The sequence below is a fragment of the Epinephelus lanceolatus genome, chromosome 14 (assembly GCF_041903045.1).
Source record: "Epinephelus lanceolatus isolate andai-2023 chromosome 14, ASM4190304v1, whole genome shotgun sequence".
Taxonomy (NCBI): Eukaryota; Metazoa; Chordata; class Actinopteri; order Perciformes; family Serranidae; genus Epinephelus; species Epinephelus lanceolatus.
Window position 1 is genome coordinate 6,068,435 of NC_135747.1, and position 243,793 is coordinate 6,312,227.

At 41.0% G+C, this 243,793-nt stretch overlaps 1 protein-coding gene across 1 annotated transcript; it reads left to right on the forward strand.

The window, feature by feature from the left end:
• Positions 1 to 113,368: 113,368 nt before the first annotated feature.
• gli2a (GLI family zinc finger 2a) lies at positions 113,369 to 224,251 on the forward strand. Its single transcript, XM_033617777.2, has 14 exons — positions 113,369 to 113,853; positions 139,549 to 139,688; positions 176,177 to 176,282; positions 187,525 to 187,730; positions 194,205 to 194,417; positions 203,564 to 203,765; positions 206,111 to 206,309; positions 209,102 to 209,212; positions 209,762 to 209,902; positions 214,104 to 214,253; positions 215,855 to 216,019; positions 216,429 to 216,710; positions 217,865 to 218,231; positions 219,553 to 224,251. Exons 2-14 carry the CDS (start codon positions 139,574 to 139,576, stop codon positions 221,859 to 221,861), a joined length of 4,566 nt encoding a protein of 1,521 aa, XP_033473668.2. The 5' UTR covers positions 113,369 to 113,853; positions 139,549 to 139,573; the 3' UTR covers positions 221,862 to 224,251.
• Positions 224,252 to 243,793: the final 19,542 nt, after the last annotated feature.

A 243,793-nucleotide genomic window follows, 5' to 3' on the forward strand; every position in this document is an offset into this window, starting at 1 on the left:
CAAAGAAATGCAACACCACATAGAGACACCAAACAACTACAAACAAACGCAAAACAACTACAGACACCAAACGGCTACAAAGAGATGCAAAATTACTGCATAGAGATACCCCCCCCCCCCCCACACACACACACACACACTTCATTTTCTATACTCACCCCGACTTATCACACATTTTCCTTTTTTTTCAATGGAAAATGTTGTCATGAATAATCCTGACAATTTTACATTGCAATTTTTTATGAATGCATCCAGTGAGAACTGACCTCCAACACCATGCTCCATCCACTTTGCTACACAAGTCTTTCATACCCGTATTCCCTCCATCCCTTGTTATTACGATCCAAATGGAGAGCTCTGAACTGCATGGACAATGTTTGCGTATGAAGAACTTCCCAGGTCGGGGGCAAAATAATAACCTACCCTCATTACCCACATCTAAAACACACTTTAGACCCTTGTATGTGTTGTCAACGAACATTCAATGGAAGGGATTAAACCCCTCTTTCATCCCCTTCTTATGGGTTTTGTGTTGATTCTACGGGTCGTCAGATCCAGCTGGGAGTCTTCATTTACCCACAACGCCTCCCTGTGTTGTGACACAGGCAAAGTACAGACTGAGGAATCAAACCATTGAGCTACTTTGAAGATCAGCGGCTATTATTCCTCAAGTACCCTCATTGTTCTACGCTTGAATTAGTGCACCTGAATCCACTAATCGATGGTTGTTAGTTCTATGTGCACATGAATGGCATGTGAGGGCTGTTAAGTGATATTTGAGTGTTTCACGAGGAATGGCTGCCTGTGGTTCAATGGACCAGGATGCCTGTCTGAGGTTGTTGTCTACCATGAGCTAATTTTTTAAGCTTTCCCATCTCGCTCTTATCTTCATCTTTTAACCTAGCAATGTCCAAAACTGTCCAGTGTAGATAAGACTTAAGAAAAAAACTAAACATTATGTTTGAAAAGTGAAGGTCATATTATATTTGAGGACTACTTACCTATTACTTACCTACCTACCTACTTACTTTGGATTAAATTTTGATAGTGGAATCTTGCAGGGGTTGTGACACTCAAAAAAATATTACCCACTGATTTACAGACTCCTCTTTACACATGTAAGTCAATGGGAAAAAGTCTTTTGGGCCAAGTAGCATCATGTGACAACCTGATCTCACAGAAATATGTGAAATGACCACAACCTCTTAACACCGAATTCCGTGGTGGCAGCACGTAATGGGTTGAAATTACGTGCCGGTACCACGGAAACAATGCCAGTGTAAAGTCAATTAGGATCCTTTGCCTGATTCAACGTCACATCAACCTCGTTTTCCTCAGTGATATCTTTAACATTCCTGTATACACACAAAAACATGAAAGTGTTCTTGATATTAAAACAGCAAATTTATTCCTCTGTCATAATTTCCCCTCAATAATAATAATAATAATGATAACATGATAGTTCGGCTGTACTAGACAAGGGTGTCCGGTTTTAACAAATAAACAATTTTGATGTTTTTGCAGTGAAGAACACCTGCATTTTTTCTTGAATTATTATCTCTAATCTAAAAAACATGTCCTATGTGGTAGTGAGCTTTTGCTGTTGCTGGAGGTTTAGCAGAGAAAATTTGAACGCTTGTATGAACAGGTTAGATAAATATTGCATCATACGAATTGTAGAGCAGTATGTCAGGATTTATCACTTAAATTCTTGAAATATATACATACATGTTTTGTTTGCTTAACAGCACACAGCACGTCTGCACAAGTAACAATCTTACATACGTTGCTCCATACATCCTGTTCAGCGATGTAAATCATCTACCTTCAAGCTAATATATGGCTGAAATCAAATCTGCATGGGAGGATGGAATGACACATTTCCCTAAGCTGCTGATGAATGTTGTGACAGCTGTCCCCTTGATGCAGCACACTGAGAAGTCTGCAGCCTGACAGTGGGCAGCGGCCAGTAAAGGCTTTACAGGGATCAGCAGGCAGGACCCTGTGGTCTCGTTGAGTAATGGAGAGTTACAAATCTGTTCCATGGGGATCTGACGAGGAACAGAGAGAGACAGACACAGACTGGGGGAAGCATGGAGGAATGACGTGTACGGCCTGAGACGCAGGAGATTTGGTTGCACACCTGCACCGGCCCTGGATTGTGGTTAAGTGAGGGGGCTGCGTTTGTGTGATCCCTCCTGAGGGGACGATGAATAAACCCCAGCTATGGAGTGACACACTCACACCATGGCTGGTCCCAGTGGGAGGTCTGAAGTGGTGGCATAAGTGATAAACTGTGTCATGCTATTATACAATGACATGGGGAGTTATGAGGTGTCAGTGGCACAGTGTGAGAAAGGTCAGACAAGTAACCCTGAGTTCCTGGTTATTTCTGATCACTCACTGTCACATTTACTGTAAATGACACTCTGATACAATAAAACATTATATTTCCATCTAAATATTGTTTTTGTTGAGCTTAGGCGGCAGTATGCACATGTTGAGTACTATCTATGTAATGTTGTATGGATGCCCTCCTGGGTAAATCATTCACAAATTGATTAAATAAATAGGCAAATAAATCATAGTTTTAATGGAATATTTCAAGGTTTTTGGAAGTGAACACTATTTGCTTTTAAGGCGCTGTATGTAAGAATGTGGCCAAAACGGTTACTGCTCTCAAATTCAAATTACTGCCGCAAGTCGTGTCCGCCCCCCCTCCCCTACAGATTCGAGGTTGCTTGACAGCGGCAAGCTGGAGACTGATTTGTTTGCCCACGGGCGGCTGCCGTGGCAGGGCTGCGTCGCCGCGTCCTTGATCTTCGGTTTTCCAGCGGACCGTTCGAGCAAGTCCAGCTTCTCTGCTGCTAACGCTGCTGCCGGGATACAGCTGAGGAAGAGGCAGCTGCTAATGCTATGTACTGGGACACTGCTAATGCTGCTGCCAGGATACAGCTGAGGAGGAACCGGCTGCTAATGCTATGTACCAGGACACTGCTACTGCTGCTTGCTGTGTTGCTGTAGCTCAGTCGTAACTGTAACTGATGCTGAGACTCTACTGACTGCGTGACTGGTAGACGGCGGTGGGTGGCACAACAGGCCTAAACACAAATTCAAAAAATGAACATGATTTGCGGACTGTAAAATTTTTTTTTAAATGCGAATATTCTGGCCGTACTGTTGTTGTCGGTGAGATCAGTATGTTATATGAACATTATTCCTTAGTCTCTGTGACATATTAGGATGATTTTACGACTATTTGCTTTAGATTTCTTACATATAGCTCCTTTAATTCTATATTGAAATAAGATCCAAAAAATATTTCAACTGTGTATTCATGTCTATGGAGCTGCAGTCAGAAAATGTTTAGCACGAGTGGCAACCCCTGTTGTTGAATAATGAGGCCAACGCAGTTCCAGTGCCAGTGCCAGTGCAGTTCCTAATATGGCAACTTGAGGCTGGCTCCAAGAGCGAGCCAATCCCCATAGACCCCCATCTCCCGTCTACATTTAAAGCAGAAATAAACATGATTACAGTCTGGTACAAAAAACAGTTCTGGTCTCTATAGCTAATTTCCCTGTTCAGGACAACTGTTCGGGGGTTGAATTTTTATGTAATTCAACCAATAATTGTTGATTAACTTATTAAAACTTTAAACTTAAAACAATGCAGTTGACTGCCACGATGACAATAGCTCCTTTTCCACCGCAGGAACTATTCTCATTTACCCGGGATTTTGAAAAACCTCCACACGTTTCCACCGAAATAACCCGGGTAAAAAATTTCCCTCAACCCCAATCTTTCCCTGAAAAAAGTACCTAGTAGGGGGGGTTAGGACTTTGCAGATTACCCGGAATTCTTGAGGAGCGGGGCTGTTTGCTGAAGAACGCCCCAACTCTCTACCAGCATGTAACCAGCTAAGCTAGTAGAGCCAAATACAGGGCACACGCTGAATCATCTATGTCATGAGCCTGATTTGCATAAATTTTCCGGACCTTGACGTGCGGTGGAAACGCAAACCACATGGATAAGGAACCAGGAATTCTTTTACCCAGGTAAACAAATTCCTGGTAATAAAAGTTCCTGGAAATGTTGGTGGAAAAGTGGCTAATGCTGGTAACTTAGCCATGGCGCAACCCATGATACACAGAATATGATAGCCATAGCTGTCACTATAAAGTACTCCAGGGATTATGTTTTTCTGTAGGCTGATTTGGAAGTTAGCATTGCCCTGTTTCCCTTGTTAAAAGCCTATGGGATATTTCCAGTGTTTGGATTATTGCTGAAAATAAGCTCTTTTTTTTTTTTTTACATATTTTATGTCATAGAACAAAACTTAAAGTCTCTTAAGTTGCTGTTTACCACAGACCTTATTTCAGACATCTAACCAAAAACCCATTCCAAAATTTCATGGCTTTCAAGACGAGGGAACCAGGAATGCAATCATGCTAACTCATTTCTGGATTTTAGGACTCATTCCTGGGGCACTCTATTTCTTTGTTTTTTCAGTTTAGAAAAGTTCATTGTAATGTTTTGATCACCTAAAAAAAGTCTTGTTCAGTGTTTGGTTGTACTAAAAGACCCTCTAAAGACTTGGATATTAAGTTTTTGTGGTAAATACATTTTAAGCATGTTTTTCATTGTAAATGCACTGTGCTAACTAATATAACACTGTAGTGCTATAGAAAGAACCAGACGAATCTCTTTCAAAACATCAGCTATATTATTCAACTTCACAGCACGAGAACAACACCAGTACAACAACACAGTTCCGTCACTTATATCCTTCCTCCCTCTTTTTTTCCGTCTCTCTCAACTCTCCCCCGGAACCAACTACCTCCTTTTTCTCTTTCTCATTTTCTCTCATCTCTAAAACATAAAACATCCAAAACAAATCTTATTGCTGAACAGTGGAAAAATCTGTCTTACACTAAGCTTGCAGCTAGCATTATGGTTATCTCCACCCTCTCATCCAAATATGGTCAGTTTTGGCTTGAAATCCAAGATGACGACAGCCAAAATGCCACAATCATTTCAAAATGGGAGGTCACAAATCAATGGATGACGTCATGATAGCTATGTCCATTTTGTAATAGCGTCTATAATTCAGCCTAGCTTTGTCAGAAAGACTGTAGATATGGGGGAACAGATAGCTTGGCTATGTCCAAAGTAAACACATAGGCTCACTAACAATCTCTAAAGCTTATTTATTTCTTCATGTTGTCTCTTTAATCTGTGATAACAATTTTACATAAAAAGTTTTTTTTTTTTTTTCCCTCCTGTCCTGTCTGTCTTCCCCACGTGGAGGCCTCCGACTGACGTAACCGCTCGCATACCCCCGAGTCTGTGAGACAACAAACAGGCTAGTAACAGGGGCGCTTGTGGATATAAACTAGTAACAGGGACGCTTGTGGATATAAACGGATGTAAACTAATAACAGGGACGCTTGTGGTTATAAACTTTTCTCTGTAACAATGGCAGACAAATGCGGACCACCGCTTCCACCTCCAGCTGCTCCAATAGGGAAATCAGTTGGCAAAAGAAAGAATATTGCTGAAAAAGCTAACAGAACTTGAAGCTGCAAGAGCCAAAACTCGGGTCAACATCGCCTCTGCTCTCGAGCGATGGCAAAGACTGATGCAGCTTCATCCTGAGATAAAAAGGGACGAGATGGTCGCAGAGTATTTTTAGTTTGCCTCTAAGTTTGAATCAACATGGCGGCAGCCTCTGCGTACACCGGCCGGCAAAGTAAACATGGTACAACAAGAAGTGAATTCTTCAGTGCAATACAGTCGTGAGTTTTTAACAGATAATAGAAACCGCTGCAGAGATCTAACGCTACAACCGAGAGAGCTCAGGATGTGTAGCAAGCTTGGCCTACTACATTGAGCTAGCCCTGAGATGACCGTGGTTTTGGAGCTGTCCTGACAGGGAGACACCGGCAGCACTGTGACAGGACATGGAAGGGGGGGAAGCGCGGAGACCAGCTGTTCCCAGCAACCTTCTGGTGGATGTCCGCTTGCTGGACATGAAAATGGATTACATCCGACTGTGGAGATCCACTCACCAAGGAGTGAAGGACTGCTACGTCCTTGTGTTCACTGAGACATGGATGAATGGTAACATATCAGACTCCGGTGTTGAGCTAACGGTGCTAACACTACATAGAGCAGACAGGGAGGCTGCATCATCTGGTAAGCTCCGTGGTGACGGTCTGGCAGTATACACAAACAAAAAAAAAAAGGGAAAAACGCCAGCACTCTCAAATTTCCTTTTGGTAAGTTTAATAAACCAGCTTGGATGGCAGTACCAGTACACAGACATTTCGACAGAAAGTCTTCCTCAGTGTGTGACACGCTCGCTTCCTGCAGCTTGGCCTCCCCGCTGAAATTCCACTGTTTGATGATTAATCGATTTATGATTGAAGATGTCTGTGTGTTCTGTGCCAGGTTGCAGTCACTCCAAGCTGCAGGAAGCGAGCGAAAGCTATGACGTCACATACGCGACCGCCTCCTGTGTAGTTTTTCTAATTACGTTTTTTTCAAAAGCTTATATCTCAACAGTTTTACCACAAAATATGACTTTCTTGACCTTAAAATTTATGTTTTAAATTCATTAACGACATATTTGGATTTCATGTCACAACTCAAATGGGACCAAAAGATAATATTTCTCTCCTCATTTACTGCCATTCATATTTTTTCCTATCTAAGGTCCCATGAGCTTCACCGGAAGGGGCGTGACTTCGGCACTCTATGGAGGAGAGGGGAGTAGGCCCTGCAGGCCCTGAGGTGGAGTTGCAGGAGGAGGAGGGTGGGACTTTGGAGGGAGGCGGAAGTTGTGGATGTTCAAATTTTTTCTAAGTACTGTGTGAAATGCAAGAACGGTAAGAGTTGCTTTTAGTCTCAAAACTTACTCTCATCAGGTCATTAAAGTGATAGTAAAGGTGTGTTTGCCTTGGGTTAATTGCGTGAATACAAAAACTGGATAGTTTAACTGTGAAAGGCAGCTATTGCTAATATTAGTGCTAACTTTGGTCGTAGTAAAGTCTGCTAGCTGGAAGAAAGTAACAAATACATATTTTCAGAACTGACCACATAGTAGTCCTATGGCCTGGCTCACTTTTCTCTGAGCTCTCTCATTTTTTTTTTTCCTCAAGTTGGAACATTTCAATCCGCATGGATGGATCCGCGTCTTTTCCCATTATCTGGTGTGACTTGTCTATTCAAGTCTTTGCATATGTGATCGCACCACACACAAAATTTGCCCTATGTTTGGTCTAGACACACCTGAAGAACACAATGACAAACACTTGTGGTACAAGTGGAGCAGTATTTGTTACAACAAAACTCAGTTGTGTTTGTCGTACCTTCATATTTTGTCAAAATCAGAGCAATGCTGTCTGAGCTTTGATAATGGACAATAACAGATCAACTGACAAACTCCAGTGCCCAACCCCCTCCTGATTTCTTTGTGTAGCAGACAAAAAAATTAGGGGCTTAAAGATGATTAGTCAAAGACTGCCATTTTAATCAATAAAATATGGATGTGACATGTTTCTCTGGTGTGTGTGAATTTATGAAGAAGCCAGTGTTTCCTTTAAACAAGAACATGACTGATTGTTTTCCAACTTTCTAGAATAATCCTCTTGAATATGACTGATTTAAACCCTAAATTAACAAATAATGACTGAGCTTGCTCCTAAATCAACTACAGAGACTATTTGGTCATTTAAAACAATGAAATAAGACATGTCTTTCAGTCAGAAGTAAAGCCTGAATCATTTTTCCAGTCTGGTGACGATTCATTGAAAATAAGCTCATGTTTAGGATCACTGACCCCCTCCAAGGAAACCTGAGACACAATCATCTCTTTGCTAAATACAGCTACCTTGATTATGTCTGACAAAATGACCATTGTGAGCTACCTGCCTGACTTAAAATAAACAGCCAAACATAAAAGAATAGATTGTTTATTCATTTCTTGTGGGATGATGTAGCACAGCAAGAACTGTATGGCAGGCTCCTTGAAAGGGTAATCTCATGAAATAACATTTAGGGATTAGCTTTAATTTGAGGTTGTGCCCAACTCACAGCAATGTCTGTCATCAGAGGCCTGTCTAGCACTGGCCTGAAAGCAGCTTCTCATGATCTACACTGTTATTATACGATGATAGCATGTCTGATTTTAGATACTCCTAAACTGACCATGATGCTTTGATACAAGATGATGAAAAAAATGTGCTGACAGACTTTTTCTTTCCAGAAGAATCTTTTTCATGTTGGTTTAGTTTGTCATTTTAGATTTTTTAATATACCATCTATTTTCACATCTCACCTGCACAAACTTATTGCTTTTATTCTGTCTGGATGTTTTCACATTTTAACTTTAAACTTCTGAGTGATCGAACATGAAAAATGCAATATTGCTTAATTTCAGATTAAGATTTGTGAAACTGAAAATAGTCTGCTTTGTTTAAGAACATGTTAATTTCAAAAACCTTATTATATTATTATAATCATAATGTAACCTGAATGAGTCTAATAATACTTATAATCAATTATTTCTTCATGAGCTTGTGATGACATCAGAGAACATAACTATACACATAAGTATTTCTGTGATCACACAGAAATATGTGGAATGACCACGACCTGTTATCACTGCATTACAAGGTGGTGGTGCGTAATGTGTTACAATTAATCACAACCACGGTGCCAATGAAAATTCAGTTTGGAGTCTATTTCTTGGTGAACACATGAATTCCCTGGCCGACACTATGCAATAGATAGCATTGACCACACAAACAAACACAGGAGTTTGACTCATGAGACTGCTGTTTGTGTCCTGTGTGAACCCAAAAGTCAGTGATGAGTTTTTTAAACTTTACGTACTTATTATTTTCCCCTAGACCTAACCTGTGATTGCTTCACGTTAACCATGCGTTCAAAGGCACATTATGTTAACGCATTAAATGGCACCACCACATCATGTGGTGTTAAGTATTTGTGGTCATTTCATGTGTTTCTGTGAGACCAGGTTGGACCTGCTGTCAGTAACCTGAATTTGATTTCCCCTCATGGGTCCTGATGTTACAGGATGACCAAAACTGTCTAGTCAATGAGCTACATGTCAGTCCATATGAACATGAACTGTGTCAACACAGACTTAACCAGAACTAAAGTGAGGTATACACTATACGATTTTAGGCTGTCCCAGACAAAGGGTGACCAACGTGAAAGAAATCTTTGGTCGTGGCTCTAAAAACGGTGGTCCTACATCACACAGTGAGACAGGCTCAAGGATGGCTGTTTTCACAGTCTTGCGATCAAAGACAGCCTGGGATAAAATTCTGACAGTGGCAGAAATTTGGGATGATCATCTCACTGTGTGACTGCTATTACGGCCTGCGTCTACTAACCAACCAATAGAAAAGCAGCATGTAATGACACACAGACACAGCAGTATATAGTGCCAAAAAACTTTAGGTAATTTTATAATTTGTGTTAATTATGTGTAATGTTGTGCTTCACAGTTGGAGAAGTAATAATGGAATGTCCTAGCACACTCAGTATGGGAAGCTATTGCATTGTACATCACAGCAATTCAGTAGGCACTGCCATCATTAAGTCTACATCCATCAAACTTGATGTCACACCCAAGTTTATTAAACTTATAAGATTGCTAAATATTAGTAGAGCATATTAGCAGGGATGACCTAATCAGGTCTCAAAGATCAGTATCGGAGCTGATTAGGGCCTTTTTTAAGTGACTGGGATCAGCTATAATGAGCTACAGTATATAGAGCCTGATTCAAGCCTTTGTTTTATATCAGCAGTCACACAGGTGTTCTTACTTGCAAACCTTTATGCACAGCAACACAATGAGTGCAGCCAGCAGCAACTCTCCGCTGTCTGTCTCTCCTTCATTTCCTCTGTATAAGAGCAGAGGCTGAGCCCTTCCTGCGGTGAACACCCACATGCCATAAACAACAGCAAAAGACAGTATGAGACTGGTTATTTATGTTATTTACTGACGTTATGAGCATTCGTTTCATTTCAGCTCAGTGTGAGAGTCTCTTGCATTTTGTTGTCATCTATGGTGTTCCACCACCCTACTCAGAGGAGGGACAGACAGCGATAGAGACCTTGTAACAACCACACTCACCACGTTACTGCAAGTGCAACAAAAGCCCTGCAAGCGAGAAGTTGATAAGAGTAATTTATTACTGTAGCTTAATCCATGCGAAAGAAGTACTGACAAGAAAATAAATATTTCATGGAGTACAGTTTCTTCAGGTTAACTCAGGCAAAGGCGCAATGAGGCAAGAAACACTGAAGAATTCTTCTTAAAAGGACAGAGAAATTCCTTTGGGACAGCAACAAGGCTAAAAAGATTTTTAAAAAGTATTTAAAAAATAATAATTAAGGAACAGTTTGGATGAAGGGAATTTTTAATGTACTGCAGAACTGTTCAATTGTTAAGCATAGGCTATATATTGGATTGATCTTAATAACTTTGAAGTACTTGAGAGTGTGCACTGTGCAGCTGTATTATCCAGGAGAACAGAACTATCGCATCAGGACTTGGAATTGGCAGATACTTGATATTTAATGACTAGGGGGGCAAAAAAACTTAATCGGGACCCCTACATATTAGTAGTTGTGGCATAACTAGCTGTGGCATCACATCTGACTTTGAACATTTGAAGATTTGTACTAGAACATGAATACCCAGAGATGCAGCTCTCTGTGTGGGACGGTGTCATGGTAAAAATCTGTCTTGGGAGTGGAACATATTTCTCTTCTGCCTTATTAGTTAGGGTTTTTTGTCAATTTCACAGCACATTCATCTCCACATGAAATGTGAGAACATCTGTGACACTCTGCATGCAACAGAGGAAAATCCCTAAAGGAAACAGGATACTTTGTCCAAAGATATCTAATGGAATAAAGAAACAGTAAGAGTAATTTACAACATCAGCACAAACACTTGAAATACTTTAAGTGTTGAATGTATAGATGAATGTATTCCATGCAGCTAAAAGGCAGTGTGTGAGGGGCTGTCTACTTGTTCTCATTGTCTGTGTGCCAACCCTTAAGCTGTTGTAAACAGCCATTACACAATTACAATCTGTAACCAAAACATTAGGGCCTGTGACTTAAACAGAGAAATCAGCTGGAACACACTCATGCAACACTATGCTTTCTCTTGTGATGATGTGATGTATGGACCAATGACTAAGGGCCTATAAACATTGGTCTGGATGAGCGTTTTCAAAGTAATGTTGCAATAGAAAAACAATAGCTTGTGTGTCATCCACATTCCATGAGAAGTGTCAAGCTTTGACATTTGACACCAATATTACACAAGGTAGTAAAGTTTGAAGTTCAAGGATAACAATAGACTCTGTTTTATTTAAAATGGTCATGAGAGACTAAAGGACATGACAGATAGATCACCTGCAGTATTATTGTTCAAAATGTTTTCTGTGTAAATCATTTTGTCATCAAGTTAACCACATACAAAATCCCACTGAAGTCTGTTTGCATTACCACATGACAAATGCCGAAGTTGGCATAAAGACAAAACTGAACAAGACTGTATTTCTCCTTTCACTTATTAAAATGATAACTCATCTAAACATCTTTACAGTCCAATTATGATCAAACAAGACAGGATGGTAAAATGTGAGCTACATGAAAGTTTGTCACATTCTTGAACCCAATTATGTCCTGTGGTGGTGCTAATTTTTATTTCATTTGGCTCTGCTTCTTTTGTGAAACTTGATCTCAATTCCAACATCATCATCAGATTGCATGTTAAGAAAGCTTCCTCTGCTTCAGCCTAAAATTTGCACAGCGAGTGCTGGACAAGGCAAGTGGAAACTGCGGAAATGAGAAGTTAAACAGGTCTATCCACAGATTTTCAATTATGTTTAGGTAGGTACTGTGAGGGCCATGGCAAAACCTTCAGCTTGCGCCTCTTGAGGTAGTCCATTGTGGATTTAGAGGTGTGTTTAGGATCATTGTACTGTTGTAGAAGCCATCTTCTCTTCATCTTCAGCTTTTTTACAGATGGTGGGATGTTTGGTTCCAGTATTTGCTAAATTTAACTGAATCTCTTCTTCCCTCTACCTGTGAAATGTTTCCTGTACCACTGGCTGCAACACAAGCCCAAAGCATGATCTATCCACCCCCGTGCTTAACAGTTGGAAAGGTGTTCTCTTCATGAAATTCTGCAACCTATTTCCTCCAAACATACCTTTGCTCATTGCATCTAAAAAGTTCCATTTTAACTTCATCAGTCCACAGGACTTGTTTCCAGAAAGCATCAGGCTTGTTTAGATGTTCCTTTGCAAACTTCTGATGCTGAATTTTGTTGTTAGGGCGCAGGAAAGATTTTCTTCTGATGACTCCTCCATGTAGGTCATATTTGTGCAGGTGTCGCTGGACAGTAGTACAATGCACCACCACTCCAGAGTCTGATAAATCTATGAGCAGCTTCCAGACCTCAACTTGACCTCCACAGTTCCTGTTAACTGTAATTTCTTAATTACATTACAAACTGAGGAAACAGCTACCGGAAAACACTTTGCTATCTTCTTATAGCCTTCTCCTGCTTTGTGGGCATCAATTATTTTAGTTTTCAGAGTGCAAGGTAACTATTTAGAGGAGCCCTTGGCTGCTGATTGTTGGGACAAGGTTTCAGAAGTCGGAGCCCGAACAAGCTGATCACGAGACCCTGATAAAAGTTGTCTTGGGGTGTCCAAACTTTTGCATTGGGCTCCTGTCATTTTTTTTTTTTTTAATTCTAAAATATGTACATAACAAATATAATACTCTAACCTTGCTTAAAATGTTGTAAAGCATGTTTCATCTTAAACTTTTGGAGATCAGTAGATCTTTTACTTACTTATCTATTCACAGTAAATGAAATTTTACCCGGGGGTGCCCAAACTTTTGGATGCCACTGTATATGGAAAACAGCTGACTTATCACTGACAGCAGTTAATAGAAATCCAAGGCCCAACTGCAGGCCGTCATTAGGGTTTTAATTGTTGATTATGGTATGTAAACAACTGTTGTATTTGCTGTGTTTAAGTGATTTACTAACTACCACAGCAGGTTCAATAAAGCCCTCTGTTGGACAACCCCTTATTGTCATTTTAGACTATTAAAAATGCACAGAAATGGCTGCTCTTTTGCCTTATGGGGGGAAAAAGTCTTTCTTAACAATTAAGGTTCTCTAGATGTGTTTTCATACAGTAAGCTTCTAAATAGACATCCCTGTCTGTGTTGATTAGTTTTTCACTCATAATCACACATTCAGTTCATTGTTTTACCCTTTTTTTAAAGCACCTCAACAAAACCTTAGAAAAACATGTAAAATGTTTATTTTCTGTGATATTGTAATATACTTTGAATTTGGTGTGTGCTGAAACTTTTATAGCCTAACTCAGTGACAGAAGCACTTACAGTGATTCTGAACTCAGTCTTACTTTTCAAATGAGACCATGCATGTACATGTACTAAAAATGGAACAAGAACAGCTTTCACTTTACTTTGGGTATGCCTTGATTAAATTAAATCTTTTTTATTAAACTCATATGACCAGTAAATGTCACTCCCTTAATTCAATAATAAGTGGTTGGCATCCTTAGAACCAGACTGAATTGCCATTCTGTGTTACTTACAGTGGCAACAGTCAATATTTCATACGAACAATGTATTGAATGACAATGTGAAATGGGTCACTCACAGTAATGAACCTGCAAAGAATTATGAATTTCAGCTCATTCATTGGCTGTGTGGCTGCAACTTTACTATTTTGGTCTAAAAAAAGTCTAAAAAGCGACAGTACACTACTTGCTCAGCAACAAACAGCAGATAGACACAGTTAGAGACTACAGCTGGTGAACAAGGTGGAGCATTTAATAGCTAAAGAGTCATATTTTCTCAGAAGTTGGTAAAGACCAAAACAGAGCTAAAGGAGAGTGAATGCTGGACTCAAAATCATCAGGTGGACAGAGACACAACTCTGAATGAATGATGATGTTTCTGGACGTGTAAATAAATGACTGTTTATGAACAAGTTTACTCTATCGACTATCAATGAGCAAGTGTCGTGTAGCTGCCTTCCAGTCTGTCTCACTGGAGTAGAATGTTTTGATTTGGGGGTGGGAGGGGGCAGACAGCATGTTGGTTGTTACGACTGAGACTATTATATTTACACAAATTAAGCTGTACATTTTATTTTCCAAATGTAACAAGATAGTTTCACATATCATTTGGATTATAATGCATACCGAACCGAAAACCATGAACCGAATGGTTCGAGAGAGTACTCCAGGAATGAGTCCTAAAATCCAGAAATGAATAAGCATTTTAGCACTCCTGGTTCCCTTGTCTCAAAGTCATAGGCTTTTTTGAGTGGGTTTTTGGTTAGATGCTTTAAATAAGATCTGTAGTTAATACAAGCTTAAGAGACATTCAGGTTGTGTTCTATGACATAAAATACGTCAGTAAATACCCCACTTGTGGATTTTGAAGCTTTTGTGTTTTTAAAAAGGTGGTTGCTCACCACGCCAAACACGACTTTACAGCCTTGCTGTGGGAGAGATTTTAAGTCATGTGACCCTATTGTTAGATTTTCACCTCTGGTAATTGCATTTAGGCTTCAAAAATCATGAGAGTGGGGTTCGTTTGTGAAGATTATCTTACTGAACAAAACATGTAAGTATCATAAACGTTTATTTGCCTCAGAGCTTATTTTCTGCAATAATCCAAAATCTAAGGGAAGAATCCAGGACGATGCAAATGTCCACGTCAGCCTTAAGGACTCTCTACAAATATGTGTTATGTTATACCCCAAGTGTTCTGTGTAGTAGCTGCAGCTGCTTTGTAAAATATCACTGTTCTCACAATTTTTTTTACATTTTCCTATGAAAAGCAATGCGCAATTGGTACATATCCCATGTACTTTGAAAGGCTGCGGTCACTTTACCAATGTACTGACAGCCGTAAACAAGGACGCAGTCCCAAGGGCTTCTAAGGAGGCAGGTTTGGGGTGGTGGATGGGTCATAAAAAAACAGACTTTCGCCTGGGACTTTCCCCTGGATTTCTGTATTCAGATCCATGTGAACTTTGAGTGAACTTTGTGTCATTTTAAGGTACATCCTGACCATGTTTCTTTTCCTAAACCTAACCTCCTTAACTTTTTGTGAATTATGTAACAGTATGATAAGGATGTAACGTCATTCATGGGGCGCAAATTCGTGGGATATCATATGAACTGTTCACCTTTAACAATAGTATTACACCATTATATACAAGAACTTGCTCTTAGCACCCCAAACTTTGATTCCTGGCATGTCCCTTGGCAGTTTTGGTGTTTTGTGATAACTCTGCACTAATACCTGCTCAACACCTGAAACATATCATGACATAGTGTCATTAAATACCTTCAGGCAACCGCTGGCTTGTGCTGAAGCTCGATGGCTGGCCAGAACCCTTCTGAAGCACATTTGCCAAAAGTTTGAATTTCCAAGAACTCAGCCCTCCCTAAGCGTTAATAATGCTAATCTTTCAGTAGTGTTATAAGCACAGTGGGGTATTTTTTCTGCTGTAAACACTGAGCAAAAGAAAAGCAGTGGTGAGGGACTGAGAGCGGACATTCAGCCTGAGGGATTCCCTCATTTGGCAGGAGCAGCGCTGCCTGGGAGATTGTCCACAGGGAGACATAAACCACACTGAGGAGAACAAAGGTCACGACTCAGAGACCAAGGTCTAAGCCCCCCCACACTATTCAGCCATGGTCATCGTCTTGCTCACTCTTTGGCACCCACTGATCCCAACAAGCTCCCAGTTACAAGGTTGACAAGTTAGAAAGCCACACTCTGTCCTGTTGTGCAGTTCCTGCCTTCCTGTGTAACTGAAAAAACTCCCAACGTAGGCTACACCCTTCACATGTCACTGCCTGGTCCCTAAGTGGTGTAACAATGCCAAATGTATGCCAAATGTTTCTCTTTAATGGTGGGTAATTTATAGACACTGGCAGGAGCAAATTTGGACTTGGCCAGAGGTGTTGATTACCCTTTTTATCTGGCCGTTTGTTTGGGAGCATGATCAAAGCCATCACCCGTTAGCGATCATGTGCTTTTCTTCCCCCCTCTGCCCCCTGCTAAAACTTTGGCACACAGCCATGCATCGGCCTACTTTTCTTTGTTTTATTACTTCAAAAGGTTGCGCCTCACCCCATTCATCACAGAACACTGCTCCCGTCAAAGCTGTAACAGAGTCAAATTGTTCAGGCATTTGGGCATCCAACAAAGCACGGTGAGCATCTCCAAATCTGATGTAATTCAAGGAGGGATAATTCAACACTCTCCGAGTCGTCTTTGATCTGTGATCTGCACCATATCTGCACCCACACTCACCCGTGGCTCACTTTATCACGCTTTGTTATGCTTTTGATATTTCATCTCGTTCAGCCCATTTGAACGTATCACCACAAATTAGCACTGTGAAATATCCCTCAATAATTCCTTTGATTTTCATTCTGTCTGTGAAGTAACTTTGATATTTGTTTACTGTTTATGCTCTTCTCTGTTTTGAAGAGCTCATGATATCACAGAGAGGACAAAGAATGGACAGTATCCAGAAGGGCTCAGGGCAGGGTGGGGAGTTGAATTCTAATGTGTTTGTTATGCAGACTAACAGCTGGGTGAAGACAAATCCCCAACCTTCAGATGACTCTGTTTTTGAGATATCATGAAGCAGTGTGTTCTTTCCTTGAGGGTGTCTTCTAAGCGATTCTGCGGTTGGTTGGATGGATCTGAGCTTATTTATCTTCCTGTTCTGCCTGTTTTTGTGCAAATGTTGGCTGTGAAGGGAAGGCACATGAGCAGGAAGAAGCCACACCGGCTCTCTCTGAGGCACCCTGCCCCTATCTTGAAGCCTAATCCGATGAGCTCACACTCAGCATGTTCCTCTCGTGAGTTCTGCATGACTTGCGCTGCCCCCAGAGATAAAGGACGGATGGGGTGCTGCTGTCCTCATGGAGAGGCGGGTGGCGTGGGTGGGGAGGGGTGTTACAAGGAGGTGGGAGGGAGCGTGTGGAGAGTTGGGGTATGGTTGTGGGGAAAGGGGCGGAGAGGGAACATACTAAGTCCTCTGTGTGCATGTGTGGGGGAGTCTCATCATCCACCACCTCTCCCGCCCTTGGACACTGACCTCTTTGTAGGATTCATATTAAAAACTCTGGTCTTGTGAAGATGACCCCTGAGACTAATCCTGTGACCTCCAGCGCATTAAAGTGACCGTTAGTGGACATGGCAAGGACAGTCTGTCATTTTGGACTCCCAGTGGAAGGATGGTGGTGTGTGCGTGTGGTCAGTGTTTGTATGTGGGGTGGTCAAGGTGGGGTGCAGGGTGAATTTGTCGTGGAAGTGGGGTATTGTATGTAGCATAGGGCCCACAGCAGTACAAATGTGGTAGAAGCCTGATGCTAGTGAAGGGGTTGGTTTTGGACAAATTTTAGGTTTGTTGGACATGGAAAAAAAGGAAGAATTCCTTGTCCACCATGCTACTTTTTTGCAGCTTTCACACAAGCATTTTTGACATATAAAAAGAAAGGAAATATTCTACTAACTTAAGAAAAACACAGTTGCACTTCACTGTTTCAACTAAGTTAAAACAGTTGAAACTAGTTTCCTGGTTTCATGAACTTCATACAGAGTCATCCATAAAGGTGATTTTCACGTACACCAGATCAAGAGCCATTGTTTCTGGAGTCACAAGTAAATCTCAAGACTTTGTCGTCAAGTTTCAAGTCAAGACAGGAAACTCCCAAGTCAAGTCCCAAGTCCTCAACCTTGAGTTTCGATTAACAAGTCATAATGTGCTCCTCACCAAATGTTTGTAATTCTAACAACAGAGTTAATAACCTCTTCAATTTGCAAAACTATGAATACGTTTTTATTTTTAATTTCATTTGTTAAAACAAGTCATCATCATGTTAAAACAAGTACGAATCATAAAAAAATAGTGCTGACATTGCCCTTTCATAGCATATAACACTAATAAACAACAACAACAGAATGAATGTATGTTTCCGTCCTGTCTTGTTGTATTTAACCTATCCCATATATGAAAAACGTCAAAAACTCTCTGTTTGTCCAAACTGGTTTGAAAGAAGGTATCAAGTATTTTCAAGTCAAGAGGTTCAAGTCCAAGTTAAGTCACAAATCATTGATGTTAAAGTCGAGTTGCAAAGTCGAGTCTAGTCATCAAATCTGTGACTTGAGTCCATACCTCTAGTAGAATCAGCCATGGAAAAAACAAAAAAATCTCAGTATCTGGTGAAGCATACATTCTATATAGGTTGCTTACGGGCCTTTTTAATAGTGCTCAGACCTGAGGGAATCCTTTATAGCTTCCGAAGTCTGTAACCAGCCGGCCATTTGGTCGGTAATGTTCAATGACAGCTCAAAGTACCGACTTGTTGTCTCTTCTGAAGCTCTTGGAGGCCACTTTATGTGGTGATAAAAAAAATGGGCCCAATAAAGCCTGCTCACCAGCGGCAGATCCTCCCAGTGCAGCAGTCCTTGTTAATCACAGCAAACAGTTGGAGATCCTTTCAAAGGGGATTATATCAGGGTCAGGAGCATTTGGACCTTAATTACCCTTGACATAATGTTTGACCATTCTGTTACCACCGGGGAGGGCAACACTTATTAAGGGGACATGGGCCTAGGGGTCACCAGGGTTACCCAGGTCAACAGTGCAAGCACAGCACAGCACCCCCCATCCTACCCCCATCCAACATTTCAAGTCCAGCCCGATCTCTAAGCCTACCTCGAACAACAGCGATGTGCCAGGAACCCAGAGGAGGAATCTGCTCAGTTGAGGAGCTGAGGGATTTTGATGGTGATGCTGGTTGTTGTCATGACATTGAAAGCCAACAACAGGGATGGACTTTGGACAGCAGGGCTGAGCTGTGACGTGCAGACACATGATTTGGGGGCAACTGCAGCCAAAGGGTTAGAGGTCACTGGTTCTAATCCTCAGACTAGAGGGATACATCTGCACTTGAGAGCAATGGATATTCGTTTCATTTGTTTAAACTCAAGGACCCAAGCTTTAAAGGTTCCATATGCGACATTCAGAGCATTAATTTAGCAGCAAACCACTGAAGATATTTAGAGTAATGATGTCCTGAGCAGTAGTCACGTTCCCTCTGTGTGTGTAATCCAAACTTCTCTATGGTTTGTTGTGGTCTGGCCATCCATGCATGTTAGTGCACATGTGTATATGTCAGTCTATGTTGGGCTGTCAGTTAACATCTGTTGCCCTACTCAGTGCAGTGTTACTCACATCGGTGGCCCTCATTGTCCCTTTTTTTTGTTTTTTGGCCGAATCCGTATGTTGAATCAGCGTTGGCAATTGCGGAGCCCATCGGTGAATGAAATCACTCTGATTGGCAATTCAGCTCAGCGTATGAGAAGACCGATGGAAGTGAGAAAAGTAAACAAAGAGCTAAAATCAAGAGGTGGTGAGACTGAAAAAAGCTTGTCACATAAGGTAAGATTATTTTTCTTTAGCCATTGAGCTCTTTAGCTGAAATGTTTCCTGATGCTTTGTGTTATTGTTCACTGGTGCATGGTAAATATGCTTTGTTCTTTCAACATTGGATTGTGTTGTTAATGTGCTAACTGGCTAACTAGCGTCAAGACGGTTTTCTAGTTTCCCTTTTTCAATGACGAATACAGACTACCGCCATCTGCTAGTGTGGAGAGTTATTTTCTCTCACACAGACACAGAACATACATGGTGGTTGGCCATCAGCTGTAGTCTTAAAGGATAACTTTGGTATTTTTCAACCTGGGCCCTATTTCCCCATGTGTATGTGTGCGTATGATTCATAGGTACAACTCGTTCTAAAATTGGTTCAGTATTGAGGGAGGCAGATGCAGCCGGGAAACAAGCTAAAACGGTAACGGGGGCAAATGCGTCCCACTACTTTTAATGATACTTCAGTGTACAGAAAAAGTGTTTCTTTATTTGAAATTGGAGAATCACCTTCGCAGGTCACACATTTGCTTTACATTTTATATAAAAAGCAGATTTAGTGATAATGTTAAGTGCATCTACTATTACTGCAATGTTGGAGAAATGTATCCAGGGACCTCTCAATTTCCACTTGACTGTTGCCTAACATCATTCTCCATGTAAACGTACATCAGTGCAACACCAGTCATTAGGAGCCATGAGAAATCAGTGTAATCGGAGTCAGTAGAAAATGTTTGCTGTTATCATGCGACGGTGAGAAAAAAGATATCAGTGGACTTTAAAATGCATGTGTTTCTCTGTAAATGAAATAATATAATCACTAAATCAGGACACAAAATTTAACTCATTTAGGTGGGTTCTTTCTATTTCTGCATGTGTGGGTCTGCAGGATTTAATTTCTCTCTGCTGCTCATGTCTACGAGTTCCCAAAATCCTTCATAGACTGTACACGCCAACAGCATGCCAACTGCTAATGTGTGATACATGTCCAAATATTTCAGGGCACTTATTTGTTTCAGCCAGTGGATGACTAATTGGAGGATGTCAAGCAATAAGACCGTTTCCATCAGTAATCAAAAAGAGATTTTTTTCATAATGTGCTCGTTGCACAGAGTGAGAGGTGGACAACATAGGACGCAATCAAAAGATGGGAATGAAGTCAATCAGTGGAAAGCATTAGCCCCCTCCACATCCAGAAAACATGTTTCCTATCTAATCACTGTTCTTTATGAAACTCAGTGTGGCAATCATCTTAAAGAGCCTCAGTTCTGATATTCTTATATCTCACCCAGCAAACCCTCAGAAGTCTGTAAAAAACTGCTATGTCTTGGTCTAATCCTCAGGCAGTGACGCAAAAGACCAGCTCTCGGTCTATTATCTCCAGACACACAGCCAAACACAAAAAATAGAATTAAGCGAATACAAAAGCAAACTTGTATTTCTCAGGGTGAGGCATGTACAGCATGTACACATGGGCGGAAGCAGCCCAAATGTGAAGAAGATAATATACAACAAGATGTATGCAGTCAAAACATCCAATCTCTGGGTGGCTACATACTGTATACATTCTGTCAAGGTTGTCTACAGAGGGGAGCACATTCTCATGTAAACACACAATGCTGTGCTGTGAATCATGGGGGTTTTTCAGTTGTTCTGTTGAAATTCATTGGGAAAAAACTTCTGTGGTCCTCTAAAATGAAAGAAGGTCTTTTTACTGCAGTGGTGCTACTTACTTGCTACATTCCAGTACAACTGTACTTTTGTAAATGGTTTAAAACATGTTTAAAAGTTATTTGCATGATCAATACAGGACTATTCCCAATCAAAGCCATCTATTCTGAACCTATCTGCCCAACAAGCCACCTGCATGCTGTCATAAATCATAATTCAACCCTACATGAATGGAGGATATAAAACTACGTGCTTAAGATGTCCTGCCATTTGCCTCCCAACATAGAGTGTCTTCAGTGATCTTATGGGGCCGAATAGCATTTGCACATGCTCAATAATTTACCCAGGGTAAACAGTCTTTTGTTCAGTGCCATGCTCGACTAGGCAAGCACAATATCTCCATCAAGACATGCACACAACACAAAATCCCCCTCCTGTCAATGTCACACACTCGTGTGTCAAACTAAAAGTGTGTGTCAAAGTGTATCTCTGAAGACAAAATAAAAATAACCCCCACCTAAGTTGACATGAGTGGGAGCACATAATTGGAGGAGTTACTCTAGCTGTAGGGGAGGATTGAGGAAGGATTATGGAAAGGTAGGGAGGGTTGGGAGGAGGAGAAGACAGGGAGGGGGTAATCTGTAATTAGTTTGTAATTGCATCTTAAATGGTTCAGATTGCCATTATGGTATGATCCATGACTGACAGAGGACATGAAGCAACTTAGTGAGATACAGTTCTCACATAAACATGGAAAAAAACATGACATGTCATTTATACATCCTCCATGCTAAACAAATTTACATTGTTTCTTGTTGCCTACAAAAATGACCTACTTAAGTGTTGCAGTGAACAATAGTTGTCATGATTAAAGGAAAACTGCAGATTATTGCAAGATGGATTTTATTTTTGTAACCCTGGCCATTGGTGCCATCAGTTATGGCAACACGGTACTAAAAGTAATTGCATATCTGACGTCTCATCCAACACATTCTCACTCTGACCTCTTCACCTATCAATGTTTCGTCATGGACTTTCCACATGGAGATATGATGTGCAAGGTACCCCGGGTGTGCTGGAACGCTGTGTCATTTTCAGCCTGTTACGTGCACTTTCTGTTTTCAAAATACACTGAACAGGAGATGTACAGTTTGCAAACAGTCTCTTTCAAAATAACTGCACTATGTCAGTACAACACCGCAAACTGATGTTTTTTCCTCATCAGCAAACGCACATGGTTGTGTTTTGCCTTCACATGCACATGGTTGGGTTTAGGCAACAAAAGCATGTTTCTGGCTTTACAATCACACGGTAAGTGAACACAACGGGTGAAAGTCGGTGGTCCCGCCCACCCTACCTGGACTTTAGCTGCCTTGACTTTCATTGTTGTCCCGCTGCTTTAACCCCTGACACTGCCGGGCGCCGTTAAACAATAATGGCAACTGGCAGCGTATCATGCTGGTGTAAAAGCACTGCCTTTTTTTGTCTGTGTCTATTGTCGGAAGACACGGACCAAGCACTGGTTTGCGCTGAGTTGAGATCAGGTTGATTCCACCCAGGAGAAGCTTCAGCTGAAGTGTAGGAGAATAGAACCTGCAACTCACTGCTAGACGCCACCAAATCCCCCTAAATCTTACACACTTCGCTTTTAATGCCAATGATTTTCAACATATGATGCCTGACGTTTTTAAGACTTCACTTTCGGGGGCGTCGGTAGTGTAGTGGATAGTGCCGGCGCCCCGTGTACAGAGGCGATGCTTTGCTGCAGCGGTCGCAGGTTCAATTCCGGCTTGCAACCCTTTGCTGCATGTCATCCCCCCTCTCTCTCTCTCCACATTTCACACTGTCCTGTCAATTAAAGGCAAAAAGCCCAAAAAATAATCTTTAAAAAAAAAAAAAAAAAAAAAAAAAGATTTCACTTTCAACAATATCTGAGGTTTGGGATCTTAAAGGATAACTTCGGTATTTTTCAACTTGGGCCCTATTTCCCCCCCATGTGTATGTGTGCGTATGATTCATGGGTACAACACATTTTAAAATTGGTTCAGTATTGAGGGAGGCGGATGCAGCCGGCAGCCGCAAGGTAGATATGGGGGCAAATGCATCCCGTATAAGTTTGCACATTAAAAGTGCTTTTTTTTGCCACTGACCGGTTCAGATCGCCAGTGCTATCTCTGTAAATAGTATACTAAGCGTTTCCCTTACCCTTCACTTCCTCTGGGCTGTGTGTGACGTCATCTCGCGAGAGCTTTGTTTTCTTCCAGCAACAAGTAGAGGAGCCATGCTGAGCGCCGCTCAGAGTGGCGCTGGTTGTCCCCGAGTACAGTTGAGAGTTTTACTGCATCAGTATCATGGCTGCATATTTACCCGATTTCGAGAATGAGGATGAGCCCTTTTATTACGATGGCTGCCCGTACTTATTTGAGCCCGAGTATACGGACAAGGAGCTCCTACAAATTGAAGAGCAGACGAGGATAGAGAGAGGGGGCCAACAAGCAGACGAGGGTGAAGCAGCGGCTGCACGAACGCGAATCTCTGAAGACTGGTGGTGCTCCTTGCTGTGACTCCATGCCCACAGAGGAAGAATGTTTGTGTTGCAACGAGTGGGATCTGTTGCCCAATATTCATGGTCTCAATGTGTCCTTGGATGATACAGAAACGACCAAACGCTGTGTAACTACGTTAGAGGATTTCCCCCCTCTGATCAACAGGGCAGTGCTGGATACCTTTTTTCATGTGCCCAAAATAAATTGGAGGAGGCGGCCAAAACCACAGGGACCAAATGGTCAACTATCCATCAAGTAAGTATAACTAATATGTCTTTATGCATGTAATACTGATACCTAGAATTGTCTCCGAGACGCACATTTACTGTTGCTTACTTTGCCCTCGTATATATCATACCCTGTTTTCTTCCGGCAACAAGCAAAGCTCTCGGGAGATGACGTCGCACACAGCCGGGAGGAAGTGAAGGGTAAGGGAAACGCTTAGTATGCTATTTACAGAGATAGCACTGGTGATCTGAACTGGTCAGTGGCGAAAAAAAGCACTTCTAATGCACAAACTTATACGGGATGCATTTGCCCCCATATCTACCTCGCGGCTGCCGGCTGCATCCGCCTCCCTCAATATTGAACCAATTTTAAAATGAGTTGTACCTATGAATCATACGCACACATACACATGGGGAAATAGGGCCCAGGTTGAAAAATACTGAAATTATCCTTTAAGGTAACTTTAAGCGTAAGAGTTGGTCATCCACGTTTTGGCAACATTTAGGGCTCAACACAACATGACTGATTTGCACTTATTAAAACAAAATAGATTTGAAGCCGAAAAATACACACGGTTTTAGACGTAAACCATGTGGTGAAGATCTGTCCAACATGGAAAAATTCTTAAGATGCTGGGTTGATCCTCCAGGCGTCAAAGTTTTGTGACTCTAAACGTCATGCTACTTTCATCTTTGCTCCAGACAGACAGTTGTCATAATTCATTAGGCTGCAAGAGGTTCCTGACAAATATAAACATAGCTCATACTTAAGCATTTGACAAATGATTGACGCTGTCGTTTTTCTTGGGAACAGTTTCCATGTTCTCACTCGAAGGTTGGCCTTAGTGTGGCCTCTCAGTCCATACACGAACAAGCTGCTACGTTTATAAAGTCTGTCCTTTTTCTACAAAGAGGTTTATCATAAATCAGCTCATGATAATCATTTGAAATGATTCTTGTGGTGCAGTCACGGCACAAAGTTTGTAACTCTACACTGTATTCACTACAAGTTAATTTATTGATATTGCCAAATTCGACCTTGAGTGACACAATGTATGTCTAGTCTGGCTCATTCCTGAGTACAAGTCAGTCTGGCGGGAGCAGCCTGCATCTCAGATTAATATGTTTAAATAAGTGCTGTAGCATACTGCAAACACTATGACATATAGCTGACTGCCGTCACTATGACATATAGCTGACTGTAGTTTAAGAAGCTAAAAGAGTGGAGTAAAGTTGGAATGCCCCCTCAGACATTTGTCAGGGAATCAAAATGAATAAAGGTTTGTATTAACCCAGCAATCAGAGAAGGGAAAACACTTGTAACTTTTATGACAGTGCCACAGGGGACATGGACAACATACAAGGCATTCATCGCAGTCTCAGGAGCAGTTGCAGAAAAACATTTTCCCCTAGTGAAAATGACAAAAGTGCTAAATGTGTACAGTGAGGTGCTGTTTTAGAAGCGGCTTTATGGCCTCCCTTGAGTTTTACATGAGACACGGTGGCTACGGTGCACAATTTAATAATGAACAGATACTGGGCTGCATTTAAACTGAAGCCTTTTTTCCACACACACCAAGACAAGAAGAGTGGAGCTTTGACTCTTGTTCTCATAAATCTATCACTGGATCTGTTAAGTGATCCTAAAACAGGCATCAGGGGTTTGTTTGTTTTTGGCGTGCTTCACAGTAATCAATGATGCTAGCAAGTGGCAATTTGAGAGCGAGGTAAATTAAGGATGTTATGGACTCTGGTCTGCATGGTTTTATTGCAGCAGTGAAAATAAGCATGCTAATGTTTCCAGTGCCACATTCCTGACAGGTTCACAATGGAACAAACCACATTAGAAATATTATTCTGTGTATTAATGAATTCCTAATGGGTTTTGGGAGAGCCAGAGAGGCAAAGACAATATCATGTTTTGTCATCAGGTTTTTCTTGTAAGTTCACTGGCCAAGAAAAATTAAGAGTGTGACAGAGAATGAACGTATTGTCCGCCGGCTCGGCACCAGCAGCAACTAAATATTTGTTGGTGAAAATCCCTCTGATGGTAAAATTTAACATCAGTGGGATGTTATGTCAAACATTGTATGTCAAACATTGAAAAGCTAATCCAAAGTAGATGTACTGGATACTATACAGACAGCACTTTGTAGGTAACAAAGGCCTGAGCATAATGCACATCATCACATTATCCTGCTATTGTACTGTACAGAACCAATATACAATACCTGACATACTTTCATCTTGTCTTTATTTATATGAGTGTCAGTTAAAAGAGCAATAATAGCTCTTTCACGTATGCACATGCAAGCATACACATGTCCAAACCCTTTTACTAAATATAGCATATTAAATGCATTAAAGGCCCATACTATACAGTGGCATGCAAAAGTTTGGGCACCCCTGGTCAATATTTCTTTAACTGTGAATAGTTAACTAAGTAGAAGACAAACTGATCTCCAAAAGACATAAAGTAAAGATGAAACATGCTTTTCAACATTTAAAGCACAGTTAGTGTATTTTTTTTGTTTTGTACAGTTTTAGAGTGGAAAAAGGAAAGGACAACCATGCAAAACTTTGGGCATCCCAAGACATGTAAGCTCTCAGGCCAGGTGATGCAAATTTCAAAGCTTTATAAATATTCTGACTCCTGAAACCGTGTCCCAACCCAACATTCAGCAGCCATGGGTTCCACTAAACAGCTGCCTAGCACTCTGAAAACTAAAATAACTGATACCCACAAAGCAGGAGAAGACTATAAGAAGACAGCAAAGTGTTTTCCAGTAGCTGTATTCTCAGTTCGTAATATAATTAAGAAATGTCAGTTAACAGGAATTGTGGAGGTCAAGTTGAGGTCTGGAAGACAAAGAAAACTTTCCAAGAGTGCTGCTCATAGGATTGCTAGAAAGACAAATCAAAACCCCCAGTTGACTGCAAAAGACCTGCAGGAAGATTTATCAGACTCTGGAGTGTACTGTTCTACTGTGCAGCGACACCTGCACAAATATGACCCTTATGGAAGAGTCATCAGAGGAAAACCTTTCCTGCGTCCTCACCACAAAATTCAGCGTCAGAAGTTTGCAAAGGAACATCTAAACAAGCCTGATGCTTTTGCAAACAGGCCCTGATGAAGTTAAAATAGAAGATGCAATGAACAAAGGTATGTTTGGTGGAAAAAAGATGCAGAATTTCATAAAAAAAATAACACTTGTCGAAACACAGGGGTGGATCAATCGTGCTTTGGGGTTGTGTCACAGCCAAGGGCACAGGGAACATACCACAGGTAGAGGAAAGAATGGATTCAGTTTTATTCTAGCAAATTCTGGAAGCAAACATCACAGCATCTGTAAAAAAAAAAAAAGCTTAAGATGAAGAGAGGATGGCTTCTACAACAGAACAATTATTCTAAACACACCTCAATATCCCAATAGACTACTTCAAGAGGCACAAACTGAAGGTTTTGTCATGGCCCTCAGTCCCCCAGCCTAAACATAAACACAAGAAAATCTGTGGATAGACCTCAAAAGAGCAGTGCATGCAAGATTGGCCAAGAACCTCACAGAGCTAGAAGCCTTTTGCAGGAAGAATGAGTGAAAATCCTCCAAAGAAGAACCCAAAGACTCTTAGCTGGTTACAAAAAGCATTAAGAAGCTATGATCTTGCCAAAGGGGGCGCTACTAAGTACTGACCATGCCAGGTGCCCAAACTTTTGCTTCAGGTCCTTTTCCTTTTTCGTTATTTTTAAATTGTAATTAAATTGAAATTGAAATTAAAAAGTAATCTTGCTTGAAATATTGAAGAAATGTTCCATCTTAAACTTCATGCCTTTTGGAAATCAGTTCATCTTCTACTTACATAAAGCAGCTCTTACCTTTCTTGCATTTCACACAGCACTTAGAAAAAAATTGAACATCCACAACTCCCGCCTCCCTCCAAAGTCCTATCCCCCTCCTCCTGCAACTCCACCTCCCTCCAAAGGCCTACTCCCCCCTCCTCCATTACGTCCTCATTATGTCTATGATAGACGTAGGCGTTAGCAAGGTAACGTTAGATACACGGAAGAGGAGCGCGAGCGTAACGTTACAACCAAGACAGTCAAACGCAACCCCGGAGTTCAACCGGAGTCAGTGATGACTGATGAGTTACAGTGCTAATGTTTGATAGTAGCGTTAATGTTACTAGTAAGTGGAAACGCACAAGGAAGATAACGTTAATGTTTCAGAGGCTACGCTACAGTATGCTAACGTTAGCCATTAGCAACTGGATGGACCCCAAGCAAAAAGAAACAAAACATTTAAAAAGAATTTGTGCAACATATAAGAAAGAATAGTAAGACGAAAAGGGTCGACATTTCACAGTCAAAACCTCCACATCCTGAGAGCAGAACTGGGAGATCCTCTTCACATCACAGCACCAGGAATTGTTTGTGTATACACCATGGAGCTTATCAGATGACGCAGCCTCCCTGTCTGCTCTATGTAGTGTTAGCCCCGTTAGCTCAACACTGGAGTCTGATAGGCCTATGTTACCATTCATCCATGTCTCAGTGAACACAAGGACGCAGCAGTCCCTCGCTCCTTGGTGAGTGGATCTCCACATGTAATCCATTTTCGTGTCCAGTGAGCAGACGTTCGCCAGAAGGACACTAGGAACAGCTGGTTTGATGGGGTTAGCTCTTAGCCTAGAGCTAACCCCTCCTGTGTGGGTGTGTGGGTCCTGTCACAGCGCTGCCGGCGTCTCGCCATCGGGACAGCTCCAGGCGAAACCATGGTCATCTCAGGGCTAGCTCGACGTAGCAGGGCAAGCTTGCTACACATCCTGAGTTCTCTCGGTTGTCGCATTAGATCTCTGCAGCGGTTTCTAATGTCTGTTAGAAACTCGCGACTGTATTGCACTGAAGAATTTACTTCTTGTTGCACCATTTCTTTCTTTTGCTGACTGATTTCCCTGTTGGAGCGGCTGGAGGTGGAAGCAGTGGTCCGCATTTGTCTGCCATGGATGTTACGCGAGCGGTTACGTCAGTCAAGGCCTCCACGTGGGGAAGATAGACAGGACAGGACAGGAGAAAACAGAAAAAAAGCAGTGAACCAACAATAATTTTTTTGTGCTCTCACAGTGAAAAAAAATACCTAGCAATGTTCCAAGGACATCACCCTTTATGCAGACAAATGTGTCACTGTGTGGGTTTCCAAATTTCACCCACAAACCACCTTGAATGTAGTGCAGTGTAGACTAGAACATTTTTTTTTTTTTTTTAAAAACAAATTTCTTTGGTCAGCAAAAAACAATAGACCATACCTATGTGCTGTTATCTACTGTTACTGACAGCATTTCCAGGGATCTCACAAACATCAATCACATTTACTGATTAACAAAAAATGTATAGACAATGTCATTTTTCCAAACTCCCGCTGATTCACCTTATCCTATTAGACATATGTGTGGAATTTTGTCATAATTAGTGCATGAATTCTTGAGTCATAGCCAAAAACATGTTTTGTGAGCTCACAGTGACCTTGATCTTTGACCACAACATTTCAATCAGTTCCTTCCTCAGTTCAAGTGGACATTTGTGCCAAATTTGTTGAGATCCCCTCAAGGGTTCTTGAGATAAAGTATTCACAAAAATGAGACAAATGAGGTCATAGTGACCTTGACCTTTGATCTGTGATCGTGATTATCAGTTCATCGCTGAGTAGTCGAAGTTTTTATCAAATTTAAAGAAATTCCCTCAAGGCATTTTTGAGATATTGCGTTCATGAGAATGGGACAGATAGATGAACGCAGAGGTATAAAAAAGATCTGACTGATTAAGATCTGTGGTAGACATGGTCCCAGAAGTTGATTTAGCTGAAGGTCTTTACGAACCAAGACTGGTACTGCTTTGGCCCAAAAACCACTGCTTTTGTTTATGCAGCCTGTTCTCATTCCTGCGTTGTCAAATACAGATGCTTTGTCAAGCCCCTTGGGCTGTGATACAGACACCAAAGGCACCCTTTGACATCTCTATGAACCAGGCTTTCAACTTAGTCTAATGTAAACTCATCCATGGTAATATTTGATGCTGAGAGCAACTGACGTAGTATAAAATGCGAGAAGGTGCTTGTATGTAGGGGAGGTGGATGGGTCAAGCAAACACAGACTTTCAGCCAGGAAACCACTGTTCATGTCCTGTGTGAAACCAAAAGTGAGTGCAGTTTTAATGTAACGCTCCATAATGTTGCATAGTTTTGTTGCCAAAACCTTACTGTGGCAAAGTTGACCACGTTATAACATGTTTTACCAAGGAGACAGCTGTGTGTCACATACAGACGTTAAAGGGTTTGTTACATAAGGACGCCAAAAGGTGCCTTTGGTGTCAGTATAACACGCTGAGGGGTGCAAAAAAGTGGACATAATTTGGCGGACAACTGGGGTCTTTCTCTGAAATGGAAACCTTGCTGCATCTATGCATGGCCCATCCTCCAGAAGACAATGTTGACAATGCATGTTTGTGCAAACCATAGAAGTGTTACGTTTGGACATTTCAAACATATCATATCAATGTTTCTAAAGTGATATAGTTCTGATTATATGTTTATGAGCTGAAACTGTCATCAAAACGTGAAGGGGATGGTGCAGACCACTGTTTGACACCAAACAATTAGCTTAATTGTGATTTAGCGAGACATTGGTGGCATTTTCAGTCCTGATTGAGACACCAAAACAGAGAATTTTAAGCCAAAACATCATCTTATTCTAACCCTGATCAAGTGTTTTTTGTGCCAAAACCTAACCACATGTTAACCACAGTGCTGTTGAAACATAAAGTTTCAGCGTATTTGCGACATAATAACGCACAAATATTACATACTCGTGGTTTGAATAAATATACAATTCAAAAATGTATTCTGGAAATTTGCCATGCAGTGCCACATTGAAATGAATGAGTGGACTGTTATTTCACACACTTGTACGGAAAGCTGTGTTTGCATCAACAAAAAGGAACAGCTGTCACAAGTTGAAACTGACCAACCAGTATAGTGTTGTCAATGTAGATTGACATACCAACCATATGATGCACAAGCGATTAAGTTAAAGTTAACATTGCTTAACGTTAAAGACCTTTTATAGTGTATACTTTTTACACACTTTATGTTAAGATCTCATAATTTCTTCCGATACAATAGCTGAATTCAGTCTGCACTCTTTTAAATACTGCACCATCCGGCAGTTTCCAACTTACAACCCCAGGAGAGACCACTCAGGTCCTGACATCCAACACAGTCCTCAACATGTCACATCAGGCACAGGTGAGCTATGAGACAAAAAGCCTGGAAGGAATTCAGAATCGAAAAATGAGCAGGAAAGAGGGAGAGATTGAGAGAAAGCCCTATTTTTCTCTCTATGGTTTTCATAAAGGCGAGCTCTCTGATTGCCAGCGTCAAAGTGACAGGGCCTTTTATGAGCACTTGGTGGGTCCCCGCCCTGGTTTGTGTAGCCAGGCAGTGATAGCGGTGCCCATTGTTGGGTTACGGGGAGAGGAGCAGCCCTGTGCTATTGAGAGGGGAGGGGCTCGGCCTTGCTTGCCCGCCCTGTGCAATGTGTTGGCTGAATAGGCAGCTAAGGTGTCCATGCCCCCCAGTGCCCTTCAGTGTGGGAAAGCTAGCGCAGAAAGCACCTGCAGCATCTTGACAGCGGCTGACACAGGATCGCGTGCTAGCTTTGGATGCAAAGGGCACCGTGAGGTGACACTCCACGCTGACGGGTACAGTAGGAGTGTCACACTCCCATGCTGTGGTAACATCTCCTGTCAGAGATCAAACGGATCAGGTTCACATGCACCGTAACGTACAGTACATGCCGCTTTGTGCATGCTCGCGCTGTACACACAGAGACATGGTATCAAGCACACTGACAGTGCAATACAATGCTCTGTACAGTACAATAAGAATACAATGCACACATGAACTTACACAATCATATCAGTGCACATGTAAACATGCTATACAACAAATTACAGCACATAATGCAACAGGCCTCTGATGCTTTGGGAAACTAACAGACACACACAAATCAGATAAGATGCTTCCTGTTTCAAAAGCTCCTGGGAACAATTTATAAACTACATTTATACTGCAAAAAGACAGAAAACAGCAGGTTTCAGCTTGTATTATCCTTCATTTTAGTGATATTTGTTAGTATTATTAATTTTGTTAACCTGCAACCATGATGAGCAACTGAATAAAATGCCTTCAACACTATTTAATATTGACTTTGGTGCATCAATCAGTCCCTCATTTATTGCCTGGCGTGTCCCATGCGATGTGTCTGTGTTGCAATGCTGCCATTCTTGGCATTACTCCCTGGAACGCACAAATAGGACCCCACAGAATGCGAACGAGACTGCAAAACAAGACAACATTCCTGAGGCAAGTTTTAACAAAAAATACTGTGTTGCTTTATATACTGTAAGTATGGGAGACATGCAAAATACTGTATCTGCTGAGGAAACAGAGGACAAGTATATCAGCTTGGGGTTTTTAGCCAACAAAGGTATAAGCATATAATGTACTTAATGTCTTTAAGAAATTGCTTCTGTTACAGATGCATTTTGACTTTTATAGAGTGTGTTGTTCTTTTCCAACAATGGTGGGCCAAAAAACTAAAATATTTCAGCTGACATTTACAAATGTGTCAGGTAAGATGAATGTTATCCGTCCGTCAACATACTGAAATGACTCCCGATTAGCACTGATTGGTCGCTGCTGTTTCCCGGGGCAACAAGTGAGCGGCAAAGCCACTCGACGCATGACAAGCAGCTTGAACTAACTTGTTTTCTGAGGGGGGAGCTCGACTGGGTTCACCACAGTGTGGCTGTTGTTCCAGCGCCTGAGGATTACAATTAACCAGCCACTCCTGTTGGGGCTTAATGACCGAACACTGCAAAAGCCAGCAGCAGGGACACTTCCTGAACAGCGCCGGGTTAGCCCTAATTGGTTCTGGCACAGCAATCCTTACTGCTTATCTCATAGCCAGCTGAGAAAAATCACCAGTGAAGTGTGAATCAAAACATGTTGATTGCAGGAAATTCAGATTCAGCAACACACCTGATGAAAAGGCTTATTTATTTTTTTATTTTTTTTATTTATTCATTTTTGTTATCATGCTCAGTCACAGTTCCTTGATATTGTGTTGTCCTCTTCTCCATAAGGGTATGTGTGTGAAATGCAAGATTATATTAGTCAAATCCAGTCTTCCTGATTTAATAAAATTCTGTCTTACATGAGGCCCCTGAAATAACTAAGTAAATTAATAACATTTGGGAGGGAACCATGGAATCTCCTTTTTATAATAGGACCCTGCCAATGCATGTCCAAGCTCAGAGTCAAATGGGGCAGGGGGGGTTTGGATGGGAGGTCCAGGGGATTTGGGTAAACCATCTGTTGACCAAAGCTTTTGGGAAAGAGCACTAATATGGATTTAGGATATTATTCTCTCTGCAGGTGGGATGGTCAAAACCCCTGTGGATTTCTCTGCGAGGAGGGGGCAAGCCTTAGGAATAGAAAAAAAAAAGATTTCAAAAGAGAGACAGGGCAACATAGACCATTATTGAGCTTTTCCGTAATCTCCACAACCCGTGCGTAACTCAGCAGAGTCAGGTATGGGGGTTCAACAATGGTGCAGAACAGAAAAGAAAAAATGCATCAGAGGATCAATACCATTTTTCACTGCAAATATCCAGAAATATTTGTGGTGGCATTTCCTTCCACCCACATTCCTTGCACAGTTAGAGCAGCAATAATAAGAGCTGTAGGACCTTGGTGGCTCTCCACATGAGCTCAGACACCATGCAGGGTGGACTTGGGTAAGCTCAGACACTGACACTGTGTTGGGTAGAGACTCGGGAAGTAAGAGCGCTCTTTGGTTCTCTAACCACCAGGGTTTATTCCAACAGCAGCCGTCTTTACTTGGCTTAACAGTGATTTGCCCCCTTTTGCTTACTTGTTTGTTTATCAGGATTGTAGAGCAAAGCTTTAAGCTGCCAGGTGCTTTCACTGTATCACTCGGGGAAGATGCACAGCTGCTTGCATCTGCATTGAAAACAGTGAGAGGACTATACTCTCTGTGGCTACAAATAGGCAGGCTGTTACAAGTTTTTAATAAAATTGTAATCTGCTTAAACTCCCAGACTAGAGTAAACTGACTTCCCTTTGACTGTCTAAACATCAGTTCAATCTGGTACCTACAGCATGCATGCCAAAACAAACCATTAAAGGTATTTGCCAAAACTGCTTGGCCCAGGACTTGGATTTTACAAACCCTAAGCTAAGCCTCTAGAGAATAATGCATTTCTTATGAGGCAGATTTTCAGTCTTTCAGGCCACATGATGCCCAGAAATTACCCAACAAAAGCAAGTGGACTTTGGATGTAGTCAGGTGAGGAGCAGTCACATTGACATCCTCAAGGCTGTGGCACAGAGCAAGCCCAGATGCTTTTCTTATGCTGCGGCAGATGGCGAGCAACAGTGAAGACCCATAAAACTGTAATGTGTTATCCAGACACTTAACATTAAAGGTCTATGGTGTTTAGGAATTTGAGGCATCTAGTGGTGAGGTTGCAGATTGCAACCAACTGAAACTTCTCCAATGTGCCAAGCGTGTAGGAGAACTGTGGTGGCTGACAGGAAAAACGTGAGCAGCCTTATCAAGAGCCAGCGTTTGGTTTGTCTGTTCTGGGCTACTGTGGAAATAATAATAATTAAAAAAAAACAGCTCATTCCTGGATAACAAAAACACAACGATTTGTTTCAGGTGATTATACACTAATGGAAACACAGTTATGGATATTATGTTCCATTTCTTCCAAAAATATTCTCCTAAATCCTACACACTGCCACTTTAACTTTAAACTGCAGATTTTTTTTTTACAAATTCAAGATGTGAAGAAAAATAAGAAGAGTACCAAGGTTCCATGGCCCAAGGACGATGACCCGAGAAAGAGGTGGTGATGATGGGAAGCTCTTTCCCAGCTCCCAGTTGGTAAATTACAGCTTCTCTCTAATCCTGCTCTGATCCCCCCTCCCATCACTCCATTTTCCAATCTGAGACACTGAGTGAATTGATTCCAGGAAATGTCTATTTTAAGGAACAGATTGTGGCATTGTTGTTGACATAGTGAGGGAACATGGAAGTGGGAACAGGGGCGGCCCACTGTGTAAGCTACTGTATACATCAGAGAGCAACACATGCTTACTTTCCTGTTCTGACATGCCATGTTTAAATACAGAATACATTTCACTTCCATCTGCACATAAACAGATGTCAAAACAAGCGTCTGCAGCCATGATAGTGGCTCTTTGAGGCTTTACTTAGGCATCACTGCTTTAAGCCAAATGCTAACATTTGCATACTAACAAGCTCATAATGCAGAGGTTAACATGCTGATGTTAAGCAGGTTTAATGTTTACCATGTTCACCATCTTAGTTTAGTGTGTTGATATGGTAACATTTCTTAATTAGCACTAAACAGGTACAGCTGAGGTTAATGGGAATATCATCAGCTGGACAAATTTAAGCTCTGATGATGAGGATTAAGCTGCATGAAATGTCAAGGGGTCACCAGTTATTACAATCCATCCTAAGGGGAATGTGAATGTGTGTACCAAATTTCATGACAATCCATCCAATAGTTTTTAAGACATTTTACCTTAACCCACCTAGTCTCGCCACCAGACCATCAGAGATCTCCGCCTTCTGATAGTCTGGGGACACTCCTTTCTAAAATGTGTTTAACACACCGGCGAAAACGGCCGGCAACAAAGCAACGCCTCTTGCATTTTTGAAAAGGACACGCCTTCACGTTTTATCAAATGTGTGCTCATCCGTGAAGAAAATATTTTTTCCAGCGGATGTCTTGGTTACAACATGATTGAGCTAACTGGAGTAGTTTCATGTCGTATCCGACAACGGGAGGCTTTTAACAGATGACGTCCTGTTACCTTTGCTGCTGCTGTTAGCTGTCCCTGTCAGCTGCAGCCACTGATGCTTTCTAGACATCGTGATTTCCCTAAACTGAATAAATACCACACATAGCAACACAAAACTGCTTTGCTAGCTCAATCATGTTGTAACTAAGATATCCGCTGGAAAAAATATTTTTTCACGGACCGTTTAATGAGTTATTACCTATTACAGACACTGCTAATGGCTAACAGGGCTAACAGCTAACGGTTAGCCCAGCTAAACGTGCACACAGAAATAGTAATGTTTGTTCAATCATTGTGTTTATAGACTTTACAAACATCGGATTAGTCCAAACGGTGATACAGTGATGTGAAAAATGTGATATATAGGCTATATATATATATATATATAGCTAAAAGCTCTGCTGGTTTTCTACCTGGAAGTATTTGTAAACAACAAGGCGATTCCCTCTATAGTCCGGCCGGACGGATGAGTCATGGCCTTGTAAAAGATTATGTTTGTTTCTTTTAGTTGGCGAGAATGTGTCGCCGCAAACGCGACAAACATCCACTGACCTTGACGGCGTTTTCTGCGAGCACGGCTGAGCCATTTTGTACCGCTACACGTGTTTCTAGTGGGACTGGGTTTACAAGCACAAGAGTTCAGCGAGCCACTGAAGGACCGCCCTGCAGATTTACTATTGGTTCTGCAATGTAGGGAGTTTTTTAAACTCTGAAATTGTATCCGCCCATCTAAACACAAAATCAGGGAGAAAGTCATCAGTTTTTAGTAAAGCAAAGCGTCTAAAGACTGACTTGTGAGTCTATAACCCACCCCAAGTCAACCTTATGATGGCACTAGAGGAAATATCAGGGGGTCAGTGTTTATTACAATTCATCATCTGGGAACTATGAATGTCTGGACTATATTTGGCACTAATCCATCCTGTAAAAGTTGATAAATTACTAGATAAGTGAAAAGTCTGACCTGCTGGCAGTGCTAGATGAAGAGTCAGGGGACCTCCAAAGTCAGTAGGATTTTTAGGTCTGTACAAACTGTTATGGCAATCCACTCAGTAGTAGTAGATATTTCAGTCTGGACCAACGTAGTGAACCGACCAACTGACAGACCATCATTGCCATCCCTTGAATCATACCACCAGTGTGGCTTAACATACAGAGGCCTAATGTGGGTTACATTCAGATTTGGAGAAAGAAAGCTCTTAGACAGATTAATTGTTCCATCATTAAGCCATTAAACATCCATCTTGGTCAAGTAATTTGCAGGGGGGCCTTGGCATTAATTCATGGTCAATAAAGACGACTTAAAGCCTGATTAGTGGACTTTGCCCCTATTAGATACAGGATCTGGCTGGGGTGATCCCATGCGTAAGGATATGTGAATCCGGCCACTTAAGGGGCTCTGTGGTTTTGGGTTGATTAGTTTCACGGATGTCCTTCCTGATGCTGTTGGGATATCCTGCTGTTTTCCAGTAAACTACACATTTCTGCTCCTATGCTGAAAGAAAAAAAAAAACGTTTCCCAGCAAGCAGTTTAATCAGAACTGTATATGATTTAGAGACTTAGATTTTAAAAGATTTTGCAGCTTAACACAGGATGACAAAACCTCTAGATATGAATTTTGTAATCGCTTCCTCTACCACATTTTGTATTGCACAGTAGGGTTATTTGGGTCTTAGCCATTAAAGAAGGAATATCACGTCAAAGTAGAATGTGAGCTTGATTAACCGAGAGAGGCGTGTTGATCAGGGACACATGGGACGCAAGTCCTACCAAGCATGCAGCCCTCAATGAAACAAGACGAGGAAATCCAATCTCTCAAACTGTAATTCAGAATAATAGGCTAGCTTCCTCCAGGAATGGTGCTTTTTGATTGTTTAATTGTTTGCAGGCATGCGGGTGAACTAACTGGAATCTGGTTAGATTTTTCTCCAGGGGATTAATGAGGAGCAAGTTGGGAGGAAACCCAAGGAGGGTTTTATAAAATGGACAGAAGAACAGCTTGTCATTGCAAAAGAAATATGATTGACATCTTGTTGAACTGAACATTATAGACACTGTATTGGTGACTAATTGACTGATATATTTTTTTCCACTCTTAATAATCAAGAGGCATAAAAACTTCAAATTAGTCTGTATGCATCAAATATGTAACCAATTAAATTGTTGAGGTTATTACAGTGACCGTGTCTTTGGTGAAATCTCTTTTGAACTGTACTTATGAGCCCTAATATCTCATATTCTTTAAATAACCCCAGTCATTAAAATCTTGAGATCAGAGGGTGCAGGACTTGATCTTTTAGTCTGGCTGTTATGGGCTCCAGACCAAGTAGCTCCAACCTCTGGGGCTAAAATATGACGCCAACGCTCAAAAATCTGTAGTTCCTCAAATGGCCACTTGAGGCTGGCTCTAAGAGCGAGTCAATCCCCAAAGACCCCCATGTTAAAATGCCCAGCTAAACAGCAGAAATAAACATTTTTACAGGCTGGTCTCCATAGCTAAATTCCCTATTCATTACAGTTGTATGGGGGGTGAATGTTTGTGTAAGTCACCCTTTTAAATGTTCTTAAGGTTACACTTTATGCATAATTCAGGACATGGCTGCTTTGAGTGACAGGTGGACTGTGCTGTCCATTGATAAGTTGCTACCATGGCGACAACATTGCTTAGCTAATGTTACTATAGCTTAACCCTAGATTCACAGAGTCTAGTTGTAGCCGTAACTTTTGCTATTTGAGTGTGTTTTCAGTTTATGAAAGTTAATTGTAAGATTTTGGTGTCCTAAAAAAGTCTTGTTCAGCAATTCATTGAACTAAAAGACCGTCTAAGGAGCTGGATGATCCGTTTTTCTGCTATGTATATTTTGTTCAATGGTTTTAAGCCTTTTCTTTGATAGCAAAAAAATAGCATTAGTATTAACACAGTTAACGATAGCTGTAAATGCACCGTGCTAAACAAGCTAGCAGCTAGTGTTCGGGCTCCACCCCATGGATTTATTAAGAGACCTGGATACAGCGTTGGAGGCGGGACCTTGTTTATTCCTTCAAAAGTTGAAATTGATTGGTGCTGATTCTACATCATTGGGCCATAGGGCAGGCGCACCAGAGACTTCTGTTGGCTGAGCTGGCTGCTCGAAGGGCTCTTCTAGGCTTTCCAACTGTTATCAGACCAAATGGATTAAACCCTAATATTAAAACAAGTCATTTCACTGGGGTTAGGTTGTTTAAAAATATATATTCACTGATTAACAGACAACTGTTTCCAAAAGTAAGGCTATGGGGAAAAGTAATTTTGGACCCGATGGCATCACTAATTGTGATTTCATTGTTTGGCCTCTACAAAATTGGCCTCAAAGCCCAGCACACTTCCTGGGGGCCTGCTCTGCCCTCGCATCCAAACATGGTCACTTCTGGCTCCAAAAATTCAAGATGGTGTCAGCTAAATGTCTATACTCAAGGCTTCAAAACAGGAGTCAACGCATGATGTCATAGTGGCTACGCCCAGTATTTTATACAGACATGTAAAGCCAGACCATGTCATTTTTAAAGAAGTAAGCAACACATTCTTCCTCTTACAAATTAAAAGTTGAGCAGAAAAGTATTAAAATGCACCCTCATTCTGTTGCATAAACTGGCTTTTGCTGCTACTGCCTAACCTGGTCTGGTATGACCAGTAGCTCATGGTGGCTAATATTAGCTAATGTTGGCAAATTTTAACTAGGCACAAAATGTTTTGTCTTTCCCCTGACTTTCATGCAACTAAGCTACATCTTTCTGTCTGAACCAAGCAGCAACCTGCGGGAAGCCAACACGAAAGTGCCAAAAAATGCAGTTCCTCTAAAGGCCACTCCCCATAGACCCCATGTTTAAATGCCCAACTTTACAGCAGAAATAAAAATGTTTACAGCCTGGTACAAAAAACAATTCTGGTCTCCATAGCTACTTTCCCCATTTATAATAACTGTACTGGGGTGATTTTTTTGGATAACTCACCTGTTTACATTTTATCAAGGCTTAAAGTAACGCATACTTAAGGACAGGCCACTTCATAGTGTCCTCCTCAGTCAAATCCACCCCTCACTCCTCCACAGCTCCAACCTCTCACCCAAATATGGTCACTTCTGGCTCCAAAAATAACAAGATGGTGATGGCCAAAAAGCTAAAGTCAAGGCTTCAAAACAGGAGTCCACAAATCAATGAGTGATGTCATGGTAGCTATGTCAATTATTTTTACATTCTATGGTCTGAACAGACCTTCAGTCCAATCACCTTGTGAGGATGTCTTTAAAGTTTGTTTGTTTGTTTTGTAGTGTAATGTTTACTGAAGTGTGTATACTGTACCTTTAAGTTGAACCTTAAAAGACACGTATTGAAGCGATGTACTCAGTGCACTGACAAATCACACACTGGTTTATTATTTTATGTATACTTATGACACACACACTCACTGACCATTTAAGCATTGTGGTGGAGAAGTACCTAGGCATCATTTCTAAAAATAGCATGAGGATGGGCTCAGAAACATTGGTGGAAAGTTAGGGGAATTACAGCTTGTCCTGAGAATGACCCTAGTAGGAGGAGGCAGTTTTAGATTGTCTAGGAAAAAACATTACGAGTACAAGTAAAGAGGTGGGGTTTAGGATGAAAGAAGAAAAAAGTGAAGGCTCAGCAGAAATATGACACTGTTATGGTGGTAGGATGAAAGGAAAAAAGTGGAAACTCAGCAGAAGTGTGATATCGTTACGATCAAAGCCAAGTGGGAAGGATTAAGAAAAGAGACGACTCAGCATAAAATCTTCACAATAAATACGAGTGCGCAAACAAAGAAATTTCAGTCTTACTTCGGAGTTTGACTCATTGAGTTGTGTTGTGTTGATGCCTGCGTGCACAATAAAACTCAGTTGCATCTGATTCTACGTGTCTCCAGTGATTTCTTTTTTTTACCTCTGAGTATTTGAGTTTTTGATATCTAATAGAAAACAACGAAGGTCCGATCGAGACGAAAGGAACGAGGTCGCGAGCTACCTGGCCCAGCTCCCGACCATTTGATTTATGCTTCTTCAGTTTGTCTATTAAGATCCCCATTAGCTTTTGCAGAGCAGGAGCTATTCTTCTTGGGGTCTACTAAGTTTCCACGTGACAATACAAAACATCCATGTCACAAACACAATACAAAATACATACACATTACAGCACATACACAATATAACAATATATACACATTACAAAACACACACGATACAACAATACATACACAATTCAATACATAGGCATTACAACACACACTTTCAGAACTTCTAATTGATGAAGTTTCTTTTCAGGTAGTAATCTTTTAGTTTTATTTTAAAATTTGTCATGTTCTTCTGTTGAGTGATATAATTTGGGAATGAGTTCCATTCTTTCATTGCTCTATACATTTGATCGTCTGCTGCTGTCTTTTATTGTTTTTGTCTTTTTATGTGATCATTCCTTGTGCTTGTGGATGGTAGTCTTTTTCCTCTTTATCACATCTCCTATGACTGTGTTCCGTATATGTGTGTTTGTTTTTATTTGCTGCTCTCCGACGTATAACGCTTCCGCCTCTTGGCCAGGTCACCACTGTAAAAGAGATTTGATCTCAGTTGGTTTTATCTGGTTAAATAAAGGTTAAATAAAATTAAAACATTACTGTCCTTTGCCGAACTGTATTAAATTTAGGTAAGGTAAAACAACCTCCAGCTACATGTCTTGTTGCATAATTATGCATTCCAGCACTAAAAGACAATTTTTCATGACAGATCATAGGCCACTTGGTTGTGATGACATTTCTCATAAAAACCATCAACAAGTATTTTAATCTGTTTTTTACATCCAACCACAAAAGGTTTTCATGCATTTGTTCGCATTTGTTCACATTTGTGCTCAATCCACAAGCTAGAGCAACATGTGCTGCTTTGTTCTGAACTATTTGCAGTTTTCTTATATTTCCTTGTGAAGCACTGGACCAAACAATCGAACAATAATCTAAATATGATAAAACCAAAGCTTGAATCACTTGCTTAAGTAGGTGACTCAAGAAAAACTTGGACTCAAGAAAAACTTGGAAAATTACAGTAGTAGCCACTGTTAAGCCAAAGTATTGTAAAGTCATTTTCAAACTCCGTAATTAACAATGTAGTAATTAGGATTCCATGGGAGTCTTTAGAGTCACGTGAATTTAAGTGTGAATTGAAACTGCCTGTGAGTAATGCACTTTAAACAGAAAAGATGGATCACTTCCTAGGTGCCAAATACATTTTTAATGCAAAAGTTTTTGTATTTAGAACAGAAATTGTAAAAGCTTTTTGGAAATGAGAAGAGGTTGAGCCACTACTGTGTTACATAAATCAAAAATAGTAGTGAGACTGGAATATATAAATGTCAGTTCTTGAAACTGATTTTTGATTGCTTGCCTTTAATTGGACTCTGTGAGTAAATGTGCAGCTGTGTTCAGCCACAGCCACTCGTTCACATCAAACACAGCGACGTCATACTGCCAACTCAGCTCAGAACAGCACCTGTGATGAGGCTAACCTCCTCCAAGCGATAAAAAAACACCTGGCCTGCCTCTCCTCTGAATAACATCACATTGTTAATGTTGTCATTTCACTGTATGTTAAACGTGAAGCAATGGGCCCAAATTCAGTGTGGCTTTTTATGGTTAAGAACAAAAAAAACACAAATGGATAGTATTTTATTGGTGTTCATATTCCCAAGTGTATAATACAAACATTAGTGGTTTTCATAGAGCACCAACCACAAACATTTGCATGGATACACTAAATTGTTTACTCGTTGTTTTAATTATTATTTTTGCATTGTCACAAGGACACACATCACATAGACTTGAGTGAGTCATGTGTTTGTCCATAAGGACATCACCTGGCATCTCACTGTTCTCTGACAGGACGTGTTCGTACACGTCAGCTATCCCCTGAGTTTTGGTTACGCCCATACAGCTCTATCTGGTAGTGTTTCCTTGCTTTGAGTTCTCTGGAAGTAAACAGCCAAATGTACAGTCTGAAAGAGAAAAAAACGTGGACACCAAAACACAGCTCTGGGAGCTTATGTAGTCATATGAGAAAACTGAGAGACCTCAGCCCAGAGGCCCCACATTCTGTTTGGAAAAAATATTCCAGAACAGTAAATGCTGCTGCTTGACTACAGACAACCACTCTTCCAAACAGAACCTGCTCCCACCTAGCAACACTGAAAGATAAGCATTTTACTATGCACAAGGTATTTTGTGAATGCATTATGTACATAGGCCTACTGCTGGACAAAAATAGTATGGCCTTAGGCAGCTAATATGGAGCATCTTGACATTTTGCTTCCAACTGTAGTCTGTAAATTCATACCTTGTTGTCATCACATGCTATTGCAACACTCACAATCAAATAACTCATCATATGCTGCACAAGTAGCCCCACTAAATATAAGTTAAACATCCCTTGCTGGCTGCAGCTACTGTATGTCAGTGCCACTGGTTACCTGAGAAACTGCGCTGTGACATTGGATATAGGCAGGAATGTGAATGGTGAAGATTCCTGTCAGCTACACAGTATCCAGGATCATTTTCATGTCAAAGGTTCTTTCACCATCAGTTTATGAGCCACCATTCAGGAAAATGTCAGACACTGACTGCCGCTCTCTTTGCTGCCGTAGCTCAGTATCCTACTGTCTATGCTCAACAGTTTAAAGGATAAGGCTTGTTATATTTGATACCTTTCCTACTGTCAACAAATCCTGTGAAAATATTGCGAACAACAGTGAATTGATCCTACTAGTCAAGTATTGTGTGTATCCAAAGCCTGAAATATCTTATTCCTCTGTGCCATAGAGCTCCATTGTTGTCTAAAAATTAAAATCACAGTGAGTCAGGCTGATGACATGTTTCCTCATGGCATGAACACACCGCAGTTTATTTTGACTCAATCCGACAAACTCCTGCTGCAGAAAACACTCAATAGAGCACCAAAATGTGGATTGATCCGCAGCTAAAAATAGTCCCTAACACACACACAACATCCTTCTGTTTGAATTATGTTTGTTGAAAATATAGTGCCTAGCTGTTTAGGGAAATTACTTTCTTAAAGATTAAACTGTAGATTATTTGTAAAGGTTTACATATTTAGTGAGAACTAATGGGCTTGGCAAGTATAATTTGAGAATGATATTTGTTGTTTGTGACATTCCATGTCCCAAGAGCCAACTTCCGTAACCGAGGATCGGACCGCCAAGGCCCCCGTCTTGGTCTGCTGCCCGATCCACACTGCACCGAACCCTTCTGGATCCCTCTGCGGGTGGTGGGCCTGCAGGGGGACGAGCCCATGTAGCTGGTTCGGGCTGCGCCCGGCCGGACCCCATGGGCGAAGGCCCGGCCACCAGGCGCTCGCCCACGGGCCCCAGCCCCAGGCCTGGCTCCAGGGCAGGGCCCCGGTAACCCTCCGGGCCGGGTACACCAACTCTTGTTATCTTCCATCATGAAGGGTCTTCTGAATCAAGCGGCTGGGATGAGAATCAGCACCTCCAAGTCTGAGGCCATGGTCCTCAGCCGGAAAAGGGTGGATTGCCCACTCCGGGTTGGGGGGGAGGTCCTGCCTCAGGTGGAGGAGTTTAAGTACCTCGGGATCTTGTTCACGAGTGAGGGTAGGATGGAGCGGGAGATTGACAGGCAGATTGGGGCGGCGTCAGCAGTGATGCGGACGCTTAACCGGTCCGTTGTGGTGAAAAGGGAGCTTAGCCAGAAAGCGAAGCTCTCGATTTACCGGTCGATCTACGTTCCAACCCTCACCTATGGTCATGAGCTCTGGGTAGTGACCGAAAGAACGAGATCACGAGTACAAGTGGCCGAAATGAGTTTCCTCCGCAGGGTGGCTGGGCTCAGCCTTAGAGATAGGGTGAGGAGCTCGGACATCCGGGAGGGACTCGGAGTAGAGCCGCTGCTCCTCCACATTGAGAGGAGCCAGTTGAGGTGGTTCGGGCATCTGGTAAGGATGCCTTCCAGACGCCTCCCCTGGGAGGTGTTTCGGGCATGTCCAACGGGAGGAGACCTCGGGGCTGCCCCAGGACACGCTGGAGGGATTACATCGCCCGGCTGGCCTGGGAACGCCTCGGGGTTCCCTCGGAAGAGCTGACGGAGGTGGCTGGGGAGAGGACTGTCTGGCCTTCTTTGCTGAGGCTGCTGCCCCCGCGACCCGGACCCGGATAAGCGGAGGATGACGAGACGAGACGAGACGATTTGTTGTTTGTCTGTTTGTTTGTTTTTTGCCCTTTCGGCCTTGCCTCATGCAGTGTGTTTCAATGACATTAGAGAAAATCTATTTATTGTGTTAGTCAACCATATCCGGACTTTTAAAATACATGTAGCTAAACATGTTAGCCCAACTGAAATTGTACTAAATTATATTTCTCAAAGTCGGACTAACACACCAGATAATGCGATTGGGAGTTGGAATACTTCTGCATGTATACACTGTAAAATATTTGACTGTACATTTACAGTTAATTCCTGGCTACTAGTCGCATTACTTTCACAGTAAATAACTGTTCATTTTTTACAGTAAATTGTTGTGAATTGGCAGCTGTATACTGTGATCTTATGCCTGCATACTGTGATTTAAAATAAATTACTATATTTAAAGGGGCAATAGCGAAATTCATCATTTCTAGATTGAAGGAATTAAAAAATTGCTATGTGAAGAACTAGGGGTGTAATTTCATCTGGAGTATAGCATGACCTCACACACCCTCTCTCTGTGTTGTGAGGAACGTTAGCTCCCGGGAGTGTTAGCAGTTAGCACAAGTCGGCTGCCACCGGCTACTGGAGTAACGTTAACTTACAGCTATGGAGCGCTTCTACCAGCTCTTCTAGTCACTGAGTCTCACCTCCATCTCAACAAATATATTACATGTACATTTATTACAGGTACCATCATCATTGAAGTAGGCAGGGGAATAGCTAAACACAGCAGAGACTGAGAGTGAGTGAAAGACATTGCTAACTGCTAAACTAAGTTGGCTGTTTAGGTTTTATTCCCTCGCCCCTGTAGCGAGTGAATCTGCCTGTAGTGAAACCGGGGCTAACCGGTGCTTCCTCCTAAGGCTCCACTTTACTCAGCTGCCCGACAGACCTGCTGCTTCTTCCCACTTTAACCTGAATAACAAACAGGAGCTAGCTGGGAGCGGCTAGCGGAGGGAAGCACAGCCAGTTAGCCTCCGCTAGCTTCCCAGCTAGCCCCGGCTCTCCGTTTGGATCCACCCGGAGCACCGTGAAGAGCAGAGGTAGAAGGAGGTGTGGCTCATGACACACTTTGTTTTGGTCTACAGGCAGTGCACAACAGCAAACCTATCAGTGAAACGATTTCGCTTTTTGCCCCTTTAACTGTATTCTCACAATTAAAGCCCATTACATTACTGATATAAAAGTATGTTTCTATAAATAACTGAAATTAACTGTAACTTCACAGTTTATGTATATTTGATTACTATGATTTAGCAATATGTGTGTATGGGGTGCCGTTTGTATAGTGTCTCACGCTGAAAATAACATCAACATTTTGCCACATTTAGCCTAAAACAACTTTTAAAAAAGTGTTGTGATTTTTTTAATGTCACCTTTTACCACATTTACAGCAATATTTGTTAACTTAGAAATATATTAAATAGTTAAATCTAAATATTAAATGTGGCACCTAAACATTAAATGTTAAATCTAAATGTTAAATCTAAAATCTAAATATTAAATCTAAATCTAAATCTAAATGTTAAATCTAAATGCTAAATCTAAATCTAGATCTAAATGTTAAATCTAAATATTAAATCTAAATCTAAATGTTAAATCTAAATGCTAAATCTAAATCTAAATGGTAAATGTTAAATCTAAATGTTCTGGGTGAAACTGTCTGGATCAACTGTCTGGATCCACTTTTCATCTGCAGCATATTTTGTCAATGACCTTTTATACCAAGAACAGAAAGTGAAAGTGAAGTGAATAAGTGTGAAAAAGCATAGGGCAACCTCTAAATACAGTCTATGCAGGAGGTTCACCAAAAGGATAACAGAACATGCAGGTCTCCATCTAAATCAAGGCCAAGCAGGTTCCCAATCAAAGTGGGGACACAGTCCTTGCTGGAAAAGCAGAAATGTCTTGGAAAAATAGCAACTGGTCACTAAAAAACACCCAAGTCTGGGTTCTAAAAGCTGCTGGAAAAAAAGACAAACAACACCCCTGTTTGTTGGCTAAAAAGGCACAGGAAAAGCAGCAATAGATCTCCTTTATGTGGGAGCTAATTTGGCTTAAAATACCAGATATTGATGGCAAAATCCTGACTGAAAAAACAGCTACGTCTTGGTAAAACATTTTCATTTTTTATAGCAATATCCCTGCTGGAAAAACAGTGATGGGTCGCTAAAAATCAGCCATGTTTGAGGGCAGAAAAGCTGCTGCAATAAGAGCCATGGGTTGCTAAATTACACCCACATTTGGTGGCAAAAAAGCCACAGGAAAAGTAGCAACAGATCCCAGAAAAACACTCACGTTTGGGGGCTGAGAAGCTGCTGTCTTGACTTGGTTTTGGGGACACAATCCTTGCTGGAAAAGCAACAGTGTTTCCATTAAAAAACAGTTACTTTTCATGGCAATATCCCTGCTGGAAAATCAGCGATGGGTCACTTAAAAGAGCTGTATTTGGGGTGCCGGTGGCTTAGTGGTAGAGCAGGCACCCCATGTACAAGGCTGTTGCCACAGCAGCCCGGGTTCGAATCCAGCCTGTGGTCCTTTGCTGCATGTCATCCCCTCTCTCTCTCCCCCCTTCACGCTTACCGGTCCTGTCCATTAAAGGTAAAATGGCCCAAAAATGTCTTAAAAAAAAGAAGAGCTGTATTTGGGGTCTGAAAGGCTGCAGGAATAAGAACACTTAGAGGCTGAGAAGTCATAGGAAACAGAAATGACTTGCGAAAAACAAAAGTTTTGTTATTTGGTCTTGAAAAGCAGTCTGCAGTGGTCTGCAGCTTGGCAGGTATCTCGTTTAGGTGTTACACCATCCACCATCCCCTACACCCCCAGATGACAAAGTCAGCTCATGTACATCACTTTTGAAACACTGATATGATATGTGAGAAATATAATATGTGAGGTTTGCAGAAACATACCATACCAAAATTTTCTTCTGGCGACTGGGCTTGTTGATACATTTCACCCAAAACCTCGAATGTCAACCTTGTGTTTTAATCATGTTATCTCATTGCACCCTCCTTTTCTGCAATGGTTTAACAGCACCTGACTGCAGAATTAGCTGCTTACCTCAATATGTCCAACTTCAAATATTCTCATAACAGTTGTGGGTGGAAACACGCATTAATTTGTACCTTCTTTTGTTGATTTCATAAGCATAAATGGCCGCTGTTATACTCACTCACTCACTCAAAGCTTACATTTATGACTGTGCAATTAATTTCCTCAGGGCCGATTTTCCGTCCGCTTTGAAGTGGCAAACAATATAATTTTTTGTGCATTCTTAATACCATCACTTCTAGTTTGGTGACTTCACATAAAAGACGTTTGTGTAAACAGGGCTGTGCAGCAGGAGGCCCTTTTTTTACGGTGGAATAAAACAGCTTTGGCCTTCATGTTTTTTTACAGCTGAGGAGGCTGATCCTGAACCCCTGTGTTTCAAAGCTTCTTGAGCCCTGCACAATCCTCCATCCTGCAAACCCCCACCCCCGCTCCTCTGCAGAGCTGCTTACAATAGGCTCTCATTCCCCCTATCTTCTTTTAAACACCAATAAAATCTTTTACATTTCCTCAACAGGCAGTAAAATTTCGGCTGACTACTGTGCATTCCCCCTGTACTCTGCAGAATCTCACTATGTCAAGTTCTCGCTTTGTTGTTCTGTCATTGTTCCCTGCTTTCACGTATTGTTACCCTTGCTTCAACTCTAGCTAACCTTGAGGAGATAACACAAGAGAAGAAGTAGCTTATTTTATGACCAGAGCTTTGGGTGCCTTGTTTGTTTTCGCAGGTCGCCTTTTGGTGCAAAGTGAATTCTTTTTGACATACAAGGGATGCCAGGCCTTAAATTTCTCACGGCTTAGCAGCCATTAGTACAAGCTGTTTCGAGCACACTTCTCAACTGAAAGTGTGCTGATTTCATCCTTCCTCTCTCTCAGGCTTGATTCCTTGTTTTTCTGCCTCCTTTGTCATGCCCGTCTCCCCCATCTACCCTCTCCTCTTCACCCTCTTCCTCACGCTTTCCACTCTTGCTTGTCTCTTTGTTGTCCCATCTGCCTTGCTTCTCTTCTCCAGTGCCTTGCTTGCTTCTTAACTTCTTTTCCTACCTTTTTTGTTTCCTTGCCTCCATCCTATCCTATCCTATATATTCTATTAAACTTTCTATCCCTCCACACCAGCCTTTTCCTGTACTTTCCTTGGCTACACGCCCATCCTTCATTCCTTCCTTCCTTCCTAAACTTAATTCTCTTACATGGTTCTGTCCTTTTCTTTGAATCAAATATCCCTGTGGTCTCTTTTCCTTTCTTTTTTCCCTGTTTTCCTACATCCTTCCTTGTCTTATTTCCCTACATTCTTCCCTCATCTCCATTGATGTCTCCCTTCCTTTCCTTATTTCTTCATTCCTGAATGTGCTAAGTCGTCCCCTCCACCCTCCAGTACACTACTCCTTTCTTTCCTACATCCTTCCCCGCCCTCTTTCTGTCTTTCTGATTTTTTCTCCTTCAGTTCCGGCCTCTACACCCACATGACCAACATCATGAGAGAACTCTCATGACAGTGCACTTTGCCAGCTCTGCCATGCGGGCAGTTACAATCTGGGAGCGAGGAACTGCTTTTGCACAGAGCTTCACCTTGTCTCCTAACCTTAGTTAACGCTGAACAAGTTACACCCCACGAAGCTAAGAAACGTTTTTAGCATGTCAGGAACCTTAGCTGCATTTCAACCAAAGGCGCCAGGGTCTAGATTTAGTTCCTCATCGTTTCTGACCCCAAAAATGTGCTGCTCTGGGGATAGGATCCCCATTAACTAGGAGCTATTAGGGTGGAGTTTGATAAATGTTTTAATAGGGTTACACACTAAAGCAGGAATTTGCCATTCTGGCGTTTCATTACATTTTAAGTTTCACCATCTGCATGCATTTTAACAGAGCTTTACAACAGTAAACTACAAAGAACAACACAATAACGTTACATTGTTATTTTGTCACCAGTGGAAATTGCATCTCCAGTGACAGTGTTTTCATCTGTTATGATTATTTCAGTATTCATGGTTCTTCGGTTGTCTGGCAACCTAAACCAGAATGCACAAATGGAACTATCTGTGGCTTATTCCTAGGAACTATTTGTTCAAAAAACAGCTTTAGGAGCGTTTCCATATCCTGTCACACTCTGTGCACCTGTGAGCCAGTGTTTGTGTTTTTCAGCATGCTTGACGACGAATGGAATGTCAGTTTTAAGCCCTTCAAAAAAATGAAAACCAAGCAGAGGAGATATAGCGGAGATAGTTCAAAATGTCACTTTGATACAGTTTGTTAGTTGAACTACTCACATTACACCATCATCAGATAACATTTTTTCATGCTGCACTTTTTGATGCAGTTATCACTGATTAAAGGATAATTGCTATCATTTATCCATCGTAATAACACAGACAAGTTTAACAAGTTATGGCATTTGCTGATCAGTTATTAATAAGAGAACATTTAGTAAGAGTATTAAGGGTATTAAGGTGCAGACAATAGTTCCCTGAATCAGAATTTGATACAGCGCTGCTCTGAGGTGTGGGTGTTAACCCCTGCACACTGTGAGGCATTTCTAACATGAATGCAGCCTACCATTAGCCTAGCAGTGAAGATAATACAACTTCCTCTTTCCACATGTTAGAACCTGACAGCCAATTGGAGCCATAAAAGTCCAGAAGGTTCCCATAGCCAGCAGTTCACACCAGGCAGACTGTTGTTAATGTTAATGAGGTGTGATGGCAGGCTGCTTGGTTGTCAAGGTCAAGGCTAGCACTGCTAACAACACAAAAAAAGTAGCGAGGTCTGGAGACAAGTGGCGGAGAACCCAGTGCTGTTATTACTGAACAAAAAGGAAGAAGTTTTTGTGTATTTTGCCTAAATAGGGACTGTGGGTTTGGGTTAGAGTTTTCTTAAAATAAGAAGGTATATTGTGCTATTTAATTGTTATATCAGTACTAAGTGTTTTAATGCCAGAGCAGCCTTAATAAAAGAATATCAGTGATTAAAAAATGTAAATGAAAGTAAAATTGATTTTACACAGACCCCAATAACTGTTTGCAACTGTTTTTATATCATTTTCAGAGACATTCTCCATATATTTCATCATATATAAGATGTCCAGAACTTGAAGCTTGCTAAATCTTCTCAACTTCATCAGCTAAGAATGTTATGTAGTCACTGACACTTCCATTCGCCTCTCTGTCAGCTCCGCTAAATTGGTGCTAAAATTAGGCTCTGTAAACTTTCGTTCTGCCGACTTATAGCAAACAGCTGAGGAGCCAGGTCGAGGTTTTCAAATGTACACATCAGTAAACATCGAGGACAAATGGAAAAGAATGAGCAACAGCTGAGCATCCTGCTAGCCATTATACAGGCATTGGAAATAAACTTGACGACCTCTGTGTCGCATCATTTTCCAGCAGGATATCAGGAACTGTAATATCCTTTAATTCACTGAAACTTTAAAACTAAATCCTGGACAGCGCCATTCAACCAGGAGGCTCTTTTGCTATATGCCAGTCTGACAGAGCAGTGGACTCTGGCAAAAGGCAGAGAGGAGGCATGTGCATTACAGTGAGTAAGGACTAGTGTGACAGTAGTAATGTGAGGTGCTATCCTCTTGCTGCTGTGGATCACTGCCATACGCCATTCAGAGGCGACTCCAGAGTGGAGATGTTACCCATGTTGTGAGAGTGGCAACCATGTGGACATCTTGTTGAGGTTGAGATATGTGGACAGTGAAATCATTCCACAACCAGAAACAACACATTCTCACTCCAACCTTGTCACATATTGACATTTGGTCATAGACTTTTCATGTCGAGATATCATGTGCAAGGTACAATGGGTGGGTTGGTTGCTGATGTTCTGGCATGCTCTGTCAACTTAAACCAGTTACTCATATTGTACAGGAAATGTACAGTTTGCACATAGTCTCTTTCTAAATGATGCACTGTGTTGGTACAACACCACAAAATGCAAATTGGTTTACCATTCACTTTTGCCCCCTTAACCTTTGTTGCTGCCTGCCCATATTTCCCACTGACGCCGCCAGATGCCATTACAGAATAATGGTGACCAGTCACATATCATGCCAATGTGAAAGAATGGCCTTTTTTTGTCAGTGTGAAACATGGACGATTATAAAGCAGCAGCTAACATTGTAAGAAGAAAAGGACTAAATTACAGTGCACAAGTTAAAGACGCAGATGGGATCACATTTCACTGAGGCTGTACCTTGTATGATTCCATGTGACAAAGAAATGAATAAATAAGTAGACTCCATTTTTCACTTGCAAGCTGTTAATTGCCCATCATATTTCCCTACACAAACCATATGTGATGGTTTGGTCAGAAAACAATGAAGGAATCATTTGAGCTGAGCAGTAATTATCTGCAATAAATGATGAAAATGCTGTATGCATGTCTCTAATTGTGGTCTTGCTGTTATTGTACCAGAGTCATTGTGTTTTTTATTTACATGTAACTTTTATGTGTGTGCATGGTATGCTTTTGTATTACATGTTTTACTATTGTCTTGTCTAGTAAATGTCTGTTAATCTCAATAGTTCCTATTTTAAGGCTGTTTATGTTGTGAATTGTGTGCTTCACTTTGAATGACAAGCAGCAGAGGGCCGCAAGCCACACTCGAACCTGGGCCGCTGCAGCGAGGACGGGTCCTCTGTGCAACTTTTTGAAGTTGGGCTGAATGGGCTACTTACCCATAGTCAGTGTGTTACATACAGTAGATGTCAGTCAGCATGCCCCCAGTTTGGAGAAGCAGGCTGGAGTGCGACATGAAAGCTACGCAATGTACTGCTGTGGAGGGGTCAGCAACAAAACCTATTTTAGCCACCTAAAAGATAGCCCCACCTAAAAAGAATCAATACCAGTCCAAGTGTACGCCATACTCTGAGTATTTTAATTGCTTTTTCCTCATTTATGGTCTTGTCAAAGTCACTAGACTTTATTGACAAAAACAGTCATTTTAGCCTGCTTGAATACGGGATCCACTAATCTATGGCTGTTTTTATTTGTAAGTTAGTTTGTGTTATTGTGTGATTCTGGTGAATCTGAACTAACCCTTTAAATGCCAAAGTCACACAGTAACACAAACAAAACAACTGATCAAGGCAGTAAAAGGCAAGCAGCTCCTGTGTTCAGAAATGTTAAATCGTTGTTTTTCTTAATGGAGTCTGACTTTGAGGAGAGCGATATAATGGCTTAATTTTCCTATTGGAAATCACTGTCTGACATTAGGGTAAAGCAGTGAAAATATTCTAAATATAGTGTACACTTAAATTGATATTGTTTTTTTAGGTGGCTGAAATACATTTTGTTGCTGACATTTCAACAGCAGTAGATTGCTTAGCTTCGATGTCTGACTTAGTTTCAATGTCTGCCAGCCTGCTCCTCCAATTTGGGGGTGTATGATGACTGACATCTATTGTATTTAATATACTGTCTATTGATAAGTACCCCATAAACCCCCACTTGAAAAAACAATCCTTTCAGAATACAAAGTAAAAAAACAATAAAAAAAACACATAGTAGAGTAATGAATTGGGTAATTGGGTGGTAAATAGACTGGGTATAGTTATATATTAGTTGTAAATAAATTTGGGAATTTGTTGAAATAATATATGAATTAAAAAGGAGCTAAAAAAAGCATCATGAATGAGCAACGAGTAAAGGGCGCTTATGTACATTTTTGATTGATTTGCTGATTATTTTCTCGCTTCAATCAATATGATTTTCTCTGATCAACAGTCCAAAACCTAAAGACATTTAATTTACTGTTATATTTTACAATGAAAAGAAGCAAATCTCCACATTTATGAAGCTGAACCCAGAGAATATTTGGCATTTTTGCATGACAAATTACAGAAATCATTCATTATTTATCAAAGTAGTTGCTGATTCATTTTCTGTTTATTGACTAACTGAGTAATCATTGCAGGTGTAAAAGAGTGTGCAGGTATTTTTTCATATGTTAGGAAACTGTAAATAATGAAAATTTGACTGATTGCTAATAGTCAATGACTCCAAAGTTCACTCACACTATGAATGTTAACAGAAGCAGAAGAGTTGGAGCTGTGAACCATATAGGGGAAGCATTTCAACTGCTGTTTACGCAAATTCACATACACTACCTCATCATGCCAGGGCACTTGCATGCACACTTTCAGAGACACACCCATACACATATATATCCACCATGTAGAGATGAATAGTGTGGGAGTTCCACAGCAGACAGATTATACAGTATGTATATAAATACACACATAGCCAACACAGTCCAGGTTCTGTATGACATTCTGAGTTCAGAAAATTAGAGAGACCCAGCAGCAGGGCGGAGTTTTATCTTTAGTCACCATGAACCCGCAGCAGATCAGGCCAGGTCACTTATTTAACCTTTGACTTTAGCATCATCAGTGGCTGAGAGGTCTGCCAGGAGAAGTCATCGTGGGTTCCAGAGGGGAGGAAAGAGAGACACACACTGGCTGAGAGAGAGGGAAAAAAACGATAACATGGAGAGAGTGTGTTTATGTCAGACTCAGTCCACTGTAAACAGCTTGGATGCTGTCTGTCACCACAGCCCAGTAACACGGTTGTCCTGTTTTCACTGTCCCATTTACAGCTGTTATGAAAGTGCTTTTAGGGGCTGGGGTTATGGAAGAATACCATACACTGAAGCTGCACCCAGCACTTTTATAGTGTTCTGAGGAGAGTGGGGTTGTTTGCTGCATTACCTCTATTTGCAGCAAAGCTAAGGTTTGCCAGAGGTCAGAGAATCTTAAGCAAAGCACTTGCCTGTTCTTCAACTGCTGGTCACTGAGAAACTGCTCTCTACCTCTTCTTCAAATTGTTGATTCTAAGGACAAAACACTTAAAGCAAGTATGAAGATTTTCTGTACCAGTTTTCAAATGTATGCATATTCAGAATGTGATACAAGAGAGACAACAGCACTGACAAACGATGTAATTCCCACATTTCCCCATTTCAGTATTGAAATGGCCAGTGGATTAGGTGCGTCTATGAGAAGGCCAACAAGCTACCTAATAAAAGGGTTAAATACAAACATTACAACCTTCTTTGTGTTATTTAGCCTACAAAAAGCATGAATAATGAATGATAATGCAGACCAAAAAAAAAACAAAACTATCAATCCCTGAAAGGGTACACCAACAATTTTAAATGAGCAGTAGATTATACAACATGCAGAACATATCTATGATTGAAAGTCTGAGCCAGGTATTGCCTGCACATGACTCTCAACATGGAGGTAGCTGAGACGATGGCTAGCAGCTAATGGTGCTAACAGGGGTAATAGTGTGAAAAATGGCAACAGTGCTGACAGAGCTAACAGTGCTAACAGCACGAACGACTGCAACAGTGCTGACAAAGGCAATGATGCTAACTGAACAAATCATGGCAACAGTGCTGACAGAGCTAATTGTTCTTACAATGTGAACGACCACAACAGTGCTGACAGAGCTAACAATTCTAACAGCATGAACAATGGCGTCAATACGGACAGATTTAACGGTGCTAACAATGCAAACAATGCCAACAGTGCTGGCAGAGCTAATGGTGCTAACAGAGCTAATGGTGGGAGCAATGGCAATCGTGCTGACAAAGCCAGCTGTGCTATTGTGGGGGGTAACTGGAGGGTGGGCATTATGCTGCTGCAACAATGCAGCATTATCAGCAGGAACTGCAGTATGAGTACAGCGCAGAGCAGTGGCGATTAGCCTGCCAGTGGGATACAGGCCTACACACATGGCTGAATCTGAGCAGAAGCTCAGATTACAACACACACAGAGGGAACATGACTTCATTCTCTGCCCAGGACGCCAACTCCTTTAATACTGAACATTTAGGGACACATTTAAAACATGGCTACAATAACAGCAAGGAGGCTGAGATATCCTGATTTTTAGTCCCAAGTATGGGTCAAGCTCTGTAGTCAGTGGATACTGCTTCACCTGGTACTATATATCTTCATTTGACCTGGAATAGCTTCAAATTGTGATTGCCAGTTTTTAACAGACTATCTGGAAAAGATTTTTAGTCCTCACGCCCACAAGCTACTTCAGACATTCCATTGCTACAAACTTTAAAGGGAATCTGGACATCAGTACTGATGAGACTGCTGCTCTTCAGAGACCGTGCATCACCGATCACCCTGAGTGCGCACATGTGAGCGCGGAGCACAGAGAAGCAGTCAGAGCTACAGGCTACAGTGAGGCTAAAAACAGAGTTCAAATGACGTTTTTCCAAACAACTTTTTATGTCGGGGCTTCAGGACACTTGGATCACTACATATGAGCATGTTGGAGATATTTTGTGGTTTCAATTTTGTGTTCTTGGACGTTAGTCTGGGGCGCCGTATGCCATTAGGTGTGCTAGCCGCTCCCCCCGCCGATCTCCGCAAGGGATGTGAGGACTCTAAAACTTCTCCAGAGCCTCCGTCGGCATATGGGTGAGTAGATAATGGCTGAATTTTCATTTTTGAGTGCACTGTCCCTTTAATGTTCTGATGCCAAGGTCCTGCACTTATTACACCACCATCCTCCCCAGCCACATCCCTCTGAAGTATACATGGTACATGATGCAGTGTTTCGTTTCCTGAAAGAAACATCTCAGAATGTAATCCCAGCAGTGATTACATTGCCAAGAAAGAAGTTTATTATTCCGCACTCCCTGCTGTGCTGAGCTTGGTGTTCCCTTGGGGGGAGTGATGAGATCAGAACCTAAATGCCAAATATCAATGCTGCAAATATTCTGTAGTCACATAATTATACATTATGGTTATGATGACACAATCAGGGTTATTTTCCTTGACAAATCAGATTCAGAGCCACAGACTACATTAAACAACTGTGTTCACAGTACTTCGCATGATGCGTAATCTGAACGTCATGTATAACATCAGTGGAGTACCTCTTAAGAAATGCTTTACAAATAACTTTCACATTTGACCCGAAAGTTTTATGGTTTCTGCTTTATTGTTGCAAACACAGTCTGCTTCTTATACTATGACTCTGAAACATTTGGCTGTGTTTACATGTGCATTATAATCAAATTATAGCCAATAATCAGTGTAAGGCTCTACTCCTATTAAGAATAAGAATTAATTACATTGGTTTCATATGGGACTGGTCCATTAATATCCCTGTCTACATGCTACACAGCATAGTCCACATTACAATGGACATAACAATGATGCCAGAGGCGCAACCACAGTGTTGTGGCACTCTTTGTGAGTGTTGTGGTGAACTTTTGGAGTAATGCTAATGTGCTTTGCAGGAAGTGTGTTGGCTGTAAATGACTGAACAACAAAAGAGACAGAATAAAGAGCTACTAGTGCTTGTCTTGCATTAAGTGTCAAGGTTGCCATGTGTGTTGCAATATAACAAAGGCTTATTTTAACTATGAACATAATGTAATACCATAATCACAGTATGGTATTTGCATGGTGTCCAAGTCCTATATAGTGCTTGTCTTTATAGCGTTATTTTTTTCCAAATGCTCTTGAGCATAATCCTGGATTGTCATTGGCTGTTTATGCAGTCTCTTCATATTCCCCCAGCCTGTACATCCAAGGACAGCTTCAAACAGATGTTTTATAAACCACACTATACAGGATTAAAATGAAGTGAAATTAAATGCAGAGAAAGGTTGCTGCCCATATGTCATTCATCTGAACTTGGATTACATGGTATGAAAAAAAAAGTTTTGCATCTCTCCGCATCATCTCAAAACTCACTCTGGTCATGTTGCCAAAGAATGTTCGCTTGTTTACATGATCCATCATTTCTAAGTGATGAAATTTGTAAACCGAAACACATTCTTTGGCAACGTAGTCAGTTTCAGAGGTAATATTATGAGAAGAGATGTATTCTGGTAGTTCTGTCAAAAGACACATGTGTTCCATGAGATAAAACTAAGTACTGCAGAGCTATACAGTGATTAAGATGTCAGAAAAATACCTACCTTTAAACCCTGAATATGAGAAATTGTCTGTTTGCATGCTACATGTCTTTTAGTACAAACTGGTCTTATGAGGTCCTGCTTGACAAATAAAATCCCTTTGGTATGCCTCGTGTTTTTAGCCTTTCATTGCCAGTATTATGTAATTTCTATATAGAGTGTATACATATGTAACAGACTGTTACGCAGGCTTTGGTGAAACCTGAGACTGCATTGCTATCATTTCATTTTTTACAGTGGTATTATGTTGCCTTATTAATGTGTTTATTGCTGCAATAGCCAAGACATTGAAACACTAGTCCTATTCACACATACATCAGGCCACTGTAAAGTCCCTTCTTTATGTCCCCTTTGCATTTTTACACAGATTTAATCCTATGGGTCTGAACGATGCATAGTGTGTCCAAATTCACACCTGTTCTTCTCTATGGCGAGAAGCCACACACATCATGTGAAACAGCGGAACCACAGCTTTCCGACAAGACCAAGCACTTGTCAGTAGTACAATGTTTTCACAGCGAAAAGAAATGATAAAGATACACTAAAATTATGTACAACAAAGCTTTCATACAGCTTTGCACACACATTACTCTTGGATGGATTACTCGCGAATGCAGGCTCGCACAGAAATGCCACGCATATCACATGAAAGCGCAGGAACAGAGCTTTCCAGTGATACGACACACATCATTGTGCTGTCATCCCATCACACTGTAAATACAGATTAATTGTGTACAAAATAAAAACCTGACGAATTTCTTTACAATCCATTATACAGATCTTGTTATCAGTCACTTCATATAGTGAGGAATATCGTATCTTACCGCGTCTTAGGCTTGCGTGTGTTTCTCCCTGTCTATCCACATTTGTAGTCTAGCTTTCAAGGTGCAAATATCTCCATATTGTCCAGTTGACACTCCATCAAACTTTGTATGACAAGACCAGTGCACTTCACCTTTGTGCACACAGACAACTGTAGCCTAATTATGCATGGGTGACAGGGCAGTAGTCACCATATACATTGAGGGGGACACGTCCCCACCCCCCATTGCCCAAAATGTCCCCCCAGTATATAACTGAAACTGGAAAACAACAACAAAAAAAAAACGTTCAGGTCAGGTCAAAGAGCAGCACGGAGTACAGAAAAGTAAGTCAATCATGTCGACAAGAAAACGTCCAGATTTTTTTTTTACTGTAAACAAAGAGGCAAATATTATCTTGGAGGACATCATTGCATTTGGTTGACTATATTTCTATTATCTTAGATGTAAATATTGCATGTTTCTTTCAGATAAAACACATTTTTGACTTGTGAATGAGTCAATGGAATTTCTTGCAATAATGAAAAAATAATGGCAATCATGTCTGCCTGGCACAAACCACATGTTTTGGACAGCTGTGAAGTGACAGAATGTCCCACCATCATGGTTCTTATATTGCCAGATTCCAGAGAGTCTCCCTTATTCATATATGGCAGAATATGTCAACTTCCAACTTGCTATGGTGAGATACATGTAAAAATGTAAGAATTTAGTAACACGGATTTGTTTGTTTTTCATTGATATAAAAATTAATATAAAATACAGGCACATAGAAGGACATGGAATGATGGCAAATCTGGTTAGCCCAGATTGTCCTGAAAAAAAAAAAGATATAGCATGTGTATGTAGCCTTTATAATAACTGTGATATGAGCTTAAAAGTGAAGGCAGTAAAAATACCCCAAAAAGGCCTAGGGCCCAAAGGGTTTTAAACAACAGTGGCATGATGGCGCACCAGTTTGTGATTTTAGATGGCATGCTGGCATCACGGAAGCTAAAGAGGCGTGACGGGAGCAACATTTAACACAACAGCGATGGCCTCTAGAGTGATATATAACATGCACATCAATGGCACTTTTTAAACAATAACAATAACATAACATGGCAGAAAACAACGGTAAACCATTTACCGCCCCCATTATATGGCGGCTGATCTTGTCCTCTGCTCAGAGGAAGCTCGCTGACATTATTGTTTTCCCTCTTTGCGGACATTTTTGGCCACTGTTCTTCCCTGAGTTAGCTGCTAACAGCTAACAGCTACATTTTAAATCTCCTGCGCTGGGTCACACATGTTACACCTCATCATAAATGTCATACCCATGCCACCCATGATCCCATCCTGCCAGCTGTCCCTTTTATACAGATATTGTTTCTGCACTGTTACTACCTCAAAGGTGAAACAACTTCATCCCAGATTACATGATTGTACCTTTTTTACAGAAAAGCAAGGCAGCATAATGGTGTGAAATTCCCACCTTGAAGAGGCAGTGTAAAAGGGGCTAGTGATTCAGGAGGCAATCAGAAATAAATAGTATCAGGAGATAATGCATCATCATTGGGGAAAAAAAGAAACATTTTTGTTGTTAGCTTTTTTTTAACTTGAAAAATGAGTCTGAGAATTGGTCATTTAAAAAGGTTTATCAAAAAACTGTCTCAGTTCTTTGGAATTCCTTTAGATGATCATTTGACTCCAGCACAGCACAATGTCCATTTTGATTCTGGTATGACCTCACTTCACTGTTACATTTTACTTTCCCTCTCACCACTGTTGTGACAAATATCAACTTGATTCAAATGCTAAATAAATAATAATAATAAATAATAATAAAAATCTAAATCCAAACTGTGGCTTGGTGTACTATTAAATAGTAAGCAGTAAGTTGTGTAATGCATGATACAAACTGTGACTGATGTTCAGTGGATGAACCATTTGGGAAAGTAACTTTTTTTTTTTTTTTTCAAAATAACTGGCAATCCTGTGGCTTTAAAGGGATATTTCACACCAAAATCAAATATATATATATATATATATATATATATATATATATATACACATAGATTTTTTTCTCTTAGATGTAATATCGATATAGATTGTTTTGGTGTGAGTTGCTGAGTGTAGCTGCCATAGAGATGTCTGTCTTCTTTTCAGTATAATGGAACTAGATGGTGCTCACCTCATAGTGCTCAGAGCGCCAAAAAAAATCATTTGAAAAACTCAATAGCAATGTCTCTTTCCAATGTTGTAGATAATCAAAAGAAAAAAGTTTTCTGTCCTACAGTAGGCAAACACGCACTGCCTCCTGACATAATCATTAGCGAATATTTAGAAATTAACATAACAAAAGCCATTAATATTACTGATTTGTTCTAGTATTACAGCGTACTGTAGTTCTGCATGTTTGTGCAAATATTTTTTAGTTTATTTATTTATTTATTTTTCAGCACTTTGAGCACCAAAGCTCCAACACTAGACATATACAATACATAAACATCACTACAGGTAAGACAAAAAATAGAAATTTTGATTCTGGGGAGAACTGTCCTTGTAAAACCTGTCTTATGCAGTTGCTGGTTTCTTACCTGACTTCTTACCTGACTGTGGACAAACAGTAACAGTGATGTATGGCTAAATTTGGAATTATAATGCCTCACACTACTCTATATGGAAAAAGTAATCACATACCATAATGTATTTCTTGGTTATTGAGTATTACTGAGTAACACTGGCTGTGAGCACACGTGTCACCCTATTCTGTATGCGGCTAGGCTACAGAAAACTGTAGTAGGGTGCCATGTAGACTCTGAAGCCAGGCCAAGCTCAATGTTAACACAGTTCTTCCCCACTGCACATTCCAGCTTGAAGTCCAGGCAACAGTCAAAGGAACAAGGCAATTACAGTGCAGGCGCCTGCGTCACTTTTTGGTTTACTTTGTAAATGTTCAGAAGTCTCTGAGCCTTTTGAAGTCATTTCCTTGTGTTAGGGGGCTCCTTTTTCTCTCCGAGGGTAAGAAAGCAGCCGTGAGTAATGTGTACACTTCCAGATGTGTGCCATATTGCCAACTCAGTTCCAACTGCAATTTCTGCTTCTTTTTTTTTTTATCAAATTACACCTCAAAATGAAACATTTTAAAATTTTCAGATTAACATTAATTGATTGACATCCAGATTTTGTTGCCAACAAATCTTAAAGTAGTTGTGTTTCTTCAAGCAAGAGGTCATTTACCATAGTTACAGAAAATGGAGGCCTACAAATGGAGAGAAAGGGATGTGCACCATGGTTTTTAATTGTTGAAGTACAGAGTGTTCGCATTATAAACAGAACTATCCTGCAAACCTGCACAGGTGCTCTCAGGTATTCTGATTGTGCTCTTCTCATTCTGAAACTGGTTGGAGTGGCAGTTTGTTGAGGTCACCATGTTCAAAAGAACAAAAAAGCTGTAAATTGTCTCAGCTGAACCAATGTTAATTAAACACAAACACAGTCTTGAGTCTAATCAGCCAAGTGAAAACATGACAGAATGTGCTTTTTTTAAATTTTGTTTCAATCAGATCTGCACCTGGCCTTTAGCATATAATAGTAATTTAGCAGACCTTGTTCCTTGTTCCACTTCTGGGTGTGTGTGCAGTGGTGGGCACATGGGAGAAGTTTTCCTTGTCTGCTCTTTTCCAGAAAGCCCTATTTGACAGTTATTTATTAATTTTAACCCAAACCACAACTTCCCTAAAGAGAAAAACTTCTTCCAATGACCAGTGGTAGCAGGCTCAGCAAGCTACCTTTGATGTCCCAAGCAGTGTTCCCATTTTCATCTTGTAGATAACAAGGTATTCCTGGCACAGGCAAGATATGTAAATGCAAAGGAACAAGGGTTTGAACCGCTGATCTTCCAATCAGCTGACGACATCATTTCTGATTCTTCTGATACAACTCCAGCATAACACTTATATCTCTACAAAGGTAGGTATCCAGAAGGTATTCAAAACAGCTGCCTAGACCGTCTCAACTGTCTCTTATTTTATGACTGTGTACAATTTAAATCTTGATTGAAAACATATACAATTTAATGCTATAAAATTGCTTGATAAGAACCCTTGAAGTTCAAACATCAACACAAGATTTTCCTCTAGATGAGCAGCACAGTGACTGAAAAAGAAAAGGCATCTTGCAATTGGGTCTGTTACTGAAACAAACACACTCTCTGTGGAGTGACTGAAACTGCCTGTGTCATAAAGGCTTTGTTGAGTTTAAGGCCTATGGGAAGCCCCGGGCCTCTGACCAATTCAAGCAAACTGCTCTCAGCGAGTGAAACCAGAGAAATGGCAATGCTCATGGGAGCAGGGATAGTGACTCAAAGACACCCATTCACCAGCCAAACACTCTTCCCAAGGGTGTGGGCCCTACAGGCACAACTATACAACAATCACACATTCTCTGTTGTTACCTAAATGGAGTTATTAATCTGTATTTTTTATTGATCATTTGAGCACGCTCAGTAAATTGTTGACACAATCTCTGACCTTATCGACATTTGAGAGGTTTAAGTTTGTTCAAAACCAGTGTTTTTGTTGATCAGCAACTCTATCATTAACTTCTCACCCAAAAATATATTCATCACTTTGAAGCAGAGTCATTAATCATTAAATGAATGATTGTTCTTGCAGCAAAATCACACCCCCAATTAAAAATAATACATTTGATAGATTCTGCGTATTTGTCATCAGGCAACACCAGGAGGGTCAATCAGGCTACATCAGACAGTGAGGAGAAAGAGAAAATGAACCCATTAAGAGTCTGCTCTCTCTGGTATAAACTGACAGTATTACATAATTGATGAATATGCCACCTCAATAAACAGATCTTTCAACTACACATTACGTATGTATAGCATGATCTGGCTGTAGTCGGAAATAATCTCAATCAGTCATTGAAAAATCCAACTCATTTTTCACAATTTAACACAATTATGTATCAGTGTTTCTCACTAAACAGCTCATCATTTTACATTGTACATAACATATATCCTTATGGCTTAATAATGTTCAGTTAACTTCATTGTTTATAAATCAGCTGTGGTAGTGTGCTCGACACTTATGGTAAGTGTCACTTGACAGAAATTAAGCATGTCGTTTTCAATTTCTGCTTCTGGGAAAGATTTTAAGTCATCTCTATGGTAACCAGAGACCTCCTGCATTTTTATTCCACCCAAGTCTATCTCTGTCATGTTAAGTGGCACATAATCTGCACAGACAGCTGTTTAAATCACCCACTGCATATGTTTTTACTTACTAACCATATATTCATTGATTGATCAGCCCCCAGTCTGTCTCTGGCAGATTCCCCTCACTCTGGCCTCTTCTCATTCCCAACTTGTCAAATGCCGCCGCTTTGTCAGTGATTTCACCGTCAGGCACTGACACAAAATAACACCTTTCGTGGTTGTAAAGCTGGGCATTTTAATATGGAGGTCTGTAAGGGCTGACTTGCTCTCGGAGCCAGCCTCAAGTGGCCATTAGAGGAACTGCAGTTTATTGGACTTCTGTGCTGGCTTTATTTTTCAGCCCTAGAGGTTGGCACTTGGGTTATGCTCAAAGAAATATTGCTCCACAGTGCTAATAGTAAAAATTTCTGTCCTGTTTTATTTGGCGACACTAGTTGAGTGGCTACTTTGTCAGCAATGCAACAACGAAGGGAGCAAAGACAGTCAACAGTGTTGAACTCATGATCAAATGTTGCCTTCTGCATCACCTTCATAACATGCATGCTTTGTTCCTGTGAATCCCTTCTGCTTGCTATATGCAATATGACCCCTGTGCAGAAATGGTGGACTGCCAGTGACAGAAAGGTAAATAAACAGTGTAAACACACTGAAGGGCTATTGCAGAAAAACCTACAGTTGTTAACAGAATTAAAATGGAATTTATTTAAACAAAACTCTTAAGGATTCTAATTTTGAGGTGTTCTGTAAAAATTGTCAACACCTCAATTTTCCTATTACAATCCTATTTCTTGCCTCTATGCACTCCTGTGGATAATAATTGAACTATTGTTGGGTTTACTGCGAATCATGTAAAAGCCTTAATCTATTACCATAATCTGGATTTTCACAGTAATCGAGTTGTTTGTGAATGTTCTGTGTGAATATTGCTTTCGAGTATTATATGACTCATGTTTGACTGAAATAACCCCACCGCCTGCTGCCTGTCCCCTGCTGCCCTCCCAACAGAACATCACACACGAATCAATATGAATATTAAGTCACTATAATCTGGGTGTGTGTGCTTTCTCTGGGTGCAGGGGAGAAATGCCCAACTCTCAGTGCCCTACACCTCACACAGCTTGTGTGAGTCATTTAGCACACATTTAGCACATTAAACAATTAGACTGAAAGGAGCAAACCCCCCTCCTGTGTCCCCCCATGTTCAACAATGGGACAACACATATGTCAATGTGCATACGGGCTGACAAGGGAGTAACAATATCCTCAGCATAAGCAGGTGAAAATGAATAGATTACCTGTAGTGTGCATGTCAAAAGAGACCTAAAAGCACACAAGTTGTGTTTAAGTCTGTCCATCAAATGCCAAATGTGTAGAGTGCGTTAAGTGGTAGCCAAAGAGGGGGGGGGGGGGTCAAAGCAGCAGAGAGGGTTTAGCAGCAGCTGTCCCAAGAGTGACGACTGTGCAAGAGGGAGGTGGAGAAATAAAGAGCAAGGGAAGGAGGAATGGAGGGAGGGAGGATGGAGAGGAAAAAACCAAGGGGGAACAGGAGGCAGGAGGGAGACAAGACTTAGCTGTCAGTCGAGAGGAGTGGATGAAGGAGGAGGAGGTGGCAATCTTACAATACAAAAAATGCAAAAAAAAAAAAAAAAAAGTCAATTTGCCTCACACATATTAAGTGTTCTAGTTAAAACATTTTCACTGGAATGGAAAAAAAGTATGGTATATTTTTCTTGTATATGACCAGCTGGGTTTGCCAGTGTTGTATTCCTTTTCTGTTAATTTTGGGTAAAAAAAAAAAAAAGTGAAATCTACATGTTATATGACAAATTCACTAATTAATACGCTTCTTTTTTTCCAGCGTGGATGGCTTCCGAGCTCCCGGTCCCACCAGCTGCCAGCAGTGTCACAGGGTTAGTGGGGCCTTGAGCCACACAGATAATCAGCTTTATTAGTGCTGCCGCTAAAACCGATTTAAGAGCAGACTAGAGGGATCAGACGGGCCAGCTGTCCACACCAGCGCCTCGGCAGGCACCCTGGCCCCAGCCCGCACAAAACACCAAAACAACAACGAGCCAACTGTGTGCGCTGCCAATTCAACTGTGTGAGCAGGCTTATTACCATATCTCAAATACTGGCTCAGAGGATGTAAATAAAACAAAATCTGTTTTATTGATACATTTGAGATGATTAATTTACAAATTATGGAAATACTGAAAATGTTTAGAGGTTATTGATAATCTAAAGCAGGATTTCTTAGTGGATTTTTATCACTAATTAAATTTTCTTGAGCGTCACGTTCACATAGCGCTGACCCATGATTTTTTTCCCCCTGCCTTAATCACACCAATTCCAGTTCTTTCTCGGTCAACTGACTCATTTCCGCAGTCAAAACATCCTCACCTCATTAACAAGTCTCTGACCCTGACAGTGACCCACCGCCGGCCTCTTGACCTCATGGTGTTTCCTCTTCACGTACAGTCCATCTTCCCAACCTCCCTCCGCTGCTAATTACAGAGTGGTGAAAGGAGGCTAACTCCATATTAGACATGGCAAGCGTGCCACACTCAGCTAACAACTTCAACCTTACATCACGTTTCTGTCTGGGTTGAGAGCGAGACAGTGAGAAAGATAATCTGGTCTGGCCACAATCTCAGTCACAGCCGCATCCTTTAAAGCGGGCCAGGTCTCGTCCATTCAGACAAGTTTCAAGGCCAGATTAGCCAGGAAAGGGCAAGTGAAAAAACAGGACACTGTAATAGATTGGCCCTTCAATATCAGGGCACCAGGACAGTTGTCTGAACACCCAGTTTGCTCTCAGTCCTTTCCTCAAAAGCCTTTTTCACCACTCACATGTGGATGTCAAGAAATATGCAACCCCTACGGATCAGGGTCGAACTTGTTTGCATGACAATTGTTTGGTGAAAAGGGATTGAGACATGAATAGCTAATGATTGATACAGAGAATACATTACACTGCTTACGGTCATAATCTTCCACTGCTGACAAAGGAGCTTGTCCTTTTTCAATCCAACTCCTCCTCCCAAAAATAATGATCACATACATTTTTTTATTTAAAGAAAAATAGAAATATGTCTCTCAGGAAAAGTATTACAAAACTGATAACATTTTTTTTATCAATACAGTGAATATACAATACAGGGAAATGCTTTTGCTGTGCGTCAAAATGTTGACATAAAAAGTCCTCCTTTTTACATCGGCATGTTACGTGGCTGGTTGCTGTTACAGTTTAACAGCACCTGGCAGTGTCGGGGTGGAATGTGGCAAGACAAGAACGAAAGTTAAAGTGGCAAAAGTCCAAGTAGGGTGGGCAGGAGGGGTGGTGGATGGGACTTTCACTCGAGAGGGAGATGTTTGCTTCCCGTAAGATAGGCCAAATCCTGTTCTATTTTTCTACACCCAGCCAACTGTAAAACAAAACCACGTGCATTTGTTGTTGAAGGATAAACAATTGCGGTGTTGTACCTACTTAGTGCATTTATTTTGAAAGAGACTATATATAAATGGTGTATTTCCTGTGAAAACAGAAGTGTATTTTGTAAAAAGACAATGCCTATAACATGCTAAGTATGCTTAGTAGTTCACTGCAGCTGACTGTAACCAACAGGGCAGGTGGGTCACAAACTTTCTTCAAAAATGCAGAAAAACAGTAAGTTGAAGTTGTTAGCGCCACAAGTAGTTTGAGGAACAGCCCTTGAGCCAAGTGAAACACATCATATGGTGGATTTGAGCTGAGAGATGAGCAGGGGGATCTGGGCATTGACAAGATGGAAGGAAGTTTAGCACAGTTCATTTATGCATACAACACACACTATTGGGATTCAAGGCTGGTTGAAAACTGACAAAGTATCCCTTTAAAGACTGCTGCCCATTAGGTGGGTTGTATAATCCATCAAGTTACAGAAATAAATACACTTCTTGTTCAGTTGTGTGTGTGACACTCAGATTAGCTTCTTGTAGAAAAATATGGTTGAACATGGGTAAATTATGTGAAAGGAGTCTGAGAAAATATGAAAAGCACTGATGGGGGTACATCACTCAAAAGTGTTTAACCTCTCAAATAGGGCGAAGAAACATTTCCTCTTTGTCTGAAACTAAAATGGTATTTATTTTCTTCCCGTAGGGATAACAAGAGAGATAATACTTTTGTCTATGAGGTGGACACAACACGAAACAAGGGTACACCTTCAGCCTGATAGTAAATATATTCACCTCTATTAGATACATTTACAATCCATGAGGGGACCTTAAGGATCTAAAACTTTGGTTAAACATAACAGGCCCAAACTCCAGCAGCAATGCCGAGGAAGGAGCAGGGGTGCAGAGCATGAATGATCTGTGTGTGTGTGTGTGTGTGTGTGTGTGTCCATGTGTATGTATATGCTATGGCTTCGTTCCTGTGTGTGTGCACATACTGTGTTTTCATGTGTGAGTGTGTGTGCGTTTGTTCTCATGTGCTGGCATGCTTGCATTTGTATATGTGCGTGTGTGTGTGTGTGTGTGTGTATGTGTGTGTGTAGGATCTGAACGGCAGATTCTTCCAAACCAGGAGCACAGATCTTATTTAATCTGCAGTTAACGGCTGTTTAAACAACCTCCATAAATGTTTAACGATGCTGCCCATGCCCTATTCAATGGGAGGCATTTTACTTCATGCAAAAACAGGCCGCCAGGGGCCTCAAGGGCCCCCCTTGACTTGCATTTAATGTGTTTAAGAAGGTGGCCATTATCAGCCTTACAATGACACAATTCACTGGGGCTGTGTGTCTGCTATCCCATTTGGTTTGTATCAGGGCCCCAGCCCTGCTGATGGCTATCTAATTGGAAGAGTTAATCAAGAGCTAACATCTGAAGAATCAATGCGTTCACGCTTTTCCGTTGGATGGTACACAATGTGTTTCCTCCGGTAATGCTTCATAAGAAAGATTCTATGCAGTAAGATGGGTAAAACAGGGCACAGACATTTGTCATGTTTTTATCTTTGGTAGGGCTCTTTATGTGGACAAAGTTTAATACACATTTTATTACTGGATTTTATTGCAGATTTATTTATTTTTTATTCCATTGTAATTCAGAGCTCATCTTTTTACATTTAAAGTCAATAAAACAATTAAACTGAAGTGTGAAATCAATAAACAACCTGGATCAAATTACATTAAAAGTTAGTGAAACTGTGATTTTATCATGCTTTTTCTGTTGTTAGACTAATTATTTTTCAATTTTGATACGTTAAGAAAATGGGATAATGGAATGATGACTGATAAAAATCATTTGAAGCATCATACTGAACAACCAAATCGCCAGAATAAATGTCAACCACAGACATGTTACATTTGCACTTTATTTGTTGTGGATATGTTGAAACTTAACATTTCAGCAAGGCTTTGGTTAATGTGTGGTTATGTTTAGGCACAAAAAACACTTGGTTATGGTTAGGAAAAGATCATATTTTAGCTGGAGAAGCAGAGATGTTTTAGTTGAGAAGAGATGTTTTTTGTGCCTAAAAAGGCAGTGGAAATTCAGCAACGACTTGCCACAAAACAGCCAGTTTTGTTGTTTGTTGGTCTTGAACAGTGGTCTGCCCATTGGCAGGCATCTCGCTTTGGTGTCACGCCATCCACCATCTCCTCCCCTCCATGACAAAGTCAGCTCATGTACAACGTCACTTTAGAAACATTAACATGATATTTGCAGAAATGTACAATGCCAACATGTTCTTCTGGTGACTGGAAGAAAACAGGCCTTAAAGGATGAAAACAAATCTGATACAGTACAAAACCATTCTAAGATACATTTTGTCTGTGATTCTGGTTAGTCAGATTTCGAGGGAATAGTTTGACATTTAGGAGATGTACTCGTTCACTTCTCATCAAGAGATCGATGAATAGATAAAGACAACTCTCATATCTGACTTTTATTTATGAAGCCACAGTCAGCAGTTTTTGCTGTGTGTTCATTAGCAACTTTTTGGCTGAGACATGACAATGTCAGGCATCGCAGCAGGGGGCCATCGCTAGTTCTCTGAAGTCAGTTTGATGTGTCTGGGCCTTAACAGTCTCCTGGCAGCAGCTTTATGCTTAGCATACAGAGAGTGGTATCAATCTTCTCAGCAAGATAGTCAGTGGATGGTTCTTCCCTTTTCATTTTGAGATATGTGTCATTTAATCCGTTATCAGTAAAAATTAAGTGCTTGCCATCAACTGAATCCTTGATTTTCAGTGTTTATTTGGGTATATCCAATCAATGGTAACAACCAGTCAGAGCAGAGTAGTCCCGAGGAGTCCCTAACGTAGCTGTCAATCGTGTTAAACACTGCTCATAACTGCTGTCAAACTGTCAAACTAGGCAGTGCTGATTAAATATGATTCAGGATTCTGTCACTGTGTTGCCTATTTCTCATCTCAGATGTTTTCAGAAACATATTTTAGTGTAGTGTTCAGCTGTAAAATGAGAACGTTGGTCCGGCTGGTTGGCAGTGCTTGGTAGTCCCATTTAATTGTATGTAAGGTACAAACTTTCTCATTGTACAGCTAAACAGTACACTAAAATATGTTTATGAAATCATTTGAGGTGAATGTCATGACAAAATCTTGATCATGTTTAGTCAGTGCTGCCTAATTTGACAGTTTGACACAATTCACAAGTAGTGATTGACATGGTTGACGGCTATGATAGAGACTCCTCGGTTCTAATTGGTAGTTTTTGTTCACATGCAGTAAGGCCGTTAGAAGTGCTATGAAGCAATACAGTAGGCAAAGGAGTATGATTTTACTCAGATTATCTGTCTCATTAGTGCTCTATGAATATAGTGACAGTTACATCAAATATGAAAAAAGTTATTTTTTCATAAATGTTACCAACTGAGACATTTAAACTCAGAAACAGTAAGAAAATGGTCCTCTGCTACCAACACTGCTCTGCCCCCCATCCACCCACACACACACACACACACACACACACACACACACACAGAGCCAGTCAGTGGTTTACGTAGAATGATGACCAGTGCATTTACCAGGGCAGGACTCCCTCCACTAAGTGCTCTAGGGGAGCACAGTGATTTACTGTTCCTGTTATAAACGCTGCTCCATTCCTTAATGAGCCTCTGACATGCTGTATGTTTCTAGCATGTTTTCCTTTGGCTCAGAGGCAACGGCTGCCTGATTGCTGCCCCCATTAAGAGGGCATTCCCACTGACACCAGCGCACGCCTTCAGCCATACGCACTCAGGCATAACAAGCAATCAACTAGGCTTGGTAATAAGGTGGGTATGCAGCACCTGCTGTGCCACTGGTTGAAAACAAACAGAGCCAAGAGGATATGTATATAATGAATTAAATCATACAGTGTACGCATAAAGTATAAAAGAATGCCAGTACAAAAAGTCTTTTCTAAGTGTTTTTAAGCCTTTTCAGACAATCATTGTTTGAAGTCAGTTAGCAGCGTGTGGTTCCAACCACATGAGAGGCCAGGAACTTCCCTGTCATGAAACAGTAACCAGCTAATATCTCCTATAATGTCATCATCTGACCGCTCATGCTTTGGTGTTCCCTGCAGGGTGTATGAGCACTGCAAACACACTGCAATATTGGAGCCTGAGTATCAAAACACTAATGTATATTTAGTGCCACAGTAGTAACAACGCTGAAAGGCAAATCCTCAGCCTGGCAAGTCATATCAGGCAAGACTATCAGACAATCTATTGTCACATTCAACCTAATGGGTTTCAGACTGGTTTATTTGGGTTTCTATATTAACTTTGCTCAGACTAGACATGCTGTTGGTAAATGAGTAACACTCACCTCAGTTATGTTTGTGCTCCAGTGATTCTCCTAATCCATGGAAGTTGAAAAATACACCAAAAATCATCTGTGAAATCTTGTATTCCAGTCATGTATGACCTGTGCCCATTCGCATACACAGTGTCCAAAGACCTGCCACACAGGCAGTCTAGAAGCCTATCCAGCACAAAGACAGGTGATGACTGACTGACAGCTGCCAGCACAACAGCTGATACTCAATATCTGCACGCCACCAGTTGCAGCTGGACCAATGGGACGTGGCAGTAACTGTCGCTGGGTCAGCCCAGGCTCATACAGTAAAACCCAAGACTCCACTCTGAGGACCACAGATCCCAGTGTGCCCCAGTTTCCCACTCCTGCGTGACCAAATCCCCTCTCAAGGTCTGTCTGGACCTACCGTGCAGAGCCGCCAGTCCCAAGGATGCTGTCCAGACGCCATACGACGCTCTCACTCTCACTCCTCACAAGGCTGGATTATTCTTTAACCACCTGGACCTCAGGACAAAGATAAGATGAGCACATTTGGAAACACTTCACTTAGAATGAAATAAATTCAGAATGTCCATTCCCTTTCAAATTTGAAAGCTGATTATCTTAACATCCATGTTAAGATTGTGAGTATATAATTTATCCTTTTGTGTACTAATTTGTGTTCTATGCACATTTCATACACATGCATGTTCCAGGTTTTCTAAATATTACATAGCATTTGTTATGTGCTGGACAGATATAGCCAGTGTGTGTGGCTTTTTTCATCTCACACTCACAAAATATTTAAAGCCAATAAAATGACAGGACTCTAAAGTGACATAGCACATGTGACAGAAGGTCCTGTCAAAATCATACCTGTGTTAATGTGTATTTGTGTGCTTGTGTGTTTGTGTGTGTGCATGTGTGTTATGAGGAGGAGCTGACCAGAGACTGCTTAATAAGCATTAAGGAACGGACAGTAGAGGGTTCTTTGCCTTAGCCTGCACAGCACATGAGCTAATCCCCCTCTTCTGTAGACCGACTGCTGCTTCAGCTAATTTGACCTCGGGTTTTTGGAGGGAAACAGAACACACACAGGATGAACTGTGCCAATAAAAATTGTACACATGCTTCTTCAATATCTCATGAGATCACAAGATCTCATAAAACAAGAGGAGACAAGAGGAAATGCTGTACCATCCGCTATGTTACACATACCTCTGTACACAAGGCTTCTATTGCACGTCTGGTACTGCCCTTTCTAAGGTTTTTTTTAGAAAGGGCAGTTATCCCTATCTGAATTGCTTGTAGGCTAGGGCAGAGGATGTTGTGTGCTGTACAGATTTCCATTTTTTTATACTTTTCATTGGAGGCCAGAAAGAAAATTGCACTATAATCGTCTGTAATAGAGTGTGGTGATGTGATTTCCATGCATGCAGCCTCATCCCTACTTAAAAATGGGGCTCTGCACATCGTGCTGCATTATGTATGTTACAAATGCAGGCTCATACACTCACCATTGCATTTTATGTGAAGCTTTAAGATGATCCTCTCTGTATCAGAGGAGAAAAATGCACAGAAAGTGTTGCTATTTATGCTAAGACATTATTAGGTAAACTACCTGCTTATTTCTCCAGCCTTCTATCCTTTCATACCAGCAACTATTACACTTGTACTACGAATCAGATTCTTTTAAATGTCCCCATGGTGCACTCAGAGCTTAGTAAAACTGCTTTCTCTTCAAACACTCCCTTCATAGAATATTTTTAAAGGCCTTTTAAAAACTGCCTTGAGGGAAACATGTTGCTGCTTTATATAATCCTTGATTTAGGTTGAATGTGTATGGATGTCACCGCCTCTTATTTTACCGTTTTCCTTTGTGTTGGTTTTTTGTATTGTATGTGTTTTATTAAGTGAAATAGTTGTTATGCCTCAGTGCCTGCGATAGCTGTGGCTCGAGGCATTAGGTTTTCAAGTTGTCCATCCCATTCTTGTGAATGCAATATCTCAAAGACGCCTTGAGGGAATTTCTTCAAATTTGGCACAAACGTCCATTGGACTCAACAATGAACTGATTAGATTTTGGTGGTAATAGGTCAAAGGTGAAGGTCAGTGTGACCTTGTCTGTCTCATTCTTGTGAATGCAACATCTCAAGAACACCTTGAGGGAAGTTTTTTTTAAATGTGGCATAAATGCTTACTTGGATTCAAAAATAAACTGATTAAATTTGGTGGTCAAAGGTCACTGTGACCTTGAATCTGTCTCATTTTTGTGAATGCAAAGGCAATATGTGAAGGCCTTGAGGGAGTTTCCTCAAATTTGGCACAAACAATCACTTGGACTCAAGAATGAACTGATTAGAATTTGGTGGTCAAGGGTTAAAGGTCACTGTGACCTCATCACCCTTTGGCCATAACTCAAGATTTCAACTTGTATGACAGAATTTCACACACATGTCTAATAGGATAAAATGATGAAGTGATGATATTTTATATCAAAAAGGTCAAAGATCAACTTCACTGTGACATCAGAATATTCTGCAAAAACACTTTTGTAGCCATTATTCAACATCATATCTCAGGAACAGAAGGGAAGACATTTGGTCAGATACTGAATTAGTGACACTAATCCTGGGTGTCCACCTTGAAACTGTGCTGATTGTATAGATCTTTTGTGCTGCCCGGGGGAAGATGTGTGTGAAGCATTGACATTTTCACACAGATGGATGTAAACTGTAAGTGCAACTTAATTCACATTGGCATACAACCACAATGCAGTAATTCTAGTTTTTAAGTGAAACTGATTGTGTTGCGATTTTGACTAGGACTGCCTGGAAGAAAAGATATTGTGTCACAGTGAGACCTTCCTGGCTAAACAAAGAATGAGTAAAAGATTACATTTTTAAAAAAGCCCCTTGAGACATAATTTGTGATTTTTAATAATGAGCCAAAAAAAACACTTGGCTTGACCTAACTACCTTCAACCAAACAAAGAGTAGAAGATACATGATGAGGATGGGTCCTTAAATAATTACATAAATGACTTTATGACATTACAGTATATAGGGCCTGAGATCAATTTATTTTTCACTTCCTGCCACTGTGGCAGGCATTTTTTTAGTCTACAGCTCAGAAATTTTATTTGCCATTATTAAAATCTCTCCTGCCCTTTATTTCCCTCTATCAGTTGTTTGTGGCACTTTGCTGCTTGGCAATCTTTCACAACTTCTGGCTTCAGGTTTTTGGTCGCACAGACAAAAGAGCCCTAATACCTTCGTTTGTCTGATGTCTTTCCACTTTTTTTCCGCTCTTTTTAACCACTTTTTAACCACTCCATTTTATTCACAGATTTCTTGGTATTTGGAAAATAATGCCAAATTGTATCTTACTAATATATCAAGCTTTTATTTTTATTTAGCCTTTATTTAATCAGTTAAAAACCAACTCAGATAAGAAAAAAAAATTCAGTGGTGACCTGGCCAAGAAGACAGCAAAGTTACAGTACAACAAATACAAGTTGATTACATACAAGCAATAAAATACGAATACATTATAAATGGTACTGAGTAAAAACCACTGTTCACACATCAAACGAAAAGTTAAATGTACACAGATAATGTACATTACATACAGACAGATAGGCATCAAGACATGTTGAAATTGTTATGCAATGCAGCAAGAAGAGTTTGTTGTGAGGATGTCTGTTAACTTAAGTTTAAAACTGGTAAGAGAGATGAGGGAGCAGGTCATTACAAAACCAAGGGCCATTATAAAATAGATGCCTTTTTCCAGCCTCAGTCCTCACAGGTGGCACCTTTAGGTGTGGACAGTTACTGGATCTAAGATTGTAGGTATTTTGTACAAATACAAACTAAGAGCATACGTGCGTGGGTATACACATGTGAAGACCATCCGACTATATTGTACAGTGTGCAGTAATGAGTTTTGTAGCTTGAGTTTGAAATTTAAGTCAAAGCAGCATGATAACATGGATCAAGTTTGGCAAAAGTAGTGGGACAAGCAAATTTGTAAATGTTACCACCATAGTTGAGCTAAGACAGCACAAGGTCTTGTACCAGATGTTTACATGAAGATGAAGAAAAGCATGACTTAAATCCATGTAAGAAACCCTGTGTGAACTTGAGTTTCTTAGTTAAAGTTCCTATTTGTGGGTTGAAATTAAGATTTGCATCTAACCAAATGCGAAGATATTTATTTGTATCAACAAACTTAATACCCTCACCTTCAAGGGAGTTATTAATAGAGAGGGAAGGAACCTTAGTATTACTGGGTGCCAATAGACATTGCCTTAGTTTTGTTTGCAGTTAAAACAGTTTCATGTCAATAAAGGCATGTTGCAATAACTTAAAGTCAGACTGCAAATTGGTAGCCAAATCCAAGAACTTTATCATCAGCATACAAATGGTACACTGAATGTTTCATCTGGTCACAAACATTATTGACATATAAAAGAAAGAGTAGAAGCCCCAAAGTAGAACCTTTGGGAACTCCCTTATCCAAAACAACAGCCTCAGAAGCAACATTACTAAACCTGACAGACTGCATGCATGCAGTCAGTTAAATAACTCTGAAACCAACTGACCACTTTATGACTAATACCAGCCTTCACCAGCATGTTAATCAAAATGTCATGATCTACTGTATCAAATGCCTTAGTTATTAATTAATAATTTAGACCTATAAATTAAGCAACACAGATTTTCTGTTCTTAATCAATGCAGCTTTTATGTTATCTGAGACTTTCCTACTAGCGGTCACAGTGCTGTACCTGGATCTAAATCCAGATTTAATGAAATTCAGGATATTGCGCAAGTCCAGGAAGAGTTTCAGCTGATCTGTCTCCAAAGATTCCATATCTCAGCTAAAGCAGACAGACAGAAAATAGGTCTGTTATAATTCAATTCAATAGAGTTATAAGCTTTTAATAAAGTCCTGACATAGGCTTGTTTCCACAAGACTGGCAGCTTGTGAGTTAAAATTATAAGATTAAAAATCATTAAAGCTGTCAGATAAAATTAATACATGAGTAAAAGTGGCCATTTATGTATGTGTGTGTGGGGGTCTTTTTATTTATGGCTATTGGTGCAAATGTGGTGAACTTTGAGTGCCAGTCAAAGCAAATAAGGTTCTACGGCCTATGGCATTGTTCTTAAGGCCCAGAAACACCAAACCCGGATTAATGAACTAGTGGCAACGAAGGCCAACTGTTGCGTTACGTTGCATCGCCTCACGTCGTCTGTGTTTCATCCAAAAAGTTGCACATGGAAAGCCTATGGCCAACAAGCATGTACATTCTGTGCCTGCATGAGAGGAAATAACTCTCCATAACAGCAGATGGCAGTAGTCTGTATTCATGATTCAAAATAGAAACCAGAAGAGCAACAGTAGGATTCAAGACACTAGTTAGCCAGTTAGCACATTAACAACACAACACAACATTAGAAGAACAATGGATAGCGAACAATACCACAAACCTTTATGAACTATTTCTGCTAAGGAACCGAGTGGCTAAAAAAATAATCTTACCTTGCCTGTTGGTTTCAATCTCACTCCCTCTTCTTTTTAGCTGTTTGTTTACTTTCCTCAGTTCTGCTTCCCTTTTCATGCACTGAGCTAAGCTGCCAATCAAGGTGCTTTCATTTGCCATCAGGCTCCACCGGCTCCAATGCCGGCTGACAAGGCCTGACAACAATAATAATAATAATACATTTTATTTGAAGGCGCCTTTCTTGGCACTCAAGGGCACTGTACAGGTACACAGAATGACATTAAAAAGACATTAAAAGGAAACAAAAAAAAACACAATAGAAAGTGACAGAGCAATTGGCATCAGATGGAATAGGCAGTTTTAAACAAATGTATTTTGAGTTGTGATTTGAAATGCGGGAGTGAATCAATGTTTCTGAGTTGGGGTGATAATGAATTCCAGAGACGGGGAGCAGAGCGGTTGAATGCTCTGCTCCCCATGGTGGTGAGGCGGGCGGAGGGGACAGACAGGTGTGTGGAGGAAGAGGATCTGAGGGAGCGGGAGGGAGTGGGAACATGGAGGAGGTCGGACAGATATGGGGGGGCAAGGTTGTGGAAGGCTTTGAATGTTATCAGGAGGAATTTAAATTGAATACGGAACTGAACTGGGAGCCAATGGAGCTGTTGGAGGACAGGAGTGATGTGGTGGATGGAGGGGGTTCGAGTAATGATACAGGCAGAAGAGTTCTGGACCAGTTGAAGTTTATGGAGGGATTTGTGAGGGAGGCTGAAGAGGAGAGAGTTACAATAATCGAGACAGGAAGTGATGAGGCTGTGGACAAGGATGGTGGCAGTGTGGGGGGTGAGGGAGGGGCGGAGACGATTGATGTTTCGGAGATGGAAGTAGGCAGACCGGGTAATGTTATTGATGTGGGATTGAAAGGATAGTGTGCTGTCAAGGATGACACCCAGACTCTTAACCTGGGGGGAGGGTGAAACGGAGGAGTTGTCAATAGTGAGAGAAAAGCTGTCGGTTTTGGATAAAGTGGATTTGGTGCCAATGAGGAGAACCTCGGTTTTGTTACTGTTTAATTTAAGGAAGTTAAGGGTGAACCAGGTTTTTATTTCAGTGATGTAATCTGTGAGGGAGGTGACTACAGCAACACAATGGTTTAGGACACACTGCAAAAACTAGGGCAACAGATGCTTACAGACGGCCCCCCCGTTGACTAAGGGCCAACCATCAGCTTGGAGTGTCAGGGCCTTTATATAGCAATTGCAAGAGCTTGATGCAATCATATCCTAACCCTACTTATGTGTCTATCTTTTGTGCATCTTTCCTGTCCGCCAAGGTGGCGGATGATCTAACTGTGCTAATTTCAGAACCTGTATACATACAAACATGTTGTCGACATTTTCATGGAAATCACTTCATCAGTAGGAAGTAGTTTCAATAACAACTGTTCACAGTAACTGGGACACTGTTCCTGGAAAGACATGCTGCTTTTCAAAGGAAGAAAATATATCTGTTTTTTGAACCAACCCTTCAAAACCTCTCAGCTGCCCAATTGAAGGGTTTCCATTACAGAGTATTGTCATAGCCACGCTGTTCAGACACTTAAAATAAAATAACCCTTTCAAACCAGACTACAATCCCAACCACTGAGTGCATGTGTACATGCATGTGCCCATGCATACGTACATGTAGCTGTGTACATACAATAAATGTGTGTCTGTGTGTCTATGTGTGTAAACCTAAACCTGCCTGTCCTCAGGGGGGTAACACACACTACCATGACACTTCTCTCCAAGGAGTCACTGTATATTGAGATCTGAAATATGTGTCGCATCATGACCAAAACACAGAACAATGCCTTTATAATTCACATGCTATTGATACTACAGGGGGACACAAAGGAACAAGAAGCCAAATAATCACATTATAGGAGATGTAAGCTGGCCTCTCACACGATTGGAACAAAGACACATACAATGCATTTCTACTGGATAAAAACCCTGCACTCTAAAAAAGACATTGTTGTCATATCAGTTGGTGTACATTTTGAAATTTATCACAGTTATTATTAACTCTGAAAAAGATGAAAATAATTATATAAACAATGGGTAATCACTGTCACTTAAAATCTCCTTATAACCAGAAATGTATCAGGTGTGTATTTCATAACACTGATGATACCAGGTCACCCCCATGCCAATTTTCAACTAGCCTTCTCAGGGTCCAAAACAGTGAAACTAGCTCCAAGTAAAAATGACTCTGGGGAAGAAACAATGCAGCGTTGCCCCAGTATCACCAGCACACAGCTAATAGATAGCAGGTGAAGGATGAGAGAGAGAGCAATGTCAACACTGCAATCGGAGCTCCCCTTTGGCAGGCCTCCAGACCTGCTTAGCTCTTCAAATCAAGTGGTACTTTAGTGCTTTGCAATGCCAACATGCTTATGTGGGGAGGGACCATGGAGAGATGTCCAAGCCCATCATCAAGCTCTCAGTCAGCCATCTCATGTGGAACACATTATGATGTGAATGCAGAATATGTGCAGATATTTGGCATCTGGGTCCTAACCTTATCACTCACTGCAAGGATACACCAAACTCAGTTAACAGAGATTGGGGAGTGATGATAATGAATTAGAAACTAAAAGTGGATGTTGGGGTGGAGGTGGAACTTATGCCATGCTATATGGACAGAAAGTGATAGATCTTCCTATATTCAACATAGGCAGCCGCCTAGGGCTCCACCTTGAGGGGGGCTCCAAAATTTAATCCCCCATCCTCCATGCCCAATTTATTCATTTATTTATTGATATATTTCTTGACATTCCAAAAAAAAACATAAGAGCAAAATAATCCAAAGATCTGATGCTGATGGTCTATCTGTAGTACTGGTACCACCTCCAGTCCTGACAATTTGGGTAAGCTTGCCTAGGGCACAGAATGTGCTAGGTCCAGCATTGAGGACAGAGAAGCAGTAAGCAGTGCAGCAGCAGACATGTCTGGGGTGGCTGTGGCTCAGAGGTAAAGCGGCTCGTCCACCAATCTGAAGATCAGCGGTTCGATCTTGGCTCCTCCAGTCTGCATGTTGAAGTGTCCTTGATCCAAGATGCAGAACCCCCAATTGCTCCTGCTTCCATCAGTTTGAGCGTATTAAAAAACTGAGTAGCCTCGGTATGGTAGCCTCGGTGAATGTGACTGGTGGTGTAAACAGCGCTTTGAGAGGGCATAGGACTAGACCACTGGTAGTGTAAACAGTGCTTTGAGTGGTCGGAGGACTAGAAGGCGCTATACCATCAAATGACAATTACCATCAAAAGACAAAGCAGAGCATAAACACTGTAAATACTGTACAAAACCCTACAGCAAAGGGTGCGTTGGGTGTTTGTTACAGTCAGAGAAACATGTCATGTTTGGGTATAGCAGCCAAGTTGCCTACTTGAACTAACTTTCAGGCTTCATTTCAGGTGCAACACTCAACACATTCTAAAATGTTGGTTTTTATCTAAAATACAAGAGAGCACCAAGAGGCACTACTGGGCTCACCATAAAAGAAAACAGGTCTCTACATGTTATCCAAATATAGATTTATATGATAACAGTACAACTACTGGGCTCACCATAAAAGAAAACAGGTCTCTACATGTTATCCAAATACAGATTTATATGATAACAGTACAACTATCAATGTATTCATTGATAGTTATATATAGTTACAGTTATATACAGTACAGGCCAAAAGTTTGGACACACCTTCTCATTCAATGCTTTTTCTTTATTTTCATGACTATTTACATTGTAGATTCTCACTGAAGGCATCAAAACTATGAATGAACACATGTGGAGTTATGTACTTAACAAAAAAAGGTGAAATAACTGAAAACATGTTTTATATTCTAGTTTCTTCAAAATAGCCACCCTTTACCTCTTGAAGCTCATCGAGAGAATGCCAAGAGTGTGCAAAGCAGTAATCAGAGCAGTCACCTGAAATGGTTTCCACTTCACAGGTGTGCCTTATCAGGGTTAATTAGTGGAATTTCTTGCTTTATCAATGGGGTTGGGATCATCAGTTGTGTTGTGCAGAAGTCAGGTTAATACACAGCTGACAGCCCTATTGGACAACTGTTAAAATTCATATTATGGCAAGAACCAATCAGCTAACTAAAGAAAAACCAGTGGCCATCATTACTTTAAGAAATGAAGGTCAGTCAGTCCGGAAAATTGCAAAAACTTTAAATGTGTCCCCAAGTGGAGTCGCAAAAACCATCAAGCGCTACAACGAAACTGGCACACATGAGGACCGACCCAGGAAAGGAAGACCAAGAGTCACCTCTGCTTCTGAGGATAAGTTCATCCGAGTCACCAGCCTCAGAAATCGCAAGTTAACAGCAGCTCAGATCAGAGACCAGATGAATGCCACACAGAGTTCTAGCAGCAGACCCATCTCTAGAACAACTGTTAAGAGGAGACTGCGCCAATCAGGCCTTCATGGTCAAATAGCTGCTAGGAAACCACTGCTAAGGAGAGGCAACAAGCAGAAGAGATTTGTTTGGGCCAAGAAACACAAGGAATGGACATTAGACCAGTGGAAATCTGTGCTTTGGTCTGATGAGTCCAAATTTGAGATCTTTGGTTCCAACCGCCGTGTCTTTGTGAGACGCAGAAAAGGTGAACGGATGGATTCCACATGCCTGGTTCCCACTGTGAAGCATGGAGGAGGAGGTGTGATGGTGTGGGGATGTTTTGTTGGTGACACTGTTGGGGATTTATTCAAAATTGAAGGCACACTGAACCAGCATGGCTACCACAGCATCCTGCAGCGACATGCCATCCCATCCGGTTTGCGTTTAGTTGGACGATCATTTATTTTTCAACAGGACAATGACCCCAAACACACCTCCAGGCTGTGTAAGGGCTATTTGACCAAGAAGGAGAGTGATGGAGTGCTGCGGCAGATGACCTGGCCTCCACAGTCACCGGACCTGAACCCAATCGAGATGGTTTGGGGTGAGCTGGACCGCAGAGTGAAGGCAAAGGGGCCAACAAGTGCTAAACACCTCTGGGAACTCCTTCAAGACTGTTGGAAAACCATTTCAGGTGACTACCTCTTGAAGCTCATGGAGAGAATGCCAAGAGTGTGCAAAGCAGTAATCAGAGCAAAGGGTGGCTATTTTGAAGAAACTAGAATATAAAACATGTTTTCAGTTATTTCACCTTTTTTTGTTAAGTACATAACTCCACATGTGTTCATTCATAGTTTTGATGCCTTCGGTGAGAATCTACAATGTAAATATTCATGAAAATAAAGAAAACGCATTGAATGAGAAGGTGTGTCCAAACTTTTGGCCTGTACTGTATATGTATAATCTAATCTATCAGTGCATATCACATGTTCACATTAATGTAACTTTTCATTGGTTACCGTATGTGAAAATTCTACATAGTGCTTGCATTCTGCAAGCGGAACAGTGGGTGGCAATAGGCAAGTTTATCGCACACATGCCCCACCCTCTACTGGACTCTTTGGGTAATACTACTCCTTCAGTCATGAGTACTGGCTCATACACTGAGAACTGAATAAACCTAGCTAGTTGATCATGACGTGCCCACTTGGATATGTGCGGACCCCACAGTATGTAAGGAGGTAGCTCACTGCCATCAGACGTTAATCAATCAATCAGACAGTGGAAGAAGCCGAGTTAGTAACATGCAGTAGAGCCGAGCGAGCGAGATGCAGTAACAGGACATGAGTGTTAGCAAAGGAAAGAGAGAAGGAGAGAAGGTGCTTAGTGTATTATATGAGGTGTATTATAGGAGGTCCCCCGGCAGACAAGGCCTATGACAGCCTAACTAGGTGCTGGTACAAGGCAAGACTGAGCCGGCCCTAACTATAAGCTTTATCAAAGAGGAAAGTCTTAAGTCTAGTCTTAAATGTGGAGATGGTGTCTGCCTCCCGGACTACAACAGAAAGATGATTGAGCCTGATAGCTAAAGGCTCTGGCTCCTGATCTACTTTTGGAGACTTTAGGAACCACGAGTAACCCTGCATTCTCAGAGCGCAGTGTTCTGGTGGGATAATATGGCACTATGAGCTCTCTAAGATATGACGGAGCCTGACCATTTAAAGCTTTGTAAGTTAGGAGTAGGATTTTAAATTCAATTCTGGATTTTACAGGGAGCCAGTGCAGACAAGCTAAAAAAGGAGAACTGTGATCTTGTTTCTTAGTTCTTGTCAGTACACGTGCGGCTGTGTTCTGGATTATCTGGAGAGTTTTCAAAGACTTTGTTAGAGCTACCTGATAATAGGGAATTACAGTAATCCAGCCTAGAGGTAACAAAAGCGTGGACCAATTTTTCTAAATCTTTTCAGGTCAGGATAGGCCTAATTTTCACAATATTACGCATATGAAAAAATGCAGTCCGTGAGGTTTGTTTTAAATGGGAATAAAAAGACAAATCTTGGTCAAATATTACTCCGAGGTTTCTTACGGTAGCGCTAGAGGCCAAAGCAATGCCATCCAGAGAAACTATATCAGCAGACAAAGAATTTCTGAGGTGTTTTGGGGCCAAAAACAATAACTTTAGTTTTGTCTGAATTTAACATAAGGACATCATGTTCCGTTCAGTGAATTTTGATTTCAAAGGTGTGGGAGGACTATAGACTATATAGATAATGGACATAGCTACCATGACATCACCTTTTGGTTTGAAGACTGCCAAAAATACAACAAAAAGTGTTAATCAATACAGTCAATATATTGACTCACCCCATTGCACAAAAGGAGAGATTTTGAATCTCAGTGTGAAATAAAGATTAAATAGAAATAAAATACTTTCAGAAATTTAAAATGCATTTGCCGTTCTCTATGGCTAGCTAACCTGAAAACGTAAACAAAATGGTATGGATATTACAACATTATTACATTATTACAACACCCACTATGAAATATTTGTAATGTTGCATAAGCAAACTTATTAAAAGTACATTGTATCTGAAGACTCTTTTTGAAAAAAAAAAACAAAAAAACTTGCCCTGCATCTTCTGCAATCAGGAGGGTTTGGACATTAGAAACAACATTTCTGCTGAGCTGCTGACTGACTGTTTGAATCGGTTGGAATGAGAGCATGATAGGAGAGGGGAAGATGAGCTGGAAGGGTGACTGGGAGCCTGACCAGGCACTGTTTCTACGTGGTCCTAGTGCGTGAAGTTTCTCCTATTATTATCTTTAAATATAATGCTAGCTTTTGGACCGTTAAAGGGGAGGAGTCCAATACTGCCTTCTGAAAAGCTGCAGGTGACATGTCCCCTGTGTCCCTCACCGTAAATTACGCCCCTGTCACAAGTTCATACAAACAAGTTCCCATGCATTTAAATGCATTCAGTGTTTAACATCAGATATTTGATCTATCTCAGGACACTGTCACTATTATTATTGCCCTAGAGTTTTCATTGTCAGGGTGCTGATGCCCTCCGTTTAAGGACAGCAGCATCATCATCATGAGTGAAAACGCAGAAGGACATGTGAACTCATGTTCATGTGGACACTTTCAACTTGAGCCTGGCAGAGGAAATCCAGAACATTTTCATCTGCCTGTGCTCGGGTTACAATGTGTCCCTGTGCTCTCTAATCCACGTGTTTGTCTGGAACATGTCCTGCCTCATAAAGCACACTATTAAGCACAATCAATCCACTTTGCTCAGGAACCAGAGGACACACTGATAGGGGATGGAGGGTAAAAGTTGAAAAACAAAACAGAGTTGGTAAATGAACGCAAAGCATGTGCGTACACAAATGTATAATGCAGCTTAGTGCAACGGATTTCACTCATTCATCTCTTATGCTGTATTTTTAGAAAGGCCGCAAATCCTCTGTCCCTCTGTCTGATATTATGTGGGGTTATGCTGGGGTTTGATTTAGGTGGATTATTGGATGGTTGGATGGGTGTGTGTGTGTGTGTGTGTGTGTGTGTGTGTGTGTGTGTGCGGAGGCCTCTGTTTGCATGTGTGGGAGAAATCCAATGGTATAAAATTCACTGATGTCATTTATGAGTAGAGAGCCCTGCAGAGATCACACTGTCTAGACTCTGGTAGTGCTATAATGGGATTCAGCCAGATTACTGTGATTACACTTGTAGTTGTAATACAGGGCAGTTCTCTCTCTCTGGGTAGTCAGAGGGCTTTGGTTTCATTCAGTGATGTGCCATGCTGAATTCCTCAATGTGTCACACCCATCCTATGTAAAGGAAGGACTTTGTATTTTTATTTATTCTGATAAGAAAGATGACACAAAGATGACGGTATGTGAATGAAAGATCACAGGCTTAAATGAACAGATCAGTTCTCCAAAAGACTGGGTCTGTAAAGTAAATAATTATAACTTAAATATCCCTACTGTTGGTGTGGCTCCTATCAAGGTATCTGACACCCACTTCCACCAGTCTGTCTGCAATGGTATATAGCTATGATGAAGGACCTTACTAAATACAATAATATATTAAAAGGCACTGCTGTGTAAGTGAATACACGAGTAAAATGGGATCCAGACATGACTCTCCTGGATAATGTAGCAATCCTATAGATTTATTCTCTATCTCACCTAGGCTCCAACCTCTACTGGACTCTATGGGTAATACTCCTCCAATCACAAGCACGTATTTGCCCACTGAGATCTTCATAAATGTAGCCGCCCTATCAGGACATACCTACCTGAATACGTGCGGACCCCACAGTATAAAGAGGAGCTGTTCCCCCTCACTAGTTGCTATTCTCAGTATCCTTCATCCTCTTTGATGAGCAGTGTAGGAGCAACAAGGGCCCCTAGGTTGAGGGCAGAGCCTGTGCTAACTGAACGAGGGTTACAATGTTGTAACCCTTGTTGCATCTTACACAGGCTCCGCCCTTTACTGGACTCTATGGTTACAGTGGGTGAAGCCCGATGAATGAACACCCTGTCACGACATAACATTGACCCAGCCACACTGATCCTAATCAGTTAAATAATTAGTTGCTACAGTATAGCTTGCCTACTTATTTATAACCTCGGATGCCACAGCAGAGAAATAGGGGGCCCCAGCTAACCCAGGTGGTATGCAGTCGAACTGGGTGGAGCCTAACCTTGCAGGAGTAAAAGGACAAGCAATAAAAGGTAAACTGACTGCACTTAAATAGTGCTTTTCAACCACTTGCACTTTCACACTACAAGTCACGTCCACCCCTTCACACACATATTCGTACACCAGTGGTTGAGGCTTCTAGACATGGTGCCAGCCGCTACTCAGTAACCATTGAAATGCACTCACATACCGATGGAAAAGTCATCAGGAGCATGGGGTATCTTGCCCATGGTTAGCTGGGACTGAACTGCCAATCCTCTGATTACTGGATGACCTGCTACCTCCTGAGCCACAGCCACCCCAAATTGACACCCTGCACACCATATTTCCCAGGTCATCAAGGAACATGAAAGGTGCAACACAGCTGATGTACACACAAAAGTGGGCAACTTGCCATTGCGGAAGCAAAAAAGGATGCTGATTACTGTACCTGATTCAACACATTATGTGCCACCACCATTTAATGAGATGTTCAGAGGCCATGGTCATTTCTCATGTTTCTGTGAGATCACTTTGGTAATTTTTGTTGTTTGTATGCTTGTGATCCCATCCACTCACTGTTAGTCAGGTCCTCTACAGCTGATGTCTATAAAGCAATACAGATAAATCACTCAAGAGAATTTTCAGTAAATTCAGCAAATGTTATAATTATAAAGAAAACCCATTAATAACATATCACTGGAGAAACAATGTTCATGCTACTATGGATGATCCACTGACCTTACTGCCCACAGTTTTCACTGAAACTACTGTCTACCTATGAAATAGTCTCAGCGTAAACTGTTGACAGCGAGGTGTGTCTAGTATCCATACTAACTGGAAAATCTGTATTTGGAAAGTCACAATGCTGTAGTATTCTTTTAATTGTGATTTCAGTGCCAGGAGAAATCACAACATTGAGCCAAGGGTGGCATCAAGCCACTTAAACAGACACACCTGACACTCAGGTGAGCGACTGGAAGTGAATCCTATCAAGGAAAGGTCTTAAGGTTCATAAATTAGGGCATCCAGCTTCCCATGCCCCTCCTGCCTGTCTAGCACTGCAGAGACAAGGTGAACAGGCTTAAGACAGTCGAGACAGTCGAGACAGTGCCCCAGTCTGGCCAATCGAGATGTCTATGACCTACATGCCATGTTGTGGTGTGAGACCTGTTTACTGAGTTTCAATAGCTGCCTCTACACTATGGCTTCATGCTTTAGGGGGAATAATATGTCTTTGCTTTCCAAAGCAACTGCTTCAGGACTATAAAAGATCTTTTGTTCACAGTTTTTGTCCTTAAAATACCTAGTCACACACAACAGGGCATATGTGGGCTTAGGTAATGTGATAGGAGGCTTGTGTTTGCTTTGTGGATATGTATCAGATACCAATAGGGACTGCGTCAGTCACTGCAGGCTGATCTCAGCCATCAATCACAGCGGGCCCTCAAGATGTTTTTTTGCACCTACATACTTCAAATGGAAAAGTTAGTTCAGTAACGAGTCTATACAGGCATAAAGACTTGATACATAAGACACTGAGTGACATAAAGCATGGTCATTTGGAACTTTGTCTCCAGAGGTTTTAAGTGTGCTCTTGAAGCAAATCCCCTTTGTGACTTGCTCAGATAGTAAAAGGTGTTTTTACAGTAGGTCTGAGACTGTTGACAACACAATGGCTGTTGTCTTTCATCATCACTCACCTGTCTGAGACAATCACTCACCTGTCTGTGAAAGAACACCCCCCCAACTCTGGCCTGTCACTTGCAACCTTGTCTAATGGTACATCAAAGCATCTTAACTTAATCACCAAAGCTGCAGTGAGAGACCACAACAAAAGCAAGAAGCAGTAGGGAAACTCCCCAACCTCTGACCTTTTCCCTTATGAGACTTTCCATGAGGAATGAAAGCACTCAGATGTGGCACACATGAACCCCTTATTTCAATCCCCAGCCCCCTCTCGCTCCATGTGATGTGGATACATTTAACTGTAGCCACCCTTATAATCGGGGCTCCAGCAGGAACCAAGGTGGGGTCAGCTATGGCAACTGGATCATAACGGAGAATGACCGACAGGATCCTCTGGAGACTACAACATGCAGATTGCAGAAAGAAGTGGGAGGCAGAGAGTCTAAGTCTAATTTCCTTGTCTGTCTCGAGGCTTGAGGTTCCCAGACGGTTTTGTCATATAGGAGAAACAGCAAGGCCTGTCAGATGAGAGGAAGCATCAAGCTGGCCAATCGTCTCGGTTACTGTGTAATACATCACAGACCAACTCTAATAAAAATAGAGGGAGGAAGGCATGTCAAAAAAGAATGGCCTTGATCTCATATATCTGCGTAGCGTTTAGGCAACACCATTTGGACAGATGTCTGAAAGCTCTCAGCTAAGGTTCTAAGGTACTAAAGGGAGACACTAACAGACAACAGATTTTACATAAACATATAATCAATGCATAAAATATTATGGGTTTTTTTTTTTTCAAAAATAAACTAACCAATAGTATATAAAGTAGTTAAACCTCAAACAGCTACATACTAAAATGCTGCTTACATGTTAGTGCATGGAAAGTAGGAATTAAATAATACAATTGCCTATATATCTCTATATATCTATCTATCTATCTATCTATATATATATACATATATATATATATATATATATATATATATATGACATTCTTCATTTTGCAGTATGGACACCTTTACTTTTCAAACTAATCTTAAAGATTTTCATTTAAATAAATAATAATAAGTTAGTATCTATTGCTGAATGAGGTAACACAGTGGTGGTTGAGTTTATGGCCCACTGATGACAGCTCTTGCATTTGCAGCATTACGAACAAGGTGTCTGTGGCACACACAGTCATGAATAATCTTCTCTCACATACACATCCTTCACGATGTGGTAACCCTTTCATCTCACCAGCTGCAGGGCTCATAAAATAAGTTGATATATATAATTTCACTATCCTGGTTTCAAGTCAGTCTCCACACTCACAGAATCAAGGACACACAGACCTTGAGGCACATTCCCGCAAAGTGCAATATGGGGCTTAAGGCTGTCCCACTGTCAGATCCTCAAGTGCATGAGGGCTCTCCCGCAGATATTTTAAACTCTTTTAGCACACGTTTCTTAAGTCCTAATTTTGGCAGACTTTGCCTGAGGGAATTATCCACAATTTATATCGTTGTGACATTAAAACACTGGGTTACCAGGGGAAGAAAAAAAACAATAAACAAGGTGGTCTGGCACATGGATGTTCATCCTGGCATTTTAAATTCAAACAGAATCCCTACATTAAAGTAAAAATGTATTTAATTTGTAAACACTGTGCGATTTTGGGCTGTCCCAAATGAAAGATGACCATCATGAAGAAACCATGGTGATATCTTTGGTTGTGGCTCTAAATGGTGGTCTAACATCGCACTCAGTAGTCCTGCAACCAAAGACAGCCTGGGATAAAATTCTGACAGAGTCAGCATATTGGGATGACCATCTCAGTGTGTGACTGCTGTTACGACCTACATCTACTAACCAACCAATAGAAATGCAGCATGAAATGACCCACTGGCACACCGCAGTGTATAGTGCCAACAAATCTTTAGGTTAATTAATATACTGACCCTCTATGTTGTGCTTCAGTTAGAGAAGTAATAACCCATGGAGCGTCCTTACACACTCAGTATAGGATGCTATTGCATCGTACATCATAGCCTGCAATTCAGTAGGTGTTGTCATTGGACAGTCTGCATACATACCCAAGTCATACCCAAGTTTCTATGTCGCAGTGTGGCTTGCACTAAACTTATCAGATTGCTAAAATCTCACAGTCTGCAGGAAGCTTTAGGGAGAACACTGGGACTGGGAATTAGTCTGCCAACAAACAAACAACATTTACACTTATTGTGCCGCCAAAAGAGAACAAAATGGATATCTTTGAAACTGTACCTTTGAAATATATTTTGCATATATTTTTGTACATTTACATAAGTAACATTTCTATTATGCAAAATTACTTGTAATTACTTGTAACAAAGTATTTATACATTGTGGTGTCACTACTTCTACTTAAAGGAGCACCTCAGCCCTAAAATGATCATGTGTAAATCAGCTACTTAGTGTATGTTCTCCTTGAATTTGTAATTGCTCATATGCCTCCATGGTAAACAGAGATTTCAAAATCTTTGTGTATTGAAGCCATATGGCACCGCACTTAACAACAACAAAACTATATCAAAACATCCATTTACAGAATCTCTCACATCCTGTGCAGTGTAATATCCAATTGTATGCTCAATACTTCCCAAACACATTCATTTTTGCCAAAACATTGTGTAGTCCATTGAAATCACGCCTCCCAGCTCACTTATTGACCGGGAGCTCTGCTGTCACTCACCCATGCCTGTGCCACCTGGCCCATGAATGAACAGAGTGGTGGGATTTCAATGGAATCCATGAGGTTTTAGCAAAAGTGTTTGGGAAGTACTGACCACATGACTGGATGAATGAAACTTGGATTATACTGCACGAGTTGTGAGAGAGCTTGCAAACGGATGTTTTGATATAGTTTTGCTTTTGTTAAACATGGACACTGATTACTTCAGTTCATTATAAATTTTCCATTTTTGGACTCATGGTTCATGTAGAGGAATGCAAAAAAACAAACAAAAAAAAACTCGCAAATTCAAAATCACAGGAAGTGAGTTTCCGATATGCAAATGTCTATATCAGTAAAGGTGTTCCTTTCAGTATACAACCTGAGTAGTTCCCTTACCACTGGCCAGAACAATTAGTCTATTAATCAGTCATTTTGGAAGCTATGGACAAAAATGTTTTTATCAGTTTTAGTCGCATTCTAGTTATTTTATCCTTAGTAGTTGTAATCCAGTTTTAGTCTACGACAACTCATGACATTTTAGCTTTTATTTATTACCTATGGTCAAAATGTTTTTTTTCTCTTTAATCAAATTAGGTTAATACAGGACAGGTATCACAAATTAGAATCAAGGTGACAGTTTGTATAAATATTTTATTTAGACCTTTTTTTTTTTTCTTCAACTTCAAATAATTTCTACACATTTGTAGACATCAATTTCTCCAGCAGAGTTTTTGACAAGTTCACTATTATTGTTTATCATTTAAAAAGCTCAACATCTCTCTATTTATGGTCACAAACCACTGACACCATGAATAACGCATCTGACACAACTAGGATTTGAAGCTACCCAGGTTCATTGTAAACGCTGACTTATCGATCTCACTAAGGAGCAGAAAAATAGCTCTATATCAGCCTGAATTCTTCCTGAATCTACAACATGTTAGTCTGGAGGTTTAAACTTGTGTCCTCTCACAGAGTTTAGACTGTTTATTTACAGCACAGCTACCCTCACAGATAACTGAGCCTGCTACCTGCCTGTCAAACAGCAACAAACCAGAAACCTTCTCCAGACAATCTGAATCAGAGTGGAGTCCTGTGGGGATCAACAAATGTGAAGACCGCCGGCCAGTGACTGCTCACTCTGCTGCAGTTCAGCAGATAAGCGGAGCTAGCTGCTAACAGCCACCGCTGTAACTAACAAACTCCACAAATCTACTCAGCAGCTCCACCATCCATAGTCAGACACACATGATGACGATTATTTACTGCTGCACAACTTGCACCAACGGCTGACACTGCTCTGGTGTGAGTGTTTGGAGGCTAGCGAAAACATCCTGGCACTGACCATTTACTGGAGTTTCCCAGCCCACTGGCGCTTTGATCTCATAGTGCATTAGAAATTAGAAAACAATTGCAAGCATGTCCAGTCTCAGCCACCTAGTTTAAAACATTTTTCTAATACTTTTAATAAAATAATTTATCATTCTGTTATCCTCATGTCCAGTAGTCCAATAAAAGCATTTTCATTGTGTCTCGTCTTGTCAACAAAAATGAAACATACATTTTGTCATAGTTTTCACTATCAAGATCTATTTGTATCTCATCAGTGTCTCATCTTCCTCATGGAAAAAAGGTCATGGACAAATTTTTTCCATCATCTTACTATATATAATGACGAAAACTCCATGTGTGTCTGTGTGTGTCTCTGTTCCACGTTTTTCTCCTCACTGACTTGGTCAATCCATGTGAAATTTGGCACAGTGGTAGAGGGTCATGGGAGGATGTGAATGAAGCAATATTACATCAATTGGCCAAAGGGGGGCACTATAGCAACCGATTGAAATTGCAAACTTTGAATGGGCATATCTCATGCCCCGTATGTCATAGAGACGTGAAACTTTGCACAGAGATGCCTCTCCTCACGAGGAGCAAATTTGCCCGAAGAACCCATGACTTCCGGTTGTATAGATTTTCCGCCATTTTGAATTTTTTGAAAAACACTTAAAATCAATCTTTTCCTAGGAAGTTTGACTGATCTGCATGAAACTCGGTGAACATAATCTAGGGACCAATATCTAAAGTTCCCTCTTGGCAGAAGTTGGAAAACTTACTAAAACTGAGCTTCTATAAGGCAATGAATATTGTGGAGGGCGTGGCTCATCACATAAAGATGTATAACATCTCAAGGGTTTCACCCATCACCACGCAACTTTGTAGGCCTATGACCACACATAATCTGAGGGGACCCCTCCATTATTGACCCCATCAAACAAGATAGGGGCGCTAGAGAGCTAATTTCTTATCTAGGCCTAACCGCCATATTGATTTGTACTAAACTTGGTAGATATGTAGAACAGGACGCCTCAAGGTGACTGGAGAAATTTAACTCTAATTGGCAACTGGGTGGCGTTATAACAACAGAAAAATGCTTAAAAATGGCTAAAATGCAACCGATCGCTGTGGCTCCCCCTGTGGCCGAATGTTTTGTTGTTGCTTTTCTAATTTTTGGTATGACTAAGTCATGGTATGGTATGCTGTACATAATCATGGAAACTGTCAGTGTGTCATTCTGTCAGTCAGTCAGTCATTCTGTCTGTCCCACGTTTTTCTACTCACTGACGAGGCTATGTGAAACTGCACATAGGCATTGAGGACTGGCATAGGTAGAAGGTAGTCTCGCTCACCAGACCTTTCTCAAGAAAAGAAAGGTCCAGCTGGGCCGACTCTCACTTTAAGATTGGAGAAAAAAACGCCCCGGCTGCTTGTATTTCTTTCAACCAGTCACAATCACAAGGTCTTGGCGGTGCCACAGCAACGGTGCGCTTGCAAAAGTATTGCTGGGGGAAAACAGGTTTTGGTGTAACACCCGAACAAAAATATCGCCTACAGGACGTGAACCATGGCAGAAAAATGGCTACATCCCCGCAAGATCTAACACCGCAAAAGTTAGTAAAGGACGTGTTGAAAACTGCAACCGGAGGTGGTAGGGCGGGACTTCAGCGGGTGGCTCGTTCCGCCCAATGAGAGGCTGATCTTTGCAGCGAACTTCCACCCACTCAGACTAGGTAGAAGGTGACAAAGCTACCAATGGGTATGGACTAGTAGTTTTGATTAACAAAATTAAAACTGTTGGATTCAGCTTTTCAGATGTGGTTACTTGCCACATTTATCTGTTGTATATCACCATAAACTGAGACCCCTTTAGTTTTTGGATTGATGGTTGAAATTATTAGTTAGTTTGAAGATGTAATCCTGGGCTCAAGAAACTTAAGATATGGCAGTATTGTATAGTATTAGTATAGTAGTATTAGAATAGTACAGTATTTTTGTACATTTTTGCCTTTGTTAAATTGACACCCATCAGAAAATGAGGTCCCAGTTGGACCTAAACATGCCGACTACATAGTCAACATCCTTAACCCCTAGGCTATCAGGACTCTGTTAACTCTTCACTATTTTTGACACTACATAAATTAAAAAAATGAATTGATTAACCAAGAACCAGCCTATTATTCAGTAATGAAAATATCAGAAAAGATGTGTTGCACACTTTGGGGCTCATAAAGAATAACACATCAGGAGGGGCACTTGAAGAGGCAGAAGAGTCACAGGGAAACGAAAGAGTTACAAAAAGGAAGTCTGACTGCGAGCAACGTGGGAGAGAGATGGAGAGATGAGGGAGAGTTTATTCCTTTCCCCTCATCTGCTGTCCTTTTCTTCTCGGAGGCTCAGACCAGCGATGTGTATCTCAATCTGGCCTGCATATCTTGGACTGATCCCTCCCCGGGGTTCCTCAAACTGCCCCTCTGTGTTTGGGCAAGCTTGAAAGAGAGCTGATAGTATTCAAAGTACCATGACAAGAGAGTGACGCACACAGTCGCTGAGTTTTATCTCCACATCAGCAGCTGGGAGCGCAGCTTCAGCACATGCCCGTCGTCTCACGTTTCTGCAGCAATGCTCCCAGATGCAAAATGGTGCTTCATAGGTCAAAGGCTTGGTGATTTATGAGACAGTGAAGTACCACACAATAACAATACGTTGCATGGTGCACTCTGGTGTCACCTGAACAGATGCACTGCAGGTCTTGAAATTTCATCAGCTGTTAAACCAGATAGATAAAGTATAAATCGCTAACTCTTGCAGAAAGCCTTGAGGAGCAGTCAGCTGATAAGTTCATTATGTTAATGTGCCAAAGCGGTTGGTCTAATTTCAAACAGATTGTTCAAGTCAGAGCACAACAGGATGTATGTTGTAATTTAGACCAACCAAGATGCTTTACAGCATTACTGTCAGGAAAACTGGCAAATAACCCACCGCAAACATCTAAAAACTGAGCGGATGTCACTGAAACGGCCTGCGGTGAGGATGTGTGTCTAACTCTCCCCCATTCATATCAGCACCACAGATCACTGCTGAAAGCTCTTTCACATACAAAGCAGGTCATTGCCTCACTTACTGCTGTTTTGTCTTTGTTTGGTATGCTCATCTGTAGTTTAATTAGATAATCCACCTTTCCAGATATTTCAGTAATCTTGTAAAAGAAGGTCAACAATACAACCTTTTTGAGGTTCTCCCTAATTCAGAGTGACCACAGAGGTTGTTATCTGGTACTGATTCAAAGGTTACATAATTTTATCCCACAGTGGGTGATTTCACAGAGGATCTCAAAGACAGTGTCCCGGTGGCCCCAGATTCTGGGGGCCCCAGGTTTTCCGAGCACCAATTGGTTTTTGGTAACTGACTGATGGTAGTTTTATTTACCACTAAAAGCATGGGTGATTTATGAGACAACAGGCGACTCAGCACAGATATGCAAAAGGCCCCCCCAGCCTGTCCACACCTTTAACTCAAAGATTCTGAAATATTCTACTTTTAGTCATTTTGCATCTCTTTGTAATCATTTTGTGTCTCTTTGTGGTGTTCTACATCTATTTTTAGTCATTTTGCACCTCCTTGTGGTCATTTTGTAATTGTTTTGCATCTGTTTTTAATCAGTTTTGCATCTTTTTTAATCAACTGGGATCATTGGTGTTAACTAGCAAGTTTATATGATGTGTTGTCTGACCTATCTAAAAGCCAAAGTGTTTATTCCTTCTATGTCCACGCTAAGAAAAAGCAATGGCATTTTTTTTCTTTGCATTTTTAATTTTTTTTAGGCCAGTAAAAACAAAAGTGCATGTGTTTTTTGAACAGACCACATAGGGGTTTTTTTTTGTTTATTTTTTGTTTTTTTATATATAGACTTCTACCAAACAGAATAGAATAGAATATAATTGAATAGAATAGAAAACTTTATTGTCTGGAACCAGAAGGCAACAGAAATTTGTCTTCGACAGGGCTCAACACCAGGTGTATACACACACACATAAGACATTTAAAACACATCCAAGACATTTACAGGATCTAAAAAAACACGCAAAAAAGGTACATGTACAAAACACTGACACTTAAAAGAAAAGAAAAGGACCAGGAACAGTTGAGAAGTCACTCCATAGTATTTGTATAACACATGCAACAAAGGTATTGTTATAATGCTAGTCATGTGTTAGTATACTAACATTATATGAGTTTGTTACTGTGGAATAAGCAGTGTTGCCAGTACTAGTATAATTTCCACATATTTATTATAGATATTTACCTTTACAGTGCATGTAAAAAGTAAAGTTGACCTTTATTAGACTTTTTTTTCTAAAGTTACATAAATGTGTTCAGTAAGACCTCTGAAACTATAACATGTTGAAAAAATACTTCCTGTAGGAGGAAAAGTGAAAAGGCATAGGCTACTATTTAAAGAAACAGCGACATGTAGGGTGTTTTTTTTTGTTTTTTGTTTTTTTTTTGCAAAACATACCAAAACTGGTAGAGATAACTCAGTCAGGTTGATTTCAGTTCAATACATTTTTCATTTGGGTATAGTGACTTAAAGGGCCAGTGTGTAATATTTGGCATGGTTTATTGTCAATCTGAATCTGAATATTCTACCCATTAATATGTTTATACAAGTGTATGATCGCTATAAAATAAAATTTGTTTGGTTTTCGTAGCCTTATAATTATGCTTTTATATATATATATATATATATATATATATATCAAGGGCCTTGCTTTAGAGAGGTCGCCATCTTGCGCCGCCATGTATGTAAGGCAGACCGAGCGGACAATCCAGCCAGCCAGAGAACGCGTTTCGTGTGTATAAATGAACCAACGAAGACAGCGGAAGGAAGGAAGAAGGAGGAAGAAACAGCAGAGTGTTAGTAGTTCATCGATAGAGAGTAGTGAAAAGTTTTTTTAGTTATAAAGTTTGCGAATGGACCACACTTACCACGCAACAGGAGAGAATGAACCCAAACCGTCATCTGCGAGGAACAGAAGACGCAACTTCACTCCTTGTGATGCACTCTCTGCGGCGCTTTTCCTCCTGGTGATATATCTCCCCAACGATGGCAGCAGTAGCACCGAATCCCATTCTGTGCATTCAGCCTCTCTTCTCGCCCGCTCAGCATCAAACACATGGAGTTCCTCATCTGTATGCTCCGGCTCAAACAGGTATGGCTCTGGGTCTGTGTCCGCTACAAGAAACTCTGCAAAATCGCGTTCAAAGTCGTCCATTGCAGCTACTACAGTCCGGAGATATTGCTAGGCTAAATAAACAGCTGAGCTCTGTTTACCGGCTACGCTGTCAGTCAGTGTGCGGGCTGGAGATTGATGGAGCAGAGAGGGGAGGGGGGTCCCCACTCGGTATGGCAAACGAGTATGTGTGTAAAGTTATGAAGTGTGTCTGTTACGCTAGAAGAGTCAGAGTTTGGGACGGAGTCTTTTACCCCCTGGAGTGTTACCGGAGTTTCTGGAGTGCTCAAATAAACAGGCCTTTTTCCCGAACGCTCCTCTGGTCTCCTGCTCGTGAGGGATTCATTACAATATTGTAACATGGCTTAGATTTCTAAATAAACATTCACCTCGTCGCTAGATAGACCTACTCCTGAAAAAGTCGTGCGCAAGGCTTTTTGTCCCTACGAGGCCACCGTTTTGTCACTGTTTTCAACCCATTTTACACACTGGCCCTTTAAATGCTCTACCAAACAGTGAGCAGATCGTTAAAGGGTTAAATCTGTTGTGATGACACTCAAAGAGTAAAAAGCTGACTGCCATAGAGAGGTGTGAGCTGTGATGATCATTCAAATATGATAATGATTGCAGAGAGAGCTTGAAAGACGACCTTTCTTACTTTTTCACCTACGTACAGCTGGCCAGTCACTGTGGTGAGCCATAATGATCTGATGGTTAATTAAATTGTCCCTCTCAGCCCTCCAGTTCAAACATTGGAAAGATGTGGGATAGAGTAGTATTATTTGCAAAATATGGCTTGGTTTCTGGGGCTGTAGGCCAAAGAGCGAGGCTACCACATGTAGCCTGCTGTGAGCACACTTAATGAATACATAAGAACAACAGGGTACATACACAACTCAGAGAAAGGAAAGAGCAAGTGTCCATGCTCTCCTCACAGGGCAATCCTGGTAATGGTTGCACACCATCATTAGCAAAACATGCAAAAACAGCAATGCACAAAAAAGTAAACTTACTAGAGAGACTGGGAAAGCTTGTATTGTAGATTTTTAATAGTTAGTCGTTGTGTTTTTGGGACTGTTTAACTTTTACCTGACCACACCTTGTCCTGTTTCTCAATAAACCAAACACTAACTTGGGGGCTTGTTTCATGACTTAACATTGGGGTGAGTTAGGATTTTTTACATATGGTAGTGTGAGGTAATGGTCAGTGGTGTGAGCTACTGGTATTGCCAAAAAATCAAAGATCACTCTGTGCACAGTTGAGATGTGGTGTTTTACCACTGTATATTCATTCCATTCTGCACTGTCTTGTATATCATGATAAACAACAAATATTGTTGAAAAAAGTTTGTGCTCCTGCTTTAGATTTATGGAGCTCTATGGACGATATATGTCTGGATACTATTCATGTATTGTGCTTTTGGATGATGATGGGTTAATATAGGCTACTGGAATGTTTGTTATTGGTTAATATGTATAAGTAGTCCCATGAGAGATGGATCATGTACAACCCTGATTCCAAAAAAAAAACACTGTGTAAAACGTAAATAAAAACAGAATGCAATTATTTGTGAAATTTTTGACAGATATTTAATGTTTCAACTGAATAACTTTATTGTTTTTTGTAAATATACGTATATGCCATATATGCCTGCGACATGTTCCAAAAAAGTTGGGATAGGAGCATGTTTACCACTGTATGACGTCATCTTTTCTTTTAACAACACTCAGTTTGGGAACTGAGGACACTCATTGTTAGTTTTTGAAAGTGAAATTCTTTCCCATTCTTTCTTGGTCAATGGGAGACAGGTCTGGACTGCAGGCAGGTCAGCCTGGTACCTGCACTCTTTTACTACAAAGCCATGCTGTTGGAACACGTGCAGAATGTGTTTGAGTAGCCCCTTTTCCACCGCAGGAACTTTTATCAATTACCCGGGATTTTGAAAAACCTCGGCGCGTTTCCACCGAAATTACTCGGGGAGAAAACACCAACCTTCCCCAGAGAAATGTACCTCGTAGGGGGGGTAGGACGTTTCAGATTACCCAAAATTCTTGAGGGGCGGGGCTGTTTGCTGAAGAACGCTGATTGGTGGAACACACACTTGCAGCGTGACGCACTTCCGTGCCAGTGTGGCTGCAAACTTTATTTCATTTCTACAAGCTTCACTTCATTTGTGTTTTGATTAAGGATGGGGACGGAAACACGGTACTAAATTAGCCCTGGGCTTAAATGATCAAAGACCGTAGTATTGATAAGCACTAACAGTATCGGTTCTTCAGTGCCGGTGGTGAGCTCCTCCACATCCACACACATCCACACATACATACGCCTACATGACACAGTAACCGGTGAACAGCCGAGCGGCCACGGTGGAAACAAAGTGAAGATAACTAAAAAATTACTCGAGTTGACGACAGCTACACTCATTAGTGCAATTAAACCTTAGCAAGTAAGAAACCAATACTTTATCAATACATGTGTTCAGCAAGCATGAACATGTAAACATATAGATAGTGATATTCAATATGCTCCGTCCACAGTCTCTCATCCACTGACACTAACGTTATGTCTTACACAAGGACAGCACGCTAGTTCAGCTGATAGCAAATTGTTACTAATAAGCTCAAGTGACAGCTGTCTGTATGTAGACTAACTTAGTTTGACACTTTTAAACTTAGCTGCTGGCTGAGACAGCACACTCTGCCAGCACTAAAGTTATCATGTTACCAGTAAACAAGCTGGCAGAGCCAAATACACACTGATCATCACGCTAATTTGAATAAATTTTCCGGAACTTTGAGGTGCGGTGGAAACACAAACCACACAGATTACCTCGAATTCTTTTACCCAGGTAAATAAATTCCTGGAAATAAATGTTCCTGGAAATGTTGGTGGAAAAGGGGTTGTATTCTTGCTGGAATAAGCAGGGACGTCCCTGAAAAAGATGTTGTCTGAATGGCAGCATATGTTGTTCCAAAACCTGTATGTACCTTTCAGCCTTCATAGTGCCTTCACAGATGTGCAAAGTTACCCATGATGCCATGGGCACTGACACACCTCATACCATCACAGCTGCTGGATTTGTACTTTGAGCTGGTAACAATCTGGATGGTCCTTTTCCTCTTTAGCCTGGAAGACAAGACGTCCATGATTTCTAAAAACAATCTGAAATGTGGACTCGTCAGACCACAGCACACTTTTCCACTTTGTGTCAATCCTAGATAAATTATTTGAGTCCACTTACTGAGAAGTGATTATCTTGTCAGGTGAAGAAATTATGTTAAACAGTGTTAGTAAAGTGTTAATTCTAGGCAATGGGTGAGACAGTGATTAATCTGATTCTTTGAAAATCAAGTGAGTTTCTTTTTTTAATATTATTCTCAGATGAGAACTTTATTGATAAATTCATTCTGTAGGAACCACTGGAAGATTATCACTCACTGGGAAGGAATCATCTGTCTGTGCTTCATGCTGTCATTGGGCAAAAAGAAAATGTCTTGGCATTACAAATAAATGTTGATTTAAAAAAAATGTCTAGAATATCAAAGCCATATGATGATAAGTTTTCAATTCATAAAGGTTTAAAAAAGAAGTTACACAGGACCAGCAACAAAATCAGATCACTGGTTCCTCCTAGTGTTCACTGAAGGTAATCCACATGACACTTGCACACAACTTGTGAGTGAGAATCTAAACTCAGCACAAACAGTAAAAGCACATTTATTACTTCTATAAAAAAACCTCTGGCTCCAGCTGTAAACCTTTCTCTAATGTGTGACTTTGTTGCTCCTCTTTACCGTAACAGCGGGGGAACATTTTACTGGATCATTTGGAGACATCACAGAACTCCCTCACTGATTCCTCCCCTGAGAAAGACTGCTAATGTGTGATTAGTGGTCAAGCTGTGTGTTGACGTCTGATGCTCTTCCATAGGCGCTGCGCTGCACGCTACCCTAACTTGGAGAGCCAGACTGGGCCGTGAGTCAGAGTAGACAGGGCACTTGTGGCCTGCTATACTGCCAGCTCACTCAGCCAGCTGTGACTGCTGTGGTGAGTCCTTGGCTGTGGATAGCCTGACAGCTACTGTATCTGCAGCAATCTGCGGTCAGGAGTCTGGACCTCAAGTGACCAGAACTACGTTCTCATGGTCCTCAGAGAGGAGATGAAGGAAAGTCCCAGACCAAGTCATATCCGAGAGCGGCAGCCTTGTAATTCTTCCTGGAGAAGAAAGTAAAATTAGGGTTCAGTGAAGTTTTAAAACACCAAAATGACTTGTTCCCACCTGCTGGATTCTTAAAACCTCAAACAATGACAACGTCTTGACCACTTCTTCCAGTTAAGCCAACAAAATGCCTGGACCGGATGTTATAGTGCAGGTCCTTTGAGGTTGACCATGAGTCACTGAAAGGGGACAACACCCTCCCTCCTCCCTCTCTCGGTCCCCTCCCACAGCTTTGAAGTGGTGGCAGATTGTGCACAAACAACATAAACCTCCCTGCGACAAACGCTGTGATTTACCACCCAAGGCAAGGAAATGGCCACTAAGACAGTTCTATTCAGTTTATAGGGTTGTTTTGTAGCTTTCGTACCTCCGGACGGACGCTCTTTTGTGATGGTCACTTTGAGAATGTTGGAAATGAGGATTCCCAAAGTGGAGCCAGGACAAATGCCTGGCCAGGCACCTAACTGAGGCTTACAAGCTCAGGACAATTTTGTCACAACAAAGCTCACACTCTCACTGCTGTGGTGAGGAGATCCAAAGACCAAATGTCACTTCATTCACAGGCTAGGAGATCCTCTTTCAGTTTCAGGATTCACACTTCACGAGTGATGCAACGTGAACACTGAAATCTGTAAACTGTAAAATCGGATAGCTTGATGGTTAGTGGACATATTTTAAACACCTTGTTAGTAAAGTCAGCACAGATGGAACGGATTTATCCAATCAGTCAAAATGAAGTATGCTATTATTCTAATATGATGAACTATAAGTCTTTTAAGAGAAATTAAACTATTAGACAATGTCTTTGTCCTTATAAGACATAATACGATATACAGTGTATGTATACAGTATATGCATGTATGTATACAGTATATGCATAGTATAGTAAATGTACTTGATTTGACAGTACACTAATTACATTATCACTAACTTAGTGACACAGACTTGTCACATACACTAGTGTTTTTTTTGGGATACTCATGACAAAGAACACTCCCCTGCCCAGTGATGCAATGTTACTAAGAACATTTACTCAATTACTATACTTAAAGTACAATTTTCAGGTGCATGTACTTTACATGAGTTTCAGAGGGAAATGTAGCCATAGTAACTACTTGGTAGACCTCACATATAACACATATTATTATTATAAAATAGTTTGCCTTTTCAAAATTTAACTGCCCAATAGTATGTAAAAAAACATATATTCTGCTTATATGTAATCCACATGCTCACTTATAATATAATACAATACAATACAACACAATATAATATAATACAATGTAATATAATACAATATAATATGAATTGGAGTATTCACCTATTTTTCTCCCTGCTTGCGTCATCCGGCGGATTTTAGCTGGCTCTAGCAAGAAGTTACAGCCACGACTGGAGCAGCTACATGATCCGCCCACCACCCACATGAATTGCCCACTATCATCCCACTACCAGCCCCTTTCACTCCTTGGTCATCTTTACATGTCCTCATTTATAAGGTGAATCATGTCAAAGTGTATAATGGAGCTTGGACATCCGGAGAGAGCTCAGAGTAGAGCTGCTGCTCCTTCACAAGGAAATGGGCTAGTTGAGGTGGTTCAGGCATCTGATTAGGATGCCTCCTGGGTACCTCCAGTTAGAGGTGTTCCAGGCACGTCCAACTGGTGGGAAACTCCAGGGCAGACCCAGAACACGCTGAAGGGATTATATATCTCCTCTGGCCTGGGAAAGTCTCAGGATCATTGAACAGGACGTAAATTGTTAAGAGAAGAAAAAAAAAACAAAAACAAAAAAAATTTATGAATTGTTGGTTGTTTCGTAGTCTGTGACATGTACTAACATAGCTTGCTGCATCTATGCCGCTGACACTATTTTTTCTCAGTAGATGTTGCATTTTGGTCTGGTCTGGTCTGGTCTCTCTCTCTCTGTCTCTCTATCTCACTGTATAACTGTATTACAAGATTGCTTATTACCAATTGGCCACCATATTGTTTTTGGGTGGGCAACTTGTAATTACCTCACCCACTAGAGGGAGCATTTATTGGTCCTGTGTGGTGCAGTGTATTCTGGTAGTTGTAGATTTTCTTCCTTTTGAGCAAAAGTGAATGCCACAGCTCTTTATCTTTGTATGCTCTGGTCATGTAGCACCACTGTAACAAGTATTTGTGTCTTTCTACTGCATAGACAGACTTGTTTATTAAAAGACCAACTTTCAAGCAGTAAAATACTTCTTTATGTAAAGGATCTGGTACCCTCTCTGCCACTGTCCCAGCCGGCAACAGATTTATGTCTCCATAGTTAGGACTAGGGTTGAAACTAATCTATCAATAAATCAAATAACTGTAGTTCTCGGTTGAATCAATCAGTTAAATTGCAGTCTTACATGTTGTTCAACAGCTTTGCTTGCTGCAGGAACAAGAGGTGTTTTTTTGTTTTGTTTTTTTAACAGGTGTACCTAATGAAGTGACAGTAAATACCAAAGCTGTGGACTTCAGTCATATGACTTAGATTTGAGTCAGACTTGAGTCATACATTTAATTACTTGAATTACCAAATTAAAAAAAACTTGCAACTTGACTTTGACTTTGACGCCAATGACTCGTGACTTAACTATGACGTGACTCGAAAAATTACTTCTAGAAATACTAAAATCTCTTCCTCCAAGCCCATAAAAAGTATGTTATTTAAAAAGTGTGCCATGAATCAATTAATTTCCCTTAACTTCCTTAATCAAATAATGTTAACACTATTTACTACCAACACTTAATTCTTGAGATGCACTTTATTTGAACCAGTCTGACAGCATCTAATCAAGTCACAGGAGAAAGCCATGAAGAAATAATGTTATGTTACTAAGCGTCAGTTAGAAAAAATGCTACCAAAGAAAATTTTGTTCGTGTGAATGAATTGCAGTATGCAAAATGTCTGGTAAGTCTTGAACATGCAAATGACAGGAAAAGATGTATGTATGTATGTATGTATGTACACGTGTTATTGCACAAGGTATACACAGTATGTATTAGATGTATGTGTGGTAAGAAGATTTAGTGTTACACAAATTCTTTCCAACATCCAATCCAAATGTTAATGCACAGTCACGCAGGTGTTTCCTATTCTGACTGGTTAGACCTTGAGTCAGGCTGGAACTAGGGAACAACATCAGGTCACCAAACTTCATGAACCAATAACAATAATAAAGTGCAACTTTGCTAACTTGAGCAGATGCAACAAAACTAATGAGACGATGTTTATCAAACACTACGTTTACCTGCTTACAGTCATGAGGGGGAGTATAGCCAGGAAAAATAAGTGAGAACACCTGTTTGGGTGAGAAGAAGGGGGACTCTGTTGTCACATACACACAGGCCCAAAGTCAGAGCAAGGGGGCTGCCCATGGATAAGTGCCCCGGGCAGTTGAGGGCTCAGTGCCTTGCTCTAAGGCACCTCAACAATGCCCAGGAGGTTAACTGGCACCTCTCCAGCTACCAGTCCAGACTCCATATTTGGTCCCGAAGCGGATTTGAGCTGGCGATCTTCCGGTTCCCAACTGGAGTCCCTATAGACTGAGCTACTGCTGCCAAACTGCCCAGTCACCAAACTTCATGAACCAATAATAATGATAATGAAGCATGGTTGTGTAGGGCCTCCAAGGGCTACATTTACATATATATATATAAAATCTAAAAGTGATGGTCAAACATTTGATAATGAAGCCTTTAGTGACAAGCAAGCTGCAATATTTCAAACAATCATTAGAGGGCAGCATTTTATAAGAAATTCATGCCACTGCTTCCTCTGCTTAATGTGCTCTGACTGACTGAGCTCAAGCAGTTGTTTGTTCAAATACTGGAGCAGCACTATAGTATAGTATAGTATAGTACAGTATAGTACTGTAGCTTCTGTGACACAAAATAGTGTACATTATTCTGCATTTTCTCTTATTTTAGCTTTTTTGGGGAAATACTGAATACTGTTGCCTAATAAGGCCTGTTTCAAATCAAACAATCTGAGATGCAAAAATTACAAAAAAAAAAAAAAAAGGTTGAGAGCCACAGGTGCTGTATACTAGCATATTATAGTGTAACAGGCAGACATTAGACTTGAGGAAATGTCCCTTACCAAAATACTTACTTAAATTATTTAGAACATATAAAATAAAATGTTTAATATGGCTTAATTTTGCCTTTTATTTCTCATAGATAGGTATCAACAACCTGAACCTTCTACCATAGACACAGGGAGAGATTGAGCAGTTTGCTGCTCTGAGAAAACACTGCAGCGCTCTCAGGGGCACACAGAGTTTGGCTGAATGGACTGTCAGGGTTCAGTGATGGGCAGATAAGAGGACAAAGTCAGTACTGTACTCCAGCAGAGGGCTACCTCACTTACCTCAGCCACTCTACACGAATGTGAGTGACATCAACCTTAGAAAGATAATAAAGAGTGCTGTATGTTACACAGATTGTAAAAGCCTCTGAGACAAAGTTGTGATTTGGGCTTTGTAAAGAAAACTGACTTGACTTTGAAAAACTAATTTACTACTCCGTGGAAAAGTTGAAAAATACAAAATACTCTTTGGACTTTTTCCATCCATGAACATATGATAAATCCTAAGTAAACTTAACAAACTGCCATTATTACTGGTACCGCTTCAAGTATTATGGTGTGGGGAGGTACAATCAATGTCAAAAACTGTAGGCATCTTTTTTTGTCTTTTTCATAACTTTCAAATGTATTAAAAAGTTCAAGACTAGAAAGTATTATGAGTATGATGTAGGCTATATTGTGATAGTTCTTGTTAAGTGTTACGAAAAAGACGATTTTATGAATGGTTATCTTCTCGCAATTTTAAGCTGAATTCCTACCAGAGAGCAATGTGTCAGGTGTTCATTCCAATGAAGGTTGTAGCTTCCGCAGTATGTTGTCCACAGAATATGCGTAGTAGTGTTTCTCCCGCTCCGTCGTGACTTTACATTGTGATGATGTCACTATTATTATTTTTTTTTAATTCTTAACTTGAGGGAAGTTTTACAAATACAAAGGCTCCACTGATCCAAAACTTCATAATAAAAGGAGTCATAATTGACCTTGTTTGCATTTTTGAGGAGTTCTGTCAACAGTTTTACAAATGTCTTTTATAATGGTGGTCTATGGGGAAAATGGGGAATTTTTTGCTGCTATACCACAAGTAGCCACTGGCAAAAAATTGGCCGCAAGGGTGAGCAGAATTCCGTGGGGCCTGGTCAGGACATTGGCTAGCTAACATACCTTGCATTACCTAGCAAAAAGCTCATAGATTCTGAGCATATTCCACTAGCTTTGCACAAAAATTAGGATCCATTAATGTTCCCGTCATTCATTGGCAGAAAAGTTATTATTGTAACATGACAACTATAATAACACTTCACTTCCCTTGGGACATGCATGAAAAGAATTTTGCTCTAGAAGTGTTTGTGGAAGTAATATTTAATTTAACACCCTGGCAGATTTGGTCCACCTTAGTGTTGACTCCATATGGCCTTAAATAGTAATGAGATGAGATGATACTTGTGTTTTGACAACAAGGTTGTTATAGTAAACTAAAGCTAAACTAAAAACTAAAATTAGGTGTGAAATAACATTTTAATTAACTGAACTAAAAATAAAAAACAGAATTTAGAATACACACACACAATATTGTGTACTTACAAAGCTAAATAAATAAATGAATGAATACATGATCTGTCTTTAGTTTTAGTCTCTGTCAGTTTGGCCAAATTTGTCTGTACAGCAAGCATGAGGAGGCACTGGTGCATGTGTTAATTGCAACCAGGATGCCTACATGACTGAGCCAACTGCTGTAACAATGTGTTGCATTTGTATTCTAATACCCACTCCAAACTTACTGAATCTTGCCCCCAACCAGGGGCATAAACATGGACGGAGCAGGCAGTGTGGTTTCACTGGGAGTTGCGTTGGGGCATGAAGGTAGGGAGCATTCCAACAATGGGTTGTCACAGAATGGGCTGCTCAAAGTGATTCAAATTGCCACCTTAAAAATATGCCCATGTTCAAAGAAGAACACATATCAGTGATGGTGCAATCTGCTATATGCCCTCGTAAAGGCAAACCCATCTCCATCACGGTTTCCTTGCTTTTTTCCCTTTTTTGTGAAAAAGTCAGTAACAGTCTATTCTATGACAAAATGATTTCACATAAACTATAAAACCACAAATAAACTATAAAAAAAATTGACTGAATACTTTCTCATTTTATGTACCATTTTTTGTCATATACAGATTTGCACTGATGATTGCTGGGTAATATGTATTTTGATGTTGTTCAGTGTCAAGTCTCTGTTTGTTCACGTGAGGATATAATACGATATACTAGTTTAGTTGCAAAATCTTGTACAAGGGCCCATCATAATCTGTCCTAACTATCATACACCACTGCCCCCAACATATACCCCTATATTATGACTTATACTGAAACTAATAAAAACTAAACATTTTTAAATGATAAAAACTAAACTGAAACAAGCAAATCAAGCCTGGAAAAAATCTGTAAAAAATAAAAACTTGTGAAAAAAAAAAAAAAAACTGCAGTGAGTCTGGTGGACAATCAAATTTCTGCATTTTCTGCATCATTTTTAAGCAGGATAATGTGTTAAAACAGGGATACTTGGTTTTCTTTGCCTGGGGGGCAGTTTTGCAAAATGACAGGGGGGCAGGGGCCAGTTAATGCACAAACATTAACGATTTTTATCAGATTAATAAACATTGAAAATGAAGGCAGAATAATGGCAAATTCATCTGCTCATTTTTCACTGAATTGTCTGCTTTCAACCTTCCAACACTTGCTGTCCTCACTTATCTTTGCTAAGAGGCAAATCCAGTTGCAGCAGCCCCACATGGGTCAGGTGTACCCAGGGGCGATTCTAGGGTTTGCGAGGGATAAGCCCCTCTCATGGGGTCCAAGGTATCCTCTGCTGGCACTTTGTTTTGATAAACAAGCTCTTTAAAATGCATCTTACTTACATTCAAAGTATAGAAAAGAAAAGAAAAGAAAAAGAAAAACACCTTGTGTAAACCTATTTATTTTCATTGTGAATTAGGAAACGGTCAAGGGGCCACCTGGCACCCTGTTGCGGGCAAATTTGGCCCACTTGCTGTAAATTGAGTAACTGTATATAAACCTCTGTGCACATCAAAAATTGTTCCAATAAAGCAACATGTCAGTCATGGGCTTCCATAAGGCTTTATACTATTTTGCATTTAGGCTTGAAAAACCTCAGAAAAAACATTTGGATCATTGTCAAACTCTGAATCACTAGCCTTTCAATTAGAAACACATTTCAAAAAAAAAAAAAAATTGAATGAATAATACTAAACAATTAAATGGGCAACAAGACTACTTTTGGATTTGTGAAATGCTGGTATAGTCATCATATCCACATGAATCAACAGTATATATCACCAACCATCAATATATCAGTCAGAACTACATGCAGCATTATAAAGACAGTTGATTCTGTATAACTGACATCTTGACAAAAACACCATATTTTAATGTGTTTTAGATGATCCAGTCACACAAGCTATGAGTTCATTTCAACAATATGTAGCCCATAAACATTTGGGTAAATAATGAGTTGCACCATCACAGGCTGCAGATGTTATCACAAAGGAATGCATGAGGTAATACGATCAAACCATAATATTATCAAACTCTCCTCGCCTCCTCACCTTTCCTCCCTTTCCACCTCTTCCCTCTGTGATCCAACAGCTTTACTGTCAGTGCTTTGCAGTAACATTCTTCTATTACAATCAGAAAAGCCTGACAAGCTCATTAAAATTCCTGCTTGTAAGACCATACCAGCACAGGAGAGAAGGCCAGTGAGCCTGACACTGGCATTCACCCTCTTTTGAGGACGTGCACAGGCACAGAGGCACAGGGAGCTACAGAGGTCACTCATGTGCACAGGCTTGTTTTGAGAGTGGGCACTCAGGCATGATGCAAGCACAGAGAGAGACAATAGGTGGCAGCACCTCAAGCCCCGAAACCAACCAGGCCTGACAATCCGCCTGTGAGTCAGTTCCTTTTCATCTTCTCCATCTATCCACCTCTTTTTGTGTCTGCTGCTGAGCACAACTGCAGCTCAGGAGTTTAAACTGCTCTCTTTCAAAGACCAGGGACCAATCTGTGTGGAGCTCACGTGATTCCCATGTTTGTGTGGAACTTCTCCCACATATAAAAGACCAGGCAGGTCACTGAGAGATGCAAACTGCCCCTAAGACTACAAAAAACAATAACATTAGAGCCTCAGTGAAGGGATGAGTATGTCATGGGGAAGAATGAAGGAATGACTCTGGAGGCCCTGAAGGTATGCAGCCCCAGACTGACGACTTGTATGGGATAATTCATTTTCAGCCCTATTCACCAGTCATTGAAAATAAGTAAATTTTATGCTACTATTTTCCATTTTATTCTACTTAAACAACTACTCCACCAGATTCCATAAGGAAATGTTGTACTTTTTGCTCCACTACATTTATCAAACAAAAATATCACCACTTCGTAAATCATGGACTGCCTACCAGTATAAAAAGTGCTTCAGATTAGCCCTGCCTCAACCAGCTACAACATTAAAATGGTGCTTACCCATGAATTGCTATTAATCCTTGGCAATTATCCAATAATATAAAATATAGCCTATATCAGGGGTGTCCAAATTTTTCTGAATGGGGGCCAGATTAGAAACTGTGAAAATATCTGGGAGCCAGCTGTTCATGCATCATACTGCTTATTCAAAAATTTTAAGAAAAATCTCATACATCTCATACACTTCTTTGCTGTGGCCATGTCTGCTGCATCACAGGAACTTTTTTGCTTGCTTACCGTCTGTTTATGAAAACTCAATAGTTCTGCCTGCAGAGTTCCTGCTTGGTGCATGTCTACAAACTGAATGAAAGTCCCGCAATTCTGAGGTGAATGTAAAAAACGCAAAGTGACCTTGCTTGATTGACTAATATTGTGTGGTGGTTTGAAAGACAAGCCACAGACTGTTTATAATCGGTCCACGGGCCATGATTGGATATGCCTGGCCTACATGAATGTAACACACCTGAAAGAGGCTATTATGTTAAATAAGTTTGTTGTTTTTTAATCTTTTTACTTTAGGTACAACTTTTTAAAAATGGAGGATTTCTCAATTAATTACAGAAAAAAGAATGTTTTATATTGAACTTTATATGACAATATATAAACAGTGTAATTCTGAACAAGATTACTTTTGCTGGAAGATGGAATTAATAAGAACACATTGTTGCGTTGTCAGAACATTGTCTTTCAACAATGTGTTGCCTACTGTCGATAGTTTTTACATTATGTGTTTTATCTTTGCTTTAGAGCAGGGGGACTGAACTTGCTCTGTCCAAGGGGCAATTTTGCAAAATGACACTAGTCCAGGGGCCAGTTAATAAACAAACATTCATAATAATCCGATAAATAACCATTAAAATTAAAGGCAAATTCATCTCCCCATTTTTCATTGAATTGTCTGTTTTTCAACACTTGCTGTCCCCACTTATCTTTGCGAAGAGGCAAATCCAGTTGCAGCAGCCCCACACAGGTCAGGTGTATGCAGGGGCATTTCTAGGATTTGAGGAGATTCAGGGCTCAGCCCAGACTCGTCTTAGGGGTCCAGGTGGATCGTACTCCAGCATTTTGTTTTGATAATGAAGCTGTATATTTGGATGTTTTTTTTCTGCATTCTGACAGCTTAAAAGTACAAACTGCTCAAAGTACAAAAAACTTGTGTATACCTTTTTATGTCCATTGTGAATTAAGAAATGGACAGCTTGTTAGATGCAGCAATGATTCATCTTTATTGAGTAAAGTAACCGTAGCTGCCGAAAGTCTATATTATGTGTCATGTAATCCCAGGTGGGATGGATTATTTCAATGTTACAACAAAAATAAAAATTACAAATAATTTAGCGTTACTGTCTGTCCTGCATCTCTCTCTGTCTCTGTCTCTCTTTCTGTCTCATTGTGTCATACGGATTTCTGTTAATTTATTATGCTGATCTGTTCTGTACGACATCTATTGCATGTCTGTCCGTCCTGGAAGAGGGATCCCTCCTCAGTTGCTCTTCCTGAGGTTTCTACCGTTTTTTTCCCCATTAAAGGGTTTTTTGGGGAGTTTTTCCTTATCCGCTGTGAGGGTCCTAAGGACAGAGGGATGTCGTATGCTGTAAAGCCCTGTGAGGCAAATTGTGATTTGTGATATTGGGATTTATAAATAAAATTGATTGATTGAATTGAATTGATTTATTCATACATTTCTTATATATATATATATATATACATATATATATATATATATATATATATATATATATATATATATATATATATATATATATATATATAGATGTGTGTGTATATATCTTTAATGCAGGACTCCAGAATTTTTACATTGTGGTGTTCCAAGGTTTGGTTACCAATAGAGCAGAATAGAACTGCCCCAGTGCCCTAGAACACCAAGGGCCCCGAAAGCTTCGGTCTCAATGTGATTCATCTGATTGTGCTAATTAACTGGAGAAAAAAAAAACAGACTGCCCTGTGTCCAAATATAGTTTGAAGACTTAAATCATTTTACTTCTGTACTTATATCACATTCTTAAATTAACGTTTTAAATAAAAAAAAACACAGCAAAGTTGTATTCCAGCATAGAAAACCTGAACACACTGCACAGAGAGTGGGAGGAACAGGGAGGTAATTTTCTTTCCTTCTCTTTACTTTACTTTCCTTCAAAATAACACACACGCACACACAAAAAAAGCTAAATGAGCATTTAAATGCGCTGGCACGGACAGGGTTACTTTCAGTGAAATCTACATGAATCACATAATAAATGCTGTTTGTCCGCAACACATCACTGCCTACTGCACCGCTGCCCCCGTTGCACTGCTGAATAAAAGGTTCCAGCTAAGATGAAAAGGGATGAGAATAAACAAAGCATGAGTTATGAAGATTGTTTGCTGTCTACTTTTGAAATCAACCAGCTTTAACTACAGGGTCTGGATGTGTTTGTTGCGGAATGTGCCTATGGTTTGTTCAAGTATTGAGAGTGCCTTGATTTTTTTGTCCACCCACTCAGAGAATCACTGCTCCGAAAGAAAAAACAATACAATTAGAGCTTCAAGAGCTCTTTTTTGCGTGTGCAAGAAGTTTGATGTAACACTGTAAGCAAATGATTTCTGGAGCACAGTTGTAACTGATGCAAATGTGTGTAGCCTATTTTAAGTGTGATAATTTTTGTAAACCCAAACTGGCACCGATAGACGTTCTTAACTGTAAAGCCCGTGAAAAATCGAACAATAAATGAAACTTTATCTAACTTTCCCCCCGTCTGCAACTGCTGGATGGAGTTAGCCCGGCCCATCTGGTGCAGCAAATGGCCCAACTCACCAGGGAGTAAGGGGAGTGAGAGAGGGGGAGATGGTAAAGGGGGGAAGGAGAGAGAAGGGGGGTCGGATTGAAAACAGATCAGCAGCCTGAAGATCTCAACACCACCGCATGTCTCTGCAACAACTGTCGAGCGAAGCCAAACAGCTTTGAGTTCCAAACTTTTACGCATACTCAAGAGAAATAACAGAGCTTTTTTACGCGTCATGTTAGTTTGCTGAAAAGCGCGCAAAGCACGCACACAAGAGCGCACCTCTTGGAGAAGATGGATTGTAAGAAAAAGTTAGACTCGACTTCTGCTCCGCACTGAATCGCTCTCCGGGATAGAGGAGGTGGTAATGCCGTGCAAACTTTGAGTGTCTCAAAACTTTTTCTTAACTCGGTTCATGGAGCTTCGCGTCAAGTCCGGAGAGGCTCGTTTGCGCGTTTTGCGTTCACTGGTGGTGCCAGCCCAGTCCTAGTTTACGGGAATCAGACTCCAGGTAAAGTTTTCCTCGGACAAAAAGAGTGAGTGGAAGAGCCTCGGTTTCGAAGTGAAAGGAGACGGCAGAGAAGGTAAGGCAACTTTATGGTGATGCTGACAGCCGCGGGTTTGGGAGAAGTCGCTCTCATTTTGCCTTGTGCTTCTGTGTTTTCGTCTTTTCTGCTCTTACATTCACACTTGAGTGGAGTTAAAAGTGTTTTGTTTTACCGGTGGCTTTATCCTCCTTTCCTCTCTCTTTCTCTTTCTCTCTCTCTCTCTCTCTCTCTCTCTCTCTCTCTCTCTCTCTCTCTTGCCTTGCGTGTCAGCGGCAGATGAGGCTCAGGGCAGCTACACATCTCATTTGCACTTTGAACTTATCTGACACAGGAATCCAAAAAATTTTTAGTCTTGCAACTTGATCCATATGGGAAGAGATGTGATCGGAAAGCTCGGCGCCAATCCCTCTACACAGCTTTTAATAGTTCAACATAAACTATTGTAGTGTTTCCAAAAACGAAGCTGTTTTTATGATTAAATTTAAGATACAAATCCAATTAAACAGCCTACAAATATAACTTTAAAATTTAAGTACATTCAAACATCAAGAAAAGCACTTTGCGTTGATTTTTTCCCACCATTTCACCTTTGTAAGACTTGAATGAAAAACTATTAAAACAATTACAATGTCACCCATTAGTGCAGTCACCCACACACTCCCTGGCACTTCACTGTTTTTTAATCTCTTAATGCTACAAAGCAAAGAAACAAACAGAAAGTGTGAGGAATGCAGTAGCAGCATGGACACACCACTGCCTGTGACAGGACTGTGGGAGATGTGTACTTATTGTTGAAAGATTCAAAGTTTACTGTTTGCTCTCCAGCCTGAGCAGTCAACAAACACTTGACGCCTTTGTGGGGCCCTTAAGCAGCTATATTTGCAGTTGGCTTTTACTCCTATCTAACAGGCGCTGCTAATGATCTCCAAACTCATGTGTGGACTTATGAGTCCCACTTTTTTTTGTTAGTTGTTTTGGCCTACATATAAATGAAAAAAGAAACTGTTTCTTAAAGCTTTTTCCATATAATTCACATTTGAAAATCAAGCGGGCTCCCTCTTTGGATGACGTTTCTTAGCATGCTGATGAGAAACAGACCTAGAAAAGGTTTAAGAATAGCAGATTTATTTATTTTTTTAAAGGAGACTTAAGGAATAATTAGTAAAAATGAATTAATGTGTTTGAAATGGTACCAATATTGGTGAGCTTTGAAAAAAAAAAAAAAAATCGAGTTCCTGGATGTGTGTTTTCCGCTGCTCATGATGACAACCCCAGTCAGGGCTGAGGTGATTTGCATGAGAAAAAAAAGAAAAAGTTTTAGTGCATTTGGCCATTGTGAGGAATGAAGAGTTCCAACAGTTAGGGCCTATGGAGAGTGAAAGGAGTAAAGAATGGATGAGCCTATTCAGCTCATTCAGCCTCAGTTCGGGGAGACCCATAGTGGCCATGTCACTTTCATCTCCACAGCCCAGCCCCTGTGTGCTGTTGTATGTATGCTGCTGTAGCCCCCGTTTTCACACATCGCCTCTGTGCACAGGCCCCACTTTATTGATCTGGTTCCCTTTTTTTTTTTTTTTTTTGCCTCTTTTCTGGAAGTCCGCAGAAAATTTAATGAACCAAATACTGGAAAAGGAGTGACTGGGTTGTGTGTGTGTGTGTGTGTGTGTGTGTGTGTGTGTTGGAGGGGTATAGACCAAGGAGGAGGAGGAGTAGGAGGAGGCGGAGGAGGGGGTACAGCTTTTTTTGAAAGCAAATACCGATGAAGTCTAGCGTACAGGGACAGAGAGGAGGGTTGGAGGAGAGCGTGAAGAGGGTGAAGTCTGAGTGACTCTGAGGAGGGGGAGGAGCACACCACACCACACCACACCACACCACACCACCACCGCCACCACCCACTCCTGCTGAGTAAACTCAAAAGTTGGGGGGAAAAAAAGAGAATGCCTTCAACCCCAACCCATCCCACCACGACCCTAGTTTCACAGATGCAAGACACTGTACTGTACCGATGACGCCATTCAGCAGCCTGTCACCTCGTGATGGCAGCCGTAAGAGAATGCAGCCTGCGTGGGGTTGCAGTAGGTGGGGTGATTCTAAGGCCTCTGCGGTTTGGCTGAAAAATGTTTGCTCTGGAGTTTAGTGACTGTGGATGAAAGGTAGCTGCTGCTTTTTCCCTTAATCACTGTGTAAACCTCTGACCTAAACATACTGTAGTTAGTGCTAGGAGTCATTATTATTCTTACAGAACAGTCTTGTCATCAGTGTGTTCTTTGCTGTGTTTCTGGAGGGATTTTTGTGATGAACTGTTGTTTTACAGTGCCAACCTTCTTCTCATTTTCCCTCATTCATTTCAATATGTTGATATTTCCCATAATGCAGCAACTCCAGAATGTTGCAAAGCTGCAGTCACAGTAATCAACAAAAATTAAACCAGTCCCTGTGAATTCTGCACGACCTTGCAATTTTGTCCACCACAACTTCACTGCAAATTTGACTGTTTAAAACAGGTAAAAAAATCTCATTTCATTGTAGAGCTGCATGCAGTGTATTGATTTGCTCAGCCTCTCTCTGTTTATCATGAGACTACTCCTGTGCCTGGGACAGAGTCACACACAGTGACAGCAGGGCTAACTGGTAGCACCACACAGCTAACGTTACCAAACATTTAATGACAGAGCCGAGCCGTTTTTTGTGTGTGTGTGCGTGTGTGTGTGTGTGTGTGTGTGTGTGATTGTTGGGGCCATTTAACAGCTTGGTGTGTGGTGTTTGCTGCTGCTACTGTGCTAGCTCGTGCTGACATGGTAGAGAGAGCAGGAGATGCTTACAGAGACAGTCCATACCCCCCAGCATCACAAATAGATTCTAACTCTGTTGGAAGCACTGAATGCTCATAATAATAGGCTCCGAATACGAGACAGCATTGAAACTATTTAAGCATATTCTCATACAACATTTCGTATGATATGCTACAAGTTAATACCCCACAAATGACATTATGTCCTTAAAGTAAAGTCATGTTACATAATGAGTAACATTATAGAGCAACATATCCTCTTACAAGAGTCTGTATGATATCATATGTAATGCACACACAACAGTTTGTATGATATCCTCCAAATCAGCACTTTACGTATGACGTTATGTCCTTAACATAAGGTTCCATAATTAACGTAAAGTCATATAATTAACGTTAAGTTATGGAGTTTAGGTTTAGGTAAAGAAACATGGTGAGGATGTACCCTAAAATGACTTTCACTCAAAAGTCACACTGTTCTGAACGCCAGTCTCCCGGGGAAGGTCCCAGGGGAAAGTCCTGTATTTTTTGACCCATGCACCACCCCAATCTGACTCCTTACTGGATTGCTTCCGTCTTTACTCCTTAAGCGCATTAGTCAAATGATCGCAGCTTATATTACGCAGTTATGCATGAATTACTGGCTCATGATTACATGGGATATTTACTAAATTTGGTACATTACTTTTTGTAGGAAAACATAGGAACAGCACATGAAAACAGCCTGGAAATTTTTGTAATGTTCCTTTGCCCCGGCAATTTCATTGCAAAAAACACACCTATAAATATTGTAACATGCATCACAATTTTTTTAAAAAAAATAAAAGCTGCTGTGAATTCAGACATTTCAGACCACAACAATCCCCCCAAAAAGTCTGTGACTTTATACAAAGCCCAGAGAGTGGATGTTGGGTGACTGTAGGTGAAGGAGTGGCATAGTTTTTCAATCTTAAACAACAAAAGAAAATAGGTACTGTACGCTGCAACATGGCGGGCATTCTGGTCTACTGAGGATGTAGAAGTTAGTATCTTTGCTTGGTATCAAAGCTTCTACTTGTCCACGTGTCTTCTACCTGATAAACATACAGGTTTGAAAATGTGACTCTTGTCCTTTGATTTAGAGGGATCAAAAACAGATAAATAATACAGTGGTTCTCTTCTTTACTTCTGTCAAGGCCATGTTGCATTTTGAGCTCTTTTAATTTTTAGGCACTGGTAACAGGAAAGATTTTCTTTACAGTGATATCAGTATTCACAATTGTGGATCTGTAAGCAGCAAATGTAATGTGCCTTTAGTTAATCATTTACTTTAACAAATAATAATTAATGGTAATGAATATTATTCATGCATCAGTGATCTGTGTGAGACTTTGGCTGTCGAGATGTCTCGTCCACTCAGAGCCCACAGAGGAGGGGTGTGTTGTGGATTGTAACTTACTCATGTGCAGGGATGAATTGATGGGACTTTAATGGCCATTTAGGGGACTGTAAAAGGCAACTAGGTGTTGAGCGATGCCACCATGATCTTTCACAGTCAGCCTGCACTTCAGATGGAGAGGAAAAGTGGGAGAGCGAGAGAGAGATGGACGCTTACATTCATATGTAGAGCCCTTCACAGAATCCCATCTCCTTTGCTTTGGGCATGGGGACGGCACTGGACAATCCCTGCTTGTTTTAATGCCTGTTGTTTCACTCCCCTCGAGGCATCCTGTTCATTCTCACTCAAGTGTGTGAGGTTAAATAGGCTCACATCATATCTGGGATGTGGGGGTGGAGTTTTGGGAAAGTGTGGGTTGCACATTTCACCCCCTCCTGCTTCCCCCTCTTTACACTAGGGCAGCAATGAGTGGGCACTCGAATCCCAGAACAGAAACTGAGGTCACGCTGGATTGTACCACCAGCATCAAAAGAATACGTTCAGACCATAAGGCCTCTGAAAACACACGCTGTTGAGAAACAGGGCAGAACCTTGTTACACCGGCAAACGTAATTACAGCCCACAAACGTAATAAACCACAAATGTAATACAAATCTGCAGCTTTGAATGTAATAATCCCTCAAATGTAATAAATTTCCCACAAACGTAATAGCAGCTGCCTACTACAAACGTAACACACAGTTTTCCGCAAATGTAATAACTATTACATTTGCAGGAAATTATTACATATGTGGGAAGGTGAAAATCTAAACTGTAATAACTTCCCACAAATGTAATATGAGACTGAATAATGATCTTTGTGGTTGTTGTTGTTTGTTTACTTATACACCTGCCAATAGTGATGCGTGTGTTGACAAGCAACCCGCAGGTCGGGTGGGGCGGGTCGGAAAGTGACAGAGCAGCGTTCTGAGTAAGTTAGAAATAACTTACAGAAACACACACACACACACACACACACACACACACACACACTGGTCATTCCTTGTCAGTTCACAGAATTACTCTGTGGCAGCAAATATGTTGTTTAATTGGATTTATTTTATTTTCTTCTGCCTCTTGTTAATACGGATTTAATGGGAAATTTATTACATTTGCGGGATTATTACATTCAGAGCTGCAGATTTGTATTACGTTTGTGGTTTATTACGTTTGTGGGCTGTTATTACGTTTGCGGGTGTAACAAACCTGATGTGCATTTAACAAGCCATTTTAAGGGTTGTATGGTAAAATAACTGACAAGCTCATTACAGACTGATGGACCTCATCAATCACTGGGGGCACTCCCCTTCGTCTGGAAGAGGGACACACAATTGCAGCGGAAATAGGTTGTCTCAGGAAAACTGTATTTCCAAGTCATGCAACAAGGTCTAACAACCCTCTTCCTATGTCAGTGCCTGTAATTCTTAAACTACAGAAGAGGAGGACTTGCGAAACCTAAGCCAGCTCCAAAATCTCCAAAAGGAGCAAAACATAAAGAGATTCAGTCTTCAATACTCTGTGTGATGCATGATGTGTCATCACCAGCACAGCACAAAGATCTTCACATCACATCCTGTCTGAACTCCTCACACACTCCTTGTTTCGCATACTGACTCAACGGAAACCCAGTTTCCCAAAAGCATTTTAGCAGTAACCTCATCATTGTCTATCAGCTTACAAAGGAACAATGGTGGTCGCAGCTCTGGGGTCTTCTGGGGAAACTCTGCCCCAGGTCATGGGAGGTCAGTTAATTTGTAGGGGGGGGGATGGTAAAGCTAATTTCATTATCTCAACACAAGATAAACTCCACAGACAATGAAAAGGGACATGTAGTTTGTTTTATCTGAACACTTTGGCTCTGTTTATTTGCCATCACTTATAGCATATTTAGTCTTGAGTTGATGGGTGAATAAAATACTCTAGTTTCAGCTTTACTGATTTCATGTCTTTTATGATAGATATCTTTGGGCTTTAAAAATGAGAATTTTTTCACCATTGTCTTACATTGTATAGATCAACCAAACAATCAATTAATTGAGAAAATAATTGATAGATTGATAGTTAATGAGGACAATTCATATTGCAGCCCTACACAATTTAAACTTTTTTTGTGTGACTAAATAAAAACCTGGCAGTGATGAAGAAGATGAGAAAAGAGAAGCACCAACTAACGAGTGCTGTAACTACCAATTAATTGATTAGTCAGTCAACCAAAAATTATTTGATGACATTTTGGCAGTTTTTGGTATTTCTGTCAAGTAAAAAAAACAAACATGTGTCTCAAATGTGATGGTATGATTGACTTCCTTTTTTCATTGGCATTACCTTGACCAAACCATGTTAAATCAAACGTTGTGCAGGATTTGTTTCTATTGACTCCATCAGGTCGGCATAATTTGTATTTTTTTTGTTACTTTATAGACACCTAATGATACTTTTCCACCTTAAATGTAGCTAAGACTGCCTTGTATCCTGTAAGTTTGAACTGATAACGTCCTTAACAAATGGGATGAATCACTTTTACCCCTTTACCACCAAAACTAGTGCGTGTATGCAGGGTTAACACAGGAAACTTGCTTAAAGTAGGTTATACACTTCTTTCCCATTGCCAGTAGATCACAGCTGTATAGATGGTTCTGCTGCAGACGAGTATGCGTTTCTTTCTTTTTTATTTTAATTTTAATATTTTGTGGCATGTCATGTTCAGTGTCACGCACAGGCCAGAAAACAGGATAGTAAACAGTAGAATGCAGCATGGAGGCTAGTGAAAATGTTGCAGTGGTTTTGTCTTTTTATACCTCTTACTTACTTCGTCTTTCTTTCAAACTCGGTGCATACTAAATCATGTTTGGAACGATGTTTGAGTGCTGCTTGTGGAGAGACGGACAGATATTTTGTGGTGGTGCATCATTGCATGTCACCAGTAAACGGGCAACAATTTGTGTGTTAATCCAGGTGTTGTATTTCCATCACTGCCAATTGGAGCTGGAGCCAGAGCCAGAGCCAGAGCCGATAAATACCCAGGACTGCTGCAGTCATTTGACTGGGGCATGAACATTGATTGTAACCTTTCCCTTTACATACAATAGCCAGATGTTAGCAGGTGTTTGTGTGTTTTTTTGTGCAGTGGAAAAGGGACTTCAGTGACTGAAATGTTCGGGTTCCACACTGCGGCCATCCAAGACTTTGACGTATAGCATTACGGTCCTGACAAGATCAACAGTCGGTGTACAATTTAGGTCATTTTAAGCAACGTGTCCTCATGCAACAGTTCGTACATCCGTAATGTAAAGTTACTGTGGTTAGGTTTAGGAAATGTAATGTGAGGACATAGCCACCTCAAACTGACTAAAGTTTACATGGTTCCAAACACCAGTTTACTGGGGAAAGTCCCGAAAGTAAGTTCTGTGTTTTGTGACTCACCTACCACCCCAATGTGCCTCCTAACCGGACCGCTTGCGACCGCTTCCTTCTTTACTCCTGTTAGTGCATTGGTCACTTCATTGCAACCTTCCAAAATATCTGGGTCATGCACAAACTACTGGCTCATGATTACGTAGGATATGTGTGAATTTTGGTGTATTCATTTTTGTAGGAAAATGTACAAACAGTTTTAAGTCATCATTTTGGTGTCTAGCAAATAGTGATGGGTCTGTTGGATAGTATGATGATCAGCTCTAAGTGCCATCAGGCATATGACTGTATTGAAGAGGATCATGATTCCCTCTCACTGTATCATTAACACTTCCTCATCAAACAACCAACAGGCTTTGCTATGTGACTGTGAGCTTTTGAGATAGAGTGACACAGGCTCGCAGACAATGGCATATTGTCTGCGGTGTTTGCCGCGGGCCCTAATCTGATACAGAGGCCAGTGATCGGGGTCTATGCAGAGGCCACTGACAACAAAATGCAGCCAACATGCAGAGAAAGAAAGAGGGGAAGGAGGTGGGATCTGTTTGTGCTCCTAACTCTGGGGTTTGTGTTGGGAGGGGAGAGGGGAAGGAGTTAGTAAGTTATGATTTACACTAGGCCCTCCCATAGCTACAAAGTCGACGCAGCCTCAAGGGCAGGGCGGCTGGGCTCGTTTTCTTACGTTTCCATATGATGGCAGATATTAGATTCCAAATCATGCTGACTCAGTGCCAGGCCACAGTCTCCTTTCTGATAGAAGCTGGAGACAGGAGACAGAGAGACAGAAAGAGTCAGAGTTGAGCTTGGCTATAGAGACATGTGGTTGTCTTTAGCAACAAGCTCCGCAACCTTCCCCTCCTCCCTCACAACATGTCTGTTGCTGCCATCATCTCCTCTCTCTTCTTTCCCGTCTCTTGCACTGGCTCTGGGCCAGAACGAGGTTTGCTTATGTTTTGTAATCAGCTCATTAGTGAGAAAGTGGGATGAAAACCATGCTGGTTACAAGCAGGGCCATCTTTGCACTAGGCTGTTTCACATGCAAGACTCATATGTCAGGCCGCTCTCAGACTGAACTCAGCGGTGTCAACAGGTGGTCACAGCATAGCAAAGCATAGGGGAAAAAATGTTGGTGAAGACAGCAGAAAATCTACATACATGTCAGTCTTATTCTCAGTCATTTTTAGCAAAAAAGAACACTGTTCAAACAGAACTGGAGTTTGAAAATTACATGCATGTTGCAATATTAAAATGATTATATTAGTGGCTGGATTGTGACTTTTGGTTGATTTAATTAATGTCACCTTGAGCCACATGTTCATTAGTCCAACTAAGCTAGATCAATTAGAACACACAGTTAAAGTGGCACTCCTGTGATTTTACACATATAGGTGAGTTTGCTTGTCATGGGGAGTTTTGCCCAGCTTGTGGAAACAGTTGTATGATATCTGCTGTGGAGCTTCCTAATCATCAGCTTGGGCTTTGGGATCACTATTTTTTTCTACAGAAAGCCTGCTTTACAAAGTGAAGTTGTGTTATGTTAAATATGTTTGGCCATGAACCAAGTAAAGATATACCGTTGGTTACATTATGGGAAATGTAGAATTACATTATTTTCCCCATTCTACAATAAACCTCAGGATGTCTCATTCCCTTCTAGGGATTCACGATATCAGAGTTTTTGACGATATCTGATATGCCGATATTTAACAACTCATTTGGCTGATAACAGATATCAATATATATACACTCTTTTCCCCACCTAATTTTAGTGATCATCAAAGAGAATGCACTAAAGAGCCACTACGAAGTCCCTTCTGCTTTTGCAGTTTTTTACACAGAATCAAACAACCTTGAAATTATGCTGCTCTAGTGTGTGACAGCATTGCCGGCATACCAGAAGCAAAACTGACAGGCATGACATGTAACACAACAGCCACCAATGTGACATATAACACGTGTTAGCAGCTCTTTATAAACAATAACAGTGGCATTGACATGGCAGTAACAACCATTTACTACCCCTGTTATATGGCAACTGATCTCGTCCTTTTCTCAGAGGGTGAGGAGCTCCCGGACCTCACTGTTTTCCCAATTTGTGGACATTTTCAGCCACTGTTCTTCTTTGTTGAGTTAGCTGCTAACTGCTACACGCAAGGTTACACGCAAAACATGTTATGAAAACGATACACCCGTCCCATCCTGCCAGTTGCCCCTTTTACATAGATGCTGACTGCCTCTGATGCCAGCTTAAAGGAGAGACAACTCTGTCCCCCCTTGTTCCGCAACAGCAAGGTGGCATAATGGTGAGATATTCCCACCTTTAACAGGCAGTGTAAAAGGGATTTGTGAAATGTATAAATCTGCCCACTAGATCTGCAACTATCAAAACTTCTTTAATTCCAACTTATTAAACAGGAATATTCTGTGCTTTCTATACTGCTCTATCTTCTGTCTATAAACTGAGTATCATTGGGTTCTAGTACAAACAAGACATATGAGGATGCCATCTTGGCCCTTTGAAAACACTGACTGATTATTTATAGACCAGCAAGCAACCAATCAATTAATTGAGAAAATGATCAACATTTTGGTTAACAATAAAAATAGTCGTTAGTTGCAGCCCTCATGCCCACAATAATTTCAAAAAGATCTCCATCATTACTGAAACATCTTAAAACTCCTTTTCTTGGTCCTCTTCCAGGCAGGAGTGGGACAGACACAGCCTGGTTACTTTGTTGAATTTTAGCTTGTTAAGTCTTCTCCTGTCCCCTCTTGCTTTTCATGATCACCTTTGAAATGTTTTAAAATAGCCAAACTCAGGATCTAGTTGGTTGTATTTCAGAAGGATCATAGAACAGTAATTTATTTGCAGCAGAGTGCTCAGAAGGCTAAAATGGTGAGACAGAGATACATTTTCAAATTTAGCTGGCTTAGTTTTGACATAGTTAGTAACAATTACTACAAGATCTCACCTGGTGACATGCTCTGACAGCTGATACTGGCAGGTCCTGGGCCACTGACATCCCCCCAACATCAAGGGAAGCCCCACTCCCGGCACCAAAGGCCTGAGATCTGACTTGGACGCAGCAGCAGCTGGCTTGTATAGTCCAGCAATGCACAATCGCAGACACAGACTGTCAACTATCACAAGCACCGTATTGGAGTGCTGAATTCACCGCAACAATGTGGAAATTGCACCACAGTGAAACCTGAGTGTAGCAAATGCCAACTTTGATTTGGCCAAATCTTGACTCACTGGCTGGTAGGCACATCCGCTGTGGTTCTGCAAAGGAACACACACACACACACACACACACACACACACACACACACACATACACACACACAAAGCCTGTTTTACTCAAGTAGTTGCGAAGTTACTGACAGCTGAAGCAGTCGAGAGTGAGTGCTAACAACACATTTAAGATGAATGACCCAGTCCAAATGCTTCAGAGAGGAAACTGGCTCAACTCAGCAGTGTGCAATGTGGCACCAGTGACAGCTGTGACTTTTACACACACACACACACACACACACACACACACACACACCTCCAGTACATGTTTACAGCGACAGTTAAGTGTTCATTCAGCTGTGAGGTGTCAGCAATTAAAACATCACAGTTTTAAACTCAAGATTTTTTTAATAACAGTTAGTTACTGCCAGTTTATTTTTCAAGAAAAAATTCATAATATAGAATATTTGAAAATGTAGTAAAATGTGATTCACAGTTTTCTAGCACCCAAGCTGACATATTGAAATAGCTTGTTTTTCATTTCACAATAACAGACGTCTGAGATGCTCACATTTAGCATTTCTAGCCACATTAGCAGTGTTATTAAAGGGATGGCAGTTTTAGTTGGTTGACTAAAATATCTCAACAACTATTAGATGGATTGCTCTAGTTTTGCCAAGACATTAATAGTTCCCAGAAGATAAAGCCATACTGATTTAGGTGACCCCTGGAATTTTTTTCTCTAATTCCACCATGAGGTGACATCTTTGTTTTTTTAGTGAATTGTCTCCACAACCTTTGGATGGATTGCTTTAAAATGTGGTACACACAATGATGATCCCCACAGGAGGAATTGTGATAACTTTGGTGATCCCTGATGTTTCCCCTCTTGTTATCATCTGCTCAATATTTCACTTTGACTAATACACAAATCCAATGACTACTTTTGCGCCACCTTGTGGTGCTGCCTTCTGTTGGTGACAACAGCAAAGGTTGTCGATTTTCAAAATTATTTTGGCAAACTGATGACAAACTTTGGCATAAAATGTAGATATTGTTGTCAGAAAGAAGAAATCGCTCCCACTAAACATAGAGCTGCCGTTTTTTTTGTTTTTTTGGTCTGGTTTAATAACCCGAATGTGTCTGTGGTTTCTCGTAGTGACTTGCGTAAATGGTGGCGTAGATAATTCACACAGATTAGCATGTTTTTAAACACTTTAACACAGTTAAATTCAAGGCTTTTTACTAGGACACCTAGGACACCATGTTTAAAACAAACTTACCTCTAAATTTGGCTATCACCTTAACTGATAGGTCTAAATGATCGTTCGTTAATTATGTTTTACCACAAGGTGGCTACATAACAGTGGGCTATTTATGATTATTTGGTACTTTTAATTTGCAACAGTGAAAGCAAACGAATCTGTCCATGCACTATTAAATTCTGTATAGCCATTGCTCTTGAGGTTTGGCAAAATTTAGAGGAAAAGGCACCAGGCTGTAAAAACATTGACACGTTTCAGGTGATTAAATGTTAAAACATTTTTTTATTCGGTGTATAGGCTACACATTTTTACTATAGGAGAATGCACTGGCGGAGGTTACATCCTTCTGTAACCATACCTACCTGTCTGTACATCTGTTAATTAGGGTTAAGTTTATTCTACAGTTACATTAGTATCTGTTCCCTCACTGGAGTTTTTTGATTCTCTGAGGACAAAAAACCCCAAATTGCACGTAGATTCCTTCCTGTCCAGGACTATGTGTAGGCCATGAGCTCCACATCTGTTTTCTGTTGGTCGAGGGAGACAAAGAGATCAACCACAGGATATTGCCTTTACTAGCAGGAAAGGTCAGGTTCAGGGGTGGGGTAAGAACTCATCCACAGGGCTTTTCTCTGCTGTTTTAGATGCCTTTTATATTACATCACTTGTTAGCTGCTCATTACTCTGTATCTTCCGCAATCCACTGGATGATTGGGTTTTGGTAAGGGACTGAGTCCCCATGTGCAGTTGGCAGATTGTAAAGGTTTGGAACAGATAGGAGATTTAAAAAAAATATGGAATGAGGCCGAGGAAATCTCTTTTTTTTTTTAAATCCCTAATTTACATGACTGTGATTACAAACAGGATTGGCATATTTGAACAATCTTGCTCCAGGTCAATATGATAAATAATTTTGAATTTGAATTTGATCACAGGTTGAATTTCCCTTACTTTCTAATTTCCCTTATTGACCAAGCCATGTGAAGCACTTAAACGGCTGGGCTAGAAAACCTGCACCCTTGTTTGAGAAAGCATATTGTGGCAATACTCTTCTTCTTGCTTGACTGACCTGAATCTATACATGTGTGACAGCCTGTACTGATGTTGTTTCAACCTCTGAATCAGACTAATGGCTAATGTGTTGCTGTCAGACCTCTCACAATCTACCTCATGACCTTTAAGACCTGAGCTTTAAATCCTCACATGGAGACGTTTCTCCAAAGAGTGATTCACTCATAGAGAATGCACTCCATCCTAGTCTAAACTTGTCTGCTCCCAGAGGTCTTTGAAACTTGCCGTCCATCACCATAAACATTCTCAGTGTGGTATGAATTGCTTTACCGTGGTATCACACAAAATTTGCTGGATGTTTTAGATTTTAAACTTTTTTACAAAGTACAAAGAAGTAAAAAAAAATCTTGAAAAGGCAATATGTATCTATACTACATATGGTGACATTATTCTTATTGGGTCTTGAAAGAGTCTCAAATATTGTTTGTGTCTACAGCTTTCTTTAGAAGAAGGGGTCTCTGTTCTGAAGGCAACAACCACACTAATGTGTCTTCATTTTAAAATGCATAACTATTTTTACGTTTATGACTGGGTCCAATATAATCCTAAAATGGGGACCTTTGAAAACGCTTCTGACCCCATTTTGCTTTTCAAAAATTCAGGTTGTTTTTTAGTCTTGACGGGCAGCAACATGTCAGGCCAAAACATTATGATGAGTTCTACATACATTTAGTGATTTTATCCTTGTGTTATTCCCACGGCTTTCTCTGCCGATAGATAATGCTTCCGCTTCCATTCTAATCTGCACTCTATTTGCTTTGCAATGATTCCCAATTTATTTTCCACTGCCTTACTGTTACTTTCAGTATCAGTTCTACCTCATCATCAGTCTAAACAAAGACATTTCTGGTCTTACTTTTCATCATCTTCATAGTATTTTCTGTAACTAAGCAACCAACTGCAAAGTGGACAATCTCCTTTTCGGTTACACCAGAGAGTGCATGCCCAGTGTATGTGAATGGCAACGTGATATGCGTTTTCAGGTGTGGTCAGTATGAGCGGAGATTATTTCTGAAACTGTCCTAAAACAACAGAATTAAACAAGAACATAATAGTGTCCTAAAGGCCCGGACACACCAAGGTGGTTGTCAGCCATCAGTCAGTGTTGGGCTGTCGGTGAGCACCTGTCACCCTAGTTGATGCTGTGTGTCCGCCACCATTGCCCCTCATCGACCCCAGTCAGCTTTTTTTTTTTCAATTCAGCATGATGAATCAATGACAGTGGAGCCCATCAGTGAATGAAATCACTCTGATTGGCAGTTCAGTGTTGCTTTATGAATGATGAATTCAGTCTACCACCACCTGCTGGTGTGGAGAGTTTCCCCTCACGCAAGGGCAGGCGACGCAAGGCAAGGTCTGCTTTTATTGCTGCCAGTTCTTTGAAGTCTGTTTGGTGTGTCTGGCCCTTAAGAGTTTCATATTTTTCTCTGAGGGTCTTTAAACTTGGAATAACTGATTTTTTTTTTGGTCCCTCGGGGGCAGCGGGAACAAGCTGTAAATACAATATTGACATGTCATCACCTTTGAACTTTTTAGCATACAACTGCCCAGTTACACATTCAGCAGATATGTGGCAATATTAGCATTGCTTTTGAGGCGTGTTTCTGCCCATCTGGCAATTGTAATTGTGTCTGCTACTCATTCTCTAATTCTCTACTCTAATTGTTTATACTAGCCTTAAAATGTTAAAACGATGTATGGGTGCTGCAACATTAAATAAAACTTGTCAACGTGAATACAATCTGCAGACCAATTTTATCCTACTCCATAAGCTGTAAGGAAGCACAGAAAAAAAGGCTTAGGGGATAATGTAGTCTGATATAGGATATTGGTTTGTAACCAGCTTTGTGTTACATTGATTTCAAAGTGAAGACTTTCCTTTCACCTCGCCGTGACCCAAGGGGCGTGTTGATATTTCTCCTCTTTATGCTGGCCCAAAAAATGCAGAAAAAGGTCTACACATTTAAAAGATTGAAGTTGGCAGGGTTACAGTTTCAAATGTGGGAAACCAAAAGTGAGAGTTTTAGAAAAACTGGGGAATGCATTTTCTGAAGAAACCGCGGTGATTTCGCTGGCTGCGTGAAAAGCTGGAAGCTGGATTGCATTGCTTCATGTATAGCTTGGGACTGAACAACATTGCTTGAGAAATATGACTGGGAGCTAAACTGCATTTGGGCTCAGTGAAGGAGCACCTGAAGGTGTATTGCACTGGAATAATAGGAAAGGGATTAAGGGGACAAAGTATAAGATATATAGTGAAAGCAACTGATATATTTATATTATTATATTTACTTTGTTATACTATTTATTCTGTGCAATAGGCTATCCTATATTCTTCTTATTATTCAGTATCAGTAGAATACATAAGGGTGCATACGGAGGCATAATGTGTATGTTTTGTGAAAGTATGTGTGTGCTTGTTTGAGTTCAAGTTAAGAAAAAATCACTGAGATTTTTATTTTGAAAGTCCTCAGCATCTGGTGTCTGGTGTTGATGGTGTCTGATGGTGTTCAAGTACTTAGGTGTCAGAAAATGAGGTTAGAATGAGAACAAGAAAGAGAACCTGAGAACAAAACTGGGATTGCTTGCTGCAGTCCCACCAATGAGTGGCCTACCATTTGACTGTTAGGTAGCAGCCAAGACTAAAAATGAGCTGTGATGTCTAAAGGAGGGAAGTCTTTGGTAAGGTCTTATGGAGAGAAGTTAAATTAAAGGTTTCTCATGAAACTGTTGCAGAGTACCAGAGAAAGTCCGGCCAAGGTGGTTAGGGCTGACCATGTGAGGGGAAAAACAGCTGTATTATGTATGAATTATGCAAGGAGCTCTCTTGATCCAGATGTAGTGAAGGTACAGCTGAAATCCAGTGAAACAAGAAGCCTGTGTGGACTTTCTCACCACCATCACCCCTTGCTCCTACACCTGTCCACCTGTAAATTAAATGTGACAGTTCCAGCATTCCTCCTGGGTGTATCATTGTTTTTAGCCTTTTGCCCACTTAGCGTGCAACTGGAGGAAGGGTTAAGAGTGACAGCAGTGGATGTAGTGTGGATGTATGTAACAGCTTAAAGGACAGGTTTGGAGTTATCAAGTCTGTTGTAAAGAGAGTTATTAGTCACTGGAATCATCCCTCCTGTCCTCCTTTGAGTATTCCATTGATACTTGATGATATTGCAGTCTTTTATTTATGGTGTGCCAGTTGGGAATTGGGAATTTTTTTTTTTGCTGAAACAAAATTTTTATTACTAAAATAAGCACTTTAAAACATCTGTTTTAATAGAAGTCTGTTTAAAAAGTCTCCCTTTTGAAAATAACTAAAATAAAGGTGAGATGCTACGTCCAGTTGCTTTTTTTTTTTTTTTCAAATATCGCAGCTAAGCAAATATACATGGTACAATAACCATCTATTTTCATATCACGATGTACCCTGAAACCAGTATATTGTTGCAACCCTAGAACTGGCAAATCATCACCTTGTAAAGTTGATATGGCAAACTTGCTAGTAAATAGTTGTCTCACCTGCAGCAGACATGGAGCAACATAAGAAATTATTTGCCACCTGACAAAAAATAATTCTCTCTCCCTTTGGCTCTGGTTTTGGTCTCTACCAACTCATTAAGGAAATATCTGCCTCTATAGATACTAACAACCCAATTGCCATAAAAGTGTAAGCATTGTACATCTCTGCAAACCATGGATATGCTACACCTGAGGTGTATATTGCCGCTGGCAGCAGGCCCCGCTTTGCTGTGGTTCAAAACAGATGGCTCTTTTCTCCCTCTTTGGCAGTTTTGGTTATTTGGTTACAAATAATTGAAATCCACCACATGCTACCAGTATTACTAAAAATCTGCGAGTGCAATAGTGTTTTCCATTGTAGCCCCGTTTCCACCAAGCAGTCCAGTATGGTTCAGTTTAGTTCTGTAGGCATTATTTGTGTTTCCTCTGTGAAAAGTTGTGGATGGAACCAATGGAACCATTCCTAAATGTCCCCATTTTTGGTCCCTCCTCTGTTGGAGTACCTAGCACACAGATCTGGTGCTACAAGATGGAGCTAGAAACACTGCAGTCTGTTGAATGGTCAATAGCAGACAGTCACTCTTGCTCAGGGCTGAGTTGTGGCTGGTTTTGAAGCTCACAAGTTACATTAGTAAAATATAACTATGAAATGCAATGAAATGATGTTTTGCTGCCTCTCACAGCAGCTGGAGATGGAGAAAAAAAAACTTAATTTACTGGGCAACTTTTAAGGTGTAACATTTACTTGTAATCTTACTCAGTGCATGAGTTGACGATGTGAATCCATCAGCACACCTTAAATTTCAATGTGAAAACTTTGACTACTCCATTAGTTTTTATTGTCTGTCTTGGATGACTTTGAGCAATGAGTAGATCTTCAAGCTTTTAAAAATATATATTAATTTTGGATTATATGAACTGCATATATTCTAATCAGGGGAAAAAAGCTTGCCTGCGAAGGACTAAATGCACAAACACACTTTTTTTAAATATCCCATCGAGAGTCTCTCACTCTTGCCTGTTCTGTTTTGTTTTAAAAATGTAGGCGTGCAACCCCGTTCTGTGAACGATAAATGTGGTGCAGACTTCCATCTGTGTCACCGGTGAAATTCTCTATGCAGGAAAGCCCTGGATATAGCCTGCTAAATGTTTACATTTGCTACTTTTGCTATTAAATGATTATAACAGTAAATAAAGACCTGCCATTCTCTACAGCAACCAGTGAAGGGAAACAGGGAACCTTATATTCAACCAGCTGTGGATCATCGCAGTGTGTGCAGATTAACAATGTTTAGCTTCCCCCAAAGCTACATGCCCATCTGCCAGTGGAGATCTGGGCACTGGTGGAACAGGAGGAAGTGAAACATTGTTCATCTGCACAAACTGCACTGACACATAGCCGGCTGAAAATCAGCAAGGTTTACCTTTATTTTCACTTTACCTTTTTATTTTTCTGTTTTGATCGCCAGTGATGTGGCAGTTCACTTTTACTCTGTCATCTGCAGGCTTTACAAATAGCTTCTGTCTTTAACCTGTTTTTGCTGCTGAGTGAGTTTGACATCCTGGACATATCCTTCAAACTCATACTGTAGACCCTTCTGTCTGCTTCACTCTTTTTCCACAATATTTCTCCTGGGAGTGCAGTTTCTGTAGTTACAGTTTGGGCTCTATTCTAGGTCTTCTTTCTGCTGCTGTCAGTGACGAAGTTACTGTCTCATAACAAAGCAAAATAATCTTTGGCAGTCCTGAAGCTGATTGGTGAAAAACCTAGTCAAGATACTATAGGAAGCACGAGAAATTCTCAATAAGTTCTCAAAAATAACACAACATTATGTCTATGATGGAGGCACAGAAATATGCAAAACAAATCTATATTTTGGCTTTGAGTGTTTGTTATGTTAACCTGCATGAGTGTCACCATCAGAAACCTGAGCAGAGAGGTCTGCAGGTGGCGCAGGAGCAGGAGACCTCACCTGTCTATCTATCTTGTCTTTGCCAAGTGAGCAGAGTGTAGGACAGCAGTTGGTGAGTCTGTCATTGTGTATGTGCGAACTCACTGTGTGCACCCATATAAATGTGTGTGTGTGTGTGTGTGTGTGTGTGTGTGCTGCTGCTGCCAGGAAAGAGAGCCTACCAGCATACGGATCACATTGACTGAAAGATAGGAAGGAAGAAAGTAAGAAGAGCAAAGCCTGGAAATCTTCAAAATGAGAGGGCCTCTTTTGATGTGTGTTTGCATTCCTTTCAGTGTTGGTGAAAGGGGAGCTGTTGAACGGTAGTGGAGGAGAGGAACACTTGAAACTGACCGAGGTGCTAAGAAAAACACACACCAGGTCTCATAACAAAAGTCCTGCGAGTTCTGAGGTTGAGGGGGGCCTAAGGTAAATTAACTGAAAGAGGAAGAGGAGTTCAGGGAGTACAAAAGATGAGCCAGAGACTATTGTTTTTAAATTGGAGAAATTCTGCAAATCTGGGCAAGATAATTATTGACCTGAGCTGTAAACTCAATAGTCAAGTGAATATTCTGACTTTCTTGTTAAAAGATATCAGCAGAAAAAGCAAGCGATTCTGCACTGGAGTTAAGTTGAATTATCTGAGCCTCTTACAATTTTAAGACTTGACCTTGGCAAAAGAAAACATAACAGTGACTTTCCCCATTACCTCAGTCTTTTTCCTGTGCCTCGTGTGGTTAAGTGGCATGTCTGGATGGCCCATCAGAGTGAGGGCTGGTGAAGGAAAATCAAGATGTACGACTTCTGCTATACTCTGTTAATATTTGCCGTCCTGTGCAATAACCCTGTTAAAAGAACCGACTTCTTTTCCTACCAATTTTTTGTTATGAATCAATAAATATAACACAGAACATATTCTCCTCAGTGTGAGTAGGTTGAGTTTGAAAACAGCTTTTAAGAATTTGATGAATTTGTTAAACACAAGACATATTTCTTGGCATCTGTGTTCACTTCCATAACAGTTCAACCTTGTCAAGTCTTGCACTCGGGAAAAAAACAAATGCACAGACACAAATTCTTCACCAAACCTCACTTTGAATGTTTGTGAGATACTTCACCAAAGGCAAAGACATTTCTCAATGGAAAAACATCCAGTTTTGTGGCTGTGTGGCAGGAAGGAACAAGAACAAAGCAGCCTCACTGTAAAACTTAGGGTTAAGGTTTCGGATATGGTTAGTCTAGCCTTTTAAAAGGCAGCTTTGCATTGAAATGAACTTAATAAATCATTTAAAGCAGTAATCTGTAAGGTTCTTGTTTTGGTATTTGGCTTCTACACAGACATTGTGATGGTGTTCTTGCTCTGCACTTCCCAGAAATCATTCAGTAATCAGACAGCAAAGCTGATCTTGGGGTGGCTTTTTCCTCATTTTTATAATTTGTACATTTTAGGTCTGTTTAACATCACTTCCATATGACAGATCATCAAAACACCAGATGTAGAAGTTTTGGCAACACTTTATATTTAGGCCCCTTTAATTAGCGATAATTAATAGATAATAAGAGCCATATAAGTCCTTATAAGAATATTATCATCATCACTATTATTGTTGTTATTATTGTTAGTAGTAGTAGTAGTAGTAGTGGTACAATATTATGTTGTAAAGGTCTAGTGTGTAGGATTAAGGGTTATCTATTTGTAGAAATGTTTATTATACCTGAAACTTAGAGTCACTGTGTTTTCATTATCTTAGAATGAGCTGTTTGTATATACATTGGCGCAGGTCCTCTTCCATGAAGTCCACCATGTTCTACGGTAGCCCACCACCCCACTGTGATTCTCCTACATGCAGTTTCAGTTCTGCAACTTCACCCTAGATGCCACTAAATCCTATATTAATAATAATTCTACTATATAATTGTTGATAATAGGATCATATAACACATTTATTGTTAGATTCTAAAACATTATTAAGCACATATAAGAAATGCATTGTTCACAGTTCACTATTCTCTTTAGTTAACTCTTAAGTTAAAGTTAACTATGCTTCTTGCTGCTACCAGATGTAAAGTGAGAGCAATACCTAGTTAATGCTAATAAATCCCTCATTATGCACTTATTAACAGGGTTGCTTGTTTTTTTTTTAGATTTTTAAAGAGGAAGGGCTGACATGCAGCAAAGGGCCCAAGCTGGTTTTGAACCCAGGTTAATTATTTTAGAATATTACTTTAAAGATTGTTTTGCTAACGACAATATTTTAGCAGTGATGCACAAGTGACTTCCATATACCAAGCGACAACCTCCAGGGCTAAAAAATGAAGCCAATGCGGAAGTGCCAAAAACTGCAGTTCTTTGAACGCCCACTTGAGGCGTCCCTGTAGACCCCATGTTAAAATGCCCAACTTTACAGCGGAAATAAACGTAATTGGGCGGGCCACTTTGAGTGATAGGCTGTTTGCGGATAGTGTCCTCAGCTTCTCAATCAGATCCACCCCTCGTTTCTCCACAGCACCAGCCCTTCGTCACTTCTGACTTCAAAATACCAAGATGGCGACGGCCGAAATGGTGAACTTGAGGCTTTAAACTGGAAGTCCATGAATCATTGGGTGACGTCACGGTAGCTACATTAAATATTTTTACAGTCTATGGGTAAAAGTTATGAAAAGTTCAAAAAGTAAGTAAGAAAGAAAGACAGAAAATCATAAGAGCTAGAATACTGTATTTATATGTAATCTTGTACTCACATTCTATCAACCTTGACCACATGTAGTGCTCATTCCAGATGGGGTAGCTGCAAAAAGCATAGTAAAAAGTGCATGTGCACTATGTATAACTCCAGATTGCAGCTGCAAGAGATTAATTCCTGCCTGGTCCCCCTTCACTGCATGTCATACTTTTTTCTGTCACTCTCTTTTCTTTTCTTTTTTCTTGGTCAAAAAACAAAAAAAAACAAAAAAAACTTTTAAGGGCATAATAATGGGTTAATTAACCCTAACAAGGCATTGTTCTTGCTTCAGATCTGGTAGTTGCAAAAAGCATATTTAACTAATAAGGGCACATTTAACTGCTAATAAATGCCAACAATAAGCATTTTTATGATGCTATTATTAACACTTATTTAGTTTTATTAACACATGAAAATGTTAATCAACATCTTTTAAAGACTTGTGGTCATTATTTCCTGTTAAAGAATGTTTATTACAAGGATCTTCATTTAAAACATTAAAAAAGTTGTCATGTCAGTGACAGGTCATATATCAGACATAACATAAATGGAGGATTCATTTCTGTAACATTTATTTGAAAAGTAAAGACTGATCTTTGGAGTTTGGTGACTGTGTGTTGTAAGTCGGAGTAATCCTGCCCTGCTATCTAAAGTCCCCAGTATGTGGTCACATGGCACTAAAGGGTGGAGAAATGAGAGGGTGTGGGGGGTGCTTATCCTGTTCGTGCCACAACGGGCTGCCCAGCCAACCAGAAGATGAGAAAAGAAGTGCACCCTTGTTGTTTGTTCGCCTTTGGCCCCTGCCATCTGTCCGCTTGGTTCCTGACACCTGTACCAGCCTGTCAGAGCTGGGCTTCCCTGTCATCAGGGGCAACGTGGGTTTGGCCTGTAGGGAGACACCGGCTAGTGGGAGGGGGGTAATGTAACAGCTCCACAGAATTAAGGAAAAAAAGGTGGGGTGGGGGGGTGGGGGGGTGGGGGAATCAAGGTGAAGTTGGGGCCACTTTTGAAATTAACTCAAACCTAGCAGTTTTACTTAGTTTTAAGAACTTACAGCACTAAACTGTGCCTGGTGATCAATTTTTAATTTATTTTAATTTTTAGGTAAATGACCTGTACAGGTGCTTGTACCCCAAACCTCTCCTCATCAAAATATTGGCTCGAGGTTCAGAGGCAATTGGGAAGCAAATAGTTGGCATACTGTGAAAGCATGGAAACAGCTATTAATGCGGTGCCAGATGTTCATCAGACGGTGATGTTAAGGGGAGGATTCTCAGTTATTTTTAAGGGGCAAGCTGCTTGAAAGGCAAACTCTGTTGCTGTGAGCACTGGTGTGTTCATGGGCATGTCTTATCTTTGCCAAGAGGGTTCACAACCAAAGAGAGCCTGTTTTCTGGCCAACTCTGAATAAGATAAAAGCCCATGAAAGAGCACATTAAATTCTATCACAAAGGTGATGTCAGAGTGACGGAGTTCTCCAAGACAAGACTCAAGGACGTTTTGGCACCAGAGAAAAAAAGAAACAGATGCAACCTAAACCTGTTAGTCACCCACCTCTAATCGGCTTACATTGGCTCGGTGACAGGCGACTGGCACCTCCGAAGGGTCACAGACATGGCTGCTAATACACACACATCACAATAAAGGATGACATGTTGGATATCCACATGAAACCAAAAACAGCACTTCACACTTTCAACAAACGGAAACCAGATCACTGAACAATTACCTTTTCTTTTTAATGACGGTATCATTCTCAGCACGCATAATTATATATTTGCGTTACCATGTTCTCATACATTCCAATAAGAATGTGTTTTTAGTGTGCTTTGATGTGTTAGATTTTTTATGGTCTTTCTTACAGCCAAAAATCACATTTGTTTCCTGACTTGAGTGAAAATTAATTTCCAGATTGCTGTTTCAGGGTGTTGTTTGTGTCCTTTGGGCACAAGTCAACTCATAAACACTTTAGTTTTATAAGACTTCAGACTAAAAAATGATAACTTTGGTACATTCGTGTAAAGTTTTAATCAACTGACTTCCCATAGCTGCCAACAGGTGTGAGGTGCAAACTGAAGTGCTCTATTTGGATGCCCTAAAGCATTCAGATGCATACTAAAATATCTTTAACTTTTCCAAACATGGAAAGGAGTCCTTTTCCTTGCACCTGTGAAACATGAAGTCACCCCCTGTGATTACATCCTCGTTGCTCGGTCTTGCCATAATGTCATCTCAGCATTCTGTCAAAGCGGACAGACATTTTCTCGCTAGTGCCTGAAAGCAGGTGGAAAAGCGATGACTGGGAACTAGCGGAGTGTGGAATGACTTCTCCCTCCCAGGCAGGGACTGTTTGTTCACAGCAGAGGATGATCTTGTAGGTCCCACCAAGTCAAACAAGTGGCACGTTCCCAAGTCATCGAGCCATTCACACAGACGTGAGGAGGTATTGACACAGTGTGTGTGGCTAAAACCTCAGCGCTGAGGGCCACTCACATTTACAATTGGAACAGAAGAGCACTGTGAGCTCATTACATCAAACTGAGAAACCTGTCTGTGTGTTGAGGGCCTGACCTGACAGAAGTTACACTGACAGAATAAATACATACACAAATCACAGTGTAAACATTGTAATCCACTTCACTCAATTGAAAAAAAACTTATATAATTTCACTGTCTTGGCTTGGTAGATGGTTTGGTATTCAACGAAGAAAGGTGAAACATTTATGAGAAGTTTTTCAAAATTAAGTGTATTTAGTTCAAATGAGGGGGAGAGAAATGGCTGAAGATGGAAAATGGCTTAATATCAATTTTGTTTATGACCAAAGCCTATTTCAGGAGTATTAGCAGTTTTGTGAAAAACGTAAGACTTAGTAAATCGTATTTCAAATTAAAGGGTGGGTGCATCTGTGTTTTTCAAATAGAAACTCCCCTGCAACCGTTAGCAAAAAGCTAACATAGCCTGGAAGATTTAATTTTGGAGATGGAACATGGTGCTATTTGGTTATTAAGGTTTTCCACAATAATTTATTTTTAGAATCAATAATTTATTTTTAGAATCCTACAATAATTTATTTTTAGAATCCTGCTGCAACAAATTGATTTTTATTTTTGGAGCTGGACCGTTCATAAGTAGTGCTCTTGGAATATATATGTATATATATGTATACACATATATATATATATGTATATATATATATATATATATATATATATATGTATATATACCATTCGATTATTATCAAGAGATTGAGCAGCAGAACACCCAGTGCAGTGAAAGGGAAACTTAACTGCCTTCACTCGCCTCTGCAGCAGGGACTCGACTTTTCTTCAAACTGCTGCTGAGGAAAAGTAGCTCTGCCCACGCTGCGTAATTTAGAGAGTTGACACAGATTGATAAAACCGATCCACTGCCGTAACTGATTATTAAACTTTTATTTAATCAGATGAAGACATATTACAATACAGTAAAACACTGCATTTACACTGTATAAACACATTAATAGATCCATAATCAATGTATTACCTACAGTTAGATGGCGATCAGCACGCTTCTAGTTTAGAGTAGAAGCTAAGCAAATTACTGCTGTGACCGACTCGTTGGTTCAGCTCCTAAATAACACAAACAAACTTACCAATTAGAGGCAGCGGTAGACCAGCAACTCCTCATGTTCTGCGAGGTCTGGTGGGTGTGGATGGGGGATGGGGTCAGCGGCAAAATGTATTTTAGCCCCCCTTAAAAAAGGACCACCTAAAAGAATCAATATCATTTGAGGTGTATGCTGTGTTGAGATTATTTTACCACTTTACCTTGCCATCAGTAAGCCCTTAACAACAGGGAATTACATATATATATATATATATATATATATATATATATATGTATACACACATATATATTGGAGTCACCCTTTAAAGGGTTTATCTGCAGCATTTACTCCAATATATATATGTGTATATATATATATATATATATACACATATATATTGGAGTCACCCTTTAAAGGGTTTATCTGCAGCATTCCTGACTTTAAAATCACATTTATGGATCTAAGAAAGATTCTAAAATCAGCCAAAATCTTGACAGACTAGCATTGGTCCACTAGCTTCTTTAACTCAGTGCAATTGCTTATCAAGATATATGTCATCTTTCTTTGTGAAAAAATTAAACTTTTTTTTTTTTTTTTTTTACCATTCATAAGTAAGAACCATCTTATTGGTTTGCGTATAACAAACCCACAGTTCCCATGAACTTATTTTAAATGTGTTACTTAATTTACACCACAGCAGTTGTTGTTTTTTTGCTAACATAAAATATATGACCTAACAGTGTCTCTCTTGCCTACCCAGGTTGTGACGTAAATTGAAGAGCAGCATGGAGACTTCAGCTCCAACAGCCACTGAGAAGAAGGAGTGTAAGGGTTCAGGTCTGGATGGAAGCAGCTTCTCAGAAATCCCAAAGAAGCCCTCACCCACCACTCTGACCAGAGGTACAGCTCTTTTCTTATTTACACTTTAGATATTTGACTAAGAGTGGACATAGAGTTGGTATCACACATAATTGCTTCAGAATGATAGTAAGCAAGGTCATTTAGTAATTTGGTGAAAAACCGGCAACGCTTCAGCTCTATTTATTCCGCTAGTATAATAGAAGACTCTGTATCTTTTGGTTTTTCTGTAGGATCGTGTACTCTGCAGTGCAGTGAACTGAAACATTATGGCTACTCACATAAGTAGCTGGGTGGCACATGAAAAGAGTTAGACCAAGAGATAGGGGCCGTGTGTTTCAGAGATGTCAGAGAATGGGTGATGAAAAAATGTTATAATGAGATCGAAAGACCTTGTTCTCACCTCCCGAGTGTAAATTTCATGAATTACTAAAAGAGGCTGGCAAAGCAGTGGACGACATGGTGTATCAGAGTCCTCGGATAAAGGCTGCGTGGAGGGAAGCACCTTTGAAATGCTAAGAAGATTTCGTATGACATTGTGGTGTTAGTAGTGTTTCTGCTTAATGATGGGCTTGGTGGCCTGCCACAAGAGGAGCCACGAGCATTAATTGTTTAGGGATGTGGGGTGAAAAACTAGGACGTTTCAGTGCGCCCTCCCTGGCACCTCCACAAAGAGGCCACAAGTTTTTTCAAACCAGCAACGAAGAAAATATTGCACTTGCCATGACATGAATTATTTAGTCATTTACACAGTTATGACCATTGTGCGTTATGTAGGCTGTGGTGGTTGAATTTCATAACCTTGCACCACTGAATATAAGCAGTCTGCACCCATCATGGCTTATTTGTGCTTGAGAGGTACCACAGAGGGTGCAGGGTGAGTGAGCTTCCCACTATAAAGGGGTCATAATTAAAAGATGAGAGCTCATGTTTTCATTAGTGAATGTGTGATGAAAACTCCTCATAACGAGGCTTGAGGACCTTGTTCAGGCCTCTGAGGTACCAGTGTTATAAATTACTAAAGCCTGCTGGTGGAGCCGGCTTGTGGACACTCAAACCCCTCTGGAAGACATACTGGCATCATCTGAGGGGGCCACTGCAGGAACATATCATTCAAGTTGCTTTACTGTTTAATGAAGGGCTTGGTGGCCTGCCATTACAAAGCTCACTTTGTCCCACGGGGTAACAGTAAAAGTAGGACGTTACTTTGTCATTAGATAGTTTTAATGCTCTGCTTTTGTTTTCAATTTGATTATTCTTTCTTTTTATTTGAACTCGTTCTCAGATTAGTATGCATGTGGAAACAAAATGTGGGGCAAATGTGAATAAATCAAGCAGCTTGGAAACATTCTTTGGAAGATGTCACAAACTGGCTTACTTTAAGGTCCTCTGTATTCAGCTTACTTGTATTTGAATTGCAAAGTACTCCAAACCATGCAGACTAAAGTTTTTTAAGCTTGAAAATGAACCCGCACAATACAATAGTGTAACTTAAGCAGAAACATCCTGAGAACATCTTGTTCACCCTAATCAGCTGTGTCAGTTGCCCACAGATATCATAACTTGTTTCATGAGAGCTAACTTTGCTTGTGTTTCATAGAGACATGCCTTGCCCTTTTGAACTTGTCTGTCTCGAATTGTGAAGACATAATGGAAGTGCGCCTGGCTACTACTGTAGAGTGTGAGTCAGGGTCCAAGGGGAAGTAAAAGGAAAGAGGATAGAGGCCAGGGATGCTGGCGCAAAACTGCAGGTCGGGTTTAGTCTGTGTGATAGGAATCAGGCCTCTTTCTCAGGGCCTTGTTAATGGTTTTAAATGGGCACCCGGATTTTGTGTGACAGCCTGCATCTGTCTCGCAGCTACAGGGCGTGCTTCCACAGGCACAGCCCTTGCAACCTGACTCCCCGGCCCCGGGATTTACGAGTCTGCGTCGGCTTGTGCTTTACCATGTCAGAGTAACATGTGTCCAGATTAGGTACCAGGACTGTAAAACATCTCATGGTTTCAAAGGAATACCTGTGATTGATGCGCCCCCTCCTTCCTGCTACACACCACATGGACGCTCAGATGTGTTGTGTGCTGAGGAAGAGCAACGCTTTCAAACACAGATCTGCCAACTTGTTGTTTTACGGCCCTTATTATGTTCTGGGAAAGTTTGCCAAAGAGAATTTTTCCATCATCCCTCACTTTGGTGTTGACTGTACGAGGCCAGTGGAGCAGACAAGCTCACTAACACTCTGATTATTTCTGCCTAAGCAGTGTGTTGTATTCATCTTTCTTAGAGTTCGGCCGCAGCTCGCAAACTCCCGACAGAGACTGATGTTCTTCAGCATAAAAAACACATTGTCCACAGACAATTATTCACAGCATTGATATATCTAAGGAGGATGCCAATGAGAGGCACCAAAAAAAAATGACCTCACCTTTGTCAACACTCGCTGTCTCACTTGTACTCAAGCAAGAATGCAGCGTTAAATCAACCAACCTACATTTTTTTCACATGAAAATGGATTGGCTGCAAGTCTGACTGAGACTGGTCACTGCAGCACGGATGGATGAAGAAGAGTAGTGTGGTGTAATTAGTCTTGCAGGGAGTAGAGCGTGGCTTTGCGATAAGGAGCCATGTGTTAATCATGGCAATCATGGGTAAGTCTGAGATGGAGCTACAGTCTGAAGAGTCTCCACTGGGGTCTCCGCACTGGCCACAAGGTCTTTCTCTGGAGGGTGCTCTGGAGCGGGTCATGGCCCCCCCTGGCAGAGAAAAATGTCCCAGAGCAAAATAGACCCTCGCTTCCCCCAGCTCCCTCCCCGTCCACAGGCCTACTCCAAAGCGACAGCCACTAATCTTCCTGAGAAAGAGATTTCTGCCTTTCTTTCTGTGCTCCTAAATGAGGCTCTTACGCTGCTGTGGTTCCACAGACCGGGTGAGAGGTGGAGGGGGGGGTGGGGTGGTGGTGGTGGGGGGGGCCTCAGTGGCCAGGGTTATGCAGGGATGACCGCATTCATGCCAGACCACTGTGCCCCCTTTTGGTTTAACTCCTTGGCCTCTCCACCTAAGTTGAAAGAGAAGGGAATCAGAATCAGAGAATCCATCCCCTGATGTTTCAAGTATTCTACTGCCAAGAAAAAATCCTGGTATTGTATATTTCTGCAAACCACAAATACAATACTTTACACATTATCGTGTAGCAGACACGTTATGTTTTAACATCATTGTGTTAACATGGGGTTAGGTCTAGGCACAAACACCACTTGGTTATGATTAGGAAAAGATCATGTTTTAGCTTAAAATATCCGGTTTTAGGGCCGCAATCCCGGCTGGAAACACAGCAATGTCTCTGTAAAACACAAACACTTTTCAAGGCACTGGCTAAACAGTGATGGGTCGGTACAAAACACCCATGTTTGGTGCCTAAAAGGTGGCTGGCAAGGCTGTGATATCTTGCTAAAAAAAAACTATTTTGTCGCTTGTTGGTCTTGACCAGTGATCTTCAACTCGCCTAGGTGACACAATACCCACCATCCTCTCCACCTGTTTTGACTTTATATACTGGGTTTTGAGGGCACAGTCCCGCTTTAAATTGCAGCAGTTGGTAGAAAAACTTTCCGTAGCAGTATCCCCACTGGAAAAATGGCAATAGGTTGCAAAAAAACACCCTAGGTGGCTAAGAATCGGATGGAAACATGGAGATGAAATGCTAAATCACAACCAATTTTGTTTGTTGGTCTCAAACACTGGTCTGCAGCTTGGCAGGCATCTTGCCAAGGTGGTACGACATCCACCACCATCCCTTCTACCTCGTGATGACAAAGTCAGCTCATATACTATGTCGATTTAGAAACGATAATACAAATGTAACGTAGCTGTGCTTGGCAGAAATGTAAAATACCAACATTTTCTTCTTGTGCCTTGGCTGTCTACTGAGCATAAAAGAAAAGAAATATGCAGTTCGTCCCAATGGCAGTGATACTCTGTAACAGTCAGACAGGTCAATTGTTTTTTGACCAAGGCAAACAGACTTTTATGATAACTGTGCAGGGCAATGCAGCTTCATGTACAGTATCTTTGCTATTTAAAGAAATACTGCAGATCAAGTTCCAAGGCTGTATATACAAGAAACACCTCCCCTGGCTTCTCCAAACATGTCATGGATTTCATTTTTAACAGCCCAAAGTACATATTGGTGTCCCCAGTGTTGAGAAAGACTCAGCTCTATCAGGTGTCATCTACAGTAACATTTTATAACAGCATATCAATAATGTCTTTCCTGATACTTGAGAAGACCTGCAAGCAACAAGCTTACAGGAAGGCCTATTGACCAAGTCCCATTGTTGTTTATTTTCCTGTCAGGGTCTATAGCTGCACACTATCAGGAATCCACTGCCGTCCTCCAAGAATGACTTCAAGAGAGGCCGATATGGTTTCTGTCCCGGAATGACTTTCAATTTATGGCCTTCTATTTGCAAACTTATAGCTTCATCATCTGCAGAGTCAGTTTACGATTAGATTTTGTGCCTGATATGTCCAGTGTATGCCTTTACTTGACACTGGACACATCTAATGAAACATTACATCAGTTTTTTTTAATTCAAATTTTCTAACTGGTCTGCTTGGGGGGAAAAAATGCTTAAATACTTGAATGGCTGGCTGGCTGACTATCTGGCTTTCAGAGATCAGTGCTCACATTACTTCATGTGGCTCTTATAAACAGTTAACTTGGTTGCTTTCCAAGCCACTCCTCAACTTCAGCTTCCATCCTCGCATTTCTTTCTCTGCCTTATCTAGAGTTTCATTTTGTTCAGTGGTTGGCCAAGAACAGGTTTAAAGATTATATATGCTAAGTGAAAGCAGAAGGAGGACATCTTGTCTTTTTTCATTGGTTGCTGATGGCTGTGTAAAGTTCCAAACACAGGTTTTTGAGGCCTGAGTACCTGCTGAAGTTGCGCCCTGTATCATCCCTCATTACAGGGCGTTCTTATCACAGACGAGCTGGCCTACATACTAAGAGAAGGGAACTGCGGGAGGATGCAGTGTGCTTCTCCTCTCAGTGATTGGTAGCAATTGTTCACAAGGGTTTTGAGGCCTAATAGACTGTATATACATGTATAATCATTACTTTATTTTTTTCATTTTATTTAAAACTGAATTATACATTAGTTTCCTGGATTCTTTTTTATGTTTACTTGAAATAAGTAAGCAAAGAAACTGAATCCAACGATGGAGTTCAGAGGAATTCTTAACGAGTTGAAAGCACTATTGAGACTTGTCTTCCTAGTTTTGAAAAAGAATATCTCAAGACAAATGTTTATTTTAGTGAATGCTTAGAAGACAGTCATAAAGGCAAATATTAAGCAGCCTAGTCTTCAGATTGTATTTTCTGAGCCAATGCCTATAGTATGTTGACTGAATGGAGCACTGACAGCCTTTGAAAGGTCTCTAATGTGGTTATGAAACATAAATCAGGCTCAAATGAGAGGACATTTCTGATATTGGTTGTTTCTTTGGAACGCTCTGCCTCTGCTTCAAAGCCTCCCAGAGTTAAAAAAGCAACGTGGTATGCTTTGGGCAATGTCTGCGAATATAAATCTCTCTGTACCAGAGGCGTCTACACACACAGAGGGCCCAAAGACAACATGTTACATTCCTCGCCGTTTACAAGCAGTGGGAGAGGAGGTGGAGGCAATATATGGATGCTTTAGGGGATTAACCAACACCCTGTCCGCCAGCTTTCTCTCCCTATCCCTTGAGTCTCTCCCTTCTCCCTCGCTTGTACTTCCCTTTTTCTTTTTGTGCTTCATCCTCTCTTAAACAGAAAGCTCTTTCCCAGCATGCAGAGTGTAATCCATGCCCCTGCCTCTAAGACACTTCCTGCCTGTTTTGTTTGTTGGACTGATGGGAATCAGCCCAATAAGGTGCCTAGCTCTCCCCTCTTCTCTAAGGTGTCGCCTCAGGCAACCACTTTCTTTTGACGGGAAGACGCCGCATGTTATTAAAGAACTTGTTGAAAGTCCATGCCCGTGCATTTCTATGCTGTCAACTCTCAATCTCCCTGACCTGGTGTGACCCTCGGTATCCATCAGACTCAAGCCACCAGTCTGCCAGCTTCGGCTACTTTCATCCGCTAATGTAGCCCTAACACTCACAGTTCAAGTGAAGCAAAATAAACGTCTGAGGAGTTTAGACGTGGTAAAACAAAAATGTGTGCTAGCTGTAAACACGGGCGGGAGGCGCTTATGTAAACAGGCCTGGTTCCTACGGCTGAGTTGGTCTAGAGGCGGACAGTTTGTGGTCAGGCTCTTCCGGTTCAGTCTGCCCCCCCCACCCCCCCCTTCCATACACACACACACCACCACCATCTCCCCCTCCTCCCCTGCAGACACAGCTGTGGTCCGCCCTTGTAGAAACGCTGCTGGAGGAAAAGAATTAATCACAGAGATGCACGGAGCAAAAAGAGCCCACTCACCCATGATGAGAAGTGCATGTCTGCAGTCACTAAGGCATCAGCTGAGAATATATAAAACAATAAACACCCCAAGAAGTTTGCATCAACATGTATCTCTCCAGGGAGAACGTTTTATTAAATGTTCCAGACTTCTACTATTAAGACCCCCAACAATCACAGAGCAGTTGTGTCTCTGCCAGTGGACAACTGGTGCCTGTACAATTAATGCGTGGTGTAATTATATTGTAGCTTCCCCAGAAAACAAGAGGAGGAAATTGATTTTTTGCCATCAGTAAAATTCCTCTTGAGAGAAACGCTGCTTCTTGTAATTATAGATCTAAGGTTTCACTGCTGCTGCTCTCCAGCTTCTGCTAGCATTTAACAATTAGCCACTGAGAGCTCTGGGGCACAGTCACAGAGCCAGAATTGTTCATACATGTCACCTGCCAGCTGATGGGTGAACTTAGTGAAATAACCTGGGTTCAAACCTTTAAATAAAATGGTTGCGATGAGAAACAATACCAAACCACCCTTCACAGTCAGCGGCAAGGGTAGTGTGTGGGCAGAGGTATTCCATAAACATTTATGAAAAAAGAAACTTTTACAATATATTTTCATGGTCACATCCCCAGACGGGAGAATTTTTTTTCCAGATGGAGTGTGTGGCCATGACACCGGCCATCTCCAATGGCCTCATTCCAAGGACAGTACAGACGAGTCGCAGTAAACTGTGCGACCAGCAAAATAAGCAGATGAGGTTGCCTCAGTAAATACAGTGGACACAGGTTTAGCAAACAGTAGCTGCCCACATTTACTGTCTCTTGGAACATGTCCTTAAAACAGGATCAGAGGGGGGAAACTGAAAGGCTTCTTAAACAAATGTCACATTAAATTTGGTGTCATTTTTACTTCCTGGAGTTTATTATTGATTTTTTTTATCTAATATTCAGGCACAACTTATAATACATTTAATACTGTCCTTATAATATAAGGGCAGTATTACAGAAGGGCTTATTTTATAATATAAAATAAGCCCTTCTGTGCAGAGTTTGCATGTTCTCCCCATGTCAGCGTGAGTACTCTGGCTTCCTCCCACAGTCCAAAGACATGCAGGTTAGGTTAATTGGTGACTCTAAATTGTCCATAGGTGTGAATGTGAGTGTGAATGGTTGTCAGTCTCTATGTGTCAGCCCTGTGATAGTCTGGCGACCTGTCCAGGGTGTACCCTGCCTCTCGCCTAATGTCAGCTGGGATAGGCTGCAGCCCCCCCGCGACCCTCAAGAGGTTAAGCGGTTAGGAAAATGGGTGGAAAAATGGATGGACTCTGGCTTCCTCCCACAATCCAAATTGATGACTCTGAATTGGCCGTAGGTGTCAATGTGAGTGTTAATGGTTGTCTGTTTCTATGATAGTTCCCCGTGATAGTCAGGAGTCCTGTCAAGGGTGTACCCTTCCTTTTACCCAATGTCAGCTGGGATAGGCTTCAGGACCCCTGTGACCCCCATTCTCGGAACCCATCGGCTGTATTCGGCATCTGACTTCCGGCAGACGGCGATACAGCCTCTGGGGGCAGACCCCCGATTTTTTGGCATTCCAGTTTGATTTGGGTGGAGGAGGCGAATTTCCGTTTCCGACTTCCGTTTATATATAAGTAAGTATGCTGAACCGTTGCGATGGATTCAGAGTTTGCAGTGACATCAATTATGTCCCGCCTTGTTAGTTCACCGCACAGACCGTTTAACCTGGCAACAACTGCAGCCGGCTCAAACCTGATTGGTCAATATCACGCGGACTACAAACAGCCTTGCACCGGAAACCAGGGCTCTTCCGCTCTTCTTCCGGAGGCAAGATCTCCGGGGTTTGCCTACAGACTCTACATTCACTGAATGTAGAGTGTGTATATAGAGACTATGTGACCCCTAACAGGATAAGTGGTTACAAAAAATGAGTGAAAAATTAATATACAGGCACAGCTTTTACTACATTTTAAGGCTGGTATAAATATAAAGCTTAACAGCAGTATTTCTGTCTGAGAGTGAAGAAAACTGTTACCAGTCTCATTTTGTTGAAAAATTGGCATGCCAAGTCGGCCTTCCTTCCCCGGCCATGATTGCGTCCACTATCTCATCCTCCTTTTCAGACTTTTTTGACACGCATAAATGCCACTATAACAAGGGCTCATTTCATGTTTGTTTTGATTTTGCTCTTACCTCTACAGCAGTGCAAATGGATGACACACGCTGATGACATTTTATTCTTGCGTACTGATGTTGATTGACCTACATTGTAGCCTGAGGTTCAGTAGACGCTGTCATTTGTATAGTCTGCATACATCAACTTGGTGTCGTACCCAAGTTTATTAGATACGTGTTGCACAGTTTAGCTTGCACTAAACTTCTAAGATTGCTGAAATCTCAGTCTTTAGGAAGCTTTAGGGAGAGCTGTATGTATTTCTTGGCAAACAACAGCCAGGCGCAGTGACTTTTCCGTCATGACTATTAGATTACCATGGAACCAGCAACCACTTAAGCTACTACAGCCTCCTAGCTTCCTACACACCTAGTGAAGACTGTGATATGTGGTTGAAATGGGTCCATGTCATTGGTTCGACAGCCCATTGGTTCGACATCCCATTAGTCCGACTGTCCGCGGTGCTGAACCTTACGCACCATACGCCCGCCGCGACCGGCTTGAGGCGGAGCAGGCTCACGGCTTATGAGTTTGTCACTTTCTTTTTCATTTTAACCCACACCATGATCTTTTCCTGACCCTAACCAAGTGGTTTTTGTGCCTAAACCTAACCAGACCTTAACCACAGGGCATCATGATGATTTCGGAACGGACTTCGGAACAATGAGTTTAATATGGTCGGAACAATGGGATGTCGAACCAATGGGCTGTCAAACCAATGGGCAGTTCCCAGTTGAAATCTTCATAGAAGCCAGTTAGTTGTTATTTTGTTGACATGCATAGAATATAATTTTGGGAACAACATGTTTGGAAAAGAAAGCTCAACTCAAAGGTTTAATTATTAACCTTACAGGGACTTTCAACCACATCACATGGTATTCTTCAGCAAATGGATCTAGTTCAGGTGTCTCTGGCCTGCAGTAGCGTGACTGACATCACATCTAAAGATGTGAGATGTGGTTGCAAGCTCTGATAAGTAAGTGGACACTGATTTTAACTGTATTTTGTCAGACAGAACAGCATAGAGAAGGAATTACAGTTGGAGCCTGGCTTCCTGCACAGTTCATCTTGTACTATTCTTTCCTCCAGGATAAAAAAGGATTTTCTATCCAGCTATAAGCATCCATTTGCTACAGTGTCATATTCCTTGTGAGAAAGTGCTTTGGGACTGCGCTACTATTAGTTACACTGCTCTGTAATCACAGAAAAGCCTGTCATAAGGCCATTGTATGGTTGTCATGGTCCCTCGGAAAAAAAGGCAAACAAAATGCTGCCATATGGAAAACTGATTTGTAATGTCATTCATCATACAGCTGCAGGAAACAGGAATAAAGACAGTCGTTCTCTAACAGCTGGGTAGCAACAGATGATTGAGTGCTAACCCTGGCTGGGGTTGGCAGGGTAGTTTTTTTGGTATGAAAGAAGCCACCACGCCTCATGAAACAGGATGTCTGAAATCTGAATCTTAAATTCTTACCCAAACATTAAATTTGCCCTTTGGCCAATACCTTCACCCAAAGTGCTTCGCAGGGTCATTTTTAGATTGGATGGCCTTAGTACAGTACAAGTCAAGTCATGGGGGTGGTGGTACAGCAAATTAGATCTTGTGAAATATAAAAACACAGTTGAATTAGGTGTCATTCTGACTTTCTTTGTTTTTTTAATGTGTGTGATCATGAACCATTAAGGGTATATAAAGATTTTAGGGCAACCTGAAACAAATGAAATCATAAGTAATGCAGAGTGATAACCGTTGCTAAGAGAAAATATGAACAGAGTGATTCTCAAGGCAGCGTATGATGTTTTGGTCCAGTTACAGATGTTGAACCTATGGTGTTCAAAGTCATTCATCCATTCATTCATATAATACCAACAATGGAAATCCCCTTAAAGCCTTCACTGTCAAATAAACATCCATAACTGTTGAATTAAAGTTTTGTTCCATGAAGATATAATTACACTCCTCATTTTGCGATTACGGCAACAAGGTTCATTACTGTGCTTTAGCTCCGTTACGTAAGTTAAAGGAGGCGGCCGTCTAATAAACAGTCTACGAATGAAAAGGCTTTGTTGAATGAAAGCCTGTGTGTGTTAGTATAGCGTGTAAGCCTGTTGTGTTTTGTTTGCCAGGTGATTTCCCCAACGGTGTTAGCTAAGCCTGAGAATTTTTGGCTCTGGCTTCAAAGAGCAGCAGGGTCATCCCTTGGCAACGGTGAATACTGACATGTTCTGACAGACATGGATCTGACATTCACAGTGCTGCAAGCAGACTGTCTGTCAGTTTGACCACCATCATCTTGCATTCTAAAGTCTGTCTAATCAATTGTAGAAGTTGTTTCAGAAGGAGACACAGTTATACTGTAGATGAAAAAAAACCTGTAATTATAAAATCTATAATTCCTATTTACAATTTAGTCATTTATCAAGCAAAAATGCCAAAAAGGATCTGGTTTTAGTTGCTCAAATTGAAGACTTTGCTTTCCATGTTCTTATGTCACTGTAAATTGAATACTTTTTGGTTTTAGACTGAAAACAAAATATGTAATATGAGAATACCCTGGCTCTGGGAAATTGTCTTGGTCAGAACAGATCAATCAATAAAGAAAACTGTCATTATTTTCAGCCCTGTACAGTACTGACATTCACGTACTTTCACAATGCACAAAGTACAGTAATACCCTCTTACAGTACATCCACACTATAGCTGTAGCCTATTTAAATTTGACGCAAGGGGTGAACTGTGGTCCTGCCTCAGATATCCACAGTGCTCGTTTTGATTTATAATTCAGTGAGTCGATAGCACCACTACAGGACTAAATGGATATTTGTATATGATCCAGCTATATTTTGCTTTAATTATACTCCCCATAGTAACTGTTAACATTCTTTCATTTACTTCAATGACACAAGTGACAGTGTGTCTTACTCAGTATAAGACTCTTCTTTGCACCGTAACCCCTTAATACAACTTTAAATCCAGCTTCAGCGGGTTAAATTTGCAAACGCATCTTTTACTCTAGATTTGTGCCTGTCATACACACATGACATTTTTCTCTACCACTTTAACCAGCTGAGACTCAGCAGAATAACCAGTCTGTCCCGTTTTTTACCAGATGTTGACTGTTTCATTGTTTTGCTGACTGAGAGAAGGGGAAGAGGTTTAATTGTCTTTCTGTTAAGGCTTTTCAGTGTGGACAGAGAGCTCAATGAAAACAACCTGAAAATAATGTGGAAGGCATTTTCAAATTTAGCCAGCTCTGGCTACATTCACATTACTGCATTTTCGTTTTAATAATAGTAACTGATGCTACATTTTAGCCTAGCATCCACATTACTATGGGGTTTGGAAACCCCTGAAATGGAGAGTTTTGAAAAGTTTTAGTCTGGATGGGCGGAAATGGAGACTTGTGACAATGACGCAGATACCAACATTTGCTACCCAATTGGGTCTTATCAGTCACGATGTGTTAAGCCAAAACATGTTGCTAGACCTACATACTTAATGTGTTTTCATCCTCCTTGTGTTGGTACTTCTTTCCCATTGCCATGGCTACCTCAGGTGATAGATAATACTTCTGGTACTGCCCTGATATGTCACTGTATTTGCTTTGCAATAACTCCCAATCTGTTTTCTGCTGCCTTGAGTACCCTATACTCATGTTACTTTCAGCAACAGTTTTCTCATCACTGGTTTAGCGAAGAAATCTTTTGTCTTATTTTTCATCATCTCCGTAGTAGAGTAGACAATCTGCTTCTTATTTACATCAGCACACGCATGCCTAGTGTATGTTAATGGTCATCGTATTTCCATGCATGTTAGTATGGACAGAGACATGTTCTAAAATGGTTCTGAAAGGCTTGTGTGCACATAGATCATTTTCAAATGAAAATTAGTGTGAATGTGTCCTAAGTGTGAATATACAGGTTTCCCAGTCATGGGAAACGTGGAAAAGTCATTGAAAGTTTGGGAAAAGTTATGGAACTTTGTTGTGTGGAATGAAATTGTTGCAGTAATCTTCTGTTGATAACCTTCCACGTAATGTAGGTGATTTGAGGTTCATTTTTTTCTGTAGCTGTTGAATATATATGTCAATGTGTGACAACTTTTTGTTTACCATCACATACATTTATTAATTTTCTCCTTGTGTTTCATCTCTCCCTTTAAGTTTGCCAGTTAGCTGAAATTAGGCTTGAATAGAGTTTGAATCTGATGTGTTTAAAAAAAAAATCCAAGCAAGAAAAAAAATATAATGGATACTTGGGTCTTATCAGAGATTATAAGGTAAACTGCCATGGTAAAAGATTGTGTTGTCTTGCATGTTGTGGCAAAGTGCATCTTCAGCAAGCACGCTCAATGTCATTGCAGATAGCTCTGTATTGTTTTTGCAATAATATTTATATGTCACCATCTTGACTTTGTAATAAATGCAAAAAAGTGAAAGACAGATTTCATAAACATGTGTTCTGGCAAGAATGTGTTTGTATCTGCGTATGCTTTTTCCATGAGTGCACATTCTCTGAGTGTTAGCTTTGGCAAAACAGGTTTGAGATGCTTAAGCGATAAAGGTACTGTAAATCCTCTTTATTCCTCTTATTCTTTATTGAGTTGTAGTCTTAGAGAGAATCTGTCCCATCTGAAATTCCCACGGAACAAAGAGGGAGGCGGGGGAGGCAGGGGGTGACGGAGAGGAAGAGAGAGAGAGAGGGAGAGGGTACTCAGCTGAAGAGGGGGTATTGTTTACATATCAAGACACTTCCTCTAACTCCCAGGAAAAGCAGTAATTTACCTAGCGTGGTTTTACAGTTTAATTTCTCCATTGTGCAGGGGGATAACCCCTTAATTACAGAGGAGGAAGTAGCCCTAAGCCCCGGACAGAGGGTGAGGGCTCACAGAGAGCCTCAGTGATTTTTGGACCCCCTCTTCCCTAGCCTCAATCTCGATTTCTCACTCCCTCTTTGCTGTGGCCATTGTGCCTGTTCATTAACACTTGTGGGGTGTCTGGGCTATTGCCAATTAGCGCTCCGCTCCAAGTAATATTTCCTTCCGTGAGGCCAGACCAGCTCTACTGGTGGAGACTTATAGGCGTCTGGGCCTGAAGGATGAGGGGTGAGGGGGGTTGGCACAAACTGCCAAAACCCTGGGGACTCTTTCCCTTTACAGACTGGAAATCACTTCATAAAATCATCCCAACTTCTGGAACATTTAATGCAAAATCCATCTCATAAAAAAACTCTGGTAATTAACATCCAGACTGGGTGCTTGCATGGTAATTACAGACATGAGCAAATATTTACCTAAGTTATATAGGGTCAGATTTATGAATACTGCAAAACCATCCATCAACAAGTTAAGTTGTGTATTCAGTCTGAAGAAATGTGCAGAGGGTTTGGATTTGTCACTTCTTTTAAATGCAGTTTAACTTGATGTGACAAGTGCCAAAAAGTTCATTTTTCTCAAGACATGTTCACATTATTTAGGAAAACTCCAGGAGCAAGTTTTAAGGCAGGTGAGATTATCTCAAAGAAATTAGAGTTGGAACAATTAGCTAATTAATCAATTGGTCAATCAACAGAAAATTGATTAGCAACTGTTTTGATAATCTTTTGATCTTTTGAGTCATTTTTTTAAGCAAAAAAAGCATTTCCTACTTCCAGCTTCATAACTGTGAGGATCACAGCTTTTCTTTGTCCTATAAGGCCATAAACTTAATCTGCCTGTGTTTTTGGCAGAACATATTTTTGCTCAGGGGTGCTGCACAGTGTAAATGTGCACATATGACTATGTTTGTGCATGCACTTATAGCAACAACAGGAAAACTACTACAATGTATTTACATTGGTGGTTCCATCAGCTGTTAATCTAAAGAGTGTGCCTTTGCATCAGAAACAATTTCTCTCTGGACTGCATGTAGCAAAATTCCTAATATTTCTGTTTTTTTAATGGTGTTGGACATCTAGTTGTCTCTTTGCTAAAGCCACTCATGTCTCCTGGGCAAATCATCCATCTGCTCATCGTCCCCTCCATCATTAGCTTCCATAAAACTCCATTCTGCTGGCTATGCCCCTGCAGTGGAAGTCCCCTGCTTCCAAGATATTTTATTGATCTAAAAAGCAGCTCCAAAACTGTCCAAGCAGTTTCTGATATTTCTTAGCCTGTCTGCAATGGATTAGCTCTGTTTTCTTTATACATCCATGATTAGCTCCCGCAATTGCAAATCTCTCACCAAGTTTAGCTGACTTATGAGCTGACCGTGACCATTGCACTTTGGCCTGATGTGATAGCATGATAGTCACATCAGATCAGAGGAATTGATTAAATTCACACATTTTAAACATCTCATTATGCCTCTGTACTGGGGATAGCTGTGACAGGTGGCATTATGTTTTCAGGTTGTCTGGCCTTCCTGTTCTTTTGAACAAGATATCTCAAGAACTCCTTGAGCAGATTTCTTTAAATTTGGCAAAATCAACTACTTGGACTCAATAATGAACTGATTAGTGTGGTCATAGGTTAAGATCAAGGTCACCGTGACCTTGTCTGTCTCATTCTTGTACATGCAATATCTCAACACCTTGAGAGAATTTCTTCAAATTTGGCACCAACTTCATCTTGGACTCAACAATGAACTGCTTAGAATTTGGTGGCCGAAGGTCAAAGGTCCTTGTGACCTCATCAAACATATTTCCACATATTTACGCTAAAACAATTTTACGCTAACTCAGTGACAAAATTTCATGCAAATGTCTAAAAGGATAAAATGATAAAGTGAGGACACTTTGCATCCAAAAGGTCAAAGGTCAACTTTACTTTGACATTATAATGATCTGCAAAAATATTTTTCTGGCATTCCTCAACATCATAAACTTGGGTGTCCACCTTGAAACTGTGCTGATTATATAGATCTTCTGTGCTGCTTGGAAGTGATGTGTGTGAAGCATCCAAGTTTTCACACACCTAGGTGTAAATTTTAAATGCAACTTGAGTGGTTTGCTGAGGCATGCAACTGCAAGCTGGTTGATCTGGTTTTCATATATTTTCCGACAGACACCTTGTCATACTCTATTCAAAATTCAAAATTAATGTTTAGTTATGATGAAAGAGCCAACAGTATACAGACTGTGTTGTTCCACCCCTTATCATAAAGGGTGCTGCGGCACCTTCCCATGCCCGTGTTCAGAACATGAAGCCATCAAGAATTTATGTTCTTGTTTGCGCGCCAAAAGTTGTAAGGAAAATTTTTGTAAAAGGTTTGTTTAATAACATGTATGGCGTCTTATTGCACTGTTAGAACATACTAACTAATTGATGCAAGGGACACTGCTGTAGAGCAGTTTTTGCAGATGTGCATTAAGTTAAGTCAATACTGTGTGTGAGTATGTGCGTGTGTGTGTGCGTGTGCATGTGTGTGTGTGTGTGTGTGTGTGTGTGTGTGTGTGTTCTGACTGGTTGGTGTTTAGCTTCATCAGCTTGTCATAGCTGTAGAGACATTGTAATTGCCCCAGAACTTGGCTGTGTGGCAGATAGGGTAACAACAATAATACAAGGTATTCATTTTGTGTGACTCATTTCTCCTCACACCAGGACAGCCAACCAGAATGACTCACAAAACTAGCCTAGCTTTGAATCTTTATTTATCATTTATTGCTGTATTTTTTATGGTAAAGAGTATGTGAAAGATTATATACATGTTTCAGCTTAACTGTTGCCTTTGTTACACACTGGTAACTCAATACTTTTTACACACAGGCAATTTGTGCTGCCCTTGCCACTCATGAGAGTCTGCACTGGAAGAAGGAACAGAGCGGGTTTTGTAGGCTCATGTTCAGCAGCAATTGCTTGAGAAATATTTTCCTTCATAAAATTATTGCTTAAGATGTATTCTGATTTTACAGTTTTAGGTTTATAAGCCTGTGTTTCCCTATCAGTGACATTTTCTTGGAGCTTATTTTAGAAGAAATAAAACATTTTGCAGGAATTTAAAGCTGCTAATGCACCTCTATCTGTTCTCCATTGATGCTTAACATAGACATTGCTAAAATTGTGATTTTGTGAGACACGCTGTACACCTCTTATTCTCAGTCTTTCTTTTGCATTCTCTAACTTTCTCTCTCCCTCCTTCTCTCTTCTCGCACTCTACTGCCACACAGTTACTAGCACCATTAGGCTGTCATAACACGGCACATATAACCTGAGGTGATCCCAGGACTGAGTGAACCGAGTTTCCCTGGGGGGAAGGCGCTGCAGCAGCCAAGCAGGATTGCTACCTCATGGTCTGGGGTGATGGGTACCACATGTAAGCAGAGGCAACCGCTGGCCCTAATAGGAGCTGACAAGTGGCGGTCTGACAGGGGGAGATCAGATGGCTTGGGCTGGCCTATCGCTATAGAAACAGAGCTCTGTGTCTATAGGGCCTATGGCAGAGTGGTTTGCTTTAAATAGAGGTTTTGTACAGAAGAAACACTCACTCATTGCTCCCCTCCTGCTTGGTCTCTCCATCATACTAGGGTACACTAGATGCTGGAATTCATATGTTCCCTTGTCTTTAACTAGTCCTTTGAATTAAAGGGTTCTGTGGAGATTTGGACCTCTAATAACTGTTTGTCTATGAATGCGTCCATATTTTGTTAATGCTGTGCATGCACATGCACATGGGTTACATGATACACAGTCCAACCAATGATTCCACACTGATCTACAGGTGGTGGCAACATGTCAAGATATGCTGCTATGCACCAACAAAGACAAGAAAGACGAAAGCCGCAAGCCAGTAAATGTGAATGTAAACAATGCTGGATTTAAAAGACTAAGAAAAAAATCAGCTTTGTAAATGTTTTACATTGTATTCAACACACTTGTTAAACCTACCCAGTGTGTTTTGGTAAGTAACATGAAATGTAAATACTTGTATGTTTATAAAAAAAAATAAAAATAATTAAAACTGCACGAGGCCCCTTTAAATAAGTCTGGTGGCATTGTGGGTAATGTAGGCATCACGTTTCAAGAAGAAAAAGACAAATTCTCTGTTTTTCCTGCATTGATTTTTTTCCTTTTTTAAACTGTTCATTATAAGTCCTATTTTATAGGAGTGCTAAAATCTGTAGAGTATTTCATATCGTGAAAGCCAGTGGCAACCTCCGTGACTGAAAAATGAAGCCAACGTGGAAGTGCCGAAAACTGCAGTCCCTCAAATGGCCACTATAGGCTGACTCCAAAAGTGAGTCATTCCCCACAGGTCCCCATGTTAAAACAGCCAACTTTACAGCAGCCTGGTACAAAAAACGGTTAGCTAATTTTCCCCTTCATGACAACTGTACTGGGAATTAATTTTATAAAACTCACCTGTTTACATTTTATTAAGGCTTAAAGTATTACATAATTAAGGGTGGGGCCACTTTGAGTAACAGGCTGTATGCAAAGCATCCCCACACTCTTTTGAGTCAGATCCATCTCCACCATGTCATATAATATGGTCACTTCTGACTCCAAAATCCAACATCACAGCCAAAATGCTCGACTCATCAAAACAGCAGTCCACAAATCAATGGGTGATGTCATGGTGGCCCCGTCCATTATCGTTGTGACATGGATATATCATCTGTGCGGTTTGGTGCCTGTTGTTCCCAACAAATGTGTTGCAGTGCATACATCAACATTGCCACTCCACATAGTTTGAAGTAAAAGAATTTCTCTTGTCTCTGTCAGGTACATAGATCACACTAGGCATTTAATAAATGACTAATGTTGCCACTTTTCTTGGGAGTACAGTCTCGTCAGCTGTTCCCTCACCCAAAGCACCCTCTTTTTAAAGATCATTTTCTTAGGACTTTGTGTCTTTATTATAGGACAGCTGGAGGGAGACAGGAAAGGGGGAGAGAGAATAGGGATGGCACGCAGCAAAGAACTGCAGGTTGGAATTGAACCCAAGCTGCTGCAAAGGACTCAGCCTATATGGAGTCCACACTCTTTTGTTGAGCTAGAGGTTGCCCTGAGATTCTTCTTTTTATACAGCATTTAACCTCCTTACCTGGAAATGTCTTCTTGTAAAAAGTTATCTTCATCTTGCTGGGACTTTGACTTGTCAGCATCCATAGAACTCAGATAAATGTTTCTTCTCACCCTCTATGACACTTACAACACCACACAAGAAGACATGCTATCACCAATCCATTGGGGAATATGAAAGAATCACAGCTTTTCTGGAGTGTGAACTGGTATAGATGCAGGGAAAATAGGGCAGTGGCATTTCCTGACAAGGTGCATCCTATGAAAGTGTACCTCACCACTGGTGTGTGGGCTTACATTAAAAACAGCAGTATGTATGACAAGTACGCCATACACAGTGTGTTTGTCCCTAAGTACGCAGACCTTTGCTACTACAGTCTTTAGTGTGGATGATAGAAAAGATTTCATGGGCTACCTGAGAAATGCAGGGTGAACAGTAGTGTTTAAGTATTGATAGATTCAGATTGATGGGTGAAAACTATTGGGTGCATACATTCTCTCTTAGAAAATCTACGCTGGTGATAGCTGAAGCCACCAAAATCTCAACTGTGTTTATCTCCTTTGCCGGAGCCATAATTCATTCCCCCTTTCCTAAACCACAGCATACAGTGCAACTTCACATGTTTGCTGTAAGTACTTAATGTGGTGCATTTAAAGAGAAGATTAAGAATAATACAGTGGCAGCATGTGGCACCCTTTCCCCACAGAAAACTCAAAGAAGAGTTGGTTGATGAAGATCACAACTGTGCCACATGTGGATCATTATCAAGAGCCAGGCAGGAACAGTTAAAATTTCAATGTGCTCTTGGATTTGGGCTTTGAAGCAGGGTAAAGGGAAAATACTTTCTAATCAAGGCCTCGCAAAAACAAAAGCCACAATGCCTAAACTCCAAGACGACCATCTCCAACCTAAGGAGCCAGATGGTTTTTGTTTGTTTGTTTCTGTTGAAGGGAACCCCAAATGAAATGGTGAAAGAATTATATGATAAGTCAGTCTGCAGTCATTTGTTTAGTACATAAAAGCTGAGCAAAAATTCCCATTGGGGATTCTTCAAGACATATAAAACAACATTTTCTAGGTTTAATAAATGGAATTCAGCACTGGAAACAGGCTGTTAGAGACAATTTACCAAGGGTTCTTACCCCCGCCCCTCTTTTTGAATCGAGTCAAGATAAGCATACACGTCTTTACCCTGGATTTGCTCTGGAGCCTGGAGTTTGGCGTGACTCCACACTGTAATTGTTTCACCATGTCGCCACTCAATTGCGCCGTCACTAAGGCTGAGATAGTCTATGTCTCTCTCTCCCACTTTTGGGTGTCTTATTTTAGCCCTCCAAAATGTGGAGGTGTGATGAAATCCCACTGTTATCATCACTCTTGTAGTCCAAGTAAGAAATACTTTACTGACACTGTCTTCAATTTGTTCCCCAAATGTTTCACTTTGTGTGTTGATAGAAGTTCTCTGGCAGTAATTCAGTCTAGAAATGGGCTCAATGACAGAGTACGATGGCCTGTAGTCAAAACTCTTAAGTATGGGTCACCAAACATGGATATGTTATTATAATACAGTACAGATTATACAGACATAATTAGAATGTACAGTGTTTTAGTTTCAATTGTCTGTGGTATGATTGCAGAGATTCACATTATTCAGTATCTGTGTCACAAATAATGATGTTTGTTGCAACAGACTTAAATGTGACTTAGTGGTGTACTTTCTTAAAGTTGAAATAATCACCAGAGAAATATAAAGATATAAAATCGAGTTGTCAAGAGGCCAAGTTATACTGACTTTTAATCCCTAAAGCCCCCCCCCCCCCCCCAACACACACACACACACACACACACACACACACAAGCCCTTTTTAGATAGTAGTTGTGCAGATTTGCAGGAAAGCCCAATCAGCCTTCTTTCAGCATTGGCAGTATAAAAACAAAATCGGGGAGTGCGGCAAAATGCTGCCTACCTACTTTTGTTTATACAGAATGTGCCTTTTTTGGGGCATTTGGGGGCGTGAGCAAGTAACAAAACGTGTAGCTCAGTGTGTGACGTAAACAGTGACGTGGGAGGGAAGCCGCGGCTAGTCAGTCCTTCGGCGATTCTCTCATAAGTCGGCCTGTTCTTCACCGTTCCCGTCATATGACGGTTAATGGCCTCTTCGTTTGCGAGGGCAAGGAGGGTGCGCAATTCCTTTCAGGTTTGTGTTTCCCTCTTGCTACTAGCTGCTCGCTAATTCCTGCTATCAGCTGTTTCCTGTTTATCCACTGCCAGTGGCTCGCATGTGCGGTGTCATCAACAGCTCCTCCCACAAGTCAGACAGCCCCTCCTGTTGCAGAAGGCTGCTTTGGTCTGTTTAAACTAAAAAGGTTCCACCAATATGACTACCCCAAGAGGCGGAAAATTGGGCACCTCGGATCAACTCGCCAATCCGGCTCTGTGTGTCTAAACCCTTGCAGCTTGCCGGCAAACGGCCCAACATTCGCCGAAAATCTGGCAGTGTAAAAGGGGCTACTGCTGTCGGGTTGTTCTGTCACCATGAGAAGGTTTACTTTGTCGGCAGTGATGTTTGGATAGGTGGAGCACATCAAGTGGTATCCACATGAATGCTGTGATTTAATTGTAAAAAGATGATCAGTGTTACTACTCACTTCACCTGCCAGTGGTTTTAATGTTTTGGCTGATGTTAACACTGGGTGAGTATCACCCTTACTGGGAAACTGACCCTCAAGTTTAACATTGGTGGAGAGTGGCTTTAAGATGAACAAGTAGCACCTACAAAAATGTACAGTATTTAAAATCAACGAAAGGTTGTTTTTTTTTTGCAGAAAATAAGGCATCTGTCAGTCACTGACTCTGACATTGAGATTAATCTTTCATGAAGTAAAACTTGCTTTTCACATGCACAAATTTTGTGCGTTCAACTCTTCTATGAATGAGGCTCTCCTCATCTCTTTAATCACAGCTCAGTCGCCTGGTTTCAGGTTGCATGGGGTCCAGGGATATAGGGAGTTTAGGCTTTAATCAGAACCTGTATGCTTTAGCTACGTTTTCAACTACTTGATTGTAGCGCTGTCATCGCCGTTTCCATTCTATTCTTCATTTGCTTTAACCCCCTCGAAACAGCCTTTAACTTTATTATATTATGCCTCAATGTGGAATCGGATTCTTTTATTTTGAGATTTGTGTGTTTTGACATATTTGCTGAAACACTGTACGGGTAGATCTGAGTAGTTTAGAGCAAATGAACACACAATGCAGTCCAGATGCAGAGGGACAGTATACAATGAGCCAGTCCAAAGGATTAAAATAAGTTTCTTTTTACTTGTTCCACATGAACAGTGGAAGCTGTGAAGGCAGATATAGCCCTTATGTTTTATGTCCCTATTGACATCTTCAGAGGAGTTCTTTCAACTGTCATTAATTGTTCAATTACCAAATTAAAATCTCTTGTATGACAGATAGATCTTTTGTGATCACTAACGGCCTTGCTTAGCTTTGACAAGCTTAGCTTTGTTCCTATTGAACCCTATAAATAACTAATGAACAGTCCATATTCTTTCTATAATCTTCTCCATGGACTTGACAAAGGCATGGTCTGTACCATGTGACAATATAGCAACCTACTAATTATCATATATTAGAACTTTTATGATGAAGCAAATTTGCTTCTATTGTAGCACAGAAATCTGTTGAATTAAATAGTTCAGTTGCGGCTTTATCTATATAGATTTATCTTATATCGATATCGATGTCAGTTATTAGCCAAATAAATTGTTATATCAGCATATCGGATATCAGCAAAAAATCCAGTATGGTGCATCCCTAGTCATCAGTTCAGGTCTGTTATTATACTGGACAGATTCCCAGTATGAATATGTATAACTGTAACTAATGAAGTGTGACCAACAGAGTTCACACATGCCACACTAGACAAAACACAAAACTTATATCACAGTAATCCTAAAACATGTTATCAGAGAGCCAATGTTTAATTTCTTTTTAATTCTGATTAATTTCTCTTCATGGTTTTTACATTGTGTCACTCATTATTCTATCAAAATATAATTAACGTATTAAAACAGGATAGCTGGAACCAAACCCCTCATGAATAAAAGTTAGAAAACTGCAAAGCAACTTGCTTATGATTGAGAGCCCTTCTCAACCATATCCACGTTAGTGTTTGTCAGATAAAAGAGATTCCCCCACAGGCTTACCCCGAGGTGACTCAACTCTCTCAGTGTCACACAAGGGAAGCGGCGTGCTGGCTAATTTTATCACACAATGCATGCCGTTTGTCAGTGCAGCTTCAATGACAAATGATTCCTTATCTTGAGGGCTGTTGTTTGTTGTTGCTGAGTAATGTCCTGGCCACTCGCTCTTGTCTCTGGAGCCTTCAGGGGGCTTCAGCTGCCCCGCTGTCAACTGTCAGGGACCACATCCACATTATAATCGGTGTGCATGTGTGCACCTGAGCACACACAATCAAAGATACGCTTGATTTCAAGTACAGCTCCACACAAAAGCAAACTTTCTTTGATTTGTACACAAACTCAGGTGTAATTGACCCTGCAGGCTAACTGTTTTCTGTTTGCCATTTCCTCTCTGACTTAAGCTTTCCACTACTCAGCTTGATGGCCTTTCCATCTGCCTGCAAAAAATCTAATAAAGACAGACATGTAGACTAACTCAGAGCAAGCCCCTTTTCTCTTTCAATGTCGCAAATCCCTCTCCTTCAACCCTATTGCCAGCGAGGGACTGATGAAAGCGACATGTGTTACTCATAGGGCCCCTTGTTTATTTGACTTCCATACTTGCATTAAGGCCAAGTAAACATATCAGCTGCCCTCCAGGCTGCAGAACAGCCAGAGAAATGTAAATGTTCACTGTTCAGATCACTTTCACAGCGCATCCTAGCTGCAGGGAGGAGACTGAGATATCCCTGCAATGAGTGAATGAGTGAAGCAATGAGTCATTCAGAACTGATAAATTAGAGGGTGAAGATTTGGTCCCATTTTATATTGCAGAATAATAAGCTTTACAGCTGGAACAAAACCCTTTACAAAATATGGCATCACAAGACATCAAGTCAGGAAGAATGATGTTTTTTGTGCAAAAAGGAGCCTCTCTGTTTAGTAATCCTGGCACTCCATTGCAGAGAAACATTAAAATCACGTTTTGTGAGTTGGCAGATCCCAGAAAATTCCCAGAATTCATGCAGTTGTTGACTCCATGCCCTCTTCTTCTTCCTTTTTCCTTTCCTTTTCTTATCACCGAATCAAGTGACTCTCATCACTTCTTCCTCTCTAGCCTGAAGCCAGGCAGTCTTGTTTATTGTTTTTCTATCTGAACCACAAGAGACAGGAAGGAAAGCTGATGCTGTTTAAATTCACCAATAACCAGTAGCACTGTGCATGCACTTTTCTACATGTTACTAAATCTACACAGCTCTGACTCCATGTCACTCACCAGTTGTTGAAAGTAAAGAAATCAGCCTCTTTGTCCCCTGCCTCTGCACCTTTCAGACCTGGATCTTTCCATGCTGAGTCCTGGGACTACTTCCTTTCACTGATTCTGTATAAAACAACTAGGATGCTTCCATAAAGAGCATAATGTCGAATAGCAAGAAAGAGAAGGGGTTATTGAATGGAAAATGTCTTTCCACAGGTGTTGATCAATGTGGTCATGCCGGGTATGGAACTAGCAACGCAAGGCTGTGCTTTTAAAGGGCTATAAAAGTTGGTTCATAAATCAGTTCTCTGTCATTACTGTGAAGCATTAGGTGTTGTCCTTTTTCAATTGACTCTTACAACAGAGTCCAACTAGCTCCAACAACAACAGATGGAAAACAAGTCATCAAGCATAGTTTACTGATCACAACTGCAGGAACATAGGATTAATTAATGCTGCTCTACACTTTGTAAGGTTTAACCACAAATTGAATTAACATGAATTAGAAGCATTCATCAGAAAAAGTAGGGGTTTGTACTTATTTCCCTTAGTATATAGAAATATTGTTGACAATGTTACACAAAAAGTACAGATAGCCTCCATTTGCAGTGATACAACAGCCTATACTGCAGCACGTAGTAATTTAATATTGATTTAATTCAGATCAGAGTATTTGATAATTACGCTAGTTCTGCCTAGGCTAAATAAATAAAAGAAAAAGAAACGTCAATAGGCTATTTGTTTAGTTTAAGCACTGAATCATAAGTTCCCCAAGATATTACAATGCTTTTATTGCCATGCCGGCTTACCTAGAGTGGAATTATTACCAAAAATGCTGCAGAAAGAGTAGCTACACTGTTGTTTATCTCAGTTTGTTGGTCAGTGTCATCTGTCACAATTTGGTATTTTCAGACTATGGATGCATGTCCTTTTAGGCTAAATAAACAATTTATGGTTTCAGTTATAGAGTGGGTTTTTGGGTTGATACCTGAAATAAGGTTAACACAAGCATAAGAAACTTTCATGTTTTGCTGTATGACATAAAATACTTAAGCTATTACCCCACCCATTTTAAAGCTTTTATTTGTCTCAAAAAAGGCGACTGCTAAGAAGTAGCCAAATGAGAGTACAGAGCATTATCCTGCCGAACATAGCTTTACAGTTTTGTTTTGGTAGGGATCTTTAGTCTTTAGCTTTTTACTTCTGGTGATTGCATTTAGGCTTTAAAAATCATGAAAGTCATGTTCATTCTTGAAGATAGTCTTGCTGAACAAAACGTGTAAGTATCAGCTTATTTTCTGCAATAATGCAATGGAAAAATCCCATAGGATTTTTAAAGAGTGAACCAGGGCAAGGCTAACTTCCACATCTGCCTACAGAGAAATGTCATCTCTGGAGCACTCTTGTCTCAAATTGGTTAGTAGTAGTCAGTAGTTAACTGCTGCTCACTTTTTCTTAGCCTCCTTTGTCAGAGTAAAAACTGTTCCACAAAATAATGAAACAGGAGACCATTCTGCAGATGCATCTTTTAAATTCAATGTGTGAATTTATTATCCCATGAGCAACCAATCTGAGCTAACAAACTAAAGACTTTGCTTCTGCATTCCTTGAAAAAAGGGATGGTTTTACATGTAATTAATTTCTCGTTTGTCTCAGTCCTTACTGTGTGTTTTAAGATAGATTACTCCATGGTTATTCTGACTAAGAGGCCTTTCAAAAATATTAAATATCACATGTAACAACCCCTATCAATTTCATCAATGTAAAACATGGACCCTAAAATGAGGGTTACTTCACAAAAAGAGAAAGAGCAGGGCAGCATTATCAGATTGCGAGGGGGGGGGTGATCACCTGACAGCCAATCCAGTTGGTCAGAGGCCCTCTGACCTGCTTCACAGCTGTTTCTTGTTAGTGCTTTAAAACAAATTCCCAGAGTGAGATGGTTTCCACGCTCAATCCTGCCCTGAAGAAAGAGGCCAGACAAGAAGGGGGTTTATAAAACCCTGCTGCTGCGGTGTGTGAGCGTGCGCGTTTTTGTGTGTGTATATAAACAGCTAAGTCTTAACGTTTTATCTTATCAGGATAGATGACTTGAGAGTGCAGGGGCCCGCACTGAAGATGCTCTGCCCTGTGTTATGAACGCCACCAACAGTCAGCTGAGTTGGTCTTGATTTCTTTCAGGTCTATTTCCAGCTTCAGTAACACTCAGAGGATGTTTACAGTTATTTAGTGAGAGTCGACCTTTGAGTCACCATAAACAAATGTAAGTATAAGCCTTATCTTAGATGGTACAAATGGAGTGTAGCACATGTATTTTACAGTTTATTCTCACCTGTCACCACACTTTTAAAATACTAAGAATCGTTCAGCTTTGTAATGCAAACACACATGAAGGGAAAGTAGAGGGATGTTGGCTGTCCTGCAGTTAAGTCTGAAATGGGTCACATGTTTTTAGAGCTGTTGTAAACTTTGCTGCTATTAATGTCACCATGAAACTAATGGATATCAGTGGTTTATTTAATAAAACCTCCATGCTGATGAGTGTAAATGTTTTTAGGGATGTGAATTATATTAAACATGAATTATTTTAAAGGTCCCTCAGGAAGAATTTACCTCTGGCCTTGTTAAGCCTAAATCCATCTGTGTCTTAAATAGCATTGGAGTCTTTGCTGTTCAAAAGGGAAAATGTTGTGTATCATTCTGTAAGACCGCAGACACATCTAAGAAACTCAGCATGGCAGTTTGATGGAGACCAGGCCAGGTCCGTCCAGGAGATACTCCCCAGCCTGCCACTTGGGCCTGGAGAGCGTTCTCCCCGGGGGGCGCCTCACCTCATGGTGACCCCCAGCTGAGACGGCTGTAGATCGATGTGTGCTGCCTCCCTCTCCCACACATTGTGTGGTGTTTTGGGTTATTTCCTCTGCCTCTCCCCTCTTTCCTTTCAAGAAAAAAAGCCCTGTTTACAAGTGGCAGAGGAGGGGTGCTTAGCTTGCGTTGAGGATGCCGTCATAGGGCGCTGAGGACGCTCTTTGTGTGAACTGGCAGCTTCTCCGTCAGCTGTGTCTCAGGGGTTAAAGGGCTCACGGAAGACAGAGGAAAGCTCCGAGTTCCCGCCGTTTGAAGTTACTTGGCGTTTACACTTGCCAGAAACTGGCAAGCAAATGCTGTTCAGACCTGAGACAACGAGAAACAGATTGATGAAGTCGCACATAAGCTGATTTCTATGAGTTGTTCTGATGAATTTCAAAAGTAGAAAACATATAATAGTGACAACTCAGTATTTCAAGCATCACTCCACACAGTGTGTTGCACGATGGACCCGCTATAACTAAGACTGAGGTTTTATCTTGTTTTTCCTTGCACCCAACTGAATTGAAATTACCCCCGCTGCAACAATAACAAACCGAGTGCATTAATTACTTGATCAGCCCTACACCTGTGCTCAAAAGGGGCCAGGCGATAAATCAGAAGTCTGCGAGGGAAGCTGATTATCCTGACACCTCATCAGTCTTCACTGAGGCCCACTGCCTGCCACAAGGAGCGGCTTGGTAAGCTAAGCTACCCGTACGCTAACATCACACACTAACATATGAAGGGTATACCCAGCCCGGCTAAACACTCCGGCCAGGTGATGCATGGTGGTCGTTAACCAGTGATCCCCAGGTGCTGTTGCTGGACATCACTGATTATACCACCACTTCAGATAAAAACCTAACTCTGATTGTTGTGTTTCGGCAACTATGGAAAAACTGGGCTGAGATCATAAAGTTTTCAGAATTTCAAATTGCAATATTTTTTAAAGGAAACTCTGACATTTTGGAGGCGCAATCATCTGACAAAAATGTAGAGTCTCCATGTGTCATTCTGCTTCCCTTGGTACCTATTTTACACTCCATAGGCGTTAGTACCACCAGCTAATATCAGCTGAGGTGAGATAAAGGTCTCAGTAGCACTCAGGCTTTAGAACAATTAGGAGAGGCAGTGCAGCACCTTGTAGCCCAGGTGATGGATCATACTGGTGGTGGGTTCGTGGGGTTGACACTGAGACGAAGGAGTGATTGGCTGAGGCCGGCGTCCAGATTTGACAGAGACTGATCGCAGAGGAGAGAGGCCAGCTGGGTCTGAGCGGGCTCTGTAAACACAGAGGGACAGGAACAGAGGCAGCAGAGGCCCAAGCAGCTACACAACAGCTCCTGTGAGGTGATACAACACATCTGGGGGGGGGGCGTCATGGCAACGAGATATAAACACAGGCACAAAGTCCTTATAATAACCCACTGTTTGTTTGTTTTTTGTTTGGTTGTTTGTTTGTTAATCTGTTTTTTTTTGTTTGTTTGTTTGTTTTTAACTCAGATACACACAGCTGATCAGAACACACTTAATAAGACTTCACTGCAACAACAATTTAATTTTTTTAATGCAGTATCATCAGATAAACGATGAATCAAATGGGTACATTGAAAAGTGTGTAGTGATGGAGAATTATGACCCAACTTCAAAGTTCCCCTAAGCTCCTGTGAAGCATTTTAACATCTTTCAGTCTATTGTTTTGGTTCAACTGTCTACAACTTAACTGTTTTGGCTCAGCTTCTATGCTTTCATCAACCCTGTCTCTTGCAGCTATTTTTAGCAAGTATATACAGCCTGTGCAGCACCAAACAGCAGACAAAGTTAGCGATTAGATTGTGAACATAGTGGAGCATTTAGTAGCTAAAGAGACAGTTATATCACTGAGGAGTTGGTGGAGACCCACAAAAGAGCTAAAAAAGAGGGTGAATGTTCAACTTAGCTTTGGTAAGACACCAAAACAAGACTTTAAATTGAAGCTAGTGTTGGTTTGTGTCTGTTGGAAGTGTATGTTGGCAACTGTTTGGTAACATGTTCTGGTAATAATATGTAAATTTGTGTTTGCTCTTCAGCCAGTGGCCACAAAATTGATTAATCCTGCTTTAATACTAGTACTGATACAGTACCCGAGTTGTGGTACTTGAGTCACAGTACTTTCAGTGGCACCCCCAAGGGGGGTCAGAGGAGGCGTCAAGATATCAGAATAAAACTTGGTTCTATGGGTACCAGTCTCTTCTAATCTTGACATGGCTTGTTCCTAGTGAATGTTTTGTTACTTACAATCAATGCACTCCTTCAAATTACTGTACATTTGTCTTTTTAAGGAAAAGGACAAGCCACCCATTTAAAGAACAAAGAATTGCCTAACACATGCAGATACATAACACAATAAAACAGGATTGTTGTGGAACTTGAAATGTTAACTGTACCTGTATTGGTCTATACACATCAGACAATTAGAAACATTTACTATAAAATAGGAAACCAAAATATATCAATATGCGATTCCATAACTCTCTATATTCACATAGTTTTCATCTAGCCTGTATACTACAACAGCATAATCGAATTCAGTTATGGCTTTTATGGTGTTTTGGTGTGCCACCCTAAGACCTTTAGTGGTCCCATATGGCCACCCCTAGGGAAAATTTCTGGGGGCGCCACTTGGTACTTTATTTTGAAGTATGCAAATATGCTCTTATCGGAAACCTATTTCTTATCAGATGAAAGAATAAAAGCAAAGTTTCTCAAATGTTACATGTTGTCTTTACCCAAGTAGCTGCAGAAGAACTTTGCCTAAACAAAGCAGTCACAGTTGGAATCTGAGCATTCACTCAATGGCAGTTTTTTCTATTTGACAATTTTGAACACTACGTACTATGGACACATTTCAATCCATGCAATTAAAGTGTTGAGGCTCAAACACAAGGTCTCCACCTACTACTGACTAATGGCCATTGTTTTATTTGAAATCTAAACATGTGATTTCATAATGTGCCATAAAAAAGTTACAAGCTTCAAGTACCATGCCCTCTTTACAGCACTGCCTCAAAACCTCTGGAAAACAACTGTGTTAGTCTTCCCAGGGAGCAAGTGTTTGATGTGTACATCATAACATACACAGACTTTGCATGAGTTCACAGGGACTAATGAATTTCCGTTCAAACCATCTTGTGTCATTACAGAGACCACTTGCCTAATCCACTTACCTTCTGCCCAAAATCCCCCGATCAATAAAAAAGGTATCATTTTACCCTCCCTGAGGGCTGTTAAAAGTAAAGAGCCACTCTGTTAAGACTTCCTTTCATAGATGGCAGTGGTTCCGTGCTCTTCTGTAAGCCTCTAATCCCTCTGTCGCCATCACTCGCCCATGTACTGCCCTAGAGGAAGCGACGTCTTGCAAACTAAACCTGCAGGTTTCGTGTTGTGTGTGTAGCACAGGATTCCTGGATTAGGCCAAACATACACTTTTTATTAACCTTGGGCATAACACTTGCTGTAGTGTGTTTTGTGTGTGTGTGCGTGTGTGTGTGTTTAAGAAAGACATGTCTGTTGAACCTCAAAGTAACACATCTGTGTTTGTCTCAGTCACTCTTGACGGTTGCTTACTGAGAGTGAACTGCAGAACAAATCAGTATCTGTGTGTGTAATTGTGAGTGTGTGAGTGTGTATGCATGCACATGAGCATTTGTGTATAGCCGTTGGCACGGTGCTGTGTAGTTAGGATCCAAGCCAACTCTTTCTGCTGGAATTTCCTGTCTGAATTGAGCACCCCCACCTCCCCTACTCCTCTGCTCTTCACTTCTCTCTTTCTCTCTCTCTCTGTCTCTCTGTGCTTCCCTCTCCCTCTCTTTCCCTCGCTCTCTCTTTCTCACTGTCTCTCACTGCCCCTTTCTCTCAAAGCACGACAAAGGCTTTTTTTTTTTTTTCCTCAAAATTATTCCTGGCCTTGCCTGGCCTCTCAGGGCATTATTATTATCGTTGAGTACTTCCTCGAAGACATGAGCCCACTCCACTCTCCACTTCAGTATGGTCCTGATCTCGGGCTTCATTTGGACATAATGAGAGAGTGCTTTTCCCCCTTCTGTCTCTGAGTCATGAGACTCGAAGGGGCCTTTGTTAACATCGAACACCTGGCATTGTCTTTTGTGAGAGATCAAACTGGGGCTTTAAGATGCAAACTAAAAAGGAGGGGAAGATGTGGCAGGATGTTTGGCACGTCTGGAGTTTCATCATGGGGGCTAGGGGGCAAATATATGTTCAGTCTTAAAACACGTTATGAGAGATCAGAGCAGATACAGTGCCTGAAAACTACCACCAGTTAAAGGTTCCTGTGGGCTGGAATGATTTATGATATATGATTATATCAGCACAAAAGCCCCTTAGTACACTGTGCACTTAACTGCATTTTGAGCCCTTGCCATGTTTTTACAAATTAGCATCTGAAAGTAAAACATAGCCTATAGCTGAAAAGGACAAAACACCAATGGACATTTAGTAATAGTTAAAATGGTACAATTTATCAGGTGTTTACAGACCAAAAAGTTCTGGGGACTCCCTGAGAGGACCTGCGCACTGTGGAGCTCCCCCAAGAACTACATACCTTCACACATTTTACCTTTATCTCTCTAAAGGGCAGCTACAAAGTCCTTTCCTTATGCCACTTCTGATTTTTTACACAGAACCAAACAACGGCGGCATCATACGCTCCTGTGTGTATTATAGACAGCATGCATGCAAAGCGGAAGCAAAAGAGGTGTGACTGGCGTGATATGTAACACAACAGCATTGGCCTCTGTCCCTGCCAGCTGTCCCTTTTATGCACTGTTACTACTTCCGATGCTGGCTTAAAGGTGAGACAACCCTGTCCCCCCATTCCGCAGTTGTATCTTTTACACAGCATCGTGAGGTGGAATAACAGTGTGATATTCCCGCCTTGAAGAGCTGGTGTAAAAGGGGCTTCTGTTTGCATTCGCACGGCCAACTCCATGTGACGTATTGTAAGCTGGCTAGCGATTCGTATAGCACCGTCACTTTAGCTTTGCTGAGTCAAAATCCCGTATTTCCAATGTCGCATATATGCTCAGTAAAATCTGGACCGCACTGTCCGTCCAGTTGTTTGTGTCTTGTGTTGTCTGTTGTTTACTCAAGGATTTTTAAAATTAGCAGTTGACGGTGCATTGGCTGTGTTCAACCAATGACTATACACTTACATCAGTCATGGTTTCTATTTGTGCTGGGTAAGTACCTACTCTGAAACAGGAGCCAAAAAAGTTCCTCAAAAGGGTATTCTAGGATCTCTTTGTACTAATAGAACAAGTTCTTACAGTGCAGACACAACAAAAAGAGGGGTTTTTTTTGGACTATGAACATTTTTCTCTGGTCCAAAAATATGCCTTATGATCTTTAATGACCCAAAAGTGGGGCTTCATCGTTTAGTGGGTGTTCAGATCCAAACTAGCATTGCGTTAAAAAGAGCTCTGTCAGTGAGGGTGAGTGATTTCAGGCACTGTTGAGACAATGAAATCCATTTCAGGAAGTCCAGTTTTGGCAAAAGATCCATGATTTTGGCGATTAATCAGTTCCCAAATCCTGCACAATGCTTCATAGTACTATAAGACAAGATTTTACAACTCATTTGATCATTTTGTGCTCCATCTCAGTGTCACAGTATGTTATGGCAAATGTTGAGACAAGTTGTGCTAATGTCATCTGAACAGTCCTTAGCACTGTTTTGGATATACAGTATGAGGCCCAGGGTGGAGTAACCCTGCATGCCAACACACCCAGAGGGGACAGGCACGCAGTAAATCAAGAAACTGAGGCGTGTGAATCGTCCTGGCCATGTACCTGTCGGTAGCTGTCCCTGCAGTCCAGGAGACAATGCAGCTGTCTGGGTGATGGAAGGGCCTGTTCAGCCCTTATCGCCCTCACATTTAGCAGCCTCAAACTGAGAGAGGGCAGGGGAGGAAATCGGCCTCTGAGGCGTCGGTTTGGTGCGCATTGTTTTAGTGTGTTTGTGCATGTGTTTCACTAGTGGACTGAACATTATTTGTGGTAATCTATAACTTTTTCATATCAATAAACAGCCATGTTCCATCAGCAGTTTTCATTCATGATTCATGGAGGCTTTTGATTAGGCAGATGCCAAGAAAGGCATACATTAATATAAACAACCCCTGCTAAAAAAAGGGTGTTAAGAGCCCTACCTGTGGAAACCAAAACTTTATCAAAAGAAAATACATCACAACACAAGTGCAAAGTAATGAGTTCTTAGCCCAAAAAAATTAATTAAAAAAAAAAAAACAAAAGGGTCCTGCAGTGTGACAGTTTAATTGGTCAACTCTCCAGTTTGTCTAAATGAAGCTACAGTGCTGGCCTGACTTCCAGCACAACCTTGCTGTCTTTGTCTTAGTCTAGTCTCCTTGTACCGTGCCCTCCCGCCCCTCTCCACCAGAGATGTGCCAGGCAGCACAAGCAGGGGGCACCTCTCAGACAAAGCCCCAACTTCTGGCTCCACTTGTGAAACAAAGCTCAAACTCCTTTTCCCAGCTCTCACTCCCTCTCACTCATTTACTGGGTGCCTCTTTTGGCTTTGTAACACACAAGTTGACTCGGAATTGGCCGCCTGTCTTGCGCACAAAAGCATGGGAGGGTCACTGGCTGAGATCCAGCGGCGTAGATCTTGATAGAAACACAGAGCTCTTGGGCCTGTGAGCTCAAAGACGAGAGGAGGCAAGGAGCATGTGGCACCAAACGGAGTTTTACAACTCACTTTGGCATCACAGATTTTCACTATTCTGGGAGTTCAGTGGAACATACTGAGTTTGAGACTTATTTTACCTGCAGACATCCAGTGATTGTAAAGTTGTTCAGGCTATTTATTTATTTTACTGCTGTGCTAATCTGCCCTGGTAATTTCTGAAGTAGAATTTCCTGCTGAAATGATCCCAGTAGACAGAGGTCCCCTGGCAGTACTAATCATGTTTTAAGTTCAACTTTAAAAATCAGTTGTTTTTATGGCTAGTATGTTATTTTGTTACTTAGCCAGCAACTACGTATAGTCTTTAAAAAAAAAATGCAGACATGAGGGACTGTTCTTTATTTATGAGGTGGTGCAAAAAGAGGGAGGCATGTCAAACAATTTTTTAAGCACTGGGGATGGGCTTATGTTTTTTTATATTGATTGACAACTTGGTGGTTGTATTTGTTTTACCACTGATTTTTTAAGAAAACATGCATGTTTTCTTACAAAAAAAGACACTACATGATTTATCACAGACAGAAACTGTAAAAGCAGAAATTATCGTTGGTTGATTTTCAAATTTCCAACAGTCCTTGGCACACCATGTGTTACGAATGCTTCAGTCAGACAAAATACATAACCAAATCTGAGATAAAAATAGGGACATTTTAAAATTTGCCCATTAATGCATGGACACTCAAAATATAATCTACTGGTTCAGCTTTTGAAAAAATGAAGGTTACACTTTCAACCAACTTCTGAAAATAAGTTGCCAACTGACTAAAATATCTCAATGAAACAAATGTAATTTTTTGTGTTGAAAAACTTCTTTATTTAAAGCGGTATCCACTAAGGCTGTGAATCATTTTTTAGAGTGTGCAGCATGCATGACAACAGTGAAAAACCAGGGCTTTTTTTTCAAACTCCAGGATTTTGTCTTCAGCTTTAACTTTCAAATATGATAAGGTGAGTTTTTAAACTCTAATAACTATTTTATGGTGGAGGGAGGGTCATGCATTTCCCCCCCACTCACTTAGTGAGGCTGAAGGAAAAATATTTGTAGCTTTGGGAAGGGTCAGAATTAAAAGAAAGAAAAAGAAGGCACACCTCAGCCACCCCCTCTACTGATAAGTAAAGAACAGTCCATTCGCCAAATCTTTTCAGGAACCTTTTGGATACCTCACAAAAACAAGAATTAACCAACTGAACAAAATTCCTGCCATAATCTACTGTATCTTTTGCATGCCTGATTTCATCAAATGTCATAATGGTATGTTTTCAAAGGGAAAACAGTCATTGTGGGTAATGCTTGTTCTTAAACAAATTCCACACCAGTCAAATGGTTCACAGTTGAGGGCTGCCCTCAGGGGAACTCTTCTCTCCCAGTCGTGTGTAATCCCATCAGAATTAACTAAAAACAAGATGGTACAACGTCATGATGATTGCCTGAATCACAATAACAAAAGGCTCAATCAGGGTTAAGTAGCAGTAATGTCTGCCTTTGTAAATGGCATCACCTAAAAACAACTTTGAGCATTCTGTCATAGCCTGAAGCCACAGAGTCTTGTTACACCTTGTTTTTACAGCACTGTCTGCAGCACGTTAGGCCCTGCAAGGCGCATCTCAAACAGGGAGGTGTTTGAAAATTGCAGACCTGGAAAAGAGAATCTAAAGGATATTATAATCATTGTGATAACAGTGAAAAACACTGGCTCTAAATGCAAAGTCTCTGTATCCATATTAAAATCCCACCAGTGGCTGAATGGACATAAATAATCCCTTTCCTGCCAGGTTTAATGTGAAAATTTAGCAGGAAGTGTTGGGTTTCATTGACAGTAGCTTAACAGCGCTCAAGAAAAAAAACTGCCAAAGTGGAATTGAATCAAGATAATTATCTGTTGTTGTACTGACTGAATTAAAACTGTAAAAAAAATGTTCTTATTCCTAAATGTCTATCAGTTCGGTAGTCTGTCATTTCGGTTCAGACATCCTCAATATGTGGCATATTGGCATCACACTGGTGTGAAACGACGCACCCATTTCCCCTTCATTGCCCAGTCCCAGTGGTCCTCTCAGGTGGAGATAATGATCTGCTCTCTCTGTGCTTCGACCTTTAACCTTGGTGGTCTGTGCTCCCAGGCCACCCCAGGTTTACTGGACCGTACAGCCAGAGAATCCCAATAGCAACTAGGGATGGACCCAAGGGAGCCGCACTGCACTGTGCGCTCTATCACTGTCCCTCTACACACAACCACTCAAACACGCAACTGAATGTTCTCTGGGTTAGAAGTTATTCAGAGTGTTGTTTTTGCTTTATTTCCCTGCATCAAACGTGAAACTTAAGGAGAATTAGTAGGCTTTTGTCTATGATTAGAGCTCTCTTCCTCCTTCAATCAAGACAATCACGCCTCCTTCTCAGCCATTGTAATCACAGTAATTAATGAGGATCGGCTGTGTTGTCCTAATGAGACTTCCCTCAAGCCATCAGACCATTTATGGCAGGAAATGGTGGATTCATGCATTCTTTGTCTGACACATAAAAAACACATTCATCGTTGTGTAAACCCTGCTTTGGTCTTATTGGATAGAGAGCCATTAATGAACATACAGTTCTTGGGGCAAAAGCCACACAAAGTGGAGACGGTTTCAATTACTGGCGGATTACAGGAACTGTAAAGTGGTACAGTTGCATGTCATGCTGCGTTGCAGGCATTTATTTCAGCCTTAATATTTGTTTGTCTTGGTCTATGTTAGTTCAGTACTCTTCTTATTTTGCCAGCTTTAAGAAAAGTGTCATCATTCAATGTATTTATTTTCAAATTTGTGATTTGTCTCTCTTCTTTGCACTCACAGGTGCCCACCACCTCTTCCCAACGTTTCACACGCCCATCCCAATTGACATGAGACACCATGAGGGGCGATACCATTATGAGCCACACCCACTCCATGCCATGCATGGGTAAGTATCATCAAAGTAGCCAGAGATGCCAAATATGTCAGGCTGAATATTTCCCCTTGATGGAATAGAGTCCTCGGTTTGAAAACCTAGTATAAAAATTATACAGCTGTAATGAAGAGTTGAGCCAAGTTGATACAGTAGGATGCTGGAGAATACAATGATTTTCTAACCTTTCCAACTATATGTTTACTAGAGCAATCTGTTGTAAATGGGGGCAAGATTAGATCATGTGAAAATACCCAGGGGCCAGCTGTGTCTCGCATCATATGGGTTATTAAAAACAAGAAAAGACAATTGCAACTGTTTTGTCTTTCAGTAAAGAAGTATTTAATTTTCCACTGCTCCTGAAAGCGACTGCCCACACTTTCGACTCTACACTTCTTTGCTGTGGTCTGTTACCCAGTAGGAAATAATCTGCTGTTAGGTTACCTTTCATTTGCTTGTTTACCATCTGCTCCTTCTTGGTGCATGTCTGCAAACTGTATGATAGTCCTGCCATTATCAGAAAAATGGAAAAAATACAAAGTCAACTTGCTTGATTAATCAATAATGTGTGGCAGACCACATGAAGTGCATTTTGAAAGACAAGTCGTTGGCTATTTCAAATCAATCCACAGGCCTCGATTGTTCTCCGGGCCGAACTTTGGACATGGCTGATATAAGGTATCAACCAAAGTAACTCAGTACCAAGTAGTATCGAGACTTCTCTAGTCAAACAATAGACTCACAAGTCAGTCTTTAGACGCTTTGCTTAACTAAAGACTGATGTCTTTCTCCCGGATTTTGTGTTTAGATGAGCGGATACAATTTCAGAGTTTAAAAAAACTCCCTACGTTGCAGAACCAATAGTAAATCTGCAGGGCGGTCCTTCGGTGGCTCGCTGAACTCTTGTGCTTGTAAACATAGTCCGACTGCGTTAAAAGTTTTAAATAAAGTCACTGTAAGTCCTTCATTTCCACAATCTTGTGGACTGAGCACACATTTGATAAAATGGAGTTAAATCTCTCGGCATCCATTTTCAAGCTCTCTGTGTGTTTGTTTCCCTGCAGACGAGAAAAGGGGGAGCGCACATTTCCGGGAGGGCGTGTCCTTTTCAAAAATGCAAGAGGTGTTGCTTTGTTGCCGGCCGTTTTCGCCGGTGTGTTAAACACACTTTAGAAAGGAGTGTCCCCAGACTATCAGAAGGCGGAGATCTCTGATTGTCTGGTGGCGCGACTAGTCAAACAATATCTGCAGTTGATCCTTTTTGTACCCAGATCTAGAAAAAAATGACCATGTGTAAGCATTCTTCAATTTAAAGCAACTTGTGATTGGCCCCACTACCACAGCAGCTACAACCCGTGCAATCTGTGGTGTGATGAAGTCAAGTGCGGTGTATTTGACAGAGTTGGCAGTTCAGCATGCTGATACGCCACCAAAACATTCAAAATTATGGCTACATGCCTCTGGTGTCTGCTCATTTGAAACAGGATGCTCCTATTCACATGACAGATATCAGATGAAGTAATCTGTTGGCATCAGTATCACTTTAATGGTATTGGTGTTGTAAGCAAACACATGTCAAAGTAGTCATCCACATTTAAAACTTTGGAGTAAAACTGTAGTAAACTGAACACATTGTATTTATCATTCATACTGTTCTGAGATTGCTTTTTACCAAATAATACCGACAAAGAAGTCATGAGATCCTCTTGTCAGCAGCAGGGGTCAACCACTTTGTTGCAACACAACATGGTGATTAAATGAAAAAAAAAAGATCTTTACATAAAACTTCCGCTTAAAATGTGGTGAGACTATTTTTTACAGATGTAAATAATGTCTAAAAAGCAAAGGTGGCTCAGTGTGACTTGTGAAGCTCATTTTCCACTTTTCATTGCTTTCTTTCTCATTACTACTGAGTTATGTTACCATACCTTCCTGTTTGTCAGCACCAGAGCATATAAATAACTCTTTCTGAGCTTTATTGCCAAAGCCAAGTTCACATACATCAAAGCCAGACTAGATACACAAAGCAAGACAGACAGAGATGAAGAGAGACAAGCCACATTAGCACTCCTAAAATTTCATGGCGTGGGACTTACAGCAGACTTTAGTAGATCAGCTCTGCTGAGAGAAAGCTCAGTGAAATACTATGTTGGAAGAAGAACATAGATGCTTCACTTAAGTAGAACTGGCAGCACTTATTTTTTTTTAAATAATAATAAAATCCTTGTGGGGAAAAAGACTTTATTATTGGCTATGAAAGACAAAATCTCACTCAATCACATATTTATGTGTTTTGATTCTGAAAAGCATTCCATTGTAAAACATGAACTCACAATACAATGGTTAGGATAAATAGGTTGGCACTTCAGATGTGTGTTTGGATTTGAAACTTGTATCCTAACCTGACCTACAAAGAAACACTAATTTATTTTCTGACTTTATTCATGTGGCATTACCATAAAAGTCTGTCCTTCCTCACACTGCCAGGCCTTCTTCTGCTTATCTAAAATATTCCAATCCAGGAAGAGAACCCAGGAGGAAGATCAATAGAGGTTTTGTGAGAACTGTGCCGTTACATTTAAATTCAGCAAGATCAGGTGATACACAGTGCAGGCAGAGCGATTCATCACCTGCAAAGTGAGGGAGAGGAGGGGGAAACAGTGTGGCTGCGCACCCGCTTTGTTTTGATTAATGTGATGTGACTCTGACAGAGTGCTCCCACTAATTCATCAAGGCCTTGATCTAGCTGTCTTTTCACCAGCATGCGCCAAATTCACCTAATTACCGCGTGTCGTCCTGGCGAAATGGAGCAGGGTGTCGGCGCAAGGCACTTTTTGTCAGCAGCTGGTTGCCGTGTGTCAGGGTTGTACTTCCTGTCTGAAGCATTGTGCTAACTCCATATGGAGCACCCTTCATCACTGTTTGCATGTAACATAATGAGGGCTGCAGGTCACGATGTCTCAGCTGTCATATTGCAGATCCTGTAGTACTCACTGCTTTATTACCTGCTTTGCTCCCTGTCTGACACTTCAGGGGTATTAATGTGACTCAGTAAGGCCAGTGCACACACTCCATTTGGACAGTAGCTTTGAGCCCAAGTGCAACCATTGGGACTATCTTTTTATGTTTTGTATCAATATACTGTATATATTGATACAAATTAATTCATCTGAAATATAAAAAATTTGTGTTTGTTTGGCATTAGTTGTGTTTTAAGAGTACCACTGACAAGAGGTTGACCAATTGTGAATTTTTAAGAGCCGATATAATGACGATTTGGAACAGGGAAAGGCCAATAGTTGATTAATCAGCTGATATCAGTCACGTAATGCGAGATGGGCAGTATTTCCATTGCTTATACCTGAAATATGTATTTCAATTACTTCTGAGTATTTTGTAATTGGTATTTGACAGGGCTGACAAAAATCAAATGTCATTTATAACAAAATCCTTTAGAGTGGAGTCATTTTGTGTTTTCATAATACTTTCTCCATGATTCATGAAACAGAAAAAACAGGCTGGACATTGTATGATTATCTTCATAAGTCAGGGTTGCAATGTCAGTACATAAAACATCTCTCCATTTGCCATCCTTTAGCACATTTGCAATAAGCAGGTTTTAAAAGCAGCAACCTTCTGGCTGTTGTCTCACTGCCTTTCACAGACTTAGCAGACATTAGAGAGAAGAAACACTCCATATCCAAACGGTCTCTGGAAGACGTTAGGAAGAGCCTTTTGTGGGATGACAGTAGAAGTTGGACTTAGAGACCGCACTTATGTGCTGTTTGCTGCATATTGTGGAGTCGGGCATCTTCTGTGCAAAGCCACAAGCCAGGAAAGCCAGCCACCGTGCCAGCATGTTTGACCGGGTAATTAGCATCCGAAATCCAGCCTTCCGTTCCCAGAACCTCAACGACAACGCAGCGGATGAGAAAAACAGATCCCCCGCTCATTCCACAGCCCATATTTATGCTTTTTGGGAAGCAGTTGGGGGACAAATTGCAGCACTGAAAAGTTGAAATATGCCCAAGGTTTTTGTGTGGCAGAGCTGCGGCCTACACCACCCCTGTACACAAACAGATGTGGTCCCACTCACCAGGCAATCAGCCTGTTCAAGGCCCACAGCCCCACAGCACGGAATGTGTTGATTAAAAATGGTTTACAGATCAGCCATTCGGGTTGATGTTGTTTTTTCCCTTCATTGTTTTGGTTTGGTTAACATGGAAAGGGGAAGGGCAGGGAAATGAGTGGAGGGTGGGAGTTTGGGGGAGGGGGGCAGATTTTGGAGTCAGACGATTGGCTGTCAGCGGTTTTGACAGACGTGTTGTTATCTTATGTTGTTTCTTGTTGGCTCCAGCCTTAGCTCATCGTCACGGCCAATGTTTGAATTTGGATGCTCCCCTGAGTTACAGCCAGGAATGTGCTGCTGAAAAGACAAGGGACCCATCAATCAAAAGACTGGGAAGTTGCAAATCAATAGCCTGAAATTTCCACGCTTTATCACATGGTCTTGATGTAATTTTCTCGCACTCAAAAAAGACTAAATGGTATGTGACAGCAGCAGAGCCGAATAATGGATAATTACCCTCTGTATAATCCTGTCTCATTTAAGTATATTATCCCGTCGTCTGACATAGCTCTTCTGGGCCCCTTCTTTGTACACAGTCCTTGCTTCTTAGGGAGTACAGTATCGAGTTGTGTCCAAGTCCTCAGCATCCTGATCAGGGCCCCAAAAACAACTAAGGCAGGATCTTAGCATGTCCCCTGTGGGGCAGCATGGTGATTTATCTTGATCGCCTTGGCTGCCCAGAAGTACAGAAGGGAGTGTGTCACATCATAATTCATCCCACCCCAAGCCAGTAGGGAAAATGCCAGAGAGGCAAATTCTTACTTGTTGGTCAGCCAGGAGGGCAGGGAGGCAGGCGGATGGACAGAAAGGGAACTTGAAGTTGGTGTGGCTTTACTGCCTCACCTTGAAAACAGGTTACATGGGCAGCATCCTATGGCAGTGAAGATGGATCATTTTCAAAGTCATCATTTGCAGAAAGCCCCATTCAAACTTTGTGAATTCACACTATCATGAAACTAGACTTAATTTTATTGATGCAAAAATACCCTTAGTCTTAACTAGCTTGTAAGAAGTGTCACTTGTCCCTGTCCGAAGGCAAAAGTGTTTATACCCATTTCCATTGGCCACACTCCACTGTATATGTACTCTGGTATGTACTTACTCATAGGGTTAGTCATATGCTCAACAAGCTGTGCCCTGTCCAAATCACTTTTTCTCACAGCAGAGTTTAAACAATGGAACAACAGAGAGCATGTAATCACACAGTACAGAACACGGAGACAAATAGCAATTACTTAGTTGAAAGCATGTCATCTACTGACTCACATAGGCTTCCCATCCCTCTATCTATCCATACTCCTCACTAAGTATCATTCTTACAGGGACAAACTCCTGGGACTTTTATTCAGCAGCAGTAAAGAATTAAGATTTTCAACCGAATTTCTTTGCCTGTTTGCGATAGGACAACCACCCATAGTGTTCAGGTATGATGAAACTTTCTTTAAATGGCAGCCACTAATTAAGAGATAGGGCTCTCCCTCAAAGAGCTTCCCATTCAACCTCTGTGACTGAAGCCTCTGGAAAACACACAGACTTCAAGTAACATCTTGTCAGAAAAAGGGTGGATCGACAAGGCTTCAATAATGGTACCTGCCAGACAGGGCTATTATTTGCAGCCTCCTGACAGGCAACAGCAGTAAATTTCACCTATTATCAAGGCCTCATGCACACTCCTGGTCGTCTGAGTGATTTACTGCAGCTGGAGTGATGTGAGCCGACACGCTGGTTTGCTATCAGCCAAGAAACAAATAACTATTGTTGATGGATATAGGTTTAAAGTCAAATGTTGCATGTCGGTTATAATGAATATGAAAATATATTCACAAACAAGTTGATGTTCTGATTATATTTTTCTTTCAGCAAAGAAAGATGATGCACACTGAGAATGTTCATAACACAGTTGTAGGTTGGCTCATATCTTCATTGTCTTTCGCTGTATCTGAAATCACATACTTCTGTACTAAACACTTCATATTTTGAGTACACAAGTGTACTAAGTGCGTTTACACTGCATAAAATGCACCCTCAACATCCGCCATCTTTTTGATGTAGCAATCTTCTCAGCTTTGGACATTGCAGCTGGATACAACAAGGAGCCTGTTAGTTATACATGTGTTTTGCATTAAGTACCAGTACTGTTGTCAAATAGACACTGTCATTAATGTTTGTTTGGTCTGTAATGATACGGTACCGCAAACAATAATGCGAGTGCTAGCTAGCCAACTTGCTCCTAGCTATGGTGGCACATTTTAATCAGCACTGACGTTGTGACTTAAGTTTGGTTTATGTGTGGGTGGAGATAGCGGTCAAATGTTGGTGATAATGCTCCACTATCCATTTGCAATTCACCATTTAAAAAGAAGACAAAGAAGAAAAGGCCTTCGTCACTTCCAGTAAGTGACGAAGGCAGCAGTGCGCAATTTGAGGCAACATTACCCTTTTGAAATTAGTGCACCATGCAAGAAGTACATACTGTAAATAGTGTACTATATTTTAGTGTACTAATGGAAGTTTACAATTTGAGAATCAATCTCTGTGTTTAAATTTGCCTTAAAGGATGAGGCAGGTGATCATTTTATTGTCAACCAATAACATGAGACTATACTAACAGGTACTGCTTGTGCAGCCAAGGCTTAATTCCTCTGTGCCACAGAGCTCCATTGCTGTCCAAACACTATAAAAAAAAAAAAACATGTGCCACACCGTTGCACTGGGTTACATGTTCCTTCTAGGGCTGTCAAACAATTAATTTCTTTTATCGCGATTAATTGGTGAATTTCAGTAGTTAATTGCAATTAATCACATTTGTAATTGCATGTTTAAAATTCCATTATTTTGCATTTCTAAACAGTTTTGAAGTCCATATTAACAAGGTAAAACAATTCTTGATTCTGCATTCTTGATTGAGAATGAAATGAATGCAAAGAAATTGACCAGGCACACCATATGTTTGTATGGCTGTTCTGTGTACTGTCTGTGGCCACTGTCGTCACCTACCCTGCAACATCCTATTGCTCTGCACCTTTGTAGGTCACTAATAATATAATAGGTCAGCTAGGTCTAAACATAGTAAGTTAACCTTGTCTCACACAGGACTCAAACCCCAGTCAACTGTGTGACAGTCCTGTGTTTAACCCATGTCCTAGGCCTTTTGTGGACTGTATCGCTATATATACTGCATTACCTGACTTTCTGGCAGTACTTTTGTGAGTTATTTCTTAAAAATTTACCACTTTAATCTCACTGACCCTGACCCTAACCATGGCCTCTTTGCCCTAATTCTAACAACTTCCTACTTTGACGCATGTATAACATGTCGTAGGGATGGGCGTAAATAGCTGAATAGCTGCAGTATGGCTATTCTCACCTGGATGCAAAGATACTCTCTGAATATGAAAACCATGCGCTCATTAAATTTAAATTAAATCTGGTTCACATTGCCATCCATTACTTAATCATCAACCAAAGATGGAGGTAAAGAATGAATATGCTTAACAGGTCCCTGCATCCATTCAGGACACTTATTAGACTACACAGTATTATAGCTTTAGGCTTTAGCTCAATGTTGGGAATCCCGGTGTGGGATTACTTTGATGAGCTCTGAATCACCCAGTCTGATAAGAAAGAGAGCCAGCACCAGTGCCAGCTTACCCAGGTAGTCCTCCAGTGAAGCACCCCAACACTAATCTGAGGCGGCACTGCCAAGCTCTCTGTATGCTGCTCCGAGGCGGACTGAGGGAAGCGTGTTTTTGTGTATGGAGCGTCTGTTTCTTCTCACTGCTCCCCTCCCGCCCAGAACAGAGGGCTCTTTATGGTTGTTTGTAGGGGAAGACTGGGCCTGACGGCAGAAAGTTGGCCCTCAGACAAGGCCAGCAGTCTGCAGGCGCTTACTGGAAATGGAGCGAGGGCTGAGGCTCTGGGTTGGTTGGCTCGGCCTGAGTTGGGCAGGGCCGGGCCGGGTGCAGGTTGGCGTCCACACAGAGGCAGTGAATAAGAGACTGAGCAGGGAAACTCTGAAGGGAGGATGGGGGGGGGGATCCTGCCAAGCATGCTTGCTGGGTTTCAGGCCCACCTTTCATAGCCACGGCCAGTAACTACAAGCTGGACCGCTTACATTCATTTCATCAGAGCCAACTGATTTAACACACTTTTCAGATGCAAAGGGAAATATTTAAGCTTCTTCTAAATGATGACTACCTTTACTACAGTATTTACTGACCTTAAGGCATCTATTTTCAGTATTAGTCTTGGTTAGCACTCAGGCCATAGATAGATACCAAATCTTGGATGTAATGCAGCCCTTCCAAAGGTCAGAGACCACTTTCTATATTTAAATGATTAACATTATTGAATCATGTTACCAGCTAGTGTAATACAGGCATTCATTACATTTTAGACAAACCATGTCTTACACCCTTTTCTTGTGCATGCAGTTGTTGCTGCCAAGAATCAAAACCAAACGTATAAACACTCATGTGTTCACCACAGGCATCGAGCTGCTTAACCATCAGCTTTGACAGCCTTAGCTCTCAGGCGCTCATAAAGACAGCTTTTCTGTTATTTTAATTGCATTGTATTGATGTGTGTGAGTGCCACTGTGGTTATATTTTCTACAAAAGAATCCCTCCTCATTATGAGGCAGATCGAAGCGGAGCAAGTACTGTTTAATCTTTGACACATTCCAACAGGGCCAGCATAAAGTCCCTTCATTCTCTTAATTCAAAACACAAAGTAAGCGTGGGAGCAGAGTGACTGAAGAATATAAACATTTTGAATAAAAATGTTGACAGTAAAGTAACCTCTAACCTGAATTTTATTTTGAAAAGAGGTCACAATGCCTAACATTTTAGTCATCTGTTAATCAGGCTTGTTGTGTAAGGCCCTCCTCTACTCCTCTGACAGATTACAGTGAGTCATCGCCCTTTTCTTGTCTTCCTCCTTTTTTCTTAAGAGAGATTCCCGTATGAAAATGTAATATATGGCATATATGCTCCTATGTCAAGAGTGATTTAGCCATATATGTTACCTAAGGTGATTATTATTGCATACATACATCCCCCTGGATATATGAAGATATAAGCTTATAACGTACCCATTGTAAAATGTGTGTATGTACATCTTTTTAAAATATCTATATAATGAATTTTTATACAATATATATATATGTTAATTTAATTTATGTTTAATTTATAAATGCAAATTTATGAAAAAGCATGCTAACAAAAATTCTTATATACCTATATATTTTTCTTATTCATTTTTGACACACATGTCTATCATTTATATTTACATATATGATAATCTATATGATGAATTTTACACTGTATTATATGTTATGACCACTTATGTTAATGATATATATATATTTACTTTATGTATGCAAGTTTAAGTAAACACCATATACAAAAATGCTGTATGCTTATATTAATATATATGCATATATTAGAAATCTATAAGATTAATTTTTGTATGGTATTATATGTTGTGATCATATATGTTAACAATTTATAAACTAACATAATTTAATTTAAACACGCAAGTTCATGAAAACAACAGATAACCAAACATTCTGTAACCCTCTATGGTTTCTTATTATTTTTTTACATACATATATTTATGCATATAAATATATATACTTTTATATTTACATATGTAATATCAAAATGTATAAATGGACTATGGACTGGATACATGTACATAATGTCTTTGTCAGCAATATAAACATATATATGATCATATATAAAAAATCTATATGATTCATTTTTGTGCAATATTATGATCATGTGATCATATACGTCAACACTATATAATCTAACATTCTTTATGCCTTTATCTTTTCTTATTCGTTCTTATTGTATATCTTTTACAAGATATATAATAAGAATAAGAATAACTTCTTCTTCTTCTTCTTCTTCTTACTACTTATTCTTATTCTTATACATGTATACATGTATACATGTATACAGTTTTATATAAAAACAATAGCCAGTGGGTCCTGGGTTTACTATCTGAATTTGACATTATGCAAATTTGTCATTTATTCATTTTCTAGCTTGTTTTACATCATTTTGAAATATCATTTAGGCATTGTTTTCTGGGAACACTTTTTTTGTAGCTAGGTATGGCACTGTTACCTACCTGTCTGCTCTACCAGAGAGCACTTCCAACTAAAAGCCTACTTGATTCTGAATCCATGCAGCAGTGTGGGCTGACAATTTATTAGTTACTGTTAAAACAGCAAGATAACCATACTCAGTCATTCAGCCTTTCCTCTGTTAGTCATCGTTCCTCCCGCTTAAGAGTCTGAGAGCTGAATTTCTACCAGGTGTTCTTACCACACGCTGAGGGAGCGGCTGGTCTCTTATCAGAGTAGAAGCACACTAGGTCGACGTAAGTACTAGTGCCCCTTCAAAGGGTTGTGCCACTGCCAGCGGCCAGCAGACATTTTTATCTAGAGTTCAGCCCCCCTGAGCTATTGAGAATTACAACACCTACTTGTCTGTGTTTCTGGGAGCAGAGCCACCAATTACCTGTCAGAGATGAAACGTTTACTGTATAGCCTGATGTGTCCGGCAGGCTGTCGGAGAACCTCTGACTTTTCTTGTCAAAGGTGGCTATAGGCACCTACTAAAGGTTTTGAGCATCCGGTTGCACTCTTTTATCATACACCATGTAATACCTGATGTGAGAGACCCTGTAGTTTTGCCCACCCAAACAGATACACTTCCTGGTAGCCTCGCAGTTGAAAGCCCTTGGTCTCAACTTGTCTGTAGCTCTAGGGCTTAATAGGAGAAGGCGAACAAAAGGGGATTATTATGTATTAGCTGTGGGACTGGGGAGGGGAAAGGGTGTAAGTGGATTGAGACTGCAGACACTTTTGTGGAATCACAGAAGTTAGGGCTTGTCTATGAACATACCAATGAAGATCACTCACGATAATAACTGAGCACAATACAAGTAATCAAATGAACACAGGAGGTCTCCACTCTCTCTATCTCCTACTATCTGTTTTTTGTCTTTCAAATTTACATTCTCATTGAACACCCCATCCTACCCCCATCTCCTCTTTTTCCATCTGTCTCTGTATCATCTATTTATATTGGTCTAATTCATACTCTCTTTTCACAGACCTCCAGGACTGACGGGCAGTCCAGTCATCTCAGATATTTCCCTGATCCGTCTGTCACCCCACGCAGCGCCAGGGACGGGTGAGTCACCGTTCAGCCCTCCGCATCCTTACGTCAGCCCTCACATGGAGCACTACCTACGCTCGGTACATGGCAGCCCCACCCTCTCCATGATCTCAGCGGCCCGAGGGCTGAGCCCTGCTGAAGGTAAGATTTACCCCACATAGAGGCATTGTACTTACATATTGCAGGTAAAATGTATCTAATATCTACAGATTTTGGCTCAATCCCAATAAAGCCCTTGCCCCTTCCACTTAGCCCATAACCCTCTGTTTTGCACATTCATGTCTAGGGATATTGTGTCCTGATTCTTGTTGGCATAGAGGGGAAGAGCAAAGTGTTAGGGCTTTAAATAGAAGTTTTTTTTTCAGAGGTGCACTCCAGGCCGAGTGCTGTGAGAAATCACTGGCAAAAATGGCTGCACGAGCCACAAGTAAGACCCACAAATGTGTTTGCTAATAAAGATTTAAAGATTATGACAACCATCGTATTAGGCCTATTGTAGTTTAATGTCATGTAAAGGCATCGGTCCCTTTCTTTCTAACAAGCATAACAAATAAATGCTAGTACTATGTCTCGGTAGCTCACCAGCTAGCTAGCTAGCTTTACTTTGTTATTGCTGATATGTCATTTACAGTACCAAATTTTGACATAATTACTTTCGCCCCTTTAATGGTAAATGATGCCTGAATTTTAATTAGGTCCAGCAGCGAAGTTGCTGCTCTTGTTACCACTCCTCTACTGCTAACGTTAGCCTACAGAGCCATATATAACATTTTAATCTGATGACTTGTTTGATCGATTGACAGCATGAAGCTTAAGTTGTTAACAAATTGCAAGCATCCATGCTTTTCTATCTCCATCAGATTGATGGTAAATGCCAAGGACGTAGCCATCATTTCAGAAGTGAAGGGGACAAATTGTTCAGAGGTATATTGACTGATTTATCATCCTCTCACATTCAATTGCACCGCTCCTTAGCGGCTAAAGAACCACATAACCACAAACAGCCACAGTACAGCACCAGGGGACCAACTTAAGTTCTTTAAAATTATATACTATCAAAATCTAAAGTTTTAGCTGCCAAACTCTGGTTGAGACACAGAATGACCCTTGAGCAAAATTCATAAATAGAATTAGGAATAGTAGTGGTGACATAGCTGTGGAAATTAATCGCAAAGTCACTTTTATGCTATAGATATTTTCTCCAGCCAGTTATATTCTCTTCTCACCTGTGAAGACCCTGCATGATCATCCTTGCTGGCCTCTGGTCCACTGTCTCCTCCCTGACCCTGCTCTTTCTACTGTAGCAATAAAGATTTAAAAAATATGTGGAAAGCAAAATTTTGAAATAGAGTTAGGAATAGTAGTAGTGAAACTGCTATTAACCTCAAAGTCACTTTTATGCTATAGATATTTTCTCTCAGCCAGACTCTGCATAATCATCCTTGCTGGCCTCTGGTCCACTGTCTCCTCCCTGACCCTGCTCTTTCTATTGTGGCAATAAAGATTAAAAAATATGTGCAAGCAATAGTGAGCACAAGTTCTGCGCAGAAATTAAGGAGGAGTGGGTTTATTCCTAGCATGAAACTAGCTAGCAAACGATTCAATATAGGTAAGAATAACATTAATATTCTTGTTAACTAGCTTAACTTGATATATTGGCATCTATTAATTAGTCATCATTTAGCTAACATTATCTACATGCAACAGCATTACATGACAATACTGATGACGTATCAGGGACTTGAAGGGTCTTGCCCTTTTCATAGGGGAAGATTATAACCTCTACTACTTGTAACTTTGTTCAGAGGAGCAAAGGGGCACTCGAAAATTAGGGGTAAGGGTTATAATAAGTCTTTGTACTTTGTCTTACAGAATAACCTCAACCACAATAACATTATAAAGCAGTCTGAACATCAGTTTCCCACACAACGTTATGTGACAGTTTTTACACAGGGCTACTGACATGTATGTTTAGGCCTTCTCCTGTATAAACCATTATTGCTGGTTTTAAAGACAATTTTAAGGCAATTTTATTAGCGCTGCTTCTCTTTATGTATTTATTTTTTAAACCCATTGTATTTTAGCTCTTTGCTCTACATCAGTGGTTCCCAACTAGTGGGTCATGGTCCAAAAGTGGGTTGCAGGTCCATTCTGAATGGATGGCAAGTGACTTGTAAACATGTCAAATTTATACAAAACACATTTTATTTTTAAGTATAGTGAATTTCTGGCACAGAGGTTTTATTCTGAAGTGCCGTTTCCTGCTGTAGAGTGAGTGATTTACTGACAGGTATTTGACAGAGACAGCAAACTAGCTTGAGGACATGGCAAATGCAAGTGTGATGCTGAATTTATTAATATGTGGTCCTTGAACCAATGGCTTAGGGGAAGTCTGGACCCCATGGCTGGACCAGTTGGGAACAAATGCTCTACATTACACTTGCACTACCCACTATAAATGGCTTTATAAAAACAGACTGCAGCTATCAAACAAATTCCTCCTTTTTTCTTATTTGTTGGTTTGCAAACACTGTGAAAGTGTCTTACCTCATTCTACTGGGCTCCACTGTCTGGTGAATTTCTAGAATCATCCTCTTATGTTAACAACACTAGCCTGCGAACACATTTACACTGTAGATTGGACAAATAATACACACACTTGTGTAAGAAGTATTTACTACATTTAATTACCTATGGCAAGAGTTGCAGTTAAATTTGAGAAAGACATACAGATACTTCTTACATGCTGTCATTCACTTGTGCTCATACAGATGCCCTAATATATGAATAACTTCCAATGCCCAGGCACACATGTTCATCCATAAACACTCTCATACCATAACACTCAGCCTTAGTCGTCTTATGATGTATGCAATGTAAATAATATGACGAATAAACTGCAAGTGATGTGGAAAGTCTTTCAGATGGCAGCTATTCTGCAGCTGCTTAGACCAGTTAACATTAAGGAGGTGAGATTAGAGTTGAGCGGGTTCAGAATTTATGTATCCTGTTCACTATAAACCAACTCTGTCTGCTTGGCTGCAGCTCACCACATACCCGCTGTAGTTTACACAGTTGATTATTTAACTGACAGTGATAATTAGTCTTGCACCTTATACATTCCCCTACATGAGGTACTGAAACACACCTTTCATCAAGCATGTTATGGTTTTTTTGCATGTGTGTGCATGCTGGTGATTTGCGGGTGTATCAGGAATACGTTTGTGGTACGGGCAACTTTCCTGCTCATTTGTATATATGTTTGTGGCAGGAGAAACCATGGAAATTAGCACAGAAAAAAACATGCGGCACCCCCTGAAATATTGTATTCACACGATGACAGCCCTCTCCTCGCTACCCCTGTTCAAACAACAGGTTGGAGAAGTGAGGAGCCACAGGCCTGTATACAGCATCAATAAATCACCAAGCACACGCTGCTGGCAAGTAATGCCTCCCCACCTTTCAAGAGAAGCAATGCGGAAGAGATGCTGTTACTGATAAAGTGGCAGGGAAGTATGGCACCAAATGGAGGGCACTCTGCTGCTCTGCAGAACATAAATAAAGTCTGTGGAACCATTGAGTTCAGTGGAGCATGTGTAAACCTCTGATAGGGATACCTGAGTGTCAGGCATCTTTTTATGGTTCTTTGTGAAACTCTGACGGCTTGAGGTATACTCAGAGGTGGAAAGCGTACTTGAATATTGTACTCAAGTAAAAATACAGTTACTTTAAAGAGATTTTACTCAAGTGAAAATAAAAAGTAGTTTAGTTAATATGTACTCTTTATTATGATATATGTTACTACTGTTAAATTAAAACACATCTTTAGGCTACAATATAAATTGCATTAAATGTCAACCTATACACTATTGGAACAATGTCAGCAACATGAGCCGTTACATCCAGACCAACAGTTAATTCCTCAGTGCGACTCTTGTATTGTGCCTGTTCTGTGGCAACTTTTAAGAGCACAGAGGCAGGCTGCGTCTGAGGTTGCTAAGCAACCTTAACAAGCACTGTATCGTAGCATATTTACCTAAAATCCTGAGTGCAGAGTTGATCTTCTTTGAAGTGCTGTTTTTTAAGTATGTAGGCCTAAAATATTGTCCATGAGACTGATATTTACAGAAGAAAAGAAGGATGTCTGTTGGCTGTGATCGGTGATCCTCCTCACATGACATGAGGTGTGCGCGGCAGGGCCCTGAAAAATAGGTGATGGGAAACTTGTGCATGTCGCCACAACGTCGCCCCGGCATTTGAGTGTGCCTGCCATGCACCTATATTGAGTTACTGGTGCACAAAACCTAGCATATTTTGATGCCAGTCACTGTAGTTAGACTGGGCTTTGAAGCCAGTTTTCTTAGTGGTCAAACAATGGAATTGTACCTTATTGGTCCATCACGTGATGCCCTGCAACCCAAAAAGACTTTTTTTCCAGTGATTTACATGGGAAAAGAGATATCTACAAATTAGTGGGGAAGTTTTTTTCCATCAAAACCCCTGTAAAATGACTTGTTCCACTACAGGAATTTAATCCATTGGGTCCAATAACATCTGGTAAATCTAAAAGAGCTGCAAGATTGAATTTTGTTATCCCCATTCAAGTCAACAGAGCGCCAAAGCAGAAGTTAGCTGGCTCAGCTGTAGTGTGTCTGCTCTATGAGCTGTACAATGCAGAAGCAGTGCCAATCATCCGAGTGATTTTAAACGCCACTTCGTGCACCACTGAGCAGCTTTCATAGGAATGAATGGGTCCTCACCACTAATGCTGTATGCAGGTCTCTTACGACATCCATGATTCAAATGGTTGAGTTATGTAAAAGAGGGATGAACGGGGAAATTAGCTATAGAGACCATTTTTTGTACTAAGCTATAAATATGTTTTTTTCTGCTGTCGGGCATTTGAACATGAGTGTCTATGAGAACTGACTCACTGTTGGAGTCAGCCTCAAGTGGCCATTCAAGGAACTGCATTTGTTGGCACTTTTGCAATGGCTTCATTTTTCAGCCCTGGAGGTTGCCGCCTGCTTAGCATATGGCTCAAGGCATAGTTCTACCTACATTAAGTAGGACCATAGCCCTTCAGAGCAGCTAGCATGGCTGCACACTCTTAAGCTGTGTCTGAAATCATCCCCTATTTACTATGTAGGCCTGTAGGCAACATTTTACTTCAATGTAATAATAGCACTATATAGTACTCTGAAAAATTCCCCAAAATCAAAACAAAAAAGTACACTACTAAATCTACTAACACATATCTAACAAAGCCATTTTGTAGAAAATGACATTGCGATACCATACCTCAAAATGATGATTAATATGTGTCCAGAATTTCTTCTTCTCCAGAGTAAACTGATAAATGTGTCTTAAGTTTGGGGTAATGAGTAACTTTTTGTCTGATTTAATTGGCATCAGTGGAGGTGTAGCTGCTATGTCTCATCCTCTGTGTTCATAAGTGAGGTCACACACGCACAAACACTCAGACACAAAATGCTACTCTGCAGAGGTGGTAACGTGATCTGGCAGCCATGGAGAAACCAAAGAAATATGCTCGGGTCGCTGCTGCTGGAGCACAAACACACTGCCTGTGCACTGTTGCCACAGCCATGGCCTAATAGGTTCTGATAGATCCAGATTTTTGGGTTTATGCGTGTGCTTATGTGTATGTGTCTGTGTACACAGGGTGGGGGGAGGCTGTGGTTTTTCTCCCCCAATATCCCACTTGGCCCCCACCCAGTGATCCCAACCCCCATTTCCCCCAGTTTCCACTAGCATGCATATTAATCCACCATCAGCCCACACCCCTGTCCTCTTCACACACCCCTACCCACTGAGAGAGGAAGGGTGTGGGGGCAGGAAATGGAGTAAGGGGGGACACAGGCACAGTTAGATGTAGGAAAGAGGAAAACCAATCCATCTCTCACTCTTATAGTTCCTGACACTTTTAAATGTGGCATTACTGGGTGCGGGTGTTAACACATTTTACGTCAATATTACCTTTGCACATGCAGCGTTTAAGGCTTCCTCAGCATTATGTCTGTGCATCTGCGTGCACCTGCACTCTGTGTATGACTTCAGCTTGTCAAACTTAGTGCATACACAACACCAGAGGAGTGCAGGAATGTGGTATTCCTTCCCTCTGTAGCCCCCCTCTCTGCGTGCCCCATCCCCTCCCTCTGCTTCCTTTACTCCCTAGAGATATTTTCCCATAACCCAGCAAGCCTCAAAGACATCAGACATCTTTTATCAAAAGCCGTGTGCCCCGGGGCATGCACGCAAGCACAAATCTTCAAATCTGTAAAGCAGATCACTCGTCTCCTCCATTGAGTCCTTCTCGCAGCCTTTCTGTTCTTGTCTTTGTTTTGTCATTCTGTTGAGGGCTCTGTCAAATGACAAAATTTACATGTATTTTGCTCAGCACCGCTGACTTGTCAATATGTGTTTGGCATCATTTCATGGGTTACTACCACTGTACTGGAGCATCACCAGCTCATTCTGCAAGATCATACCATAGGACAAGTAGGCAATAAAGTTATCCCCCTTTTATTTTTATTACAAGCTGGGAAAAAAGCTCTCTCTTAAATCTTTTATTTGTTCATTCAATTTCTACTGCAGTGACCCATGAACACCTGAAGGACCGTGCCTTGTTCAGTCTTCCCCCTCCACCACCAGGGGCCAACCCCACAGAGTACTACCACCTGATGGCCAGTGCCAGCCAGCGAAGTCCCTACGGTGACCTGCTGATGCAGAGCAGTGCAGCAGCGGCCGCAGCAGCAGCAGCAGCAGCAGCAGCAGCTCATCTACCAGATTACATCAGCCCTGTGGATGGTGAGGATTAGACAGTACAGTCCAGCATAAAAGTACATTTTAAGTTACAACTTGCTAATAATAACATTACAATTTCACTATATGAGACTATATCAGATTGTAAAACTGTTGCATTTTGATAGCATTTCATTAAATCATTCAGTTATAAATTTCTTATTTGAATCTTAACAAATCTGTTCAGATTTCTTTTCAAGTTCACATTTTTCTCCTAATTACTGGAAGATTTCAACTTATGAAATCAGCAAGACTGTTTCACTTTAAGATATAACACTCTGTTGCTCTTGTTGAAATACAATAAACCACAGCCCACTCACCAAACCGTTATCAGAGAACTGGCAGCAATGAGATCCCCCTGCTGCATCGTCTCATATATTCATGTCTCGGTCAGAAAGTTGCACTGGGACACACCAAACCAACGGCCAACAAGTGTACACATTCTGCGCCTGCATGAGAGGACACACCCCTCCACACCAGCAGACAGCAGTTGTCTGTCATCATCATTACAAAGGGACCAAGAATGTCTTGACACCAGTTAGCCAGTTAGCAGATTAGCAACACAATCCAATGTTGAAAGAACGGACCACATTTACCGTGCACCAATGAACAATAATACAACTTACCAGGAATTTTTTCTGCTAAAGAGCTCAATGGCTAAAAAATCCCACCTTACCTTATATAATACATATTACCTCATATAACAAGCTCCCTCCCTCTCGACTTTAGGTCTTTGTTTACGTGTCTCACTTCCATTTCTCTTCTCGTGCGCTGAGCTAAACCGCCAGTCAGACTGATTTCATCCACTCATGGGCTCCACTGTGCCAACGCTGGGAAAAAAAGGCCTCATGCGGGACACAAAGCGCACCGACAAGGTGGAAGACACTCACCAAAAGTCCAACTTTGACTGACGGCCAACCGTTGGCTTGGTGTGTCTGGGCCTATAGTTGTCAAGGGGTGTTTGTGGGTGGAGCTTCTTCTTCTAATATACCACATTTGGAGAGTTGCTTGTGGCCTTTTGGCAAGTTACTTAAGAGGTCACAGGGTGGTTGGCAGATTGATCCCTGGGTCCTCCTGTTGATATGGTGGGTTTGATACGATGATTTACAACTCACACTTAATGTTAAGTATGTGATGATGTCGTTTTTAGGTCACGGACCATGGTGCCAGGGACACTACAGTAGAGTAAACATAGAATACTAAAGATTTGTGCCACTGAGGCATTCTCGAAAACAACTGAGATGGCAGCAGCTGATGTGGAACTCTGTTGAAGAGCTATTCTCAAATACATATTGAAGCTAAAGTATCATAGCTCATTTGTGCATGCTGTAGTCTGTTTATATTTGTCCATTGCTCGGCGCTACATCACATCCATTGTTGCTTTGAATGGTTGCAGGTCAATCCAATTGCTTCAGGAGAAATTTTGGTCTGTGACCAAAAGTGACACAAAAGTGTGACCAGTGAAAACACCCCTTGAAATCAAAAATGAACTGAGATGTTCCAGCCTAATTTGCATTTGTGATTTGGTCAGGTAATGCCAGGCTACACCTGAATTATTTGCCCATTGTAAAATAGAAGGAGGGACAGAAGATTCAAGAGATCCGTTGGCCTTGGAGCTTAGCAAATGTGGGTATTTTATAAACCTGGAACCAGACTGAAAAGAGAACTTGTAATAGAAAGCTTACTGAACATGAGATGTCAGTGTGATTTTTTCATGTCAAGAAAGATTAATTATCTCTAATTTATTCCCATCCCAGTAATACTAAAGCACATGCATGCCTTTCATCCCTGGTACAAGCCTAATAGCCAGAGTTAACAGCCATCTTACCCTTTGTTCTCAGCACCAGGCATGTTGATACCATCCTCTTATTCTTCCTCTTGAGGCTTTTTCATGGAAGAGTTCCCCACATCAAAGCTACTGGAGGTCTTTAGACTTATACGTAACATAGGGGCCGCGGCTAGTTGAGGGTGCATAAACACTAAAAGCCCCAAGGCCAGGAACTCGCAAAAACACGTGTTACCGTAGAGTCTTTTATTCTGATGGTGTTTCAGGTGTGTTTCTATTGTTATTATGAGTAACATCCAACAAATCAAATCCAGGGTAACCATAAAAAGGACAGCATTTGGCTGTGTGAGGCAGAGGAGTTTTACCCTGAGACTTTTGAGTCTGCTCTCTCTGTGTCAGGCAGTTAAGGCAGGGATTAACCTTGTGGGCTGCATGAGCTGTCCACTTAATGGCAGGGATGAGGCAGCTTAACACTGACACACACACATACACACAGGGGCACACAAAAAAATTAACAGTCGGGCAAATAGGCAGGCAAATGCTCACAAACTCGTACACGTGTTTGCACACAAACTCACAGAGACAGGCCTGTTCTTTCATGCCAGTTTAGAACCCCGACCCTCTATCAAGATGATGGTCAGGCACCAGAACAGACGTTTGATTTCAGTAGGGAAACGCATCCAAGAAACCTTCAGCCCTTATGAATAGGGAACAGAAAGCACACAGAGTGGAAAACTGTCCGTGAAAGTCAGCCTTTTCGATGCCTGATAATCAAATACTCCCCGTGGCACTGACGCCCGCCCTGCTCCAGGAGCACTCGCACTTTCTTTCATCCCGTCCAACCACCCACCCAGAAAAAATAACTGCCCCACTGCTTTCTACAGTGTCACACTCTCAGTAGTCACTGCACGACACTAATGCAAGTATCCTCACGCACAGGTAGGAGAACGCAGCAGAGAGATACAAGATCCTCTGGCAGTTAATCTTTTAAATGACCTCAATCACTTAGTTAAACACAGCAGTGCTGAAATCTAAGACTGAAGACCACCTCTCCTCCTCCCCCTTTTACTTTTACCTCCAACCACCTCAGTGACCGCCACTGTGCTGCCTTGCCCACAGTTGTTGGCAAGGCTGTTTGCTCAAATTGCCACAACCCCCACCTCCCTCACTCTCAACGCAGTGTCCACACTTGCTGCTTGCTCTTCGGCAGCTTTTATTTAGTGTTCTACCATGCTAGGAGTGATGTGGTCAGGTTTGGGCCACTCTGCCAGTCTGGAGGCTCGTCCATTGCGGCCTGCAGACACAGGGCCCATATTGACCAAGGCGGCCAGCTAATGGCCATCGCGGGCAGCCTCGGCCTGAATCAAAGACCTCATTCACTGCCAGAGAGTGTGGAAGGAGGAGGAGTGCCAGAGGTGGCAAATATGTGCTTCATCCCTCACCGTTAGTTTTGGAAGGCAGTGCAGATAAAACCCATATTAAAAATCAATTTATGCACTAATATTCAGAAGACCCACCGCAAAAACTGGGAGCCCTCAGTGAACCCATAGTATGGCTTCTCATCCACCTTCCCCCTCCTGCCCTTGTTTATGGATGGATGAGTGAAGTGCAAGGCATACGGTTGAACCATGAAACACTATGCTGCTGTGCAGAAGTGTGCTGGTGGAAAAGCTGTGGACACATACATCAGGGGGAGATTATCAAGACTACAAGTCTTACCGTTCCACTTGTGAATTTTAGGATTTACTGTAGGGCACGCCTGGAATCAGACACTTAAACACAAGAATTTCTCTCTGTTTTATGAGGACAATGACATTTAAACATCATGCTGTGCCACTACTACAGACTGCCACAGACTTTGGGGGGACTTTTCTTCATGTCCTCAGTTAAAACACACACCGACCCCACAAAATGGTTGCTTGATTGCTTGTTTTACTGTGTAAAGATCCATCAGCAGCTTGCTTTCCAAAAACTTGCCTCATGTCAGTGTGATGGACAGGACTGCTAGACAAACACAGTGTTACCAGCGGCTGTAAAGGCCTCACTGAAACGCTTAGCTGCTTCTGTAAGTCAGTGTTAATGTCTGTGGTGTGTTTTTCACGCATTAATCATCTCCTGTCCTTATCTGACAAGAGTGGCATGGAGACTGAGATGAGCAAACTGAACTAAAACACCAAAAAATACATTTTGCTCTACAGACACTGTTAAACAAATATCATTTCAAGAAGTCATTAACTAGTGTTGTCTTCTGTCTTTTTGTCTAATAGCCTAAACCAGCAAGTGGTTTAGGGACCATTTCAGTTCTCTCTAAAACAAAAAGTTGGTTTAAATATTCTTCAGTCATGGATGAAATACATATCAGAAAAAAAGTTTGATTTCCTGCAGACTTGAAAAATCTGGTGTCAGGCATGCTCATTTGTGGAAGATCTCCATACATAGAATGAAACAAATGGAGGATTAATACCAGGATCAGACAAAATATTCCTGCGGTGACTCTGCTTAGAGACATTGAAGACACTTTGGACTCTGGCCAATCAAAGTTTGCCATTTTTGTACCAAAGACATTAAAAAGAGGAGAAGTCATGGCATCATATCATGCCATACCAATGGGGTACAACACACATGCAGTTAAATCTGGTCCGCACTTGCTGAAAGCTTCAATAGCTGGTGCACTATCATAGATCATTGGGAATGATTGATTCTTTTCACTGAGGCATCCACAGTCAGCATTGGGTCAGAATATTTATGTATAAAAATAGAGCTTCAGGTGAGAATTGCAATTCTGTAATTATTGAAGAAGTCTGTAATAAAAGACCATGAAACAAATACTTTATATTTGTAAATGTTCTGCTGTATATTGGCAACCATCTAATTGAGTGCACCCAAAAGTATTGTCGGGCTGAGCGCATCCAAAGAGCACCAGAGTGGACTCTGTCTCTTTATTTCTAGTGCCATCATCTGTAACCCTCTAACATCGCAGTTCCAGTTACACTGCACATAGCAAATAGCCTTGGTTTGCACATAAGTGATCTGACAGAAGGTGGCAACTTTGCTGTTTCACCTGAGAACATCATTAGCCTTTTGCTTCACCATTTCTACAATGGGAAAGATCATAGAGGAGAAATTTTGGTCAGAAGTATACTTACTCGCATCATGTTGAATGATCTTATAATCAAAGACGTACCTCTTAATGCCATTTGGGGCTAAGGATATAACATTTAAGACAAAGAACAGGAAGAGATTACTTTTATAGATGCCATTTGTTTCTATCAGATAAGTCTTTCCACCTACAGTTTAGGCAGGGCAGAAGGTAAACCTCACTCAGTTCACCATAGTAACAGAATCAAACCTGTTGATCATGGTTTACAGTATGCTGGTCTCTGAACCCCAATACAAGTAAGACAGAGAAACAGTAATTCCAACATGAGTGAAAAGACATTTAAGCATGATTATCATTAACATTGGTACACCACCACTGCTGTAAGTATAAATAAAGTCACATTATGGTATTTCACATTGGGCAGCATTCAGAGGACTGTTTGTGTATGAGCAAGCAGGTATGTAAAGGGTGGGTGGGCAGAGAAATATCAGAGCGGCTTGCGGGAAAATGCTGAAGCTCCCACGACAAAAGCAGCGGCCAAAGTAAATGTCTGCCATCCCGAGGAGAAAGATGTTAGTGTTGATGCAGCGGAGGGAATGAGGGAGATAGATTTGTGTACTGATGTGGTGGTAAGGAGTGCGGGGGTTGGGGGGAGGGGGGAGGGGGGAGGAGGGGACTTGGTCCCCTCTGACTGCATACACAAACACTTAACTATATGTTGGTTCATGAGCACATGGGTGGAAGTGTGTGCATAAACACACTGGCAAACACAACGGCGGCTTTAGGCTGGACACTAGGGGCTCATAGAGGATTCAGCACGAGCCGCCTCACTAATAAAATTCACAGTGTTAGCATTAGTGAGATTTAGCAGGGAAAATAAACATTTTCCCACTACGACTGGCCTGTGGGGTGGCTAGGCTGGCTGAAGATATAGAGACCTGGGGCCCTGCTGGCATGAACCCAAGCTGCATTGAGATGGGGGGGTGGGGGGTGGCTGCGTAAAGCAGTCCCCCTTGATTATGGAGGGGGACTTTGCTGAGGCCTGCTTCACCCCAGACAAGGTCAAGGTGAACAAACCAAAGACTATCCACTGAGAACAACTGCATAGGTCATAGGGTTTTTGCTTAAATAATGATTTTCTAGTGGAAGCCATTTTTGGAGTTTGAAAACTGAAGTACTAGCTTTTTTAATTTCTACTTTTATTAAAGCTGATGATACATGATCACCTGTAAAACCACTCTGGCTCCATACATTAGCGATGTTGCTAACTTGACCTCCAAAGACTCCTTGAATTTTTCACCAGTTTGGTCTGGGTAAGTGGGCATGCTGTATTGTGGGTCCCTATGTGCACACAAACTTGTGCATGCATTTCCCCACAAAACCCCGAGCACTGCACCCACCCATCTCTCTGGAAAGGCTTCTCCTTCTAGCTTGTGACTGTCATCAGCATCTTCACTGTTCAAATCAGGAAATTTTATGTGTGTGCATAACAAGCAGATAATCATTTTTAAAATAGCATCCATTTCATGCCCGTCCATGAAGCTGATGAGTTATAGAATGAAAGAAAGGTAAAGGACTTTGCTTCTATATGTTTGTCCTCTTTGCCATATCAGGGAAGTACTTACGCTGCCTGCAAGGTGGTGCTCCACATGCTCGGAGTCAGGATGACACAGAGCTAGCCACTTCTGGGGATTAGCACAACCCACCAATTAAAGTGTTTTCATTTTCCACAAAGCCATTTCATTTAAAACAGAACAGGCAAATCCTTAAAATAATCACACACACACATACATACTCTTCACTCCCTTCCTTTTTAATATATTTTTTTTCTTTACTGTATCGATGTGGAGCGCCTGTAATTATGACTCTATATAAATCCAGATCCCACAATTACAACCAGCCCATGATCCAGTCCCACACATAGACGCACACTCACATAAACACACACAGACACACACACATGCTGTATTGGTGCATACTGCCGCGCCGCCGTGGCCTGTGCAACATCTGTTTTCTCACTCCCTGCCGGAACCTGCTCACCCTTTCAATTATAACCGCCACCTATAAAACACTCCTTTACCAAGCGGTGAGAGTTGTGTGTGCACATTTGTGTGAAATTTGTTCCAAATAAAATTAGTTTAGACCAATGAAATCCATTAGAACAACAAAAGCTAAACAAAACTAGCTTGTCCATGCCTTAGCGTTAATAAAACAGACATTATAGACATTTAAATTTGTTGCTGGAGGCTTTAAGAATTCTTCTGAGCTGAGGTTGATGTATAGATTGAGGGGGTGGTTTGATGATGGAGGTGGAGGGCGGTGTTTTGGGCACAGTGCCCAGAAGGGTGAGGCAGGCGCCAGGCTACCAGGCCACCAGGCTGTGAGGCCTGTTTCCTGCTTTATGAAGGAGAATATTAATACACGTATCTCCCATTAAATCTGCTGGCAAGACAGCAAGCTCGCCCCACTGCAAAAATAGCAAATCCTTGCAGCTGCAAGACCCGTATGCAACGCACAGCTTATCAGAATGAACTCTTCATTCATGACAATCCATGTTTCCAAGTGGAGGATTGTCTGCCTCTGAGGTTTTTTTTTTACTGTCCCTCCCCTCCTGCCCTCCTCCTTTGCTCCACCCCTATTTTTCTATGTAGTTAACCAACGATGACACATTTATTTATTAGCCCTATAGAAGCACATTCCTGGGGACTGTTTGTTGCCTTTGCCAGCTCTTTCATACACATCTCTATCATCTCCGCCAGTTTTTTTTTCAAGCCCCATATACTACTGTCGTCTGCCGTCTACTGTCCCTAGGGCCTTTTAACTAAGTGCATATGCCTCTGCTTTACGACTTGCCACCTCCAAACATAATAGTTTTGGAAGTAAGATCCTGGTTTATGGCTGTAGGTCTGGCGCGGTGATTACAGTGGTGCCTGGATTCATTTCGCTTGAGGGCTTGTGAGTTTCACCAGCAAAGAGTCGGGGATTGGCTACATATTGACAGCAGTGAAGTTGACGTGCAGCAAATGTGTGCTTAGGTGAGTTGTGATGGGCCTATTATGAGTTTCCTGCCTCTCGCGCCTCTGATGATGTCTGCTGTAAGACCTAATTACATGTGTGCACAGCAACACACATCGCCAGTTCTGCTCTCTGTCCCCTCACACTGTGAAGCAGCACCTGTTGGTCCCAAGCAAGTGATCTGTCTCTGTCCCTACAGGAGTGGGAGCCACATGCCCCAGACATTAAAAAGAAATAAATACACACAAATGATGGACTATCAGTTTGTATGGAAAAATAAATAGCCCACTCTCTTGTTCGTGGGAAAGTGGTTTCCCCCATCATTTTCTTTTGCTCTTTTCTATGAGAATAAGAAAATAGTGCAACAGCTAGGTCTAGCGGAAGGCCGTGAACCCTACCTTTGTGAGTCAGCCTTGTTCTTTTTTAATGGTATTCTGAGATCAATTTGTCTAAATTGCCTCCATTTAACTTGCCCAAGTACAGCGCTCTGAAAGAGATTGCTATCAGGGTAATTACTGAGAATGATTGGGGGCGATTCATTATGCATAAGAGGATGCGAATGTTAAATAGGGGAGCTGTGTGTGAGAGAGATGCAGGAGATAGAGTGTAGCTTAGCATGGCTGTGACCTCCACTAGAATGCTCAGGGCTGAATGTTTCTTCAAACATGGTCCAGGGTAACTATTGAGGCCAGGCAGAAATTTCGTGGAAGTACAAGGTATAAACACATCAGTACTCCACTCTGGTGACTCTGAGCTATGCGAGCAGTGTCTGAAATGCTCTTAATACTCATATACATTTTTAGCAAGCTGTTGATTTTTTTTAAAAGCTCTCCATTAGGAATGCATGATAATATCAGCACATCATCAGTATCGGCAGATATTGGCTTTAAAATGAAGTTTCAGAATCGGCCAACATGCTTTTTCGTATTTTGCACAATGAATGAATATTATATACATTGAAAAGCAATTTATATCATGTCTCCATCTGCCGGTGAGCCATCATGATAAGAGTAAGCATGCATAATATGATGCTAATTCCAATACAGAAGAGACCTGATGATCACTAAACTTAGGTAGAGAAAAAAAAGTGGATATATCAGTAATGGTTATCTGCCAAATAAGTTGTTATATATTGGCATATCAGATAAAATCTGCAAAACTCCAAAATCTTGCATCCCTAGTCTCCATTGAGGTAGCAATGGTGAACTGGCTGACTTTGTCTATTTTGCGTCTCTTTGTGTCTGTGTCCAGTGTCACGTTTCTCCAGCCCACGGCTAACACCCCGACTGAGCAGGAAGAGGGCGCTGTCTATTTCCCCACTGTCAGATGCCAGCATTGACCTGCAGACCATGATCCGCACCTCACCCAATTCCCTGGTGGCCTACATCAACAACTCCCGCTCCAGCTCAGCCGCCAGCAGCTCCTATGGACACCTTTCAGTCGGAGGGATCAGGTAGTTTCAGACGCTCCTTTGTGCTCACCGCCATCAGACTGTACAGCAGTTTGGCTTAAGCTACATCCAGCTTGGCTTAAAGCAGCTGTGTGGAACTTTTCGTTATCGTTGATTATAGCGCCCCTTTGGTCAAGGCGGTATGACACCCACAGCCTGGTGTCTCGACTGCAACTGGCAATTACCGCATGTATTTGTTTTGTGAGTGAGAGGATTAACTAACGTCAGGTCAGTCCAAGTAATTAGTGGAAACAGCAAAATTACTCAGTAAATTCTCCTGTTGTGTTTCTGTTCTGATCTAATCCTTACACAGCAAAGCTGTTACCTGCAGCCTTCGCTTGCAAAGCTAACACTACTAATGTTAGGTCAGTCCAAGTAAACGTTACACAAGTTAGTAGTAAAGTAAGACCTGTTCATAAATGTTCTGGTGTAGCTCTGAATTTCTTATAAACTGAGGACAACTGCCTGCTGTATATTTGTGTTCATGGTCACAGTCACAGATAATTTTGTGGCATTTGTTGTACTAGACAAAAGCGGTTCACATCAGCTAACGTTACATTTAGCTTGCTTATAACTTCCATGTCGTCATATATTGAAGTGAAACAACGTCTAACAAGTTGCGGTATATTCTCTAAATAAAAACAAAAATTACATACCTGTCGATTAGGAAAAGGGCCAACTCAGGATCAGTTTTAAAACCTTCAAATCTCTCAGCTCTCTCCACTTGGTGAATGCCCGACCGAGGTTTACACAAGCCCTATCACTGTCCCGTTTAGCCTTCTTCTGTTCTTTTTCTTTTAGATGGTGCTCCTTCGTTATCCGCCATGACATCGAAAGTACAACCAAGTCCTTGTAGATACATCTGGTAAAACTGTTATGTGTTCAGCAATGCCCGTTGCGTACCGCTTACTTGGAGAACACTCTCTGTAAACACGGCTCCTTCTTCTTCTGTGGTTTAATGGCTGCGGGCCGCTGCAGGCGAGCAGAATCACTTACGCCTCGGGTGCCGTATACTGGTTTGCTGACTTACGCTGTCCGTCCGACCCGCGCGAGGCTACGCTAAATAACTATGTAGAGAAAGGCTTTTTTGTCGCTGTTGGGTTCAAATAAATATGCGGATCTTGAAGAGGGGGTGATACGAACTAGGGACAGTTTTATTAATGGTAAAAAGTTCCACACAGCTGCTTTAAACTACATTCAGCTAGGATCTGACTTATTTGCATCTGATCAATATGACACTTTATCTGCCACCTGTCACTTTATTTTATTCAACACTTTGTCTGCCATTTTTAGTCACTTTATTCATCTTGATGTAGCAATTTTATTTTATTTTATCTTTTTATTTATATATTATTATTTTTTATTTTTATTTTCCCCTCTGGGGGATCAATAACGTATATCTTAGTTAGACAGTTCAGTTTTAGCACATTTCACAGGCATACACAATTGAGCATACATAGTGGTTGAGCCAATATCTGCAACCACTATCTCTTTGTGATACAGTAGATGAAAGAAGCATGGTCTGCAAGGTCTGCCAGAATTTTTGATAGAATTTAATGAAGCCAAATTACTAGATATCTGGTTTCAATAACTGTCTTTTTCTGAAATCGAATGACACATATTTACCACTGACAATAATTAATGGTAAAGGGTCGTACTTCAAAAAGTACAACTCTTTAAGGTACTACCCTTTTTGTATCCAAGGGTATCAAGTACAGCCAAAACCCTTTAGGGTGATGGTCACATTTGAAACAGCTGTTAATATTGACCCAGTCACACTCATTAAAAAACATGGAAATGATAAATTCAATTCAAGGTTCACATTTTTTGAAACCCAACTGGCAGCCAGCAAGCAGAAAAACAAATGCACTATTTACTCCTCTTTGAGTCATTTTGCTTAAAACTACAGTGCCCAGCTGTTTTGGGAAATGGCTCAGATTTACTTCCTCAGTAAAAACAAATGGACTTAAGGCTGAGTGCCACAGACAAGGTAGAAGAGTCACAGGATAGACTAATGCATTGTATGTTTTGGACAGTAGGGGAGCTGTTGAATAAGACCAGCCTTACCCTATAATTATTAGCATAAAAGTCAGTATGCTATTAGTTTGTACTGCTAGGTCATACTACATGCTACAAGCGTCCTCCTAGCATGCAGTGACCGTGCTAGTAGTAGCCTACCCAGCATCACTTGGCAGTGAGGGCCTATATGACACAAACAGGACATTTTGGTGCAAATCAGTTGGACTTAATTCAAATGCTTACAGTGTGGGTTTCTTCTTTAAATATAAGCCACTAGACAAAAGTCTCCATTCATGTTTTCCATACCTTTTCTCTTCCCTCTGATTCAGTCCTTCGTTCAGCTTCCCTCACCCCATCAACCCTGTGGCATACCAGCAGCTGTTGTCCCAGCAGAGGAGTCTCAATGCCTTCGGCCACACACCTCCTCTCATTCAACCATCGCCATCCTCTTTCTCTGCTCGCCAACACCCCCTCACGGCTTCACCTATGTCCACCTCCCACAACAGCTCCAACTCTGAGGCAAACCAGGTAGGAATGGAAGGGTTTGTACCTTTGAATGTTACACTTCTATCCTATTAGATGTTCACAGATTTAAGGGCATTTACACTTTCAGTCTTTCTTACTTTAGATCATGTTTGGATGTGTAACTTCCTACAAGATAGATTGCAGCTTTCTCAAAGAATTTCTGTTACAAAACAGATTATTTTTCACTATCATGTAATATGTTTCTGATCATCATGTGAACAGTTGTAAGGTTTATGAATGTCAATAGAGCCAAACATACAATTGCCAGTGTTGATGTTACAGTTTTCCAATAAAATCTTGATTAGTTTACTAGAGACAACTCTTGTAATTTTTGTACTCCGTGGCAGTTTTTCATAGCCTGATAATCAGAGTGAATTTCCATTTTATTTAGCTCTCCTTTTCAGTCTCACATGATATTCTTGGTAGCCAATCTCTGTTTGGGAGGGTGGTTATTATCATCAGGTGTGAATACATGAGTTTATATGTTTGTCCACAGCAGATCTCACATATTACTGAACCAATTAGCCTAACATTTTTTGCGCACATTTATGGCTATATGCTCAAGGACCTCTCAGTGTTGTGGTGATTCACAATTGTTAAAACCTGTACTGACTGTTTTACACAGTCATAAACAAAATCATGTAGCAAATGGATAGAGTGAGAGGCATTTCTGGAAATCAGCTCAGCTAAAAGCAACAAGCCTTAGCATCTGATGAAGGCCACATTTAGGCCTTCATCATGGCCCAAAAACTGACATCTGTAAAAAAGTTTGGTGTCTTTGAACTGGAGTTTCTGCAGAATAATTCTGTAACCGATGTGTTGTGATCTACTTGAACTGGGCACTTTATAAGATGAAAAAACAAAAACATTTTAGTTATCTTCGCACCATCTTGACAGTAAGGAAGCCTGGAGGGAATATTCCACAGCTGTGCTGCGTGCATTGTGTAGAGCAGTGGTTGCCAACGGATGGGTCACTGTCCAAAAGTGGGTTGCAGGTCCATTCTGAATGGACCACAGGTGACTCGCAATTCTGTCAAGTTTGTAAAAAAACACTTTATTTTTAACTGCAGTGAATTTCCGCCACAGAGCTTTTATTTTAAGTTCTGTTTCCTGATGTAGTGTGAGTGACTAATGGACAGCTACTGGACAGAGAAAGCTAGCCCAACAACATGGCCAAATGCAAATATGATGCTGAATGTATTCAATGGTGTGGACCTTGAACTAATAACTAAGGAGAAATCTGGACCTCATAGTTGGACCAGTTAGGAACTACTGGGCTAGAGTGGTCACGATCAACTCCAGCAGCCACAGTCTGAACGAGGTCACCTGGCGAAGATCTGCACTCTGCTGAGTGCACTTTTCTACTTTTGTTTTGTATAAGGGAATACTGAAGCTGTGGGCTGCATGGAGGAGTTAACCTAATGTTTTTCATTGCAATTGAATAAATAATCAATAATGATCTAAATTTTTTAGGCTTACACTATAAATCTAATCTAAATTTACAAGTTGTCACAAATGACGTATTTTTTGCACATTGTCTCAGGTCAGAAATATGCGGGAGGCTCCCTCCCAGTTCCATCTGTCTTACTTCCTACTGTCTCCTCTGTCGCTTTTTATCAGCCCACTGTATACACCACAGTGTAATGTAATGTAAACTTCCTACTCAGTGAATCACTCCACCTCACACGGCTATCAGCTGCCTCCAGCTCTGTTTCAGCACCATGTCTGCTGACACACACTATCCAAGAATACATGTATATTTGCACCTTTTTGCATACACTCACATACACACACACACATGCAAATACACCCACACACACACACACACACACATAAACAAAACACACCACCATTCATGCACATACAAAAACACACATTCAGCTTTATTTCAGCAGTGATCAGAACCATATTTCCCTCTTGGTTTTCAGCCAACAGAATGAATCATCGAGGCCCCCAGAAATGCCGAACTGCACTGTAGCGTCTGGGTGGGATTAGGAGACCCCCTTCCAATATTGGACTCCTTCCAATGAACTTCAATTTGCACACACACACAATAATTTATCAGCTGTTTTACATTTTATATCTTTCCTTTCTTTTCATCTCCATTAGCGCTTTAACAGTCCTTGTGTGTCTTTGTCTTTCTGTCGTCTTAAGAATCTGTTGGCAGATCAAAGTCCCCTTCTCCCCTGCTGCCTTCCCCCTCTGTACCGAGGGCAATAACTCCTCTTCTTTCATATTTCCTTGCGGCTTTGGCGATCATAGAGCAAGTCTAAACTGTTTAGTCTCGGCGGCGGGTCCTAGTCTGACTTATAGGCCGCTGTGCCTGGTGCAACAAGGACTCCACACATCTCTTTGCAACAGATTGTCAAGCCAAAAACAATTGCATTGTATCTCTTTGAATCAGTTATCTGATTCCCCTCTGTGGTGACTGTGTGGAATCTGGTGGTTTAATAAACTGAATGGATGGTTCAGTTAACAGGAGAATGAGTAGGAGGGCTAATGGATGGATGGAAGGGTACAGGCTGGTATGTTTTAGGATTAATGGAATGATTCACTGATAGATTATGAATAAGTGGGTTGTTGGGTCAGTGGATGAGTGTCAGCATAACTGGAGAGAAGTTTAAAATCTGTTTGTGGTTTCCTAGAATTTCTGTGCATGAATGACAAAAGCAGCGTGTTTCACAAACATTATTCTGCCTCATTTCTGCTTCAAAATGTCATTCAGAAAATTGTAACTGCCACAGGGAAAAACTTGTGCGTCTTTAACCCTGTTTCTGTTCTTATCTGTCCTCCAGAATGCCAGTGGAGACCCAGCAGTGAGTAGCACAGTCAACCCATTGAACACCAAGAGGTCAAAGGTTAAGACAGAAGCAGAGGGTCCGCTGCCCATCTCACCATCCTCTCAGGTAAGAGAATCAAAAATATGGGACTTAAGTAAAGAATCTGAAATCCTGAAAAACAAAAAGCAAATGCAACATCAGATAAGAATCATCCAGGTTGCATTACACGCTGCAAACCTTGATTGGATTCCTTCTCTTGAAGAATTTACTTTATGACCTTAAAAAATCCTAACTGCATAGAGTTTTTTTCGACTTAGCTATCTCTATCTCAGCTTCAGCCGCTTACAGTGGAAACATAGTCCCTTCGTTAACTGCAATTGCAAATTTGGCTTTAATTGATTATAGATAGTGAATAAAAATGCAGCTTTAATCAATGACGAGGTGTTGGCATGCATTGATATCAAGGAACAACTCATTAGGATTAAGAAGCAGATAAGGAAGGAGAGATGCAAAACAGTACACAATGAAGCTGTAACATATTGACCACAGATTAAGGTAAAAGATGGACTCTGTGTTTGCATGTTTTTAGTCTAGTCATTTATATGCTTTAATGGATGCACACGTCTGCACTGTTTGTTAGCCCCCTTCTGACAAAGTCCTGTCCCCTTTCTCCAGGACCATGGTGGGGGGATCTTGGACCTGAGTGAGGATCTGGATAAAGATGAGTGCAAACAGGAGCCTGAGGCCATATATGAGACCAACTGCCACTGGGAGGGCTGTACCAAGGAGTATGACACCCAGGACCAACTTGTTCATGTGAGTGATAGGCTTGGTATCCTTATGGGGAGTGAATTTATGTCCCCAGGGTCCTATGTTCCCCAGTTCAATAACCTCTTAATATCACACATTAAAACTTAAAAATCCGACGTCCCAACGTCCCATCTCTGGGTTTTTGTAAGGCTTTATTTGATAATCATTATGTGTGAACAACTGCTGTATTTGTTGTGTTTAAGTGGTTTAATCATATGACCCATTGTTCAAATGCTACGCTCCTTGCTTTTAGAGTGATGCAGACCATTTCAAGATACAAACGCTACAGCAAGTTATATAAACACTTCTGTCAGACAAAAAACAAACAGTTATTACTCACCTATGAAGCATTATTTTAATCCACAGATCGATATTATGCCAACAGAAACGCTGCTGACACAGTTCTCATACACTCCCGAAGGTCCAGACCAGGGGGTAGACAACCTGTGGCTCTGGAGCCACATGTGGCTCTTTAGCCCTTCTTTAGTGGCTCCCTTTGGCACTGACAAAAAAAATGGAAATAAATAACAGCTATTTTTTTTAGCATTTCATTTTTGTTTATAATTGTTGTAGGCCTAAGGAAATTATGCACCCGTGCACCAGATAAAATTTTTTTTTTAAACATTTCGTCAACTCGATTCCAAATTCAAAAAAAGAAAGTTTCAGAGGAGAATAGAGAATTTAATAGTGTGGACAGCTTTATTTGCTTTTACAGCTCTGCAAAGTTTTCAAATAAGTTCCAAATAATCATTACTTGCCCACTGCAGAATAGCCACCTTGTAGTAAAACATATTAATGAATGCTCATTTGGACCTACTAGTAATATTGATTGGCTAATTTAGATTTCATCATCTGTTTAACCTTCATTATAAGGCTAAGATATGTTTTGTGGATCCAGACATATTTTGTTTGTATTGTTTTTGATCAAAAATGGCTTTTTTGATAGTAAAGGTTGCTAACCCCTGGTCCGATGATCTAAATCCAGTGAACAGTCATATTTCTCTACATTATATCCATAATTTCTTACATTTGCACGTACATATGTCAACTGCTAGGCATCTAAATGGTGACTGAACTCTGACCTTTAGATTGACACCTCACTTGAGTCAATAGGAGCTTCCATACTGACAGCCTAGACTGAAAAGGACAAGGGCCTATGTTCATCTTTTAGGTCCTGTGTCACTTCTCAGGTTACAGAGCCAATCAATAGCCAGTGATAGGCCCCATGACTTATGGGTCTTGTAGTCAATGACACTCCTCAGCTACAGAGTAATTTTGAACTCCTTCCTGGCACCATAGATTGCTATAAATGTACATAAGTGATAAAGAAATAACTCTCTTGAGGGAAATAAAACAGTCTTTGTTATAAATTTAGGTTTTCTAGAAGTGTTTTTTAAACAGTAAGCTCCTAAATAGACATTTCTGTCTTTGGCGACATGTTTTTCACTCAATATCACACATTCAGTTCATTGTTTTACCCTCTTATTTGAAAAGCGCCTGGACAAAACATTAGAAAAACTTGTAAAATGTTTATATTCTGTGATTTTGTTATCTACTGGAATTTGGATTATGTGAGCTTTCATGATATGGCCCCATTTTAAGTTTCAGTTCAAGTCATCTGCAACGTCATTTCTAAAGGAAATAATCAGGAGAAGATATCTTAAATTTCAGTGTGTTAAAACCTATATCACTTAATGACAGAAGCACTTACAGTGATTGTGAATGTTGGGGAATAACACTGAGTGTTACTTTTCAAATGAGACCATACATGTACACATACAAAACATTGAAGAAGATCAGCTTTCAATTTACTTTGGGTATGTCTTGGATAGGTGATTTAGGTTGATTTAGGTGAATTTTCCAGGATACTTAAGGAGACCTTTCAATGGGTTTAATGTTCTCAGCAATGTTTTCTTTCCTACGAGATATGTGCAATGTATGTATGTATGCCTGGGTCAATATGTTGACATCACCCACCTACAGTTTATAGCCTACTGATGTTACTGACACCCTCAAATTTGCAGGCAAGACAGTTTTCCTGACTTTAGACATTGATAACTCCGCATATTTTTTTATCATTCAAACTGCAATTCAAACATCCACATCCCTTAATTCTTTTGCTATTTGAAATGCAAAGCTAGCCATTACTAATATCTTACAATGTTAGTTTTTATCAAGAGACATAGGACCCTGGGAACATAAGAATGACCCCTTCTGATGGCTATTAATGACACTTATTCAAGTTTTTTACCACAGCCAATTCCAAACTGTGCCATCAGAAATGCTGCATTTTGTTGTGTGAAAAGTGAAAAGTTCAAACAACTCTTCTGCTACTCATTAAATCCATGCTTATTGAGTCCGGTCAGAAAGCTGTCCAGTAACTGATCCCTTCCTGTTGGGTTGACACGCGCAACGTTAATGAGCCTGCCGGCTCTCGCCAAATTCAAGCCCAAGCCCTGCAGCTGTGCCCCCGATCACACCCTCCAACCCCTCAGCCCTGTGACCCCTAACCCCTAACCCCTCACACCCAGCAACACCCCCCACCCCCGAAAGCCCAGAGGGGCTGGCCATAAATCCATCGTCATGCCAGAAGCTCTGGAGTTAGGGAACCTCATACTCTCTCTCTTTTTCCAGGCCAACTTCTCTTCCTGTTTTCCACTTTCTGACTGACTGTCAGTCATCCCAGTGCAGTGGTAGGAGGGGCATGTGTCAGGTCCACAGACCCAGAGACTTATGGGAAGTGGTGGTTAGCGGGTTGCCATGGGCTGCTACAAGTCAGGACCAGAGTTACCTTTAAGAACTTTTGCTCCAGCTCCCCAGCCACAGACTCTGTGAGAGCCTGCCAGGATTGGTGAATAGGCTAGGAGAGGATCAGTGGTGTGATCTTGGGTGTGGATGGACAATGTGAGGCCAACACATTTTTAAATTCCCACCGGACCATGGGTTTTTTAAAGGCATCTGATTTCTTTGAACTTAACAAAAACCAACCAGGGCTATAATAGCTTTTTTTTACCCTGCAAAAACTCCAGACAGCATCCCACTAAGCACACCCAGGGTTTCTCACAAGGTTAATATCAGCAAAAAACACACACACCTGTGGGTTTTTCTGGCTTCTACTTAACCAAAGTAATCCTGTTTCTAGAGCCCCCAAATTATGGATTCACAGTAGTGTGTAACCTGAAAATAGAGGCCAGGCCTCCACTTGTTTCCATTCCTCCTCCTTCACCTAAAATAGATCTCAGCAGAATCGTCAGCCACTGAGCTTTTTCGCTGGTGGAGAAGTGGCCACATAAGTGGAGCGTTGTGGGCCTGGATGTCCTCAGGAAATGAAGTGGTTCCTCAGAGTGTGTGGATATTTGCGTGTGGTGCACAGGATGAGAGTTTTTAAGTGTGTCTGTTCAGAAACATTGTGTGTGTTTTCTACAAAGTTAAGTCAGTAAGATAACTGAAGGAGACCTGGCATTTTCTAGCATGTCTACACAATGTGGTAGGAATAACTGACTGCCTCATACTCCAGCAGTGCAAATTATTTGTATTAACAGGACAAAAATATCTTTAAACATTAAGAATTCCTATGAGATAAAATTCATGTTGGAATTCACTATGATATATTATGTTGTAGTGTAGATTCAACATTTTGAAGAGAATACTCAGGTTTTACACAATTAAATTTGTCAGAAACTATACTAGGTAACACAAAATTTAAGCATCACACAGGAAACTGTGGGTCCTTTACTGACTTCCAGATCCTTCAAAAGTAAGGGAGAGAAAGACAAATAAAGCGTGCTAAAAAATCCTCTTCCTGATCACTTTTACTGGGATCTGAGGAAGTTCCTCTGCCACACCAAGCCTGAAAAAACAAAACATGTTTTTATCTTTTTTTGTCTCCTGTTGACAGATGCATAATAACTGTCAGCTATAATGGATGGCACCTTCGTTCACAATGTGTGTGTGTGTGTGTGTGTGTGTGTGTGTGTGTGTGTGTGTGTGTGTGCATGTGTGTGTGTGTTAAAATGAGTCAGCAAAGTTTTGTATTTTTCTCACCAGAAGTTTCTCCCTCTTTCATGTGTCTGTGCATGTGTGTGCGCGCACACACACACACATATTGGTTACTAGTCACTATTTTTAACATTTATCCCAACATCTGTATCACAATCGTATGTTGTGCTACATCGTGATTTTTTCTTGAATGAACCTGTCTCCTCAGCACATCAACAACGACCACATCCATGGTGAGAAGAAGGAGTTTGTGTGTCGCTGGCAGGAGTGTTCACGGGAGCAGAAGCCCTTCAAGGCTCAATACATGCTGGTGGTCCACATGAGGCGTCACACAGGGGAGAAGCCGCATAAATGCACAGTAAGAGCCTCATATTGCTGTAAAACACTGTCATGAACTGTTAGTATCTAGCTGGTTAACTGACTGACTGAGCACAGGATCAGTTGATCAATGACTGGCTACTGCATGTTAAAGCGTACTCCAGCAATTTAGTATTACCTTTCCTCAAAAGTGGGGGACTTGCAAGAGATGGATTTTGAACAAACAATGGTCCAAATCAAAGCAGCAGAGGCTGAAATACCCTGATTTTTAGTTAAAAGCTCCAGATACTACATTTCCCATACTGCAACCAATTACATCTATTGTTAGAACCTCCCTACTTAATGTCCATGTCATTCACGCTCCACGTCTCTAATTTGAATGCATGCTTTTGGTAATTAATTTAAAGTGTCAGAGCCCAAGTTCTACAATATACCCTGATGACATCACAATGACATCATTAGGGTTATTTTTTCAGACTTGACAAAGCTCCTCCAGAGCCACGTTAGACATTATACTGTACAATTGTCTTTACAGACTGAGTGGTGCTCTGCAAAAAGTCCTGACTATTTTTTGTTTGCTTGTTATTGTTAATATATTTAAAATGTTACAAGACTTTAGAAGCAATATGATATTAATATATGGTTTTGTATAAGTGTTTCATAAGTGTTGGGTTGTTAATAACCTGAGGTATGTAGGATTGTTTGAAAAAACACCCATGCATTTCAGAGTTGACTGCTTAACCAACTATTGAAACTAGAACTTGAATGTTACTTAGCCACAGTCACCATACAGTCTCAACCATTCAACCCTTCCCTTTGCCTCAAAAAAAAAAAATTGAAAAGAGTGTTCATATGATGTTCTTTGTGCTAAGCACCAGTGATATTTTCCATGTTGATAAATCATGAGGGTTTTATTGAAGGCTTCATTTGCTGTGTGAAGATCAAATTGAGGGCCTGTTTGCTTGGCTTCAAAGCTTGCTCACAGGCTCTTGTGAATGCATTAAAACAGATGACTTGTGAAGGAGAGAGTGAAGAAAGCTGATTGACAGCGTGGGCGTGTAATTAAAATCTGCAGACAAGCAGGGGGCCATGGGTCCTTATTAAGACCAGGCTGTATATTCTGTGCACAAATCCCACATGCATCTTCTCATAACACTCTTACTCCCCTTCAGTCTTGTCTTTTAACTGAGAATCTTATGACTTTTGCATCCAATTTCTGAGCTGGTCTAATTTAATTCTCTTTTAATTTCAACGCCAATTCCGTTCACAATGACTGCTCAGAAGGAATACCAAATTATAGCTTGTACAGTACAAGTGAACACAAAGGCTAAACACAGACTTCTCTTTGTCTCAACCAAGCACACCCGCCAAAGAGCTCTACCAAACCTCACACTCAGTTTAGATATTTTGCATAATAGCCCTTTTTACCAAAGTGTAGCACTGCTTTGCTTTTGTGTGGCATGCCACAGTAGGTGGGCACAAGTCCAAGAGTAGATTACATTTGAAAACTGAAACACACAGAGCTTTTTTTTTTGTTGTTGTTGTTGCTGAGCTCTTTTCTCTACCCAGCTGCACATAAAACAACACAGCATCAAGGCATTCAGTCTCACTGTCTATCTGTCTGTCTCCATCTCTCTGCAGTTTGAGGGCTGCGCGAAAGCTTATTCTCGTCTGGAGAACCTCAAGACCCACCTCAGGTCCCACACCGGAGAGAAACCGTATGTGTGTGAACATGAAGGCTGCAACAAGGCCTTCTCCAACGCCTCAGACCGGGCCAAGCACCAGAACCGCACACACTCTAATGAGGTATGCTTATGCACACACACTGATCAACTGACTTACCAAGTGGGATTTGTGACACCATCAGCTTAGTGCTTAGTGTAGTGCAAATTGTGAAAAACTGGGGGGTGCCATCATAAATCCAAAAAATGTAAAATACAAATTGCACCCCCTTGGTTTTTTCTCAAAAGACAAGGACAAGTGATTTAAACAACAAAAATGAAATAAGTGTCAATCTGCAACGAAAATGCATGAAAGGAGTCAAAAGTTTTTGACGCTCTGGCATTTTCTGGCAGAGGACCTCCAAACCGCCCATTTCATATGCATCACCCCCATTGTTGAAACGTAACATATGACCTTGACAACAGATACATACAGTATGCTGTAACAAAAAAAACCATTTCATTTCAGTTTGACTTTAAATCCCTCTTGGCAGAAACCATATGTATGTAAGATCCCGGGCTGTACCAAGCGCTACACGGACCCCAGCTCTCTCAGGAAGCATGTGAAGACAGTCCACGGACCTGAAGCACATGTCACCAAGAAACAACGAAGCGACGCACCTCCTAGACTGCAGCCACCCAAAGGCAATGGAGAGAATGAGGCAAATTCCAAGCTCGCTGCAAGAGGTGTGGATGGCAAGATTGAGGCCAACAGCACCTCTAGAGGAGTGGAAGACTGTCTACAAGTCAAATCAATCAAGACCGAGAACTCTATGGTGGGTCCTTATCACATAACTTTAAAAAGTCGTCCCACACAAACCTCTTTAACAGTTCATGAAATATCTGTGTGTAGGAACTTGCTATTTTTTTTTTTTTTGTTTAAACTTTGGAGTTAGATTGACTGCCTCTTGAAGGCACATACCGCTTTCGGCACTCAAAATTGTCAGTGTAACCCTTTAATATAACACGATCATATAATTGCATGCTTTTGTATATTTAGGAAACAAAAAAGCGAAGAAAGACACATATTCCCTACCACTTTACTAACATTGCTCTAAGGTTAAATGTTTTCTGCTGGTATAGCCTGCACCCTTCCTAACTCACCTCTCTGGTTGTTGCTTGATCTTGCTTCTCTCAAGTTAACCTTTCTAATGGACAGACTTCACTGAGGTGAGCACTCAAACTGTCTCTCTGTCCTTTTGCAACTCAGCATGGGGAGATGTGTGAATGTGTCCTCGTGCTTCATACTACATTGTTGCATTTTTGCATGATGTCAGATGTCCTCTCTGCATTATCCATTTTCACAAACTTAAAATTGTGTATGGGATGCACACATGTGCATGCATGGAGACACACACTACCATTAAACTGGATTTTTCTGTCCAGAAGATCACTGGCAGTAGCCTCTGGTGTCGGCCGATGATGAAAGTCGTTGTTAGATTAATATTCATAGACTGGGACTGTTTAAGCATGTGTGCTGAACAAATAGTGCCAGCATCAAGCTATGATCAAGACTTTAGTTCATTTACGGGCCAGTTTGAATTACTGTCGCTGCTGGATTGTTGCTCACAGAACTCATCTATTATCCAGGGTTTTTTTTTTTTTTGTAAATAAATAAAGTTCATTGATATTTAATGAGATTGTGGAATTATAGACCTACATTAGTTATTACAAAACACCATTACAATCAGAATTTCTTACATGTGGTAATTATTTTATATTGAAGAATACATAATGGAGTTCTGTGAACTTGGCATGAGAAGATAGCCTTTGTTAATTTATTTCCTATTCATAAGCAAAATGTTATGTGTTGCCAGAGTTCGGCAAAATATTATTCATTTACTGGTGCAAAATTAAACAATATACCACTATTGTAATAAAGCGTCTATAGTTTGATTCATTCCACTTCCTCACTGCTGTCCTCTACCAGACATATCAGTCCAGTCCTGGCGGCCACTCGTCATGCAGCAGTGAGCCGTCGCCTCTCAGCAGCGCCAACAACAACGACAGTGGGGTAGAGATGGCCATGCACAGCGGGGGCAGCTTCGGGGACCTCAGTGCACAGGATGATTGCCCCATGGTTGACTCCACTGTTCCTGTTGGGGGACAGCAGGCTGGGGTGGGGCTTCAGTTGAGGAAAGCTGTGGGTCACGGTAGCATAGTCACCATCAAGCTGGAGAACATCAAGAAGGAAAGGCTGAAGACAGTAAGGGACTCCTGCCCCTGGGTCAACTCTGCACCACAGCCACCACAGGGCCAACGCAATAGCATGAAGCTGCCTCCCATACCTGCAGTTGGTAAGTGTGGAAGGTTACGTCCTTTACTGTGTAATGAGGGCATAAGATAGCCGAATCGCATTATGTCTTTATAGAGTGAGTCAATGGATGTATTAAAAGACCTGGATACAGCACTGGAGGCAGGAACCTATTTATTACTATAAAAGTTGCTAAGTGGTACACGAAGCCAAAAAAGCTCTATTTCTACAGTATGTCAGATGATCAGTGCTGCTTCCACATCATTAGTCCCATAGGGCAAGTGCACTAGACACTCTCACTAGCCCCTTTTAAACTGCCAGATTTTCGGCAAATGTTGGGCCATTTTGCCGGCAAGCTACGAGCCTTTAGACACGCAGAGCCAGATTGGCGAGGTGATCCAAAGTGCCAAATTTTCCTTCTCGTAGGGTAGACATATTGGCGGAAGCTTTTTGGTTTAAAAAGAACGAGGCGCCCTTCCGCCACAGGAGGGGCTGTTGATGACTTGTGGGAGGAGCTGTTGATGATGCCGCACGTGCGATCCACTGGCGGTGGATAAACAGGAAACAGCTGATGGCAGGAATGAGCAGCTAGTACTAGTAGCAAGAGGGAAATGCAAACCTGACAGACACTGTAAAGATGAGCAACTGGGGAGACAAAGAATTGCGCGCCCTCCTTGCCCTCGTAAATGAAGAGGCCATTAACCGTCAAGTGACGGCGAAGGTGAAGGATGGGCTGACTTATGAGAGAATCGCCAAAGGACTGACCAGCCATAGTTTCCCTCGGAGTACATCGCTGTTTAGGTCACACGCTGAGCTACACGTTTTGTTACTTGCTCACGCCCCCCATTGCCCCAAAAAAAGACACATTCTGTATGAACAAAAGTAGGCAGGCGGCATTTTGCTATTTAAAAAGGGCTTCTGACCAAGTCAGCTACTTCTGGTTTAGTGCTCTGCTAACTTGAATGGGGATAAAAAGATTCAATCTTGCAGCTTTTCCAGACTTTCCAAAATCAGACCAAATGTATCAAGCCCTAAAAGTGAAGCAAGTCATTTTGCAGGGGTTGTGATGCTCAAAAAAATGTATTCTACTGTTTTAAAGACGATAGTTTCCCAATTTAAGTCTAAAGGAAAAAATCTGTTTTGGCCCAGTGGCACTAAGTGCGGGCTTACGAGTTGAAATTCTACTGTATGGCCACTATGAAAATCAGCTTTAAAGCCCAGCGCACTTCCTGGGGGCCTGAGTGAGCCCAATAGCCAAAACAACCATACACAGTAGTGCTCAGTCTATAATTGTAGATTGAACAGTTTGAACAGTTGTAAATTAGTTGGTGTCATTATGTAATAATTTCTTTTGCATCCACCAGGTTCCCTGCTGGAAAGCTCCAACATGATGAGTAATGTCAGCGGTTCATTACCTGGCCAACGCATGGGTGACTTGTCTTCATGTGAGGTAACATTGCTGAACCAGCTGAACGAGCGTCGTGACAGCACCACCAGCACCATCAGCTCAGCCTACACCATGAGTCGCCGTTCCTCTGGTATTTCACCCTGCTATTCCAGCCGCCGCTCCAGTGAGGCATCACAGTTTGGTGCTAACCGCCACAACATCAGTTCGGCTGACTCCTATGACCCAATTTCCACTGATCTGTCTCGCCGCTCCAGCGAGGCTAGCCATTGTGGAGGTGGTGGTGTCAGTGGAGGAAGCGGGGGAGGTCTCCCAAGCCTCCTTAGTCTGACACCAGCTCAGCATTATCGACTAAAGGCAAAGTATGCTGCTGCCATTGGCGGAGCCCCACCTACTCCTCTCCCCAATATGGACCGGATGAGCCTGAGGACCCGCATGGCACTCTACAGTGACTCCCAGGAAAGCTCGTCACACCCATTCCATCAGCCCCCCTCTGGAACTGCGCCTCGGCGATGCAGTGATATTGGATATGGCAATCGGAGCATGATGCCCCATGAGGTACCCGGCAACCTCCCACGTCGTGCCAGTGATCCAGTGCGTCGTCCCACATTGGACCCTCTCTCCTTTCCAAGGGTTCAGCGTTATAACAGCATGAACAGCATGAACCCCATGAATGGTCCATCAGCTGAACGCCATCAGGCACTGGCTATGCAGGGCTACACTCGTTCTGATGGCAGCCTGCAACGCTACCCATTTGCTCCGAGACCACCAAGCATTTCTGAGAATGTGGCCATGGAGAACATGGCAGTAGATGGGATGATGACTGGGGGGGAGCATAATGGGGAGGATGACATGGTGCTTCCAGATGATGTGGTGCAGTACCTTAGGTCCCAAAATTCTGGCCCCTCAGGTCACAACTCGGGGCAAGTGGACTACCATTCCAACAGTCAGACTCAGGGCTACCAGACAGACATGGCCCCACCAGCATCATTTTATGCACAGAGGAGGATGGCCATGGTAGATGCCACTATGACTCAGTCTGGTCAGGACATGCAATCCTGTCAGATGGGTCCCAGTGGCTCCCAGCAGCCCTTCTCAGCACCATCAGACAATATGAACAAAAATAACATGCCGGTGCAGTGGAACGAGGTGAGCTCAGGGACTGTGGACACCACTTCCAAGCTCTCCAAACAACAGCAGCATTCTCTCAGGGGGAACCTAGCTGTTGTTCAGCAGAGGCATAATTTTGGTTCCTTCCAGGGACAAGGTCAGGGCCTGGGAAGCAACCAGCAGGTAGTGCCTATGAGTCAGAATATGTCTATGCAGGGGTATGCGAACCACAATAGCCAGAGGCTGATGAACATCTCCCACCAACAGCAGAGGCAATGCAACAGTGTGAACTTAAGTGAGCAAATGAGTCCTCAGCAAGGGTTTGGCCAAGAGGCAATCCCAAATTGTATATCTGGGAGCACTAGCATGAGACCTACCCGGAACAGTGTGTCAGATCCAGAACTGCAAAGTTGCAGAGCAAGGATACAGGCTGATGGGTATTCCCATGTAAACCAAGTGAATCATCAGCAAAATTACAGCGTTCTCTCCCAGCAGCAACAGCATAATATCCATAATGGAGGCAGAGGAATGTTACAACCCAGACCTCCCATAGAGCCCAAGTCTTTTACCAGACAACACTCTGGGCCTAGCATGATGCAACCAAGCCGAATACCTAAGTCATGTGATTTGATTGCCAGTCGTGGTACTGACACCTCAGAGGCAAGCCCAAAGAGGCCCAGTGGGTCAGCAGTCCACAACAGCAACTCTGAAAATCCTAACTCTGCTGTGCTCTACACAGGTCAGATTCATATGATTGAGCCAACTTCTGTCAGCTTTGATGCCCCCATGTCCCCCAGTGCCAGCCAGGTTCCTGCCAGCAACACCACAGCTGCAGCCAACATGGCCTCTCCAGGAGTCAACCATGTCTCCAGCAGTACAGTAGATTCTTCCACTGGTGGATCTGGTGGCACGGAGCATGCTCAGATTGACTTTGACACCATGCTGGATGATGGGGACCACTCCAGCCTCATGTCAGGCACCCTGAGTCCTGGCCTTTTGCAGAGCCTCTCCCAGAATTCCTCACGTCTCACCACCCCTCGCAACTCTGTCACCCTTGCGTCTGTACCGGCAGGGATTGGCAACATGGCCATTGGTGATATGAACTCAATGCTCACAGCCTTGGCTGAAGAAAGCAAATTCCTTAACATGATAAGCTGAGAGCAATCAAACACCTCATCATCCATCCAGTCTTAACCATTTCTACATCAGGAATATATGAACTACACAAAGCACTGATTGAACAATGTAAAACTGGCTTTTTTTTTTCTTTTTTTGTTTTGTTTTGTTTTGTTCATTGTCTATAGTTATACGCTTATCTTGTAATATTTGCTTCAGATTATAATATGTTACATTAAAAGAATAATAGCAAGTATAGCTAGGGTTAAGGACAATTCCTATCAATATTTGTTCAAAAGCCATACATTTTACCTACAAATATATGATACCCCAACATATATAAATGCATCTACAAACAATTGCCATTCAGTATTTGCTGATGTAATAGCCCTTTACAAAGTGGTGCATTGAAAGCAGTTCACATGCACATAGTACCTTGCTGAGGACATGAGGGTCTGAATACAACATGGAAATAGAATTAGCAGGAAATGGACATGAAATGTAGATAACAGATAATATTTTCTCACCAAGACCTTTATGTTTATAGATTATACTGTATGGTACTTGCTTTAAGTTATGCTATAGACTTCTGATGTTTAAACTAGGGCTGTCAAGTTACAGTAATATATGGGCATCTACTATCAGTTCATTCTTTTCTTTTTTTTTTTGCTTTGTGCTACCACGTACATTAGAAAAAAATATTCTCACAAAGCTAAGCTGCAGTTTTCTGTACCTTTTATGTGTACAATACATAGACTATATGAAATAATGAATCTAGCCAACATGAAGTCTCCTATTGGTTTGTGGACTCCCGTTTTGAAGCCTCAAGTTTGACATTTTGGTCGTCACCATCTTGGATTTTTAGAGCCAGAAGTGATAACCCTAATGCTAGCTTGGTTAGCGCGTTGCATTTACATCTTTAGCTCCCTGTGATTATATAAATGCTAATGCTGATTTTTTTGTGTATTTTGAGTGAACAACAGGCTTAAAACTATTAAAACAAAATGTAAAGCTGAACGCTTTTTTTTTTTTGTAGACAAACAAAATGTTCCAGTTTACTTTCATGAACTGCAAATACACTGAAATAGCAACAGCATCAGAGTTAAACTATAGTTACGTTACCTAAGCAGCCATACCCTTAATTATGCATAACTTTAAGCCTTAATAATACTCAAACAGGTGAGTTATATTAAAGTTCATCCCCTCAAATAGTTGTCATAAAAGGGTAAATTAGTTATAGACACCAAAACCATTTTTTGTACCAGGCTGTAAACATATTTCTTTCTGCTGTAAAGTTGAGCAGAACTGCAGTTTTTGGCACTTTTAACGCTGGCCTCATTTTTCAGCTCTGCAGGTTGCCACTTGGTACAATAAAATAACTATCCTCAGACTAACCTGAAACATAAACTGGAATATTGTGAAAAATGTGACCAGGGTTAAAGCTTTATCACCTGTCTCAGAAGGACGTTTTTTTTGTTGTTGTTTTTTTAGCTTTTTAATTTACCACGAAACATGTGAATGCTTAAAGCACTGAGGTTAATAAACAGTCACAGCCAATAATTGCTGTTACAATTTATGTATGCATTTAATTCAGCTATTTTGCAGTGTAAAAGATAAGCAAAGAAGTGCCATTACAGGAGCCTGTCTTGTACCTGAGTTTAAATTACACCTAGATTTTGGAACAAAGTTTTTTTTGTGAAACTGAGATAATTTTGCTGATATTAAACGTTATTTCTATGACATTTCACAAAATTCAGTGTGCAGTTATTAATACCCTTCAAACAGAAATGTGTGACTAATTGCAATTCACAAAATTAAGCATTTGACAGCCCTAGTTTAATCACGTGGTTGTACAACATTGTGATCCACAGATATTAAGTGTGTCTTGATCATGGTCTGAGCTCTTGGGGATGGCACTGTAAAATCAGATTTCCTTCTTTGCCCACTGGATCAGAGGCATTAACTCTCCATGGTCCTGTCTCACAAGGGTAAATGATTGAAAAGGACAAGGATATGCCTCTGTGTTAGTCTATTAGGGCACATGAACCCCTGTGTCTGACGAGGAGCATTCTCTAAAAGAATATACAAGTACCTCTGTGTGTTCTCAGTAGAGATCCAGTCCTAATTAACACATTCATAGCACCCCCCTTTGCTGCAACCCATACTTCCCCTGGGCTCTGGGATGAACTGCAGAGAGTCCAGGAAGGGACACAGACTTTGATAATGAAATCCTGTTCCGGACAGGACTGGCAAACTAGCCCTGCAAATTCCTCAGTTTTATTACGTTTGCTGAATTTTTGAGTAGCTTTTAAAATGTTTGTGTGTATGCTACCATTCACTTTTACTATGCTTAGTGTGTATGGGTGTGTGTGAGTGTGTGTATATAGGTTTTTGTACATTTCAAATAAACTATCTCCTTTTTTCTGTTTAAATCCATGTGTTGTGTCTTCTTTGATATAACACAGTCTGTGGTCCCTGGAGGTCACATGAAAGTAGGGCTAGTAGGCTGTGCTACGAGTGAAATCACATTTGGCATGTTCTAAGACGGCTGTTGAGTACAGCTCCAAAGGCAAACATCAGCATACTCACCATAGCCATATGTATAAAGACGCACATAAAGAGGATTTTAAGCCCCAGATATTAATGAAAAGAGCCATGATTTGTAAAGATGATACTTACACTGCACGTACGTATTGTCCACAAAAAAGGCAAATCTAGCATGCTTAGAAAAATGTCTGAATAAACATACAACCAAACCATACGTAAAAAGTGTACAGTATGATTATTTTTCATACTGTGTGCAGGACCAACGACGATGTCAAGTCATTTCTGTCAGTTTGAAGACAAGTAACTATTGCAAGATTGTGCTGCCTGTGTTAACAATGTGCCACCTTTATGTGTGATCAGTAACTAGCAAATGTTGGTTTGGCATAGTCATTATACATACTTAAAACTGCAATAACTGTTTGTTTTTCTTGGCTGCATGGGGGCAGCAGACACAAGTTGTTAATGCAAAATTGATAATCACCTTTTCATTTATATGGGAAACTTGTTTCCTTATAAGTAAACGCTTGTCTACACATCCAGCAGTTACTGAGCAACATTATTATTCATTTCTAATTGTGTTTCTGGCGATAAGTAAGTAAATAGAATATATACGTCCCTTTCTCGTGAACGGCTTGAGGGATTTTTTTTTTCTGTCATATTTGATACAAAGATTCACTTGGACTCAAATGTAATTGATTGCATTTTGGTGGTCAAAAGTCAAGGTCACTCTGACCTTGCGCACATCTCATCCTAGTGAATGCGATATCTCAAGAACACCTCAAGAGAATTTCTTTGAATTTGACACAGACGTCCACTTGGAGAAAAAAACTTGAAGACAAAATTGATTAGAATTTAGTGGTCAAAGGTCAAGGTCAGTGTGACCTCACAAAACATGATTTCTCAAGAATTCTTACTCTAATTACGACAGAACTCACACAGATGTCTAATATATATATATATATATATATATATATATATATATATATATATATATATATATAATAGAGTGAAGACATTTTATATCAAAAAGGTCAAAGTTCAGCTTGACTGTGACATCATAATGTTCTGCAAAAACACTTCTCTAGCCATTACTCAACATCATGGCCTCTAGTTTCCAGGCGCAGCGCAGGGTGGCGAACCTTGTGCAGAGCTAGTTTCGAGCAGCGCAACCCGAGGCGCGCTCAGTTTGGTAGTTTGGCAGACCGAGGTGCACTGAGATTGGTGTGGCGGCGCAGCAGGGGGAGGTGTCGACAGATCCAGCTTGGTGCAGTGACAGTTTCATGCCAAAAGGCTTCGCCGAAGGTGCGCTAAAAGCTCGCCAGCTGAAACCAGGTCTACTGTCAGCGCAGGGGGGAGTGCAGCCAGTTTAAGTGGAAGTTTGGCTGACCGGCGGACAGTGCGCACACGTCACCAAAACCTCACAGGCAGGTTTCCAGAATGTCAGGCACATTAACGATGCAATAAATACCCACAAAAACACTATTCAATGCAACTATCTGCAATCAGCACATAAATGTATCTCTATATCGACTGTCCCGTCACATCTGATGTCAGATCAAAGGGGATTGGCACCGTTTGGCACGTTTGGCACGCGTAATGGAAACCCAACCTGATTTGATTAACACAGCTGCAAACTAATGAGTTCACATCCCTCTCAGCCAACCACAAACAGCCACAGCATCAGATAGGGAGTATATATTCAGCATCTGTCATCTTAGAAAAGTCAAAAGAAAAGAAACAGAGTGATACTACAAGAGAGAAAGAGCGTGCGCGCACAAAAGAAACGCAACATTGATTTACAATTGTGGTGACCTCCTCCCAGGCTACCTTTGCATCATCAGCCCGTGGAGGTCTGCTCGCAGTTCCATATATTCGGACACTGCGAGCTTGGACCTCCCGGACCAAAACATCAGTTTCCTCCTGGAAAGTTTGGCCGTCTGACGTTGCTGCTCTCTTCTGCCATGGCGAATTGAGTAAACTCTCATTACGCCTTCGCGCGGTGCATTTAAGGGCGAGGAGAGGGGCTCATTTGATTGGTGTGATGTGTGTAAAACCCACTCCACGCCTTCTCTTCTCCCTCTTTCTGACTTGCGCAGGTAGGAGGGACGGAGGTGGGAAAGAGGAGTAGCTGCGCCAGCTTGCACGGTGTGCCAAACTTGCAAAATCCGCAAGTGTAGTTACTCCCGTCATCAAAACAACAAGTTCGTTGAGAAGAAGCCAGAATATGCAGAGGAAGAGTTACAGGTTTTGGAAGAAGAGAGAGCAAGAAGAGAGGCTGAGGCTGCCGAGCAAACGGGCTGAGGGGAGACCCAGAGCTGATGGTGTAAATGTGGGGCTTACTGGCCACTTTATTAGGTACACCTGTACAATATAAATATAGAGTACGCCTCAAAATAATCACCGGAACACAGGGAGAACATGCTAACTCCACAAATCACCACAACTCCTGAAGGAACAACAACATAAAATGTTCCCTAGCAGTCTGTTTATTCTCAACGATGAGAAGTAATGCCAGTCACTTCACTATATGCTCTGGGCAAGCGCTTATCCATAACATAACCACAACAACATTTGCATTTTAGCCTTATTTACCATGCTTGGGTTGTAGGCTAATGTTACTCAACATGGAGGTAACGTTACAGCGGAGAGATTGCTGAGCAAAATACACAACGATCACTTACCACGTCTGCTCGTTTTGTGATGCCGACAGATGGTATGACAGTATCTTTCAAGAAAAGCGTTTGAACCATTCCTGAGCTTCTGCGCTCCATCCTCTCACCGTAGTCCTCGTAAACAAACATTTTCCGGACCGTTTCCACAGGCGTGTTGGGATCGATGTCCAGCACAAATAGCCATTGTTTTATCCCGCCCTTATTTATTTGAGCCAGAATACACTGACGAAGAGCTTCGTGAAATTGAAGAACGGAGGAGGAGAGAGAGAGAGGCACAACAGGTAACGTTAGAGGACGACAGAGGAGGTATGGCTGCTGGAAGGCTTTAGCTCTGGAGATTGGTGGTGTAACATTACCTGTGAATGCTGTACCCCAATGCCCACAGAAGAGGAATACCTCTGTTGCAAGGAATGGGACCGGTTGCTGCCTTAGCTAAATGGTAAACAACAAACATGGCACCACACTGGTAAGGTAAGACAACACGTTTACATGTTGTTTTCTATATGTTCGCTGACATTTATCCTAACGATATGAGGCAGTCTTTGTGGAGAAAAAGCTTTTTAGTGGACTAACTTTGCACTTGAAAGGATGCCCGTTCAATTAAGTTTTAACAGGTCTGACGCTACGGCTGTATCTAGGCTAACGGCTAACATGCTAACTATTATTTCTATGTCACTAGTGACTTGAAACAAATTTAGGACGATAGGAGACAGGTTGAAATAAACCAAAATTTCCCATTAACTAATCGTTAGTTCCTCATTAGTTCCTCAGTAACTACTCCTCTGAAGTTTGAACATGAGTTACTGAAGAACTGACCATTAACTAATAGTTAGTTCATCATTAGTTCCTCATTCGTTCCTCATTAGTTCCTCAGTAATTACCCATTCTCTGACTGTGAATGTTGGTAGGCTGTTTGCCACTGTAGAAGTATGCAAAACTATTTTCTTAAATAAAACTGTAGCACACAGCAAAAGTTTAATTCAAAGTCCTGCACTCAGGGGAGATATTATTAGCATAATGTATTTGAATTTAAATTTACTTAAAGTCTGTTCAAGATGGAGCTTTTGATTGTAATACAATGCTGAATTATTTTAATAATAATGCATCATATTTACATTTTTACATTTTCTGAGTCAGCTAAATGTAGTGGAACAGTGTTTTTCTCTTGAGTACAAGTATGCAGTTGCAGGGATATGTGGGATATGTTTTGAATGTGCAGAAAGATTTGAACATGGGCAGAAATCTTGCTGGAACATATATGAGGTATTCAAGCACAGGAGTTTATGAATTCATTAAATTAATCAATATATCATTGATGTCAATAGGTGACACATGCACATTTAAAAAAGGGGTTACTTCCTCAAATAACATGAAATGAGAAAAGTGGATCTACAGCAGAAATACAAATTTGAGAGCAACACAGAATGTCTGAGAGCCTTACTGATGATATTCTATTATAGCCTGTTTTAAGGTTTTGAATTGTCACCTGCCACCTCAATTTTTCCGTTTTACATTAAAAAAAAGGCATTTCCACTAAATTGTTGCGTAAAACTTGACCAGAAAGAAGGAAATGAAGTGTTTAATGCTCAAAATTGTGGAAAAAAAATAAATAAATAAAAAATGCATTTATGTTTTATGTAGCATAAAGACTTAAAAACAGGGGAAACAGCTAGCCTAGCTCTGTTGAAACATTAAAGAAAATTGCCTACCAGCACCTCTAAGCTAATATGTCAACATGCTATATGTAATTTGTGTAATTTGTAAAAGTGTAAAAGCAAGCTGTTGTTTTACGGTATTTTTACAGTCACATGGTGGAGTCTGAAAATAGTCCAGCACAAAACCAGCAATACCACAACTTGTCATTTTTTACACTTACATTGTAGCTTCACAATTTAACCAACAGGTCTGAGAGTGGTATTGATCTTGTCCTCTTACTGTCTACAAAAAAGTTATAAAGTGCATTTTCCAAAATGTCCTTAGACTGTGCTTTAAATGACAATATTTGTATTCTTTGTATAATGACTTTTTAAATCATGTGCAGCAGCTGGCTTGGTATTGTTGACAGTCACTGCAAAAGACCATGTTGATTTTGGGCCTCTGTAAGTGTTTGGTTTTCAGTGCTCTCTTTGTTTATCACTATTTGAACATGAAAACAACTTAATAAAACTAAAATTTTACATGAACTTTTATCTAAATTTCAGTCTCAGTTTTCAGAATTTAAATGAATTACACAGTCACTGGTACTGTCTCACTCACCTGATTTGTATTTGTTTAAAATGCCAGAAGGCATCCAAACATCCATTTTTCACATAGCATCTGACTTTATTTCAGGTTTTGTTGGCAGGTCCTCAGAAATTTATCTACAGAGGTCTGACGGATGCAAATTGAGTCGATCGGGGCAGCATCATGAGAGGAGACAGACAGGTTATAAACAAGACCCCCTTTTAACCTTATTTATCCAAGCCACTTTACTGGAGGATAAATGAAAGTTTTTAAAGGGACAGTTTACCCCAAAATCAAAATACATATTTTTCCTCTTACTTGTAGTGTTATTTACCTATCTAGATTGTTTTGGTTTAGTTGCAAAGTGTTGGTGAAATTGGCCGTATGAGATGTCTTTCTTCTCCCAGTATAATGAAACTAGATTGCACTCTGCTTGTGATCCCTCTGGAACACTCAGCAACTCACACTAAAACAATCTAGGTTGATAAATAGCACTACAGGTAAGAGGAAAATTATGTATTTGCTATTTGGAGAGTGAACTATTCCTTCAGAAACATGTCTCAGACTGTCTGTTGTGTTACTCCTCCTTATGTCAGATTTCACTTTTAAGCGTCAAATTGAAATGAAAAAATACCATAATTGATGTGGTGTCAAATTAGACCAATTTCTTTGCACACTCTTTTCTCTTGTCTCAAAGTCAGCTCTCTTTAGATTGCTCTACAACTGCAGTGAATATGCTGCGGTTATAGAGTAAAATTTGTTTTGCTTTCCTCTGCATACATCTATGTAGCAGCTGATGTTCTGCTAATGAAAAGATAATGTATTACTTTCAGTAGCTGTGCTTTTTAGCCTTGATTCATCATTCTCCATACAAGAGCAAAAGAAGAAAAAAAAAACATCCAGTTTGAAAACCCAGGTGAAAAAGGATACTCCATATGCACAAAACGCATACAGAGCAGTTTCTAAAGTTAGATGGCATGTTGTCCAAAATTAACAGTGGCAGGCTTGCCCTGAAGAAATGGGTCTGAGAGCAACATAAAACAGGAAAGAAGAGAGGAGAGAAGAGGATGTGCAAGAAAAGAGAGGAGAGGGAAAATCAGAGAAAGAGAGAGCTACTGTCAAGTTGAACAGAGCAAAGCTAATAGAGGTGGGGAACAGGAGAGAGACTAGAGATAAGGGAAGGGAATGGGGGTATAAGAAAAGATGCAGAGTGCTAAAAGAAAGAGAACAAATCACTTTTAATTTGACAGCAAATTCAGCTGGGGACTGGTTAGAAGTGGAGCCCACTGATTGCTTTTGCCACTGGAATTCCATATTCTCTTAGAGAGAGGATGGGAGAAAAATAGCCCCAGGGTAAGGAGTCTCACCAGAGAGGAGAACAAGAGGTTAGTGAGGCAGAAATGGATGATTAGACAAAGCACACAGATGAGGAGAGATGGTGAGCTCTCTAAGGCACACTGCTTCATACTCTAAAACCATAAAGTAGTTATCACCCTGCTTCCTTAACAATGCTTGACACAAAATTTAGACGTTAAAGTTGAGAGAGTGAGATTTCAACTGTTCAAGACACCTGCTCCTAAAGTTTCATCAAGCATTCTTTTGCCACTTGGAGGCAGAATTTTGCAACAAACTAAAAATCATGCAGCATGCAATGCATATTATGCACCATTTTAAGGTGTGTGTCTGGCAATTTGATGAATATAAGTCCAATATTCACTCACTTTTAGCTCTGTTTTTGGTTCCACCAACTCCCCCAAAAAATGTTGTTTTTTTTAGTCACTAAATGCTCCACCATTATGACTTACTAGTCACTGGCTAATTTTGTCCATCTGCTGATGCTAGCAGGTGGGTGTATGGTTGGAGAAGGAAGCATCCAGTCTCTATCCATGGAATCCTCTTCAGCTGCCCCTAAGTTGGCCAACATCTCACTCCAGGGCTCTAAAGTGTTGCTGCCCATTAAGTAGAAGGCATTCAGAGGAAGTCAGCTGTTGTTGGTGACATTCGCACTCTGCACTATGGCCACTACCAGACAAAACAACACACATCAGAGGGGCAGGGGGTCAAGTGGATGAAAGATTGCTATCCTCAGCTGACCTACAATGGAACAAATGGAAGCTGCAAAGCTTGAAAATAGATTCTCATACAGTAATGTGCTCACAGCTTTACATTGCAAGTAGTATTTTCCAAAGCCCCAGAAAATCTGAATCCAACAGCCTGGATAAATCATTATTTGATCATTATGATATGTAAACAACTGCTGTATTTGCTGTGTTCAAGTGGTTTACTCACACAGCCTATCACTGGGGAGCTACACTCCTTGTGGTTTGATTGATGCAGATCATTTCAAGATACAACCACCACAGCAGGTTCAATAAATGCTTCTTTTGGACAAACAACAAACATACAGTTATAACTCATAAAAACACATAATTACATTCATAAATATCCACAAACAGCTGTTGCATCATTTCAAATGTTTCTTCAGTTTGCATGTACATATTGCTGACTCCTTGCTGTCAAAATTTTGGCTCTCTGACCTTTTGATTGACACCTCACTTGAGCCAATAGGAGCTCCCATACTGACAATCTAGGCTTCAATAAGCAACGAGAGCCTGTGTTGAAGGAAAAGCCTCCCCTAATTCCTTTGGCCTCACAGCCAATCTATAGCCAGCAAGTGGCCAGCTGGCTTATGGGTCATGTAGACAATGACAGTCGTCACCCCCAGAGCAGTTTGTAACTCTTTCATGGCATCACAGACCACTGTTTAAGTACATAAATTATAAACAAATGTTTTCTTTGCTGTCGTAAGGGGAAGGTCTTTCTTCTCAATTTAGGTTTTCTATAAAACCTAAATTTTTATTTTTTTATATAAAGTGTTTTTTATAAAGTTAGCTTCTAAATAGATATTTCTGTCTGTGCTGATTAGTTTTGTACTCATAATTACAAATTCAGTACATCGGTTTACATATATTGGTGTTGGTATTGGTATTTAACTCAATGACAGAAGCACTTACATTTATTCTGACTGTCAGGAAAAAATCAGCAGTTACCTTTCAAGTGAGAACATGTATGTACATGTACTAAAAATGGAACAAGAACACTTTTTAGTTTACCTTTGTCATGCTTTGAACGGGCCTTTTAGGTGAGTTCTGGTGAATTTTACAGGACTGGTAAGTTTTTATGGTTTTAAACAGTTATTGATAAGTAACAATGACTTGAATGTATGAAATAACTGTTCTGGAAAAAAAAGTACTTTCTTACAATCCTGCTAGAAGGTAGGCAAATGCTCTGTAAAAAGCCTCACTACTGTTTACATGTGATGGATCTCTGCTTTGATCATTTTATTTGTCTCTCTTTAGCTATGCTAGCTACATGGTGCTATGGATGGCAATGTTGGTTGGATTACACTGACATTTGGTTATCCTCAGACTTTTCTCTAGTGCCACTATGAGGTCGTCACTTTTGGTTTTATTTAAAATTCTCAACAATCATGGGATGGATTGGAAATTTGCACATGTTCAGGGTCCCTTCATGATAAATCATGACACCCAGTTTAAATGTTATCAATCTATTAAATAGGTGTAAGTGGTGGTTATCAGTATTGTAGATATACCGGTAGGTTAGAAGGCTCTTGCTACACCACTAAAGTGCAGCACACACTGCCGCCGGCGCGGCGCTGTGGCCGTCAAGTGCCGCCCCCCAACACACATTGGCAGCAGCGCGCAGCGGCACCGTCGACACTAAAGTGTTTTTGTCACCCCAGCCCGCTAGGTGGCTGTACCTACACTAGTTGCCAACTGCTAGTAAGGGGAAGAAGAAGAGGAAAAACTCTGAGGCAACAACAACTTGGATTTCACGGGTGAGTTTCTTATCAAAATCATCTTATTAAAAACAACCGGAGTTGATACTATGGCGGCAGCGTCGGCCACACTGGAAATAGAGCAGTGGGCTGAAGCAGAGTGGCGCGTCAGCCGGCACCGGTGTGGGTTTGTTGCTAGAATATAATGGAGGCAGCGTTTTGACGCGCGGCGGTGTGTGTTGCACTTTAGTGTGTTTAGACTGTCAGCTATCAAATGTAATGTTTCTTGTTATGCAATGACATGTACACATATACATACATATGTATATATATACATATACAGTACAGGCCAAAAGTTTGGACACACCTTCTCATTCAATGCGTTTTCTTTATTTTCATGACTATTTACATTGTAGATTCTCACTGAAGGCATCAAAACTATGAATGAACACATGTGGAGTTATGTACTTAACAAAAAAAAGGTGAAATAACTGAAAACATGTTTTATATTCTAGTTTCTTCAAAATAGCCACCCTTTGCTCTGATTACTGCTTTGCACACTCTTGGCATTCTCTCCATGAGCTTCAAGAGGTAGTCACCTGAAATGGTTTTCCAACAGTCTTGAAGGAGTTCCCAGAGGTGTTTAGCACTTGTTGGCCCCTTTGCCTTCACTCTGCAGTCCAGCTCACCCCAAACCATCTCGATTGGGTTCAGGTCCAGTGACTGTGGAGGCCAGGTCATCTGCCGCAGCACTCCATCTCCTTCTCCTTCTTGGTCAAATAGCCCTTACACAGCCTGGAGGTGTGTTTGGGGTCATTGTCCTGTTGAAAAATAAATGATCGTCCAACTAAACGCAAACCGGATGGGATGGCATGTCGCTGCAGGATGCTGTGGTAGCCATGCTGGTTCAGTGTGCCTTCAATTTTGAATAAATCCCCAACAGTGTCACCAGCAAAACACCCCCACACCATCACACCTCCTCCTCCATGCTTCACAGTGGGAACCAGGCATGTGGAATCCATCCGTTCACCTTTTCTGCGTCTCACAAAGACACGGCGGTTGGAACCAAAGATCTCAAATTTGGACTCATCAGACCAAAGCACAGATTTCCACTGGTCTAATGTCCATTCCTTGTGTTTCTTGGCCCAAACAAATCTCTTCTGCTTGTTGCCTCTCCTTAGCAGTGGTTTCCTAGCAGCTATTTGACCATGAAGGCCTGATTGGCGCAGTCTCCTCTTAACAGTTGTTCTAGAGATGGGTCTGCTGCTAGAACTCTGTGTGGCATTCATCTGGTCTCTGATCTGAGCTGCTGTTAACTTGCGATTTCTGAGGCTGGTGACTCGGATGAACTTATCCTCAGAAGCAGAGGTGACTCTTGGTCTTCCTTTCCTGGGTCGGTCCTCATGTGTGCCAGTTTCGTTGTAGCGCTTGATGGTTTTTGCGACTCCACTTGGGGACACATTTAAAGTTTTTGCAATTTTCCGGACTGACTGACCTTCATTTCTTAAAGTAATGATGGCCACTCGTTTTTCTTTAGTTAGCTGATTGGTTCTTGCCATAATATGAATTTTAACAGTTGTCCAATAGGGCTGTTGGCTGTGTATTAACCTGACTTCTGCACAACACAACTGATGGTCCCAACCCCATTGATAAAGCAAGAAATTCCACTAATTAACCCTGATAAGGCACACCTGTGAAGTGGAAACCATTTCAGGTGACTACCTCTTGAAGCTCATGGAGAGAATGCCAAGAGTGTGCAAAGCAGTAATCAGAGCAAAGGGTGGCTATTTTGAAGAAACTAGAATATAAAACATGTTTTCAGTTATTTCACCTTTTTTTGTTAAGTACATAACTCCACATGTGTTCATTCATAGTTTTGATGCCTTCAGTGAGAATCTACAATGTAAATAGTCATGAAAATAAAGAAAACGCATTGAATGAGAAGGTGTGTCCAAACTTTTGGCCTGTACTGTATATGTATATATATACATATGTATGTATATGTGTACATGTCATTGCATAACAAGAAACATTACATTTGATAGCTGACAGTCTAAACACACTAAAGTGCAACACACACCGCCGCGCGTCAAAACGCTGCCTCCATTATATTCTAGCAACAAACCCACACCGGTGCCGGCTGACGCGCCACTCTGCTTCAGCCCACTGCTCTATTTCCAGTGTGGCCGACGCTGCGAGAAAAGCCTTTTATGTACGTCTCGGCCGCCATAGTATCAACTCCGGTTGTTTTTAATAAGATGATTTTGATAAGAAACTCACCCGTGAAATCCAAGTTGTTGTTGCCTCAGAGTTTTTCCTCTTCTTCTTCCCCTTACTAGCAGTTGGCAACTAGTGTAGGTACAGCCACCTAGCGGGCTGGGGTGACAAAAACACTTTAGTGTCGACGGTGCCGCTGCGCGCTGCTGCCAATGTGTGTTGGGGGGCGGCACTTGACGGCCACAGCGCCGCGCCGGCGGCAGTGTGTGCTGCACTTTAGTGGTGTAGCAAGAGCCTTCTAACCTACCGGTATATCTACAATACTGATAACCACCACTTACACCTATTTAATAGATTGATAACATTTAAACTGGGTGTCATGATTTATCATGAAGGGACCCTGAACATGTGCAAATTTCCAATCCATCCCATGATTGTTGAGAATTTTAAATAAAACCAAAAGTGACGACCTCATAGTGGCACTAGAGAAAAGTCTGAGGATAACCAAATGTCAGTGTAATCCAACCAACATTGCCATCCATAGCACCATGTAGCTAGCATAGCTAAAGAGAGACAAATAAAATGATCAAAGCAGAGATCCATCACATGTAAACAGTAGTGAGGCTTTTTACAGAGCATTTGCCTACCTTCTAGCAGGATTGTAAGAAAGTACTTTTTTTTCCAGAACAGTTATTTCATACATTCAAGTCATTGTTACTTATCAATAACTGTTTAAATAGTCATGAAAATAAAGAAAACGCATTGAATGAGAAGGTGTGTCCAAACTTTTGGCCTGTACTGTATATATATATATATATATATATATACGGAGTGAATGGGGTGAAGGTGATGGTGGATGGCGTGACATCTAGGCAAGATGGCTGCCACTACAGAACACTGTTAAAGACAGATAAACAACAACACCACTTGTTTGGCATGTTTGCCCCAAACTAGGTGTTTCAAGACAAAAAAAAAAAATTCCTAACCATAGCCAATTGTTTTTTGTTGCCCATAACCACATGTTGACAACAGCGTCCTAAGAAACACAGACAAATATAAAGTTTAGCTAGCTGTTTTAACAGTTGATGTCAATGTTCTAAACACAGTAGTTGGTGTAGCAGGACTCTTCTATCCCACTTCAATAATGCTGATAACCACTACTAACACCTATTTAATAGAGTGTGACATTCAGAAAGGGTGATCTTAGTTACTTTCATCATGATACCGATGCTTTTTGAATAGCACCATCATCAGGTCAAAGTTTTTCCTTTTACAGTGAAATATCTTAACATCTACTGGATGGACTGGCACATAATTCTATGCAGATGTCACGATTCCCAGAAGATAAATCATAATGACTTTAGTGGTGCCCTGTCTTTTCAAATAGCACCACCAGCAGGATGACAGACAGTCATGTATGCCAAAGGATGAATTAGAATCAGCGTAGTGATCCCATGACTTTTCATCTTGTGCCATCATTAGGTCAAACTTTCAATTTCTCCAATACTTTGAATTCTTTCAAATTCTATTTGGAAAAATGAATGACATTCCCATCAGCCTTAGCAACCTGTCTTTAGGACAAATTAGCACCAAACTAAGCATAGGCTACTTTTTTATTTCTCTTTTTATGTCTTTATTTGTTCATTTACTTTTGTAATCACCCAGGTCTATCAGGTTCCCTAGGTGTTCTTTCCCATCTGAGGGAGAATTTAATTTCTACTTAGCAGTTCACCAGTTCCCAGTGGTGTAAAAACAGTGGTTCATTGTTTGATTTGACCAGCTGCTATTGGCACTTCTCAAATTCTCTCTCTCGTGGAAATGGACCAAACAGTTCTCACCAGCATCGATCTCATTGCAGTGCAATGTTTTGCTGGAAAATCTTCATGCATCAGCATTCATGTGGATGCAACTTGACATGCACCACCCATCCAAACACCATTGCAGACATCAGACAGTGCCATTGCCATGAGGGGGGGGGGGGGGGGGGGGGGTGGGGAGTTGTTGCATAACATGCAACAACTTCTCTGAACACTGGTTAATAAATGACAACAATTAATACTTCTGACTAAGTGTGGTCAAATGGAATTTCATGTATGTAATTTATATAAGTAATTTCACTACATAAATCACTATGCAAATATGAATGCGGCTGAACTACTAATCTAAATTACTTCTGTGAAACTGTAACTAAATGGGACAAAATTCAGTTTGAAATGTATGTTGAGGGTATTTGAAGAAGTTTCGGAGTGTGTCACATTTTGCTCTTTGACCTCTTAGGTCAGGTCATCATAATAAAGCAATTCACTGGCTGGGGCTGTTGTGCCTTTCTTTCCAGGCTTGGCTCAGTTTCTCATCAAAGGCTTCCTGCATCGAGCTCTGTGCCTACTGAGATCAGAGGGACGTGACCCGTGTCGGAGTCAGGGTTACCTACTGCTCCAATAGAGCTTTGGCTCCGCTGCCGCTGCTGGCCTGAGGGCAGAACGTGCCCCTCTAAACTCTGGAAGTGTAAGAAGTATGATCAACCCGCACAGAGCCTAGGGGATGTCTGTGATGAAGGCCAGCATTGTGGCCTTCCTTGGGGGTGTAAGAGTCCAGGGTCAGCCCCTAACCCGGATCATGACCTCTCCTAGGTTATTCTCTATTGCCATCCAGATTGGAGGTCAGATGCTCCTTCGTGAGTAGGCCGTTGAGGAATTCCATCGTTTGATTGAAGTCAGGGGGATCTTCTGATTAAAGGCTTATGTGAGTGAGAGTGAGTGGATGACCTCGTCTCAGCTCTTGGTCAGCAGCGTTTAGAGCTTCTATTTTATGCTTTTTAGACGTTTCCTTTTCCTGTTGTAACTGGCACAAAGAATGTACACCCACTCATCTCCCTCACCCGCTGCACTCTCCCTTTGAAATGAATGGTGTAACACTACTCGCAAGTCACATTCTGATTGTTGAAGCATAATTCACTTTTTGTCCGGAGTAAAACCTAAAACGAATTCTTCAATGTTCCTTCATGCATTAAAAAAAAATAAAGATAGACCTGTTATTGTGGCAAAGAAAAATGTACTGGATAAAGACCACAGGGAGCATGGGCCACAGTTTTTGCTAATGTTCCTTTGGTTTGGCTCACTCACATATTTTCTGGGCCACATTGACCGAAGCACCTCCCCAACACTGTGAAAAGCCTCTCATCGTAGCATTTTTGCCTCTTCTGCAGCAAACACACTAATAGGCCAAAGGAGGTTTCCCACCCTAAACCTGAACCCTTGACCTTGTTTAAGGTTTGGGAGACCTGGGCTGTAGCTAATGTTGCTACATAAAAGCTGTTGTGGATGGACTAGTATTTTAACATCCACAACACTATAATTATGTAGTGGGAATGCCAACTAGAACTACAGTTTGAATAGCTGAGCACAGCTGAGACATGGTGGAATGACTGGGCTTTAAAATGCCTTTGACAGTAGAATTTACCCTCACAGCCTTGCAAACAGACATTTAAGCGTGTTTGTTTTCCTTAATCATACATGCAAGGAATCCCTTAAAAGACTTCAGCACTGAGATAATCTTCATACCACCAATAATTGACGGAACAAAGTGCCATAAGGCATTTTAAAGAAACCAGTATGTAAGGCCCTTGGGTCAGTTACCTTTAACGGCTGCAAAAGTCCCAGCTGGTCACTTGAGTTTACCATGAGGCATCTCACAAGTATCATATATTCACCCCTCTTTTCCCCAGGGCTGGAGGCAGGAAAGGGGGTCTGATGCAGCAAAAAACACATCAGCACAGACAGAACACAGATTGTTTCCTTCTATACAATGCACAATGGTCGACTTGCCAAATAATGTTCCTCTTTTAGCACACACAGCAGGTCTGTGTAGAATGGTAAACCACTGTGGTGCTGTAGAGGGAAGGAACAAGTGTTGCATATATCCTGGACATAATGCCAGCACGTGGGATGTTGGCTATTTCAAGGGATCAGTGCTTTCCTCTTCCATTCTCTGTCATCATCTTGTATCATTTCAAACCACTAGAATTTGGCCAAAGTACATCTAAAAATGCATAGGAAGCAGCTCGTCACTGTCTGCTCAAAGGTCTTTAACTACTGCCTGATAGATGGTTCAGGATGACCTAATTTTACTTTGTTGGTAAACAAAGTCAAAGGCTCTCACTCACTAAGGATGGACATGTGCCAAATGTCTCTTTGAGTGCGTATTTCATGTCAGCTGATTAAAAACAGGTGTTTTTACATCAAGTTTTAATATCAAAAACTAATTAAGATTTAATTTCTCATCAGGTGATGCAAACACCTTAAATATCCCATGTCACCACCAGGTCTTTCATCTAGTCAATGAGCTGTGTTGATGTGTTTGTAGATAAGGCTGGCAATATTCTATATTTTTCTTTATGTAAAAAATCCAGTGGAAAGATGAAAACCCACAATAGATTGACCAGCTAACAAGTATTGTGTGTATATCATCTGCCTGAAATATCTTATTCCCCTGTGCCATACAGCTCTACTGTCCAAAAACTATTGAAAATACACCAACAAGTGAAAGAATCAGTTCCTCTGTACCAGTTTGGTCTCCACCAACTCCCGAGCACCCCAGTGTCCAAAGGAAAATGTTGGCATTGTACATTTCTGCAAACTATGGATACCTTACATTTGTACATTGCATATGTATCATATCAACTAACTTTGTCCCAAGGAGGTGGAGGAGATGGTGGATGGCATTTCACCTAAGCAAGACACCTGTCAAGCCACAGACCACTTTGTCAGACCAGTTAGTCATCAAACTTAGGTGATTTTTAGCAAACTGTTGCTGCATTTCCTGCTGGGAGAGTGCCACAAAAGTATTTGTTTTTTTACCAAGAAATCACGGCATTTCTGATGGGATAGTGCCACGAAAAGCAGCTGTGTTTTACAAACACCATGCTGCATTTCCAGCTGTGATACTCTGCCCTGTTGGGCCTGACCTGACTTGCCGGGTTGGGCCCAGGCCGGCCTGTAATTTCTTAATATTTCCCCAGGCTTGAATCATGTAGGGGTCTCGGCAGTTTCCCCGTTTTGTTTTGTTTTGTTTTGTTTTGTTTTGTTTTTTAACTGGCAGCTCTCCTGTGTAAATGGCAGAACTTTCAATTGATGGAATCAAGAGGGAAAGAGAGGAAGGGGGGGAGTGTGTTGGAACTGCCATGGATCACCATGTGCACGTGAAGCACCAAGGGGCGCAGCCCGCTCTGCACCGTTGCACAAGACACAACAGACTTTTGAAATAACAGTAGAAAGAGAAGAGGTGATGTTGGCAAACAAGTTAGCCCTTTGCTTGGTATAAATGTTTTAATATAAAATATATATATTATAATATATAAAATACAAGATTATTTCACAATAGTATTTCTGGTTTTTATTTGGGTTCAGGTCAGGCTTAGACAGAAACTGTGTGGCTTCATATAGGGTCGGGTCTGAGGTTTTTTGGGCCTGGTTAGAGCCCCAGCTGCAATTGTGCCCCCAAAACTGGGTATTTTAAGTCAAAATGATCTTATCTGCAACATAATCACTTAAATGTAACAGATCCGTGGTTTGCAGAAACGTACAAGACCATCATTTATTCTGGCAACTGTGTTGTCCGTAGAGAAAAATCTGTCTTTTTAGGTACTCAATGCTCCACTATGTTCACCAGCTAGTCGCTGACTGTGTCTGTCTGCTGTTTGGTGATTGGCAGGTAGCGCACTGTGTGTTTATCAGAGTTTTCCAAACAAGAAAAGTAAAACAATCAGCCTAAAGATGCTTAAACACTCAGAGGAGTTGAGTTAGGTTCTAACTTTCTTTCAGTTCATCAGTGCAGGTGACCCCTTTCACACTGATGATAGAAACATACTGATAATTGCAGCTTTACTTTTACGTCTTCAGGAAAAACCAATAGAGTTGGAGCTGAAAGCCACAGAGAGGACAAGAAGTCAGGAAGCATCAAGAGAGACGGACTAACACATATTAGTTTTGGTCTTTTTGTTAACTTTGTTGACAACAACAAAAAAGTCAGACTTTTTAACATATTGAAAGAATATTAAGCTACTGACGATCCTATGGACAGTACCTGGGTCACTTGGAGGATTTTTCCTTCTGTCCCATTTTTGACATCGCCTTTGACAGTAATCCAGTTTTGTTCACATATTGACATCAAAACAGTAGTTGGTCTATATGCAACAGATTGACATCTTAATCCTTTTGTCTTCTGCTGCAGTGGATCACTCACATTTTTGAAAGTCTCCTTTTTTTGTAGTCGACATTGCATGTGAAAATATTCTGTTTGATAAAAATGTTACTGTCTGTCAAAGACGTAGCTAAACATCAGTGCCGCTGGGATTTGCACTAAAAATGTGCATTAAAAATGTCCATCGCTTCATGTGTCTTGAACACATCTCAGCTGATTATGATGAACAATGTAAACAAGATCACATGCTTAGCAGTTCTCAGTTTACACTGTTTTACAGATATGTAGCCATAGAAGTGTAAAACACACACACACACACACACACACACACACACACACACAGGTAATGAAAAGTGCATCAGTAAACCTTGCTTATTGTGATACAGGGAGTTTGCATCTCTGGCATCATGTGCCCATTGGATTCAGCGAAGCTTTACCAAATATTTGAAAAATTTAAGCTCCTGCTGCAATATGATGCTCTGCTGACATTATCTCTCTCCTCATGGCGACCAGTGTAAAAAATGAAGTAAATATTTGGTGTGAAGAAATGCTTAATAAATAAAATAAAATAAAAACAAAATAAAGAAACAAATGTGTGTAATGAGTGTGATCACACTGTGAGGAAAGGAAATGAATAGAGACCAATGGCTTCCCGGAGCTTTTCAGATTAGTATTGTTCTTAATCTAAAATTATTTATATTAACTTGATTGTGTGAGGAATGGTATGTAGAGTAACACCTTATTGTATATGTGACAATACATTTGAATATTTATAATAGTCGACTTACAATATAGCAGGTAACTTCAGCAACCTGCTGCTGTAATTCTGTTCTTTGAAAATATTGTACTGTAATGCCTTGCTGACTCTAATTATTACATCCATGCCCATACAGCTAACAGCATGGCAACATTGTTTTGGCCACCACCTGTACAACGTGGGTATCGTGTAGTTAATTCTGTATGCATGGTTATTATGCACATAATGCAAAAGAGCATTTTTTTATTTCCTCAGCATCTGATGTCCTTCTGCATCTTTGTTCCACAAAATATTCACTCGTTATATCAAATAAGAAAGCTGCTGTAGGATCTAGTCTTTTATAGACGAGTACCATACACATGTATTTTGTTTCTAGTTGCATCCTTGCCAAATGACTAAAGGAAAACCACTCACTACTTGGCTTTTAGTGTAACTCAGGTACAGTGCTAAAGTCCTCACTGATATCTTTGCTTTTAGCACTCTGAAGTGTCAAAACGTCCCATTTTAGGTGACAATGCATTATCACACATCTAATCTCTGGCTACATGGGTGGGGGGTGACTCATTTTGACTGACAACAGCATACTGCTAAATGCTCAAATACCAACACACAGCTGCATAGCTATTCATCATAGTAATTGACTTGGATGTAGCTCATAAGTAGAAATCATTTATGCAAATGTGTTAAGTCATCTTTTATAGTAAAGTCATCATGATCATTCTGCACAGGCATATTCATAATATGTCCAGGAAACCAGCCATTATATTCTGTGACAATTCAGGTCCCAGCAGGTAATTTTGGTTGTGAAGTACAGTCGCCTGCTCCTTACTCTCTGGATTTATGATAATCAGTTGTAATCACTGTCCCACAAAATACTGTAGTCCTTAAAGTGACAGCTGTGTGGAACACTTTTCTTCACTATTATAAACTGTATGCTTATTGCCATACTGACCATTGTTTTACCTAAAGTGTCTCAACATGAGTGAAAGACTGATTTTCAAATAACAATGTTTTGACAAGTGCATTTCCCACCCTAGCCTCACTACCTTCTTTCTGCTATATGTGTCAGCACATACTGTATGTAGCATTTCACATCCCATCAGCCACAAGGAAGCTTTCACTTTTGTTAAAAAATAAGATTCAGACTTTGAATGAAACTTGGAGCCAAGACTTCAGGAGGTGGTAGCAAACTATTTAATATTGGTTTTTAAGCAGGGCGCCTTTTCTGCTCTAAAGAAATTGTCCAATACTTTGGTTTATGGCTAAACACCTGCAAAACTAATAATATTCCCATCAGCCCAAGGCACGGATATTCTTTATTATCCTGGGTCCAAACACAACACGCTCCCCGTGATCCTGTGGACACCACCATTGTTGTTGTTGCTTACCGGCTGGCTTGTCAGTGTTGCCAGATCTTGGGAGAGAAACAAGCAACCAGGGCTATGGAAACAAGCCTAAAAGTAGAGACTGCAGTCCGACATACTATCATGCGTTTAAATAACTTATCATGCATGACTAACCGCACCACCACGGTTATAGCATGTGCTCTTGTACTATTTGC

Coding starts and splice junctions, on each gene's coding strand:
- gli2a (XM_033617777.2), top strand. CDS start 139,574: ATGGAGACTTCAGCTCCAACAGCCACTGAGAAGAAGGAGTGTAAGGGT. Junction 209,213..209,761: donor CCATCTCACCATCCTCTCAG/GTAAGAGAATCA, acceptor CCCTTTCTCCAG/GACCATGGTGGGGGGATCTT. Junction 214,254..215,854: donor AGAAGCCGCATAAATGCACA/GTAAGAGCCTCA, acceptor ATCTCTCTGCAG/TTTGAGGGCTGCGCGAAAGC.